The sequence below is a fragment of the Bactrocera dorsalis genome, chromosome 3 (genome assembly GCF_023373825.1).
Source record: "Bactrocera dorsalis isolate Fly_Bdor chromosome 3, ASM2337382v1, whole genome shotgun sequence".
NCBI lineage: Eukaryota > Metazoa > Arthropoda > Insecta > Diptera > Tephritidae > Bactrocera > Bactrocera dorsalis.
Window position 1 is genome coordinate 91673663 of NC_064305.1, and position 271566 is coordinate 91945228.

The 271566-nt window shown below is 39.9% G+C and overlaps 5 protein-coding genes across 21 annotated transcripts; 4 read left to right on the forward strand and 1 right to left on the reverse strand.

Moving 5' to 3' along the window:
- Positions 1-816: 816 nt before the first annotated feature.
- LOC105230547 (uncharacterized) lies at positions 817-169466 on the forward strand. Of its 7 annotated transcripts, none has more exons than XM_029552110.2 (8): positions 817-972; positions 2359-2567; positions 53511-53553; positions 99993-100011; positions 163619-164920; positions 165252-166691; positions 166839-167560; positions 168935-169466. In XM_029552110.2, exons 5-7 carry the CDS (start codon positions 164301-164303, stop codon positions 167320-167322), a joined length of 2544 nt encoding a protein of 847 aa, XP_029407970.2. In that variant the 5' UTR covers positions 817-972; positions 2359-2567; positions 53511-53553; positions 99993-100011; positions 163619-164300; the 3' UTR covers positions 167323-167560; positions 168935-169466. The 7 variants fall into 7 exon arrangements, with proteins under 7 accessions (XP_029407970.2, XP_049308146.1, XP_049308148.1 ...); XM_029552111.2 differs by having other exon boundaries at positions 824-976; XM_049452189.1 differs by having other exon boundaries at positions 820-2567.
- A 16525-nt stretch (positions 169467-185991) lies between these two features.
- On the reverse strand, positions 185992-188079 carry LOC105230548 (uncharacterized). Its single transcript, XM_011211360.4, has 3 exons — positions 187724-188079; positions 187003-187639; positions 185992-186920 (listed from the first exon to the last, which is right to left on the reverse strand). The coding sequence occupies exons 1-3, from the start codon at positions 187949-187951 to the stop codon at positions 186661-186663; spliced, it is 1125 nt and encodes a 374-aa protein (XP_011209662.1). The 5' UTR covers positions 187952-188079; the 3' UTR covers positions 185992-186660.
- A 2116-nt stretch (positions 188080-190195) lies between these two features.
- On the forward strand, positions 190196-195842 carry LOC105230549 (E3 ubiquitin-protein ligase Topors). The gene is made up of 4 exons (XM_011211361.4): positions 190196-191369; positions 191434-191612; positions 191698-192015; positions 192078-195842. The coding sequence occupies exons 1-4, from the start codon at positions 190827-190829 to the stop codon at positions 194584-194586; spliced, it is 3549 nt and encodes a 1182-aa protein (XP_011209663.2). The 5' UTR covers positions 190196-190826; the 3' UTR covers positions 194587-195842.
- Positions 195843-208757: 12915 nt separating this feature from the next.
- LOC105230551 (RING finger protein nhl-1) lies at positions 208758-244865 on the forward strand. 11 transcript variants are annotated; one of them, XM_011211362.4, is made up of 14 exons: positions 208758-208978; positions 209084-209219; positions 217374-217488; positions 228159-228299; positions 228632-228767; positions 228960-229102; positions 229176-230486; positions 233399-234051; positions 239264-239542; positions 240972-241745; positions 242958-243117; positions 243883-244023; positions 244090-244166; positions 244252-244865. In XM_011211362.4, exons 4-14 carry the CDS (start codon positions 228165-228167, stop codon positions 244463-244465), a joined length of 4023 nt encoding a protein of 1340 aa, XP_011209664.1. In that variant the 5' UTR covers positions 208758-208978; positions 209084-209219; positions 217374-217488; positions 228159-228164; the 3' UTR covers positions 244466-244865. The 11 variants fall into 11 exon arrangements, with proteins under 11 accessions (XP_011209664.1, XP_011209670.1, XP_011209672.1 ...); XM_019991886.3 differs by having other exon boundaries at positions 208807-209009; XM_011211366.4 differs by having other exon boundaries at positions 208807-208978; positions 229176-230456.
- Positions 217498-223812, forward strand: LOC105230552 (V-type proton ATPase 116 kDa subunit a 1). Its single transcript, XM_011211371.3, has one exon. The coding sequence runs from the start codon at positions 217917-217919 to the stop codon at positions 220611-220613; it is 2697 nt and encodes an 898-aa protein (XP_011209673.2). The 5' UTR covers positions 217498-217916; the 3' UTR covers positions 220614-223812.
- Positions 244866-271566: the final 26701 nt, after the last annotated feature.

Here is a 271566-nt window from a genome sequence, read left to right on the forward strand (position 1 = left end):
ACATGCAGCGGGAGGCGGAATGAAAGCTTCACAGCGGAGTTTCTTTATATGGTCGAAGGAGGGTACTTTGCCCTTTCTGATTGGCAAGTTAATCGAAGAATTACGCGAAATCGCATGGGGCACACATTTTTCATGGTTTGCCTTTTGTGTTTGTAGGCACATGTTTGATGAAAATTATTTGAATGTGTGTTATAAGAAGATATATTAGCCCTTGTTGAGACTTATGTTTGTCATAATGTGCACTTGTAGATGTAGGCTTCTCTGTAGAGGCGTCCTTTACTACTTAAGTTAGGATTTTGTACGATATACTGTTAAGAACTTATCGGAAAAGAAATGGAGGTAAGCACTATTGTAAGAGCATATCTGAAATTTTACGATTTCATTAAAAATTATTAAGAAATATTTCCTTGATTCACCTCTTAGCTTGTAAATAATATTCTGCTTTTCAAACTTCGGTTGAATTTGACATAAAAGTCCTTCATCGACGCCAAAGTCACCCTTTAGGCACTTTGAAGTTGGCCAATGCATACTCACCACACCTCAGTAGCTATGGTGGTGAGTAGAGTTGCTGCTAGAAACCTAATAGCCATGAAAAAATCTGTCGCCACGCTGAGCACCCGTCAATTGGAGCGAACTCCACGGAAGTGCTCAAGAGCGGCAAAGCTCAAGGTGCGCTCAGCGCGCTCAATGCGTATGCGTTTTGGCCCGAAACCAGTTGGCATGGTGGCTAAGACAACAACAACAGCAGCAACGAGGCGTCTAGCAAACGACCAAACGGCAGTGGCTAAGTGAGCTCAATGCCAGCTATGTGTGGCAACACCAGTTTCAGTAGAGATTTCGATAGCGACATAGAAGGGTGCTCCACTCGAGACGAGTTGCCGCGCGTGAAAACGAGTCTTAAACAGTTTCTTTAACATAAATCATAAATGCAATAAACAGCGAAGCAAAAGAAAGAGTTGAATTAGTATATATGTATGTATGTCCGTACGTACTCCTTCGCATATGTTTATGTATGTGTGTGTGTACGTGTGCAGGCGCGCTGAAATCTGAAGTGATTTTTTGTTAGTTTTGTGCGGATTGCTTTCAAAACTTTGCAGCTAAGCTTGAAGTCAGTGCGTTTTGAAATAGAATATTTTGTGCGAACACACACACACACATACGCATGTATGTGCCTGCAACCGTTGGAAACGTATGTTCTGTGAGCCCTTTGTGACTGTGACTTCAAATATTAATCTGAGGAGACATTCAGACCCAATTGGCATTGCAGGTCGCGCACCTACACACACACACACTCGCATCTGCGTGCAACAATTAACGCTCGCGGCAGGAAAAAAGTGCGACACACACACACACAGGAAAAGTGCAGCGGGTAGGTAGCTCGCCTATGGCGGCAGTGAAATTCGATTTACAAGTGACGATACAATTTAACAACAACAACAAAGCAACAACAGGCCAAGTGTGCTACGGCCAGAGAAATTAAACGGTGGTCGTAAAACCGGTAAAAAGCGGCATTTGAACCAAAACCAAAAACACAGATTCGACTGCAAGAACTTGTAGCATAAGAAATTCAAGATCGCTTGACTGAAAAATAAAAATTAAAAAGCAACTTAATTTTAACGACCGTTGAACTAGTGCTGCCGGGGCACTCCAAATAATTATTACAACAACTTTTCCGAAGTAAAAGGAAAAGTGTAACTTTCCGCTCGAAATTGTAACTGTGTTGCTGTTGTGATTCCAAAATACACACATGTGTGCTTGTATGTGTGTGTCTTCCAATAAAACTCACTAAAATTCTGCGCTCGTCCCACTCGTTTGCGGCGTTTTCTTGCAATTTACAGTTTCCGAAATTCCGATTTCGTGCCGATTTCCCAAATATTCGGCAGAAACTGCGAAGTCCAACAACAACGCCGAAAATATAAAAGCGCCACAGATAGTTTAAATAAAAATAATCAAAACCAGATCAACGAACCAGAAAAACAACAAAAACAGTCAACAAACAGCGCGAGTTTCGGATTTTTAGCTTTTAGTTTTGTTTTGCCCACACACGCACACACACGCGCGCATACATACATACGAACAGCCGTCTGCGCGAGCGTGCATATATTAGCCATTTAACGGTACTTTGCATACGACTTTATTTCGGCGTCGCTTGAAACAAATGCAAATTAATATCGGCAATTAGCATAAAGACGACTTGCCAAAATTACAAACAACAAAAACAACAATCCAAATAAAATAGCTAAATCCAACAATAACAAAAATCAACGCTGTTCGTTGCGAGCTCGGCTCAATTCCTGTACGAAAGCTTGTGAATTTCACACAATTTCTTTAATAAAATTTTTTCTTTCAATTTACTAGCGACTAAATGAGTTAATCTCTTTATTAAAAAAAATAAATATTAATCTGTGAGAAAACATTAACGACAATATTTTGCATGCGAAGCAAATGCGATTCATCAAATCTATTAGCAATTAAACAAAAACGAAAAAATTAAAGCAAAAACAACAACAAAGTCAGATTTATCTTCATTTGTTTGCTGACACTTGGCGGCTTTGTTTTTAACTAAGGTGAGTTGACATTTGTTATTAGTAAATATTTGTCGTTCGTAACTATTGGCATACAGCTGCCGTTACATATGTATATACATAAGTACATTTGTAAAAAAAAAAATATGAAAAAACATACATATGTAAATAAGTTCTGCAGAAATTGTTGAAGAAGTGAGATTTTTGAAAGAAAGTGTCTTTGTTTAGCGTTGATATGATTCATGGGAACTTGACTAGCAGAGTTTCAAAAAGGGCTACTCTTTAAGAAAATAAGAGTTTCATTGAAATTACAGATTGGTTATTTGACGCTGGGGAAATTTCTTAGATGCAAAATATGTGATACCAACTATATATTGTACAATATGGTTGTGATGTGAGGTCTGAATTGGCAGGCTTTATTTTCTTGTTTTTTTTTTTTACATTTTCCTAACCTAAATTTCACATTTCATTGCCAGAGTTCAACAATTATTTTAGAAAAAAAACTATTATATTCCTACCAGTCAGAAATTATATGTTCACTTTGACTTCATTCATAGGATTTTGTTGAACCGATGAAAGATTGGTATGCCAGCGAAGGACGGGAGCAGATGAAACCGCTTTATTGAGTCCCTATACACCGTATCAGTTCAGTAATTTTGTGTACGAGTATTCTACTACTAGACAGGACTTGATCTCAAAGCTCATCGCAACTGAATGGAACAAGAAATTCAAATTTTATTTTCGGCCTGAAAATTTCTGATGTTCTCAACTTCATTTTTTGTTTTTTTGTTGGTTTTCCTTTGGATGGCATTTATGTACAAACAGCTATTGGTAGAAGAACCTAAATATGTTGGTACTAAATCATCTTTATCATCCTTTATAATCCTTTCCTGTATCATTAAAGGGTTTTCATCTGCTCACGTTCGGTGTTGGCATCCTTATTACTCATCGATATCCTTTTGCAGCGATCGTTCCCACATGGTCTTAGACCAGCCTCACTTACGACTTCTTTGTGGGCTCCAATCCAGAGTTTGTCGACAAACTTGTGTGGCATATTTTCGCAGTGTATGAACTATCCATCGCCATTTGTGCAATTTTACAGAGTTGTAAAGGGATTACAGATATCATTTTTATATAGATCATTGTTGCTGACGACGTTAAACTAATACACCTTGAGAATACGCGAAAGGCATCTGTTGGAAATACTATACTCTGAATCTTTACAAAAAATAGGGTCGGTTATAAGCCAGGTTTCACTTCCGTAAAGCTGTAAAGAGACATCGTTGAACTTAAATAGTTTTTTTTTGATTAAAATTAAGAATATTTGCGTTGAATTCCAGATCTCACACAACTTCACTAAATACTTCGTACAAAAAAATTCAAAATAATTATTTTACATAATGAAATTGAAACCCCTATAACATAAAGGAGAAACCATACTATTCGTATATTATCTACGTATACATGGTTTATATTTAAAAAATTTACTATAGAAAATTAGTTTCAACATCAAAGCATTTCAATATTGCTAAATGATTATGTTAGCATGCACTTTTTAGCTAAATATATGTACTTGTATTCACAATTTTCCAGCAGAAGGCGTACGGCCATTATTGATCAATCATGAGAGTATTTTTTTTAATTAAATCGACATAAACAAACTTTAGAATATATAAACAAGCCAAAATTAGCATAAAGTCATTAACTTAGCTTTAAATCAATTTCACGCTGCATTATAACGGCATACTCTAACTAGCGCTTTGAAGTGATCATTACGTTGCATATGGAATAATCGTCAATCAGAAATTAAGAATTATTCAATCTTGTAGCTGTCTGGCAGCTTGGTAATATCGATAGCAATGTATGGAAACGTGCGCATGCGCAAACACTTGTTTTAAGGGAACTTTACTAAGGCTCCGTTGGATGCAGATCCTAAGTGCATCTTCATTACATAAAAGCAAACCATGTTCTATTATAATATTCGAAAACTATTCTCCAGATGTTTTTATTGAGCCTTTTACCTCCTCAAATTATTGAGTTTCCCCATTGCTTGCATAGGTCTGCACACAGAAATAGCACGGTTGGCCGGTTCTGCGGAAATTCAATAAATTTATTAGAAATCTAATAAGTATTTTAACGTTTAAGCGCTTACAACGTTAGTATTTTGTTATGTGTCAACAATTTTTCAAAACTGCTGACATTGTCGGGGCAAGCTCTCCACTAATATCTGCCAACTTCTTTGTAGAATTGCGTAGCATGCCTCCTTGATTCCAGCCCAAAGTTCTTCCACATTTTTTAATTTTCTTGGCAATTTGTATCTTAACGTCGTTCCATTTTCAATTGTGTTTGCATCGTGACTCTGGGCTGGCCAGCTCAGGACATCAATACTTTCTGCAGTAGGTCAGTTCTTCACACTTTTAGCTGCGTGCTTTCGATTATTGTCATGCATAAAAATCCAATTCTTTGGCATCGATTCGAACGCGAATGATTCCAAGGTATTTTTGAGAATGTTTAGGTATGAAAAATGGTGCATTCCGCCATCTATTCTTGCAAATGGTCCAACACCGTACCAGAAAACCGCTCCTAAAATTTTACATTTAACATTTGCCGAAATGAGGAATTAAATAGAAATCTGTATTGAGAGGCCTAAATACATTTAGACCAATTAATTGTTATGTAAATGTATTTAGAAGCGATTCAGCAAAATGAAAAATCTGACTAATTACCTGACTCACCAACACACACTCATTTATACATTCGTATGTGTGCGCATGCCGAATGATCGACGAAAGAACGGCGAAATAATTTGTAACACAACATTAGGTGGCCGCTTATAACGGTTGTTGTTGTTGTAACCTGCGCAATTACATCATCGTACAATGTTAATTAATCGTCTGAGCACTTTTCGCAATTATAATCGATTAGCTTGCGTTTAACGAGCAATAAAATCCGAATAAATCGGAGGCTTTTGTTTCACGCTGAGCGAAGATGGGCGCCTCACAAAGCCAACAGCCAACAGCCAACAATGCAATTACAGCATCAAAAGATTATGTCTGGCATGTTGTTGTAGCACCTGTGTGTGTGTGTGTGTGCGTTGCATTTGTAAAATTGCTGCAGTTGCTGTTAACCCACTCCCGCTTTATGACTGTAGTGGTGTGTGTGTGTGTGGCTATAATTTGTCTGGTCGTCCGTTTATCTGGCGGGATGTTTTGCGACACGCTTAAAATGCTATAGCCGGCTATTGCTTCATTATTATGCAGAAATCACACTCGGCGCTTATGTAAGACACGGCAACGCGACGCGGCCCGATTGTAAACCAATTAATTGCCACACGTTGCATCGTCACCGCACAACAAGTTTCGCCAATCGTTGCGATTTGTTTGCTTGTTGTTTTTGCCGAATAACTGTTTTCATCTGATTTTGCCGAAATTGCTATTATCGTCGCATATGCTTTTAATGTGTTGTTGTTGCTTTATTGGCTGTTTTCATGTTTTTCGAAAAGTTTAGATTTCGGCCTCGCATTTCGTGTTGCCGATTGCTTGCAACTGCTTAGTATGTACGATTGCGTTTCGCAAATTTTCGGCATGTATTTCCTGCAGCGTTTTGTTGCTGTTGCTTCAACCTGGTTGGTTGCGAAACGTGACGCGCATGTAGGCGGCATTTGCTGTTTACTTTCTCCTTATCTACACGGCAGTTGACAAAATTTAATATTACAAGCAGGTAGCTTGCTTTAAATGTGGGCTACATAACTCCTGCACATCCTGTTGGCAGCTGTCAAAGTAGATTGCTAGACGAGAACCAACATAACCCGGCCGCAACAATGCATCAACCGGCAAAAGTTGTCAAGCTGGTTGGTGTTAGGAAGGGATCCGAGCGTTGTATATATGTATATATTATCTCAGATTTTCTAACTGTTACTTATTATCAGTAATTCTATTCATAGAACATTCACGCTCAATTCCATAAAAACTGGATTAATTATAATTTAATTGTGGAGAATGTCACGACTTTTTAAAAGTCTCCCTTTAATCTATTTCATTTCTGTTGTATTTACTGTATTAGAGCGGGTTGATTTATTTAAGAAATTGGAAAAATTACAAGTGCGGGAAATATTCTACGGATCATGCTGAACAAATTTGCTTAGCAGAGTATGTGACTAAAACGGTGTCAAGCCCGTGATTTTTAAGGGGTTACATGAGTTTCCTTGGGTAAAGAACTGCCTTTTTTAAACAATTTTTTCTCAAAACAAACTGAAAATTGAATCTTTGGTAGACATTTTTACAACAAAATGAAAATTTGCGTCATTGTTTACAAATATCGAAAAATAATCCTTCGTCTAAGGCTTCAAGAATTTCATGAAGATCGGTTGAGTAGTTCTCAAGAAATCTAGCCAACCAACTTCAAAAACACAGTTTCGTAAAAAATGAGTTTAAAGACGGCGTACTTAGCCTAGTTAGCCTCGGGCGCATAAGTTCTCAAGTACTGGGTACTGGGAACAACTTGAAAATTAGGGACAATATCTTAGAGGTGTTGTACGATTTAATAAGACAATAAATACGAAAAATTTCTTTAAGGCGAAATTAATCTTTCAGGGATTATAAAAGTGTCTTCGACGTGCTCTAATATATACTACGAGTATATATGTATGTATGTATATGTATATAAACATATATGCCTTTCCGTCAAGTCGTAAGCAGTACCTGAACTAAAATGGAATGTAAATAAATATTTATCAGCATTGTAAAATTTATTGCAATTGTTTTTGTTGTGGTGGGTGGTTGCCATTGCCGTTTACTAATAATAATTTAGTCGTGTAATTATTCAATGACGTGCCTTTCAGCATTTATGCGCAGTGCTAAGTGTTCGTAATTGTGACTTTTGTATATAAACTTAGGTGTTTAATGCGAATTCACCGGTTCGGTAATTTGTTGTGGTGACTTCAGAATTTATAATTAAATATTGATTGCATGCAAGAGAAGAAAATGTGACTTTTTGTTGAAGACTTTTCATTTTCATGGCATTTGCAGTCGTTTTTGTCAATTAACTCAATGTCATCGTTGGAGCATTGACCACGGAGGTTACTGATGACGCCTTTGTGTTTGCTGTTGTTGTACAATGAAATGCAATGAAGATGTGAAAATGATTTTGTAACGAAGCTGACTTGCATCAAAATTATTAAAAACGTTTTTTTTTAATATTTGTAATTGCCTATGGGAAAGTGTGATATGTGGTGACTAATGAACGGGAAGGCCAGGAGAAAGGTGTGAATTTGCTTAGGGTTTTTTGTGATATTTTTATTTATAAGTTTAATGGTTACGGCAAAGTTGTTTGTTTACTCTCTTAGAAGACTCTGCTCTGAACGAGTGCGTGTGGATAGTTGACACTTAATATTTGTTATTGACACCCAATTTTGATTAGAGGGAATTCAATACTCTCGATATTCCGTATCGAAATGTTTGAATTCCTGACAATAATAGAGAATATTAGATGAACACATAGAAAAATTTAGAGGGTTTAACATAAAGGGTGAAATATGGGTGAAATTTTCGATTTATATAGTCTTTCGAATGGATATTTGTTGGTAAGCCCCAACTTTCTTAGATACAGTTCTTATATAAGGTGCAATCTTTTGTCAGATATAATTCTTATTAAGGGCGATCCATTTAGGGGTTCCCTACTTTTATAAAGAAAAAACACAGAAACTTCAAATTTTAATGCGTAATGTTTATTATCTTTCGAAAGAACATTCTTTGGCATTTATTTTTTTGAAGATTGTCTCTTTCAAATATATGTATGCCGTAGCTACGTCTCAGATGGTCCATCCGACCGGCCCAAAACATCAAATACACTTTTTATAAAAACTCTATGTAATTAAGGCGCCAAAAATTAGTGTTGCGAACGTGTAAAACGTCTTTAGAAAATCTTCCGCCTTCATTTATAAATAAACTTCCAAACACCTAAACGTGCGCAACCTTGACAGCCTAGCGTACACAATTAATCTATGCCGCTTACATGGCAGCGGCTCCAATTAGTGCGGCTAGAACAGCAAATGAGTAGTTTATGAAAAGAGCCAAGCAAACAAACAAGTGGATTATGTAAACAGAGTTTGAAGTTGTTGTAATTAAGTGCTGGCCGGCAAACTGTGGCTTATTACAAAACTTGCGCGAAACGCAGGGTCCAAAAATTGGAGTTAATCATGGCGAATTAGAAAATAGCTCAAAATAAGCCTAAACACAAACACACACGCAGGCACTGTGTAATAGTGGTTGTGGAGAGAAAAACAATGCAGGTTTATATGTACATAGAAACTAGAAACGTCGGCGCCTCGTTGTAATTTGAGATGGAGAGCAGGTGAGCCACATTGTTTGTTGTTGTTGTAAGTCAATTGGCGTTATATTAATCATCGTTGGACTTGTCATTTGTCAAACTCAATTGTAATTGGAGCCAAAGTCAAATTGCGAAAATCAGCTTTTTATGACAGAGAACCAACGCTAGCAGCGTTAGGGAATAAGAAGAAGCACCTCAGGTTACCCCCAATGGCCGCGGGCTGTCCGCAGGTGGCTCTGGCACCCGTGCATTTGCCACTTGAAGACATCAACCAACTTTACAACAGCAAAAAATCGCAGAACGAAGACAATAGCGAGCGCCTGACGAACGTCGCTTCGTCACACAAACACTCGGTTCGTCAATCCGCCGGACAGTCGGGCGGTCGGGCGGTGAAGCGCTCATTAGCAAGTGAATTGGACTTGCAGTTGGCTGGTCAGTCGGCACGCATCGCTTTCGCTTCGCAGCTTTGAATACATTTTGCGTTGTTGTTGTTGTTGCCGCCGTTACACACTATTGTTTCGGCGGTTATTAAAATATTCTAATGACTTGGACTGACAGCTTAAGTGTGTGCCACACACACACGATTGTCTTGTGATCTGTGCTAAGCTGGCATCGCGCTGAGGGCCACTCCCGGCTAAGCGCTGCTGCGTGCGCTGAAAGCAAAAACAAAAAAAAACACGATGTGCGACGTCAAAGAACCTCAGCGGCCAAGAGTCGCGGAGCTATATTCGGAGGGAAAATTAAATTGAACGCAACGTAACTTAACGCTCGATATCGCATTTCTAAGCAATCGACAATCGACTCGAGGTTGAAGACCTCAGCGCATGTTTCTTGCAGTCGCTGTGCGATGCTAGCCATCGAGCCATACACACGGTGTAGTATATGCATGTGTATGGATGTATTGGTGTTGCTATCTTTCAATTTCATTTCTTTCATTCCTTTCATTTCATCTTATTTATGTTGTTGTTATTATTGTTGTTGGGAATTAAGAAATTAACGAAAAGTCATTTTGGCGTAAATGACCAAACATTTGCCAATCGCTTAGGTCCATTGTGAGAACGAGTATTGCCAAATTCGATAAAGGGGAATATAATCGCATTTCGGCGGTTGTGCATGTGTTTGTGTGTGTGTGTGTGTGAATGATGTCAGAAGCATTGGCATGGAGACATGCTGAGAAAATGACAGCCAGCAGTGCTTATGTGTGTCTAGAATTATTTCTTGATTGCTTCTTTCTTTGGTGTATTTTTAGCAGAAATTCTTACCTAACATCCTCTAGAAGCTGCAAAAAAACAACGGCGATTGCGTATTATTTGCAAAGATTGTTGAATTTGTTAGAAGCTCAAAATGTTCTCTAAATGAAAGAACAAAATAAATCCACAACGAAAATCTTCTCTGAAGTTATCGTCGTGGCATAATGATATGAGAAGATCATATTTAGAGGGTTTGATGCCTTGAAAGGGTATGGTTATGGCGGGATTATGAGCTGATCCAGTCTGATCGAAAGATTGATTCTACATTTTACTGTCAACGACTAATGAGATTGAAGTAAGCAATCGAAAAAATGCCCAGAATTGATCAGCAGAACGGGATCCATCCTCCACCAGGACAACGCTACACCACACACATCTTTGATGGATCGCCAAAACTGGGAGGGCCTGGCTGGGAAGCTTTACTGCATCCACCATATAGCACTGACCATACACCATCGGACTACCATTTGTTTCGGTCAATGCAGAACTCCCTTAATGTAGTAAAGTTGACTTCAAGAGAAGCCTCTGAAAATTACTTGTCGCAGTTTTTCGCCGAGAATCCAGAAAAGTTCTACACTGATGGAATAAGGTCTCTAGCGGAAAAATGACAAAAAGTGGTCGACCAAAACCAAATTGTTTGGTTCATTGAAGCTCATTATAAATATAAAAAAATAACTTGAAGTTTGATTAGAAATACGAAAAGACTTTTTCGACTAGCCTATAAATCCGTTTCAAAGGAAGCCAAAATTCACACATTCATTAAATAAAGCTTTAAAATGAATGTTTAAAAAGTAGTAACAGTAAATTAACAAGTTTATATTTCATTTGCCGCATTTTGCTACTTGTTAATCAGCGGTATCCACTGGCAACGACAGCTGCTGCAACATGAAAACAAAAACAATTAATAAGTAGATTGGCTTGAAACAATTTGAAAAACGCTTATCACAGCAGTAAAAACAACAATAAAATCATTTTTACTGCAGCTACAACAGCTATAATTGTTCACACACACACACACATATGTACATATATGCATTTAGTTCAAACGCTGCTGGAATGAAAATGGCTCATTGGCGCTAACTACTGTGTCAAAAGAAAAACAAAAACAAAAGCGAAAATTTATACGATTTTAAATTGTTCAAACACATTTGTACGCGCATGTGAGGCTCGAAGCTGCCCAACTTGTTACAGCTTCCTGAAATTGAATATGAAAAACTGTGTTATATTGTACTTGCATGTGTGTGTGTCGATAAAAAGCGAAAACAGCCGCAATCAAAGTAATGAGCAAGCCAACAGCAAGCAATGAGCACCAGCGCGCAAACTAAGCCAAACGCTGGTACAGGTACACATGCGCAGTAAATAGATATGTATGTGTGCAAATACTTGTTCATTCGCGTTGGCATGTTTGATATAAAAATTATGATTTCTTTTATTTTTAACGACTTTTGCAGCTACAAACACACGAACATATACACAAGAGACCCGCGCCTGCGCAGTTCTCTAGCGCACACCGACTGTAGGTACATACTTGAGACCATTGTATATGCTTATGCTTGTGTACTCATATGTATCTAAGACAGTAGGAAGCGAATCTAATCACCATTCCATCTTGAATTATTGCGCGCAAATTTCATTAAATTTCTGCTTGGTGTTTATGGATTTGATGTGCGGACAAATTTCTGGAATTTTTAATTTTTTATTTCTGTTATAACCACTGCTGTGATTGTTCAGCAAAAGTATGGGTAAACAATCTAATGATGGCTTACTTTAGAAGTTCTTAAGATCACAATAAGCTCCTTCTATTTCGTTTATATTGTGTCTCTGGGTGAACTTTGCTCTTGAAGGCGGTTTGGCGCTTAAGTCTTTTGTTTTCAAGAATATTTTGGGTAGTCGACAAAGTCTTTTCGTATTTCTAATCAAACTTCAAGTTATTTTTTTATATTTATAATGAGCTTCAATGAACCAAATATATACCATTTTGGTCCAACACTTTTTGCCCTTTTTTCCGCTAGAGACCTTATTCCATCAGTGTAGAACTTTTCTGGATTCTCGGCGAAAAACTGCGACAAGTAATTTTCAGAGGCTTCTCTTGAAGTCAACTTTACTACATTAAGGGAGTTCTGAAGAGACCAAAACAGATGATAGTTTGATGGTGCAAGGTCAGAGCTGTATGTTGGATGCATCACAAGTTCCCAGCCAAGCTCACTCAGTTTTTTCCGCGACATCAAAAATGTGTGTGGTCTAGGGTTGTCCTGATGGAAGATGAAGCCCTTTCTGTTGATCAGTTCTGGTCGTTCTTTTTCGACTGCTTGCTTTAGTCTCATCAGTTCTTGACAGAAAAATGTAGAATGAATCGTTCGATCAGGCTGGAGCAGTTGACAGTGGATTAGTCTTTTTAATCCCGCCAAGCACTTAGCGTAACTAAAATTTCAAAATATAGCGAATTTCTTCATTATTTTCAGTAATTTTTGAACAGCTGTAACTTGTTTTTAACTTCGCCGAATTAATTTTTATTTTTGGTTAAATAAAGTTTGAAATCTCATCTTTCTAGCACTATATGGTATGACAGTGGGATTGTACCACTGGAGATGTACGCCAAAATACAAAAAGACTTTTTTGACTACCCAATATATCAGCATACGGATTGTCTAGTGGCACTTCGCTTTAGCATAAACAAGAGAAATTATTTACATATATTCATAAAATATATTTATATACCTAAATATCTTATATATAAGTAGTATTTTAATCATCGAAGAAATTAGCTGATGGTGCGTTTTTGCATGCAACACGTGATTTGCGCATAAATCTTACGAAAGCGTCTTGCGCTCATGTTATTGTTGTTCTTCATTACCTTCCCCGGTTTTGGTTAAGTTTATAAAAATTTAAAAGAAAATATAAAATGTAAGATGTCGAAGGGCTTAAGTTGCTGGCCTGGCTGGCACTTGCCGTGTCGTTCGTCGTACACACAGCAAAGCACACACCTTGCCAGCTCGCACAATGCTTCTCAGCACCTTTAGCCACTCGAACACTCCATCTCTAAGGGCTCATATACGAGTATTGCATACACATATGTATGTCTGTATTATTGTGCATCACTCCGCGACACACGAATGCACGTTCGCTGTTCTACGTTCCTGCGCTTCGCGGCTTTTTGCTGCGACCGACTGCAGCTCGCGGATTTTTCACACGCAGCCATTAAAGTTAAACACTTCACGGACTGATTTTCACACAATTTGGCATTTAGTATTAATGCCGCGCGCTGTTTTCCGCTTTTTGCCACATCGGCGCGGCGGTGCCGTGGGGAGGCACAAAAACTGCATCGGAGCTTGACGGAGAAGGGCACTTGTGCAACGGCGCGCGTACTTATGTACATATGTGGTTGTGCGAGGATCTTCGTGCCACAAATAAATAGGAGTGGATGGCTGGAGCAACAAGAAAACAATAGCAAAGAGGACTGCAAAAAAGCAGTAAACAACGCCACTACAGTGCTGAGTTGTTTGTTTTGTTGCGTCTCCCCTTCGGCGCTGCAGGCAGAGCTGCAATGCTGTAAATGCAAATTTTTAATTAAAAATCATTTTATTTCTTGAGCCCAGCGCTTGAGTGCCATTTGGGCTGCCTGTTGTTGGTTCTTCTTCACTATTTTTCTTCCTTTATTTCCATTTCATTGCACTCTTTTCTTTGTGGTTACTTCAATCTTCATTACTACGGGTTTTTGTGGTCTAGTAACTGCAAAGCGCGACCAGATCCAATACCGATTGCTGATGCCCAACACCAAAAGACCAACTTGCGAGTGTCTATTTATTTGGTTCTCGTCCGCGTCGCCTCACCTGTGAGCTCTGCCAGTGCATGTGGAAGTTGTCAGTTTGCTGGGCCGCCAGCGACAGAGCGACGCCGATGGTGGGGCGTTGAGTTGAGTGTCTTTCACGCACCGCGTTCAAGGGCTGTGAAGTGTGAAGCGCGTACTGCAGATGTTGCCGGCGATTTGTCTCGATTTTATTACATTTCGCCTTCAACTTGAACTACGCGCATGCGTGCGGACAGCGCTTGTCAGTCGCCGGTAGTACACACAATTCGCGATTTTAGACTTTTTGCTCAGCGCCAGCAGTGGCATAGCGGCAGGCGACTTTTCGTGGGTGCACTGACGCCGGCAACGTTCGACACTTGTGGCGAAATATCTCTGCAAAAGACACCCTTTCAAAGTATTTCCACGCGTCACTGTCTTATGGCGGGTTCCATGGTTTGGCCATTCTTCATTTATTACAACTCTTCGCTGTCTTGTGCGAGTGGAGGTGCTAAGACGAAGTGAAAAGACACGCAAACAAACGCTGATGTTTTGTAGGCTCACTCTGCTTACATACACAGACACACACCAGCAACATTCCGCAGAAACACTCTGCCACAATGTCAGACTTCTTGAACTCGACGAACGGAAGTTCAAGGCGTTCACTCAATTGAATCGCACAAATGTTGGCTAAAACAAAAACAATAAATAAAACAAAATCGTAATAACAATAACAAAAACCAATCGGATCTACTCGCGCCGAGCCGAGTGTGCAGACTTCCATTCGCATATAATAAAGATTTCGAAGATATTCGCGGCGGGTTAATATGCTTCGGTGACTCTTTTGTGACAGCACCGACGGAATTAAATAAACTGCGGCGGTCAGTGACTTGAAGAGATGGCAGATATGGCTCTTGACTGCTGGCTGATCTACTGACAGCTGAGGTGAACTCCGTGGAATTCGATGAGTAGTTACAAATTATTGAAGATCGGCTCATGGAAGAATGTGTGATAGACTTCGATTGACCCTTTCAAGTCTTACTTACGCGATTTTCTCAAAGTTTTAACTGATGATAATACACATAGGGGCAATGATACACTTATATATATATCTTTTGATAATGTTTGGAAAAAAATATGGGGGAAGAAGAAGGTTTTCAATAATTGAGTAGGATGGCACCAGTGTATAGTATAGTAGAACTACGATACATTTCCATCTCCACATAAAAATGTATCTACAGAACTGTTCCTATATAAAAGAAAAGAAAAGGACATAATCTGCTCCCAATCAGATTTGAACTAAGTCGCTGAAGCCTTTGTAACATTTTCCGAAGTTCCTTCCGAAAATCACAAGTCCCGCAAATACGACACAGTTAATTCAACATTTTGAAAGAGCACACAAGTCACGATCTATTATGCAAATTGAAAACTGAATTGAAGAAAAGTCTTCCCGATTTCTTCACTAATTAACAGTACAAATCTCTTCGCGAAGAAGCCGCTGCTGGCTTTCCGAAAGGTACATTGTATCCATTACACATGCATTACGAATTATATTCACATTTCAGCGACGCGATTATGAAAGACGAATGTGACTTATTGCAGAAGATGGCAGGGCCAGCGACGAACACTGAGAGGCTGCGCGACCACAACGGTGTTAGCGGAAATGGCAACTGTCACAGCTACAGCTAAAAGCAAGCAAATTATATGCCGAACATTGTTGTTGTTGTCGTTGTTGATAACAGTCTTTTCACTGCCCGAGCCACAAATCGCTTTGCGACATTTCGGTACTCCCGTACCTAAGCGCTTTTGTAGCAAGGCGAGAAGCAAGACAATAATAACTCACCATATCAGTCGTAACCACTGGACGACACCACACAGTACGGTACGGAGTAAGATGCTGGCTGGAAAAGGGCGACCAACGACAAAGCTCAGCAACGGACCCAGCCACTGAGCGTTTGTTCCATTCGCCGAACATTAGTGATGCTATGCAATAGTTGGCACGAATTGGCTGCCACAAGCCGAAGCTTTGACGCGGCGCAACTCTTCCACCATTGACCGTAGCATTTGTAAACTAATTATATTTCTTTGAAGAAGCAAAGCCGTGCACGGCTCGTATTTGTTAAGACTTCATTGTTTCACAATTTTTTCATCACTTCTTTGTTCAGCTGTTTTCGTGTTTGAGACGCTCTGTCTTGTGTCTTGTGCGCGTATCGGTCAATTCGGTGAACGCTCTTACGCAACCGTCCACAGCTGCCCCCGTGGGCTTTGACGCCCGGGTAATCGAACTGCTAATAATCTCCAGCATTGTTTGTTGTCATTTTCGATAGCAGAATAGTCGGAGGGGTTTGCCAGTTCATGCTTTTAAGTCATCAGTAGGCAAATTAGAATATTGCTTTGTTAATCCATCATTTTCAATGTTTTTGTTTTTCACTAAAATTTTTGGTTTTTTTTTTTTTTTGTTTGTTCGTGTATCATTAACTCTCTAAATCGTTAGTTTTCGTGGTGTTCCGACCAGATCGTTTTAGACTAGCTAATTTGTATGCAACTTTTTAGGGAAAAGTGGTATGTTTTCTTAGTAATCTCTTCTGCTCTTTCATTGTAAAAAAGCTTTGCTTATTTTTGAAAAAAAGCTAAGTTTCCTGAAAGCTTTCAACAAAGAACTGGACTCAGTTGCATATTAATAACGTTCACAAGTTCGTGGGTAGTCGAAAAAGTCTTTTCGTATATATGGCAAGACCGATGCATGGTTTGTAATGCGATGAACAGCCAATTACCAGGTTAATAACCGATATTTCAAATAACAAAAAATAAGAACAAAACTGAATAAGCTTTGAGTGACGAGACGACTAAGAGAGAAGGCGAAGGGAATCAGTAAACAGGCTAATTAATTAGCAAATACTAATTACGAAATAATTTTATTAAAGCTTTATGGTTCCAGCAATATTTTAGGCACTGCCAGGAGAGTGATAATCCAACTGGGTTCGCCATGTGGGTGTTATGTATACATATATGCTTATATGTGCGCTCACATTTCATTAGCTGAAATCCAACTCAATGCAATATGTTTAGAAATGCCATTATTATGCACATGCACATGCACCGAAGCTGCAGGCGTTACGGCACCAGCTTGAGCTTACCCATATACGCGCCGTATATTTGGCGTAAATGCAGGTGACACTTTACCGCGCCTCCACAGCGCCAGCCTCGTTGCTGCTTATTAATGCCACCGCCACTGTTCAGCTGTTTTTCATGTTGCATGCGCTTAATTTATCCACTTCAACTTGCAAAAACCGGCAATAAATGTGGCGCAGCTGCAATGTGTTGGCCACACGGCTTTGTTGTTGTGTTCCGTGCATTTCCTGCACCACTCAGCCGCCCAGTTGCCTAGTTGCCCAACCTGACACCGGCAACCAACGGCCACCACCGGTCAGTTGTGGCCACAAGTGTCGCTGCTCCATTTCGTTTGCCATTTGCATGCCACACACGCCCACTCGCGTTGCCAACGACTTCGCTGGCGGCTGTAATACGCACAACATTCGATTTCAGTTTTGTTTGTTTGCTTGTTCGAGCTTAAATAAATACAAGTTTTGAGTTTCGTTGCAAACACAAATCGATTTGAAAGCGAATGCATGAAACGCAAGAATCCGAGAGTCTTAAGTCCGAGCAAGAACGGCCCGCAATTTGGAGCACGCGCCTACAAGCGTCGCCTGTGTGTCGGCCGTCAATCAACAGGTTTAGATTTGAGCCTGATACGAGCGATAATAACATTACTTGATTAATGTATCAATCTGTCAGCGCGAATCGGACAAGTTTTCGGCAAAGAATTTATCTAAATCACATGCGCTTGTGGTAGTCTGTCAATACGTTTGTATGTGTATGCGTGCCGTTAAGCAACATGCTTTATTGCCACAAAAACAGTCGCCGAACGTAAAAACCAATTTCTCATTACAGTTTTTTACCAAACCAGATTGCTTTAGGAACACACAGCTTCTCTAAAGCAATCTCTCCCTCTCTGTACAAGTTTTACTATTCTGTAAATTCATAAAAATTAAGCTAAAGTGTTGCAGAGTAGATTATCCTTGTTTTATTTGTAAGTACTGAGTTGTGGCAATGTTTCTACGTTGAAGAGTCGATTCGGGGCCGTTCGCAGCAACTCGGGCGGACCTATGGAACGACTTGGAGCATTTTGCGGCGAGATCTAAAATTGAAAGCGTAAAAAATACAGTTTGTGTAAGAACTGAAGCCTCAGTCTAGTATATTTCATCATAAATGATAACGGTGCGAACGTACCCGTGAGTAGCGACCGTTATCGCTACATGATAACCGACTATATGATGCCTGAAATTGAAGCTCGTGTTCTCGACGACATTTGGTTTCAACAAGACGGCGCCACTTCCCACACAACGTATCAATCAATGGATTTATTGAGAGGAGAATTTGGTGAGCAAAAAATTTTACATTTTGGGACGGTCGATTGGCTACCACACATTGAGACCTTTTACTGTGGGGATAGCTAAAGTCGAAAGTCTATGCAGGCAATCCCGCTTCGTTTCACCTCTGGAGGAAAACATCACGCGTGTCATTCCCAAGTTATCAGTCGAAATTCTCGAACGAGTCATCGGAGATTGGACACAATCCGAGAGACATAGCCGCGGCCTACATTTGAAAGAGATAGTCTCCCAAAAATAAAAGCCAAGGAATGTTCCTTCGAATGACGTTAAACATTCCCCATTAAATTTGAAGTTTCCGCTTCTTTTTTTTTAAGTAGGAAACGTCGAAAGGAATCACCCTGTACATATGTGGCCTGTTTTGTGGGAAGTAGATGTCGCCGGAGAGAAACCCCATCACAGGCCCTACTTCTGCATTGAACAGTTGTGCTGGTTTCACTTTGAGATCTATCGAAATGACTTCAATTGGTTAATTGAATATTCAACACACACACCCATATATAGACATGCACACATAGCCACGTGTAGTGTTGCTTATAAGCACCAGCGCAACAGTTTCTGCCTATGGCCAAAGTGTGTCTAAAGTACTACAGTTACCGTGATTGATTTCATTAATTTGCCGTTATGTTGTTGCACCTAGCAGCGGCAGCAAGGGCGGCGACGTAGTGCAGCGGTGGCCCATTAGCGTTGTCGTGGGTTAATCACTTTATTTGTAAGCCATTTCGCAGCCATAAATACACACAAACATACACACATACACACATATGGGCATGTGCAGCACCGCTCGTATGTGGCGAAGGCAGCCGCTGATCGATGCTTGAGCGCGCGAGTGAGTGACGGGATGAATGATTGTTTCAGTTTTCTTTAATTTCGTACAATTTATTTATTTTTTATTTTATTTTTTATTTTGCTGTTCAAAGCGCCTCTTGGCTTTTCCGCTGTCGCTTTTTGGTTTATCACCTTCTCATGCCTAATTTAATTGGTTTTCGTCATCACAATGCCGTTATTGTCAAATCGTCGAATCGTCGAATCGCCGAACTGTCAAATTGGCGAAACGTGATTTCTGGCGCGCCAAATGACTTTTGACATTTCTAGACGACAGTTAGCTGGGTGTGTGGTTGCTGCTGCGCTGCGTCGCTGTCCGTGTGTCCGTGTCCGTGTGTGTGTGAGTCTTCATACGCTTCTTTACTTGAGGAGCTTGTGGAAAAATATCAATTCATCTCACCATATAATTTAGCGATTTCTGTTTGCTTCCATTGTTTGTTTGCTTTTCGTCTGCGTGAAACTGTAGGAAGTGTTCGTGCGGTGTTTGGTGGGCGTCACCTTGGCTGTAATGTGTATTTATTTACGGTTTATTAATTTATCTCTTATTCAATTCTGTCATTTATTCGACTTCGAACGGTGATTAGTGTTTTGTTTGTTTGTTTACAGTTGCATTCGCTTGTGCCGCTCGCTTCAGTTCCAACGAAAAAATATGGTTTTTATTGTTTCCAACGGCGCATGCGTCCAATACAGATGACATTTGCTGATTTAGCTGAAAAAAATATTAATTCAATATTTGCCACAGCGCTTTTTATTATTTTTAATTAAAAAGTTATTGCCTAGAAACATTAAATTGTACTGTTAGCGACTATTAAGCAATCGCTAGAGTAAATATAGACTTTATGACTTCGATAAAACCTTGTAGGAAATAAATTTGATTTGAGTTTATTTCAATTAGGGATGCTCAACAAAAAGTTACTAGCAAGGGAAGCTAAGTTGTAAGTTTAAGGTTATATAGTAGTGATGGAATACCAGTTGAAGGTTTAAATAGAAAATATTGGACAATATTTATACGGGCTGGGGCTGAGGGACATTAATAGTACAATAACCAAAAAATAACATTACTATCGGTTGCACTAATCTGAACAAATTCCTTAGAGAGTATAGAATTACCTTAAACAATAATCAGTGTAAATTTTCGTGGAATATCTCATCAAATCAAAAAGTTATCCACACAAGCACTTGATCTTCAACTAGTTTTATAAACCAAATATGTACGCGGTCAACATTTAAATGAAATTATCTTCAAAAAGTAAATGTCATGAACCAATCTAACGTTTCAAATAAAGAACCGATGAGATTTTGCAAATTTTATGCGTTTTTTTTTTAAAAAAAAAGTTATCAAGCTCTTAAAAAATCACCCTATATATGATCCACTTTTCGTTTCCTGTTACCTTTCCCTTCAGGAATGGTTCGATTTCATTTCGTTTGAGCAAAAAATCGCAGTTGTTGATACGGTCTATTAAATTTTTCACAGACAATGCACGTGGTACCCAAACATCGAGCCTCTTTTTGTAGCCAGCCCTTTTTAAATACTGCAGCATCATGTACTGACAAAATTCGAAAAGACTTATTCGACAACTCAATATAATTATGTATATTAATAATAAATAGTATACTATATAGACGTATACGTATAATTTATAGAGTCTCCGACGTTTCCAACGAGTTCTTACAAACTTCGTTGCAAACTTAATACAATCTTTCCGTCTATGAAACGGACTCAGATCAAACAAAAGATCTCTCATATTAAATCTAACTTATAATTTATTGTTATTGTAATAATATTATATTGTGTTTTCTGCAGCGCAAAAATTGGAAAAAACTTCAATAAAATATTAAATATGCAATCATTTCTTGTACAGTTTTTAACTGCCTCAAATTTTATATAAACCTTTTTGCTCGTTCTGTCGTGAAGCTATAACTATAACAGCTATAACTGTATTAAACATTTTTATTTCACAAATTAAATTGAAAACCAGCAATGGGAAAGAGCTCAGCATAATCGCATTAAAAATTTGACAACGGTTGGCGGGGCAGCGGCTGAGCGGCAGCGGCAATTGGCGACGGCTCAATGGCTCACCGCTTTTGTAGCCTCTCGTGGCCCACAGCCCGTTTGAGCACTATGCATGTATGTGTTTCTGCTTGTGGGTTTGTGTGTGGCGTATTTCCGCTATGAAAAATGAAGCTGACAAATTTATGTTTTTGTAAGCGTCATTTGCTCACAAAGCAAAAGAGTTGAAAGAGGAAAATACAATTACATAATTTCTAACCCAGCTGCGCTTTAAAAATTATGAATTTAGTGAAAATGTGTGATATTACAAACGCTCTCATTTGCATGAATATTTAATAATAGACTTTTGGGTATCTTTGTCATAATTTTGGACATTGTTGCTTTGTTAAACTAAATAAATTTGCGTTTGTGTGTTTTATGAAAATACAAAAAAAATGTTTTATTCGTAAATAAAGTCGATTATAATGCAAATTAAATGGAGACAAATTGAACTACTGAAATCGTAATACGAGCCAACAAAGCTTAATGGCTGCGGCAGTTCTCATATGTAAAATAGTAGAGCGATGGAAAGAGATCTGATTAAAAATGCAGCCAATTTATGCATTATTTGTCGGATTTATCGGATGGGATAGAGAAAATGCTATTTTGACTTTATTTATTTATTTTTAATTTTTTTGAGCCAATATCTCTCTAGCAAAGTTCACGATAAAATCCATTACGATAGCTCGATATCTTATGATACGGTGAAGCCAATTTTCGACAGTTTTCAAGCTAAAATCGCCCGATACTGCTGCAACATCACATCCGATATTCGTACGAAGTTCATCAATCGTCGCTGGCTTGCTGACATAGACCATAGACTTCACGTAGCCCGATAGGAAATAGTCTAACGACGTCAAATCGCAGGACCGAGGCAGTCAATTGGTTGGGCCACTTCGTGCGATAACATATTCACCAAACTTGGTTTCAGTAAATCAATTTTGACATTCGCCGTACGGCTTGTGTCCAAGTTCATATCATCCAATTTGAGCCAAAAATGTTTGGTTATCATTGAGCGATATCGATTCTGATTCACAGTAGCGTGCCGGTCTTGATCATCACGGAAGAAGTGCGGACCAAAGACGCCGCCGGCCCATAAACCGCACCAAACCGTACTTTTTTCGGGATGCGATGGTGACTCATGAAGTAAGTATGGATTGCTGCCTGTTCGACAACGCATATTTGGATTATCGACAAAGCCATTCAGCCAGAAATGAGCCTCATCGCTGAAGATGATTTTTCGTAGAAAATCCAGATCATTTTCAAGTTATTGCTCAGCCCAATTCACGAACATACGACGATTCTGAAGGTCAAGCGGCTTCAGTTCTTGCGTCAATTTGATCTTGTAAGGGTGTAGGCAAAGATCTTTTCGCAATATATGCCACAACGACGTCACAGAGATGCCCAACGTTTGAGTACGACGCGTGAGAGACTGATTCGGGGCTTCCTCAATTGATGCACAGCAATATTCTCCACACTACGGGCACTTCTTTGTCTCACTGGCACGGGAACATTTTCGACTGTGGTTGTGGATTAAAATGTTTCGACCAGACGCTCAATTGTTGATCTGACGGGATGATTCTGACGACAAATTATTAACGAAAATAAGCGGCATTCCTCAATAAGTGCATGATGATTGCCATCGATTGACTAATTAACTTAAGAAATATTCAACCAAAGCGGCCGATTGACTAACGTCAAGCGAAGTGCTAACCACGAAATATTTTTGCTGCTGCACCCTCAACACCGTGAAAAGGAGAAATGTCCAAAACCGCTGATGTTTCCAACTAATAATGCATAAAACTGCATTTTATGACGCAAATTAGTCGCCTAATGAGAAACCATTGAAGCATGGCGCGGGCGGCGGCGATTGCAGAAACAGCTGTGCAGCGCATCTTCCATCTTTGAAGCACCCAAAAAACACAAGAAACTCCGAACAACTCGTTTTTACAACGACAACATGAGCTGCCTTGTCAGGCTTGCGGTTTTAGGTTATATTTTCCAATTTGCGCTCGCTTATTGACCCATAAAGTGGGCGCTCACAGCTCGAGCTACATACAAACGGCTGTAACACAGTGTGTTTGTAGGCTGGTATGCATGTTTTTTGAAGCGTCGACTTTTTCATTGTTTTGCAATTGACCTGTGACATCGCACAGCACCCACAGCAGCAGCGCTGTTTCTGCCAGCGGCAACAGAAGGTAACAAAGCGCGCTTGCAAAATGATTGCTTGCGTTATTTGCTGAAACAAAACGAAGTACACCGCAATCCGAAATAAGCGCGTTGTCGAAGACAAAAGAATCTGCCAAAATATTGAAAAGTTTAACAACAATTTGATTGGCGATAATGCGCAAGAGCCAGTCATTCACTCGCCGCGCTCAGCCTGAATTCGGCGGCGTCGCGGCCATTCATTTCAATATTCCAGCACTGTGTTGATGTTTTTGCTGCTTTGCCTTTTGATTGCCATTCCCTTTTCGTATATTCGGCTCTTGTGCTTAATTTATATTTAATAATTGCTGTTGTTGTTGTAGCCGTAGGTGATGTCAGTTCGTCATCTTTTGTTTAAAGGTTTTCCTCTGTTTTTCGTATGTATGTCTGTGTCTTTCGTTTTTTTGTAGAGTTGATCAAGTACTCGCGCGACCTACCAACCCAGCAAGCCAGCTGAGTTGAGGCCAGCAACCGGCGCTGGCGACCGGCAGCCAGCAGCTAGTCTGCCAGTCAGCGCTCGTGATCAATTTGGCCACGACATGAAAAGTCGACTGCGCGCCGAGTGCGACTCGGCCTCTGTGTGGGCAAGCGCTTCACAAATCCACTAGCCGCCTGCCTTACTGCCCGGCTAGTGACGTGCAAGAGACTTCACTGAACTTTTGCTACGCTTCTCCTGCGGCGCTTCCGTATGCTGAGTGAGTGGAAAATAGTTGTCGTGGAAAAAAATTAATTTAACCATCAGCAGTGATGGCGGTATACATTACACCCGCGACACGGGGTCTTATCGAACTGTTATTCGTGTGTACCTGAAGTCTTCCTCCGATTTATGATACCACATAGTAGTATATGACAAACTCTAACTCGCGTAAGCTCTTGATGTCTTTCTTTCATGTAGGGAAAATACTTGGGTTCAAAATAGTTAAAAGGGACATTTTTTTACCCAACAATCTTTATCATAGCGCGACTCAGAAAACGCGCTTTGTCAGGTCTGTCGAGCTGAGTTTGTAAAAACCTCGAGCGCGCTTTTCGACTCTCGCCCTCTCAACTTTATGCCCGAAGAATGGACAGACTCACGTGGCTCTTGTTAGTTGTAGAAAACCACCCAACTCCAGCTTTATGCAGTTATTTAGTAGTACTAGTTTTCCGATATATATCCAAGTGGGTATAAGAAATTTGAAAACACTTCTAACTTTTCCATTTGCTCCCGACTGGCTCGAAGTTAAAATTTGGCTGCGCCTGTGCAGAAGCGGTTTTGTTGTTGGCGTAGTCGCATTGCCAAAAAATTATCATGATGAATTCATTGGCTCGGCCGACCGGCAAACAACGGACCAGCAGGCGGCTGCGCAAACGTGCAACGGCTTTGAACTGTCATCGTCAACGTCAACGTCATTGTTACTCGCAGCATCAACAGCAATATCGGCGCAGCATCAGCGGGGATCAGCAGCGATCAGTGCTGCTGTCATGTTTGTTGTCAGTAAACTGAAGGAAATCAACAGCGGAGATTATAAAGCGGGAGTGTTTCGGCTTTTAATACTTGTTGCCATGCAAATAAATGTCCAAATACCGCTACATGGGTGCCTACAATTCTACACTTTTGAAAAGCTCTTGTACAAATTACTGCAAAAATAAATAATTAAAAACAAATAGCCAAAATGGAGAGTCTATGTAAGATTTCTTGACTAAATTTGTCAGCGATGGGATTGGCTGACATTTGTTAACCAAGTAATCTTACATATATGTATATATGTAACAAAATGTATGCTTGGATTATGTAATTCAATTAGACATCTCCGATCGTTTAACAAAGACCAAGTGGACTCATCTGCATCATTTTTAAAGCGCAGAGCACTCAGACATGTTATCAGGTCGGGAAGACTTAAAGACATGGATCTCCCTCTCTCTCTCTCTCCCTCTCTATCTCCCTCCCTCCATCGTTCTGCGGATGACTTGAAGGAAATTTTCAGTCTTCTGTTGGATCTCAAATAAGTCCATACATGAAGAAACTTGAAAAATAAATGCTTCCACACATCATAGCCGAAAGAGATTCCTCTCTTAGTCGGAGCTGAGGTGTATAGCTGCACTTTTAAGGGCTACCTAAGAGCGAACGCAGAAATATACGCTTCATCTGTATCTGTATCAGAACACATATAATAGTATAGACTTCCTGGCTTTCCTTAATTTTTAGCGGGATTTCCAGTTGCCAACATGAAAGGATTGTTTCAAGTCGTCCTTCCCTCAGAACGAAAAAAAGCTGTCTGAAGTGCTTCCCCGTGTACCGAGTTGCGCCAAATTAAATTAAAATTCACTTTGCGGTTTCTTCTACACAGTTGGCTCTTCTGCTTTTTTGCGGATTTTTCGTTTTTATTCGCTTTTTGTGACAGACTCTTCGTACGGTTCTTTCGGATGCGATGAACCTTTGGCAAATATTTTCATAATAAAGCTGATGTGCCATGAAAATTATGCAATGCTTGCTTGCCGAATTCGTTGTCTCTATTATGCAGTCACTGCACGGTTGTTATTGTTGTTGTTGAAGTTGTTGCTATTGCCATTCCCTTCTTTTTTTCGCTTGCTGTTATGATGGAAAAGCCAAAAGTGGCAAAGAGCGGCCAAATGCGGCGTTATTCCAGCGATGCGCCAAGCACAGCCGCCACTTGAAGTCAGCGGCTAGGTCAGCAGCGCAGTGCCGGGCTTCGGAATTTCGGCGCTGTGGGCTCGGCGCTTAGCGCTCGGCCTGCGATGTCAACGTACGCAATTAAATGCCACAAAACTGAACTGAAGTGGCTAATAGAAAAGGCCAAAAGCGCAAGCAACTAGCGACTAGCGTTGTAAAATTATAATCGCAACAACAACAACAGCGCCATCAGACAAATGCCAAGAAGATGCGCTTGTTATGCGGAGCTTTTAATAAATGCCAGAAGTGGCGCTGAAGTTGTTGCTACACAGCTGTTCCAACGACACACACCACCGGCTGCCGCGCTCCTCATTCTAGACAGCAGCGGCCACAATTTTAATAACAAATAAAAAGTTTCGAATGAAAAATTGAGCTTGCAAAAGTTGTGGGGGAGAGTTCTCGGTGTGAGGAATACAGGGATGAACGTGCGAACCGAACTTTTTGCCAACGCGAATGGCAGTGGCAGCCATAGAGGCCACATCAGCTACGGCGGCGATTCGCACGGCCGACAACCGCAACTGGCTGGCAACGAAACGAACAAAAAATGGCTGAAAACAACTCAAAAAAAAGTGTCCAACCAACCCACAAATGTTCCATGCAAGTGAGTGAGCACATGAGCCTCTTTGCGGACGAACCTTCGCTGGCATGACCGCGACGTGCCGTAATGGTGTGGTTGGTGTTGGTGGCGGGAATTCTGCTGGTGGCAACGCTATGTCGCGACCAGGTCTAGAATAAATGTGTACTATCTTCGCTTAATGAATTATGCAATGCAAATCGGCTGGAAGCCAGCAAACTTATCAAAAAATAGTTGCACTCCTGCAGGTGGGAGAAGACATAGTCAGCAGTCATAATTTGCAATTGAGAGAGGGAAATGTGCATAATGCATAACAAGAAAAGGTTTACTTATAATAGCAATAATAAGCATACATAATATTAATAATAGTATGACCCTTATGCTGCTACCGTGGAGAGGTTGAAGACCCCCGTCACAAAGAAAGAGAAGAAGCTCGGAGTAAAAGAGAAATGTGGTGGATTCTATGCAAATTGGACAAAAACTTACAAAGCTGTCTATGTATATCATGTTCCTGAGATGAAAAATTTTATCTTTTATAGAAAGCATGCATTTTTAATGGTAAAATATTAAAAGAATCCTATCAAAGATTTGATAAGTGAAGACCAGCAGGGCATAATACATCTAAAATAGACCAAAATGCCGCTTGAATTTTCTTTACAGCACATACTAATACCGTGTCAGCAGTTCAAGATGCATATTGTAATTGAATAAAGCTTCTTTGAACCCCTGGCATGTCTGCCTAAATCGATGGTTTTAACCCGCGATCCATATTTACATAAACTGACTTAATTACCCTCTAGTATATCATAGAAGTTTTTTTTTTGTTTATGATTGTCACCCCCACATTTTCAGTTGTGCCATTAAAGGCGATGAGCAGGAAACAAACCCGCCGCACTCACCGTCCAACAGACCGGCATAAAGCGAGCCAAAAGTCCAGGGACAGCCAAGCGTGACCCGCAGCCGTGGAAGAGCAACATTTCGTATGTTTATCGCGGCAAGCGCAAGTTTAAGGTCATGGCAACAATAAAGAGGAGGCAAAGAGGAAAACAAAGCACTGGAGGCGCATATGAAACAAGAGGTGAAAAGGAGAGGGGATACGTTTAGTAAAGTGCAGAAAGTTGTTGAAATTCATTTCCACGGCGTGTCGATTGGGCAACAAAAAAGCTACGCGGCTGCAACATCGACGGAAACTTCGCAAGTGCAATCATAATGCGCAACAACAACCAGTAGCGAACAGTGAGCAAGCGTAAAAATGTGCCAGCGAGTGGCTTGTGCATGCAGCTATATGGTGTATGTATGGTGGAACCGGTGTGCGTGCGTGGTGGCTGGAGAAAAATGTTCAGTGCTTGTACTACATGCATTGAGCTGTGAAGCGCTGCGAGGCGGTGGGACTGCCGCAAAGCTGATGGAATTCATATGTTACCTGACCCAACGGGATTGTGTTGTGGTGTGTGTGAAGATTCAAAGTCTGGTGAATGCCAAGGCAATTCATTAACTGGGCGGCTATTGCTTCACTTTTTGTTCATTTTGTGGAAAACAAGCGTCTCTAAAAAGAAAGTCGCGACATTGGTTCATGATTGCTTTTAGGATATTCTGAAATATGAGTAATTTCCAATAATGCTGTGCTTAAGGCTCATTATGGCAAAATTTTGTAATTTGTAAATATCCTCCAAATTTCTTGGAAACATTCCAAAGTCATATTTGTGCTAAAGCAGCAGCTCTCGATTATGACTATAAATAAAGGTTCCTACGTCTTTCAGGTCCAAATAAGCGGTAGAACCCGGATTTTTATCCGGATGAAGACTGTAAACTCGGCACCATTCCTCCAAATTACTTCAGCAATATTTGTTGCCGCTACAACAACAACATGACTATAATTAAATACAGCAGGCTGCTGAGTTTTCTAGCTTAATTAATGTGTGTGTTGTGGAAGAAATGTTCGAAGTCTCCTTACCTTTTGAAATACCATAATCTCAGACTTAGGTCCCATAGAGTTCATGGGTACTTTTTGGCAGCCCTAGATTCAATATACCGAGTAAGGAGGAACTTGGGGACAGGAACTCAGGCCTTATGGAAATTATGCAAATACACAGTGTCAACCCGCCCTGATTATATCGAAAATATCTTGTAGACATTGCTCAGAAAAGTACACACATTTATGCACACAATATATATTTTTGCTTTTGCAACTAACCTCGTACCCCCATCTAAATATATGTACCCTTAGCCCATAGTTGTGGCTTCCATTCCACCTTTTATCAGCAGCACAGAATATTAAACTCAAATGCCGCCATATTAGCACAATGTTTTTATGTTTTTGTGTTGCTGCGAATTCTCGCTTTACTTAAAATGTCATAATAAAATGTACTTTATGTCGGAATCCACTTAAAGGGCTATCAATTTGTGCTGGTGGAAGTAAGCAAATCCCCTTGTTAATCATATAGCAAAGGGATTTTTGTGTCAGTGTTGAGCGCACAACAACGAACATCACACAAATATAATGGTTTAAAAGGGTTCTGCTAAAATGCACAAAAATAAAAAGGAGAATTACAAGCTTAATAAATTTGGTTGTTAACGCAGCAAAGGGCTTAGCAACGCAAGGAAATTACACTGGTAGTTTTTACATAACTAAAAATCGTTTTTGCATTTCACAAATTTACCTACCTTACTATTTTTACTGTAAAATAAAGTACGAAATTAATAATGGAATTTAGTAGCAAACAATTTAGACTGCAATCGCTATGCGCAGGTGTTACTATCTGATTAGCAAATGGCTAATAATTTTTTTATTTTTAAACATACCAGAAATTACCAAAGAACTTCGTTTGCTTTGCTTATAATAACATCTGGTTACTTAAAATAAGAAATAGCCCCATTATTCATAGAATCCGCTGCTTTCAAGTAAGTGCTATGATAATTTTCAGGCTTTTAAGCTCTTATCGATCTGGATATATGTCTTCTTCTTTACTGGCGTAGACACCGCTTAAGCGGTTATAGCCGAGTTAACAACAAAGCGCCAGTCGTTTGTTCTTTTCGCAATGTGGCGCTAAAGGATGGTACGCCTTCTCATTTCAGCTCGCCTTCAAAGGGATATTCTTTGGCATCCCAGAGGATACTTGGTCAAAGACCGGAAGTTATGAGCTGCTTGAGCCATATGCAAAAGAATCGTTTCTGGTCACTTCCAAATCAATGGCGATCAGAGAACTTTCCGCACTTGCGTGAACTTCTACACATGACGCCATCCTCTACGCTGGCTAGGTCATGTCGTCCGAAAATACTCCAGCTCTGAAAGTATTCAACGCAGTACCCGCGGGGGAAGCAGAAGAAGAGAAAGACCTCCACCATCTTGGAAAGACCAGGGAAGAAGCACCTGGCTTCGCTTGGAATCTCCAATTGGCGCCACCTTGCGAAAAGAAGTATATAGTGGTCAAATACTGGCGGTTTCCACAAATTAGCAGTTTTTTGTGGAGAAAAGCACATGTGCAAAATTTCACATCAATATCTCAAAAACTAAGGAACTAGTTTTCGTATTTACAGCGAAGAAACAGACGAACATAGCTAAAACGACTCATCTCATCAGACTGGCACATACATAACAGAGCTACACATGCAGCTTCCATGCAGAAGTTTACAATATTTTCAAACGTCGACAGCAACAACGTCGAGCAAAAAAAATGTATGCTGTTATATTTGTATGACTTCACTGTCACGAACAAACAAAAATATGTATATTAATACAGTAAAAGTTTACACAAGAATAAATATGCATGAAAGCCCATAAAAATACAATAAATTATAAATGTGTAAATATATACACCAACACGCATACATACTTACATATACATACCATATGAAAATATTTGCGAGCAAATAAAAGTTGGTGCTAATGGAAGTGCGCAAATAAAAATGCATCTCATACCTCTCAAGGTCGCAGTAATGCTCATCAACGCCAACAATACCAGTAGTTTGCCAGACACACACGCACACACACATACAAACACGCATGGCTAAAGACCACTTCACTTTCCAAGCGCTTTTGCAGCTTCAGTTGACTGTGTCCCCCTCGGCGCGCTCGCCTTGCATTGCCAGCAAACATTTGCGGTGTAATTTAATAGCCAGCCGTCCGTCGCCCCGCTGCCGTCGCAGCCGCCGCTTTCATTTCGCATTCACTACAAGGTGTAAAGAAGAAATTCCTGCAGTCAACAGGCAAAACGAAAGAACACACACACACCACAGCAGCTAGCCAAGTGGCAATGCTCATATGAGTTGAGAAATGTGAGCAAAAGTGCCAGCCAGCTTGGGTGCATGTGTGCGTTGGTTGGTGTTCGTGTACAGATACGGAGCCCACTTGAATCGCTCTCCGATTATTTGCTTTCCGATTTACACTTTCGAGTTGCGATTGCCACAATAAGTGTGTGCAAATAATTTTTGCGTTTGCTCTTCATTTTTGCCACTGTGGCAATGCAAAGATTCAACACCCAACTCCATAATCCGTATTTCGTTCTCGAACAGCACCTTTTTCTGGGCTTTGCTGGCTGCTCCTGGCTGGCTTACCTCGATATATGCACTTAAGTTTTATGAAATGAAATGTTTGTTCTTACACGTCTTTTGTTGTTTTTGTAAATGGGTACATGACCACAAGTCGAGAAGTCCCCAAAGTGCATAAGTTTATCTGTTGACTTGTTTGAGTGCATTGTTGCAAGTTCACTCCAAAGTCACGCGTGCCGCACTTGGACGATCCTCTGCGATAACTCCTGTCTTTGAGTGTGTGTGTGTGTCTGTATTCTGGAGTTAATTAGAAGCTGCTGACTGCATAATACCCTTTTGGTGACTGTTTTACTCGCTTGGCTAGGCTAATGAGTGACGTTTCTTGTACAGCTTGTGATGCTCTGTCGTTAGGCGGGCTGGTGGGCACTGGTTGCGCTAAGCGCTGGCTCGTGTGGAACTCATATATAATCGCTTTCATTATACACTAATCTATATCATATATATAAAAACATATATAACAGTTTATCCGCGGAGAAAAGTGGAAAAGCACTTATTCGCAGAGGAAACAGTAGAAAAGCGAAAATGCCAAGTAAATAGAAAAAGGAATGCAGTTGTTTTGTACATATGTATATTAAATTTCACATTGAAACTTTTTTCTACAGCAACCTGTTTTCATATAAATTTGAAATAAGAAAAATCTTGAAAAAGTACGTCACTAACTGGTTATAAAAAAATTGGAAAAATTGCGTAAACAAACAGAATGAAAAAGTATCTAAACAGCATGAGCTTTGCGTGCATAAAATTAATCTTCCGCAAAGGGACGAAGGCAATGCACACACCCACACATACATGCACTCAAATACATATGTTCATGTTTTGAAGACTTCTTCAAAAAATATCTTTGCTTTTAAGCCATGTATTAACGCATTGGAGAAAATGGAAGTATTTATCGAAAGTGCCGTTAAGCTGCTTCGATATTTTTTTGTTGCTAGTGGCTTCTTTATATTTACGCCTAGCTTTGCAGCTTACTGATTGCGGCAGGTCGCTAATGAAAAAGCTTTTGTGAAAAATTCTCATGTTCATTCGTAAATATTTACCGTAAACAAACATTCCCACGTAATGTTTGTGTGTTTATTTGCCAGAGACCGACACGTACACATTTTTTTTTTATAATTTATGGACTTATTTACCAAACTAATTATTCGAAATATTTCTCTTCCTGAACAGAAAACTTTTATAAAACACCTCTAACAAGCTGTACTATAGGGTGATTTTTTAAGAGCTTGATAACTTTTTTTAAAAAAAAAACGCATAAAATTTGCAAAATCTCATCGGTTCTTTATTTGAAACGTTAGATTCGTTCATGACATTTACTTTTTGAAGATAATTTCATTTAAATGTTGACCGCGGCTGCGTCTTAGGTGGTCCATTCGGAAAGTCCAATTTTGGGCAACTTTTTCGAGCATTTCGGCCGGAATAGCCCGAATTTCTTCGGAAATGTTGTCTTCCAAAGCTGGAATAGTTGCTGGCTTATTTCTGTAGACTTTAGACTTGACGTAGCCCCACAAAAAATAGTCTAAAGGCGTTAAATCGCATGATCTTGGTGGCCAACTTACGGGTCCATTTCTTGAGATGAATTGTTGTCCGAAGTTTTCCCTCAAAATGGCCATAGAATCGCGAGCTGTGTGGCATGTAGCGCCATCTTGTTGAAACCACATGTCAACCAAGTTCAGTTCTTCCATTTTTGGCAACAAAAAGTTTGTTAGCATCGAACGATAGCGATCGCCATTCACCGTAACGTTGCGTCCAACAGCATCTTTGCAAAAATACGGTCCAATGATTCCACCAGCGTACAAACCACACCAAACAGTGCATTTTTCGGGATGCATGGGCAGTTCTTGAACGGCTTCTGGTTGCTCTTCACCCCAAATGCGGCAATTTTGCTTATTTACGTAGCCATTCAACCAGAAATGAGCCTCATCGCTGAACAAAATTTGTCGATAAAACACATTTCGAACCGAACACTGATTTTGGTAATAAAATTCAATGATTTGCAAGCGTTGCTCGTTAGTAAGTCTATTCATGATGAAATGTCAAAGCATACTGAGCATCTTTCTCTTTGACACCATGTCTGAAATCCCACGTGATCTGTCAAATACTAATGCATGAAAATCCTAACCTCAAAAAAATCACCCGTTAGAAATTCACGCAAGTGAGGGAAATTCTCTGAACACCATTTCAAGAAAGAAATTTTGTACATATTGCTCAAGCAGCTTAATATAAACCACTGGTATTACTATAGCATATACATAGCTGGCATACAAACCGAACGATTGCGATCATGTGCTACGTGTGGTACAAAGCCTTCAAAGATGGTTGAGAGAACGTTGAGGACATGCCTTGTTCTGGACGACCTTCCACTCTTCAACTGATGACGGTTATGGTGCTTGGAAATCGTCAGGCAAGTATTAGAGAGATGGCAAAAGAGCTCGACATCTTTCATGAGTCTGTACGAATGATTTTGGTGGATATTTTGGATATGTAACGCGTTTTTGGCGGACTCGTCTCGATAAAGCTGTAATTTTTTTAAAAAGAGTACCGCAAACAGGTCTCTTTGAACATGCTTGATCGTCTGAATTTCGACCCTACATTCAGGAACAACATTATAACTGTCGATGAGACATGAGTTTGTGAGTTTGACATGCAAATAAGTCAAGAATCATTGGAATGAAGGGAAAAAACTAGCTGAAACCAAAAAAACCACGCCAAAACCGCTCGGAAATGAAAGTTATGCTCATTGTTTCTATTCGATATTCATGGTTTAGTGCATCTTGAATTTGTTCTGGAGTGACAGACGGTCAAAAAGGAGTTGTATTTGGCCCTATTGAGTGGTTTGCATGAGAACATCCGTCAAAAACGCTCGGAGTTGTGGAAGAACAATGTATGCATTTGACACGATGATAATGTGTGTTTTTTCCTGGATACTTTTTTGTCTCAATGTGTAGCTGTCATACAAACAGACCGATCCAAATCGAGATAACGTTCTTTTTATACATTTCCTGCTTTAAAAAATGCCGCTGTGAAGAGTATATTATAACTTCTGAGCAGCCAAGTTAACGTTTTTCTTTCTTGAATACTAAATAAGATGAAAACTTGATAATTTATACTCATCAAATAACTATTATTTCATACAAACATATACTAGACGTTTTATTAAACTCTTCTTTCTTTTTCTACTATAATTTCAGGTAATTTCTTTTTATCACATACATATCGATGGTAGACGATTGTTCTTTTGAGAAGGTAAATAATATATAATAATTATCTCTAAAATATTTCTATTTCTCATTTCTGTATAAAAAAACGAAAAGTTTTCCAATCAGAAATTATGTTTCTTCAAACTCAAAAATTAAGTGTAAATCTAAACCCAATTTTTTAGTTTGGAATCTTAAAATTGGAATTTATTCTCTTGATTGGCTTACATTATGAATAGCTTATAATTTAAAAAGTAAACGAGTATTTGCTACCACTATCCATTGTAAATGGTTTCATGGAGCCTATTTTTCCGGGAGTCCCTCGTTTATACCCGCTTACTGCACTCGTTAATTGCACTATGCGCTCGCACTAAGTACTCCGAAAGGCAGCCTGTGGGCCCCTGATAAAAGGTCTGGCTATGAATTTTTAAGCTTCCTACATTGAAACAATGGAAACCAATCAATGCATAGAAAACAGCATTGGCATTTTGAAAAATGAAAGTCACTCGCGTGTGCACGTGTGTGTATAGATAAGGCTTGCATGTACGGCGGGTATGTGTTTGTGTATTGTGGGCTTGAATAATATCAGATATTCAAAGGCAATGTTGATATTGCTCTGTTTTCCTCTATTTGGCGTTTAAATGTATGCATCTCTATGGATGTGTGTGTGTATGTGAGCACATGCATATTCATAAATATGCGCACCCGTGTGTACGTTTGTAAGCACCGAAGTAAGCAAAAGCAGTTAGTGGCAGCAAAGTGAAAAGCCAACTGAGCAGCGCATGGCTTTCAGCAGACTCCGCTGGCTTCGTTAACTGGGCTGCTACCAACACATCATTCGCTGTGGCGACAACATTGGCTTTTGTTTCAAGCGCACACGTACACATATGCTTGTTGTTTTAGCTGTTGTTGCCTTTGAATACTCTTTCTTTGTTTTCTCTAAACGACAATGCGGGCATCTGCCTTGCAAATGAATGCCATTGCCGGACTGAAGTGCACAGCTGGTTAGCGTGCTGTGTGTGTGGCAGTGTGTGAGTATGCGGCCGCAGAAATGAAAGATGATACTCATGCAACAGTGGCATTAATAAACAAACGACAGCGCAAACAAACAAATAGCCAGACAAATGCAAATATTTATGCTCGGCGGAATGTATTCGCGGCGAAGACGAACTTACTGCGCTAATAAGTCGCCAGTTGCAGCGAAAACTGCTTCAGTTAAAGCCAAACGATGGCATCGCTGAGCTAGTTACTGCAGTTACTCACCTAGGCGCATGTGTGTGTGTGTGTGAACGTTTCCATGACGGGTAACTCAGTTAGAAGTGCAATGAGTGCATTTGAAAGAACAATAATGACGTCTGTCTGTATATTTGTCCCAGTATATAAGCCACTTGTGCACTTAAGACTTCCTGTCAACCTTTGCGTCAGAAATGACAAAACTATTGTTGGCATCAATGATGCAGCGTGCAGCAAGCGGTGTGAACCTTTTGAATGGCAAGCAAATGTTGGCTCTGACTCTCACCGTGGCTCTGACTTCCTTTAGTTGTGAAGATATTGGATTATTTGCCTGCCTCTGACTGCTTGCAGCTTGTGACAGTGACTTTGCGATGTTGAAGACATGCTGCAGCCAGTCACCTTTTGCGTTGATATAATATATGAGCAAAAAATCTGAATCCATATTAATGAAGAGTAACAAGTAATATGAGTAATGTATTCATACTCATTTTCAATGGAGTAAACCAAAAGATTTTGATCTAGTGTTAGTTCACTAGAGATTTATGTAGTCAAAAGTTGAGACTATAATTCGTTGGAGGTGGCAAATACTCAGGTGGTTCGTAGAATTTGGATTCGATCGTACAGGTCGTGGTAGCACTGGATAAGTATGTATATACGACTGCAACGACATGTAATGACAAAATACGAAAATACTTTTTCGACTACCCAATATTCGTCAACTATTTTCTCCAATATGAATGGAGAATAAGAATATTTTCTGTTGAACAGACAATTATAAGTACTTATTTTAGAAAATAAATAATTCCTAATGCCCTCACATACATACCTAAGTATGTATAAGCACAAGCACCTTTCTAAGCTTCTTCGCATTCACGCCACAATGCATGGCTTTGCGCTCTCATAATTTGAGTTTCAATGAATATGCACCAATTCATACACATCCACCACTTCCATCTGCACACCGATCATTAAGCATTTAGACACCGCTTCCACTTGCATACTTGCTTCTCAAGCGCGCCGTTACCATTTCTCAGTTTTCACTGATTTGCTTATTCTCACTTTTCTTTTTCCATTGGAGCTTTTTCTCTTGGCAAGGTTGTTAGCGAACTCGCTACACACATAACGAATAAACATATATACGAGTATATTATATACAATTGATATGCTTAGTTATGTACACAAGAGTACATATGTAAATATATAAAGGGTGATTTTTTTGAGGTTAGGATTTTCATGCATTAGTATTTGACAGATCACGTGGGATTTCAGACATGGTGTCAAAGAGAAAGATGCTCAGTATGCTTTGACATTTCATCATGAATAGACTTACTAACGAGCAACGCTTGCAAATCATTGAATTTTATTACCAAAATCAGTGTTCGGTTTTTTTTTTTTTTTCGGACAAATTTTGTTCAGCGATGAGGCTCATTTCTGGTTGAATGGCTACGTAAATAAGCAAAATTGCCGCATTTGGGGTGAAGAGCAACCAGAAGCCGTTCAAGAACTGCCCATGCTGTGGTTTGTACGCTGGTGGAATCATTGGACCGTATTTTTTCAAAGATGCTGTTGGACGCAACGTTACGGTGAATGGCGATCGCTATCGTTCGATGCTAACAAACTTTTTGTTGCCAAAAATGGAAGAACTGAACTTGGTTGACATGTGGTTTCAACAAGATGGCGCTACATGCCACACAGCTCGCGATTCTATGGCCATTTTGAGGGAAAACTTCGGACAACAATTCATCTCAAGAAATGGACACGTAAGTTGGCCACCAAGATCATGCGATTTAACGCCTTTAGACTATTTTTTGTGGGGCTACGTCAAGTCTAAAGTCTACAGAAATAAGCCAGCAACTATTCCAGCTTTGGAAGACAACATTTCCGAAGAAATTCGGGCTATTCCGGCCGAAATGCTCGAAAAAGTTGCCCAAAATTGGACTTTCCGAATGGACCACCTAAGACGCAGCCGCGGTCAACATTTAAATGAAATTATCTTCAAAAAGTAAATGTCATGAACGAATCTAACGTTTCAAATAAAGAACCGATGAGATTTTGCAAATTTTATGCGTTTTTTTTTTAAAAAAAGTTATCAAGCTCTTAAAAAATCACCCTTTACATTGCGCCTATCTACATTGGCTTCTATCCGCAACTGTGCTTCGGCTTGCAACATGTTGCATATACATATGTGTCTGGGTATTTGTCGAGAAAAGGTTTGCTTTCATTCGGCTTTGCGCGCCGAGTACATAATTCAGCTGTTTTACTTATAAATTCACAAAATCACAAATGCACCACAAACAACAACAACTTGGCACGTCCATAGCCAAGCAGATAGAAGCTCTGATGTCTCTGACATTTGTTTAAATATGCATATCTAGAAATAAGTGCAGCTGAGGGAAAATGTTTGGCTGGCTCACATAGCAGTAGAAGGCATTGAAAACGAAAATGCTCGTCTTGCTTGCCACCTAGTACATTTAGCGCTTATTTATATGCAACTACATGTCACACATATAGATACGTATCTCTACAATGGAAGCGCAGCTCGAAGAACACATTTTCAGTTGCCAACGTTGTTTGTTTGTTTGCTGTTGTTGTTGGTTGTTGTTTCAGCATTTGCTTTGGTTGCTTGGTCGCCATAAGCGCTGGCTGTCCTTGCCGCATTGGTGTTGCCATGCTTTTTGCCGCTTGGTCATTTGGTTTGCTCACGTTCTTAAAATAGCACCACAGCCCGGTGATCACTTCGATATTCCGCCCGTTCGGCGCGTTCCTGCCTCTTGCACTATTGCTGCATTCTTAATGATTGCTCTTAGTATAAAGTGGTTGAACTTAAGCTAAAAATAGATTTGCTCTGAAGTTAAGTAAGAAAAAAGGTTTAGTGCAAACATTTCATGTTGTGGCAAGAAGCTGGAAAATGCCATTTCTGGTTTAAGTCACCTCGATTCTGGTGGAACGAAGGAATATGTTTGAAATGCAGCAAATAGCTCTGTGTGTGCAATAAAATGCCTACGAGTTTGATAAAGCGAGTGAACTATTAAAAGTGCTCGGAGTAAGTGCACGCGGGGCGCAGCATCGCAGCATTGCAGCGGACGCTGGAAGGTATATGGTATTATTTATTCAGAAACTTTTGCAATAGGCGTACATTTTCCAGAAAAGACTTAATTTTATTAAGTTTAGCTGGCGTTAGTAATGGATACTCATAAAAGATGAATATTTGCGCTGATCGCTATATAAAGCTCTACCAAAGTTATAGTACTCTCTTCCTAACAAAGGGCCCTTACTTATAGCGTAAGATGTCATACAAAGATCAGTACTTTCACCGGTCAGTTTGTATGGCAGATACGCTGATGAATGAGCAAATCCAAAGTGAAAACGATTTTCATTGTCTTTTTTGCCATAAAAGGCATCGTCCACCATGAATTTGTTCCTCCTGGGCAAACCGTCAACGCCAAGCTTTATGTGGAAGTCCTCAAGAGGCTCAAACGAAGGGTCAATCGGGTCCGGCACGGCATCGCAGCCGATGATAAGTTGCACGACAACGTCCCGGCTCACACCGCTTTTCTTGTGAACAGCTACCTAACCAAGACTGGCATGTTAACGCTTCCGCAGACGCCCCAATCCAGATATGGTCCACCCGGACTTTTTTGTTTCATTGCTTGAAAAGGCCGAAGAAAGGGGATTCAAGCAGCATGCCTTTCGGCTTTCAAGGCTATTCCGGAGAATGCCTTCCGTGACGCCTTCAATGCTTGGAAATCACGCTGCATCGACGCAGAAGGAGCCTATTTTGAAAATTTTTAAAGAATTGTAACGATTTGTTCAATAAAGTTTTTTAAATGGACTCAGTCCTATTACTTTCCGGACAAACTCTGAATATCCGGTATCGATTCCGACACACAGGCAGCTTCTTGGAATGAAATAATTTTAGATCAATATCTAAAGAACTGTTAGCTTAGTTCGCGTATATATAGACGGTCAGATGCACTGACGGACAGAAAGTTGGTCATGACCAAATCGACACAGCTGATCAATTAGTTAAGCACTTCAAAGGGTCGCCAACCTTCTGGTTGGCTCTACCTAATCACCGTTCAGATGATAAGGACTAGATAAGTTTTCATCGACGTCGTTTTATCGGTGTCGTTTCATCGATCCAACAGTAGGCCCAGGAAACGTGATGTTTAGACGAGGTTGGACCATAGAGAGAAAGGTGTCAGATGTTGAGAGTATACTATTAGGGTTAAGTGTACGCTTTAGAATAAGATGACTACCATGCCGAACTCGTTGCTTTAAATATTTGAAGTCTTAGCTTCATCATCAGAGTAGGATAGCCTTATTAATATAATTGAAGGTATTCTTCGACTATTGGGAAACAATTAATATACCTAATGTAACGTTATCAAAATTCTATAAGCCAAAATATCATTGTGTTGCTAGACTCAAACCACAAATCTTCTTTGACCGCCTTGAAGATGAATTTTTAACATTTGAAATGTGCTTATTGTTGTAAACAACAAATGCAGTTAACAGAAACAGTTGCCCTTTGATTTTGGCCCAAAATTGGATGTGTGCACGTATGTCTCGCAAATGAGTGCATTTACCTCAAAGGCGAAACCAAATGCAATTTCAAACCATAAATTCGGGAACAACCATAATCACAGCAACAAAGAGCAAAAAGAGCTTGGAAAAAATGCTGAAAGAATTGCGCAAAGGCGATTGGTGTTTCAAAATTGGCATTTTCCATTAAGCTGCAAAGAATGATTTGAAAGGCTGAGTGCAAGAACACGATGCTTTCGGGGCATCTAAAAGGGCACCACACAAAGCACTGGGGCACACAGCCGTGGCGAAAAAGGCAAATTATATTTGTAAATGCATTGAAAGGAGCTGGCAAAAGGAAGGTGAATTGAAATTACATTTGCAAAAGGCCGCAGGGTTTAATGAGCGAACCGAGCGAGCAGAGCGAACTGCAAACGATTGAAATAAATATGCAATGCTTAAAAGGCACAAGGCCAAGCTGACTTTCCGTTTTGGCCAGCCAGAAAGCAAAACAATTTGATAATAGTCGAAAACATGAAGATGTTGCAAGCTCGCATACAAAAAAGGAACGAAGCAACTACAGCTGGAGGCAGCACGAGCGCACAGCGATGCGGAAACTTCAACACAAGATATACTTAAGTAGAGGCACAGTGTGTCATTTTGAAACGAAATGAAATCGAACCATCTCGAAAAGCCATGGTTGACGCCTCTAAAGGTTATGCTGAATGTTTGGTAGGATTTGAAAATAATCATACACTTTGAGCTGCTCCAGCCTGGTCGAGCGTCCTGTGAAAATTACTTGTTGCAGTTTGTCGCCGAGAAACCAGAAATGCTTTAAACTGATGGACTAATGTCTCTAGTGGAATAATGGCAAAAAGTGGTCGACCAAAATGGTACATAAATATTTGGTTCGTTAAAGTTCATTTTAAATATAAAAAAATAAGTTGAAGTTTGATTAGAAATGCGAAAAGACTTTTTCGACTCCCTAATATTATAAATATAAAGCTCGTTAAACTTCACTTAAATCACAAAAAATAAACTTTGATCTCTTCCTCTTTTGAATAATACTCATTGTGATCCACTGTCGACTGCCAGTTTAAGAATTCCGAAATGGCTTGCAACGTTTCCGACAAATTGATAAAGTGGTTAGCTGAAGTGATTTGAAGTTCTTAGCTGCGGATAAATGCGCGTTGCTTTGGATTTTCGTAATTTTCGAACATAAAATGACCAAGCGCCTGCAACACAGCGTTAGACAAACTAATAGGTAACAACAACAACAACAAATTACTATAAATTATATTGAAACTGAAAACCTTAAATACGATGAAGTTTTCTGCTTCGAAATTTTCGTGTTCCCAAAATTATATGGTGAGACACTACATAAGTCTTCCAAAAATAAAACGGATGCCATTGAAATACAAACAAAGCCACGCCCCCGGTCACATGTTTTTATAAATACACCTCTGTGCATATTTCTCTGGAATTCCGGTGCTTTGTTAAGCAAAATATTCGCGAATTCTTAAATTATAATTGCAATTCGGCAAGAAGAACGCTCGAAAGCCAAGCAGCGTAACGCCGCAAGTTGCAAAGCGAGCGAGAAAAAGCGCTAAGCTGCGATTATGAGCGGCAATGGGTGCAGCAGCGACAACAACAGCGCAAGCAGCGATCCAGAATAAATTTGAGATTTATGTAAATTAGTTTAATTTTAGGCAAAGCAATGCTCCAGCGGCTAGCTGCTCCTTCGTGGAATGCAATGTGGGTTACGCAAGCGAGGCGGCTCGCATTGCGGGGAATCAAGCCAGAACGCGGCTGAAAGACGGACTTCAAGATCAAAAAAAACACGAAAAGTGTAAATCTTTAACGTAAATGTTGCTACGTGTGTACATATGGAGACCAGGAGGAAATAAAAAATAAAAAAAAAAAATTGTGAATATTTACCTCGCATATTCGTAAAGTTCCTGCATTTAGCTTAAAGGTCTAAGCATTCCCAAAGGTGTTTTACCTAATTATAGTCTTTTTATCGTTGAAGCAACTCAGATTGGCACACATCCCCATACCTAGGCGAAATTCTTATGAAAATTATGCAACCTTGTGCATTTAGTTCAGTGATATTCAAGTGGTGGACATCATTAAGAAGACAATATTTGCATAATATCTATGGCACAAAGGTATAATTATATTTTGTTCCTCGTCTATACTTTGCTGATGTCATCGATTTTGAATTCTTCAACGATTTTCTCTGTATGCATTGTGGAAGAAGTATGACGAAAAATAGTTTCTATTATAGTTGAGTCAGATTACTAAATATAACATAACAAGAGTCCATCTAGGCTGTTGTGTAAGTGATTAAAAACCATAAGTAATGAACTAACATAGCTTTATCTCGGTTCCTTTGAACATATAGAATATTCCAATGACTGAGTGTGACACCATAAAAATATTTCCAAAGGTAATTTAGTCAGAGGAGGCCGTTCTCTTTTCCTTCTTGTATTTGTTATACCACTAGCAATGTTGACTAGAGAACGTATTACCAATGGATTACAGACCAGATTATATTCCCGTTTTGGAATAATTTAACGCACTACTAGCTTGATCTACAAAAAAAAGGAAAAGTGTAGATTATAGGTGAATAATATCGAACAAAATTTTGTGTGCGGAATTGCTGGAATATTGAAAAAGGCTTGCAGTGATTCAATTTTATCAAAAACACAAGCCTACAAGTAGTACAAAGCCTTCAAAGACGGTCGAGAGATCGTTGAAGACATGCCTCGTTCTGGACGACCTTCGACCTTTTCAACTGATAACAATATTAACAAAGTGAAACATAGTAGTCAGGAAAGTGTTAGAGAGATGCAAAGTGAGCTCGACATCCCTCGCGAGTGCGTTCAAATGATTTTGCTGGAAATTTTGGGTATGAAACGCGTTCTTGACGGGCTCATCGCGATATAACTGCATTTTTTCAAAAATATTACCGTAAACATGTCACTTTGGGCATACTTAATCAATCGCATTCCGAACCCACATTCATGAGTAACATTATAACTGCCGATGAGGCATCTTTGCCACAATATATAGCAGATCTACAATTTGATATATTTATCTCGAATGTTGCAATGATATTCTTCAAATGTGGATATTTTGCAGCTTGTACTCTAGATTTGCTTTGACATCCGTGTTTAATAATACGCTCCTCAGTGGAATGGCCAACTACTGTTTCGCGGATAATTACTACTCACGCAAACACTGGAGAGGCTTGCCTAGGAGTATATGCTTTGAGTAATTGAGAGCAGATGGTGTGCCATTCGGATGCGCTGGCGCTGCACACATTTATGAATTATGTCAAAAAGCATAATTGGCCTGTCGGTTGAGTGGTCAGGCCTTTGTGGCAGCCAGATTACGGCTGGCCAACAACAATGCAACCGATATAAGCAGCTGCCGATGGTGCGACGACTGCTAACTCCTTACTGCTGACGACGTTGCAAACACCCGTTTCGATGGAACGTCACTTGCAGGAAGCAATAAATCCAATTCAATATATAGCATCGGAATATATATGCCGCACATATATATATTTAAACCTGCAAATAACATATATTTCGCGTGGCTTTTGTAACCGCATGTGCGTGTGTGTGTTTGTGTGAGTGTGCAGCATGTGTTTTGTGTGTTGCAAATTGTAACTGATCGATCGATGCGGCGGAAATGGGTACAAACGCGACGCGACGCGGCGCAGCAACCGCAACCGCCGCCACACCATCGACATTGCAACAGCTGTTCGACAATGGCGCAAGCGTACAAATGGGCGGCATATGCGAAGCCACACACATGCATACATACATGCATTTATAGCGATGAACAAATGGAAGCTCCGTTTTGTGGCGCTCATATTGTTTTACACATGTTGCAAGTTGTTGTTCCAATTACTATTATTGCCAGCGCTGATGCGGCCGCCGTCGCATCTGTGGTTGTTGCTTTACCGGTATTCGTTACCTGAAGCGGTGATGTTAATTTCCAGATAGCAACAAAGTCCACGCGGCACTCTGCACTCGATTAGCCATTGCAGCGCGCCGCTTCCTCTGCAGCGCGCCACCAATCTGCCACTCAAGTATGCAATTGCTTGCGAAAGCGTTTACTGGCTGCGGGCCGGCCGACACATGCACACACACACACACATGCATGCTGCGGCGAGAACACTGCTCGAAATGCCGCCTTGGCGCTGTGCTCGGCGGCGGCCGTAATCGCGATGCAGTGTCGCCGGGCCATTTTATCGCAATGCCATTTCTCTCTCGGCACTCAACACTTTCGGCCAATTTGTTCGACAACGCCGTTATTGTTATTGCCCTCGTAAGCGGGGATAAAATGTGAACTTGTATTTCACGAATGTGCCGTGTTGTTGTTGTTGCTGTTGTGTTTGTCATCACTTTGCTCTCGTACATCGGCGTTTTAATTAAATTTAATTTAATTGCATTGAATTTCAGCGCTAACGGTAAAGTGAAATTGTTGGTAATTTCGTTGACAACCCGAATTAAAAGCACTCCAGCTAACGGCTAACCGGTTTGCGCTAACCACCTAGCCATGCGCAGCGTTCGTTTGTTGTTGTTGTTGTATGCTTTTTTCGATTTTGTTGCAACTCGTTGGCAATTTGAGTGTTTGGTCTTTTTATTGCCACTTCACCTTGAATCGGGGCTTCGGGGCTGCGAATTTGGCTCTTCTAACTGTCGCAATATCACGAAATCGCCAACACGACTTTACTGCTTTTGTGTGTGTATGTGTGTATATGTGTATATGTGTTTGTTAGTATTTCTATGTGTGTGGATAGTGTTGTTGCTTTTATTGGCGTATCTTTTTGCGTTCACTTCAGAATGATCTAAGAAAATTGTGTTGTTGTAAATGTGCATGTGGGGATATTTATATTTACATTTATGATGGTAGTTACGAAAACTCCCATGAAAAGTACATACACAATAATATAGAATTTACACTGATTCTAACAACAGACGTGTGAAAATTTCTAACAGACTCTTGAAAACTGGACACATTAAGGTTACCAGAAATGGACCTTTTGATATCCTCTCTCGCTTCTATAACATCACTGATAACTTGGACCTCTGTGCCGCGGAACCTACTCCCAACAGCATCATCTCTGCGCACATACCTTCAATAGACATGTGGGTGGTTCGGGGTCGCTGGAAAAGAGTCGTAGAGTGCTATGTCACGAATGAATTGAAACTCAACAGAAAAATTGGATGGTAGTCTGCCATCGGGAGCTTTCAATCAACTCTTGCTTCAGACTACCACACCACTGTGGTGTCTTTCAAGCAGAAATGGCGGGTAATCAGCATATTTACCTCACCTAACCTGGCAGAAGTCGCTGCTTGACCTTTTGAATTCAATCCATAACATCTCGCGTAATTACTACCGGATAGTTTGAGCGAAGCCACTTTCCAAATGTATATTATATACATATATTTATTTAATTTAATTGTGAAATCGTCATAACCCTTGACATTACATGTTTTCGGAATCACTTTTACTTTGCTCTTTACACACTCACACATATAATTTCTTGATTTCTTTTAACCCGAAAAAACTTTATTTAAATATGAGCAAATGCATAAGTAGGTAAGCCGGTATGTTGCATGTTAGCTCGCGAAGCACTTTTCCTTTCAGGGTCGTTAATTTCTTGCTTACCTCTCTGCCACAAATGTAAGTCTTTCCGCGCACATCATAAATACTTGCTTTACAATTACACGGGTTTTCATATCTGTGCCCAAACAATTCATGTAATTACCACACACACTTACATACATACGTACATGAGTGTGCTCGCGAGTGTGAAACTATTCTGCGTTATGAATTCTGGGTAATGAGTTCAAATTTTACAGCTAATTTGAAAATGAAAGTTCATAATGCACGATAATTCATTTCTGTATTCACCTACAAACATAATCACATCTATGTACTTGTATGTATATCTACATATGTATGTGTGTTTACCTAGATAGCTTCACTTAATGTCTATCTTACATCTCTTCTTAATTTAAGTCAAAGAAAGTTGGCCGCAATTGTGGAAGTGCGTAGCAAGTGGATTTGGACTCGATCCGCGATAAAAGGAAAGACCAAAAAACAATATTTTCCGTATTTTTATTGTATTGCCAAATATTATTGAAATATTGTAAGACATTTTCAAGTTTCAATAGAATTCTTCAATGTTCAAGAGAAAACTTAACTATGAGCAAAAATTAGTAAGACTTTCTTCATAGTTTTAAAATTCTTAATTTATTCTTCAAAACTTATGTCGTCCCCTTTAAAGTAATCTCTCTTGGCCCCAATACACTTGTGGAAATATTTTTTTCAAACCTCGAAACAGTTTTTGAAGTCAATTTCCAGAATAGCCCAATGCGAGTAGCGATTCACGTTTAATACCTTCAATTGACTCAAATGCTTCGGTCATTTGAGTTTTTTGTATACCCAGAAGTCACAAGGAACTAAATCAGGCGAATACGGTGCTTGTGGCACGACATTGGTTGAAAATTTGGCGAAAAACTCACGAAGAATCACTGCAGTAGGCGACAGCGCAATATCATGGTGCAAAAACGAAGAGTCGTCAGCTCATAATTCTGGCCTCTCTTTATGAATAGTTTCGGGCAAATGACGCATACACTCAAATAGTATTCCTTGTTGACTGTTTGGACGGTCGGAAGTAATTCCGAGTGTAGCACACTTCGATAATCGAAGAAAACAGTCAAAATAACCTTGATTTTTTACCAGTTTTGACATGGTTTTTTCGGCTTCGGCTCACATATGCCACGATATTCGGCCGATTGATGGTCGGTTTCCGGGTCGTAAGCATAGATACAAGACTCGTCGCCAATAATAATACCTTTCATGAGTTTAAACTTAAGTTAGTAAGTGAGTTAAGTTGAAATGGGATATCAAACTACTAACTGCAATAAATACTTGCTTAAAGAGAATCGATAATCAGAAGCAGATCTCATCTTAATAATTTCTAGTATTTTCTATTACACAAGCAACTTCTCGTAAGCCTAAAGCTAGAGTAGAATAAATCAGAAAAAAATGCAGCGCTTAAGTTCTCAGTGATAACCTGTAGGAAAGCGCTTTCGTGCACAACTTAGTTAAAAAGTATTTCTTTAAAGGCTGACATGTAATAGATGGAGATTCTTCAATTCTTGAATCAATATTTTACTATTTCTACATATGGGGGTTTCAATATATTTTACGATGGAACATTGGGATGGGCATTAAAAGAGGTAATGTTCCAGCGTCTGATAATGCTCTGCATTCTGCTGATTATACTTTACCTAGTTTCTGAAGGTGTGATCTTAGATGAATGTTTTCTTGTGAAGACCCCCATAATAATGCTTAAAGTAGAAGCTCTACAACGTACAATGAGCTCAAAGAACCCTAAAAAATAGTCTCCAATAAACTAAGAAAGAGATAATTTATGGGTTTCTTTAGTCCATTCGCTTCTTCAGTTATGCTTTACAACACTGATTATATAAATATTTATAAACAAAAGTATATATACGGTAGTTTTTTTCTTGCTAAATTGGCCTACCAGTTTAGTGCCTCAAAGCGCTATTGAAAGTGAATGAGTGAGTGCGGCACTTGTGCTCAAAGAGAAGCTAATATTATGACAGCAAAAGCCAAAGTACAAAAAGCGAAATTTCGTTGGGAAAAAGGTGGCAAAAATGAAATGAACGGAAGTGCGAAAGTCAACACTAAAGTGAAGTAGAGTGTGGCAGCTGAGAAGCAGTCGCAGAGGAAGGCGAAAAAATTAACCGAATTCCGTGCTGCATAGAGCAGTGGCTAAAACTCAAAGCAAACTGAACTAATTGCGGACGAAATCAAACGGAGTAGAAGAAGAGTTCGCAGAAGAAACACTGGCAGCAGTAGAAAGCAAAATCAGTGCATTAGCACCGTTATAAGTGCATGGCCGCTTGCTGAGAGCAGTAGCGCGCCAAGGCGGCGAATGTCTGGTGATAAACCAACACACTGGCCCCAATACTCCGCAGCCAACAAAGCCAACACAGGCAAGCAGCAGCAATGGCAGACATATTAGCTGCCAGCCAGCCACGTTTTAGCGGCAACTATTGCTTGCAACATTCATACATATGTATGTATGCATGCACGAATGGGTGTGTGGCAATATGCTTCGCTGCAATATTATTATGATTGTTGCTGTTGTTGGATTGCTAGCGAGTCTTGGCACTTTGATTGTTGAGCGCATTCCACTGACTTATTGCTCTCTGCTTGCCGATTTCTATTGTTGCATTCGAAGTCGCCGCTGAAAATGAGAAAATGAGGTTATTAGCAACAAGGTCGTTGCACGGTGCTCTGTGGGGCGACCAGCTTTTTTTTGCTGCAAATATTAAAAATCAAATAAAGACGCGATAACAACACCAATGAAAGTAGTTGCCGGAAGATTGGTGGCGCTTGAACATATACCACTCCCCTTACCCCCCACATATGTGTCTGTTTGTAAATATTGCTCGAGCTCAGTGCATCGCATTAGAAATATTTGCTTATGAGCGCTTTCTGCGAGCTCACACAGGCGGATACCAAGCAATAGACTGACTCACTGACCGACCCAACGAGCGTCTAATAGGAAAGCCCGGGTTGCCGAGTTAAAGGAATGAAATTGAAGCAATTTGCTGCTCACTCTGCTGCAAATCTTTGTAAAGACGCTCCAAAGGGATGTGCAACTAACTGAAAATATGCCAGGCGAAATACGAAAAATAATATTTCTGTGCTTGCATCTCTCTTTGTGCTTATTCATGCGTTGGAGCGCCCATAATTGAGGACCCAAATCTGGGTATCTAATTAAAAATAAAAAGTGGAAGAGTTGCTTTATTAAAATATATAGCAATGCAGGTCAAATATAATGAATATATTCGGTTTACTTTTTGATAACAGAAACATTGCATGCGAATGTGCGTGTGCGTGTGAGAGTTCGGGCTGCGCAGGTTCGTTTTTTGGGTCAAACGATGCGCTTTGACTAAGTTATTGGAAGCGTCATAGAAAATAATGCATTGCAGGCGAATTACACACTGACCTAACTAGCCTACTAAACAAAGTAGAGCTGCTTGGATTCGAAGCTATTTTACGAAGACGAAGTAGGCGAATTTGAAGAAAAATATCAGGAATTTCAAAATATTAAAACTATTGGATTTAGTTCAGCCCAAACTATAAATTTATATAATTTTCCGAGCCTATTTCTGATAAGCGAAGCAAATAGGTCTGGTAGTGAACGAGGGTAAGACAGAATATCTCCTGTCTTCATGCAAATAGTCGTCGCACTCGCGACTTGGCTCCCACGTCACTGTTGACAGTCATAACTTTGAAGTTGTAGATGATTTTGTCTGTTTTGGAACCAGTATTAACACCAACAGCAATGTCAGCCTGGAAATCCAACGCAGAATAACTCTTGGCAACAGGGGCTACTTCGCACTGAGGAGGCAATTGAGAAGTAAAGTTCTCTCTCAACGATTAAAAACCAAACTCTGTAAGTCACTCATTATCCCCGTGCGGATATATGGAGAAGAGGCATGGACGATGACAACAACTGATGAGTCGACGTTACGAGTTTTCGAGAGAAATAGTTTGTGGAAGATTTATAGTCCTTTGGGCGTTGGTCACGGTGAACACCGAGGCCGATGTAATGATGAGCTATATGATATACTACGTCATTGACATAGTTCATCGAATTAAGAGAAAGCGGCTGCGCTGTCTAGGAAGACTTCCACTCCGTTAGAAAAACCAGGGAGAAGGACCTGGCTGCACTTGGTATATCAAATATGTTGTTGTTGGTTGGTACAAGGATCGATTAAAGATTCAACGCAGTTTTAGACACAGTGGTATTTTAAGCTCGTTAACACTCACACAGTGGATACTCAACTCAACTTCAGTCCAACCTATAAATATAAAATAATGTTTATAATTTTCCGAGTTTATTTCTGATAAGAAAAACTTTCACAAAACGCCCCGGGGCTCTTCAGAGAGCGGAAGGTTCTTTTTTCTTGGCGCAGACAACGCTTATGCGGTCATAGCCGAAGGCGGAATGTTGCAAAATATTAAATTCCTCCTTACTTCCTCTTTAACTCTTTGGTTAATCCATACTTCATGCATTTTTACCTCCGCATACAGCTGCAATGTTTCAAGTTGCCACACTAATTGCCTGTGTGTGCTTTGTGGCACTTCAAACTTGTTTTCACTTCTTTTTGCGCAATGCGAGTTTTCACTTTTCATTTGACTGAAATTTTCCTTTACATTTAAAACAAAAGTTGGCCGCTGGAATTCTGCCACAATTACTTTCTGCTATCTTAGTGCACACATGTATGTTTGTTGTTGTTGGTATGTTCAATATTTGCCGTTGGCGTGCATAAAGGCTGGTGTTGTGTTGCTGCATTGCATGCAACATGCAAATATTTAGCTCATCGCTTCTTCCATTTCCAACAACAATTCAATTGCTGAGCTGCCTATTTACCTTGATGAACTAAAAATAGAAGGCAACAACACGGGCAACAATAAGAAACGATTGCAGCAGAAGATAGCGCATGCGACACACTCGATTATAACCATTTATATGTATGTGCATATGTATGTATGACTGTGGCTGGCGAGATATCGGTTTTGCATTATTCCGTCTGCAATTCACTCGATATTTTGGCATGAGTTCGACTATTTTTGCTCGCTAATCTGGCTTTGGCGCGCTTTTGCACGACTCGACAAAAAGTTCAATCAAAAGTCGCATTGCAATTGACAACAATGAGTATTATTGACACGGCTGTAATTCAAGGTCCCGGCGCGATTTTGAAGTTTTGCCAATCGGTTGCTGCTTCAAATTTTATTCGTGTTCACCTTTTCTTTTCTTTTACTTTTTAGTTGCTTTGATTCGTATTTAATTGGCACTTTAAGTTAACTTAAGGTAATTGTAAGTTATTGGCGGTAAGTCAAAGTCAGCGGTGAAGAGAATGATAAATGTAAATATTTGTGTAAAATATAATTTCCATAAAATTGGCAATTTTGCTAAAGCAGTTGGTAGTTTATTGTGATATCTTAATTAAAAAGTAACTCAATATTTTGGCATTAACACTGAGAGCTTTAGCGAGAGGAGAGAAACTGAAGTGATTGTACACAGCGGCTCAGAAGCCTGTTACTCAAAAGATATTTGAAATAGTCATTTTAAAGTTTAAAGTAGTATTTTTAGGGGTGTATATCGTCACCTAAAATGCAAAACAACGTACCATCAAAAAAACTGAAAATGGTTGTTAGATATTATAACCAATATGTAACCAGTTTATAACGAAAACTTTATTTATGTTTCAAAATGTATGTATGATAACCAATGTATAACCATTTCATAACCAATTTTAAAACCATTTTATATCCAAAACTCAAATTTTGTTTCAAAATAAGTGTATGGTAACCAATATAATTACCCATTTTATGACCAATATATAACCATTTTGTAACCAATGTATAACCATTTTATAACCAATGTATAACCATTTCATAACCAATTTTAAAACCATTTTATATCCAAAACTCAAATTTTGTTTCAATATTAGTGGATTCTATGATATCGTTTTTCCTTCGCTTGTAAACTTATGAAAAATGCATTTTAGGTGTCGATATGCAAAATCTATAGCAGAATGAAACTTTCGCAGTCAGTGTGCCCTTAATGTAACTCCTCTTTGATTAAGTGAGGGCAATTTCTAAACCCTAAAAGTACTTAACTTACTCCCCAAATTTCCTATGAAGTGCGTTCATTGAAAGATTTTCGAAGTGTTTTAGGATTAGTATTATTATCTAACCACTTCTTCCTCTCCAAATTAAATTCATTGACACGGAAGTCTTCGCAAACTAAATTTAACACCTGTCAAACACTAACGCTTAAGCAAATATTTGAATATATTTATGGACCAAGGTGAATGAATAACTTAACACCTCAGTTGCCTCAGCTAATTGACCATTAAGTGCACTGACCTTGCTGATCTGCAAATAAATCATATTGTGGAAAGGTTGAAGAGCCTACAATAAATTTCATAAGAAAGTAATTTTTATTCCGGATTTGGACACTTCTAACAAAATCTATAGATAATATTACAAGTCAAAGTTTACTTGCGTCGCGTATTTTCTCTCAATATTATGTCATATTATTAAAATATTATTTTTTCCAACACTGTATGTATATTACTTCAGTATGAGAGCGCATACTGTCAAGCAAGGGTTTAGCCTCTATAAATATAACATACAAGTAAATTACATATATACATAAGTATATACTAAATACTTATCGACACATACTTATGTATATAAGATACATATATATATTTCTACGAGTTATTGTGCGCTCTCTAACCCTCGCTCCCAACTGTCTATTTGATGTAATTGCGCTTGCATTCAATTAGAATAGTTTCAACTGCACACTGTCCCTCCTCTCGTCCTCTCTTTGTTAGAAATATTGTATCTATGCGCTTCTATATACACAGCAATATACGTACCTTATATACAGGTATATATTGTATTTAGTAAGTTATTTCCATGTGTAGGCAGACAAATTGCAGTAGCAACAATTTTGTGTGGGTTGTTATTTATTTCAGCGCTGGTTCACTTCTATCATTGTTGTTGTATGGTTGTATGTTGTTCTCGTTTATATTCTGCCTATGTGTGTGCCTGACACTTAAACGAGTCAGTGGTTGCCCGCATTTGTTGTTGTTCGCCATAAAATCAACAAATTTACTCAGCTATCAACTGATTCACGCTCAGTGTTTGGCTTTTCAATAAAACCTGGCATTTGAGTGTGTTCGTGTGTGTGTTCGAAATAAGGTCAGTGATCACTTGGGTAAGCACAATTGTCGATTTGTTGGCAACAGTTGTTATCTTCACCCACTTCCCTTTGCCCCAGCCGCAGTTGTGGCTTCACCGCTGGCCGAATTAGTTTGTGCATCCATTAATTGGTTGTAACTTTAGACATTTTATCGGTTTTAATCTGTTTTCTAAAATTACTTCATTCAAATTATCCGACCGATGTTCTAGCCGATTTTAGTTTCCTTTAAAAGTAATTGGGTCGGTCAAATTACTTCGCGATTTGGTGCACAAAGATTACATTCTTTGGTCAGTGCAAGTGGTAATTTGAAATAATCGCGGAGGCATACTTGAAAATATCACTTTTTATGTTCGAAATCTCGGTTAGCGAAAGGCTCGTTTCAGATCTTTACTGAAACTAAAATAATTATTGTTCATTTTTATTTCCTCTTCTAATTTTAATTATTGAATTTGATTTTTATGTCAATCTTTTTAAGAATTTTCTTTCTTTTTCCTATTTTCAGTCCATATCGAGAGCAACATCAACTAGCGCGTTTTGAGCAAGAGGTTTGTACGAAACTTAGATTTAATATGAAATTAAATGATCGTAATTAAAGTAATAGAGTGCATTACAGTTGTCCACATTAAATTAAAGATATTAATGAAAAGAAAACAAAAAATGAAATAATTAGAAATTTCTCCGACTTAATGTACTCTTGAATCAGTTAGTTGGTTTTATGGTATTCTATGATTTTTATGTCTGAACAAGCGCCCTACGAGAAATTTCTAATAAATCTGTGGCAATACGGATTTTTGGGAGATGTTTTAAGCCACTTACAATAACAACGAGAACTAAAGGAACTCAAGGTAAAGCAGTGCAAACTTATAGCAGATATTATATAACGTTCTTTCCTTTCCATTGGGGGCGGTTTTTAAGTGGCGGGTCCTCAGCAGAGTTTGTTCACCTTCTCACTTTAGCTCGCCTTCAAATGGATGATTTTTGGCTACCCAGAGGAAACTTAGTTTAAGACCGCAAGTCATGAGCTGCTTAAGCCATATGTAAAAGAATCGTTTCTGGCCGCTCCCTAGTGAATGGCGCTCAGAGAACTTTCCTCACTTGCATGAACTTCTACACATGACTCCATCCTCCACTTCCCGGCTTTGGTGCTGACATATTCAGCCACAATCAGACATTTTTTCCTACCTTCCAATTCCCGCCTGGGTGCCTGACTGTTCCACAAGCGAATTAGCATCGCGGAGTAAACAAACATGAATTTGGCATCAATACCAACAGCAATAAAAACAACCGAATAAACAATAAATTTGGAAGAAACAGCAATAAAAATGCGCGAAACAGCAACTAACGGTTTTGGCATGTGGATTTCAGCTAAGCTTTTAGTAAGCGATGGCGGGCGTTCTCCAATAATGTAGACTTTGTAGACACACATACATATGTATGTATTTCATTTCTAACTTTTGCGTCACCCAATTTTTTGTTGTTGCTAATCGCTTGATTGTCCGGCAGCTGGCAGTGATATTATGCGCGGCGGCTTGAGTCTGCCGTCTTTATGGTAAACAGACCTAATTTCTTTCTCAAACACACACACACGCATACCGGAATCCATAGACACACATACATACACTTCAGTATCATTTGACTTATGCAAATCAGTGCCAAAAATTAGAACAACTTGTTGAGGAGGAATCAAACAAATGTTGGAGATGTTTTGCGGCAGTGGGAGTGAGCGGTCGCCGCGCAGAAAGAAAAACGCGCTTAATGGACTCAATATTTTTTATATCTTTGAATGAATTCACTTGTTGTGATCTGATAGCTTTGAGCTTCAGCCGAGGCAAATAAGAAAGAAGTGAAAGTATTGTCTGCCGAGTGTGACCAAATATGCTAAAAGAATGAAGTGTGGCAAGTTATATGTAAAATCTTGAATCATTTTCAGTAGGTTGTCTTTTAAGAAGACTCTATGAGGAACCTACATTACTTACAGAGAGAGTTGTTTCCTCAAAATCGCTTGAATTTTACTTTTTTGAAGGGTTTTCGTTGGAAGTTGAAGTTGGATTTGAAATACGAAAAGACTTTTTCGACTACTTAATATATTTAAGCGACTGCCTTGACCTCCAGTTTTCTCTTATCAAATTTAATATTTCTGATTTGAAAACGAAAAATATTTATTTAAGCGTATGTACATATAAATGTATCTATGTACATATGTATATATTACATATAGCAACTAGATCCGATCTTCTCACCGATGAAAGTGAATTTCTCACTGATTGTACTTTGCATATCTAGTTTCCAGTGAAACGGAGAGTTAAATAATTGATATTAAATTAAATTACGAAATTATAACTGTTTTGCTGCGCTAATGGCTGTGGAAAGTAAAAGTGAAACGCTCGCGCTTAAGCACGAACCAAATTCGTACATGATCATGAAGTTAAAGCACTTTTTCATGAAATGCAAATACAACAATACGTGAAGCGCTTACAAACAGCAAAAACAAAAACAAAAATCAAAACAAAACCGAAACACTGAAACACCGAAACATCAATGAGCTAATTGACACATGTAAGAAATGCAAATTGTACATTTACGAAAGAAAATGTCAAGAATACTACCATGACAACAAAAACAACAACAATTAAGCGCCTCAACTGGTTGTTTCTTCAATTAAAGTGCAACGAAAATGTTTTTTTTTGTTGATTTTAATTGTTATTGCCATTTACAGTAAAAATTTGAGCCGCATGCTGTTTGGCCATCCGCGCATGCGCACAGCCAAATGTGAATTTATTGCAATGTCTAAATTTTGCTTGTTTTATTGCCTGGTTTTGTGTCGCGTTTAAATTTTTATTGCTCTTTAGGCGTCATGCGCACATAAAACAGCCATTAACCGTTAACCATATGCCTACCCAATTTGCTTTGATTTTCATCCATCAGTTTGTATGACAGCTATATGCAATAGTGAGTCAATATTGGCGGTTAAGCTACTTCTTCGATAGGTCGATTGCAAAATTTTAAATCGATATCTTAAAAACGGTAAATCAAGTTTGAATATACCCAGACGAACAGATGGACAGACAGAGGAATATGGCTAAATAGACTTCATAGGGTTTCCGAAGTTTCTTCCTTAGTGTTACTGGGTTCTTGACAAACTTATTACAACCTGTTGGGGGCATGAAAAAGCTTAAACAAATGTCAAGAGAGAGCAAATGTCCACTCATACTGAAAAAAATTGAGTTTAGGTTATAAAACGGTTATAAAACAGTTATGAAATGGTTATAAAATGGTTATATTTTGGTTACCATACCATGAGTGTTGGTTATTTATTGGTTATTATATTTGCCAACGATTTTCGCTTATTTTCGATGACATGTTGTTTTGCAATTTCGGTGGCTGTATTTTGAATTGCTGGTCAACTTCAAAAATGACAGTTAGCCTCTCTTTTAGTCAAACTTCCAAATGTATTTTAATAAAAAACACTATCACAAAAATTAATAACTTACGAGTATAAGGAGGTTATTTCGACAAATTATTTCAGGCACAGGGTACTTTATCTTTTCTAAATTCAGATACTCTAGGAAAAAATGTTTAATATAAATTTAATATAAAAATAATTCCTAAATAAATTTTAATTAATATTTTTCCATCCACTGTGAAGACAAAACAATAATAAACTTCCATATATATTCGCTCCCTTATATACATATTTATAATAAATATTTCATTAGACGTACGTATTGCTTTCTAACCTCACTTTTTCCATCAAAATGCGCATATGCATGAATCAATAATTCTATAAATAAACGCAAGCTCCCACTTCTTGACAGTAATTTAAACAAAGAGTCGCCAATGTCGGGCTAACAGGTGCCTGAGAGGCGAGCAGAGTGAAATCAAAGAGAAGTGGCTGCAAAACTTGAATTTCTGCGCAACACAGCATGACTTTCTAATATCTCTCCTTAGTCTGCGGCGAAACTTTCTAAGGCAATAAATAGATAGCAGAGCACGCACACACATGCACACTCACCGTTGGTTGGCGGTTGTTTGCCTGTTAAGCGCATCATTTGCACCCTTTTGCTGCCGTTGACAGAACACAAAAGGCCAAAAGCACTCAAGCACCGTTTAGCGGCGGGGGTGAGGAGAAATTTCGCATCACTCATGGGACATGTGAGTGTGTGTGTGTCTGCGCGTACTGTAAATCCCAAACTCTAGCGCAATGCGGCAGTCAATTTCTGATTCTGACTGTGCCGATTACCGCCTCCGTAGGAAGCCCCTCTTCCGCCACACCACACCACACCAAAACACGCCATTCGGCGATTGTTTATTTCTCTCGTTTATGCCCACGCACTCGAAACTTTGCAGCACACACACACAGTTGTGCGCAGTCTCCGCCACGCCGCCACACACCTACTCCACAGCGCGCCCAACACAATGCGACAAACTCGTGCTGGCGATTCCGCGGTCCATAAATAAACTTAATTCTAGCGCGTATTCAACTAAATCAGCACAATATCAGCGTAATATCGCATTATGCAGCGCAATAAATTAACGCGCAGGCGCGTGGGCCGCATTGCCGCGAACAAAGCTGAGTGAGCCAGCCTAAGCGCATGCGAATCGCTGTTTGTGTGTGTGCGTTTGTGTTGCGTTCAGATAAATATCGGTGTGCGCTGTGTTGGACACCAAAACGTACGCCGAACGTCAGCGCATATTTAAGCCAAAGTCAAAGGCTTACTCGTATTGCACTGGCCAACAACAAAGAGGAAACGCTATAAAGCTGTTGGGAGTATTGTGGCAAAATAATGATGCTCGGAGATTGATGGCAGCGCGTTTATATGGAAAATAGTGTGACATATCTCCCTCCACACTTCCATTGGCGGTTGTGGAACTGCATGTATAGCGCTGGTGCAAGTGAATCAATCAAGTCAGTGCCTGGTTTTGTTTACCTTCAAGGAGATTAACGAAAGATTGCTGTTGGAATTCAGTTTTTCCGCTAAAGACTTCTTGCCTTCTAAATATTTGCTTGAAAATAAATTCTCGAAGGAAGTGCTATATGTATTTAAGTGGCTAAATAATAATATTTCAAAAAGTATGTGGTATTGAGTCGAACATAAACTAAACATCTTAATCAAGGTTAGGTTAGTCTGGTAGGCCAATGAACCATCCTTTAGAATGCCTGCGCTGACTCTGTGGCCTCAGTATCGATACCTTCTCCAGTGTACCATACCAGATGCTTGCCAATGCGGGACAAGTGCACAAGACATGCTCCATTGTTTTTAGACATTTCCAGCAGTCTTTTTGATCCGTTACCCCCATTCTGGGGACAGTGATCAGTTAGTATTCCAATCATATTCCTACAATCTCTTCTAACAATGGCCAATAGGAATTTTACTTCCGATCTTCCGTTTTGCACATGACGTTGCAGTTTTGCGCCCAGGTAGTTATTCCCTCCGGTTTTTGATTTTCATTACCATGCTTCTGTCCAGAACGTCATATAGACAATTCATGGGTTTCCCAATGTTGATCACGTTTTTGGGTATTAGTAGTACACCATTGTTGGCAACCTTATTTCATTGCCCCCATGAGCACTTAAGAGTCACTGAGTACATCCGATTACCATATTTGGGTAGAAATTTTAAATACATTGGTAGTATTAAGTTAGAGTAGAGCCCTGATAATAATATACTTTCGTATAGGAAGAGAATTGAATTATAATACTAGTCATATCATCATATACATGTATGTGTATGCATATAAAATAATTAGTGAGAACTTGATGCCAATCAATTAATCTAGCTGCTTCGGCATACATTTGTTTCACAGCCTCCAAATAATCCAATCATTTTAGTAAGCAAACAATATCATTTAAGCAAATTAGCTTAAGCCGATTTACAATTTTCAACTAATTAATATTTTTAGTATTTGTTTTTTCCCACTTGTATTCGCCGAATGTTACATAATAATTGCAGACAGACATTAGTCAACAATTGTTTCTGCATTTTATCCACTCGTTAAGACATATTTCAACCCAGATCTGCAAGTTGGCTAATTGTTTCAACCAAATATTTCCTGAAAACTGAATCGACCGACGTAAATTGCAGCAAAACAACATAAATCAACATTATCTATGCGGTGAACCGTGACGTATGATCAATGTGAAACCTAACCCACATACCACTACATACAAAGTTATGTATTCGAAAGCACACACACCAACAAGCAGGCGCGCCAACAGACCAATTTGAAGTGTAAATCTCGAGCGCATCTGAGCAACGAAAATGTGTAATTGATTGCATTAATTACGCTGCCTTCACCTCCGTCTCTGTCCTCTGTCTCTGTCGCTGTCTCGGCTTGAGCTTTGCTTTTGGGTTTCGCCGTTATTTATTACAAAAGTGCGAGCGCCGTAGATAACGAAAGAGCGCGCTGTCGCTGCTTGTTACTTAACATCTAACTGGACGCTGATTGCGGCTTAGTTATTGTTATTATTATTGTTGTTGTAGTACATATTTTTCATAAACATTGCCATTGTTTGCTTGGCGTTTTCCGTTGCGCTCGATGACGTCTGGCGATAAGTGAATGACAACCGCGGCTGCGCAGCTCTAACGGCCACCGCATCGCTGCTGCCATCTCACGCGCTGACACCGTAATCACCAGTGCTGCCACCACTGTCACTGCCGCACTGATTGGCGTTACGAAATCAAAAGCAAATCTCCACTGTGTTTGTTTGGCGCTTTTGTGCCACTGTTCGCCGAAGTTTCAATTATGCCTTGCTTTTTTTTAACTTCTTTACAATTTTGTGTTTGCCTCTGTCACTAAGTAGTCTTTCAGATGTTATAACGTTATAATTGAATCATTTAATTACTTCACTGCCTAATCGGTTCAAAATATAAGCAATATGTGTGTGAGATATCAAATACTTGCATACGTACAAATTTGTATATGTACATATATGTATGCATATTAGAGCGGGTCGATTTACAGGGGGCAAACAAAAAATCACAAAATCGCGTATGAGGAAATGTTGTACTACTCATTCTGAAATAGTAGACTTTGAGTCTAAAACCGGCTTAGAGCCGGTAATATTCAAGGCAAAGCTTTAGTGATTATAAAAATTTCTTCGTCAGTTTCTGAGATATCCGAATTAAATTTAACGTAGGTGCATTTGATATTGTATTGATCATTTGTCGGAAGCAGCAAAATCGGACAACTATGTCACATGCCTTCGATACAACCGATTATTCAGATTTTTTAAACTTTGCTTTAAATCGCTGACTTTGATAACGGCTTTAGACCTATATTCTCTTAGGCAAAGTTGTTCAGAATGATCAGTAGAACATTTGCGGCATACGAGATTTTATAGCGAAAAAATGGACCCTCCCTAATGCATATGTTTACGTATGTATAAGATAAGAAGACATAAGCCTGGGTGCATTTCAGTTATTTTTGTTAATTTATCAGTTAATTATTGTTAAAATAAGAATATTTTTTCTTAAATGGAACGATTTTGCAGAATAGCTTCATCAGTTTCAATAATGATATTTGTTCAAAAATATTTCTTACTTCTAAAACAGATTTCGTAGATTTTGCTCCAGCAATTAAACTTTTCGAATTCCAAAAAAACTAACTTCTCAAAGTTAACAATTATAAAATTAAAGACTTGGGTGGAATTGATCTAGGTTTTGAAGGTGATTTAGTTAACTTACGCCAACAAGTTTACTTAAGATTACGCATACATCCGAGATTCCCAATATTTATAGATTTTCTTCCAGTATTTGTGGTGAATTTCATTTATTTACTTAACTAAGAATACAATTGTTTAAATGAGTTAAGCATCCACCCCTTCTACCCGCTAAAACTGGCCCATCCTAATGAAACAGCGCAATTCACCACAGGATGCCACTACATTATAACACACCACACTCGCACCAACCCAACCAACAAAAGCAATGGACAACGGGGAAGCTGACACATTCGATCTCTACCAACCGAGCATCAACACATTCGCTTCCATACTGCGCCGCGATAACACTTCACGCTGCTGTACGGTTATACAATTCAACGATCCTGTGCGCGTTAATTCGATCCGTCAGCAATCCAGAGCGCTACATCGCATCATCGACACACCGGGACACATTCGCATAACGATCGTCTCTCGCTGCTTCATATGGACAGCGTCTCGTATATGTATTATACATTTTTATTATAAACCAATTTAATCGTAAAAGGAGATGTATGTACATGTAATACCAAATCAATTAAAATCGTTTTTAATATAATCTAAAGTACACCTTTTTTATTTATTGATAAAGTGGAGGTGGGTGAATTAGTGAAAATACATTTAATCATTTTAAACAACAATGTTAAAGAATGAATATTAATTCTTCGTATTTTGCAAGCCAGCAAAATGTACTGTAAAGTTCAAATCTCAACAGAACTATTAAACGATAAACAAAAAATCTGCTTAAAAGGAAAAGAAATAAAAACGCACTTTTGAAACATTGATAACAGAAAATAAAATTTAAATGTGTGCACTTCTGTGTCTGTCTTACAATACAAAGCAATATAGGGCTTCTTCAAAATAGCTGTACCTTAATTACGAATTTCAGCTTTTAAAGATTGTGTTCACTCGAAGGTTAACGGTGTGTCAATAAACCGTTTGCCACTGCATGCGTCGTTAGCAGAATTCTCGGAAGTCACTGCATACTCTTGATAATTTAGGAATATTGTGCTATGACTCAGTCGCTACTGAAAGCGTCGATACCTACGAGCCAATGTGAACCATCAAAAGCTTAATAAATATTTTATTGACGACTTTTGAATTGGTTGAACCATATTGCTAATGAACTGCGATATTGATTACTATCAGTTGTGTGGCTTATGCGCGCCCATAGTGTCATTGTTGTTTTTGCCTGAATTGTAACGACTAGAAGGGATACTTAAAATTTCCGAAGAAAACATTTTAGCGCGAAATTAACGTTTTGGTCGCACTTGCTTATTCTTCGAAGGTTTTATTATATTTTTGTAACTGAAAGGAACTTATTTACAAAATTTTCGCTAGTATTCATGCCTTGATATACCAGAAAAAATGCAGAGCTATAAATATTTACCATTCATAAGCAGATATTGATTAAAATCACTTTATTGGATCAATATAGCAAAAGTGTTAATGAGCCTCAATAAAGCCACTCTCACTGTTGCCTTATGTACTATATGTCCACTAGACTTCTACCTACCTTTGATAAGTTCAAAATTATTATTTTACCGTAGTTAAATCCTTAACTATTCACTTGAAGTTCAAAGTAATGGTCAACTTCTGAAGTTTTACGAGACAATATCAAGTTTGATTCGACTCAAGAGACTATGGAATATCACAACCGAAAATTTCATTGCTCAGGCGAATCCATAAGATGAAAATTGCCAATTACAAAAAAAGAGGTTAGACAGAAGCCACGAGTAAGCCTCTTCCTAGAACATGAGCATTACAATATGTAAAAAACTTTTTTTTCCCCTTTTTTCTTTCGGACAAGGAAATAAGTTTGTATAAACCTTTCAGTGAGATCCCATTACATCAGAATAACTTAAGTGATTCAAAGTTAAATAACTTCTTCAAATAAAATTTTATACAAAAAATTTAATCAACTTATTTCTAGATGTTTCAAGCTGTGCATTTTACATACAGCTAGTGTAAACGCACACACACACACACACACTCAATATTGGTTGAAAAGCAAACGCCAAAGAGGGTACGAGAGCTATTAGGTTACCTACCACCAACAAAAAAACCTAAAAACGCGAACGACAAAGCCCAGGTGTCATATAGTGAGGTCATTAAGATTGTACCGAAAGACAGTTCCGCAGATAAGCCCGCATCCGAGAAATGGGTGGACGTGGTAAAAAAGAGAACGCCGGATGAAAAAAGAATCCGCACGAAACCAGACGCCACTATTATAACCAAAAAGGACGGAGGATCATATGCGGACATTCTCAAGAAAATTAAGTGCGATAGTGGCCTTGAGGAACTGGGCACAAACGTAAGGCACATTAGAAAAACGCTCAAAGGAGACCTGCTACTAGAATTAAAACCCCAAGCAGACAAGAGAGCAGACTCGTTTGAGAGCGCGCTAGAGGGAGTGATTGGAGAAATGGCTGTAATACAGCCAAAAACGCATAACGTCACTATAATGTGCAAGGACCTGGACGAGATAACCACCCCCGAAGAGATCTGCGTCGCGTTACAAAAGGAGTGTGGTTTTCAGAATATAGGGCCAGCAAATATTAAAAATATGCGGAAGACAAGAAGCGGCACTCAAATAGCCCTTATATGCCTGCGGGTTCAAGACGCTAAGACTGCCCTTAAAATAGGCAAAGTAAAGATCGGGTGGTCGATCTGTCGCCTCCGGGAGTACTCGCCTATCTCCCGTTGTTACAGATGTTTCCATCCAGGCCACATGGCGCGTAAATGTAGCAGTGTTATAGACAGGTCCTCTCTTTGCACACGTTGTGGAAGCTCGGGACATGTGTCAAAAGCATGCACTAATACGCCAAATTGCATGCTGTGCAAAGGGGAGCATTCAGTTTTGAGCACGACTTGCCCTAAGTACATGGAGTTGCTAAAGACAACGAAAAAATGAGAATATTGCAGCTGAACTTAAATCACTGCGCCGCAGCACAAGCACTGCTGCAACAAACCATAATTGAAAGCAACATTGATGTCGCCTTACTGAGTGAGCAATATTGCCAACGTTCGGAAAGTACTTGGATCACAGATATAAGTGGCAAAGCTGCAATATGGTCCTGCAACGGACAATCATTCACAGCTTGCTGCAGAGAAGCAAAAAATGGTTTCACATGGGCGCAAATAGGAGGAATATATTTCGTAAGCTGTTATGCCCGTCCCAGCGCATCCATTAGAGAATTTGAAGACTTCCTCCTTGAGTTGTCTTTAGAAAGCAGATGCAAATCACCGATAATAATGGCAGGTGACTTTAATGCATGGTCCACTGCTTGGGGTAGCAGATGTTCAAACCTCCGTGGGCGCCTGGTTCTAGAGTTCCTGAGCCAAACCAGCCTCACAATTATTAATAGTGGCACCAAAAACACATATCAAAAAGGAACTAAAGGCTCTATAATAGACCTGATGTTTGCAAATGACGCACTAAGCAGACACATTAAGTGGGAGGTGTCAGACATGTTTACATATAGTGACCACATGGCAATCATTGCAGAAGTTTCGTTCTCTCGGGCTCAGGAACCCTCACGCATTAACACTACACGAAAAAGAAGCTGGAAACAAACAGATTTTGATACTGACGTCTTTGAGATAGCCTGGAGCACAGCAGTAGCACCGGGCGAAGGCAGCGTCCACTTAGTAACCGCATTGCGAAAAGAACTGGTGGCAGCATGCGACGCTACAATGCGAAGGACGAAATGTCACAATAGGCGAACCCCTGTATACTGGTGGAATGAAGAAATTGCCACGCTGAGAAAGCTCTGTCACGCAGCTCGACGTCGCCTACAACGCAACCACAGAGACGAAAACGAAAACCGTCTGAAAGAAGCCTTTAAAAGCCACAAAAAGCTCTTAAAGTCAGCTATAACCAGAAGCAAAAGAAACTGCTTTGAAAAAATCTGTGGAGAAGCGAATATAGACCCCTGGGGGACTGCTTATAAAATCTGTATGTCCAAATTTAAAAATAAGCGGCAGCAACCCAAATGCCCTACGTTCATGAAGAAAGTCGTCGAGGCATTATTTCCGACGCATGAACCGTGTACTAACGATGAGCAACGAAACGAAGATGCTGAATCACCCCCACTGGTTACAGAAGAAGAATTATTGGCCATAGCCAAAAAAATCAAAAACAACAAAGCACCTGGTATCGACGGAATACCAAACAGAGCTCTAAAGGTAGCCATAATTTCGAAGCCCACTCTTTTTGCCAAAATGTACAACGCATGCATAAAAGAAGGGATGTTTCCCGATCCCTGGAAAGTCCAGCGTCTGGTTTTAATCCCAAAACCAAAAAAACCACCAGATGAACCTTCTTCGTATCGACCTCTGTGTATGCTCGACACAATGGGCAAAGTGTACGAAAGCATAATAAGAAACCGCTTGGAGTTTGCAATTCAGGAAGCCGGCGGACTATCAGAAAGACAATACGGCTTCAGAAAACAGAGGTCGACTATCGATGCACTGAAAGAAGTTGTCGACACTGCGAAAGGAGCAGTAAGTGGAAAAAGATGGAAAGGTGGTACAAAAAAATATTGTGCGCTGATCACCCTGGATGTGAAGAATGCATTCAACTCTGCTAAATGGGAAAATATATTCGAAGCCCTATACGGAATACGCGCCCCTCAGTACCTCATAAATATCGTTATGAGTTATTTTAAAAATAGAAAGCTGATATACGACACCACCGAAGGTATCAAGAGCTACCCTATTACAAGTGGAGTACCACAAGGATCTGTTTTAGGCCCTCTCTTATGGAATCTAGTTTATGATGGGGTGCTAAGAATTCCACAGCCTAAAAACGTTAAGCTAATCGCATACGCGGACGACCTTATAGTGGTAGCAGTAGGTAAACAACTTGATGACCTACAACATAAATGTAATGAATGCATAAATAGTCTACGCCAATGGTTTTCTTCCAAGAGTTTGGAACTGGCTGAGCACAAAACAGAGGTATTGCTCATAAGCACCAGAAAGATTGAAGAAAAAATAACTCTCACTATAGGAGAGTGTGCGTTTACTTCACAGCCACAGTTGCATTTAGGGGTAATATTGGACTCCAAACTGAAATTCAAACAGCATTTGACAAACACAGTAAATAAAGCAAATGTGATTTGCAATGCCTTATCAAGAATGATGGCAAATAGAGGCTGTGTGCGCTCCAGCCGTCGACTTCTAATCGCAAAAGCAATGAGCTCAGTAATACTATATGCTGCTCCAGTATGGATACAGGCACTATAAAAGCGTATGCAAGACCAATAAATACAATGAATAGACTCACAGCAATAAGAGTAACAAGTGCTTTCCGAACTATCTCCATCGAAGCATCTGAAGTACTAGCTAGTATGCTGCCCATAGACATCCAGGGTGACGAGCTCACGAGATTATATGAGCTATCAGTGCCAATTACAGAAATTCAAAAGAGAGAAGAGAGAAAGAAGAGCATAACTATATGGCAGCAACGGTGGCAAACCTCAACTAAAGGACGGTGGACCCACAGACTTATACCTGACATCCATACGTGGATAAGTAGACGACATGGGGACCTGGATTTCCACCTGACCCAAATATTAAGCGGGCATGGGTGCTTCAGAGGCTACCTATACAAATTTAAAAACGACGTCAGTCCGTATTGTTCGACGTGTGCGGAGTCCATAGAAGACTCTGAACACGTGTTTTTCCATTGTCCTCGGTTTCGAAACATAAGGGAAAAGTTAGAAACTGCAATAGGTGGTAGCCTAACGGTGGAAAATTTGACTGCATTTATGTGTCAGTCCTCTGACAAGTGGATAGCTGTCCGCGAAGCGGCAACTTCCATCATGACTATATTAAGACAGTTACAGCAGAGTAGGCGTCAGTCCGTCCGTGTTATAGAGGAGACGTAAAATGTCTTGACACTCCCATGAAGTAATACCTTATCTGGTGGTTCCGTGGGAGAGTCTTGAGTTGGGAGTAGGTTAGGTTTAGCGGATTAAAGTCCCGCACTCCGGCTTTCGATGCTTCCTCCTACCATAAAAAAACAAACAAACAAAAAAAAAAAAAAAAAAAAAAAAAAAAAAAAAATAAAAAACACTCAATATTGGTATTCAGAGCCATTTCGTTTCTCTCCGCTTCTCACTCGCAAATTTAATTTCATGCTATTTGGTTATTGTTGCAAGAACTCAGCGCAATGACATAACGAATTTCAGCAGAACCCAGTTTTCCTCGGCTCCAAATGGTAATGTGTGCTTTTGTACACGCACGTGTGTACTCAAGAGTATATATACACATACAAGTATATACGCGCATATTGCCATTTACTTTACATGGAAGCAGTTGGCAACTTCTAACGAAAGTTATTTATGCATGTCGTGTAGCAGCGGCAATAAAATGCAAAGCGCATAAAACAGCAATAATAGCAACAACAACAATGAGTACAATTGCGCAGCAGTTCACCATGGTGTGGCACAAGAGCAGCGAAAAGCGCTTTGCCATTGCAGCCGTGTATGTCGCTTGCAGCACCCCACTCCACCCGTCCGGGGGCATGCGTCATCCAACGCCCGTTTCTCCATAACTTATTCTTGCACTCTGCGTTCGGAGCAGGGCAATGTTGTGGGTGTAGCGACACGAGTGCACTGGCACGGCCGCGTCGCCAGGTTTGCTGCACTGGAAAAGAGCCAGCTCACGCCTGCCACAACCCATTCTGCACACAAGCAACGCGCCGAAAGTAATGGTTCGTATGGCAAACAGCTGCTCGCCGTGCTGCGACATGCTGACGGTGCAGCAAGCAATGGCAGTGAGTCGGCACTGGGGTCAACGACACTGCGGCTGTGCGACTGCGTGTTGCTATTTGCTTAACAAGCAGCGACATCAGCACCAACACCAACAGCAGCCACCGCACAACGCACTCGCCACTCGGTGACGCCTTCGCACCGTCGCAGAACAACAAGAAGTCGCAGATGAAAGGTGTTCTTGGTGGCATAAGTAATAGGGAAAATGCACTTTTCCTTAAGACAGAGCATTCTTCGCTACTTTTATTTGCTCATTTCAGTTTGTGTGTGTATGTGCATGTGTAATGGAATTTGCAAATCACATAATATTGTCTTTGTTTGCGTGCTCCTAAGAGTCACAATGTTCATGACCCGCATGCTAATCTCGCTAATTGCGCGCAATTTACATATTTCCCCACCGACTACAGTTAGAGAATCGCCGCTTGCGAGTTGTTCCCTATCATAGGTGTGTTCGCACACACTCACATTGGCAAAGTGCGACATTCTGCAAGCCAGCAAGTCATTCATGCGAAATACTCTGTGAGAATAATGAGTTGTTGCTTTGTTGTTTTACGAAACATGTGTATTAGATAAGAGGGCATACAAAAGACTTGTGCAACGAACTTGGACACGGTTTACACATGTCTGCGTTAACAAAATGCGTTCTTTGCCTTTATTTTATGTGCGTTGTCACATGGAACAAAGACTTTCTTAACTTTGGAAAAGTTCAGTTTTTGGCTTTTTGAAGTTTCTAAGAGCATTTATGGCCAGAGTTCTGCCGCACTGCTGGAATGTAAGTTAAAAAGTATTTCGTGTGCTCAAAGTAGATTCTGATTTTGTATTGAGTTTTGTATAAAAATATAATTAAGTTAATTTAGTATTCTCCAAGCCTTCCTGCAGTGGTTCTAGTGCCTCCAAAGATGCTGAAAATGCTGAAGAAGTGAAGAAAATAATTTTGGGGAAATAAATCGTAATTGAATAGCCTTGTAATCGCTGTTTGGGTAGTCGAAAAAGTATTAAGTAAAAAATTAAATTCGTGGAAATTGAAAAAAAAGTTACAGCTGTTCAAAAATGAGTTAAAATAAAGAAGAAGTTCGCTAAATTTGGAAATTTTTGTATAAAAAAGGGAAGAATGCCACGCAAGCCACCAATAAAATTTAAAATATGTGTAATTTCAAACAGTTAAAATCAGCGCCAGCTCCGTTGCTTCCATTGCAATCTATTTTTAATGTTATCTAAAAATAATAATTAAAACCCGTATCCATGAAAGCCATTATAATAAGCTTCTTTTGTCTTTTGTTTGCCAAAGCTCACCAATTATTTCAGCGCGGCTTCGCCCGACACTCCCCCTCGAATATGCGGCGAATTGTTTGCATATCTAATCATAAGCAAGATTAACCTTGAAATAGTTTATGTACTCGCTGCCTGTCATTGGCCAGCGCTGCCAATAACACTGACATTCAAATGTTGGCATTACGTCCATATGTCATAATGTCAACATGAGTTTCTGCACACCTTCTCCACTGCATTCGTACATTTCCGTCAGTGGAGAATGCCACACAAACACACAAGCATACATAGCTAAATGCAAACGGGTCTCTTTAAGCGAGTTCAAGTAATATAATGACGTCAATACAAATAATCGGCGAGCATGAACCCCTTCTAAGGTGTCTAACTGGTTATGCCAGGTGAGCACTTAATTAGATCGGACAGATCCCCACACCTTACTAGCGCGATGCCGCTATATAAAGCTGTCTATGAGCACGTGTATGTGTGTGTGCGCTATTTGCTACTAATACAGGGTGCTACTGTAGTGCACGCGATGCACTCACCAACGCGCTCGGAGTAAACAACAGAAGCATATTTAATTATCTTCATTAGAAGTGTGCTCGTTGGAAAGGCACACAAGCGGTCGCCGCTGCTCGCAGTTAATAAAAGTAAAAATCCGTTCTGTGAGTATGCGCATGTATGTGTATGTGTTCGTATCAAGTTTACAGCTCTTTATTTACATAGAGACTTGGCAACCGCAACTATGCGCTAAACAATAAATAAAAGTTGAGCTGCTACAACAAAAGCAACAAAGCGGCACTCTAACATGGCATAACAACAATTAACCGCAACACAACGGCAACAAGCCCGTAATTATCTTGCAACTAATCCGCCAGCCAAGTCCGAGGCGCAGCCAGCTACTTAACTGGAATGCTGCTGTTATTATTCTTGCATTTGCTGTTGTTGTTGTTACGACTGCAAGCGTTAAGTGTTCGCCGATCGGCTGGCGCGCGGACGCTCAGCGGGTCTAACTGTTTCGAGGCAAAAAAGGAAAATCCAACAAATGGAAAAAGCAAATAAAATCTGAAATTATATATCGAAATGCCATGTGCGCGCTGGTGTGTGTGTGCGCGTGTGTGTGTATGTGTGTTGGTGTGGCCGTTGATTTGTTTTTACTGCAATGCCAGCATAAGTGGACAAGTTATTTGCTTCGCCAGCGGCGCGCGCAAGCGACTAAGATGAAAAAGTACAAAAACAACAAAAACAAAAAAAAAAAGCAAAATCAAAACTTGCAACGGCTGCCACTGTATCAATTACGTGCTTAGTTCTTGCAACGAGTTTTAAAACAAATATTTACAAATTTACGAAGTTTTGCTGGCGCGCTCTGCTGCCAACGCCATTTCTGGTTGTTGCTTTTGCCACTTTTTTGCAGCTCCGCAACGCGAGGATTGGCACTTGCCCTAGCGAAGCATTGACATTGCGGGCTGCGAGTATTAGATTTTGGTAATTAAACCGTTATGCATTTTTGCTGCGAAAAAAACCGAAATTGTTTACAACTTGGACATGTGTACTACATATGCATGAAGCTCAGACAAAAAGGTTTCGTGCAATTTGATACGCGCGTATTTATGTTCAACAATGGAATTAAGCACACAAGCATTAATTATGGCTTGAAAGCGAAGAAGGCCCTTTGAATTTGCTGAATTATTTTGAATTTGCGTGTGGGCGCAATTAGATCAATGTCACGCCCATCAAATAGCGTTATTCGAAAACTTGTTCTTCGGCGAAGCAAGAAAATTCAAGCAGGGAGCTTGATAAATGCCTAGGTTTGGGCGTGGTGCTGGCTTTAAAAGGTCAAAATTGGTATGCCCAATTATAACTGAAATAAAAATCAAGGGAAATTTTAGTCGCTCCACACTTTGTTCTGACGCCACCCAGCGATTTTCGTTCTTACTCTTGCTTGAGTTTATACTATAACCCTTGATCGAAGTGAAAGAGAGCTCAAAGACTTTATACAACGATGGATTATCTAAAACATTTATATTAACTGATATTTGAACTTTTAACTTTCAAGAGCTAGTTTTTAAAAGAACCAAAACATTGAAGCTCACTAGGTTAGGTTAGGTTAATATGGTAGGTCAATAAGCCACGCATAGACCAGTTTGCTCCTTTGCGATACCAGATGGAGTTCACTTGCTATGTCCGAGAGGAGTAGTCATCCTTTAGGCACTTTCTCCAGTATATCATACCTTGGGAACTCCAGATGCTTAGAGCGTAGTCTTGTCAATGCGGGACAGGTCGGCAAGAGATTCTCCATTGTTTCCTTGGGCCGTGCTCTGAACATTTCCCGCAGTCTTCTTCATCCTGCGGGCGGGGGTTGCCTCTCGACAGTGACCAGTTAGTATTCGCATCACGTTCTTGTAGTTCCTTCTATTCGATACCAATATTAATTTTGTGTACTTCCGATCAATAACGAATGTTTACATTTAACATTTCAAAGGAGTGATACAGGGACTTTTACAATAACTACTATTGAGAGATTAGCGTCTGTTCCGATTTGGGTGTTACTGCTATATATTATTACCACATTTACCCAAGACGAAGAAATTATAAAAAATCAGTTCTAAAGAATCCGAAAACTTGGTAAATGACTTCTTCTTATAGACTTAAACCACTTTTCACCCAGGTAATCACTGAAAAATTAAAAAAATATTGGCGGCAGCGTGATTTTCCTCTCAAACTATTTACAAGCCAACGACAACCATAAGCGGTAAAAGTGAAGCAGCTCGAAGCAGATGTTTGCAAACATTGTTAGTGTGTTTTTAATAACGGCATTGTACTTACTCATGATAGAGTAGGTGTGTTGGCAGTCAACCAGGAGTCTGAGCTGAATGAAGGTAGAGCAATCAATTTCAATGAAATCGGTTTCACAGCCGAGTGCATTAATGAAAAGCCCAACAACACGCAGACAACAGCCAGCAGTGATAAAGAAACGCAAATGCTTTTGTTTTCATCGCTTTTCGGTAATGACGGAGTCATGGAAATGGCATGATGAAGAAAGCGAATAAAAGCGCTCGACATGGAATCGATCAAGTGCAACATTACACAAATATCGCGCATAAATGCTGATTGAAAAAGCGAACGCAAACAAAAGCAACAATAAGCTCATTAAGTTGTTGTTGGCGGCAAGAAATTGGACTGATGTTTTCCGTTCGAACACCTGGTCCACATACCTGCGGGCACTTTTACTTTCATCACAACGCGCTGAAGGTCTGCGCACGACGCCGCTGTTCCGCTGTGTTGATCTGATTTGCTCTTGCGGTTGCAGCATAATGCTTCTTTTCAAATTTCATCAATGCACAATTACTTCATCAACACTATTTTTCTCGTCAACTTTTTGCTTTTGGTGCTTTCTTCTGCGTCATTTGATTGGATTTTGTTTTAATAGTTTGTATTGCTTGCTTTTTAGATGGAGTGGCAAGTGTGTATTCGTTAGTGTTGGTGCTTTTAACTTTTAGTATTAACGATAGTAGAGTGATCACTTGAAAACACATACATATATTTGGTGGACATTTGTTTGACTGGCACTAATATGGAGACAAATTTAATTACACTTTTCTGCCCAGAGGAGATTCTTTGAAAATTTCTCTAACGGTGGTACTCCTGATAGATTATTGTATATGACGCTATCTAAGTCTTCGTAAATCTCTTAGTTCATTATATGGAGTTTATTTTATAGAAAGCAATTGTATCTTTAGAATTTTTTGTCCTCCTTAAAGCAACCAATCTGTATTAGGTGCCGCAAAAGTTCGTGCGCAATTTCTCTTTTACAAAGAACGTTCATCAAATATGCTCCAACAAACCTTAGATAAAGTGCTAGCAAATTTTTCAATTTTATTTCCAAACAGTCCAATAGAACACCTTTGCATACCAAGTTTGTTCCTTAAGTCTTTCGTTTTGAATTGCTGCGGACAAGCAACTAAGTTTTTTAAATGCTATTCCTCTCTTTATCAAAACTTGCCAAGTACTCTCGACTACAAATATTTAGCTAATTAAACAGGCTAATTAAAAATGCATAAAGATAAGCGTAACGAAAGCGGACCAACGAACTGTAAACATTTACCAGCTTTAAGCGCTAAACAGCAGCGCGCGGCCAATCGAACAAACATACTTTTGTTTGAAAACGTGTTGAGTGTGGGTTTTGGCTCGCTGACAAGCGCCTGCCCGCCTTTGGCTTTCAAATGCGGCGCTGCGTACCGCCCGTTATCGATTTCATTGCCGTCGCCGCGTCGGCACTCGGTGGGCACGCATTCAAAATTTTCGCACATTTTCACCAAAAGTGACTAAATATGCGCACTTTTCGAATGTCGGTTCTTAATATGGTTCTGGCACTCATTTGGCGGTGTGCGGCGTGTAGTGTGCGGTGGCAGGTACTCAAGTGTGGCAGCTCAAGTGTATGAGCGCTACTTAAAATTCCACACACGGCGGCACATTTGACCCAGTTGTACGAAAGCGCAGAATTTTTTTCGAGCGCTCGTGTTGTTGCCTTTCTGGTGGCGCGCTTATGTTTGTTTATTTTGAAGATTTATGTTCGGTGTGATTAATTGCTGGTAAGCAGGTCAGCCGCGTATCCAAAAAAAAAAATAAAATATTTTTAAGAATATCGGATTTAAATAACACACATTTAATTCAAGCAAGCTAACGGTGGGCAAAACAAATATAAAATATAAGACGTAAATGTCAGTTATGTTTTCGAAATATTTTTATTACTTTTTAATCCGCAGCAAACAAGCTGCTCGCAGCATCTTCTCAAAACCAAAAGCTTAAAAAACACGAATGAGGCTTTTCTGTTAACCACACAACCTTCCGCTTTAAAAATAAATCACATATAAATATATATATGTATATAAGTAAATATCATAGCAGAATCATGTAGTCTGCTTGCTTAGCAACGAGTTTCCCGCAGCTTTTGTTACATCGAAATCGAAGTTAAGCGAGGCTTCTGAGCCATAAATTAGCAGCTCAAACGAATTGACAAACAAATGCTGATGTTTGTATGTGTGTCAGTGGGTGAATGCATGGATCTTGTGGTGGTGGCAGTGCAAAAAGTTGAGACACCGTTAGGTAAGTGCATGTGTCACATGGCTGCGATGCGGTTAAAACGGTTAGTTTCTTGCTGCAATAGCAATTCTGGCAATACATTTTGCCATTTGACTCCTCTTATTTGAATAATGCAATCGACAGTTAACAATTTATAACGGAGGTGTTTAGCATCGCTCTTTGCAGTGGTTTGTGATGCTTGGTGAAGAAGTATACTTGTGGATGGAATATTCAACTTTGAGAATTTCAACAAAAAATGTAAAGATCTTGGAGTGTATTATCTTCAAACCACGCATTTCATTACACTGTCTCTATTCAGTTATGTTATTAAATCTGTCTCGAAAAGGTGGCAACCTCAAAAAATGTTTCTTCTCAAAAATTTTCAAAACATTTTTTGATTATATTTTTGCCTAATTTTACGCTTCTATTCAATCAGGTTATTAATTTTTTTTCAAATAATTTTTTTTCTCAAAATTTTTCAAAACGTCTTTTGGTTAGATTTTTGTATAATCTTACGCTTCTATTCAATCAGGTTATTACATTTTTTCAAAAGGTGGCAACCTCAATCAACATTTTTCTCAAAACTTTTCAAAATCTTCTTTGATTAAATTTTCAAACAATCTTACGCTTCTGTTCATTCACGTTATTAATTTTTTTTCAAAAGGTGGCAACCTCAAAATTTAAACATTTTCTGCGGTCAACTTTTGGCAATGCTGCGAGTTTCCTACCTACCTTAGTTGAGTAATTCTTCCAACATTGAAAATAGTAAAAAAAAAATCAATAATTTTCAAACATATTCCTCACTTTACTTTACGCTCTGTCTAATTCAATTCCATCAATTCCTCTTTTCGATTCAGTAATACTTATATATATTCCCTCAGCGGCAAAAATGCAGAGTAACGGACCAATGTCTGTCCTATAACCCGCCATTGAACTCTGAGTTAGTCAGAAATATATTTTTTATGAACCTTATGGATTCCTTAAAAACACTTCATACAACTAAAAGACTCCTGAAGCAGTTGACAAGAACTGTTTGCAAACTTCGGGAATCGGTTTGAAATTCAATACATTTCTAGCGCTATTAACAAATACTATCAAAGCAAACAAAAGTTGCAACAGAAAAGTCAAAGGCATGCCAGACAAGCAGCCTCCTTGACATACTATAAATCAATAATTTGAGTAGCTGCTGCCTTTTGCCAGCAATGTAAGCATGCAACCGCTGGTGGCGCACTTCGGCAGCATGGCAGCTGTGGTGGCATGCATTGCTGAAGAATTTTCTGCGCTTTTGCAAACTTCTAGATCACTCCAAGTGCTTGTTGCATGCAACTGCTGCATGCCGCCAGCGCTAATGGTAGCTATGCACTTACTGCCTGCCACTGCGCCATTGTTATCCTCGACGCTGTTGTGTACTTGTTGTTCTTGCTGTAGTTTATGCGCTTGTTGCCATGCCATGCCGTAATTGCAAACACGTGTTGAGCAAACTTCGCTGCCACCCGCAACAGCGCAACAGCGCAAAAGCCAAAGTCACCATCAGCATCAGCATCGGCAGCGGTGTTGGCGGTGGCTATGCCGTTGTTGTAGTTGTGTTGCTGTTGTAGCGCTGGCCAGCGAATTGCCCTCGTTGTGCAGTGTTGCAGCATTGGGTTACTTGCCACACTTACCGCATTGTTATTGTTATTTTCTTATTGTTGCTGCTAATCTCTATTGTGCGCGTATTTGTTGTTGTTGCTGTTGCTTTTTTCTACGCCACACAGTTTTCCAGTTCAGTGCAGCGGCCGGCGGCGCCCCGCCACTCGTGTGCATGTCAACTCGCATTTGAACACTTGCGCAGCGAACTCGCGCTTGCGATCCACGAGAGCGAAAACGCCTGCCACAAGGCAAGCAAAAGTTACATTTTCTATTTATGTACTTTGTTGTTGTTGTTGTTTTTTTCATAATTTTTGCTTTTCTTTCATTACGGCGCTTGTGTTGCATGCCGCTAATTTAGAGTGCATTGACAATAGAGCGTGGCAGCCCAGCCGCGGTGTGTTGCCAGCTTAATTTTTCTAATTGTTTACATTTCTATGCTCTTTTCCTGCGATAAATGGCCCACAAGCTTCGGTTGTTGGCTGAATAGTTGTTGTTGTCGTTGGCGTTTGTTGTAATGTTGCAATTTAATTACTTTATAATGTGTTGTTCGCCTCATAAACGATCGTTTGGCTGCCTGCAAATTGTATTTGTTTTGTGCGCAACAACAAAAGACTTGTGCAACGAACGCTAATGCACGATTAAAGATTCGAAGATTTGTTGCGGAAGAAACATAAAATTTTGTAGGCGGTTGCTTAAACTAAAAGTATGTTTGTATAAGTAAGCCATTGACATAATAAAAATGCTGGTTTGACTGGTGTCTTTTTGGGTCTACAGAGAAGTACTAGCTCCAAAATAAACTCAGGTATTCACAGCAGATTTTTAGCATTTAAGAAGCACACCAGTTGTGAAATTTCTATAAAGTTTAATTTCTTCCTTTTCGGATAGTTTATACATTTATAAATAACATAGTAGAATTGTGAATGAATATTTCTAATAATTTTTCATGTCAGTCCTCTGGTAAATGGAAAGCTGTCAGCGAAGCACCAGCTTTAAATACGACAAAACTAAGGCATATGCAGTATATTAGGCGTCAGTCAGTCCGTATAATAGATGTGACTTGAAGTCTTTCTCTCTCCCATGAAGTAATACTTAATCCGCTGGTTCCGTGGGAGAGATATGAATTGGGAGTAGGTTAGTAGGTCCGTATTCCGATGCTTCCTCCTGCAATGTTGCACATAATACTTCCGCGGAGAAGGCCGAAATCTTAGCAGCGGTGGAGGATCCTTTTTTAGCTTATTAAGCAGCGCAGCCTTTCATTAATATAGGGTCTTCATTATTCCCGCAAAGCATTTATTCTGTTTAAATGTGTTACGAGTAAGTATATTCTATATTTTCTACAGTTTTGGTATGTTTCCATATATTTAAGGCCGAATTCTTCAATTTAGTAAATTTATTCCAATGCACACATTTAAACAAATCTGGTTAATACCGTGGTTGATCGATGGTATTCATTGCATTTTTGACTTTAAATTCGGTCACAATCGTGGCTCAATGCAATGGTGCATTATCATCGTGTAAAATCCATGAATTGTTCTTCCACAATTCCGGTCGTTTCGACTGACGTTCTCAGGCAAACGCCTCAATACGGCCAAATAAATCTCCTTATTGACCGTCTGTTCCTCCGGAACAAATTCGTAGTACATGAACCCCCCAATATTGAAAAAACAATGAGCTCCAAATTGATTTATGTGCAGCTTTGGCGTAGTTTTTTGGTTCCGGCTCTTTTTTTTCCTCTATTCTGTTGATTGTTGACTCGTTTGCATGTCAAACTAGAAAATCCATGTCTCAGTTATAATGCTACTTATGAATGTAGCATCAAAATTCGGAGGATCAAGCATGTCCAAAGAGACCTGTTTAAGTGTCCTTTTTGAAAAAGTTCAGCTTTATCGAAACGAGTCGAGCAAGCACGCGTTTCATACCCAAAATATCCAGCAGAATCATTCAAACGGATGTCGAGCTCTCTTGCCAACTCTTTAACACTTGCCCGATAATTTTCAAGCACCATATTCTTTACTTTTTAATGTATTTATCAGTTGAAGAGGTCGAAGGTCGTCCAGAACGAAACATGTTTTCAACGATCTTTCGACCGTCTTTGAAGGTTGAAGTTTACCTAAAGTAGTAGTTGAAAATTGATTTGACATATTTTCTCACTTTCGCAATATGTTTCACCTTTCTTTCCTTCCTTCTAATAACGCCGTACTCAACTTGCCCAAAAATTACTACAAAATTTACTTCAATTTACAATTTCATAATTGAGTGCTCTAAATTTATTCATAAATTGGCGTTGCGTGCTGCAGAAACGCGGATTGTCGCAGAAGTGAAAGTCAAATAATTTCGTTAACAGCGAAAATGTGTTTCCTGTTGAAGAGACAAGTGCGCTGGAAAGACTTGCCAAAGCAAGAACAATTACACAGAGGCTATGCGCAGAAATAGACAGTAAACAGTTATAATTTCGCGGTAATAAAAATGTGGGCGATTAGTGAAATTGAATTGTGGAATTAAGAAGCGATTTAAGTTGAGGGAAAAATGTGCTGTTCTTCGCCCACAAAGCTTTGCACAAAACAATGGAATTTTTCGGCTCACAATTTGAGAGCACAAATGAGGTCAAGTTCAAATAAAGGAATTTGTTTTTTTTATTTTTTCACATTTCAATGAAGATTTCAATTACAGCACTTAATGCTGGCTGTAGCCATACTTTATGGATTAGAAAACTGGAATTTGATTGATTTTTCCATCGAGAAAAGCAGCGCACTGATCAATAGAAGAGTTTAACACGGCACTGCTCACCTCAGAAGTAGCTCCAAAATTATTTGCCAAAACGGCAATTTTAGCGCCTAACTACGAGCACCATGCCTCAGCTCAGCAAGGTTGGGCCTTGACATTAGAGGCACTTGAACAGCGCGCAACAATGTAGGCAAAGTTGCAATTTCTCTCCCATTTGTTCACTTGGTTCACTTAATGTCGATGAAGCACACAAGCAAAGCGCGCAATTTGCATAAATGGTTAAACCGTAAAGCAAATTGCACCAAATATGCAGCTGATTGATGTCGACATAACAGCGTTGCACGTATGTATGTGTGTGCAATCACCAGAGCAAAGCAACAACGCTTGCAACCACACCGAGCAGCCAATTCATTAAAGTACCCCAGCTAACTACCATGTGGCTGCGGCTTAACTACATGCTAACCCGTTTATGTTGGCGTGTGAAATTGTTGAAATTGAAACGTTCTTCCAGCGGCGGTCGAGGCTGCGGCCGGCAGCAACGACTGATGATAGCGCCGCAAACGCCACCAACGCTATCATCATTTACGTCAACATTACACAAATTAGCCCGGCTGCAGCACCACCTCCACCAACCGCCGCAAATGTTGCATGCTTCGCCCTAACACACGCCGCAGCAAAAAGTGCTGCCGCTGCCGGATTCATTATGATTACCAGCATCGTCATTATCGTCAACGCCATCAGCGCGGTGATTTTTGAGTTCTGCAAAGCAAGCCGCCAGGCGCTCGCTCTGGGAATTCTCAGGCATTCTTCTTCGCATTCACCTACGGTCATAATACGCTAGCTAATCGGCCTTTATTATATGGTAGCTTGCTCACGTTACTGTTGTTGTAAGCTAATGCTGTTAATGCTTCCGCCTTCACATTGAACCGTTGTTTTTGCTGCTGCCGCCGCAGCTACTCGCTCTCCGCTGCAATTTTCAATTAGTCAATGGCAGTGCCAGAGCGCTGCTGCTCGTTGCTGTGGGTCGGCGGCGTCGCCATTTAAGTCAAGTTCATAACAGTTTAACAATACCGTTAGCAGCATGTTGCGCGCATTGGCTTTGAAGAAGAGCCTGCTAAAAATACTCCAGTAAATGCTTCGAGGGCTGCCGGCGAATTAAGTGGCAGACAAACAAGCACTTGCGGCATGTAGCGCACTAACACACACACATATGTTTGCTGCAATGTTTTTCTTCCGTTTACCGCGCAATTGCTCTCCAAATGTTTGCTTGCAGATGTATGTGTGTGTGTGTATGTGTATTCAAATTTTAATGGCGGTTTTCTGCAACATTTCGTTTTGTTGTGCTTTTGCTCTTTAGTCTCACTCATAGCTGCATGCATTGCTGTTGTTGTGGTGGTGGGCTCTTCAAATTTGCGACAATTTGCTACATTAGTCACTTTACATGCAATTATGGTCATTATGTGGGTCTAACCGACTGCTTGCAATGAGAAAAAGCCGAACAAAGGGGTTCGTTGGAAGAATTAGCAGCAAAAGCTATCTAATGTGCGGCACTAACTGCCCAGAACGCGCTCAATTGTTCTGCCATGCAACATGCAACATGCAAATGTATCTGTATGCATATCGAGCAGCATTTGACTTTTCAACCGCCGCCAGAGCAATAGAAATGGTAATAGTAATTGCAATTGTAATTGTAATTGTAATGGTAATGGTAATTTCTTTATCAAGCGAGTGCAGGCACCAAAATTGGTCATGAGCAATTTTTTGGTGAATTCTTGTGGAAAATTACACAACAGAAATGCCCTGGCAACACACGGAGCGCGGTCTATATAACTTGTTGCAGAATGTTGGGGCGCAGAAAACGTTCGTAGAACCATTTAAATGCGCATGAAATTACCATTTAATGCGTGCAACACAACCACACACAGAAATACACATGCGGAACGTCCTATAGTAATGACGGCGGAAGAAAGCGGGAAATTTGGTCGACAATTCGCGAGACTCCACTTATGTTGACAGATACATATATACTTATACTAATACATAGAAATGTAATTGTGCCCTGGCAGTCGACTAGTTGGTAACACTTGAATGTTTTTAGTATGCAAATGTAGGAATATAGATATACTTATCACTAAGTAACTGTATATATGGTGTCGTTGCGTCGTGTCTCCAATGTGCAGAAAATAGTGAAGAGTGTGAAATGTCACTCTACATTTTGATTAGAGAAGTACACCAACAAAACTCTGAAATTTCGTTCGAGCTCAGTTTCGGATATCTCTCAAATAAGTATTACATTGGCTAGTCGAAAAAGTCTTTTCGTATTTCTAATCAAACTTCATCCTGTTTTTTTTTTTATACTAACAAATAAATAAAGAAATATGCACCATTTGGTCAACCGTTTTTTGTCATTTTTCCGCCAGAGACAGCATTTTATCAGTGTAAGACGTTCATCAGTATAAATCGAAATTTCCAGAACGGAAGCGAGTGAACCATTATTATGCTACACGACGAAAACTTTTTTCACCTTCTCTGAATTCAATTGTTTTTGGTTTAATGGAGCTTAAAATCTCACTTTTCGAACACTGTATGGTATGACACAAGGTGATTGGTAGCACTGGAGATATACAACTGCAACTATCTATTGACAAAGTACGAAAAGATTTTTTCGACTACCCAGTATATCCCAGATATAGTCTATAAATATAATATAAAATAAGTATCGAATGGGTTGAAGCCTTCATGAGGTTACTCGTAAACATGCCTGCCATTCCTCAGATTTTCTATTGACGATCTTTTGGATGTGGCCATCATATACTAATATATATACTTGTATATGTACATATATTTGAGAAAAGGGTTAGGAATCGCTAAAATGATGGCATGTGGGCTAAAACATGTACTTACTTCCTCGTATGGTGGAGGTTCTTCCATTTCTCTTTACGTATTTTTACCCATGACTTATTTTCCTCTCCTAAAGACTCTAGGGGACCTCCTTAAAATTGTATGCTTATTATTTAGCGGCTCACTACTTACGATTTACAAGTTCTTAATGCATTTTTCATCTGGCATTTTGGGCTCAGACCACAAATTAGGCGCTATTCTTTAATTGAGGTCAATTAGCATGAATGCTGCGGTTATTATAAAAACAAAATCTTCACATGCCACAAAGAAGTTTGAGGAAAATAAAATATTAGCTTTCGTTGCACGTGTGAATAATATTAATTTCTCACTATTATTTACAACAAATAATCGAGTCAGTTGCAAACACAACTTTAACATTCACTTTCGGTAAATTTCGTTCTATTAAAACCGTCAAAGGTCGGCAAACGCGCACAAAAACAAAAGCAAAACCAAACAATCGGTGACCTAATTACTTCCTGAAAGAACATATTGCCACAGCCAAAACAGTAAACTGTTGCGCGCCACACATTAGTATTTGTGTGCGTGTATGTGGCATGTGAGGCACATGTTGTGCGCCCAAGCAGTCGGAGATTTCTGAGTTCTACAATGGAAACTCGTTCGAGCTGTTTGGATGATAAATTTCGCGCTTTTATTGTCCATCGGACGCTTTGCTTTGTTTTTGTTGTAATGTACTGCTTATGTTACGTATGGAGCGGTCAGAACTTAATCAACACGTCATCAATAACGGTTGGACATCATTTATACTCGGCGGACGGACGATTGTTGGAGCCAGCAAGAAGATCTGCTGATATTTGATAGGAAAAATTACATTCACGCACAACACACATTCATAGCTGCATACGCATCTGCACACCCACACACACACACGCACATTCGGATGAATGCTCAGTCAATCCGACAGCCGCTTTGTGTTCGCCAGTTCGCGTTTAGCGTATGGACAATTTGAATTATTCAAGCGACGTATTGTGCCCACGCAGTCAGTGGGGCGCGGCATTACGCTCGCCAACCGCTCCCCCGCTTCACCCCTGCATGCTCAGCGCTTTGTGCAGTTTAGATTTTGAAACTGATTTTTTAAATGAAATGAATTGCGCTGCTTGTTGTAGTGTTGTTGTAATTTTGGCAGCAACGCCCGCTTGCGGTGGCGTGGCGCGCTTGAATGGATGGCACCGAAGGGCGCCTCTGACGCGCCACCATTAATCACTCGCACAAAAAGCCCAAAAGCCCGTACGTATGACTGAGTGAGTTTGCGCTGCGCTGCGTGTAGAACACCAAACACGCGAAACAAAGCAGAAAAACGCAGAATAAGCTCATGCGTGGCCCATTCGTTGCGCTCGCGCTTGCGCAGGCAGCTCAGCGCGCACATTCTTCGCCATTCGCTTGTAATCCAAGCGTGAAATGCAAATTTTTCTAATCTTCTCGCCGCTTTTTCTTCACATGTGTGTGTGTATGTTTGGTATCATGCGTGCTTTACTTTGTTTTTTGCGTGTGTGTGTGTTTGTGTGTGTCAGTGTTTGTTTCGTTTTGGTTGTTTGCAGCGAACATTTACGCTGAGGATCTGTTAATGGTCTGAGTGGTCATATCCGGGTTGGAAGACCGTCGGCACCAGCCGTGCACGCGCACATCTTCGCAGTTACTTTGCTCTCGTTTGTAAACATAGCAGTTCTTCGCTATTGATTTCTCCGTTCTTAATTCTATTTCATTTGAGATTAGTTTCGTTGCTTTATTGTTTTGCCTTTAATTTGTTTGGATTATGCTCTATGAATATGGTTCATTAGTTTTGGTGTTTTCCAACCTAAAATTACTCGCTGAATTTCGTACGCCTATAAAGGTAATCGCTGCATCTAATCTCATGATGGGATTAATCAAATTAAGTACACTCTTTCATTGAGCAAACTGTGAGATATTTGTAATAAAATTCATTAATTTCAATTTTATTACTATTTCTTATTATTAACGCTTTAATTATTGTTTTACCGTTAAGGTTATAAATAATTTTCACATTATTTCATGCTGAACCGTCGACTAATATGTTCAAGGGTTTATATTCATCAGCGGGGCAGAATAACATAATTCGATGTACTTTAATAACGGGCAATTCATCTTGAAAAGTTATGGGTTCCCTCTGACTCTGTAATGAATTTGCAGAATGACCGCCGATGAAGGTGTTGTACAAAGAGGAAGATTTTTCTGGTTAAATTACATCAAATTCAGCAACCAATTATAAATGAATAAAGATATTGATGGAAGGCCTGCTCAAAATTTTCGTTTCTGTCTAAATTCCTGCTGCCTAAAAAAAATATTTTTTTCTTTTGAAAAATTAATTTTTCGAAATGGCTTAAAAAATCGAAATTCTTATAAAAAAATTGTATTTCTTCATTTATTGGCTGACCAAAATACTATAGAGTTCATGTAAGACTTGTGTTGCAGCGCTGCGACTGCAACTTGTCAGATTTGTTGGTAATTGAAACCAATCAAAAATGCAAAATAAATACACCGCAATAAAAGACAAACAAAAAACTGTGATAAATCCGCAAAAATATTGCTAAAAATATGAATAATTTCGAAAAGCTCGCCATGAATGAAAAATGTGCAAGAAATATTGAAAATGCGGCACAAAACGCGAAAAATTGCGCTGTCAGACACGCAAGCCGTGTGCGCGCAGGCGTTAATTGTGGGTTGTGCCCCAGCGAAAAGCAACAACACACAGCTAACTGCTACGCGCGCGAGCGCAATGAAAAATGTAATAATGCAGGCAGCAATGCCAAGCGAACGGCCGCGCCACTGCCATGCAATAATGGTGGCAATTTTTCGGCTTTCAATGAGTACGGCTCAAAGCGAAACAGCAACAAAGTAGTTGCGCCAGTAAAAAAATGTTTAAAATTGCGGTTTAGCACTTCACAAGTTGATTGCTGCCGCCTCGCGCTTTGTTTGTTAAGTGCCGACAGCAGCGGCGGCGGCCAGCCAGGCAGCAGTCGAACTGGGTGCTTGGTAATTGCAGAGTATTAAGGCAACACACTGACACACACACTTTATTTTTTGCGCTCGTGTTAGTTTTGCATGCCGCCGCCGTCCCGCTGATACGCAGCCATTCCCAAAGTGTAACACCGCCCATCAGCTCGCTCAATACTACTGTGAATTCCTTGGTGCTGAGTGCGCAGCCGCCAACCGCCAGCCGTCAACGGCAATCGCATGCTGCGCGCTACCCGTTTTACGCCGAAAAATTCTCGAATTGCGTTGCGCAAAAATACCACTGACAGCCGCAAGTACTCAAACACATCAAGCGCACTTTGGCGCGTGGAAGCTCTCAGCTGCTTGCCTGTCTGTGTGTGTGTGAGGTTGGATAGACGGGCGCATGCCGCCTTCAGCGCGCCCGTCAAAGTGCGTTAGGTGATCGGTCAGTGGGCCAGAGCGTTTGCGGTTCGGCATTTATATGTATATGTAAAAGATCTGCCAGCAAAAAGTTTGACGACTTGCCTTCGCCTAGCGTTACCACATAATTCTCAACGCGTTATGCAAGCGCTGCCTGCCAGAAGTTATTAATCAAGTGACTTTGTAATATGTGGAAATAATTCGTAATTATATTATTGGTATGCCGTTGCAAGCACAATAACTGCGTGATTTCCACTTATTTATTTATTCAAACAATCAATGAGCGCCTTGGTGCACGTGTAATTAGCTTTAGCGCATAACTCATACTTAGTTCAAGAAAAATGGAAAAAATTCAGTTCACTCATTGTGCACATACATACTTACATATATATGTGGCCTTTTGCAACACAAACAAATTTTAAACTTTTTTCTTAACAGCTGCACCCTTCAACCCAAAAATGCAACCCATTTCAGCAGCTTTTAGCTATACCAGCTCATATGTACGTGCGTGTAACACTTCGCCATGCCATTAGGCGAACTTTCCTTTGTTCGCTCGCTTATTATTTTAACACCTGATATACGGTTTCGAAACATTTCGACATATTCGTATATTTTCAATCAATATTTCGAAATTGCCGTGCAATTTCTGTAAACGAAATTGAAAAGCATTTGCCAAACTGCGCATATATATATGTGTGTGTGTGCATGTATTAGTGCAAATTACCGAAATTTAATTGCTTTTAGACAGCGCTACAATGCCTCCGCCTGGCCACCGGCGCGTCAAACAAAAGACTTAAGCAGCAAACTCATTTCACGGTGCAATGCACAAACTCGGCCAAGTGCCTACAGTTGCGTGGATGAAATTAGCATACTCGTGGTACTAAAAAAGAATAATGAAATATTTTTAAATAGACGCAGGACCTTTTTTTTTAAAACGCGATTTTGTGAATAAAAAAACTTTATAAACTCTTTTAGTGTATATTTAGACATATTCAAAAATGTTAATATGAATTTTGAAGAAATTATTTTTTGAGTCGAAAAAATTGAATTTTACCGTCAAAGTACTATAATATATCTAGAATATGCAAAAAATGTCATAGCGATTGGTTATTTGTCTCTGAGCAAATTTTAAAATTTTGGTTTTGAGAAAAAAATAAACTGAAGGCTACATATTAGCACTATTTAGTATATGGGTAGTCGAAAAAGTCTTTTCACATTTCTAATCAAACTTCAACTTATTTTTTTTGAATATTTATAATGAACTTTAACGAAACAAATATGTATCATTTTGGTCTAACACTTTTAGTGATTTTTCAGCTACAGACATTATTCCATCAGTGTTCAACTTTCCTGGTTTCCCGGCGAAAAACTGCGAAAAGTAATTTTTACAAGCTTCTCTTGAAATCAACTTTACTCCAGAAAGGAAGTTCTGTATTGACCGATAATAATGGTAGTCCGATGGTGCACGGTCCAGGGCTATATGGTGAATGCATCAGAACTTTCCAGCCAAGCTCTCCCAGTTTTTGCCGAGTCAGTTGTGTGTGGTCTAGCGTTGTCCTGATGGAAGACGAAGCCCTTTCTGTTCATCAGTTCTGCCCGATTTTCGAAATGCTTGCTTCAATCTCATCAGTTGTTGATAGTAAAATGTAGAATCAATCGTTTTATTAGGCGGGAGCAACTCCTAGTGGATTATTCCTATCTAATCTACCCAACAAACAGCATAACTTTGCGAGGCGACAAACCATTTGTTGAGCTTCACCACGCTTGGACCATGATCTTTTTTACACATTATTGTCGTATTTAGTCCACTATTCGTCTCCTGTTACCATTCGCTTCAGAAACGGTTCGATTTCATTTTCTTTCAGCAAAGTATGGTAGATGTTAGTTCGATCCGGGAATCTCATTTTTGTTTGGTTAAATGAAGCTTAAAATCTCACCTTTCCAAAACTATATGGCGTGACACAATGTGATTGCTAGCACTGGAGATATACGACTGCAACGACATCTATTGACAAAATACGAAAAAACTTTTTCGACTACCCAATATTATTAATGATCATCTCAATCCATAATAATTAGCTAATTTTTCGAAAGCTCATTCTCATCGAGGACTCCTTTACAAAATTTGCGTGGTGTGCTCTTTTACTACATTTATTGCGTTTACTGCTGCTTTACCACTCACGACTGTACATCAGCACTGGTTGGTATTACCGGAATAAGTTCCATTCATTTTTCATGCAACTGATTGATCGTTAATTAATTGGTGTTTGAACTAGTTTTTAGTGCTATTTTTTTCTTTAAGCATATTAAATAGTCTCAAAGGTGAGGCAACACAAAAAGATGCCAAAACAAAGCGGAGGGCAATTGAGGATAAAATTGCTTTAATTATTAGGTAAATTCATAACTGTATATTTCAGCGTATTTTTATTTGTTTCACGTTTATGAAACAAATAGATAAGTTAAATATTATTTTAAAACTTAAACAAGCGGAATTTTGGCTTCCAACTCATTGAACTCTTTAATTGACTCAATTAAGTGTTTTAGTTGAAATTTGGAAAATAATACTTTTAGCGGAAATTTTGCGTAATAGGAAGCAACTAAAAGATTTTGACTAATTTGGCAAGCTTCTTTCCTTATCAACCGATAACTGAAGGATTGAAATTGAAGTTTAAAAATATGTAGAAGGAAGCACTCAACAACAGATTGTTTTCATTCTGTCTGTAAATTGAACAACATTTGCAATAATCTAACTTGGCAAGAGCTTCCTCATAGTATAACGGGTTTATTTGACTTGCGGCTATAATTCTCAAGTATTCCCATTTAAATATTTTGTATTTGTTTTCCTCTTTTACCTCCAAACAAATGCTCGCACATAAAACTATTCCTCTCAGCCCGATTTGGCTATAAATCACGGCGCGCTTAATTATTTTAACACCGACATTCAGCGGACCTGGTAACTAGTTGGCAATTAATTTGTCGTGTAATAACCTTCGGCGCACAAGCGACATGTCGCACACACGCTGGTAAATAACGACTGGTTAGCGGGGAAGTGAGCCAGCAAATACGCCTCGTATGTGAAGCCAAGGCTGATTCGGCCGAGAACGCACGCACAAATCTTCAGTGCAGCGCAAAGAGGCAGCTGCAAAGAAGACGCGAAGACTTGAAGATGGCTAGAGGGCAAAGGGGTGTGGCAAGTGCCAGCAGCGCATTGCGAGATTTCGTAATTTGTTGTCGTTTGAATTCTGCATAAATGTGGAAAAAATCACACACAGAAATGCATGTGTGTGTGCGCGCATATCTGCAACTGGCACTCGCTTTGGCAATAGTGTGTTCACTTGTGTCTCTAACTGTGATTACTTGTGCCAAACGCACTTTTGCGTGTGTGTGTGTTCACCTTCAATTAATGCGACTTTGAACGCATTTTGTCGACCATAATTAATCTTCTGCATGACGAGCAACAAGCGACGAATGCAAAATGGGCGCGTTCCAGCGCGCTGACACACCACTACACTCGTGCTACTATGTCTGTCAGCCGCCATGCTCACCTATGCGCATGCGTGCCTTGGCATTCCGCTTGTAAGACGCTTTGTGGCCGTTTCTCATACAAATTTGTTCAATGCATGTAATTTTCCACATTTGAATTTTTCATTTATTATTTTTTTTTGTAATTTTTCTTCAGCTTGTTCTGCGGTGTGATTTAGCAGTTGGCCACAAATCAATTTGGCAGTTGCTTTTTGCGCACAACACCTCTCAAGTTAACGCCAAGAATTATGCACCGCCGCTGGTGAGTGTGTGTGTTGGCCGCTGCAGTTTCGCAGCTTGCACTTCTGCAGCACAAACTAGCTATTCGTAAATTATTTATGCGCCCGGGTATAATTTACGAGCTGCTGGCAAGCTGCGCATGCCGCGGTCAATCGCAAGTCGACACTGCGGCAATGGCCTTTGCATGCCGAGGTGCCAATAGCAAATTGATTTCAATATTATGAAAATGCCTGTGCACTTGAGGTTGCCAATCGCCATGTTTATTCTATTGGACAGCGTTTTATTTGACAAGATTTATGCCGCAATTGCAAATTATCAATTACTCACTTTAATTTCCGAAATCAATTTACGCTGAAATATTTGCGTGGCCGCGTGATAATTATGTTATAAGATTGCCAGCCGTTATGCAACTCAGAGACACACAATCACACATATAAGAGGCATGAATTCGCTCGGCTTTAGAGTTGGAAATTCTTAAATATTCATTCACATATTAAAAGAAACCATTGGTCGTGACCGCTTGACAAACTTGACTTGATAATCGTTCCTATTCGTTCTTTCTAACAACAAAATACGCCCAGATCCTGCAAGAGTCTAAATTCAGTAACTTATTATATCATCTCTACACAAAACGTTTTGCTAATACAGAAAGACGCTGCCTCCATAAAACCAACAAATGCAGTATCTCAATGCTGCATGTTTATTTTTAGAACCGAACACTAGTTCGTGCTTGCAAGCAATTTGTGTGCAACATATGCCTTCACTTCCTCAATTTGGTGAAATGAGAAATGCCGATTGCACAAGTTTGCAAATATGCGAGAGAAATGATGATTCTACTCTAATACTGGTCAGTCGCAGCGCAAAAATGCTTGAACATCGTGGGCTATGCGTGCGCGCACGCGCCACAAATTGTTGCCAATATGGCGCGTATGACCGAACCAGCTACGTACTGGCAGACAATACGACTAATGTAAGTAAGGAGTGCAGAGGTATCGCCTAAAGCCAGCTAAGACTACATACAAGAATACATGCTTCACATCCATGCGTTTGCCACCGAGGGGCGACCATATATGCACTGGCACATAGGTGAGGGTTCTCCGCGTTGCCTGCGCTGCAATTTTACTGCCAAATTCGTTGTACTCACTTTCCCCTCTCTTCGCTTGGGCCCGCGTCCTGTGTGTATGATTTATGCAGCTAACTTCCCTTTACTGTTGAACGCGGGCGCATGCGCATGCGCACTTGTCGCTTCAGCTTTCGGCCGGCATCGCTGACCAAACCGGGCTGAGTGCGCCGTGTGTTGGCGTTGCGTTGCACATACAAGCACACATGTGAGCCAAACCAGGCCGAGTGCGCACGCACGAAAGCAAATAAATGCATAAGTGATTGCCTACATCTATGTATATCTGTGTATGTATAAGTATTTGTGTGTGTGTGTGGTTGCAAAAATAATTCGTAGCTTGTTTGTTGTCACAGCGTTTGACAATCCCCCAGCGGCGAGTTGCCGCACAACTCACTACTTTAGTGTCTCCGGCCTGGCAGCGGCAGTAACATGCGCGCCCGCGCCGCTCTCCCCGCCTCCGCTGCGGGTTCGTTATCAACTGGCTATTCTTTTTATGTTCCTGTCATGTTTTATGCCATGCCATTGTGGAGAAATAACTGTAATCCACAAATTTCTGTTTTGTCCAATGCTGAAGATTGCCCACTCGCCTGCTCTCTCACACAAACACACACCGTCTGTTCTGCCAGAGGTCCGCTTGGTGTTCTTTAGTAAATATCTTTTTATTTTGTGTAAACATATTATGGCGGCGTGTGTCGTTATGTGCGCTGCGCGGTGTCCAGTGTGTTATGTCACATTTCTTTTGTCGAATCGGAAAAACTCACTTGACATATGTGACAGTTGCAAACGGCATTGCGTTGTCATTAGCATGCATACATATGGACAGATATTTGTTTCAGTTGCTATACACATTAATCTGGGCAACGTGGACACAGTAAGACGTAAAAGTCAGTATTCATTAAGGGGAGAACTCGTGTATATTGATTCCACTGATTCCTTTAGGGGGAAGGTTGTTTAATATTTCGAGTTAAACATAGTTGTGTGTTGTTGTTGGTGTTGAGGTAAAGACAAGCAGCATTCACGAAGTAATCTTGGAGAATGCTGGCACCTTCAGCATCCTTGGCCGAATGAAAATCAAGGATCGGTTACGTAGATCGGTTTGTCGTGGAACAAGTGATCCAAGTAGCGGTACTTTTTTCAATAGCATTTTTGTGACAGATCATGCGTAAGTCATTCCAAGCTATCATGTTTTTTTCTTTTGGTCGGTATACGTTTACAAATTGTTCAGCTTTGTTACGAAAATTTACGTTCTGTAAAGAATATGTTTCCCTCGCTTCACTCAACTTGTGGTCAACATAATTGCCCTATTGAGCGAACTATACGCAACATCATCACCCATCTTGAAACCCAGCATTCATTATTGGTTAATATTCGGCCGAATAGACCACGTCCAGTACGCAGTGAAGAAAATATATCAGCCGTATCTAAAAGTGTACACGAAGACCTTGGAGAGTCGATTTGAAGAGTTTCAAGCACTGCAATTTCATCCAGAAAAAACCCTGGTTGGTGTGGTTTGTCAATGGCGACCATTATCGCACCATGATAACCCACTATTTGATGCCTGAAATTGAACCTCGTGATCTCGGCGACATATGGTTTCTACAAGGGATTAATTAAGAGCACATTTCGGTAAGCACGGTTTCACGTTTTGGGCCGGTCGATTGGTCATCAAGATCGTGTGATATCACACCGCTACACTTTCTCATGTGAGAATATGTAAATTCTGAAGTCTAAAGGAACCTCGAAATGGTTGTTGAATTTTTCTTCTACATTGAAAACTCACGTTGCTGTCAATGAAGAGATGATTAGTTAAAAGTTAAAAGGGCCCGAAACGTAGCCAAAACCCGAAATCATAAATTGAAATTCTATCTAAACTCAAGTTCACTCGCATTCATAATCCAGCAACGAAATTACATGAAATATTAGACAATTATGTGCCATCAAACCTAATTTTAGTAATCACTTCAAATAAGCATCTAGCGCATTCCATAAATATATATGTATACATACAACGATATATATGTATATCTCGGCATGCAGATTTGCTCGACATATTGACAAGCCTTTCGACAGTGGATGCGACTGCCTGACCTCGTTATTTTCAATGCATCCGAGCTCAGTGCGCCTCACAGGCATCTGCTTACTTATTTCACCTCACTAAAGCAGCCTCAACACTCACTCCCCCAAAAAAAGCACCGTTAGGTGGCAAGTTGTATAGAAAAGGGAAAAATTGAGAGGAAAACTTGAAAAGCGTACACACAAAGCGCTCATAAATCATTTGAAGAAAATCACCTCCACTGACACGTAGCAGTTTTATCGCACCTTTTCATCGCTGGTGAATGTCGACACTCATATTTCTGGGGATGTGCATGTAAATGTGCGCACGAGGTGTCGCAGCTGCAGCGGACGTGCTGCTCTAGTCCTAGAGCAGATCATCTGCTTTTCACATTTCTAATGTTTTTTTTATGCATTCCTGCATTCTCACTACGTGTCTGCGCTGTGTGTGTGTGTGAGAGTAGCAGTTCATGTGTCACAAAGCCATATGGAAGCGTCGACAAAGCCAGCCAGCCAGCATACTTATGCACTTACGCTTAGAAGCTTAGTGGTGCAGCCGTGTCAATACAACAGTCATGATGCTGCCAAGCAGATAAATCTCATGAGTTCAGAAGAAATCACAGAATCACATTTTTTACCGCGAGAATTATGACAAGCACACCGATGCGATCTAAAAGCTTCGCAGCAGCCAACTACAGCGATCTGTTGATAGGCACATGGAAATCGATTTTGCATAGACACAATGGGCCAAACACACAATGCCGTCAAATGGAGGACAAACATCGACGAGGCGCTGCAGATGGGCGCAGTAAGGTGGCAGCTAGAACTCTTTGAGACCACAAAAGATGCCGGAGAATGCAAAGAGTCTATAGATATATGTGAACGAGTGTGTGTGAGTGCATTTCAATAATATATAATACGACAAAGACATCATAAATCTTCGAAAAATGACAAGCTCTTACACACACACTCGCACACATGTCGAAACTGCATTCCACTACCAGCGAGTAGGTAATGGCGCACAGCAAAGAGAAATGTAATTTCCAGAACGTGACACCAAAGTTAGACTGGCTTATTCAAATAAACCAAGTAATGGAAAATCGCAGTGCGAGGAAAGGATATTCGACCGTGGCCAGAGCACGAGGCATCATTCGCAATTGATGACAAAAGCAGCTGTTGATGCTGACGCAGCTGCTGCCGTTGATGAGGCTGAGACTGATGATGTTGCTCGATGTGACAGCCAGGCAGCTCCACTATGTACAAGCTGATGCTTTCAAAGTTGACACAAAGGCACATACACACACATACACTCATATATACGGATGGTGGCAACTAGCTGCAACCCTGAATAAGCATGCACGCTGCTGCTGTGCCGAGCTAAGCAGTTGCAATGTAATTGCAAAGCAAAATAATAAAAACACAAACAAAAGGAACAAGTATTTGCTGGCTAAGACGCAGCAATAAAAATGCTCTAAAGCCTGATAAATGTCAACTTGAGTAGGAAAACGTGACATTTATGCGAAATGTTGCAAGCGATAGCAAAGGCGAAGGATGCAGTAGCGGCACGACGCCCGGCGAGCACGTTTATGGGTCCATAAAGAAGTGTGTGCGAGTATTTGCACTGCGCCACCACTCGCTGGCGGATTTTAGGGTCGAAATCAATTTGAGCGTGCTTAAATAAGCAGAGTATCTGGCATCTCCGGCGAAGGATATCGCCAAATGAGCTTTATTTTACTTTGGCAACGTTGGCAATAAACGGGGCAATGTGAGTGACGCGCATAAATGTTTACGTGTTTATTTTTAAGTGCACTATAAGTAAGCCGAGCTGAATAGATGAAGGTCAGTTGGTAGGACGGCTAAATTTACAGAGTGATAAGGTGGCTTTATGGCATTCAGGTCGATCAGTATCTGGGTCAATTATGAGAAAAATATACACATTGCCCATGTTAGATAAATATTAGGTACATACATCACATCAAATCCAAATCTTGGGCAAAAAGACTTTATCGGATATTAATATGAGCTTGGAACAAAGGATTTTAATTAAGCATTGCTTTTTTGGTCTCAAGCTATTTATACACGGCAGTGGCTTTGCCAAAAGTTCTGCCATTTGGGTATGACAAGGTGCACTGAGAGAAAATGTGCTGTCAACCGAAGTTTACTTTAAATTGAGCGATGAATTTTCTCTTGAAGCCAACTTTACTCCACTAAAGGGGTTCTGCATTGACCGAAACAAATGGTAGTTCGATGGTGCAAGGTCAGGGCTATATGGTGGATGCATCTAAACTTCCAACCAAAGCTCTCTCAGTGTTTGCCGAGGCATCTAAGATGTATATGGCTTAGCGTTGTCCTGATGGAAGGCGAAGTCCTTTCTGTTCATCAGTTCTGTCCGTTTTTTTCGATTTCTTCCTTCAATCTCATCAGTTGTTGATAGTAAAATGTAGAATCAATCGTTCGTCCAGGTTGGAGCAGCTCATAGTGGATGATTCCTTTCCAATCCCACCAATCACTCAGCATAACCTTTCGAGGCTTCAATCCTTTCCAACACTATATTGTATGACTGATTGGTTGCACTGGAGACGTACGACTGCGATGACATTTGTTGACAAAATACGAGAAGACTTTTTCGACTACCCAATAAAAATATTATCAAAGAGTCTTTTAGAGAATATACATATGTATCTTATAAGTAGTTATCTGACTTTATGGAAGGTAAAATGGGCGTGACAAAAGGAGCTTAAGTCAGAAAAGTTGTCCAAGAGAGTTATTTTAAATGCCATAGTTTTTCTAGAATTTTGGGGAATGATATGTATTGGATTATTTATTCTGCAATATCTACAATATAACACGAATTTAACCTATATAAAGAGTTTTGACACTCGAACTACCTTCCACAAATTTCGAAAAACCTTTACCCAAAGGCTCACTTAAGTGTGTCACAGAATGACCGCTGTTGGACAAATGTACTTGAATTAAAAACATGAATATAAAATGGAATGAATGCAATCTCAATCTCAATCTAAACTCAAACACTGAATACTGCAGCTGCCCTCAAACCGAACCAAGTCCCTAAGGACCAAAGCGTCGCAATCAAAAGTCACCGACACTACACACAGAAGCATATGAGCTCATAGCTGTTGTTGCTGTTGGCTTTGTAAACACAATGTCGCTTGCTGGCTTTGACATTTTCGCCGAAACGGCATGTCGTAAACCTTTGCAATGGCGCACATATTGCACGAGCAAATATGTATCTTTGTGTGTGTGTTTGTGTGATGTTCTCGCCTATGTAGCATACTGATCATCATTAGCATTGCCATCTTCTCAGCTGCGACAGCCAAGGCAACTGTGGGCCGCCGCTGCAGCGAGATAGCGGCATTCCCTAGAAACCCATAAAACGTAAAAATATGCAAACGGCAATAGTAACCCACAGCGGCAGCAACCGCAATCAAATCAAATCCAAACAAACAACACGACCGACCCACCAACCGACCGACCGAGCGCCCGACCGACCTACCAACCAAGTTAAGAGCCAGCCGACCGTCCCACCGCAACAAGCGCACATCACAAAAGCAAAAAACAGCGTGCTCGCATGTACAGTTAGTCAGCAGTTACATAAAGCGCAAACACTCCTTGTACCGTTACTTTTTGCCAACAACTCGTTTATGTGTTCGCTGCCTTTGCATTACCGATTTTAAAACCATCCATCAAATATGCGCGCACACCGCGACATTATCAGCAGCCAGCACCGCCGAGAGGCCCCCTCGCCGCCGGCGCAATGACAATAAGCATCGGCGAATCGCTGTTGTCGCAGCCAAACAAAATTGCCGCAGCAGACACCGCAGGGACTTCGCTGCCTTGGGGGGAATTTGTATTGTGTTTTTATTCTTGTTTTATGTGAGCATTTAAATTTTCAGCGCTCGTGCGACCGATTTGTATGAGCGCGAGTGTGTGTGTGTGTGTATGTCTTCCGAAGAATTCTACTCAACCGCAAAGAAAAATGGCAATTTTTGGTATTTATGTGCGCAGCGCTTTCAAGTGCTTTGCCACTCAAGTTGTCATAGATAGGAGTCTGTCTGTCGCTTGTTGTTGTCACATTGCGGTTCCTTTGCGGCGCTTTTGCATAGAAGATGCACTTGCAGGCCCAGCTATGCGCTTCTATGTTTCAGACTGAAGTTCACATGTATGTCGGTAAGTGTGTGTGTGTGTACTCATGCATTTTATTCGAGTTCGCTCCGAAATCCCTTGCCATTGCGGCAAATTTTTCTGTGCAATAAATTATGTCAATGTGCAACATAAGAGCGGTGGAAGAAGCAGCACGAGCAGCCTTTGCAGAAGTCTTTTTGCTTTGTTGTGACGACTCTGTTTGATCGGTCTGCGAATTAGTTGCAATGGGAAAATTCTAAATTACATTGTTGCAACACTGCCACATTGCCACATTTGCGTTCAGCCCTGAGCACGCAAATGTCTTTTCAATTAATCTCAGTGGGAATTGCTGCGGCTGCAGTGCAACAAGCAAGAATAAGCCTTGGACAGACAGCTAAACGGTACTTTTACGAGTAAAATAGTATTTACACACATTTCAACTGGATGACAGATTTCTAGATAATTAAAAAAAAACACTGGCACTTTGCGCGGGGGTTTCGGAAAGGTTAATCGGGGAATTAAAGTTACATCTGCTTCCACCTTGCGCTAACACCACACAACGGAGACACATTAGGCAAACATTTTACATTACATTTTATTCGCTGGAATTGAGAAATATTCTAAATTAGTACTGGAATATATACTGCTAATCAAAGAAGAAGTACTTTTTTCAACAACTTTTTCTTAACATATCACGCGTGAGTCGTATCAAGCTGTCATGTTTTTTTATTCAGTATTTGGTCATGGGAAACTTTCGCCCAAATACCAACTTTATTACGAAAATTCAACGAACTGAAGCCACTCTAGCAAGTTACATGGCTCCACTCCATGGGCGCTTGAAAAGTCTCAAGTCTCCCTTCAACTGATCCAAAAGGTTGCAATAATATTCAAAATTAATTGTTTTATCAGTTTTCAAGTAATCCACAAACAATATTCTTCTCGCATCCCAAAAAACTGATGCCATAACCTTTTTGGGCAGATTTACGGACACGAACTCTTTTCGAAGCCGAACAACCAGGTTCACACCACTCTTTAGCCTCTTCTTTTGATTCAGGATCATGGTGATAGACCCAAGTCTCATCCATAGTGATGAATCGACGCACAAAATCCACTTTATCTTTTTTAAAAGGCTCCAAATGTTGTTAAGAAATTCGCATTCGAATGTGTTATTGCTCCATTGTTAGCGACTGTGGCACCCATTGTGCACACAGCTTTCTAAAACCCAAAATTTCACTTAAAGTATGGCTCACACTGCCTAATGAGAGCCTTTACTAAATCTCACTCAGTCAATCGACGATCTCCCAAAACCATGTCCTGTATTTTAGCTATGATTTCTGGCGATGATGCGTTTTTTGGACGTCTTTCACGTGGATCGTCTTCAAGGCTTGTACGACCACGTTTAAATTGAGCAACCCATCTTTTTACTGTTCTAATTGTAGGCGACAAATTATTATACACTTTTAACATTCGTTCGTGAATTTGTTTTGGTGCTATACCTTCTAAAAATAAGAATTTTATCACTGAACGTTATTAAATTTTTACCATTGTAAAAAAATACTGTGACACGGCGACACTAAACACTAAACATGGCTTGTAAACAAAGAATGAATTGACAGAGTGAAATGAAACTTCACATACGTTCATATGTAGAGTGTATCAACAAAACTCTCGCTTATTTAATGACAAAAGTTATTGAACAACAACGTTCTCTGCTTTTGGAAAATCCAAATTTTACGGGTGATACAGAAAATTTTTCCAGGCATTAGCAGATTCATCACCAACAAGGGTTTGAGAACAAACAAAACCTGTAATAAGTTCGCCAGTAACTCCGGAAACTCTATGAAATTTGCCATTTTATGACGTCTGTCGATCCCTTGTGTCTATGGCGGGCATTCCACTGTGGCAACAGCGATAACTCAAGCCGACCACCAACGCAAAGCAAATTTGAATATGGAAAGAAATTCGCTTAATTACAAACTGGGTTAATTTAGACTAAAAATGTAAGCGCTAATGAGTTGCACAAAATGTCTGAAGTCTGTGTGCTGGCAAACGTCAAAACAAAAAATAAATTAAACAAACAAGCCATGGCAATAATGAACATTCAAATGAGACTTCACTACGTGCAGCAGAGGAGTTGGATCCTACGCAAATGCTCCTCCGTGGCTTACTTGTGAGCTCGCATAGCAGCTTGCGTAAAGACGGTTGTTTGTGAGTGCGTGTGTGTGTGTAGAAGCGCAAATGCAAATGACGCAAAAGGGAGTGTACCGGAGTGCGCGTCAGCTAATTAAAGAAAAAAGGAGGCAGCAGCGGTTGGCCATAGAAATGCCTCCAGATGCTGTTTACAAGCCCGTGTTACCTTAAACAAGTGCGTGGGCGGCAACAACAAGCGCCTAGAGCGAGCGGAGTGCTGTTGCCGCGAGCCAAGAAGTCGCATGCAACTTCAGTTGCAAATCAAACAACTAACAGTTATAACTGCTGTCAAGTGTGCGAGTGTGTTTGTGAGCATATATTCAAAATTATACGAGACAACTGCTGGTACTTTGAATTGTTTTGTGTAAAGTACGGTCTGGCTGGCGTGAATTGCTGGAAATGCGCACAAAATTGCGAAAGAGAAGTACTTAATGATCGACAAACAGTCGGCACTCGAAAGAAAGCCAGAAGGCGCTGCGGACCATCGGCGAGTGGCTACTTGTTTCAACAACTGGCGATATTTGTGGTGCGACTTGATTTGTTGGGAGTGGCAGAGGCCCAAAGGGTGTTTTTTTTCTGTGAACTGACAGTTTTTATGTGTTTTTACAACAAGTAGGTTTTAGGGTTACACAAATAACAACAAACGATTCAATGAAAAGTTGGATTATTCGATCAACTTTTGCAAAAGCAGTTTAATATAGTTTTATATTTAGTCGTATGCTTTAATAGGAGTGGTCGGGAAAAGGTTAACACAATTTTTTGAGGGCATGCTAAATACATTAAGCGAAAATATTTCATTGAAAAAAAAAAATTGCTGTTCTCTAAGATTTTTTTTTGATAAAATACTATTCTTCAGTTTTCTAGAGGAAAGAAAACACTGGCCTATAATTAACATGGCTATTTCTCAAAAGTTGGGGTATTATTGCTTTCTGCATAGTACAATTCTGCCAAGTCTCCAAAACCGAACCCAGACTACTCTCCCAGTATTGTCAAACTGATCTTGCATCAGATTCTGTAGCGCCACTACAGCGATTTGAATTGAAAAATAAACCAAAGAGCCGTTATTAGCCATCGTTTGCGCGCGCGCAGCATAAATCTGTCAAAATTTGACATATGCGCTGTCAAATGTCAGCCCAAGCCAAAGCACATGCAAATATCCATGAAATTTGAATACAATACACTCACACACCCTCAAGTGCTCGCATAACGGAATGTATGTGAGTTTGTGAGTGCACTTCAATAGCGGCGCTCAATTGTAACGCCAATTGTCTGTTCGCGCCAACAATGGGTAAGGCACTTTTGCTAAGCGTTCCACATTTTTTTTCATTATTTCTTTTATTGATTGTTCGCTTTTGCTTTGTACACGCGATAATTGTATGCGAAAGTGTGTGTCTGCTGGGCAGCCCAAGCATTACTACTGGCACACTCAGCGCGTTCGATTGGCCGCTGGCTCGGATGACCGTTAAATTTTGAAAAGTGTGAATATGGTGAATGACCCTTTGATGTCTCTGCGCTTTTACACGAAAATGAATGAATGTGCCTCGTGGGCGATGGCAATCGCTGACACACTGCCCGCACAATTCACCATTTCCAACACTCGATGTTCTACTTTTCGGACTAGAATAACTTTGCTCCGACAAAAAACACTAGAAACCCATAGCCGGCGGCGGTGGCTGGCTGAAACCAACCTGCAGCCCACATTCTGTCCTCTCCCTTTTAAGCGTTATCGATTTGCTTACCTTTGCTTTCATTCTTATCGCCTGTGGATGCCGACAAATGTTTTTATTCGATTTGTTTTTTCAACATTTCTCTTAATTGTTTGCATACTTCACTGCTTTTCTCCAAAGTCCTCAACTTTTATTGAAGCGTTTAACATTGACTTTGTTTCAGCTTTCGCCTATGTCCGTCTTCGAGTTCCCTCCAGCGTTTTTAAAGTAGTTCAAACTGCGCTGGCAAGCGACCATCTGTGGGTAATCAACACATTTGAGAGCCTCCACCATTAACAGTTCGAACTGAATGGGTGTGACGTTGTTCCTAATTGTTGGCGCTTTGATGTAAATGCAAATTCCAACAAAAACTCAACGTTGCATTGAGACGCACTTTTAGATCTAATGTGAGCATTAGCTATTTTATGTGTGTTGCCTTAGCCCGGACAATTTTTGGACGTTTTATAGCATTAACTTCAATTTTATTTGTATTTAAAGAAATAATTATGTGAACTAATTTTTACTCCTTTCTCTTTTTCAGATTATAATCAGCATAAAAGGTAAGATGTTGTGCTTTTCATACAACTTGAGAAAAGGTCAAACTTAAAATAAGTTGAGAAGTCGCTGGGAAAGAGCTTAGTGAGCTTTTTCACGCAAGCGTCGAAGCTAGGAAGGAAGATTGAAGGGAAATTTTTCTGAAATACTTTTCCGTCAAACTCTAAACTTTAGGCTACCATAACATTCGAGTGATTTTCAGGCAGAAGAGGCTGCTATCCGGCAGCAAAGCGGCAATACTTGCGGGGATCTCGCTAACTATTCGCTCAAAAGTAGCCAAGGAGTGTCTACCCTCCTTAAAAATATAGAAATAGCATCCAGCTACTTCATCATTAGACTTGTTTAGGTGACTGGTATCAACGGAATAACTGACAACTGCAAAGCTGATGACTTAGTCAGAGGGGGCACCTTTGCCACGCTCACTTTGGAATGGGACCGAGTTGGATCTCCATTGGCGTCTTGCGTTCTAGCAATTGTCAATCCTGTGCAATTGCGATATACTTTTGGCTTAGAATAGAACGCAAGAGATCTACTAAGCTACTGGTTTTGTCCAAAGTTCATCTTGTCCGATAGGCATTCATGCGGTGAGGCAAAAAATATTGGCGGACACTCGTTGGAAAAGTTGTATACATGAGGGTGCGATGAATATATCCAAGCACTTTTTCAAGCCTTTGCACGTTCTGCAACATTTGCGATGATTCCGTAGTCATGATGTCATAGAAGGCACAAAATTTTACCCAACCTCCTTATTAAATTGTTTTCCATGGTAAAAACGGTCAGACAAAGTATTCGCGTCGTAAGCCTAAAGCTACAAAACACACACGAATTGACAAAAGAAGATTAAACTTCACACGAATTTAGAAAAAAGATACACCAATTCAAGAAAAAATTTATCGATTTGGTTTGAAATAGTCCGGGTCAATTTTGATCAGATGATATATACAGATTAGACACTACAGATTGAAGTGAGGAAATCTTTAATTTTGTTTAGTTTTAGCAAGATTTATTAAAAAAACGCCAGCATTATATATTTAGGGGATTTTTACCAAATTTTAAGTGGTCAGTAGGGTAATCGTTTTTCAATTTTTTTTTTTTGCATTTTCTGTTCCCTTATAGGTACCCTTAGAATTAGTTTACCGTTGGTAGGTTTCGAAAAAGGCCCAAAAATAATAATTAGGGGTTTGTAAATTTTTCAATGTTATGTCCAGCTTTGTATGCCTGTTCAGTACCTTTAACTTTATACGCGTTTTTATCAGATACACACTTTTTTAAACTGGCGGTCGAACTACTCAACCGATTTGCTCAATTTATTTTTTAAATATTCACAAAACGCTTGGCTATCGTCTTTATTATATTATTAATAATTTTTTATAATTTATTGACAATGTTATGACAAAATTTTACGTAAAAAACAAGGGAAAAATTAAAAAAACAAAAGTGTATTACTTTTCATACAATTTTTTTCATGTTTGTAGAGACGATAACCATTCACGTACTTTTTAAGAATGAATTAGGTTTTTGTGTTTTAGATGATCCAAACATGGGAAATCGTGTCCGCCAGTAAAAAAACGCATCTCTTTCACCCAGCCATTTCTACGACAGATATCATCAAAAAATTTCGAAAAAATTTATTTATACACTCCGCGATATGCCTCATGACACGTAAAAAAGGTCTATTGTAGAATAAAATGTCTATAAAAAACAAATGCCAAAAACAGGCCAGATTACCCTACTGACCCCTTAATCTTATCGTAACCTTAAATGATCTCACACAATTTCAAACCAAACCAGTACGCCTGCTCTCCAACTTTGAAAACACTACAAAGAGTTTCAAAAATAAATAATTAATATTAGAGTTTCCAAAGTTATCATAAGACCACTCTTTTGACATCCACCGGAACTATCCATTACTCTATTGTGCGCTTGAACATTAAAAATTCACCGAGACTTTGCTTTTGTAATTATAATGTGAACTCAAAAGCATGTAAATATGTAAATGTACATTTATGCATGCGTCTTTATCTTCCAACCACAAATCTAATATATTAAAATAATTCCGCCTCCACGTAAAATCTCACCCGACTGCATATCTGCATATTAAGTGAGCTAAATAAGAACGAAAAAAGACGAATGAAATAGTTGTGCTTATTACGACAGCGCTCGCTCTATGCAAATGATGTTTATTGTTGACATTAAGTCGCAAGTAAATCATGACTAACGCCAAGAATATTGAACAAAAAGCAAGAGAACGCGGTGATAACAAAACGAAAACGAAACCAAGGACAGCTTTTTGGGGTAAACTTTGCATATAATTATGCCTTAATATGCAACAACAATAACATATAGTTCACATAAGCAACAACAAAGCATTACATTTGTGTTGTCTGTGTGTGTGAAAAAGAAATCTTGGAAATCTTGACATTAGATTGCATTCAAAGTGGAAGTGGAAGTCCTGTTATTCTGGGTCAAGCTACAATAACAGCAATCGCTGACACTGGAACTGCTGGTTAAGCCAATGCGAAATGCACACATTATGAGCGAAAGACCAGAATTGATGTTGACGGAAGACCGGTGGTCGAACAAAGGGGTCGGTAGGAAAAGTGCGGAAAAGGCAAATTGTAGATTGTGATATGTGAAAAAAACCAATTACAACAAACAATCAGAATAATATAAGTATGTACATATGTATGTATTTGTGGGTAAGCAGAGAAAAACTCAAGCAAGGGTCTGTTCTTGCAACTAATGATTTTTCAGTGCACATTCCGCACACACCAAGCCGGTTCACGCACACACACACGGATGCATATGAGTGTACTCGTTTAGTCAGCATATCATTAAGTGTAATTCATTTCATTATTATCGAGGAAACTTTTTTCTCTTTCTGTGTGTGTGTGAGTATATGTATTAACACAGGCTCGATTGCGTTCGCACTTCTCACTCGGCGACTCTCGGTCATATTCAAATTGTGTCAATTCAGCATTTAACTCTAGCGCGCTTAACCCACTAACAACATATGGCACTGTGGCACATACGCGCGTTAATAGCCGAGCATCTAGTTCAGCCGGCCGCCACAAACAAAACGGCAAACATTGAGTCGGTCGGACAACACTGCAACACACGCCGTCCGTCAAACGGCAATTTATCTATTTATCGCGCGGCAAATCAGTCTGGCGATTTGGTTGAACGAACTAGTTTCATTTGCTGAGCGCTTTTAGTTGTTGTTATTGTTCACGCGCGTTGTTCGCTCGTCGAGCTGGACCGCTTTCCTGTTTGGCCACGACCAAGCGTCGCTGGAAAAATGTGGCTGCCAACAACAAACGGGAAATCTTAATTTTTCACTCTTTTTCCGTTTTCCAATCCATCACTCAACGCACAGCGAACACAAACAATGCAAATTGGACATATTAATTAGAGAGCGAAGTGTGGAGATAAAGCGCAACTTGTTTTTTTTGTTGCACTTTTATGTCTTGCATCTTTCGTCAACTTGACTGTTGATTAAAATTCGACCATTTGAGGCAGCCGCCGGCGTCCAAGTTTAATGACACGCTGCGGCACACTTGCTCACACACACACCGCAAGCACTTGTATGTGACCGCTTCAATCTCGGCGACCCCATAATTTTTCGCATTTGTCGTTTGCGGCCATTCGCTCTATGTGTACCGTCGTGTTGCATGCAACAACACGGCAACCAGCTTATTATGTTGTTGTATATTTATTTTGTTGCTGCTAAGTATATAGCCGATATAAACCTATGTGTAGAACCGCTTGAAGCCGCAAACAATATGTACGCACCCATGTGTGCTTGTGTGTGTGTTCAAGTCGGCAGAGCGGTTGGCCAATTTTCTTGGCCATTTGTCGTTAGAAAATATTGCCTGCTCGCCATTTCCAATCTCAAGTCATGTTATTTTTAGATCAATTCCTTGCAGCAGCTGCACATACAAACGCATATGGAGAAAAATTATAGTGCTTTGTTTGAGGTTAATGTCATTCGAGGCCTGGGGACACTATTTTACTTTTCTTTATGAGGGCAAGAGGAAGCTATGATTGGTACTAATATCGATTGAACGCAGCTACATTACACACTCTCATGTGTTGTTGTATTTAATGTTTTGTGTCAGAGGCTATTGTCAATTAAGTGTCTTGGAACAATCGGGAAACTAGGCCTGTGGAACTGTTCCAGCTTTTGTGGTGGGATATGAAAATACGCGGATTGTCTGATACTTCCTTTTATATTGTGAGAAGGGGAAAGTAAATACAAGTACTGGGTTTGTCCAGAAAGTATAATAATTGGACTGAGGACCAATCGTTACGATTCTCTAAAAACTTTCGAAATAGGTTCCTTTTGCGTCTATGCAGCGTGGCCAGCGCGATTTCCGAGCATTGAAGGCGTCACGGAAGACATACTCCATCGGCCTCTTCAGGCAAGGAAACAAAAAAGAGTCCGGGGGACCACATCTGGATTGTAGGGCGGTTGCGGAAGTGTTGGGATGCCGGCTTGGTTAGGCTATTCATAACAAAGGCGGTGTGAGCCGGAGCTTTATCGTGGTGCAACCTCCAATCTGCTTGTCGGACCCGATTGAGCCTTCGATTTAGTCTCTTGAGGACTTCCACGTAAAACTTGGAGTTGACGGTTTGTCCAGGAGGAAAAAAATGTATGGTGGACGACGTCTTTGATATCAAAAAAGACAATGAGCACCGTTTTCACCTTGGATTTGCTCATTCTTCCTTTCTACATCAGTGACCACTTCCCAGCCCTCTAAAAAGGCCTGTTGTCACCGAAACACACCACTTCTTGCTAAAGCAATATCTGGGTAAGCCTGCTTGATCATATCAAACGTCTCTTTCGCAGACTTACCGAGTTTCACACAGAATTTAAACGCGTAGTTCATTCTGGTGAAAATTACATCATCATAGCATAAATGCTTCAATAGTAGCCACCAACCACTTGGGTAGGGGATTTCAATATTTTTAGGATTCTTTCTCCCTTTTACCTTTCGTTTAAAATTCCTTTTCGCTTCACAAGAACCCCAGACCGCACCAACTGAAAAGTATCGGAGGCAAGCTCGCAAGCGAGAAGAACATCTTGAACACACCACCTGCACACGCTCGGCTCGCCACGCACTCCGCCCCGCAGCTACACATCTTGAACTTGCCTGGAATATGTAATGCAGGCAACGCGAATGGATTTCTTACATGACTTGATAATTTACAAGTCACGTGAATGAAATTGAATCAAAATGCGCATAAATTGCAAAAGACACAACGCACACACACACACACATCCACAAGGTACGTCACCGCGTTAAAGCGTTAATACAATGAGATTGAGAAGGCCGACAACTGCGCTCGTCGGACAGAGTTGTTACAGCCGGCCGGGAAGAAGCCCTCGAGCAGGCTGATGCGCTTTCCAAGTCCACTCGGTCGCCAGTCAACTGAAGATACTTCATGCGTCGCGTGTTGCAGCGTATTTAATATTAATGAGTTGCAATGCGTTTGCGGTTGAGGCAGACACAAGAAAAGCATTTGCACATTTGAGTGTGTGTGCGTGTGCCCCAACAGGCATATACATATATCTGCACACGCACCTGGGCGGAGAGGCATTTAGTCACACACAAGTGGAAACTGAAAAGCTGCAACGTGGCAACGCTTAGCTCATAATCGACACAACAGAGCACGGCGCAGCGCAAAGTTCCTCAACGCAAGGCTTGGTGGTGGCGTGGATAGACGCGCAAGCAAAATGCATTGCGAACACACATGCGCTTGACGAGTGCGGTTGACGGCAGCCGACGAGGCAAGTTTCTTTCTGCACCAGGTTTCCTTTGCCTCGCAGACAGTTGCTGTTGCTGTAGTTTACTGCTATGAGAACACCTACACAAAACGATGCAACAAATAATATAAATAAATATGTAGATGTTATAATTAAAGTGTGTACATATACCCTTCACGACATCGACAACGGCACTTTCGGGAAGACTAAGCTCAGCAGGGCACAATTTCGTCCTATTTCCTTCTTTAGTACTTTTACCTGCTCTAACCTCACTTTATGCACCAGACAAACAGAAAAGTACAATATTTGATTTCGAGGTAGATGAAGAAGGTGTAAACCGTAAACACTAAAAAACGAAGGAGAATACGAAGCGAGCCACAAGCAGCAACCACTCGAATTAGTTGAGCTTGAACGGATTAAGTTCTCATCCGTCCGCTTCTGCTAGCTCGGTCGCAAGGAGTAAGCAAGGATATGCTGTTGCATTGAGCAGTGCTTCGGCCAAGCGGTGTTCAAGGAGTGTGCCGGTGCTGCAAAGTAATCCATTACAGCAGCTGACGCTAAGCTGCGGCTCAGCTCGTTCACGACAGTTGCGCAAATGCGACTAAATATTGCACCTAAAAGCTGGTCACGGATTAGTGTGAGGAGCGATTAGCAGTAATTGTACCGTCACCAGTGATTCACCTATAACGGGTAACTAAGCGTGACATCTCACACGATTCTTATTAGAGATCACACGCTTAAGCACCGCTACATATTTGTGGCATTGTACCGTCTTAAATGCGCATTAAGACTTACTGAGTTGAGTGGAGTTCAACTCAATATATAAAGTCGTATGCCAGAGCTCTTCTGCATCTACTACATAATTCCATCAGCACGTTTAAAGTGGGAGATTTTTGTTCGAGATATGAGAAATATAAATATTCTCCATTTAAAGCATTTCGGCCCAATACTGCTTTTAGATTTGCAACTGCATTCAGTTGAAATTCTGTAAACCGTAATATACATAAATCACAAAAAAGTTGCAGTTCGACAAGATAGACGAAATTTTCTACGACTTCGAAGTTATTTCTGTCAACTGTGACGTGGGAGCCTAGTCGCGAGTAGGACGACTGTTCTTTACATGACAGGAGATATTTCGTCTTACCCATAATTGATGTGATCCATATACTCTGAGTAATTTGGCTCATAGTGCATATAAAGCTCTCCTTTCATCGTTCCCAGCGTGCATGGTATTTGTTGCCTAAAGAGGATCCTAGCTTGTCCAACTTCAAACAGATTACAGTTGAGTTCGAAACCGTAATATGGGCTTTAATTGAAGATAACTCTTTTGTTCATTTCACCATTCGACATTTCTCTCCAGCAAGCAAGCAAGTCGATATTCTTTTTTACATAACGAGATATTATGGTGCTACATTATTTCGGTTTCGTTTCACTGGCCGCACTAAATCACTAAGTGCTAGTGTAAACAAATTTCTTCAAAAACTCACTTTTGTTTTCATTCCTTCGCCTTGCGGTCGTAAAGGTGACCGCGTTCACTTTCGAAAAATTAACACTGACACTTTGACACGCTGACATCCAAACCTGGGTTGGGCAACGGCCACAGCAGCCATAAAACAACAAGAACAATGAGAAAAATGGCAAGCGCAATCAAGCGCGAGCGCGAAAAGACACTCGCACTTCACACAAATATGCGAAGCCGCGCAGCGCGGCGCGACAAACAATGGGCCTGGGTTAGCTACGCGGATAAACACGCTTCAAAAACCGCTTTAATAATGAAAAATGCAGGGAGAAGAGATTTTTCACTGGCTTTTGCTGCCACACTTTATTTGGTTTCCGCTTATTATTGCATGCCTCAGCTTGGCAATAATAAAAATGCAATCGCCTGACAGCTCGGCCGCCTGAGACTGGGCGCCTCGTTGTGGTTATGCAAAGCGGCGGGCGGCGCGGCGAGCGCAGCGCAATCGGACAGGCCAATTTATATTGAGATATATATTTACATATGTATTTATGTATTTCGTAAGCATAACGGCGGCGACGCGTCATAAAATTGTCAGATAAAAATGTGCACTTTTCGCATTTTATTTCTGCGCTTATATTATTTTTATGCGACTGTCGCTGCGCCGCGAACAAAGCGCGGCGAAGGAAGAAAGCAACAAATTTCCGACTTCGGACTGCCAAATGCAGGAAAAGTGATAAATTTGGCTGACGCTGTGCGCTAGCCGCCTCCGAGGTGTGAAGCACGCTGATGATGGTGAGGTTGGCGTCACGGCGCGTCGCTTATGCAGTTGCCGTTACGCGACGCGTTGCCGATTGCGGCAATCAGTGCGATTGTCGGAGACAAAGGTATGTGAGTTGGCAGCTGCGGTACCGTTGCACTAATGCAAGAAGGAATTATGTCATGAGTGACCCAAATACGAGAATGCGGCAAAAGAGGCGAACAGCGGTGAGGCAGTGGCAGCGGCGATAAAAGCGCCAAATGTCGTGTGCGGTCTGGACACACGCCAGCAAGTAAAGAACGAATCGGAAAACGAGCGGCGCGGCTGAAATGAACGAAACTGGCACAAAACCAAGTAAGAGAAGCAAAAACGTGGAATATAAAGGCCGTAAAAGTAAGAAAGTGAATTAGTGAACACACTTTTTGTTTTAAGGCAATCGTGTCACGAAGGGCTGAGCCACTAAGCCAAATATATGACAAGTGCTGGCAGCCCACGAGAATCCGAGAAAAAGTGAAATTTTCGTGCACGACACTTTCATTGCTCGCCATACTTGTACTCAGAACACACACATTGCAACACAAATATGCGTGTGTGTGTGTGTTGATGGCAATTAAGTGTATGAGTCAGTTGGGGCAGTGTGACAGCAAAAAGCAGTCGTAAATACGCTTATTAGCCTCGATTGTGTGGCCGAAATGGCAGTCGGCATGTGTGAAACTGAAACTGAAACCGAAACTGATTTTTCACTTCTGTCATTTCGCCAGATCTTCATGTTTGCATGTTCAGCGGAAACGGTAATTTCTTCGTAAGTGTTACTTTCGTTGGAATGAATGGAATAAAGTTTTATTGCTTTGACGTCTTTCGAAGAATAAAACAATTTAAAAAATATAAAATTTACAACAACTGAATATCTGGGCTTCTCCAAGCCACACTTACATTTCTGAGAACTTTCAGCTTGTCTATGCTAGAAAGTCGTCTTCAACTACTAGTTTGAGTGAAGAGCATTAATATTTCACTCTACACATTAAATACCGGCCGCCGAACGTCATTTCTACAAAAACAAAAACGTGCAAGCTTGCAGTTGGAGAAGAAAAGCCCGTCTTTGTTGTTTCATCCAATTGTAATTATTTGCATGCAATCGTTTTGCGATCTCGTAATACCTGCAATAAAGTCAAGAGTAGATGATACAGGATTGATGGGAAATATTGTGCAGCTAATCTGCGGACAATTTACTTACAGTAGCCTTCCGTAGACATACAATTTTATGTCGAAACCCGCGTTCGATTCTGATAAACTGAGATTTGCCATACAAAATTGGATTATGAGACCTGAAAGCGTCACATTTTCCACTTTTGCCTGGTTTGTAAATATAAGTAGGTAGCAAGAAATCATCATCTCTTGGCCCTACATCTACTTCTGAGCTTTGGCCTGCCTCCACACATCTCAGTCGCTTGCAATTTCTTCGATTTCCTTCCAGTTTTGATTGCCAACCTAAGACTATTAAAATGACGGGTTAGTTAAAGAGGTCAAATTCTGCTTTGCTCTCCAAACTCGTTTCCTCATTCCTTAAAATTTCAATTTTTTCCCAAAAATCTTATTAATTTTTATGAAAAGTCGAAGTAAGCTGACCTGAGGAAGGATTTTGAATTTGTCTACAAAAGTTTTGCCGTAATATTCTAACCCTTCCCACCCAGCAATACGAGGTACTTTGGCCACTTTTTCTAAAACTCGCTCAAAATCGTTTTTGTGTGAAAAGTCAAGGGCTAAATTTACGTTTAAAATATTACTGAGAAATTTCCTGAGGTCTAAGGCTAATCGAAGGCAAGGGTGGAGTCCACATAATATTTCAATCTACCGTTTTCGCGCATATAAACACAAACCGCACAACACCGCTTCCAGGTAGTCAAGAGCCCAGCATGTTGCACATACTTTATGTTACTTCACAAGCATTCCACAGCGTTTTCTTTCGGTTCTTTTTTTGTCCACCGCTGTGCGAGAAGTCAATACTCGTAATTTGCAACCCACTTTGACTTGCAACAAATTGCGGAAATTGCTAAACGAAATGGAAAACATTTCCATTACAGTGGCACTGCCACAAATAAATTCGTATGTCGTTGCAGCAGCGTTGAAATAAAACAGCAACAACAGTGTGGTCCATAGTCGTAAATACAAGAAACGGTGACAGCCGTTATGCGTTGTCCTGCTTGCGGTTGGCATACGGTAAAATCAGTTGGATTTTGTGGTCCGTTTTTTATATCGGCATTGACAGGCGTTGGCTGCTACTGACGCAGCAAAGCCCGCAGTGCTACTTGCCGCACAATCAATACCAAGATAAATGTTGCTGCGTGTGCGTGTGTGTATGTTTGCTCGAATTTGCCAACAAAACACACAGTTGCCGACACATAAACTTAGAGCTGCATAACTCATTCGCGCTGCACCCATAGGCGCTGTGCTGGCCACATTGTTGCCTCATAACGGCTGTTCTTTAACAAGTTTAGAACATTTATTGCAAATAAAACACATAAAAATCAATTAAATAGCCAATTATTTGTCTTGGTTGCGTGTTTGTATTGAATTTCGAGCGCATGGCCAGAACGCCTGCGTCTCGGTTATGAAGACCACCCCACAAGACTAATTTGGTTTGCTACTGGTGAGCTACGGTGGGTTTATAACGTAGTCTAATACACTGACGTGCCTCATAAAAGAGTACAATAAACGAAAATCGCATGGCATAAATATCCGCTGGACATCATTTCGGTTATCACATGCCAGTCTCAAAAGGAAGCTAAGTATTGCATCACCACGCGCTTTATAACTTTTATGAATTTTTAATTAACCTTGTGCGCTTGCAATTAAGAACACTTTTTTAAAGTGCTTCCGAAATATAGTCGGTAAAACACGATTTATATTCGTAGGCACGAAAGGACCTTAACAAGCACATTTGCAAAATTACGAGCCCATAAATGATATCTAATGCCCGCCGTCGGATTCGCGTGAGTCCCAAGCACTGGTAAACGCGACTCGGCGACATTTTTATGACTTTCTCCTACGTAAGACGAGCAAACACAAGCATGCAAGCATAAATTTGCAAGCATTTGTGTGTACGCGTGTGTGTTTAAGTAACAACTATAACAAAGCAAAGTCAATAGAGTAGAGCGCCACTTCTCAAGAGACAATAAATATTAGCAGTTAATCTAAGCAAACATTAAAAGCTTCACGCTATAACAAGCTCTACCTGTTAGACATACACATGTGTGTGTATGTGCGACACTCTGCCTATGAGTGTGTACTTACATAGGTATCACTTGTTTGTTTGTGTAAATTTGCGCATTGCATGCAAATGAACTCTAATGAGCTTACAAGCAAATGTTAGTCAAATCAACACAATTCACAAAATTTGCATAAATACATACATACATACGGGCATAATAGATATATGTACATATATGTAATGTTTCGAAGGAAGTCTGCTCATTTGATGAGCGGCAACAGGAATGGTGCCTGATGTATTTGCGTGCGTGCGACTGTCAAATGGCGAATTTTGAAGGACACTACGAGGGGCACGCGCGAACACGCTTTGACTACGAAATGCTTTCGCACATGTGATATCACTTTGAAAAATATCACAAATCCCACTGAACTTAAGGTTGGGATAGGTAGAGAATACTTTAAGCGTCACCTGACTTTCATGCTCAGTGAGGATATTTCATTCTTCCAATAGAATAAAATATTCCTATATACGACGCGTGTCTCTCAGCATTGACACGTGCCATGTAATTTTTTAAGCAAAGAATTTTTTGGCTATCTATTTAAAGCCAAAAACGTAATGAATACCATCGATCAACCACCTTATTCATCAGATTTTGCTCCGTGGGATTTCTTCTTGTGCCCCAAACTGAAATTGCCGCCCGTTTTCAGTCGATCGAAGAGATAAATTAATATACAGGGTTTGTCCGGAAGTAATAGGATTGATTTTCTTCTGCCGAGACTGTACTTCGCACCGACTGGACTCGGTAGAGGGGTAACGAGCAGCTGGTCAGTTCTCTCCGAGCACCTGAAGAGTCAGGACAAACATTTTCACGCGACGTGTTTCTGTGAGTGGTGCAAGCCGAAGATGCAGTGGTCGTTAGAGAAGAGCTACGCGATTAAATTCTGTGTGAAGTTCGGTAAATCTGCAACAGAGTCGTTTGATATGTTCAAGTAGGCTTACCCAGATGTTGCTTTAGCTAGAAGTGGGTTACATAAATCCGACTGGGTTGAGAAGCTTACTCTTCCCTTTGCCTGTTTTCGATAAACATGACGAACTCGTTGAATGTACTTACTACGTATATAAATCAATTTCGCGACCCATAAATGAAAGGCACTCCTTGAATATTTTGGAATAAAACTGCGCCGTCGCATGTCGAAGCAGTGGGCAAGGCCATAGCGTCCCTCTCCACAAGCTCTCAATGTGCCACGAAATACGCACGAGTTGACGCATCGCGTGTGGACTTTGTGGTATGCGAACGCTATAAAAAGAACATATTAGTTAGTTTTAGAGAAGAGGAGCGTGTTTATAAATAATTAGTTACCCTGCGGTTTGGCTATGGAATTCAGCGAATAAAAGTTTGAGAAATTCCTTTTGCAAAACCAAAAATCGTGTGTAATTATAATTAGACTAACCGAGCAATCGCTTGCAGTTGTCGCTTTTGAGGATGAGCCCTTACTAAACCTAAAAAGGGTGTGCTCAAAAGAATTCTGCGCACTTTGTTGCTGGACTTGCGTGATTCAAGCAAAGTCTCTTTTTTGATTTCTCTTTTTTTATTTAAAATAATTTGTTGTCACCCAAATGTGAGCACTTTGCTTGATTAAAACGCCAACACATACACAATAACAATTTAAAATCCTAAAAAATTGCTCTGGCAATATCTCGCTGAAATGCATTTGCTTTGCAGCCTCATAAATACCTCAATGCGGTTGCACAATCATACAATAAAGCATTTACACTTAAATATTTATTATTGTTATTATTCGCCGAATACAAAACCAGCGCGCCGTGAAGCTGTGAACCCCTGTTATTATTGTTTATGAATTTACCCACTGTTCGAGGCAAAATGGAATGACCGATGCAATGCACCGTTTAAGGCAGTCGTGAACAAATTGTGAGTCGGCAGCGCGCCCACCAAAGGACAACAAATTAAAAGCTCCAGCGAATGGCAGAATTGCAATTCATAAATGAAATCGAAATCCCTAAGTTGGCGTTGAGTAATCGCCTGATCGCTCGAATCGCTGGCACCGATGAAATCATGCGAGCTGATTGCTGGCCTGCGCGCCCAGGTGTGCGGCGTTTGCGCTTGCACTTTTATGCAACCGAAAATGTACATGTCACTACACACACACACACACATACAGGTCAATATGCGCACGTGCATACCTGATTGTTTCTATGCGCGCTTATGCACTTATGGAAGTGAATACATGCGCGTGGCATATGCTCGTGTGACAACGTGCCACATGGTCACTCGTCGCCTGCGGCATTGTTTACCAACATTTGTAATCGAATACTGTTATTGTTATTGCTATTGCTGCTCAGTGCATTGTTATTGCGCACTTTTTGTTGTTGGCAATTGCAATCGCTTGTGGCACACGTTGCGCCTGACATTGTCGAAGGTGGCGCACAGGCCCAGCAGCCGTTGTGTCACACAGTGTCCGCGGCATAGAAAACATTTGTGTTTGCGCGTGTGTGTGTATGTGTGCGTTTGCAGCCGGCAGCATGACTCAGGTTCAAGTTGGTGTCGCCAATATCTCAAAAACTCGCTTGCAGCATTTCCATTTTTTTATTTTTAAATTATTCATTAAATGTTTGTCTTAAGCGCGGTAGTAGCGCTCTTTTATAAACAAAAAGAATTGTGCGGTTGAAGATTAGTCTCGAGTGAACTAGTTACTTATGCAGCTCAACTGGTTTGTTGCCTTATTGATTGGCTTTGAACGAAAGTGCTAAGGTGACCTCACTTAGTGGTCAGACGGTCATTTGCTTGAACCTAATTCTTTGTACTTTAGCGTATTACCTACTCAGAATTACAAAAAACTTATTTCTTGCATTTGCAGCAACTAGTCCCAGCGTAACTAGTGCTGGTAGCGCTCGCTACGGCATTTCCGTTGCAAAATTGTGGCAGTTGTAGACACATGTACTGTTATAAATACATCCACATATGCACAAGATGACAACAAAAACAGTTATGTCATCGCTTTGGCTTTTGTCAACGTTTTCCAATTTATGTGTTTAAGGTGTGTGCGATTTCTGAGAACAACACAACAAATTGATACAATGTTGCAAGTGGCCAAGAACTTTTGCTTTATTGCAATGGTCTTTTTCTTGCCTCTCTTCTTAACACGATATTCTTGCTATAATTTTCATATAAATTTTGTAATTTATTGAAATTTGTTAATATTAGTTTATACGCTCTTTATTATTTCCGCAGCAGCAGGTCGCCTTTTATATTTCGAGATTTGGCATTTTGAAGTCTGGCAACTCACAATGTTATCGTGAAGTTTGGTATTTGTGTTGTTATACAAACTCTGAATTTTTTAACATACAAGCACTTTTTGTGTTATTTACAGTATCTGCAAATATTCATCGCGGCCAAAAAATAAAATTTAATCTCGAACCTTTTCCATGCCATCACATTTTTACAACTTTAGACAAATATTATCTCAGCAACAGTGAATCGATGATGATTTTTGGCGATGAAGCCCAATATATGACCACTTTTTTATTATTAAAGTAGAAACGGAACTTCAATTCGCTAAACCTAACCTACTCACAACTCCAGACGCTCCTACGGAACCAGCTGATTAGAGGGTTAAGACATGGGGGAGATAAGATATTTAAGTCTTCTCTATGGCCTGGACTGAGGGGCACCTAACCTGCTCTATGTGTCTCAGTTTTGTCATGATTGGCTCCTATAGACGGCTCTGATAACTTGCATAACAGAGCTTATTCGTGACCCTAGATGTTAATGGACATGATACCGGTTATTACTTCAGCAGCGTCCTTTGATATTGTTAGGAAAGCACTGATAACTCTTATTTGTCCGAACCGCTGAGCACGGATCACTCTCACCACAAAAATACGAGCTCTCACACATCTACTAAATTCATTGCTTTTTTAAGAGCTCAAAACATCTGTTGGATGAGTCGTTCACAGGACAGTCCTGACTTGGCAGCGAATAACTTTTTTTATTTAAGTACGGAAAAAATAAACTAAGAGGTCAACCTTTCAACCTGAGTAGAAAAAGTGCCTCGTCAAAAAAGCAATTTTTGATTTTTATTGTGGTTTTTGTTCTCCAGTCCCAAAATATGAAAACAAACCTTCTTACAAGCCATGGAATTTCATTTGAAAAGTATTTTTTATGTTTTTTTTTTTTCAAAAGAAACACCTCTTTTGCCGTAATCCTAGATAATCAGAAAATCCTCTGTATATACATACGATGTGGTGATAAGCCTTTTTGGTTTCTAGAGCTATGGTTTGTACCATCTTTTATCTTTTCTAATAAGCCAAAAGACTCACTTTGATCTTCATATCCGGCCCACTGCTCGCTGCTGTTCAGAGAATTGTTTCCCAAGCAACACTATAGCGTATATGTAAAGTCATACTCACAGTTCCATACTTACATTATCATTCGCACTTACATAATATGGCAATATTAGAATAATTGTTATTGCTCTTCATATTATGACAGGCCATTGCTGTCATTACGCATAATTGCAAGTTCCACAATTAGCAAAGCACTTTGAGAATTACTAACGTCGGATGCATGAATGGGTGTACACAATGTTGTAACGCCGAAGCGCACACGCAATGTTGCATACAAAATACAGGGTGGTCAACAGTGGTTAATGTAATTAAGAGCATCACACGCGGCGCCGGAATGCAGGCGGTTTGTGTGTTTGTTATGCACTTCATCCATTATTTGGCGCCAACATAATTACGCTGGGCGCTTATATAAACACACGTACACTATACATACATATATAAATACATATATATACATATATATTTATGAATATAAATTTTCTCCAAAAGCATAATAATTGCCTGCATTTGTTGTAATTTTAAGTTTTAATAACATTAAGCATTCGACGCATTTATGTTTATACAAACCACTTTGTATTATTATGTGCGCGTGTACGTGTGTGTGTGGCAATGAGGTTAATGTCACGCAATCGGTTAGTCGATGTCACTTTGGCGTGTAACTGTAGTCTAACCTGTGAGCAGCCAAAATATCTCAAACTAAACACCATTTTGCTTCTTCACACACATACATGCACAATGTGAACACTTTGGTTTTGCATGGCTATTAATATGATTACAACAAATTATGTTTAACGGCGCTTTTAGATATATTTAATTTAATTTAGGCAATTGATGTGCTCACCGGTCTGTAATATGCACAGATAGTGTTACTTCACAAACACATACATACGTATATGTGTGTGTGTGCTGCCTTCCTGCTCAACTTTAGTTGCGTATACGCACTGCCTATTTAGTATTGCATGTGTGTGTGTGCACCTGTGTACCTACTGACCTACAAAGCCATCTGTGAGTTTCCAACAAATTTCACACTAAACGCTTCAGAAAATTGCGGCGAAGGCAAAAGTTCAAATCATAATGCTTAAATAATGACAGCAATGAAATCTAATTGACCCACCTTGACAACTGCTGTTGATTAGCTGAATTTTCATGTGTACTAATTTTTAAGGGCACTTAATTTGTGATATTATTAACGGAATCTAGGTTACAAGAAACTGAAAAAACCACCTGAAGCTACAACATTTAATTAATTTGTTATTGTTTATATAAAAAATAAGTCAAAACTTGATTAGAAATACGAAAAGACTTTTTCGACTACCCAATATTTTTCAGGAAATAATCGAAGAAGTAAAACTCTTGATTAATTTAAAAAGATCTCCTTACTTTGGGGAGTCGCTATTTTGTAAAAAATAAAACTTTTTTTTCAACTTCACCGAATTTAATTTTATTTTGGTTAAATGAAGCTCAAAATCTCACTTTTCCAACACTATATGGTGTCACACAATGGTAGCACTGGAGATATAAGACTGCAACGACATCTATTGACAAAATACGAAAATACTTTTTCGACTACCCAATATTATGGATTGCTGCAACCTTAGCGACACGTTGGAGAACAACTTATTCATTTTTTATTGTGAATAGTTCACTTCAGTTTCGCCGAAAAAAAGATCTTCTTAATGATTGCCAATTATAGCTTCTTACTAACACACGTTGTGAACTCTTTTTCGTTAAGTATACTCGTATTAAATAACATCAAAGTTATGTTAAGATTTGGGAAAACATATGAGAACTTCTGTCATGCCAACCGCTGCTTCCTGACGCGTTCTTAATTTCTATGCCATTTGTTTTTGTTTTTTTGGAGCCATATGGATATTTCACTAACGTCAGATGACTCAATCAAGCATTGACCTTGAGCTTGTCCGTCATTAATCTTCAAGAAAAGCTAAAAAGAAACGAAAAAGGCAATAAATAATATGAAAAAAGAGAAAATTGGTTTGCCAAAAGTGAACATTAAAAAATGACGAATCGTTTGAAGACATTCTGTTGCCGCCAATTTTAAGTGCTGACGCATGGCAGCGGCGTCCAACAAGTGGAAGCTCATATTCAAATTCGCAACGCAGGCGTTTTTAGTCTTTACAACTAACATTAATTTTTGGCAAGCGAAATTGCCTCGTATTAGCTTTTTCATACTCACTCAACGAATCATTTGCTTCACTTCACCTCCTGCCCCCGTTGTATCTTTGCCTAATCATGCGTGAAGTATGCAAGTATGCGCATGCGTGGCTCAGACCGGCTGTCAAGAACAACTTGATTCGTTTTACAAGGTAAACGTAAGCAATTTACCAAAGGAAAACAGACATGAGCGTGTTGTTTTGTTGATAGTTCTCGCCAACTAAATGTAATTATATTAGTAATTAAAATTTATGATTTTAATTTTTAGCCGCCATAGGAATTTAGTACCATAGTTAGACAGTCTTCAGCTCTAATAACATATGTACGTTATTTATGTTTGTTCTTTATTTTTTTGTTTTTATATTTAACTCTTTTACTTTTGGGTAGTCGAAAAAGTCTTTTCGTATTTTGTCAATAGATGTGGTTGCAGTCGTATATCTCCGGTGCTACCAATCACTTTCTGTCATACCATATAGTGTTGGAAAGATGAGATTCTCAACTTCATTTTGTCAAAAATAAAACTTAAATTTGCGAAAGTTTGAAGAAAATACCAAATATGTACTTTTTTTCTATTCTCAAAATGACCCAAGTTCCATTCCAAAGGTTGAGAGAAGCAAACCACTTCCCTGGAACAGATTACTTAATATTAAATTGGACCCAACCAGACCAAAACTTTTCAGACCCGTCTAATACAAACATAAATAACTTCTTTGTGTTGGGTTTTTTATGCGGGTTTTCTCTTTCATTACAAAACATAGCAGCTCAGAAACGAACATGCCAACCGTCAACGCAGTGAGAATTAATAAAATGTTTTAACCAGACAAGATGTTTATCGGAACTTTGTTGTCGAGGAAAAATGTCTCAATCGAGGTCACAATAAATCACAAATTTACAACAAAAGAGACAAAAATTCACTCAACGCTCCCAAGTCTCAAAACAAAGGCACACACACGCTTGCTTGAACGAGAATACATATAACAGTGATCTGCACACCAACAACAATGCATGAGTAAGCTTTTACATTTGCTTGCGAAATCCATCAAACCCTTTGACACTTTTAGGGTAACATAGAAGTGAATTCCACTGCAGTTCAATTGGGCAAAATTCCTTCAATGTGTTTGTGTTAGCCGCTAAAGCTGTGTCCGTCGCCGCTGCAATCAATCAAATGCACCAAACGGCGGCGATAAATCATAAAAATTCAAATTGACGTTTGCCAGCAAAAGACGCGAAATCGGAAACTAATTGCGTTAATCTTATTAGCAATCAAGCGGTCCGTCACTCACTGCGTCAATCAGGCAGATAAAAGCCTCAGTGACGCACACAGCAAACTTAAGGGGCACGCGCCAAGTAGCGCAACAACGCGTTGGGGAGACAAAGCAAATCAATTTCGTAAACCACAATTGCGATGGTGGTCGATATGAAGACTGCTGCTGGCACTGATTCTAAGCCAAGGCGGCTGCTGCGGCGACAAACGGCGCGACGTGCAGCATGCCGCCTGCAACAATCAATATTCCAGCGCTGAAAAAGTATTGCAAGCGTTGCATAAGAGCTCCTAGCTGCAGTTATGTGTATGAAATGCTGCCTGCGCCATTTAAAGGTGTGTCAAATGGTGCAAATGATTGCGAGAGAAATATTATATAAGCTCAGCGCTGTTAGTTGTACTTATGCTCGCTTATATTTTGTTGTAATTGCTTGTATATGTATGTAGGTGCTTATAAATATATGTACATACATATGTGACGTATGTGCGCATGTGAAATTGAAGTTTACTTAATGAATTTCAACATAGATTTTATTAAATTTTACTGCGCTTTAGTTAGCTGGCAGCCTTTGAAATCCGACTATGTGCTTAAATTATTCAGTTTCTCCGGAATAGCCTTGAGAACCGAGGTGCACCTTGCTTGGATCCTCTCTGTAGTTTCAAAAAGCTTACCTTTTATCGGCCTTTTCAAGCAAGGAAATAAAAAAAATTCGGGGGGCTACGGAAGCGTTGGCCTTGGTTAGTCAGCTGTTTACAAGAAAGGCGGTGTAAGTCGGGGCGTTGTCGTGGTGTAACTTCCAATAGGCTGCGATGTCTTGTCGGACCCGATTGACCCTTTGTGTGAGTCTCTTGGAAACTTCCACGTAAAATTTGGCGGTGACGGTTTGTCTAGGAAGAACAATTTTATGGTGAATGATGCCTTTGATATCAAAAAAGGTAATGAGCATCGTTTTCATTTCGGATTTGCTCATTCTTCCGGTCTTCATCAGCGACCTTTTCCCGTTCCGCTAAAAAGACCTCTTTTGGCTAAAACAACATCTAACGTCTCTGTCGCAAATTTATTCATTTTCACGCAGAATTTTATCGCGTACCTCTGCTCTATGTACGCTTCGGCTTGCACCACTTACAGAAACACGTCGCGCGACAGTTTTTGTCCTGGCTCTCTAAGTGTTTGGAGAAAACTGACCAACCGCTTGTTCGCTAGCTAGGAACGGCCTCTACCGAATCCAGTCGGAGCGCGCACGCTCCAAAGTACAGTCGTGGCGGAAGAAAATCAGTCCTACTACTTACCGGACAAACCCTGTATTGTCCTATGTCAAGAAGACAAGGAGACTCATTAAATTTTCATAAAATCATAAAAATCTTCTTTTTTTAATGAAGCTACTAATTTATATAAGAAAAAATATTTGTTACCGACTAATTAATTTATATATTTTGTTTTTGCTCTTTCATTGCAGGTAATCACACTCAGATAATCTTAGAAATCTCGATTTGCCCTTCTAGCGAAGGTACCTATAATTAAGGTGAAATATTTAAGTTGACAAATAACATCCATTACTAATTCTAATTAAACTGTGATTAATAAATACGCCTGCCGAGTAAGCACTTTCGCCGCAACTTCGCCGCCTGTGGATCGTCATCGGCTGTAATTACACGAGCATGAGCGAATGCACTTTATGCGCACAGCCGACAAGTGCAGGGTTATCAGTGGAATTGACTGAGTAGCGAGTGGTGATAGAAGATAAGCTTGTAATTAGCTGGGACAAGGGTGATGCAGCTGCAACATTGAATGTGTTATGCGCAGTTAATCGTGCACCGCGATGATTATATGCAATTCACAGTGGCCAATCGTGTCCGTCTGACAAGTCAAGTGTGTATCGACGTGCTTGATAGCCGATGCTGCTGTAAAATATTTTATTGCTTATAATTAGCAAGTTGTTTATTTTTAGAAATTCCATAACCTTTTGGCATAAATTTGCTCAAGTACCATTAAAGTTATGCTGGCGTAGAATAATTAAATGCAAAACAGTTTGCTAACACGACGCTAATATATTGTGACGAAAGGTTAAGCAGTTTGCGGTTGTCATTAATCACAGTTGCCGATTTTCATTGGTCATTCGAAGTAGTTATGTAAACGAGAATGCTTTGATGGCAAATGTTGTAAAAATCGCATAAATAATTGATGATGTTGATTGATGCCTGAATAAGGTATAAAGAATATATACTCGTAGTACATACAGGTCCTTCTCAAAGAACTACTCATTAGCTACTTAGCTTATTCGTAGATATCGGATCACTATTGGATATAGATGCCAACTTTTTCATTTGTTCTTATTTTGTTTTATTTTTTTTTTTTTAATTTTATTTACCTTATTTAATTTTGTTATATTTTATTTTTATTTTATTTACTTTTTTTTATTTTATTTTATATTATTTCATTTCATTTATTGTATTTATAATAATATAAATAATAACGTCATGAAGAGTAAACACAAATACACACACATGTTTTAAATTTATCGTATTTGTTTGTTATTCATGATAATACATGGTGTCTGGGGCAGTCAGTGGTGCATGAATTCTCTCTCAATTAATTTCAATCATTTTCCCCGCCTGCGAATTATCACAGATGTGTGTCAGGGTGACCAATGCGAATTATAAACAAAACAGTTACTAATAAGTGATTGCTCAGAGCTCGTATATTGGCAATTAAAAATTAAATATTCCGAAATTAGCCGCACACTTCGTGATTTCCCTTAGCCTTTCGATATTCGCTGAATGAATATGTAAACCAAAGTCTCATTAAATTCAGTTAAAATATAAATTATGCTGGAAGTGAGGTGAGAAAATTAATTCAGAGCCAAGACAATTAATGCAGTACTAATAAGGTACTTAGTTATGTAATCTAATTGCTCCTCGATCGAATAAAAATGAATTTTCTCACAGTCCGAACAATTCTAAATCTCTATCTAATATTAAACCTATCGTATTTCTTAAAAATTTCAACTAGAGTTCGATGGTTGAAATATTGTGTAGCAAAGTGCAACTTCTATTCGCAATTATTCGAATTATTCGTTTTCCTTTTGAAGCGGAAATCTAACTGAACTTTTTTTCAAAATAATGTGCGAAAATCACGCAATGAAATTATGTCTTACCTATGAAATCGATCACAACAAACAACAAATACACCGAAGCTAATTGTTTCCGGATTTCAGTTCGATTCTCCATTGCTGCTGTGTTGTTGTTGCAAACTCCATTGTTTTGTGTGTTTTTTGCGGCTTCTGCTGATCTTCGGATTTTCGTGTTTTCAACGCAGCCCAGCCGCCGCCTGCCCGGCAATTAAGTGGTTTTGAGGGTCAAGTGCAGATTTGTTATTAGGCGAGCAGCTACATATTAGTGCAGGTGTATAATTAAATTTGTGCGTCGAGCCGAATGTGAATATCGGTAAAAACAAAAACACAACTGATGAATGCTGAAGCAGCAAAAGTTTGCTAATGACTTAACGCAAAGCTTATAAAGCAATATTTAATATTGTAGTTAAGAAAGACACTTATTAATTTATTAGTGTTTTCTGTAAGAACACGAATGAATGACTTTGACTCATCTCCACTGATAGTTAGTAAGGCGCCTTTTCTTAGTTTCTATTTTTAATGTACGTCTAATTGCTTGTGTAAGTGTGTTTAGTAATGTACTCGTCTGTGCGTTTGTGCAGCATTATGTTGTAGTTGTATGGCACGGATTATGTAATAATTGTGTCTTCAGCTCAAAAATAGATATTTGTCGTACTATCATTAATTTTTGCAGTTCCGCAACAGCATTTCCTTACAATAAAGTGGGTACGAGGAAGTTAGAGAGACTTTATCATAATAGCGCTAATAATAAGTAATTGATCACGGTTAATGATAAAATTCTTTGCATTACAATATTCATGATTCATTTATGGAAAATGAAATGCTTAAAACAAGCCGATTTTTGTAAAAAGTCGTAGCTTCCTCATGACTAAATCCAAAATATTTGAAAGTATGATTCAATAGAAGCTGCTTTTAATTTGCCATTTCTATCAGTTATTTAAGTACTCAATGTTCTTCAATTAAGTTTTGAAGTATAGGAAGCTGTCTTGACTCACAATGCTGAAAAGTACTCTTCTAAATCTCCATACCTTGTCTTTTGTGTACAGCGATTGACTGCAATCACTCAGCCTATATGACAGTTGCATAGTTACCCGTCTGAATTATGCCACTCATAAGACGAAAATTGACTGAGACTAAAGTTCTAGAGGTAGCTCTAGATATTAGCATTTCGGTCCATGGTTATGCCAGTTTGAAGAGTTACGTCGCAAGCACGGATGCATAAGTTTGGTAACCTATAATAGTTACCTATAATAATAGTCTTAAAATTAAAAGGTGATCCATTTCGAGGTTTCCTAACTTAAAGTTTAAGCCATTGCACTGGGAGAATAACTCTGGAGGCATTTATATCACAGTATTTGTTTGAAATATTGAGTTCTTAAAGTAAGATTAAAGTTGTTGCGGCGTTTGTGGCGCGACGTGAACATTTTATTCTTCAAGTCATTCTTCCATTTCTAGCTAAACATTCGATACACAGATAACAAAGCAGACATTATAAATCACTCTCATATATACATACATGTAAGTTAATTGGATATATGCTGAGGTCCGAAAATGTCTTGCGAAAAACATTTGTTTTGAAAGGGACCCTTATGCAAATCTTCTGCCAAAGCAAAGATATTCCAGCAAGATACGACTTGTGTTTGGAATTCAGGGCAACTATTTGTCTAATTCTATGCATCAGCGCAAATTGGCGAATAATCAGACTTCGCAAACAAGTAAATGGAACAATGACGACAAGCGTCATTACCAACGAACTGATAGGATCTCTCCTCAAAACAACAACAAAAACGATTTACTCAGCTATTAAAATGTAAAAGAATAAGAATATTTATACAAAAGACAAAATAATTGCACTCTACAAATGCTAATGACTTTTTTGTCGTTTTCAATGGCAGTCGAGTGCAGGAGGGCGCGGTGTGTGTGGAGGCCATGTCACGTACGAAGCGCTTCATTAAAGCTCATGGACATGTGTTTGGTTGCATCGGCTGCGGGGAGTTGGGGGGAATGGCAGCTGGGGCGCAGAAATCAATCAATTAAAAGGGTTCAAGCGCACAGCGAACGACGAGCGCCGCGCCGCTGCCCCGCAGCCCCAGCCGACACGTCGCAAACTTTAGTTACAGTCCTCCGTGGCAAACAAAGTAACAAAGCAATTGCATGGCCATTATTTTCACAGCGAATTACAGGCGAACGTGCGCGAAGAATAAGCGGTGAACTGCGACTAGAAATGGTGGAGTTTGGGCATAGAGCGGGAGGTGCGTGGTTGGGGCGGCGCGCAGCGTTAGAGTTAGCAAAGGCCGATGCGCCAGTAAAGGGCGACAACGCGGCACGAAAAATAAAAGTGCAACAGGCGGCGCAAGAACCAAGTAGAATGGTGCAATTGCAGGCATAGAGACAAACACGTTAAGCTGCACAATAACTTCCTTAGTTTACGAGTTCGTTGACTCCTACACCTTCTGCCGCTGCTGCTGCTGCGGCGGATTGTTGCTGCTACACGTGCTGGCAGTTGCTGAGGTTGGCCGTTGCCAATGCACGTCCAATACATTAAATCAACAACGACCGTGCAACAGCGGCGGCGGCAGTGGAAACCAGCAAAAAGTTGTTTAGCACTGAAAATAGACTTTATTTGTGGCAAGCTCCAATTGTTGCTGGCAAAATTGTACGCGCTCGCTGCATACAACTTAAACGATAGCGAGCTGCCAGTTGCCAGTTGCCAGTTGCTTGGCTGACTGCGGAGATTTACTACCATTTGAGGTTGCAGCAACAGCAACAACAACATGCACTAAAACCAAAGCGAGATTCAGCCCAAAAAGTGAGGCACTCAGCAAATTCTGCAATTGTTGCAGCAACGAAACAACGAACTATGCAAGCAACTAACTAAAGTAACCAAGCAAGTAAGTGCCGAGATCGCGCAAACACACACACCGAGCCGTGGCCAATCTGCATTGGTGCATCACAAATCTTGAAGTTCTTGCGCACTTTTTCGTCGACTGCAACATATTTCTTAGAGCGCCAGCCTTTATTTGCATTTCATCCCCCCGGCCCACAGCTCCACCGGCCAAATCTATTGCTCCTACGCCGGTTTCGGCTGTGACTCTGACTTTGGCTCTCTAGTTTTGGCTTTGACTTTGGCTTTGCTGACTCCAGCTTGTTTGCATAAGTTCAATGTGCGATTGCCTCCGCCGCCCTATTGCATCAGCGCGTCATTGTTGCCACTGCCGCTGCAGTCGCGTTTAGACACACACGTACGGTGGCGGAGTGGCTCAGTGTCGGAGTTGCAGACGTAGTCGGCCATTCGATCCATCTCGCTGCGCGAATATTTTATGTTCTTGCCTGCGTCAGTCAACCAAATCTTCTTTCGCTGACTGCAGCCTCGCTGAGGGCAATGACAGCCACATCGACAGCCAGCTGAGTGTGGCGGCATAAAGGGTCGCGGTTTTAATGGTCCCCACCGACACACACCTCCTCGTGGCTGCGCTCCCGCACAGCTGTTGTCGCAGTTAATAGGTTTCTATTCACTATTCCTCATTCTTAACGGTTATATTATAAACATACAAATGCCAAGGCATTTGGCTACACCAAAAGCCAGGAAATGCTAATGCAAAGGCAACTTCGGTTGCGGGCGAGCTGTGTGAATGTCTGTTTCGTCGTCATTCGCATTTACTGCGGGTATCTTTCTCTTGTTTTTCGTGCGATTTTCAATCATCGCGAAGTGTTGCCTTTTATTGCTGCCACGAAGCAGTTAAATTGGCATTTTTCGCAAAAACCAAAGAACGTGACGAGAAGACCGTACAAGTGCGAAACGAAGGGTGACATCCAAATGGCAACATAATCACCGACCAACACCTTTTTAAGCGAGTTTCTACCTCGTGTTTGTTGATTTTTTAGAGGCAAGAAGCTTGAGAAGAACACTCGGGTGTTAATACTTTGGTTGGTGGAAGTGAGTCCTGAGACTTAACACATTTCTACCTTACTTTTATACAAGTATATACTTACATACATACAATATAAATATGTATATCTAATATACGAATATTCACACTTGCCATAAAAGGAGCTAGAAGATTCCCAATCGCATATCGGAATGTGCTCGCTGTGCTCTATAAAAGTTCTAATTCTCTATTTTTAGGACCTTTTGCCTGCTCTGGGCCCGCTTTTATTTCATTAGGGTCTGTAATCAAAATTAATGCTCTCTTAACAAATTGGCGTGTACTTGAGTTGCCACTTAATTAAAACGTATCCCATAAAATACAAAAAAGTCCACATACGAGCGCCAACCAACGACACATGGCCTTCTATTTCCAGAAGGTGCGCGCACTTTAACCAACAACAAAAACGTGCAAGCTTCGCAAAGCCAGCTGCCAACATTCCCATATTTAATAATTAATAACACAGAGCTACCGTCTTGAAGGTAACCGTAGAAGCCGCGGTTCTGCACAGCAGAGTCTCTAATGAAAATTGCTTTGCTAACGACAACAAAGAAAGCAGCAACAAGCGTGTTGCAGTGACGCTCCACGGTGCAAACGAAGCAGCAAATTCGAAAATAACATACTGTCTAATCTCTATTACGGCGCGGCGCACGAAGGCTCTGCACTGCGGCTGCATGGCGTTGCATCTTTCCGCCGGGTGAGTGTGAAGAAAATTGTCTGGCTGTGGCGCCACATGCTCGTGCTGCCATGCCACGTACATAATGTATTTGACTGCAGCACTTTGCTGCTTTCTTAATTTATTACAACAAAATCACAAAAGCTTTATTGGAAGTGATTAAACGGTAGCCAATGAGGAGAGCGCCTTGCCGCTGCCGTGCTTTTGCTAAGTGGCAACACCAAGCTGTGGTAAATTTCCACCAGTGCATAGACAAGCAATTTTATGTTGATAATAGTCGCTTAGGTGGGTTGGTGAAAAGTGAGCCCATAACTAATTTAACTCACTCAGCATTTTTAGTAATCGAAAATATATTCTCGATTAGTGGCGTAAATTCACTTGTCTTCCGCGCCCCTCGAGCTGTATTGCTTTAGAAAGTTATTGGTGCTTGGCATGAGAATTGATAGATGATGTTCTTAGACATGAACTAATTATTTCTTGTTTGAAAAGCTTATTTGACATGCTGTGGAAAGAATTAGATTTGTTTTGTGGGATTTCAGAAGTGCTAATCATTGAAACGTGTTGAGATTAATGAAGTTAGGCTTAAACTTTAGATAGGAGTATTTCTGAATCTTCTGGAACAAAACAGTGACTGGCAGTTTTATGACGAATCTGATAAAACTAAATATGAAAAGAAAATACATATTTTCTTCATCGAAAAAGTCTCAGCTTAGGGCGAGAATAATTTAATACTTAACTGCTGTCTAGCAACGTTTTCGAATTAGATTGTATTTATATATGTAAAAAGTTTAGAAATAAGCGCCCATCACTCGACCAAGATGAGATAAAACAGCTCTAAGGCGGCTTTAGAACAACAAAGCCCCAGCGCCCGATAGATTACCAGCTGAGCTGTTTTAAGCCGGTGGCGAGATGCTGAAAAGACGCATGTTCCAGCAGCTAAACGTGATTTGGTCGGACATCGGACCTCTGATGTATTCACAAGAAAGAAGAACCCGCAGTCTGGCAAACTATCACGGAATCTGTCTACTTAATATCGCTTATCAGATTCTTTCGACAGTATTGTGCGAAAGACTTAAGTTCATTGTATATAAACTAATTGGGCTTTATCCACCACAGACCAGATTTGCACTATACGTCGAACCCTGGAGAGACTCTTGGCAAATAGATAAACACCGATCACCTTTTTATCGATTTCAAAGCCGAGTTTCGCACTGATAGGAGCTGCCTATCCGAGACCATGTCTAAGTTTGGTGTCCCTGCGAAACTCATACGCATACAGAATGACGTCGGGCACAACCGTCAACTTCGTTTATATCAGGGAGAGCCTCTCCCAGCCGTCACAGCAGGTTAAATTCAACGGCCATGTCGTTTGTATGGCAGATGTTCCTTCACCGAAAGGCGCCTTCGACTTGAGACTCATGGGGAGACAACGAAAGCAAGGCCGCATAGCGACCTGCCTTCAATAAGGATGTAGTTTTGTTGTTCTCGGCCTACGACGAACCTTCGATGTAGACCAAAAAACGAAACAGAACTCGATATTGGTAAAAATGGATTTAAAATGTGTCTCCATTTTACGGGAGAGCTCTGCCACGCCGTAAATATAATCTTAGGCATTGTTATAATCGTAGATCTCGGCTCGTTTAAGATTAGATCCCACGGTTTACCGAGGGAATGTAGCGGACTGATCAGCTGTTAGAAGTTTTTCGATAAATGTACTATTTCGGCTGTTGAATTCGAGAATAGTGGAAACTAAAATCCGTTAATGTTGAGCCAATTCAACATTATCAACGATTTCTTTTGTATTATTTTCAATGTACGAGCGTCAACTCCATATATGTATATCTATCGGCGCTGTGTTTAGTGATTGGGACCTCCTATCTTCATCATCTTTTCAACCAGCCAAGCAATTCTAGTGCAAAAACTGACGAAACATTAAGAAATGTTTTTCAAAAATATTAAGTAAGCCCTTCCTTTATTGGATTATTTTTAACACTTCCACAGTATGATTAATAATTATAAAAATTATTTTCTTTACACAATGTGTTAGTTGTATACACATACATATGCGAAGGTATTTGCATAAATATTGACAAGATTCGTTTAAATCGGCCAACTCCGCTATGCAGATTTCCTGCTCAGAAATTAATTTGACACACAAACTTACTTTATCTTGTCTCCCTTTACGCAGCCAGTTTATGTAGGCTTAGTGCCGATTTCGATCCGGCGAAACATAATGAGCTATCAACATGCACGGAGCCTTATATCTGACAATTGTGTCAAATTGTCGGCGCATATTGGCTGCGGCATCGAAATTGTCACCGAAAGCGTTCAGCGCTCAGCGCTGCAGCCGAGAGTGTGTCGGCGCGTGGGTGCAGCGCGCACTGTTGCATTTTGATTGCCTACTTTGATAGTGCAAAACGACTAAAATGCGAGCGTTGATTGGCAACACACTGTCTGCGAGCGCAACACAACCGCTTCTTCTGCTACCCACCGCACCGCGCCGCACCGAGCCGCACTCTCTCCCTCTGCCAATAGTTTCGTTCGTTTATTGCAGCGCTTTGCTGAGGTTTTCTTAATTTTCTCTTGATTTTCTTGAAGCCACGACGGGCGTGGGATGTTAATTGCCGGTTTTGTGTTGCCGCTTTTGGCGCAAGCCGCTGTCTGTCACTGGGTGTGGCGGCGAAGCAATTTTCTTGTCGGATGTCAGTTCTGCTAAATTTGCAACGATTTGACTTGGCGATGAGTTGGATGATGACAACTCTGCGGCGTGTGAGGGCTCGCCGAGGAAAATCCGTCACTCAGTTGATTTGATGAAAGGTGGGGAAGTGTTTGCACGATACAAGAGGCACAGCAAAGACACAAAGTGCTACATACAACTTACTTCCTTTATTTAACATTAACAAAAAGTTTTATTTATGTGATCCAAGTATGATTTGGAAAAAGTTTAGATAAAGTTTTAGGTATACAAATTAATAGACAACTCTTTAAAATACTCAATTCTAAGCGCTGCTGTTCTAGCATGCTTTCAAGTGTTATTTTTAGCGAAAGTTTGAAAAAATCAAACTTGAAGACCCGCCAGTAATTTGCAAATCACAGCATGAGTTGCAAATTGCCCCTGAATTATAATTTAAATTAATTCCATTTACTGCAAAATCCCCTCATTCAACGCCAGTCGTAATTTCAGAACAGCTTCGATGAAGAAGAAAGACAAACGCAACGATCTTTTCTACTTTGCATTCTCGTACATACAAATATATGTACATGTTATATACATATATACATATAAGTAAAAAGTCTTTGCTCAGCTCCACAGGTTTCCCACAGAATTAATAACTAATGAGAGCTAATATCAATTTAGTGCAACTAAATGCCTGCTTCCTCAATTACTCGCCAGAACACGTTTGCAAAGGCAGAGACGCTGCCTCATAACTACCGCAAAGCCATACTGCTGGTGTTCACAGCGGTGCGGCATCCAAAGTGGCAGCCAATGGCGTGTTTTCCTTTAATTATTTTTCACTTACTAAAAATAGTCCGGAGACAAGTTGAACTTGCCACATTATTCCGCGATTATGCATGTGCATGTGTAATGTGCTTTCACGGCGTTTAGTAACAATATTATTAAGTTGCAATCTTGAACACGGAGCTGCACTTATTTTACACAGAGAAGCTAATTAAAATGAAGACAACCAGTTTGCAACACGCCTGTCAATGATTTCTAATTTCTGCGGTGCTTGGCTTGCAACAGAGGCGCACAGGCCTCCAATTTAGAACCAGAAAAAAAGCAAAAATTAAAATTCACGATTTTATAATAAACTCTGACGATGGCACATATGAAATCAAAGCATCCGAATTTTGGAAAAAAATGAGTGTATTGGTAGCTGAGGCCACTGAATTGCAAATTACATGCCTTGCAGTACAATGAGCAACAAGCAACAAGCCTTCTCGGACACTTATAATTAGATTTCGCCTTCAATATCTCCCTGCTCACTTTTCAGGGTCACCTTGGTGCAGCCAAATAAGCGGAGTATTTGCAAACACCGCTAAAATGTGTAATTTCGTTTTAATTTGCGCCTCTTTCTTGCTTTACAAACGATTTTCACACGCTCAGAAAATAGCGCTCACGTTCGACTTCTTTGCTGGTCTTTGCGCCGGCGCATTATTCAGGCATTCGATACTGGACTTTATTGCTCTTGCTGCTTTTGGTTAATCAAATTAAATTCACACTATTTTACGGTCGACAAACTAAGCCGCCGAGTGCGCAGTGAGCCGGCACGCAGCCGCAGCTCGCGGGTTTTTCTATGGACCTGTCGACGCACAATGAACTTGCCGAAATTGGCAATATACAATAGACCAAGTGCGGTTTTATGGCCGCAAGTGTAGCACAGGCCCTCAAAGAAGCACAAACTCGTGCGCGAATGACGCCAGCAGCTAACGGCGCTTACGTACACACCCCGAGCAGCGTTTGCAAATGCGCGTCATTGCAAGCGAAACCAAATCGAAGCTGTAAAAGATTTGAAACATTTTGGCAAAAATTAAATGTGTGTTAAACGCGAAAATAAGGTTGGTCTCAACCGCTCTGCTGCTACCATGCGCCGCACCACTGCCGCCCCACACAAAAGCCAATGTCAAAATCAAGGTAACGTCACTCAGCCTTTGTTCGTCTAAACTATTATAACTTCGGAACAATTTAATTTAATAAAAGATGGCGGTGCATCGTTAATAGTCTTTCGTTATTTTTACACCAAGTCTTTCTTTGTCTCAGCCGAGCTGTCAAATAGTTCAGCGTTAAGTCGCTCTTTAGTGGACTCTGCTTGTTTAGTGTCAATTTTTAGTGCAAAGTTATGCAAAATTTTGCAAAATCATCGAATTAAATGAGCTCCAAGAAAATATCCGCAAATCGTAAGCGTTTGTTTGATATAAAAAAATTACGCGACACGAATTTTCAAGTAAATAATTAAATCGCAAGTGCATGCAAAATTTGCATTTTATTAAAGCTTTAATTAAAATCTTTTTCATAGCCTTGAAAATGCAAAAGATTCATTAAGAAGAACTTATTGTCTTTGAGTAACTACTATTAAAAGAAACGAAGGGTCAGGTTAAAGTACTGAGAAATTGAATACTAATTAAGTTAGGGCTCTCTGAATTAAGTACGAATTGGAGAAGAGAAAGCTATACAATACTATTGGATAGTCGTATTTCCAATCAAACTTCAATTTATTTTTTTTATTTATAATGAACTTTATGCACCAAATATGTACCATTTTGGTCGACCACTTTTTGCCATTTCTCCGCTAGAAACATTATTTCATCAGAGTAAAAACGAAGCCCTTCCTGTTCATCAGTTCTGGCCGTTTTTTGCTTGCTGCAATCTCATCAGTTGTTGACTGTAAAATGTGGAATCAATCGTTCTACCAGGCTGTAGCAGCTCATAGCGAATGATTCCTTTCCAATCCCACCAAACACTCAGCATAACTTTTCGAGGCGTCAATCCTGGCTTTGCGACCATTCGTTGAGCTTCACCACGCTTGATCTTTTTCCCACATTATTACCATATTTGATCCATTTTTCGTCTCCTGTTACCATTCGCTTCAGAAATGGTCGGATTTCATTACGTTTCAGCAGTTCCTCAGATGTTAATTCGGTGCATTTGGCATTTGGTGGCATTCTTCCTTTTTTGTATACAAAAATTTCAAAATATAGCGAACTTCTTCATTATTTCCACTCATGTTTGAACAGCTGTAACTTGTTTTCAACTTCCCCGAATTAATTTTTCTTTGGTTAAATGAAACTTCCTTCCATTCAAACACTTTATGGTATGACACAATGTGATTGGTAGCACTGGAGATATACCACTGAAACGACATTTATTCACAAAATACGAAAAGACTTTTTCGACTACCCAATATAAACTATTATACATAGACCCAAGCAAAGCTGCCTCACTAACTCCTCAGTATTTACATTTCGATTCGGTATACTCAACCATCAACACAGCAGCAGCAGCTTCCTTAGTGAGCTGCTCTTCACCGTTATATATGTTTCAGTACGGAATATTATTGGCCAATAAAACGAACTGAAGATAAGCAGACCTTTTAAAAATCTGCACGGCTTTTGTTACCGAATTTGGAGAAGCCATTATGAGTTATCTCATTTTGCCGAATTTCGTATGTTGCAAGCGAATTTCGTAATGCAAACATTATGCGAATGAGGTTAATGGATTAAGAAACGATTAAAATTAAGCAAGAACTCGTATATTCGAGAAATAAAGATAATTGCACACTAAAAATGATTTTATTCTTCTCTTTGCAGGTTCGTATGTACCACAGACAGGAGGGCACTGCGACCACACACCAACAGTGTCAAGTTGTTGCAACGATACGTGCGACAGCGAATCTCAGCCGCAAGTGAAAAGTAACTCTTAATAAGTACACAAATTACCGATTACTTTCTCTATGCTCCGTACACACACATACTCACATAAGTGTTTGTGTGTGTGTGTGTGCGTGGATGTAATTGCGCATAATACTTTTAAATGAAAGTGCACAACCGCAAAGAAGCTGGAATCGTAACATTTCATATTTCTTCAAATTAATTCGATCATAAAAACTAACTGAACCGAATGACAAAATTTTATAACTGTGTGTGTGTGAAAGTAATAAAATAAATGATGGGCAGAGGCGCGAGACTGAAGAGACCAAGTCTGCTACCGTCGTTGGGGCTCGAGGTATACCTGCAGCTGAGTGTATGGCGGAGCTGACACTTTTCACTGCCGTGATTTCTATTTCATTCTTCCCACTTTATTCACTCGGGCAAGCCGCGCCAACCTTTCCCACATCTCTTCGTCATTTTCACATTTTGTACACACAGCTGCGGTTTTATTCTTCTAGCAAATCTTGTAATCTTACGCCCCCCGCCCACTCTCCGCGTTGTCTTAGTCAGCGCTTCTTCGCGCTCGTTTCACGTCTGCCGTGTAAAACGAACGAAACATCGCTCAAATTAACAATTAAAATGAAAAATAAAAACGTTTAGCAGCGTTAACCCACTTCCGTGTCCGCACGCTTGCGCAGTTGCTGCGGCTCGCTTGTAATTACATATCTCCGCCATCTCACGTCGCTTGTTGCGCACTTTGCATGTTGTTGCTGTTGTTCTCTGGGCTGTTTACACACTTTTCTCCGTCAAACTGCAGGCTTTTTCAGTTTTAATAAATCAAATTATGGTTTTCAAATCTTGTTATTGTCACAGAGCCAGCGTCTTTTCTCACGATCGTCTTTTTTAAATGCGTTCATACATATATACTTATGAATTCATACATACTTACTTATGAATTCTTTTAATGAATTTTAATTTTTTTTTTGCTATTTTCTGAATAAATTCCTTTGGGAGCAAATATGCTGAAGTAACTCGAGTCGACTGAGAATAAGATAGCTATTTTGATTCCGAGTAAAAATATCCATTTTAAGGTCAATTATATATAGTTCCATATTCTGACCAAGGAAAGGAAGCGATTTTGTGAATATAAACTGCTTATCTGGAATGCATTTCTATGACAAGGAGCATCATCTGCAAATGCGGATCTTATTTGTAGTTATGTACGTCAAATTTTCTAGGAAAATTTCGAAAGTTGAAACATTTTGTATTATGTCGTCCTTTTATTTAGTTTTTCATCGCTTCATTAGAATCGACGGCTTCAGCCTTCTCATTGTTCAATATAAGTTATGTTGAGTCTGAAACCGGGTATGAGGAATAAGCCAACTGAAGCTATAACATTTTCCCACCTCTCTGGCATTCTGTGGATTCCATCTCTTAATGAACTGCAGTGGCTTGGCGGCCAAGAACGATTCAAACCAATTCCCAGAGAAGATGTTCTGCATAAACCGAAACATATGGTCGTCAGAGGGATCGAGGTCTTGGCTATAAAACAGGTGAGATAAAACTTTCCTGCCGCTTTTTTCCAAACATTATAACATTATAATGATCGAAAATTATTGCCTCGTGTCTAGCCGAAGATTCCGGTTTTTTTTTTATCGCTTGAAGCTATTGTAGCGTTCCTCATTAATGGTTTCAACCAGTCTTAAAATCTGATAATACCGTGCGCCTTCTAATCCCACAAAATACAGAGCATAACCTTAGTGTCAGGGATATTTATCTTCACCATTGATTGGTCTGGTTCCTTTGCTTTCACATATTTTTTTGCATTTTTGGTTCTCTGATAAACAAAATCGTAATTCAACGTTTCTTGGCAGCCAATTTCTTTGCTTTTGAATAGCTGTTTCAATGGGTTCCAAAAATCCTTCAAGCTTTTCTTGCGTTTGGCAATAACCTTCCTCGAGTATCCACGCAAGTTTGGATTATTGGGAAAATGATATATTGGCAAACCGCACGAGTATACAGTAGTATAGAATAATACATAGACCAAGAGTTCCACTATTTTGTACAAATTTTCATTCAAGGATGACGTCGACGCTTTCATAGTGCAGACCCCTCCATTTTGTATATTTTTACTGATATAAGTGTGAGGGCACAAGGTATCCACCGACTCTAACAAACCCGATTCCCTTTCGGATGTGCTGTACACTCACAATTCCTTGGACTTTGTTGTGCCATAAATTCGAGACGATAATGCCACGAACTATTTTACAACACTTTGTTGCAATATAAATCTTTAATGACACAAAGGCTGGAGACGTTTAATATTCTCGCCACAATGATAACGAACTTGTTGCACAACGACAATTGCAACCAACAAAGGCGAAATATACAAGCTATGGCAACCTTTAAAAAGTGCATTTGTACTAAGCGGCCGAGAGCCGAAAAGGGCGGCTAAGCAATCAACACAGCATTGTTGCATGAGCTTACAGTTTTATGCTGCGCGCTGTTGTTATTGCTTTTACAAAATTTCATTTCATTGCTCGTGCTTTTGTTGTTGTTGCACTTGAATTATGACCAGCGGTGAGCAACTTTCATTTTTAAGATCGACAGTGCGCACAGGCGATGTCGCCGCGATGCGCCCTGCCCCAAGCCACTCCTGTTGCATTGTGTGCGAGTCGCTATCAGGAGCCATTGTGTTGTTTGACGTTTATGTTGCTGTAAATATTTCGCTTTTATGCATTTTTTATTTGTGCAGCGCCAACTGCCGCAGCGTGGCCACAAATGAATTGGCCTTGAACTTGACATCGAAAGGGCAGGCGCACCAACACAGCCACCAGCAGCCACCAGCCACCAGCGAGGCGAAAGCAAGACCAAAGCCACACGCCACAAAGCTCGCCAGCTAGCAAGGTCACGCTTGACGGCGCAACAATCGTGGCGACAGCATCCACAAAAAGTTGCAAACATTAATGACAGCAATAACTGAAAATAAAAGCAACAAAAACACCGAAAGACCGAAACACTGAAACACAGAAAAAGGAAAGCCACTTGGACGCTAATCAACTTCATAAGTGAACTTGCAGCGCCGCGCAGTGAAAGCAACAACGCGCAACACAGTTACAGCAATTGCAATCAATACAGCAACAACGACAACAACAAAGGACCGACAACAGTCAGCAGTCAGCAGTCAGCGCGGCTATCAAGCCGAAAGCAAACAAAAGTATCGCATAAACGAGTTCAGCAAACAATGATGCAACAACTTTGATTTGACTTTAATGTTGCAAGCGTGCAACCAGTGCCACAATGGGCCAGCACAACAAACAAAAGAAGTAAAAAAGAATACTTATAGCGTAATTTAATAAAACGTTCAAGCGATTAGATACAGATATGCACACACACACACATACTCACACAAACAAACAACAAAGCAAAGAGAATGCAACACAAGACGAGCAATTCTTGCTGCAAGATTTGGCGCTGCCTGAACGACCATTAGATGCAGTGGCATTGTGGCATGCAGCAAGCACTGAAGGAGCCAACAAGTGCCGCACACACCCGTTGCACGGCCGTCGGCAGCGCAGTTCGGCTAACAAGCGTCCGAGTGAAATCATGTGCCAGTATGGCCGGCAACTAGCAACAGCCGAAGCACAACACTCCCTTTGACAGCTGCAACTTCTTGCCACTTTGCCAAACGGTAAAGCGCTGTTGTCGTTATCGTGGTTTTCCTCCGATTTCGTTCAACTTTTCGTTATATTATTTAATGTGAGCGTTTTCTACTTTCGTTACATTTTCCTGCACATTCTGCGACCCTCGCAACGCCATAACCAATCGCCGAAGTTATTGCTCTCAATTTCTGTTATTAGATTAGCTTTTGGCCAACATTCGCTTTATGGCAGCGGCGCAGCGGCGCAGCGTTCACCAGCCAAGCACTCGCTGTCAAGCCGGAAAGAATGAAGGCGCAAACGCTGGCCAAAATGCAAGCAGAGCAAAGTAGAAAAGCGAAAATCGCAGAAAGTAAGCAGTAAAGCACTCTTGAGAAAGCAAAAGTGGAAAAGTTAATATTATCTAATTTAAAAATAAAAGTTACAGCCAGCAACAACGTCCGAAAGTGCAATGAATGAAAATCATCACACAAAAAATGTAAAGGTTGCAATTCGGCATTTGTTCGATGGCCACCGGCAAGCGAGGCGAATTGTAAATGATTGAATTGGCAACTCGATTGCCTCTATGGAGAGCCTTCAATGGCTGCTGCTTGACTCTTTTCGCTGATGTTGAAGGCTTTGCAGCTTTCTTTCAATTATCAATTATATTAAGTTCAAATTTGAGCTCTAACTGTATTTACTAAGTTCACCGATGTCTTCTCGTTTCTCGTGCAGAATTTTGTCGCATAAGTTTCGATTTTTTCTTTGCTTATAAAAAAACCAAAATAAAATAATATTTTTTGTTATACGATTTTTTAAGTTCAAACTGTTTTTCTGAATTGAAGAATAAGTAATGCCTAAACTTTGGCAATGAAAGCGCTTTAAGATCATTATGATAATAAAGTAAGACAAGATCCAATCCGGGAAAGCTTTTTCAAAGTGCATCTAAATAAACAGATCTCCTTTAAAATTAGGTTATAATTATTTTTTCTCATATCTTTTCATTAGCTTGGGGACAAAAAAAGTGTTTAGCCCTTGAAAAGTTTTGAAGAAAACTATTACTCATTTGGTGAAGGCATAAAACTTGTTGGGTACTCCAATTTTTTAATAAGCTTGATTAAACATTCAGAAGAGGTGTAAAATCCAATCACATACTCACATAATATTCCTAATTTCTCTACATTATTTCTGTATATGATAATTCGGTCAAAAAATACATTAAAAATATTTTATTATAGTAGTCGAAAAAGTCTTTTCGTATTTCTAATCAAACTTCAACTTATTATTTTCAGACGACCTAAAAACCTCTCACTAGTTTTCCTCCTCAATCTTCCAACCTCTTTATAGAGAAATATTTCTCGATTTATGTACGTGAGCATATCACAGCCCCGTTCGCCAGTCCATTGTGCTTATCTCTCGTTACTCACACCACAGCTGTGGTTACTGCCAAACCGATTGTTGCAGTAAACACCAGCGAACTAATTGAATTTTCATTGAACAATGTCGATTGGCTGGCTGTCTGAAGACTTTGGCCGATTGCCAGACACACACACATACTTTGGCGCTGTGATGGCTTGAAAAATTTCAATGCTGCTCGCAATTTCATTAAGCTTTTCTCAATCGTTTTTTTCCGACAGCTTTTTTCTTTGTGTGGCTTTAATGGCGTCGCGCGATAGCGAAAGTGTTGTTATTATTTCGAATAGAGTCGCAGCTCATATTTTGATTGACGTGTAACGCCACATATCGGTACTTACTATTGCGTGTAATTCACTTAAAATGTGAACAATTTCTGTTACGAAAATTCAATATTTTTATGTAGCAAAGTTTTACTCAACAAAAAAAGCATTTTCTCAACAAATATTTCTTGATCGAATTTTGGGGTTGGGCCGATTGGACCTTATCAAAGACATCAATCATTTTCGCCATCACCTTAATTAGGGTAAAGTGTTAATGGAGAAGGCATTAATAGAAGCAATGAAGTTGCATAACAAAATACCAACAAATTGAGTCATAGAGGAGTTTGGGTGGGACGGTGAGAATGTCGGCAGAAAAGTTTTAAAATTTTACAAGCAGTTTGTATTTCTGTGATGGGAAATTTCGAAATATTTACAGATTGAAAGAGAGAGTAACGAAGGAATTCATGTACTGATTATCGCCGTGAAACAGTGACTGCAATTGCGATATCAGACTTAAATCAAAATTGTTTTTCTAATATGAAAAGCTTATGTGAGGAAAATTCAATATGCCTTACTTAAGACAGTAGGTAATGAACTCCTATTCTTACAAAGTTATTTGCAAAAACTGGGCACAGACATACATACATGGCGCCATATAATTGTAGTTTCGTTTGCAACCTGACCCAATGCATTTACCCTAAAAACATAGTGCTTAGCATGCTTCTTGCTATTTACCATACAATTACAATTAAATCGTCATTGGGACTAAGATTTTAGAGCCAATTGGCGAGTCGAACAAAGCTTCTGCCAAAAGCCGATCCCTAAACGCTCATATATGCATATATAATCAAATAGCCTACTGTGCCACAGACAATGCGCGCTGCAGACGAGCTCACTCTCGCCAGCCTTCAACTGTGGCGACTGGCATTGAAAGTGGCCGGCCAAGCGACCTTCAAGCGAAATGGCAAAGTTGCTGCTGTTTTTACTACATTTTCCTCACGCTGCACAAACGAACGGCGGCCGAACAATGCCACCCGGCGGGCAAGTGAGTCCATTTGCCACAGACACAAAAACGCATTTTAATAGCTACTGCAACACGCCACATCAGCGCGCTATGGCGAGCAACATTCACTTATTGCCGGCCAGTGATATTTGCGGCCACAATTGAATTGCAGCTACAGCAATTGTTGCTGCCGCGTCAGCAGCAATTATTCGATACAATTACTGCAGACAATAATAACAGCCAATCCACCGATGATTCTAGCCAAATGTTAGCCAAATGCAGCCCGTGGTTGTGGCATCTGCCGGCTCTGGGCTACTCGGCCCATTACACGCCTTAATAGCTGCCGCCGCTGCAGCCGCCACCGTGGTTACGGCGGTCGCCGGCGGCGCAAATAGTTTCACTTGTCGGGCTACCTCGTGCTCGGCCCGACTCGACTGCCCGCGGCCACGAACTGCAGTCATTGTTGGCGTTGTTGTAGTCTGGCCGCGCTGTTCGTCGGTTTCCGCTCATTTGCATTCACCTCAGCTGCGGGCAATTGTTTTCAGTTTCTGTGCAACTGCCGACCTTTTCGACTGCCTTCTTACGTCCAACTGGCAGACACAGACAACACAGATTCCGATTCAGATTTGGATTTAGATTTCGCTTTCAATGATTTTCGTTTTCATTTGCCGCGGCTGGCAATCTGCGCTTTTCCATCTATTGTCTACTGTTCGCCGATCGCGCTGCCGTATTTATGTGTCCTTTGTTTTGCTTTGCTTTTAGCTTTGTTTGTTTTGCAAGTTGACAGGATGCATTGGCGCTCCGTTCATATCGTCTCCTCCCAATGCACCTCGCAACTGCAATTTTCACAATTGTGGCCCGCGGCTGTGGTAGCAGCAAAAGTGGCAGCAGCAGAGTGCTTTTTACTCGCTGCTGCACTCTCATTCGTTTGTTTTGTGGAAATGATTGCATGCGCTCGCTTATCATTGGCAGGTTCGTTGCTTGAGTCTTTTGTTTGCGATCGCTGTATTGGCGTTTGCATGCTGCGTGATTGGTTTTTATTATTATTGTTCTTCGGTAATTTGATATGAGAAGTTGCAACTAGCCATTAGGATATCGGCTGCAATGTGATTTTGCCTGCTAGCCGGTGGCCAACTGATTAGTTTCGTGTGTTTTACTGCTCGCTTCAATGAAATTACGTATTCCAAGTCCGAGATATTATGCAGCAATGTGTGCTTAGAATTTGAAATGCTTATGTAATTCACTTTCTATTTAAAGGCAATTAGGCAGGATGACTTTCCGTGACTTTTGCTTGTTTGTGATTCGCAATAAATTAAACATATGGCACTTGCTTCCAAAGAGCGAAAGAAACAGTCAAATAAGAGAGAGTACTGTACGAGTATTTTACTTTTTATATATGAAATGAATTAACTTACAGTGTTCCTATGCAAGACTTGTAAGTCAACTCATCGAACCACGCTAAAATAAAATTTTTGTTCACAAATAATCGGTGTAGTCCAACTAATTAGAGGAGCGTAAATTTGCAAGCATCTTCAGCTAAAAATTATAGTCTGTCGCTTCGGTGCATACAGCACCTTTTATACTACCAACTCTTGCACCTACAAAGTCATAAGCAGAAGAACCTCAAATTAACTTCAACAAAGCATAGGATGTGCCTCAAATGGGTGCAGCTGTCTACTTCCATGCCGCAACTGACAATATTTCGCCACTACAAGCAGCCTTTTTGAGCGCACATGAAACCAACGAAAAGAATCATTCGCCAAATACGAAAATCATAAAGCGTTTTGTCTTCACCAGCGGCGCTGATATTTAAAATAGCCGACGCTGCACTTAGACATCCATCGGAAGAGAAAAAAAAAACACATTTTAATAAACTAAAATAAAAAGAAAAAAATTAAAAAAAAAAAATGAGTTGACTTCACTTCGTATTTGGGCTCTTTAAAGTTATATACCCGGCTTGACTTTTCATTTTGTTTTTCGTGGCTGAATTTTTGGTGTCGCTTGGCGTATATCACGTTTCCACGATTTCTTTGTTCGACAAGCGCCATCCGAAGCGATTGCTCCACAAAACAATCGAATGGGAACACACGAAGATGTGCATGCGCCCCACACTCCAACAACTAAAATAAAATATATCGCACAACAAACAAATGCAAAAACATAATAAGTGCGCCGCAAATCCAGCTAAAGATGCCAGTTTTTGGTGCTGAAATCGGGGAATCCACGTTTGGCATTTGGACCCATTTTAGCTGTGGCACACTGCCACCACTTGTGAGACCAGAGTATGCAACACTACAATATGTAAAATGCAACAAGGTTACATACATATGTTCGTGGGTTCGTGTGTTCATTTCGGCAAATATAGTTTTATTTTGTTGCAATTTACTTAGGCTGTGCCCAACCGCTGGCACTTAAAGGTTACAACTTTGATATATACATAGGTGTAGCTTCTTTTTATAGGCTTCTTTTGTATCAGCACACTTGTGACTTTATCGTCAGTTAGTTTGATGAAAGTCATCTTGTGGATGTTCTGATTTGTATTTTTAACTTTTTTTTTTTTTCCAATTTTGTCCTGTTTTTATTTTATTTCATTCCTTTTTGCATTTGAGGTTCTGCAATTTCTTTCTTATTGGCATGACTTGACGAATGAAGAGGTCATTCAGCTCCCTCAAGCGTTGTTTGAAGAAAAGGACCCTAGAAGAAAATCTGAAGTATATTTTAGGATATTATTAATGATGGACATGGACATATGGCATCTACCTTTAAGATTTTAACTTCGAAAAATCTGGAAGGATGATCAGGGGCTGAAACATAATCTATGGGAATGTCCAGCTTTCAGCCGGTTGAACCGCCTGCAATAGTGCTCTTGGGTCTCCAACCAACCAATACTTGTAAGTCCAGCTAACTCTACGCATCTAACACCCCTCTCCTGGCTGGGCCTTGTTGTATGACCTCCACTTACTTGAACCTTACCACCTTAAAGGGGATTAAGTAATCGATGTAACCACAACAACAACACTAAGATGTATTTTCGTCTTAAAACAGTTCAATAGTTGTGTTAATTTGTCAACAAAGCAGCGGTTTGCTACATTTTCTGGAGACCAAAAGAAATAGATCACATTGACTGACAAAGAGTCTACTTTAGGTGGTAGTAGTAAAGACGATCCCACGTAATAAATAAATCACCAAAATTCAATGTAAATTCCGATAGCGCTGATATATTACCGCGCTGTATGAGTTTGTAACAAAGTCCGTACAAAGAAGATTGTGGCTGCCCAACATGAGTCACAGTACTTTCTTTCACTAAACTGCGGCTTGAGTTCTTAATTGCTCGAACTGTAAAAGCTGTGAATGATTTTCCAATGAAAAGTATTGTTGTTGTTAATCGAAGACGTCAGCGCATCGCTGTGCCTTATTCCCCGCGTTCAAAGGTAAACTACAAGATTAAGCTGCGGTTTGAAACAGGTTTACTCGCATGCATTATTACTAACGGCATTTTTGCATGTGCAATAATGAGAGTAAAAATAATTTAGCGGTAAAACCGAAGATAAACCGACATTGGCAGCAACGAATTTCTTTGTCTTGCGCTGTTCACACCTCCAATGGCCAATGATCAGCAAAATTTGAACACAAACGATTATTCGTCAATAATACAGCTCTTTTCCATTAAGTTGGTGCTGATACGAATTTAAGCAAGACGCAAATGAAATACATTTTTAAAAGAAAAGACTTAAGACACGAACTTTTAGTTACAATCAGATGAGTCTTAACGGGAATTCTGTCAGGCCTGTGAGTTGTACTTAATTATTTCATTTGAATTTTGAGTAGAGGGTTTTCATTATAAATTTCATTTAGGTATGTGACGCGTGATAAATCCCCGCTTTAGTTAAACATTTATCACCACTCCCAGAAGAGTGTCTTTTTTAGAGTGTGCATTTGTCATAAGTGTAAGAGATTGATTTTCTGTAAATTGATAGAAAACTAGGAAAAATCCGCAAATGAAAAAGTTATATTTCCAGACCAAAAATGTAATTTTCCCACCTAGCTTACTGATCCACTAAATGGTAAAATCTAAATATGCGCGAAAAGTTGCCACAAAAGTAAAGAAAATTATTCCAAATCCTCGCAATAAAATGGCATATTTACGAGTTTATAAATTTTTTGCAAAAATAAATGAAACCAAAGTGAACTAGTCCTTAGCACACCGCTGTCAGTCAAGATTTATGCGCCAACTTGAGCCATCCGTCCAAGTATTAAATGGTAAAGAGCAAGCGGAGAATAACAGCAATAATAATTGCAATAAATCCGGCAACGAAAAATAAAAAAAATACCAAAACTCAAAATGCTTGTCAACCAACCAGACACTCAATTCTCCACAACCCTGCCATATTGAAAAATTCCGTTTCTTCCCGAGTGTTGCTGCGTTGTGAATACAAAAGTGTGCAGCGAAATGAAAACAAATCAAAATGCTTAGACTATAAAACCATGTATTAAAAGCTTTATGAGCGCCAACTTCGGCAGCGACTGAAATATGAACCCATTGAAGAACTTCCACTTTTTTTTTGTCCGTTTTCACATCTCTTTGCGTTTATTATGGGCAAGTAGGCGGATTTATGCTGCATTCAAGCCATATTTCAATATTTTGAGGGATCACTCAGTGACTGGTGAGTGTCGGTGCTGCATACTTGCGGCAACACAGATTGGCAGCGCAGATAGGCAGATGGTTAGGCCGCGGAGGAGCGCGCTTGCAGGCTTTCCCGCAACTGAAAAAAAATCCCCACCTTGTCTCAAAAGTGTTGTGTTTGAAGTTTGCCTTCGGTCTTGGACTCAAACAAAATATGAAAATATCAACTGTTAAGGAATACACCGAAAAGGCACGAGCACCAAGCGTTAAATGGGCAACACCCCGATTTCTTGGTCTTCTGCAACTTCTTGCACTCCTTGGTATGCTTGAAACGCTCTCCTATTGTTTTTTTTTTATTGAATTACACAGCCCATCAGGCCGTCAGCCGCATATCGAATGCAGATTTCGTAGATTGATTAAGTGTTCAATAAAAGTGCGGTGAACGAAACCGAAAAAGATTCAGAATTGAAAAAATAAATTTGAAAAAAAAAATGTGACGGAAATTGTGGTTGCGCGCGCGAAGCCCTTTGAATGCGCAACACGCATCGACAAGTAATAAAAGCAGAAACGCAGCCGTCACTCAAGAACGGGTGAGAATTTCTCCTCTGCCCTCCACAACGTCAACTTCCACTTGCTTCCTTCCAATCGAGCAGTTCACAAGACAATGCCGACTTCGTACAAGTGGAAGCGTCCAAAAGGCAAAAACAAGCGGTCCGCAATTGGGCATGAGCGGCACGCACCGCCGCAAGAATAGCAGATGTGTTGCCCGCCGATCCTTGCATACATGTAGATGTATGTACATATGTGTGTGTATGTATGTATGTGATGTGTCCGTAGCAGATTGGCAGGATGTGGATATATCTATTGCGCATATATCATAAGTGATGTTATTGACTTGAACAATACTAAAAGTTCTTCCCAGGGGATTTCCAATGCGAAACTTTTTGAACAGTTTCAGATAAATCGTTTGCAAAATAGTAAATGGCAATAACAAAAACAAAAGATGTTTTAAAAGTATTTTGAAAAAGCTAAGCGGGGACTTTAATTTTTCACTTGCGGTGGTGTCTCATTCAATAATACTGGGTAGTCGAAAAAGTATTTTCGTATTTCTAATCAAACTTCAACATATTTTTCTATATTTTCGAACTTTAATGAAACAAATATGTCCCATTTTGGTCGACCACTTTTTGCCATTTTTCCACTAGAGACATTATCCCATCAATGTAAAACTTTTTTGGTTTCTCGGCGAAAGTAATTTTCAGAGGTTTCCCTTGAAGCCAACTTTACTCCACTTAGAGAGTTCTACGTTGGTCGAAACAAATGGTAGTCCGATGGTGCAAGGTCAAGGCTATATGGTGGATGCATCAAAACTTCCCAGCAATCAGTTTCTCTAACAGTTTTTGCCGAGACATCAAAGATATGTGTGGTCTAGTGTTGTCCTGATGGAAGACGAAGCCTTTTCTGTTGATCAGTTCTGGCCGTTTTTTCGGTTGCTTGCTTCAATCTCATCAGTTGTTGACAGTAAAATGTAGAGTCAATCATTCGATCAGGCTGTAGCAGCTCACAGTGGATGATTCTTTTCCAATTTTCTGAATAACACAACTTTCTTCAGTGCATTTGCAATGGAACTTTTCTTTTGGTTTTGATAAGATCAATAGAAAAGGTGCTTTCTCATATACAGCTTTGGTAAACAATGCGTTTAAACTACAAATATAAGACATACATCAGCTCAAAACTCCTTCTACAACAACAACGCATGTGTCCATCTGCCTTGTAATTAAATTTCAAAGAAAAGTTCTTAAAGCAATTATGTAAATTCCAGATAGTACATACACTGAGTCCCACGCACGTACTTGACTCACACACACACATAGATATACACACATAAAAGCATGAGGGGTTATGCTCTTCGTTTGCGCTGCCGTGGATACTTAACAACAATGACAAAAAACAAGAACGCCGCGGATGACTTATTAAGTAGTGAGCGTGCAACAGTTGCACGTAGCCGTCAATACAGTTATAATGGCATGGCGGCACAAAGCATACAATGTGCGACGCATATTGTTTGCCAGCATATATTCATACTTTGTGCACGTCGTCCGGTGTCATGCGCATACCTTAGGCCCTTCTGTTATCTCGCCAGAACTCAAGCACGACCAAATATCGCTTCAAGTTTCGATGGCGCAACAATCAAAGGCTTTGCAGTGCTGGCAGTGATGAAGCGCGAAAAGAATGCATTTATTAAAAAATAATAAACGACGTGGCAGCGCTTTCTTCGGCGTTAAGTATACAGTACTTGGCTTTAGTGGCGGTTTAGTGCGTTGGCACGTAAGCGATTTCCTGCCCCTGGACGCATGCAAATGTGAGGGGGTGTGCGCATGGTGCGTAACTGTCTATTGAGTACTTATGGCGACAAAGGCAACAAAGTGCATGTGCGTGCGTGTGTGTATGTATTCGTTTAGCGGTTCTTAATCGCTTGCATGCCCGCTTTGGCTTAAGCGCTTTGTCATATGCATTTCCTGGTATTTCGCCTTGACTGTGGCTGTGGTCTAAATTTTCGGGGTTTTTTCCACGCATGCGCACACTCGCAAGCGCAAGCATTCATCCGTATATGGCAAGGCTTGAGCGTTGCACAATTCCTGCTGGTCGTGGCCCTTATTTGCGCGAGCGGTGATTGATTGCTGCTTGCATCTTCACTTCTTCGCTGTGCAGCAAGCTCGTTCCACGACGGGCCATTGTGTTTGAGTGCACAAAAGACCCAAATAACCGTAAGAACTCATGGCTGAAATGCTGTTTTTGTGTTTGCATCTATCTTGGTGCGAGACAGATGCCTCTTGATGTACATGACTTTGCGTACACAATTGGACACATGTGTGTGCGTGGCACACCGTTAGCGGAAAATTAATGTGCTTCGGTTACATTTCGGTTTCTTCGTGTTGTGCGGCAAATTGGAATCAGCGCAGCCGCAAGTCGACCTAAAATTGATAGATGTTTCTTATATTGATCAGCGGCGGCGAGGCGAGTTCACCGAACTCCTGCACACATAATAAATCTTGTGATAGCGCCCTAAATGATGTAAAGTCGTCTAGAAGGTACATGCTGAATTATGTGTATGTGAAATAAAATGATTTAGTGTTCTTTAGTAGCATGGAAAATCGAGTTCGACACGCCTATAGCGACCCAATTTTTCATTTTTTCATATTGCTCAAACTACTCATTAAAAAAAAACATCGCAAAATTTCGTATTTTAGGCATGACGAAATGCTTTAGGTTCTACTGCCGCTTAATCGCTTCGTGCGAGTACCCAAAGTGGTCACATACTAATATGCCAGCCTTGCTCTGGGAAAATAAACATGTCCATGCGATGCTTCAAAGTTGATAGCCTCAATTAACCGCTATTTTTTATGTTTGCCTAATTTATATTGTGTTAATATTGTTTACCGTCAGCGTTCGTTCTATGAACCAATAGTGTTTACCATGAAGTTCGTTGCTTAAGTCTTTTGTTATTCATCAGTCGCCATCATCAACCGCCTAACTGTTTCAGTTATAAAAAAGTCGTAAGTTTACATATCATACTTTATAAAATTCGATCTGCTAAACCACATAAAAATCTACTAAACGCTTTACAATCGGGCGAACAAGAACACAACACCAGATACAAGCTAATGATTATCACCCTGCTACAAGTTCAGAGAATCGTGTGATTCAAACACCAAAAAAGGGCAACAAAAGTGACGCTCACACGCTTGAAATTAAGACAATTTATCTGCCAGGCGCGGCTGATTTAATTCGTGGGCTTCAACGCGTTCGCTTATAATGATCCATAAAGTCATGAAAATGAAGGCAGAAAAAAAAGCACAAAAGGCACTGTCTTCTAATAAAGAGAAGCTTAATTGAGGAAAACTAAACACCAAGCTAAATTACGCACTTCTAGCGTAACAATTACGCTGCTTTGAATAAATCTTAATAAAATTTCCAACTCTTTAGCCACAACTATTCGGAACACACACACGAACTCACTTAAAATGAAAAACAGAACAGAATGCCTGCGTCATCATTACCGTCAACATCATCATTCTTGTTATACTAGCGGCTAGCGAAGAGCAGCAGGGCTCATTGTCAATGCAAGAAGCGACGAAAAGTTTATTGAAATAAAGCAAAGCAAAGCGGAGACCATAAAATTCACTTCCAAAGAAAAGTCATTAAATCAGTTTTATCAGCGATCGCTTTGAAATAAAATGTAAATAAAAAGAACGCTGGAAAAGCACACACACACACGAACACATATACAAACACCGCAAACATATGTTAGAAACCACAACAAACACGCTCGTCTTAGAAACAACAAAGACACGCCAGTGAGCCACCAACTTACCTTTGGCTTCAGTGGAGTCACCAAAGCATCTGCCCAACAAAAGGTGCATGTCTGTTTGGGTGTTTGCTTAGAAATTAGAGCCAAAACAAACGAGACGAAACCCGTAGCGTAACACGGCTGTGAAAATACGAGTCAGATCAAACAGTATTGTGGAGAAAATGAGCAAATGTGTGTGTGTGTGCATGTAATGTAAGCCAGCGGGCAAGAAATATCGAATAACAGGCAAACGAGGATCGAAGCAAAGCAACGGCAGAATCAATAAAGCGAAACGAGTTAATGCAGAGAGACAAATCAGCGATGTAACGAGTTTCTGAAAATCAACATAACAGCGTCTGCAAGGTAACATAACAGCTGTTAGCTGTTAAAGTAACAAAGCGAGAGAGCAGTAACAGAAGGTCTGTAGATAACAGAGTCATGTACCGTTTTGACTGGCTCAGAAGCGCTCATGTTATTTCGTAAAAATGTATATGTTCAAATGTATGGATGAGTGCATAAATGTTGCTGAAAATTATAACATTAAAACTAGATTTATTGGAATTAAAAAAACTGTAAATTAAGTTTCCAAGTTTTGAGTACCTAATCAAAAAAAAAATCATAATAACTCGTTAATCGAAAAACATATAAAATGTTACTACCGATCTCAAAATTAGCAAAGCTGTTATTTGGTACAAGAAATCGCATTACTACTACTACTATAAAACAATTGTAAATAACCTCCGATCCCTTCACTCTACAGTATGTAAATCGAGAGCCTTCCAAAAACTGTCATAATTTAACCATAACTTTTCAAGCCCCCGGATTAGAAATATGTGGGCCACAGTGCCTTTGCTTCACCTTTGGTTTGATTATACTGGAAATCTTTAAACATTATATATGTAAACTTATATATCACCATAGAACACAGAAGGTTCTTCTAATAGAAGCTGTTACTAACACAAACTTTCGGCTCATAACCTTAACTCCCTCTCTCTCTCTTTCTTTGCGTACGCAAAGTGCTAAACCACATCGTTTCACAGAACACTTTCGTGCAAAGTAGCACTATTTAACAGCGTTTAGTCAACATTTTACTTTACACTACGCCAACAAACGTTTCAGTGACTTTCGTTTGCCGCGTCTCTCTCACACATTAAGCCAATTCCCATATGCTCATTCCCAATGTCTCGTTATTGCTGCCGGCATATCCAACGTAGCCGTCGCCGCCATCGCCAACATCATCATCATCGCCGTTTTCGCCGTCATTTAACCAGCAATCTTGGCTTCTAGCCGAGAACGCTTTAGCCATTTGCGTTCTTCACTGCATTTACTTAGCAGCTTTTAATTCTTCACACAAGCGACAACAACAATAACATCAACAGCAACCACAAACACACGAGCGCACAACAATAAGTGAGACTTTAGCGGCGTGAAACGTGACGACGCATCGCAAGCCTCGATTGCTATGACAATGGCAACGACGACGATGACGACGCCGACGACACCAACGACGAAGCTTCATCGCCAGCTCGAGCATCGACTACCACGTCGTTGTGGAGGACAGTTCTATGGCACTTTCAGTCAAGAATTCGTCTCATTATTGTAAGGTTCGTTGCGTTCGAGGCATCGCGTGTGCGCGTCTTCCACAAACGGAACTTATCGCTTTACCGCATTTAGTTAGCGTGAATTTCCAAAGCACCAACCGCCAGCGTTGTGTGAGTGTGTTGATCACCGTACCCACATTGTCTGTTTGACTGAGGAAGAAATCAACGCAGCACTTAACGCTTTCAATTACCGCAAGTGAACACACGCACAAACAAATTCACAAAGAAATTCACCATTTATAGTGTGTGGTGTTGTTGCATGTGAAGCACCAGAAAGTGATTATTTTACAGCAAGAAAAGTGATCGAAATTGTCTCAGCAAAGAAATTTGTTCGCCGTTATTTACACTTTTATTATTGCAATTTGGCGAGAAAATTAATGTAAATAAGTGAAGAAAAAAAAAGAATTACGAGAAACCGCAGTGAAATTGCGCTCATAAAATTTCGTAATTTTGTGAAAGTGTTTTGTGTCGCATGACAATTGGCAGCGACCACCGCCAGCTGCCAGCTCGCCCAGTAACGCTTGTAGGCCATTTGCTGCCGCCAACGGTCGCTGTCGCACGGGCGGTTCGTCACATATTGGCTTTGTGGATATTGTGCTTTACACCTCCGCAGCGAGCGCAACTGTTTTGTAAACAAAAGAAAGTGGAATTTTATTATTCACCCAAAATATTATGAAATTCGCCTTGAAAGTGCAAAATCTGCTGAGAATACAAAGTGTCGCCTAATTGGCTGTGCGAAAGCAAATTGTGAATATTTTCGAAAAAGTAAATCAAATCGAAGTGAAGAAACGCAACGGATTTATGCAATCGACGTAAGTTCAGTACTTCATGGTACTCAATCGAACACACATACATACATACTTAAAATAGCAGATAAAAGCAGTAAAACAATTTTGAATTGGAATATTTTAAAGGTAAAATGTTTTTTAGAGATTTTTTGAATGCTTAGAGGGTGACTCTTAAATTAGATAATACATATGATAAGGTTGGATACGTATTAAAAACTACACAAACTGATTTATAACGTTCAAGAATTAAATTTTATGTGCATACAACAATCAGAGGAGAGAAAAGTTTAGATTTGTCTAAAAATATATTGAAATTTCAATTTTGCCTCATCAAAATAAAATAAAATAAAATCGTCAATTCTATAATCATAATAATTATGTGAATATTCTACAGAAAACTAAGTCGACTCTCTGATTTACTCAAATCTGCTTATAAGCAAAATATCACGCTAAGTTTAGAAACGAATTTTTTTCAAAAAAAGATTTCCGAATTTTTTGTCAAAAAAGTGTTTTCGTATTTCGCCAATAGATGTCGTTGAAGTCGATATCTCCAGTGCTATCAATCACATTGAGTGAGTATCACATATAGTGAGTAAAAATAATGAAGAATGCTTGTCGCAGTTTTTCGCCGAGAAACCAGAAAAGTTTAACACTGATGGAATGATGTTTCAAGCGGAAAATTGCAAAAAGTGGTCGTGCAAAATAGTACATATTTGGTACATTAAAGTTCATTATAAATATAAAAAAATATGCTGAAGTTTGATTAAAAATACGAAAAGACTTTTTCGACTACCCAATATTATTATTTCTTTGAAAATCCCGTAAAAGAAAGGGACCTATTACTTCTACCAATAGTCAGATATAGATCAGCATGAAAGATACCCACCCTGTAACGAATGTAATCACAATTACTTGTGAGGACTCGTTTTGAGAAACATACCGTCGAGGTGGTCCTTAAAAGGAAACAGTGGACTAAGGCTCCGTTGACAATTCTTTTATTTTTAGTGAATAATAATTCTATAATCTTGCTAAATTATTTATAGAAACACATAATTGGATATGGTCGCATGAGGCCTTAGTCTGTAGCAACCAAACATTTGCCTTCATTTCAACACCAGCACCTCTTCAGGCCTCACGCTAGAGTTATATTATATTATGTTTATGTCTAATGCTTATTTAAGTGGAAATCTAATAACCACGGCCGCACATTCTTTACGGGCTTCAATGGACATTTCTTTAAAAGGCTATTAGTTGCCCTTTCTATTTTCAATATATAAGTGTTCACACATGCGATTCCCTTTTGCTGCAAAAGTGGCACAAATACCAAAAGAAACTTACAACTTAGAATGTGCTACCATTTATGCTGCCAGCAAAACTCACCGACTCGCCTGAAAATGGCGACTTTCCTAGCTGCCTTGCCACAGTAGTTGACGGCACACGAGCACGTATTTAAAGCGCTCTTCTAATATATTGTTTATTTTCGCTAAGCCTTTACTACAATTCCTATAAATCACACGGACCCCTCGCTGGTCACGCCAAAGTGCAGTCCAAATATGTGCGCTTTGACACCCAGAGGAGGCCGCGGCGGCAAAAGAAATCAAACCGAAACGCCCCTGTGCACAGTAGCAAACAATGGCAACAACAACAACGAGAACTAAAGGTGTTGTTCAGAAATTTGTTAGAACAAATAAAGCATAAATTACGGAGGCGCATTGTCCGAGGCAACAACAACAACAACAAATTAACACACAGTTCAACGGCGATGGCAGCGCATTTAACCCCGATTCAAATGTAACGTTGCATTTCGGCCGTTTATTTGCTTTCATTTCCTGTCTATGTACCGCGATTTGTGTATTGATTTCCCCGGGGCCCAACCCGGGGCACAAGTAATGTTTTGGTTTTGCTTTTTAAGCATTTAATATTAAATGTTTATGGCTTTTTGGCGACGCAGAGCGCCGTGCTGCATATGTAATTAGATAGCGAAGAAGCAGTTGAGCTCAAGCCACCAGACAAACATGCGTCTGTATGTATATTCTGGCAATAAGTATCCAGTGTTAATGTCGTTAGGATTTTTGACGTTTTCGTACTTTGCGTTGAAGTTCTATTGAAAATCATATTTCTGAAACACACACACACGCATATATCATTTCAGACACATGCAGGTATAGCTCACCAGTTTTGGACGCGCGTTTCTGTTTTACTGACTAATACGTAGATATATTTGTACTTGGTGTTGTTGTAGCGGAGCGTTGGCTGTCGACTTTGGCAATGGCAATGGTCGTCTTCAACGCGGTTAGTAATCAAATCATAAACACCGGTTTGTCGAACGCTGAGCGGCGCAGCGCGCTTCGTCAGCGCGTCATAACTTCACCGCATCGTAGCGTTTCAAAGCAGCTGTTCGTGGCGCGCTGCGAGTTTGACGTATGGCGTCAAAGCTGCTTTGTTTTTGTGCGTTTTCATCCATTTATTTATCTATATGTTAATGAAATTATGGAATTTAAATTTGTCGTTGCGGTTTTCGAACAATTTACTGCTATTCTCGTGTGGTATTTTCCGATCGTTTACACCCAACCCACTCGCAAAGCAACCAATTCCATTTAGGTAGTATACTGGCCCATTGTGCCTTCCCTTTTGTTGTGGCTTAGGTGTTCGTGTATGTGTGTGTGCGTGAAAAATACGTTACTTTTATTTATAACAAAAATCAAAATCATTTTTTTATTCATTCTTCCGATCGACTCCACCTTTTTATTGTATTGATTGTTCCCTGCTTCATAAGGTCGCTCCCAAGTGCTTTCGGAGACCTCGTTATACATATGTACATACCCTAAGCTTATTCACTCATCGCAACACAATTTCATGTGTCATTACTTTTGGTGTGCTATGTTATTGTTGTTATTGTCATTGCAGGTTTGCATATTAATTGTGTATTGAAGTCTATGAATCTCATTGTTGCGCAGCAATTATCAGCAGCACTTCATTCGTTTTGCTTTATTCTAATTCGCACTCGCATATAAAAGCTCACACGTGGTCAAAAATCTATACAATATTACATGACAATTACATTCTGCATACATTTTCGGCCGATATCTCTGTCATTTGCATTGTAGAATACAATCGATTATCCGATATTTATATATTTTACACATCGTTATTATTCTTCAGCGTAGAGCAATCTTGTGGATCGTTTTATCTAATTTCATATAAATTATTTAATAAATATAAATAATAAACTAGCACCAAAGTTTTTATTTCTGTACACTGAGACAAACTTCCGCTCGTATTTATGGTTGGTTGTAGTCTTATAAGAAACACCTGCTTAATTTCAACAACAAATATTTTTGCAAGCAAGAAATAAAGCTCATTTCATCTTATACTTAGATCTACAAGATCTGATCCTCACTTGAACTAAATTTTTACATTTGTCAGATTTCTTTCTTGGCTCTCATAATTTATCTTTACTATGGAGAGATTAGTTTGCAGAAATATTCATAAAAATACTCATGAATTTCAAGAATCACAGAATAATTTTGAATCTGAAAAAGGAACTAAAAAGTGAGGTCTGAGTTATTCTTCGCTGAATTTTCAGTTTTCCACGAAAATTTTAAATGTACTATGTGGAACCTGAAATCTCAAAACCTAAGCAATTTCCAAGTGTCTCCCTTAACTTGGTTAGGTTAGTTTAAGTTAGGTTTTATGGCTGATTTAGAGCGATCGCACGTGGACTGCTATATGTAGTCCTTTATGAAACCATAGAAGAACTCCTGTGTTCGAACTTATAAATTACTAAGTGTAGTAGCCAAAACTAATTTACAAAGGCGGTTCATTTCCACTCCCGCTAGTTCAGTGGGATGGGATGGAAGGTATGCGCTCCCAAGTAGTTAAGTCATGACCTTCCGAACGCGGGACAGTCAAGAGGGAAATTTTGAGTTATTTCCAACTAATTTTCTTCCATACAACTTACGCTAATGGCGTCTGGTGAGATTCCTAGCTTCACAGAATAGATGCTAATAGGGCAATGGCTTGGTAAAACCCCCACAACTAGGGAGAGGCAAGCTCTACTGAGGGCAAATAGATCACTAGAACACTAGATCTCTTGTGATGGGTCTTCCGCGAAGCCCAGCTGTCTGGTAGTAGAACACAAGAGGATACGGGAGCACCGGCCCGCTGTCATTCTACCGATAGCGATACGAAGTTGCCTTTCCTTGCTAGTTCATCTGCTTTATAATTTCCTGCAATTCCGCTGAGGTCTGCTTTGAAATATCTCAAACTTGCTGTTCTTCAAAGCGGCATTGGAGTTGGACAAATATCAGTTTCAGCCTCACTGCGTTTCCATAATGAAAAAAGTCATTAATAACAACAACAGTAAATATAGTAATCACAGTCACTTACCATTTAAGAAATTAAAATCCCAACCAATACCAAAAACTAAAGCAGAATGTCGTTAAGCCCTCACGAGGCATGTTTTACTCGGTGCGTATGAATATATCAATAACACACAAATGTTCAGCATGTCAAAGTGAAAAGCGCAAAAAGTGGCTCGTAAAGTTGTCGGACGAAGGCTCAGAATTGTGGCAAACTGCAAGAAAAGGGTTTAAAGAAAACTTCTATATCCTAGGGGCGCCGCTGGTAAAGCAAACTAGACCAAGAGAAGTGGGACGAAGTGAGGAACATGCAGAATTGCAAAGAAAATCCATTTCGCACGCAGTTCGCACGAGCATAAGCCGAGCCACGAAATGCGGGGATTGTGCACGAAGACAAAAAAAAAAGCAGAAAAAATGCTCGCGCGACAACTCAACAAGTTCCGTTTATGAAAAATGAAACCTACATAAATGGACAGCAACAACACAAAAGCCCTTCTTATGCTCAAGTAACAACAACAAGTGGCTTAAAGTACACAATCGTCTAGAACGCAGAGACGAAGTGCAATTGTGTGTGTGGTGAGCGCGAGCATGAAGTGAGCAGATTGCGTGAGGACCCGCAAACGACAGGAACTGCACGAATTAATTTTAGGGTTTAATATATGTTTTAAATTGTATTTAGTTGGTCGCGCGTAAGTTTGTGTGTGTGTGTGATGCTTTGTTGTGTCGCTGGAGGTTACTTGCTTTGAGTGCTTGCATTGCCTCGCACATTATGTTTATTTTCGCAAGTATCGGCATAAGTGCCCCATTGTGGAGCATGCAACACGTAGAACAGAACAGAACGCGAAAGTGTTACATGCGTACACGCCCTGTAGGAAACCCAACCCACCACAACATCGTGATATATTGGAAATAATATATGAGCATCAGTTTCTGCATCCTTTTTTTCTGCCCATCGCTTTCTCATGTGATTATGCAATCCCGAAAGATCTAATTTTTCTAAACAGTTTGAATACCAACTTGTTTCTCAAAAATCTGAAGCTCATACAGGCATTAGCAATATGCAAAGCTTCTCACTTTCCCAGACGGTTAAAGTAAGGTCTGCCTCTTTGAGGTTTTCCTGAACATCGGTCTACATTTAAATTCGCAATAGCTTCTCACCAACCTAGAAGACATGTCTGTCATATAAGAGAAGATCGTATTGAACATCGCCCAGTAGACCTACTTCTTTCCGACGAGGTCTTCTTCCACGAAACTCGACGAAGCTGCAGCAAGCTTTGCTTATAGTTACTTTACTTGCGATGCCCTTGTTTTTGTTTTGTATTTCTTATTTGTTACTCGCTATTTTATTTGTCACACAGCTTGTATACTTTTGCCATAGATTTCACCTAGCTTCCCCTGCAACAGCACGCGTTGCAACTCCGGCAAGGAGGACACAAAGCGGCGACCTGAGTGTGTAAGCGAAGCCTTTGTGTTAATAAGAAACCAGGCATGAGTTGCAACTACAAATGTGTGTGGGTAAGCATGTGAGTGTGAGCGTGTGTGTTCACTGACACATTTCATTTCATTCTGCTGAAGCTGCGGAGTGCAATTTCGTTGCCACATTGAAGAACGCGCGCATTTTGAGGGCTTTCCAAAGGGCTTTGTTTGCACTTACTCAGTTCGTGGCACTCACCCACATCACTCCACCGCGACTAGGTGTTGCAAAAGCTCAAAGCTTAAGAACACTGAAAGAAGCATAATAAAAGCGCTACACCAACAGCAAGAATCCACCGCTTCTTTTGCACGGGGTGTGTGAGCGTGTGCGCCACAGATGCAACATGTGTGGGTATGTGTGCGTGTCGTTTGTTGAAAAGGATCATTGAGGTCGCATATTTTTCATCATTAATCACAACAAGCTAGTCGTGGCAAGCACAACAATAAAAACAACAACACACAAACGACAAGCGCAGCGTCGAATGAACACCGAGATAGGCAGGCTAGTCAGGATGTGGATATATGGTGGATATAAAGATATAGATATAGATATAGATATAGATATAGATATAGATATAGATATAGATATAGATATAGATATAGATATAGATATAGATATAGATATAGATATAGATATAGATATAGATATAGATATAGATATAGATATAGATATAGATATAGATATAGATATAGATATAGATATAGATATAGATATAGATATAGATATAGATATAGATATAGATATAGATATAGATATAGATATAGATATAGATATAGATATAGATATAGATATAGATATAGATATAGATATAGATATAGATATAGATATAGATATAGATAAAGATAAAGATAAAGATAAAGATAAAGATAAAGATAAAGATAAAGATGGAGATGAGGATAAAGATAAAGATAAAGGTGAAGGTGAAGATAAGGTAAAGATAAAGATAAAGATAAAGATAAAGATAAAGATAAAGATAAAGATAAAGATAAAGATAAAGATGAATGATGAATGATGACACCGAAACTTGTATCAGTGAAGAAAGGAAGCTAATCTGCCTTTACTTATACTTTGCGCCCTTTCACGGTTGCTCCTATACTCGTAAAGAACATCGCAATTTATTCGCAACATTCTGCAACATTTGTCACCAATCAGCCAATCAATTTGCACACTCGCATTTTCCTAAGTGAAAATGTATGCACCTCTCAGCAATGGCGACAACTTATTGCTGCCATCAACACAATTTTTCTTTCCAACTGCAACACACATACACACAAACATTTGCAGCCAATTCATGACCATACGTTTGTTTGGTTGAATGTTTGATTTTCTCAATGAAAGCAAGCAAAGCGATTGTCGATAAACTTTCAGCACACACTGTAACTAGTGTAGCAAGTGACGTGATCTCAAGTGAGACGCGTTGAGTGAAAAATGTTGCCAATCGGATTTGCCAAAAAGATGCACGTATTTCACGTATTTCTTGTAAATTTTGAATTCATACCAATTGCAAAGAAACACACACACACACATATATACAAGTATGTTTCTGAAAATTTCACCAATTAAAACTGCCCACACCAACAGTCTCGCATCGAAGTGAGTGAATAAAATAAGAAAAAAAAAAACAAAAAAAAACGCATTTAAATTAAATTGAAATTGGAAGCGAATGTGGAACACAGCACTGTAGGCCCAGCAGGCAACAAAGAAAAACGGACGGCGATTACTTGCCTTATGGTAAAAAGGTTGCTGCCACTTTGCGGCGCTGCACTGCTGATGATTTGTTCGCTTGTCGAAGAAAACGTGAAAAATTAGAACAGAAAAACTCGCAAACATTTCTCACGCTCGATTGCCGCAGGCTACTTGAATTTCCTCGGCAGCACGTTGCCGCTGCACCACTCTTTTCGACCACCACATCTTTCGCCAGCCAGCCAAGGCGCGTAGTCACGGGCCCCTCTTGAGTTATGTGAAAACGTGACATTTTCCTTGCTACTGGACAAAATTGATGCCGCGGTGCAGCCTCTGCTGTCGTCACTAACTTACAATACTTACAATATTGCCCGGCTGTGGGCTGCAGGCAGGCGCAACGACTGCTGTTGTCTGCTGCTCTTGTCTACTTAGGCTCGCTTACCGTTGGCAATCGCGTTCTATTTCGCTGTTTTCAATGTTATTATTGTTATTGCTATTGTAGTACTTACTTCGTGCTTGTTTGGCGATTGTGCGGTTTTGTTGTTGCTCACTGTGTAGTTGTTGTTTGTACATTATTGTCATCGTGTGGCACAATTTTCTTCCTGCCACAGCACTCAAGTAAATTAAATCACTTGAGCGCGGCGTTGTTGTTGTTGGTGTTGGTGTCGCTGCGAGTTACTAGTTACATATCGGTTCACCTCATTCGCCGGCTCATTTCGATTAAATCAAAATGACTTAATTAATTTCTGCCAATGCAGACGTTAGTCTTTCTCGCCGCAGAAGGAAAAAGCAACAACATGCACCGTCTATATTTGTGCAGTTTACATATTTCTCTGGGCATGTAATGGCTGCCAGTTCTCATGGTCGTTTTGCCCGGTGACGTGAAAGAAAGTTCCATGTGGCAGAGAGCGAATTCCCACTGAATTTGGAGCGACTCGCTTTTCATTCGATGAAGTTCAATCGTTCGTGGCTTTTGCTGCTCAGATAGACACAGACACTTTTACAAACATATGTATATATGTATGTATATACTTGTAGTAATGTATTTTGCATGTGCGCTGCTTATAGACGGACACATGTGAATAAAGTTGTTCGAAATTGAGCTTTAGCCTTTGACTTACTTGCAAATGTAAAAAGTGCTCTTCGAAAAGTAAATATCGCTTTTATTGGCCCAGTGAGTTGCATTTACTGAGGCATCATATGCATCATTATGAAATTAGTATTGAATCCTAGTAATACCGTGGTCATTCTGCCATCCAAAATCAAGCATAGAATATAATTTGGAATTAGCAAAATCAACAACATAAACTCAGGAAAATTTTACACTACGACGAAATATCTCCTGTCATCAAACAAACAGTCGTCGCCCTGCTCTATGGTGCAGGGTCATGGACGAAGACAACATCTAATGAGTCGACGTTCCGAGTTTTCGAAAGAAAGGTTCCGCGAAAAATTTATGGACCTTTACGCATTCTGAGCTATACAAGATATACGACGACTTTGACAACGTATGAAGAGACAGCGGCTACGCTGGCCAGGTCATGTCGTACGTATGGATGAAAACAATCCAGCTCTGAAAGTATTCGCCTCAATACCTGCCGGGGAAAGCAGAGGAAGAGGAAGACCTTCACTTCGCTGGAAAAATCTGGTGGAGCAGGCTGGCTTCGCTTGGAATCTCCGATTGGCGCCATATTGCGAAAAGAAGAAACGACTGGCGCGCTGTTGTTAACTTGGCTATAATCGCGTAAGCGAAGATAGAGTTAAGCGACTGAAACTAATGGATCTTAAGAACACAAGTCAAAATCTTTCAAAACCCACATTAGTGGGCCAGATGCAAATGTCGCGAAGGTATCGAGGTATCTTGGCAGAGGCAACGAGGTTCCATATTTCGCAACCGTATAGAAGTGTAGACTTAACATTGGAGCTGATAATTTTTATTTTGGTACGCCGGGTAATGATTGTAGAGCCCCATACTGCATTGAAGGCGCCTAAAGCTTGCTTGGGGATGTCTTCCTTTGATCCTGCGTTTGCAGATACAATACGGTGTTCCATACCATCGACTTGGAATTCTGAGTACAGGTGGTGTTAGTACGCATTTCCTTGGGTTTTCCCAACTTACGCTGTAGTTTCTTGAACCATAACTAGTATTTTAGCCATGTCAGCAAAGATCCATCCATTTAAACCCCAAGTATCCTAAATATGTTATAATTTTTGGTGGAATGCAGTAGGTGGCAAACAAAATATTCTGCTTGAGCACCGTCCCATCTGACAACACACCGCCTATGATTCAGATTAGACTTATCCCTTTGGAAGTTTGAACAAAAGCTTAAATTGAAAAAAGAGACTGTTAAAAATGGCAGTATTGCCGTATTTATTCAAATTTTAATAACAACATTTTCAAAACTATAAGAACTCCAACAGGCTCGCCTTAAGGCTAATGGCGCTTTCATGGTCACGAGAGGAAATTCTTCATACGCACCCTCCTCTTCGCACAGCTAATTTATGTGGCTCCATTAAAAGTGCTGCAATATAGTATCAAAGTTGCACAGATGCAGCATGCAACATGCAACATGCAACTCTATCTTGCTACACATGTATTTAATTTGTGTTGTGTAGAACATCCACAACATTAATGGCTGTTTGTAGGCATGAAAAGAGCTGCGTCTTCTGCGACCCCATATCTAGCCACTACAGCAGGGACCCACCGAGAATTGCGACACGACAGCTAGTTGCTAATTCTGAATACCTGTAATGACGTACAAGGTGTTATTTATGGCCTAATAAAGCACAAGCATGTGAAAAGTCGAAGAAGAACAACATTGTTTGTCAAAGACATGGACAACGACAAATACGCCAGGGAGCAGTGGTCACTGATGGACGCAAAGTGAAGACAATATCTAGTCTGCAGTTAGGTTGTGTTTAAGTTAGAAGTTCTGTTTTATTGTGAATTCTGTATATTCAACTGAAGGTGTGACTGTTTCTGCTGAAATTCTTTTGTCGGTCAGACTGGGTTCAACATTTGCTTCGCTTTGTCGAATAAAGCCTAGGAGGCTCACCTCCAATGGAGAGCAAATGGTGGGGCAATCATTCCATTTCTTTGTTCTAACGTAATAAGTGAGAAAGTTTTCTAACAAAGACCTTAAAAACCAGTGCCATACATCCATGAGAAAGTCATTTGCTCATACACTTTCCTAAGATATTTAAAACAGTTTGACTCAATTATTTAATTTAAGAAAGGTCTATATTCTCTCAGATACTAGACGTAACTAAATCTTCCGTTTTTTACTTACTGCTTGTTCCAAGTCAGGGGCTTGAAACCAGGCTTAGCCTTCAGAATTGCAGAACAAAAGCGAAATCGAGAAGAAATCGAAATGGAAATGAGTTGGCAGAGACATAAGATTATTTGCATATTTATGAGCAAACATAAAAGATATTGAATAAGATGAGGAATTAAAAGCCGCAGCTCGGCCGAGCAAATGCCGTCGATGCAGGTACGCCCGAAGCTGCGGTCAGCAATCTACCACAATGCAAAGGATGCCACCTCTGCCGGCTACACGACTTCCTGACTGGCATGCTCTGCCAGCTGCCGCTGCAGGCACACGCAACCACAGCCTATACACCTCTTCATGTGTGTGTGTGTGAACATGCGAGTTCGTCTATTTAACGCTTTACGCACTTGGCACGGCTTCAGAGCCCTGTTCTTGCGAGCCTTAAGTGTTGCACGTAAGCGGTGTGTTGCAGCAACAGCACATGTGTCGTCATGTTGCGTTTTTATTGCGGTGGCAATGAATAACAAATATATCGGACACGCCCTGCCTGTGTCTTGAATTGTGTCATGTGTTGCAGCGTCTTGTTGCAGGCTTCGTAGCCCAACACTGCTCACGCTCCTCGCCCGTCTCTTCTTGCCACTGCCAAGCGTTTTTATGTTGCGACAAATTAAAAATACGTAAATGTATGAGCTGTAAATGGTATCACAGCGCTGGCAGTCGCTCCAGCTCGCAAGCAATCAAACAAGGAGTAGTTGTAATTGCAGCTGAAAGCGTGGAGATTAATGTGGATATGTGTGTGTGCGAACGCGAAGCGTGTATTTCCGCCACCAATATGCAAATGGCTTGCCTGTTGAATATTCTCCATTGATTTCAATTCGCTTTTTAGTTGCTTGCAACATTCACACAGCGATGCTTGGTATGTTTGGGATGATATTTATGAACGCAGTCAAATATATATGTATATATGTTTATATTTCTTACATATGTATAGTATATTGTTACGCCAGATGCGTTGTTGTTCATCTGTTTGTGCTCGTAGCTGCATTTTATTGCATAATTTTCTACATTTTTATGAGCGCATAACAAGGAGACCCATAAAATATGTCTGTTGCCCACGGGCTGTTGTGATGCAAGCCTTGTGCTCCGCCTGAATAGTTTCAGCATAATTTTCATTCGATTGTTGTACTTTACTCAACGGCTGGCCAGCCATCATTGAAGAATTACTAATTGCTTGGGAAAGCATAAATTTAAACTATAAAGGATCCATGCATGGAAAGGGGCCTTCATCCCTAATATTTTATTGGGCTCGTTATAAGAAAGATTCACACAAAATAATATCTGTAGAAAGGTTAGAGTTAAAGGAACTTATCTTATATTCTGCATTCAAACTTTCTATAGCCCCTCCAAGGAGGGATAGCAAAAAAGCTCTCAAACTTTCCTAGATCAGCGGCTATACAAAACTAAACATTGTTGGGTCCCACTATGGTTTTTGTTTTTAGAAACGAAGGTACTATAACTCCTCATATGATAAATAATGAACATAATCACTTTCAAGAAATCGAAACGTCGAACTTTGTCCTCAAAAACCTTTAACTAAAAGTAACCTCATTCATCCAAGCTCTGTGGGGGAAAAAATAATGTTTTCTGAGAAATGTATACCTTCTACACATATACAGGGTTTGTTCGGTAAGTAATAGCACTGAGTCTATTGACTATTCTCCGGAATAGCCTTGAGAGCCGAGGTGCATGCTGCTTGGATCCCCTCTCTCGTCTCTAAATGCTTGCCTTTCATCTTCTTTTCAGGCAAGGAAACAAAAAAAAGTCCGGGGCCCTATCTGGGCTGTAGGGTGGCTGTGGAAGCGTTGTTACGCTGGCCTTGGTTAGGTGGCTGTTCACAAGAAAGGCAGTGTGAGCCGCGACGTTGTCGTGGTGCAATTTCCAATCGGCTGCGATGTCTTGTCGCATCCGACTAACTCTTTTTGATACATTTAACATATGTTTCTTTCTTTCGCTTATTCGGCATTTGAACTAATGATTCCTATTTTTTTTACAGATATCAGCCTTAACTTATCCTGGCGTGTGGTATATAACGTGCTCGTTGAACCGATTACTTACGCACCACTATACCTAGAATTTAGCGGCAGAGTGTATCGCGACGAAGCCGAATGCAGTATCTCACTTACGCACTGCAAACATCCTCACGTTTCCTCACAACGTCCGCACCCACAACCAACACAAACACCGCCTTCAACAACAATAACAATAACTACACTAACCCGCCCACAAGCATTGCGATCAGGGCACAGTCCAACAACAACATAGACTTACATTTTCCCAACCAAAATCCCAACAACAACAGCAATAATCGCCAACAGCCGAGAAACACCACGACGAACAACATCGTAGGCACCTCGCGTCGCAGCAGCAGTAATTCAGCAGCGATAGCAGCCGCAACAACAAAAGTAACATTTGCGCAGAGCGAAGTAATCCACAACTACCAAACCACATCCACAACAACAACACTACCACCAATTCATAGCACTTGCCACGAGTGCAGCTGCAGCGACGCAACAACATTCGGAACAACCAGCGCAGCAGAAGCAGCAGCTGCAGCCGCGCCGCCAGCCGCAACAGTAGCGCCATCAGCGACAACGGTGCCGCAGCGCGAATGAAATTTACTCACGATTAATGTTAGCATTGCGCGCAACAAACTGCTTTCATTCTTCAATCGCGACATGGCCGCAACGGATGGCCAAATAATACTGGCCGCCTCCCGCTTCGGTGACACCGAACCGCCGGTGTACCTGCGCGAGTTCTCCAAACAGCGATTGCCTGCGGTCGCAAAAATCGTCAAGGGACAACATCAGAACCTTGGTGTGCCCACACTGTCGGCGCCCTCGCTTCAGAGCACGGCACTTTTTCTGAGCGCCGGCAAAAGGTATCAGATACTCGCACAGCCGATCAAAATCAAAGAGGGACGCAAGACGACAAATGTCGGTGCAAAGGTGCTCATACCGGAGACCTATCCGGGTTACTTTGAGCTACTCAGCGAAGATGGCCGTTCAACGCGTTGCATCGATTCGGTGCTCGAGCTTTCGAAGCGACGCAATTTACGCGTTCTCGTGCGTGAGACGTTCCGTTGCACGCAAATGAATCGCACGATTCACGCGGGCGAACTGCTGACGACGATGAACGACAATGGCAAGTACTTGCAATGCAAAAATATCAAAGACGAGATCATCAATTTGCCACTCGATACCAAAGCGAAATTCTCACCGATCGCCAAGGAGGATAGCATTAGCGGGGTGCATACGGTGAAGAATCTACTACTCAAACGGATGCCAGTCATTGTGAGGTAAGTCTTCTAGGAGTTTGAAACTAAAGATTTCTGAGAAATCGAGGAACTTACTTTTGTAAACCTTAAATCATATAATCCTTTAGCGTTGCATCACAAACTCGAGTTCATTGAGGTTTGGTGTTCATTGAATAGTATTCTTAAACTTTAGGTTTACTTTTCTTTACCGGTCTTTAAATATATGTGACGGCGTTCCTCCTATTCAAAGCAAATCATTTTAGACTCTAAACCCCCCAACGAAACTTGGGAGTTTTTCATAAACATAGTCCATAAACTCCATCCAGTGGTGTAACGCAAATGTACTGTTATTGTAATATTCATTTATTTTCAGACTTGTCCATGGTAGTGCTCCCAAAGGTCTGAAGCAACCCTTCGTACCAGAGTTGCGTCTGCTCGGCTGTGTCGAAATCGATCGTATATTTGCGCTGCCCATGCAGAAGGATCACGATTTGGTGCCAGTACCGCTGAATGTAAAGATTAAGTTGCAACGCGCACGCAACATGGAGCAGTTGGAGCACTTCATAGAATATACCAGATTCCTCGAGAAGGCGCAGCGTCTGTTGTCGGATGCACGAGATCGCCTGCAAATCGTTGATCTTAAGTTGTCGGAGAAGGAGAAGAAAGACTCCAAGTTCAGTAGTCGCAACAAATTACCCGTGGTCATGTTGCCATCCGCAGCAGTCGCCGGTGGCCTTATGGAGAACGGCTATGTGCTGCGCAAGAGCGCCAGCTGTGATGCATACGGCAAGGGTATCGGTGGGGCAGCGGGCGTACTCACAAGCGCCGAAATCGCCGAGGAGTACAACGAAATCGATCACATTTACGATTATGTTCGCGGCCTGACGCCACTCTCCAAAGGCTTATCGCGTTTTGAGCCGATCTGCGAGACGCCGACTATCAAGTCGCATCACACCGACAGTAGCGGCAATTACTGCAGCCTCATACGTGTGGGCGCGCAGGCGAGCAGCAACAATAACAACAATAACAATAGCAACAGCTTAAATGCTAGCAGCGGTAGCAACACAAATCACAGCGGTGGCGGTGGCGGTGGGGGTGTCGGTAGCGGCAATAATGTTAACAACAATAACAACAACTACAGTAGTTTAGAGTCAGTCAAGCAGACGACGAACACCAACACGAATAGCAGTCACAATAGCAGCAATCACAGCCACAATAACAATCACAACAACACTGGCGGCAGTGGCGGTAGTGTTGGTGGCAACCATCACCATCACCACCATCATCAGAGCCACAGCCACAATCATCATCACAACCACCCACACCCACATGCACACCCGCACGCGCACCCACATGCCCATCAGTCAGGCAGTGGAGCCATGGTTAACCACTACCACCACAACCATGTTCAAGAGGACATCAAGCCAGTGCCACCGCCCATTGAGACTATACCGGGCAAGAAGTTGCCTGAAAAGCGGCAACGTCCCACATTACCAAAGCTTTATCTGAAGAACACGAACAGTGCGGGCACCACAGCAACTGCGGCCGCGGCGGCCACTCATCATAATCAACATCATCACTCGGCGCAGACGCAACACGCTCACACTGGCAACTCGGCAGCAGCAGTGGTGAATGCCACAGCGGCAGCGGTGGCAGCGCATCATGTCCATCACTACCACAGCAAAGTGCTGACACCTAGCAACAGCAATAACAACAGTGGTTCCCATGCCGCAAATGGACCACTTAGTGCCGGTATTATGGGGGCCAGTAAGGAATGCATTCTGGAGCCACAGTCACCACTCTTTCATATCAGGTAAAAAGGCGGGGCCGAACGTACATTAAATTAATTAATTTTTATAGGGAACAAAATGTTTCTCGCTCCATGTTTTTTCATAAATATTCTTTAAGGCTCCTTCGGCGCATTAATCCAAACCCGAAAAACGTTTATTCTAATCCACAGGTACAAGAGCCTCAGCAGCTTGCAGTTGACGCCCGAAAACACCTCCATTGCCGCCACACCGATCTCAAGTAACCCCAAAGGTAATCAGTCAACCGCAATACCACCGGATGTGGTACTCAAATGCAACAGCATCCTCAACCACCAGTCGCATCACGCGCCGCATCTACCACCACCGCCGCCGCCACCGCTCAGCAAAAGCGCTAGCACAGCCGGCGGCTTGGCAGCTGTAGCCGGCCTCGGCATGGGTATGGGTGTGGGCGTCATACACCATAATCCACGCGAAGGTACACTCGACTCGTCGCGCAGCGGCGGACGTACCTCTGGCGATTCCAACAAGTTGCCCGAAAAGAAGACGCGTCGCCTGTCGCGTCCTCGTAGTCTATCGAATTTAGTCTGGGATCTGCGGCCATCCAAAGAGAAGTCAAAAAAGAAATTATATATACATCACTTCGATCACCGCCAACAGGCGACACTGTATTTGTAGTCAGGTGGCGGGAGGGTTGCAGCAGCGCGCTACTGGAAAATGGCGGTACAAGTGGTCGAAGAAAATGCCATATATAGACTTTAAATAAGATCTTTCGTAGAAATATGGGGCATAGCTATTTTGAATACTTTAAGTTTGCGGTGTAATGAAGACAGTACCAATGAAAGATGAATGATGTTGCCATCACTTTAGAAACCGACACAGCTATTTGAACGGAATTTTAATGCATTATCTTAAGGTGAGTGGAGTTCACGCGATTAATTATTGAACTTAGTATTAGAAGATAGCCAAGCCTTTGGTAAATAGTACCGCAACCGACAATCTGAAAGAGTTTTGCAGGAATCATTTTCTTCATTTACAGCAGCTTTTCATCTTTTACTCCCTTTCCTTTCCCTTCATTTATTTTCTTTCTGCGTTAGATAGTCGCCAAGTACCGGCCAATTAATTCTAAGTCTGCCATTTACCTTATTGATTGGCTGTTGCTCCAGTAGACATCCAAGTCATTAGAGGCTATTTAAATTAAGCAATCACAGCCAAGTCCTCTTCGTACTCGAGACAAGAGACAATCACGCAAAGTAAATGAACGAGCGTGGCACTAGAGAAATGAGCAGAAAACAAATCAGTGCAATATTTGCTGTAATTGAGACAATATTGTTGCTGCAACATTTAGAGGAAAACGCCGCGGAATTTGCAAATTGAATCGTGTCTGCAAGTCTCGATTTTCCATTTTCGCAGCGCAGCAACAGCGGGAGGCAGCAGTGACTGTCTGACGCCAACGCGTCCGCCTGTGCTGGCCGCCAGTCGGCTCCTTTCAATATTCGCTTTGATGACATTTGCCGTTGCGCCCAAAGTTTGTTCTGGCCTTTGCTGCTGTGCCAACATTGCACCTCGTTTGTTTGTTTGGCTTCCAGGCGGACACCTCCGAGCGCCGAGCTCAGACTGATTTCAGTTTGGTTATTTGCGCTATTCGTGCTATAAAAGCAGCTGAGAAATATTCCTCTTTCAGTGTAAGTTCTGCTTACAATTTACATTTGCGATTGTGTAATTTATCAGCTAATGAGTTTCGTCTTCCAACTTGTGCTGTGTCCGCTAACTGGAATAGAGGAGGCAGTCGACCACGCTTTGCCATTTTTCCGCTAGAGACATTATTCTATCAGCTTATAACTTTTATGGTTTCTTGGCGAAAAACTGCGACACGTAATTTTCACAGGCTTCTCTTGAAGCCAACTTTACTTCATTAAGGGATTGCTGCATTGACCGAAACAAATAGTAGTTCGATGGTGCAAGGTCAGGGCTATATGGTGGATACATCGAAACTTTCCAGCTAAGCTCTCCCAATTTTTGCCCAGTTATCATAGATGTGTATGGCGTTGTCCTGTTGTAATACGAAGCCCACTCTATTGATCAGTGCTGGCCGTTTTTTTCGATTGCTTGCTTCAATCTCATCAATGTTGACAGCTGTAACTTTTTCAACTTCCTGACAAAATCCATCCATCCTTCTACTGACAAAGCTCGAATATCTTTTTTCAGTCCACCTAAGCTTCTTTAAGAGATAATAGTTCAAAGAATTAATATTTGATTGAGTTTCTTTTTTTAATTCTTATACTTTCAGCTTCTGATTCGATATCTTTGTCCAGTTAGAAACCACGATTGGAACACCAGCGCTAATGTCAATTGCAGATCTTACGCAGAACCACTAAAACTTTAAACGTGAAACATGAAATGCACAAACCTAGAAATTAGATATTTAAACACACATATTGAAAAACTGAGTAAGAAGGGAACAAATAACTTCGAACCTTAGTAGAGAAAGCTTTAAAACTATTTTTTCTCAATTAATTAGATTGTGCCTTTTATTAGCAATTAAAATCCTTAAATCCTTTTAAATAACAAATTTTAATAAAGTTAAAAGTAATCGTGTTTATTGGCTTATTGAAAATATTGTGGCAAGGCCCCCAGCATACATTTGTATGTATGAACAATTAATTTAAGTGTTTGGCTCTTTTTTGACATTTTCTTAAAGAAACTAATATACAAAAGTCAACTACTAAGTCTTTGAATATCTCAAAACTACGAAAAAATATTTGAAAAATATAAAATTTTTGATATTTTTCCCATAATATTTTCGATTCAAATGAGATCCCCCCCAAAAAAAAACAACAAAAAACCAGAAAAGTAAGAGTTTGCAACAAACGCACAACCAACGCCGAAAGGTGAAAACTGGAAGCAAAATAAGTCGGTGTCGTGCTGGCTTCGCATTGGATCTTGAGAAGATTCTCTCCGAGGCCCGCACAGGCACTGAGGGACGCCATAAGTAGATAACAAACAAAATAATGATAAAATAGAAGTGAAAGTGGAGGCAGTCTGAGATAAACTGCATTGAATATGAGTTAAAGTAAACAAAATATGCAACAACAACACTTCAAGTCTTTAAAATTGTGATTTTAATTTTATGTCAAAAAAATGTATGTAGAAGCATGCGAGAGTGCGCAGAGTCGGCTTTGGCGGATTTTGTTATGTTTAAATCCGCGCACGATCAGCCGGCCGGCGACGTTTCAATATTCGATAAATTAAGTGCATCATCTTATTACATTTTACTTGTTTATTAATCATGCATACTTGCAGTCGCATTTGTGTCCCAGTAGTTTTATGTACGCTAAGTTAATTTACATTTTATATTTATACGTTAAATGCTTTTGTCAGTCACGTGTGCTTTTGAACAGTGCGGAGACGGAGACGGAGACGCGAACTCCGCAGCATTTTCAAAAGTGATTAGGTTAATGAATAAAGAATTTATGTAAAGCACAGGGCGGCAAGTGTGTGTGTGGGTGTGCAGTGGCCGCTGAGCGTTGAGTAAGTGCACTCAGCTTCGCCTCAACTCGGCCGCTGACGGCTGCTGCACACTTAGCCGCACGGCACAACCAACAGCGCAAGTAACTTTTGCATTGTGAATGTGCAGCGCTTAGGATGCACACACATGCATACATAGTTACTCAGTCTCAACTGTTCCATTGAATCCGCTACATATACCGCTATAACTTCAGCTTGTTAAATAGTAGAATGAGAAACAGTCAGTGCACTGATCTTTAGTAACTGATAGTTATCTAGCAAAAACTCAAAACTCAATTATTACAAATGTCGGCAAAACTAAAAATAGTTGCAATAACAAAAACACACGAAAATAAAGATGAATGAACAGCAAGCTAACAACTACTGCCACAAAAAGTGCAAGCGTTTTTAAGCAAAAAAATCGTAAAATAAATCAAATTAAATTTAAATCCTACTCAAATATTACAAAAACCACACACATACTCAATTACATACATACAGTTATGTAGCAAGTTAAGTAAAGGATAAAGCTACAAGTAGAGAATGCAAAACACAATTTCACTACAAAAACATTGGCTCAGCCGACAACAAAGGCAAAATATTATTGGAAATGTCGAGAATTTTAAATTTTACCATAAAATTACAACAAAAAACAAGAGACATTTCGCAGATTTCAAGTTGCATATAAAATACTATAATACATATATACTCAATACATAGCTTATATGTAAATGTTGCGTGTGTACATTTCGTCGATTGTTTCGTTTAGTTTTAGTCTCTTTTAGTTTAGTTTTAAATAATGAATGAAACTTGTAACTGTATTAGTCGATAAATATGCATTTTAGTAGTTTATGTCCAGTAAAGATTGTGTCGCGTAAATAAAAAGTATATGAAAAATAAAATATGGGTGTTTTAATTCCGCTTCTTTTTGGACGCACTGCTGCCAATGGATTCGAAATCTTCGCTTGTTCAGAAGGTAAGTTTAGTTATTATTCTTCTTATCTCTTATCGTTTCTTCTTTTCGCAACGTGACGCGAATTGGAAATTCCAAGCGAAGCCAGATTCTTTCTGCTTGGTCTTTCCATCGGAGTGAATGTCTTCCTCTTCCTCTGCTCCGCCGGCAAGTACTGCGTCGAATACTTTCAGAGCTTGAGTGTTTTCGTCCATTCGGATGGGATGACCTAGACAGCGTAGCCGCTGTCTTTTAATTCGCTGAACTATGCCAATGTCGTCGTATACATCATACAGCTCAACGTTCTATCGAATGCGATATTCGCCGTTGCCAATCCGCAAAGGACCATAAATCTTCCACGGAACCTCTCGAAAACTCGTAACGTCGACTCATCAGATTTTGTCATCGTCAATGCCTCTGCACCATATAGGAGGACGAGAATAATGAGTGACTTATAGAGTTTGGTTTTTGCTCGTCGAGAGAGGACTTTAGTTCTCAATTGAATACTCAATCCGAAGTAGCACCTGTTGGCAAGAGTTGTTCTTCGTTGGATTTCGAAGCTGACATTGTTGTTGGTGTTAATACTGGTTCCAAGATGAAGAGGTGGTGTGTGTCGATCCTCTTTCCATGGGTCTTTACCAAGATTTGGCGCATGGCTAATAATTGGTCAGTTGTAGATTTTCCAGACCTAAAGCCGCACTGCTAAAGTCCCATCAGTTTGTTGACGGTGGGGTTTAATCTTTCACACAATACGCTCAATAGAACCTTATATGCGATATTGAGGAGGCTTATCCCATGGTAGTTGGCGCAAATTGAGGGGTCTCCCTTTTTGAGGATTGGGCAGAACGCACTTAAATTTCAATTGTCGGGCATGATTTTGTCCGACCATATTCTACAAAGAAGCCGATGCATGCTCCTTATCATTTCTTTCCCGCCGTGTTTGAATACTCAGGCATTTCGGCCTCTCTGTTTTTTTGTCTGCAAATCCCATCCCGCACATGTTGTGGTTGATTGTAACGTTGGGAGGTAATTAGTCTGTTTTCTGTCCGCTGCGACACGGCACTCCTTGTCGTACCTGCTGTTCTTTTGCATTTTCTGAAAACCAATGCAGCTGTTCGTAAGGAGATTGAAATGTCGGTTGTGATCTGTTACATTATGAAAAATTATAACTGGAAAGCTAGATGTGTGTAATACCATGTTGCCATTGCTCAAATGGGAAAAGAGAACTACTAATTTCTGCGTTGTTACGACGGGGATAACTTTTGACGAATTTCGTTTGATACGGACGATTAGTACGGAAGGACGGCACGTCGGTTACTAATTCCAGCATTAAAGAAAGAAACTAGTGGAAGTTTACAAGTTGCCAAGTGCACTTCTAGCAAACAATGGAACAATAGGATATAAGGCTTTTCTTATAAAACTGAAATATGTGTAGAATTCGGCTGGAAGATCGAATAAATAAATTTCAGCTCTCAAGACTTCTCTTTAGAAAAGTTTCAAGGTTCTACCATCCGATTTTAACAGAGCAAAGCTTGCCTCTGCATATAAATCAGTGCGAAACAAACGAGCAACAGCTCGGCTCTGCCGAAATACTAACATAATCTCAAAGTAAAGCATTAACGTATTATGCACAATTGAGTTTCGCTAATGCCTCTCCTCTACTAATTCCTTTACTTGGCAGGCCAGGCATGTAAGTTACAAATTGCTATTACTCGGCTTCCCTGGTGTGAATATTCGCAGCTCTAATAAGAAAACGTCAAGCTAAAAGAAGAAAATCTAACAGCTTAGCGGCACAGTCAATGTCACCGCGCCGACTAAATAAAGCAATTTTCCGCATTACAGTAAATCTGTGCATTTGCTCTACGCCTTTTCATACCTACATACATAAACCGATATATGTACATATGTATGTATGTGTGCATTAAAGTAAGCAGCGCTTGCACAAAAGTGCATTTGCTTGTGGATATTCTAAGCACACTCCGCTGCACACAAACACTCGCCCAGGCCGTGCAATCCGTTAGAGAATTAATAAAACTTTAGCCTCAGCCAAATTTGGCTTAAACGTTTTTCGCCAAAAACACATCGAACGCACACAAACAAATTGCGCTTTTCGCTTTGTTGTTATTGCCGTTGTCATACAAATTTGGTTGCTGTTGTTGCTGGCTATGTTGAGAATAAAAATAAAAGCCAACAACTGCAGTCACAATTGCAATTAACACGCGCCGCTCGACGCGCATGCGCCGCTAGTCGTTCGCCACCTGACAAAGGCAAACCGACAAAAACAAAATCAAATTGAAAAAACAACTGTAAAATCATGAAAAATAAAACTTCGCTTCTAGCGGAAACTTGTTTAGCGCGCGCTGACGCTGCCGCCGACATGGAAGCTTATGTGGTGTGGCGCGCGTTTTGAGGTGTTGAACGGCGAAAAGTCCCACAAGCGAGTGCGGCATGCGGCGTACAATTAGGGAAACGCTAAGCAAAGGCAAAAAACTGAGGAAAACATTTAATTGCCGCTTTTTATGCGGTAATTATTTGTATTATTGTTGTTTCATTCACATACACACACACATGGTTATTAAACATATCTACAAACAACAGTTTTGCATTACAAATAGACTTTTCAATTTTCGTTTTCGCCCCGTGCCTTTGTATGCCATTTTCTATTTCTACTCCGTGTTGCACTTGCCGCCTTGACTGCCGCCAGCCGCACACATTTTAAGACAGGTAACCACTTTTGGAAAAGCACGGAAATGCTTGCTGCTTCACGCGCTTAATAATGATTGCCGAATCAAATCGAAGTTGATTTGGAAGTTTTGACATTTTTTTTTTAATGGCTTTTTCTTGGAGTACTACGGCTGAAGCGAAAGATCGATTTTTCCGTTTTTTGAATAAAAATATGTCGAAGAATAACATAATATCAATTTAGAATAATTCATTTGTTCTAACGGTCCTCCAAGACTTCGATATCTGTTCGCGGCCTCCCAAAAAAAGCGTTTCTTTCCATCTTGACATTTTGAGTTAAATATTTGTCCAGGAAGCAACTTTTTGGATTTTGCCAAGAGTAGATTGTCGCTGGAACCAAACCAGACAAATATATATATTGGTCGTGTCACAACCGGAATGGGCGAAAAAGTTCCCAAAATCATATGGTTAGGACGAGATTTAGGGATCATAAACATTTTTTCGTTGATGCGTTTTTTTAATTATCTATAGATCATTTGCCGGAAACGATCAGATCGGAAAACTATATCACAAATCTCCCATACAACGGATTCAAGTTAAAAATCCTGGCTTGAAACCGGTTTTACAGATAAGCTCAGGCAAAGTTATTTAGAATGATCTGTAGATCATTTTCTGCATGCCGACCCGTTCTAGTAAAGGGCATTAATTTTTGCTCCAATACTGCGGATTTTCCTATATCTTAGTTAACAACTGTAAAAGGTGATCCATTTCAAGGTACCCCTCGTTTTAAAGAAAATGCACAAAAACAAGAAATTTAGTTGGGAATGTTTATTATCATTAGAATGAACATTCTCTGATATTCATCTTTTAAGGATTATCTCTTTTAAATGTTGGCCGCGGCTACGTCTTCATTCCATCCGTGGATCCAAATTTCGATGACTCGTTCGAGAATTTCGACTGGTAACTGGCGAATCGAATCGGAATTACCCGCAGAAACTTTAGACTTTAAAGATCTCCTCAAGAAAAATTCTACCGGCGTGATATCACACGATCTTGGTGGCCAAACGACCGGCCCCAAACTTGAAATTATTTACTTACCGAAGTATTCTCTCAATAAACCCATTTATTAATGCGATATACGAGAAGTAGCGCTTGTTAAATCAAATAGTCAGTTGACGGTTCTCAATATTTTTGAAGAAATGTGGAACGATGATTCCCCGGCCTACAAACCACACCAAATCGTGGCTTTCTCTGGATGAAGTTGCAGTTGTTGAGCCAGAAATGCTTCAGGTTCTATTTTGATTGCTTTCAGTTTAAGATCTCTACGTAAAATGCGCCAAGTTCTTTCAAATATCAGTCCGAGTTGCTGCGAACCACTCCACAGCCTTGGTGTACAATCTCCACTACGGTTGCTAAATTTTCTTCACTGAGTGCTAGATGTGGTCCAATAATGAATGCTGGGTCTCAAAATGGGTTGTTGCGAATAATACGCCCAGTTGGCCGATTATGTTGACCATAAGTTGAGGGAAGCGCGCAAAACACATTCTGTAAAGAATTTTCGTAGTAAATTTCAACGATTTGTAAACGTTATTCAGGCGTAATTCTTTCCATGATAAAATGCCAAACAATACTGAACAAAAATAACATAATGTTCAATAATGTGTTCAATGTGTTCAATGGTTGAAATTCGAATAAATTTTTGCGAAAGGTGATTCCGAAATGAAACCTCATAGCGTCTACTTGTACTTAAAGAACTTTTTCGTAAAAGGATATGATAATATGGACATACTATTGAGAAGAAGTAGTCCATTCTCGAAGCGACTGTCGAGATGTTTTCGAAAATGTCCACTCCAACTCACAAAAATATTTGGTTCCACATTCGGCATTGGTTCCACATTCGGCTTGTTGCTATAACCGTGGTGCAAGGTCCTTTACGATGGCTATAACTAATTTCAACTGCTTTCTCATAGTCCTAATTTCTCAATAACTAAGAATTAAATCGGATTTTTTCCACCAAAAACAAATCTTATTATTGAATAGCAATTCCTGCCGATTTCTTGACTCTAAAGCTAAATTGGTTTAACAAACTTTCACAAATTAGCCAAATCGATGTTTTCCACCTGTTGCGTATTGAAAGCAAACGCGATTTATTAACATGAACCACAACAACAATCAGCAATGATGTGCACATAATTCAAACGCATTCACACACACACACACACACACACACACACACACACACACACAAACATATGTATGTGATATGAGCGAAATGCAAATAATTAATATTAACCGACAACATTTCCGTCTCTCGTGAAAGCAAAAATAAATTTCATGCAAAGCATTACAGTAAGGAGATAAGCTAACTGGAAAACAAATGTACCTCATATCCGCCAAACAAAGCATTAGCACCACTGCAAGCCATTAACACACCAGCTGCCGCCGCCGCCGCCGGAGGGGGAACGTTGCCAGCACAACGTACGAGCTCACATGTTGGTGACTGCGCAGATTGAAACCGAAACTGATGCGTTGTTGCAAGCCATTTCTGCTGCTTTCCTCGCCAAACCACCGATCCACCGGTTCGTTAATCGAACAAGCGCGCCAGCGTCCGACAGGCGAGCTGACAATAAGCAGCAAATTGAGTAGCAGACCAGATGCATTACAACAAATGCTCCGTGGGTGATGTTGCACACCCGGCCTCCGCACATTGCCACATGGCAAACATGCTGCAAATGTACACTACATGGAAGCTTGGCTGAAACGCTGCAGCGCAGCTCAGAATGAAGTATTGCAAAAGTTAAATGAAATGAGCATCGACAATACCGCAAGAAAACGCTGCAACAACAACAGCAACGCACCTCGGACAACTGCAGTTATTCATGTTCCTGCGTTCCTTGATTCTGCGAGCTCCAGCGGCTAAAAGATCCATTGCTGTTATGGCACAGATGCCAACAAAAACAACGGTAACAATATAACAGTATCAAGAGGCATCAGTAGCAGGAAGATCACTTAAGTGCCTGCGTAAATGCTTGTTTACACAATCATACACACACATACATACATATATGCAGGCACATGAGCATCCACTTGGTCATTAGACCCAGAGCAATCAATGCGGCAGATGTTGTTAGGCACACCTCAACTTCCTGGTGCCATAACTGTAGCCGACTGGGCGCTTCGGCCGGCCCGCAGTGTAGGAGGCATCGCAACCATCGCATCCACAGCCAGAGGATGCTCCCAACGACTGCCGCGCGATCACTAAACCACTTGCCACACACACGCGCGCTCGCTAAGCACACAAAATAAACCGATTACTTTTCGGAAAACAAATTTTCAAGCTGATGGAAAGCGAACCGATTATGCCTGATGCGGCAGCAACGGCAGTGCGGCGGTGGCGGGAGCAAACTAGCAGATTAATGCGTCGCTGCTTGAGCGTCTGTTGGCGTTGATATCGCTGGCAGTGGCAGTGGCTCTGAAATTGCTCGCACCAGCGCAGCGAAAACGGTTGTTTTAGGCCGTCCACGAAATAAACGAAGAAATACGAGCGTCAGCAGCAGCAAAAGCCTTTTAGCGTTTGCGAGTTGATTAATTGTGTTAACGTCATAAACGTGATGATATCGTAATGGCAGCGTATTACTCAGCTGTCGCGCGCTCGGCTTGGCGGTCGGTGGACCCGGCACAGCAAGTGCTGTTACTATTTCACTTCATCCTTGTTGCTTTGTTTCGGGCAGCATTTATAATTGTTGTTGTTGTTGTTGTTGGTGGTGGTCTGGCTTGGGTTTTATCGTGAAACACATATTATTGATAAATGATCTGCATGAACTGTTGTTGTTCCCCATTGATGCAGATGCTTAAGTAAAACTTTGTAGAGTTGAAGAAATCATTAATTTGACAAAACCACACAAGGATGCCCACACTAGACTCACCATTTAAAGATCTTTTGAAAAGTGAGGCCTTTCATTCTCTCAAAGTAAGCCCCCTCCGTTAAAACCCACTTTTGCTATTGCTTTTTTCAGTGCTCGAAGCAGCCGTAATAGTCTTTCCCGGCACAGCCTTCAAAGTCTTTTTATTCGGTTTTTATCTCCTCAATCGTGTTTAAACGACGTCTCCGCATCGGACTTTTGAGTTTTCTGAATAGTCCAAAGTCGCACAAATTAGACATACTTGTATACGTGTTTGCGGAACGATATGAGTCTCATTTTTGGCGAAAACGTTGCAAAGAACCAACGCCGTATGACAAGGTGATGAAGAATCCAAGAGTTGTTCGCTCTTATTTCATTTCTTTATTCAGACGAAAAACATGGACAAACGACTTATACCGTCCAAAAAATATTCTTTGTGGACAGTTTAGACCGGCGCTCGGAATATATGAAAATAGAGATAAGATAGAAGAATAATAGTGCTAAGTGAATCAGATAAGGAATGGCTTCGTTAGGGGACGTCAAATCCTCGATACTCACACGATGAGTATAACAAAGAAAAAATTATGCGCCGGAAACCAATAAATTCGTCATTAATTCGAGCTAAAAAGTTTGCGCTAACAGATACCTTCTCCTTCATTTTCGTAGACACGGCTTACTCGGTTATAGCCGAGTTTGCAAAAGTGGGTCAGCCGTTCTCCCTTTTCGTTGTTTGGCGCCAATTCGAGGTTCTAAGTGTACCCAGCTCATTCTACACATGGTCTTTCCAACGGAGTGGCGGTCTTCCTCTTCCTCTGCTTCCTCCGACGGGTACTGCGTCGAATACTTTCAGAGCTGGACTGTTTTCATTCATGCGGACGATACGACCTAGCCAGCGTAGCTGTCTCTTAATTCGTTGAACTATGTCAAGGTCGTTGTATCAGAGGCTGTTCTGGAAAGTTCCAAGAAAATGCGAACAATCCCGCATCGACATCACGAGTGTCATTCGTCAGTTATGAGTGGGTATGCTCGAACGAGTCATCGAAAATTGGACTCAACAGATGAACCATCTGAGACGTAGCCGCGGCCAATATTTAAAGGAGATAATCTTCAATGGATAAATACCAAAGAATGTTCTTTCGAATGGTAATAAACATTTCCCTTTAAATTTGAAGTTTCCGTGTTTTTTCTCTAAAAAAGTAGGGAACCTCGAAATGAATCACCCTATATATAGGTTGATTTTTTAATAGCTTTATAACTTTTTAAAAAAAAAAAACGCATAAAATTTGCAAAATCTCATCGGTTCTTTATTTGAAACGTTAGATTGGTTCATGACATTTACTTTTTGAAGATAATTTCATTTAAATGTTGACCGCGGCTGCGTCTTAGGTGGGCAACTTTTTCGAGCATTTCGGCCGGAATAGCCCGAATTTCTTCGGAAATGTTGTCTTCCAAAGCTGGAATAGTTGCTGGCTTATTTCTGTAGACTTTAGACTTGACGTAGCCCCACAAAAAATAGTCTAAAGGCGTTAAATCGCATGATCTTGGTGGCCAACTTACGGGTCCATTTCTTGAGATGAATTGTTGTCCGAAGTTTTCCCTCAAAATGGCCATAGAATCGCGAGCTGTGTGGCATGTAGCGCCATCTTGTTGAAACCACATGTCAACCAAGTTCAGTTCTTCCATTTTTGGCAACAAAAAGTTTGTTAGCATCGAACGATAGCGATCGCCATTCACCGTAACGTTGCGTCCAACAGCATCTTTGAAAAAATACGGTCCAATGATTCCACCAGCGTACAAACCACACCAAACAGTGCATTTTTCGGGATGCATGGGCAGTTCTTGAACGGCTTCTGGTTGCTCTTCACCCCAAATGCGGCAATTTTGCTTATTTACGTAGCCATTCAACCAGAAATGAGCCTCATCGCTGAACAAAATTTGTCGGACGTAAAGCGCGAAACACATTTCGAACCGAACACTGATTTTGGTAATAAAATTCAATGATTTGCAAGCGTTGCTCGTTAGTAAGTCTATTCATGATGAAATGTCAAAGCATACTGAGCATCTTTCTCTTTGACACCATGTCTGAAATCCCACGTGATCTGTCAAATACTAATGCATGAAAATCCTAACCTCAAAAAAATCACCCTTTATAATGTTCCGAATAATCAATATTTTCCTTCTTTGGCGTTAACCAACTCCCAACATTCAGCGGTAGAGAAGTTTTCTATTTCAGCATCATTTTCGTACGTTCGTGACACCTTCGTAGAGGTGAAGACTTTCTTCCGCTACTTCTTCTGCCTCGTCTAACCTTGTCACTATGCTTACTCGAGTTCGTAAAGCAACACATTATTATTATGTTTGAAATAATATTTTTTATCAATATAAAAACATGTTGGCTTCTCGCAGCACTTTTGCCCAATAAAACTTCGTGAAAGTCTGTCTGCTAAGCCGAACTTAAATTACTATTTCGTGAGAGGTTCTAATGCTGAACTAACAACGGCATTTGAGCAAACAATCAATGCCAACAAACATAGACAGTAGTACAAATGTATGTATGTATGTATGGGTCGAGGTCTATTCTGGGAGCAATCAATGCATAACTACATACATAGTTGACTTCTCGTTCAAACAAGGCAATTCCGAGAATTCCATGATTACGACAGTCAAGTACTATGTTCTATGCTTGTCAACAATTCTAATCTAGGAATAACTACGACGACAACAACTACAACAACAACAGCTACCAAAATGGGCATAGTAATAAAAATTAAATGAGAATGCGAAAAGAACGCTGGCATGCAAACAAACACACGCGCACACATACATGCATGTGTCAGTGAGGGCTCTTGGCTGCAATGTAGCCACATACTTGTGCAACCAAATTTGTTTGAATGCAATTTCCGTAATTCCCGAAACTCATTTCAATTAAAGTTGTTGGCAAAACAGGAGCGCAAGGAAGGCAGCGACTGGCGCTCGATGGCGAGGGGGAGGCGGCGGTGGCGAGTACGACGGTCAGCGTGCACACAATTTGATTTGCCTTGACAATGACAATGGCAAAACCAACAACAACATCACACAACTATTGCTATAACAATGGTAACGCAGAAGCCGCGGCAACAGCTGCTGCTGCTGCTGCAACACGACAGTTACAACTCGGCAATGGGCAAAAACAAATTTAAATAAGACAAACGTCAACCAATTACCGTCAATCGCAGTTCAGCAACGTCACGGCCCTCGGTCGCCAGCCGCCACAGCAGCGACCGCAGCAACAGTGGCAGAGTCGGCGCATACCAGCGTCTAGGTCAGTGCGTTGCTGCCTCTGAGACTCGCCTGCAGTTGGTCTAGGCAGTGCCGGTTGCGGGTGCGCATGCGCGCGTTTGCAGTTGCTGTTGCGCGCCGCCAATTGGCGTTTGCAATTTGTGCAGCAACGCAGGCAACAAGCTCCCTAAGGTCAAGAAACTGTTCTTGATTGATATTTCTTCCGCGGTTGCACTTTTTCGGTTTTGATTAACTTACTTTTCCATTTCTTTGCTTTATTTTGACTGCACCTCTCAGCACACGGCCTTCTTACCACTGCAGCTACAACTACTGGCTACCGGTGAAATGCGGCCGGAGTCAATGCCACTGGACGTTCCCGCACAGCAATGTCAAATGAAGTAAATTCGAGAGAAATTCACATCTGCAAATATTTGAGCCGAGATCCAGAAGTAATGACTTTTACCTGTTCCTGATTGCACCAGATAAATCAAAATTGTTAAAATTGGTTACCACGATCGTTTAGATTTCATCAGTCGAAGTTCAAATGACCGACCGCCCTACGTCTGAGCAGGGAGATGAGTGGATTTTCTGATAAGAGCGAATGTTTCGGTAGTCAGGTAAAGGCAGATAAGAAGAAAAGATTTCTGAGCTGAAACAGGTTTCATACCAATCTATATGTTCTAGTAAGCAAATACATATGTAGACAGGGACCTGTTTTTCTTGTAGTAGCGGCAGAGTTCTGCCGAGTTGACAGTCCTTGACCGGGTAAAAAATCCGGATCCGTTTCGGTTACGTAGACCCGACTATCGTGGGAACGGCAGACAGGGACATCCTCGTGTGTGGTTGATCAAGCTCATTGTAGAAAACTTGTTTGTTAGACGACGCCCAGCATCCTATTGCCTCCATACTTATGGTGATTGAAACGCCGGTGTGTATCTTAAAAAGCAAAGTGGCTCTAAAACCAAGATGAAAAGATCGAGAAATAGTTCAGGTCGATTCGAAGGCTGTTCCTTTAATGAAGAAATAAACAAAATTTAATTGAATCCCTTTATTTTTTTTTCAAAATGACAATGCCTCACAATGCAGGAGACCAAGCCTCGAAGCGAGAACGTGCAAATAGTCCATCATAAGCCACTAAACTCCAAAAGACAAAAGAAGAATTTGTCGCCGTTCCTAACCTCATATAAGTAGTGGAGTTTCTGCACAAGTACTCTGACCTTCTCAATTATCTCGGAGAGACACAGGGGTCGGAAGAGCTTACCGTTCTACACCCCCTTTAATGAAATATGGAATTGATTTCAGATCCGCTCTGCTTTTGATTTGAAGAGTCTTGTCTTATGCAGATAGAACGGTACGGCACTCCTTTATGGAAGCAGAACTACGTTTCTATATTCCATCAGTTTGAAATTCAGTAGATTTACCTACTGAGGCATGCAAAAACGTGTGCGTACTGAAGAATGTGCCTTCTAGCCATTGACAATGACACTGTCAGCGAACGTCAAATGCAAACCAACATAGAACAGAGAAAATAGACTTAACAAAATAAAATTTGTTAGTCGCGATCTTTTTTTTTGACCGCAATAAGACCAACAATAGACATTGCTACTACTGAAAACATAAAATGTATTTTTATTGGAAACGTTGAATACATATCCAATCATTTTCACATAGTAATTTCTCCCGACCGAACTTAGGAAAGGCAGACTCGGCAAACAATGGCAAACCTCTTAATGTATTTCAGCCTCGGGACCTGTGTGAATGTATTCTCTGAGGAAAGCAGAGCCCGAAGATCTTCTCAGCGCCTTCGATCATGTCCAAAACTCAAGTTTTTTAACTGGGGGAATGACAGCAGATTTCGATACGGATCACAAGATTGAAGTGGTACCATTTCCCAAGACGTAACATATACGAGGCAGTGGAAATCTACTCGCAAAATGTTGACTGAAAGTATTCAACCACACAAACATGCGCTAGAACACTTTTCTAGCGATTAGCATGGCAACTGTTGCTGCCAATTTGTTGTACTACACAGCAGGCGTATCATACTTGGGTCGGTAATACACATGCATACGAGAAGAGCTCTACTAAATAAGGCAAGTATGTAGCTACGTGTGTCTATACACACGTCTTCAGTTGCCGTTCGTCCACATCGCTGACATTGTCGCATGGCCCATTTGAGGAGTGTGTCCCCGCAACGGCAGCAGTGACGTTGTCATTACATGTCCCACCATTCACTCCAGTTTCTCAAGTTGCTGCTGTCATCACAGCCAAGAATCTGTGCAGAGCACGGCAATCTGCTGGTCGTCATTGTTTCGAATTGACTTTGTCAACTCTTTTTAGACAGCGAATGAGGCGCATGAACCAAAACACACTGCACACACAGTCGGCATTTCCTGCCACATGTTTCATTTGTTGCACATAAATGACTCGCATGTTGCCCTTCAATGCGTTGGCAGCCAGCTTTCTGAATAAATGATGGCTAACGGCAAAGGAAACCCAAACATGCAATACTAATTGGAGCTGGAGTTGCCATTGGGGAGCAATGAGTCGTCAGCTCGAACAAAATGTTGGGGAAAAAAATAAAATTTCGTTAAACATCTAACTTCTCCGAGAAGAGTTTCGGCATTGATCTCATTTTGAGGCAAGTAACGTTTTATTAAGATTGTTTATGTTATGTTATGTTATTTTATGTTATCCCAATGACTGTTCCTCTTTTGGTTTGTATCAACAGGTTATCCTCTGACAGATCTGCGCGGTATGAAGCAAAATGGAGAAATCAAAACAGTGTAGAGTAGTGGAGAATATGGACCGATGTCATCCATTTTTGTCAACCCAACGAAGAGTTCATATTCGGTATAAGGGAAAGTGCATCGACTTCGACTATTTCTAGATCTTCTTCTTCTCCTTCGTTGGCGTAGACAACGCTTACGCGGTTATAGTCGAGTTAACAACTGCGCGTCAGTCGTTTCTTCCTTTTGCTATGTGGAGGCCTTCATCTTCCTCTGCTTCCCCCGGCGGGTACTGCGTCGAAAACTTTCAGAGCTTTCAAAGTGACCCAACCCAACCCAACAGTTCCCACCTTGCCACAAGTGAGTCAGCACAGCACACATAAACATATTCTGTGCCTAATATTCCTTTGTTATATCACTTTGCTTTTATTATTAGTTGCCATTACTTTTTTACCAAATCCTTAACCGTTAATCCACTGCTCATCGAACAGAATTGCTGACATTGTAATTTGTTGCAAAATTTATACACTTCGCTGTTCTTTAGTCAATTTGACAACTCACTTAACGCCCAACCGAAAAGCGCTGGCCAGCAGCTATGTCAATGCGGGAAGAGTCAGCGAACGCCAAAGCGAATTTTCCCAACCTCATTCTGTGCGCTATAAATTATCGTAACTTCTTTATTAACCGCACATCGCCCGGTGAAAAATCACAATTTCAGACAGCGAAGGAAATAAAGCAAAAGCCTAGCCCGAAATGAGACGTTTTGTTATGAGCGGCTGAAAATCTGCCGAAAATCGAAACAAAAAACTTTATAATGAAGATGAAAAAGTTAAAAGTTGCAAATTTCTAACATGACAGCGAGCACGGAGCGAATGCGGTCAGGGAGGCAAGCGAATCGCGCATGAGAGCCCTTGAGCCAAAATATGTGCACTGGTCTGCTATATAGAGAAATATCATTGTGATATATCACAGACGACGTGAGGCGCACCATCGATGCAATTTACTGTGAAAAATCTTTAAACTTTGGAGATCAGCGTAAATGTCTTGTTGGAGACCGCGACCGTGGCGGTGGCGGTGACCGCGATGATGGTCGCAGCGTTGACGAGGCTGCTTAAGCAGAGGCAGGGGACAGTGGCCGGAATGTGATGGCAGACACGAGAAGAATTCGCAGCCCGCAGCTAAAGGAATGCAATTTCGGACGAGACTGTAACGACAGCCGAGCTGTGAACAGCGACGGCAATCACGGAAATGTTACGGCCAAAGACAAAAGGCACGAAGAGTTGGGGAAATATTCCATAACTGCCGCTACTCGTATGCTTATACACATGTATGTATGTATGTATGTATGTATGTATGTACTTATGTAGAGGTGCTTGCTCATGTACAAGCGGTACTTTGTTGCTGCTGCCGAGGCTGCTTAAAATTCCGAAACAAATTGCTGTGGTCATGGTGCAAGAGCAACCATTGCTACAACAACCACACCAGCGCCAAGACCGAAAATTTCGCCGGCAATAGTTACACCATTACACCTAATGTTGTTGTTATTATTTTTAACTTGCCTCCCCCACCCGCTTGACCGTAAAACTCAACTTTGTTGCTCTTTTTTGCGCCAACAACAATGTGATTATCCAGTGTGGCTATGTTCTTGTTATTATTGCGGTCGCTTGTTGACCACGTCATCGCAAACATCAATTGACCCTCCCCATTTGAGAGATCAAGCGTAGTAATCGCTCGCATAAAGATTTTTACACTTCCGCGCAGGCGATTCCCAGCAATTGTTGCTCTCGTTAGAAGCTTATGCCAACACACACCCACACACCTGAGCGGGGTGCTATGCTCGCTTGCCGAAATGTACCTGTCGAGAGGATGAGTATATTCAAGCGAAATGAAAATCTTTTAACTCTTCGTTTCCACTAGCAATAATTATTGCCAGTTGACTGCGAGTTTTATTAGCAGGTAAGATTTTTATCTATGGCAATATTTTTATGAGTCATTTATCTTCATAAAACCTTTTATGAAATGACGTCGAGCATGCATTTTCGAGCTTTAAAGTTATGGAAAATGAAGAAGTTGAAAGATATTAATGAAGATTCGAAAGTAAAATTTGAGGATACTTTTTTCGAATTTTCCCCGGTTTCCTTCGGTTAGCCTTTATGATAGCGCTATATACGAATGCAAAGCGCCCTAATGCTACGAAGGTAACGCACATCAACACAGTCAATGATCAAAACATACCAAAATTAATCCGGTTAGGAGACTAACGGGAAGGTGCAAGGGTAAAGTCCCCTGGCACAGCAAGTAACGGTACAATGATAGGTTAACTTTATAGTGAAATTTATTTATTTAAAATTTCATACACATGTGTATTACATATGTCTAAATATTTCTGTAACATATACATACATATAATTAAAACCAATTGTACACTTAATTTAGTCTTCTTATTTGCAAGAAGTTTTCACTTATTTCGACTCCAATTTCAAGTCCATGCCTCACGCATGTGGCCGAAATTAGAACTCGAAAATGACTTTGCTTAGTTATTATGAAATACGTTTTTGAAATAAAAAAACATGTATCAAATAAGTAGCAAAGGTGTCCAACCAAAATGCCTGTGTACTTTAAAGAAGACTATGGCATTTGAGAGTGATGCTCATATGGTAGGGTTCTACAACATTACTGATTACTCGTCAATAGCCAAGCTTGCAAATTGTATTAGGATAATTAATTAACTTATCTGTGAGACTTAAAATACCTTATAATAATAAATGATAAATACAAAAAAGAGAAACGATTGGAATAATCTATTAATTTAGGTCAGTGTTAAGCGTTAGGTCTACTACTGCTATTCGTTTTGTAAGACATAGTATAATATTTGGGCCGATTACAACTAAGTAGAAAAATTTTTTATAACAAAATTTGGTGAATAATTTTTCGTATTCCCGTTGCAAAGTGTATATTATAGTAAGTATACTGTAATGTAAGTATACTATAATGTGGGTGAATGATAAACAAAACCGGGATTGTTGAATTTAAAGCGTGCTATTTCGAATCTCAGCTTCTCAGCTTTAACATCCGCAATGCGTTTAAGTTGTCGTGCTATTTCCCGCACATCAGGTGATGTCAGACTACTCACGGCCATCAATTGGCTGCTGCTACTGCTGTTGTTACATTCTGCTTGCGGCACTGCAGTATTGCGTATGGTAATGGTTCGTGGTTGTGGATGTTGCACTATTGGCGCCTTTTTAACTGAAGAAGTATGTTAATAAATAGTTGAAAGGCAAGATTACCATAAATACTGAACTTTTTTCAAATACAGAAAATTACGTACCTTCATAGACTACTTGTTCGGTGGGAGGCTGCGTGCGCAACCGTTTCAACGGCATTTCACCATTGATGAGTTTTGTGACATTGGTTTGGATTGGAGTCGCCGCTGTTACCGTCGTCTGCACGGCGGTTGCTACGGCATTGCTTGATGTGGATGACGTGCCCAAAGTGTGACGTCGCTGTGTGATAAACTCCAAATGATCTTGATTCTGGTCTTCATCTGTAAATTGCGCGTTCTCCACCAAAATGGTACGATAGGTTGTAGTCTCCACATTTCCTGTTGTACTCGCATTCCCTACAGTTGTTTGAACATTGTTTGATATTGTATGTTCTACGATATCTTCCTGCTCTTCGCTATCATCCTGCATGACATCGTCGTCGTCATCGCCGCATATAGCTTCTTCAACAGCTGCCTGCAACTCTTTTTGCAGGGATTCAGATGTACGCTGATGCTCTATTTCTTCGTCTGGATCTTCCTTCTCACACTTAAGGGTTATACTCACTGGTTCCGATGAAGTGTTTGGCACTTTGCCAAAAAGATTGAGCGCTTTTAATTCTAGAGATGTTAATGATATATCTTTTTCCCCGGATATACTTCGCCTATATTTACAGCGCGTTGTGTTCTTCCAATCGTTTAAGCGCTAATAAAAATTGGAAATGAATTTTAGAAAGACTCAAACATGTATGTATTTATATATAGACATATATAAATATGTAAGCCCTACCTTCCTCCACTCTTCTGCTGTTAGCGTCGGTCCACTGTTACATGTATTTAACTTATCGGAAAGTTCCTTCCATTTTTTGTGCAAATAATTGCTTTCAACATCGCGTGGAATGCGTCCTGTTGCAAAAATAGAGTCCTTTTCCATCATATCCAAGTACATCATATATTGATTTGTGGATGTGCGCTTCTTTCGCCTATCCATCTTGTGTTGTTGCTCTGACCCTTCCATCGCAATTTTGCCGATTTTTTACAACGAGATTAAACGAAATTTAATGTTTTTCACCAAATTTGTAGCAAAGCGCCACTTTTTTTCTGTAAACAGTCTTTTGCTAGCATCTGTCAATGGGTTTCAGTCTTTCGTTAAATTTACAGCAGGGTTACCGCAGTCATTCTCCAATAGATGCAACAATAGCGTCATTATAGGTAACGATATGTATTTGAAACTCAAAAACTTTAAATAAACTGTCTAGCAAAATCTTATTGCAATAAATGCTCGAAGTCGCTCTGGTAAAATAAATATTATAACTAATTATTTTCTTATTCTCAAACACTTATTGTTTGAGAATTTCAAATGGAAAAATTAATATATTTCCCATCATGAGGAATAGTCTTCAAAAGCGTTAGTTTGCAAATTGCGTCAACACTGCATTTAACGAAAACCATAGCTGTCATTGCCAGATCAGTATTTCTGATTGTTACATTCCCGAACTCAAATACTGCTTTATCGACTTTTGTTATTGTCCCTTTTCAACGTAATCTAAATATTTGCTTTTTCACAATAGTTCATATCCGAAAGTGGTCCTATAGGTTTCAAATTTTGACTAATTATTAGTTGTAGGAAGACATGAATGAAAGTAATTAAATTATTTCAAATATTGGAAATTTTTTTTATTAATAGGGCCTTATGTTCCCTTACAAACTTCAATTTATTTCTATAGCATTTCAATAGGTACATAAGGTATATAACATGACTAATCCACTAATTCGATAAGTAATCTTGTAACCAAATTTGCTACATAAAAAACTTATCGGGATTAGAACATACTCTTTTGTATCCCAAACTGAACTAAAAAATTATTTATCTCACCGTGGAAATCCGTGAAACACTTATATTTAATAATTATTTTTTATTGTAATTCCAATGAAGAGACTCATTTTTAATTAACGATTGCCGTAAACAAATTTAAGATCTATTTGAACATAGTAGAATTAATAAATTTTCAATGGTTTTAAGATCCAAATTAAATATTTTATTTGCTAGAGTTAAACAGATTTTCGATTACGTATTTCACCTGAGTTATTACATTATACCATGTTCAGACCAAAAATTTAAGGAGATAAGATTACATTTAATTACATTCAATAAATAGCATGTTCTCACTGCCGTTAGAAAGATAAAAAAACAGCTGTTATTGTCATTCAAGAATACACATCGCTTAATATTTATCAAAAGAAAAGATTGTCATGTAGTATTTTGTAATAAAAGCCGTATTTTTTAAAATATTTTCCATATAATAGAAATAATGGATGCACTTTTTCATTCGTTAAGTCGATTTTCAGGTGAAATTAGATTCATTGCTTAAAAAAAATTTGTTCGTTTACATTTTTTTCCCTTTGTTATGTCTAAATCAGCTGTGATAATGTAACAGATTTCCAATGCTGACAAGTAGATGGCGCAAAATCAGAGTCGCACAGAGAGATTTGGCGTGGATCAGTTTCAAGTCATTTCAATGAAGTGATTTGGAACTGTCATTTTTGTATGGCGAAATCTTGATAAATTTTTAATACCATGTTCAGACCGAAAATTTCAAAGATTAGATTACACTTAATCATTTCATAATCCAACAGTGTTCTCACTGCCGTTAGAAAGATCAAAAAACAGCTGTTATTGTCATTCAAGAATTCACATCGCTTAATATTTATCAAAAGAAAAGATTGTCATATAGTATTTTGAAATAAAAGCCGTCTTTTTTTAATATTTTCCATAAAATAGAAATAATGGATGCATTTTTTCATTTGTTTGGTCGATTTTCAGGTGAAATTAGATTCATTGCTTTAAAAAAAATTTGTTTGTTTACATTTTTTTCCCTTTGCAGTGTCTAAATCAGCTGTGACAATGTAACAGATTTCCAGTGCTGACTAGTATTTTTCCAGTGCTGACAAGTAGATGGCGCAAAATCAGAGTCGCACAGAGAGATTTGGCGTGGATCAGTTTCAAGTCATTTCAATGAAGTGATTTGGAACTGTCATTTTTGTATGGCGAAATCTCGATAAATTTTTAAGATTAGTGGAATAAACCACTTAACAGTTGAAATCGATTGATTAATTGTCGGTCTGAACATGGTATTAGGCTTGTAATTGAGGCTTTCATCCAAGACACCTACCTTTGAGAAGAAAACAACATCAAGCAACAATCAGCTGGCTTTTGTAAATTTTTGGCTGCATGCGCCTTCTTGCTCTCATCGCAAATCGAACAAAGCTATACAACCATTCGCCTATTCCAAAGAAATGTCCGATTAAAGTTACCAAACTTTCTGTGTACGGTGCAAAAATTGTTGAAAATATAAGATTAAATATTGATTTTCTTACTATTACAATGTAGAAATTGGAAATTTGTGGTTTAAATATGGTTAAGAAATAAAAAAATACTTATTTGGAAAAAGAAACATTTAGAATATGGTCCTCGAAAAACGTGAAAATTTGCAAGCGGATATCGAGATTATTCATTTGCTGCAAAAGTGCGGAGAGTGAGAAAGAAGGGCGAAGCATATACGAAATCAAGTAATAACAAATTTAAAAGTCAAAAGTGAAGTAAAAGTAAAAAAAAAAATTTACCGATTTCAACTCGCCGATAGAAAATTCAAACTAAGAATATCTGCTTGTAATTGAAAAGAATATAGTGTATATCAATAGTCGGAATACGTACATCTCGTAAAAACCTTATTTAGAGTACAAATCGTACCGACTACCCTCTAATTGTTATTGCAGCCGATGGTCTAGTGCGAGTTTATAAAGTGCACACACTAGCACAAATATTCATTAAATATTAAATAGAAAAAAAACAAGTAATTAATTGTTAAACGCGAAAATTTAAATAGATCAAAATGTCTACCCCAGCAGTAGTTGAGGGTACGGCAGTTACTAGTGAAACCGGAGACTCGTACATTAATTTATCCAACAATATACGGCCTGCATCAGCTGCTGATTCAAGTGCAAGAACTTCGGCTATGTCGTCCAATACGTCCCGGCGTGGTCGTTCAGGTTCAGCGAGAAGCTCGCAAGGAGCAACTGAAGGACATGAAAGTAACAACCACAATGCTGTTAGTTCTACATCCAGTGCCAATGAATCTGTACCAGAACATGGTACTCCTGCACCAGCTGCAGCTGAGGACATAAATTTACCACAAACATTAACTCCTCTAATGCGTATAAAATTATTTGAGCTCTCTACTAGCAGTAGTGAAAGTGAGGGCGACGAAAACCAACAAGGCACAAATGATGGTGAGTCAGCCAATAACGGTGATGCTCGGAGGGCGGCATCACCGCCACCGAATTGTGCAATTTGCTTAGGACGTTGCAAAAATAAATGCTTCACGGATTCCTGTATGCATCAGTTTTGCTTCAAGTGCCTGTGTGAATGGAGCAAGGTAAGTCATCGTTGCTCAATTGCCGAATCGGTTATCAAATGTTAATAATTCTAAATTTTTAAAGGTAAAACCGGAGTGTCCACTCTGCAAGCAGACATTCAAATCTATAATACACAATGTGAAGTCGATTGATCAGTTTGAAGAGTACCATGTACAGCCGCCTACCGTACAAATTCCACATCGTCCTGTGGAGGTCACTCTACGGAGCTTGCCATATATTTTTGATGCTGTAGTCGTGGAAGGGTAAGTATACATAATATAACCCAGGAATGATGTTGTATTTCGCATACATTATTATACTCTGACTGATTGCAAAAATAAATTGCAGACGTGACTGGGAGTTGCCGCGTCGTAGAAATTCAGCTCACCGCATCCGTCCCGCCAGCAGCGGTATATTCTATCCTTCTGACATGGCCGCGTCTAATGGAGAACATGGCAATAGTTCCAACGGAAACAGCGTGTACAATCATCTCGTTTATCGCAACGAACTGCTGGATATGTACCGACAAGAGGAACCAGATGCCATAGCTAGCAGTGGCACCTTGAGTCAACTATGGCGTCGTTTTATATACGATCGACGTCTTTTTGCCCTACCAGTTTGTGATATAACGGGAAGATTCCGAGAAAGCACAGCAAGATTTTACAGGTATTTACATTGAATTCATTTAATTACTATTTTGATATAATTTTAAAATTTGTGACTAATAGGGATAATCCTGCCCAAGTGCATCGTCTTATGCCATGGATCAATCGTGACATTGTTTGCTTGTTGCGCAACACGGAGCATAATGTATCTTCGTTGCTGGAACGTATCAATGAGAGTCTTCTGCAAACAAACATCTTATCGCCTGCATTTCGACGCCGTCTGCAACCTTATCTTGGAGCAAAGACCTCGCATTTCATACACGAACTAAATAATTTCGCGCGCTCACCCTACGACATGATCGGTTATGATCGAGCTGTACACTATTTACCACAAACACCTGAGGAGATCGTTATAGAGTTCTCATCGTCCGCATCGTCAGATGAGGGAAATGCTTCAAATGACAATGAACGTAGAACGAGAAGCCGCAACTCTCGTACACGCAACGACGGAGAATTCCGCGTGCTATCACGTTCAGGTAACTCGTCGGTTAGTGGATCAGTAGGAGCGTTACTGTCATTCACGGTTAGTACTACCTCAGAAGGTACCGAGGCACCTGGCGTCACAGTTTCTATAAATGGTCGTAGTGGACAATCTGCAGCGATTAATCTAAGTACACATAATCGTGTCAGTGGCGATATTATTGATCTGGATGACCTTGAAGCGTCCCTTGAGCCGGGGACTTCGCGCACAGCAAACGAAAGTGCTGCGGGAACGGCTGCAGCTTCAACTTCTACAGCCGAAGAAGCGACAACTTCCAGCTCTTCGGTTAATAGACCCTTACAGCCCACCGTTACAGAGAATATTGAACTCACTTCAAGCAGTAGTGATGAATGCGAGTTCGTGTTGGAGCGCAAGCCACCACACCTTCGTACACCCGAACTTGTCAGTCTAAATTCAGAAAGTGATTCTGACGTGGTATTCGTGGATGAATCAAAACCCTTGCGGAAATCAACATTTGCCAGTGTCGACGACGAAGAACAAAAAAGAGAGTTGGAAGATATCAAAAACAGTTCAACAACACAAATAACAACCGGGTTGGAAGAGGCTGACTCGCACACGGCACGCGATCGTGAGGAGTTATATAATATAGGTGCTAGCACATCAACGGGCTTGCGGTCGTCCGGTGGCGGTAGAGGCATAAAGGAAATATACGAACGTTCACGGCGCAGCACAACTTCCCGACGTAAGCGCAACTTGCGCAGCAATCGAGGAAAAGACGAAAACCAACCGAAAACATCAACTACCATGCACAGGGGCAAGAAAATATATGAGAGCAGCTGCACATCGTCCAATACAGACTCAACATCCACCAGTAGTGACAGTGATGATGAAGATTACAATATCAAAAGACACCGTACGAAATCGCAACGTAGCTCAAGAAACCAGAAACCAAAGCGCTCACGAAGGAAAGGACCACAGCAAACCACCAGCAGCAGCAGCAACAGTGGCGGTCAGAACAGCAGCAGCACGAATAGCCGAAAGCGAAAGCTGAGCCCCAGCACAAATAAAGCGCCAAGTGATGACTCCAAACACTTCAAAACTGAAGCCATGAGCTCAGACTCTGAATATTCAAGCGATGACAGCCAAAATTTGATAGAACTGCAGCGTCGCTTGCAAGCGCTCAAAGAACAAGAAAAACATGGCGGCACCCTGGAAAAGATTAATAAAACACTCGCCTATCTAATCGACTGTGAAAAGGGCAGCGACTCATTGAACTCGAACGGGAATACCAATAACGGTACTGAGCAAATGCCCTCAAGTTCAGAACAGGTGGGTGAGTTGCAGGAACTGGACGCTTTGACAAAGCAAGATAATTTCGACAGTGATACGCATGAAAATAGCGGTCTCAGCCGTCTAGTAGAGGCGGGGGAAGAGAGCTTGGACGTCGCTCAAAATGTGTGCATTACATCAACAAATGAGAACGAAAGAACTGCCGTAAATATCGCAATGGAAGAGGATAACACATTCTCCTCCACGGTGACGCAAACAACGACTGCCACCACCGTTACCACAACCCCGGCTAATAACCGCTCGATTTCGCGCGCCTCAGCCACAACCAACAACACAAACGACAACGATAACGACAATGGCGATGAACATGAGCACGATAACTGCAATGAGAACGACAATTTCAACAGTTCGGAAACATCGTCAACATCTTCATCAACCTCGGATACCTCGGCAACATCACATTCATTGTATTCAGCCTCTAGTGGTGGCGAAGAGGAAGAGGACGAGGAAGTAGACGATGGCAATGACAACGAAAATGAGACGGATGAAAATGCGCTGAGCCTACACCAACTGCTGGGCACACCAACATGGCTCGCAGATCAACTAACAAACCCGAGGCCGGCTAATGAAGCCGGAGTGTCCACGACGCAACGCGAAAGTGTTGATGGCCACGAGAGCTGCGACACCGACGGGCTGTCCCCACAGCAGGTTGAAGCGGAGGCGGTTTCACTGCCCGGCATCGAAGATGATGTAGGCGGCATCTTTTTAAACCAACACGACACGAGCCTCGTCATGCCCTTCAACTACGACGCCGAGGGAAGTCAAAGCGATGCCGAGTGACAAATGCATGAATTGTAATATTTCGTAAATTTAGAAACGCCGCAAGAGGAGCAATGAAATAATTCATCCGCCGGAATTTGAATTCATTATTTTTCCGCAAGCGCAAGCATTACTTAAAAAAAAAATAATCTTAGCGATTGACAAGAGAATTCCAAAATTGTATGAATTGATGCTACAAAAGGCAATTGCAGGTCATACATAACCTTATAGTTTTAGTGCTATATTCTAGTTTCCAGATTTAAGAGCACACCTTCATTTAAGCGACAACACTTTGCAAGCCCCTTTTATTTATGTTTAAGAGATGTTTGAACAATATGACTTGTTGGTTTCCAGACGGTGCCCAAAATAGTTGCGTGGAACAATTAAAGCTCGTCCACCAGCAAGCTTTTATATGGACCAGTGGTGTAAAGTTATTAATAATTATATTTTATTAAAAGTAATAAATATAAATCCTATACTTTATTTTTAAGATTATTTCTCAGTAAATACAAAATTCATAAGTATAACGGTTAACTGTAAAAGTTATAGTGACCTGGTTCTAGGTTAAGTCTTATTCTTTGCGATATCGCAATATTATGGAAATTGCTCCTTCGTTTTAATTGGCGCTTTACGAACCAGAATTGTTTGTGCAAAGCGAACTTGAATGAAGGTCATTCCAGTTACTCCCACTCTCTCGCTCTCGCTCTTACATTTTTCTATAAGTAAGTATTAGGTGTGAAGTTAACCACAAGCCCGTTGATTCTTTATCTCTATGTGCATGGTTATGAGACCATTTTTGAAAACCCAAAGCAACAAAAATTGTCGCACGAAATCATTTAAGAAGCTCTGGTGCCCAAAGCTATGGACACACACACACACATACAAACAAACCTATGAGGAAGGGAGGGTAGTCTGTACAAAAATGAAGCACACAAAGCATTCTTCATTCATATATATGTATGTATGTATATTTAGTTAAGTATAAGGCACGTACAACGGGAAGTTCGTTACGAACCTGTGACCCGGAGAACGTTTAATTTTGCATATGTCTACATAATTTCCCTTCAGTAAAATAATAATTGATAGATTTTTTATTAAGAGCTGCTTATAAACATACTGTGTACTATTTAAGATTATATAACAATATACATATATTACTTAAATACAAAGAAGTATTTCCATAGACAAAACAAGTAAAACAAGTAAACCCAAAAAGTAAGCATGTCATCTGTATATTCGATTCGTATGCGTTAATAAATGTAAGAAAATATCACAAAGCATTAGTGTTTTCATTCAAAAGAGCTTGGGGAAGAAGTTTGGTGTATGTATTTGCAACCGTAATGATCTCCATCCTATCGACTGTCAGGTCTGTGCAACCGCAATTTTTTTCTCCTGGACAAACTGTCAACGCCAAGTTTTACGTAAAAGTCTCAAGAGACTCAAACGAATGGTCAATCGGGTCCGACCAGACATCGCAGCCATTTGGAAGTAACAACACGACAACGCCCCGACTCACACCGCTTTTCTTGTGAACAGGCACCTAACCAAGGCGGGCATCCCAACGCTTTCGCAGGCGCCCTACAGCCCTTGCCTGAAAAGGCCGATGAATCCAAGCAGCATGTCCCTCTGCTCTCAAGGCTATTGCGAGAATGCCTTCCCTGAGGCCTTCAATCGTTGAAATCGCGCTGGCAGCGCTGCCAGTCTATTTTGAAAGTTTTTAAAGAATTGTGACGATTGGTTCAATAATTTTTTTTAAATCGACTCAGTCCTATTATTTTCCTGACAAACCCTGTATGTACTATATGTACATGAACATACTTTTATACCCCACATTAAGTTTGTCACGAAGTTTCTAACACCCAGCAGGAAACGTTGAAGAGCCTACAAAAAGAAGAACGATCAGTCGACTTAATCATACCCGTCTAACTGTCTGTATGTGCGCGCTCCCTCAGTTTTTGAGATATCGATTCGAAATACGTCCTTTTCTCCCCATGCAGTCTCTAAGACTCAGTTTTCGGAGATATCAAAATCAGGTTTGTGTATAGAAAAAACTGAAGTTAACATTTTTTCTTGTTTTTAGACGCACCACGGTTTAATATTGGGTTGTCAAACAACTCTTGCGGTATTTTTATTGATTTGTTTTTTTTTTATTGAAATTGAAATGAATTTTTGATGACTCATGCCCAGCTCTTGACCGATGCTACGGCTGCTATTATGCCGGGCTCTTTCGACCAATTCAGCGATTTTATCGCAATTTTCGATGACAGGCCTTCCGGAGCGTGGTGCATCTTTGACCAACTCTACACCAGAACGAAAACGTTGAAACCATCGTTGTGCGGTGGAAATGGAAAATGTATCGGGACCATAAACTGCACAAATTTTATTGGCGGCTTGAGATACCTTTTTGCCTTTATCGTAGTAGTACTGTATGTAAAATATGCCATATTTTCTCTTTATTTTGCTTGCTCCATGTTTGCGACGCTATAACTCACGAACGACTTAAAAGAAACCACAATCAATCAAACACGTGTTAGCGCGTGAAATGAGCTTTCCAAAAAGGTATAGCATGACCCGATGCGACGAATAAAACTAAAACTACGCGCTTTCAGCGCCAACTAGCGAAAATACCGCCAGACTTTTTTGACAATTTTGACTATTTTTAAAAAAATTCGAAACAATCAAAAATCCTAATTTTCCGTAGAATCAGACATATCGACACTATTCTAGATTAATAATCGTTATTTTTTTTGTTTCCGATGACTATGTTCATTATATAGGTACTGATTTTTTGAGACTTTTAACTTTTTTGATTTTTTCCTGCATTTTTGTAATGTTAATAAATAACTAATAAAAATATGCATGTAAATATATTCTTCAGTGGGCACAGAGAGTCCGCGAAGGGTGTGTGCGCGAGAGGCGCTTTTTGAAATGCTAATAAAATCACGTTCAAGCGGAGACCTCTCACAAACAGCACATTTCTAGGAACCAAAGCGATAAGCTTTGCAGAGCTGCGTTGAGCTGAATATTGGCTGCCAATCAGCGCTATTAATATTGTATTAAAAACTGTATATGTGGGTAAATATAATCAATAAAATAAATGTAATACGAGTATTACCTGCTCGTATGGCATATATTTATATTTAAATATATAAACTCGAATACACTCATCCAAGTGCAGAATATGTACATATGTATGTGAGATGGTGAACCCCAATGGAAATCTGTTTTAAACACCGGCGATATTGTGGAGGAATCGGCGTATGTGCATTTGTGGAACATTCGAAGCGAATTTGTTCCACATTCGAAGATGCAACCTGTGGCTATCGAAGTCCTTAGTGTGACACTGCATTTTCGGTTTCTGGTTTCAGCCGTGTAGAACTCGAGTCCATGATTATCGTTACTAATTTACCTGATATGCCGTTAGCGGTCAGCACTTATAATAACTAACGAGAATTTCAAGCCGCATCGGTAATCCCTCTCCTTTATAGCCGCTGTCAAAGAAGGGAAATCAAATTACGCTTTTGCCTGCCGCACCTCAAAGGCAGTTTAATATTCTTATTTTCCTGCTTCTTTTGCAATAATTTTTGCCTTTTCTCTCTATATACATATGTATGTATGTACGTGTACTTTTTCATGTGTTGTGTGTGCTATGTTTGTTGCGTGGACGCCGCATTTAAACCGTGTTTTAATGTGTTGGTGATTCAAAATTGGATAATTTCCCCATGAACGAGAAGGATAATTTCATTTATTTGCGTCGCAGCAATTCGCGATTTCCATCCACGCATTCCAATTATTTAATGAAAATGTGATTTCAATTTTCTTCTTTTGAAGTTGAAAGTTGCTGGCAACTGCAACCCTAATTTGGCACAAAAACTGTAGAGATTACGAAATGAATTGATGTGCTTACCTGCAGCAAAGGTAGAAGATAATTTATCAACATAAAATATTAATATGGAACATGGATCAGGGTTATATTAGTAAAAAGGCTGTCGCTCCGAAATGAAATGCACAAATAAAATGAGAACTGCGGTCAAACATCTGCCAGAGATGTTCAATTACAGAATTATTAGTAGAAATCGGGTATAAGGTTAGGTTCGGTTAGAAGGCTGATCGATGGTATATGTAGTCCTTTGTGAAGTCATAGAAAATAAGAACTTCTGTGTTAGTAGGCAATACAAATTTGCATAGGCGCTTAATTTCAACTCCCTCTAGTTCGGTGGGATGTCTGAAGGTATGCGCTCCCAAGTGATTAAGCCTTGACCTTCCAACCGCGGGACAGTCAAGAAGGAAGTGTTAAGTCGTTTCCACCTCATCTTCTTCCAAATTATTTCTGCAAACGGTGTCTGCTAAGAGTCCCAACCTTACAACATGGACGCCAATACGGCAATGACCTGTTAAAAGCTCCACAACTAGTACAAAGAGATCAAAACCGAAGTTAGGCATTCCTCGACTAACTCTGAACGCACTGTAAATGAGTTGACCGTCCTTCATTCTCGGCTTCAAAGACACTGCAATTGTTAGAAAGTATGAAACTGGAGTTGATAGAGAGATCCCGACAGTAAACCCCTCCATTAACCTTCCCACCAAGCTTTGACCCAACCGTAAAGATGAGCTCCAACGGCTTCCTTCCACCCATAGCTCCTTCGTCAGTATATGGACAGAGAAGGAGGATCTAGATGACCTGGTATGAAGTCAAGGTGTGTGAGGATATGTGAATGTTCAGATACGCGTTCTTTTTATAACCCCGGCACTTTGGTCAAAATCGCGTTAAGTGCCTTGCTTGAAGTGGACTTTAGTGCACCACACATGCTGAAGAGCGCCACTCGTTGAACGCTCTCGAGTGTCTTTGCAAGTGTGGTCTTTTCTAGAGCCCTCCATCACATAAAGACTCCATAGAACATAAAACTCGGCTATTCACTTGTATGTAAAAATGTTCTGTAGTACATTCTTATTTGTTCCACAAATTTTATCAAAAACATAAAAGTGAAATTCTTTTTGAGGGTTACGGTTCTATAGAAGCAATGTATGAAGTCATTGACACTAGCCACACTTGCCAAATTATGGTATATTATATAAAGTCAGTGGATTTAAATCAGCTGTTTTTTTGCTAGTAGCGTTAATTTCTTATCAATTGCCATTCTGACAGTTGCGCTCACATATGAAGGAACCGTAATGAATAAGGAGAGAAGAGCAAAGCCTCATAGTTATAACTAAACTGTTATCCTTTCACAATATAGTTTAGTTCCGAAAATTCATTATTCAAATAGCCCGACCTCATTGGTTACGTCAACTTAACAGACCTTTGTACAAACTATATAATTACTCCACAGGGACCACTGAGGTATGTGAGCCTAAGTTAACGCTTTGGTTCATTAGATTCCTTTTCAGGGCAAATTTATAAGTTCTGAGCGATACTAAGGAATAAAATAAGTACGTCCCGTAGGTACATATGTTGAAGCAATAGTATTTTCCTTTCTTCCAATGTGGTATTCCGTAGCTGGGCTCAGCTATGGGAGCAGCTACGCGCTAAATGCAGCAAACAATCATTTTTGAGCGACATTAAAATAATTTTATGCCATTTCCGTGCTGCAACAAATGACGAAATTTGTTTGTGCAGCTTACCTTCCACAATACTGCCACCCCTCTACCTTGCCCAAACAGTGCGAAGGGCTTGGTGTTGTTTTTGTGGTTCTAACAAGAATTTCGCAACTTTAATTCAATGTCAGTGCAATGCTCACGCTGAAAATGGATTAAAACTTTTATTGCCGCATTCAACTGGTTCATCCGGCGGTCGGCTACTGATCCACAAGTCGCCCTCCTTAACCTTCCCGAATGACTATAATTTGTTGCAGTGTTTAAGCACAACGCTCAAATGGAAATTGTTTTTGATAGTGGCTGCAGTGACTCGGCTCCACTATGTCTATGCTGTATGTATGTATTTATGTAGTAGAAACGATTAAGTTTTAGTATGAGCAGCTGGGCGACTTTTATGCACTGCTGTTTTCGGAGTTGTTGTTTTAGAATCCCTCTCCAAGTTGGCTTGCCATCTGCACAGAGGACATTGTCTTCGCATTTTCATCCTCCTTGTTGTTGCCGCGATTGCCTTCGCGGGAGAGCGGGTTTCCAGTGGGTGGCGTGGGCCAATGCAATTTCAGTTAGTGTGCACTTTTGCACTTCAACTTTCCGCGTTGTTGAGCAGTTCGCAAGAACTTTGATTGATTTCGTGCGGAAATTTGCGATGGAAGAGTTTAAATGGTTCGCAATCGTTTTACTTTGATTATGAAAATAGAGAGTTAAGTAGTAGAATTATGTTTCAGGTCCTCTATGTATTTAAAAATTAAATTTTTTTATTCTCTTATGAGTGCTTATTATATGATATATACTTAAATGTCTTTAAGGTATCTTCGGCATTAAGTCATTCGTTAGCACGAAGATACTTATATTGACTGATTTTTATATACAGCATACTAATATTGGGTAGTCGAAAAAGTCTTTTCGTATTTCTAATCAAACTTCAACTTCTTTTTTTATAATTATACTGAACTGAAACAATTATGTACCAGTTTGGTCGACCACTTTTTGGCATTTTTCCGCTAGAGACATAATTCCTTCAGTTTAAAACTTTTCTGGTTTCTCGGCGAAAAACTGCGACATTTCACACATTTTCACAGACTTCTCTTGAAGCCAACTTTACTCCATTAAGGGAGTTCTGCATTGACCAAATGGTACTCCGATGGTGAAATGTTAGGGCTATCTGGCAGCCAATCTCTCCCAGTTTTTGCCGAGTCATCAAAGATGTGTGTGGTCCAGCGTTTCCCTGATGGAAGATGAAGCCCTTTCTATTGATAAATTCTGGCAATTTTTTTCGATTGCTTGCTTCAATTGCTCATCAGTTTTTGACAGTAAAATGTAGAACCAGTAGACCAGGCTGGATCAAATCCTTTCCAATCCCACCAAACACTCAGCAACCTTTCGAGGCGTCAATCTTGGCTTTGCGACCATCTGTTGAGCTTCAACCTGCTTGGAACATGATCTTTTTGCACATTATTGTCGTATTTGATCCACTTTTCGTCTCCTGTTACCATTAACTTCAGAAACGGTTCAATTTCATTTCGTTTCAGCAAAGAATCGCGGATGTTAATTCGGTTCATTAAAAATTTTCATAGACAATGCATGTGGTACCTAAACAATGAGCTTCTTTTTGTAGCCAGTCTTTATTAAACGGTGCAAAACCGTTTTATGATGGTCCTGGTCAATCTGCTCCACAATTTCATCGACGAAAAGACTTTTTCGACTACCCAATAATGACATTTGCCAAATAAAAAATATATTGAGAATGAATTATTTCGAAAAAATCTTAAAAACATATGTAGGAGACCGCCTTTGAAGACATGATCTAGACTAGATTAGAGAACTCAATCTGTGCGCATACTGATGTATCGAATCCATATGACCACGCGCGGTTCCACGGGTGGGGTAATTGCGGTAGAGTTCCCTCCCAAAAGTTAAAAGTTATACATTATTTCCAGGGAGCCACAAAAATCGTCAAAAAACCAGAAGAAGTAATTATGAATGCACTTAGCGATGGAACTCGTAAATTCTATTATTTAAAATTATCCTCAAACCCCTGTAATATGTAACTTACTCGTATACATATGGTCCATAATATATTATAATTATTTCATTTTTTTAAGCAACAAGCCACAAATAACCGTAAATATATGAAAAGCTGAAAAATGCGTGAGAAATATGTCATACAATTAATCATTAGAGCATTACTCGCGTGATCCACACACTCACTCGCATTATTCGGACTAATATTGCTTAGAGTCCTTCCATATTTCATACAACGCGGTGCCGGGAAGGAACATTTATCACTTGGAGAAAGGGTACTACTTGCTGGAGAATCATCAGTGCTTACCGATAACGACTTGTTCCATTTATATACATACATACTGAGATAAACATTCATAATTTATTCAAATGACCTTCGGCGAATTGGAGTGCCAGAGTCGTGCTCGAATGCAGAAGCTAACTCGTGACTGCAGCGCGTGAAGTGCTTTTAGGGCGATTACTTGTAAAATGTTTTGTTTAAACACGAATTTAAAGAGATTAGTAAATAATTGACGATATATACCGTAAACACTATCAACAAACTGCTTATATCTCGCTGGTTTAAAGTTGGCTTGCTAATAAATAACATTTGTATTGAATAGTTCATTTATATTGCTGCCCTTTATGTCTTACAATTGGTACAACCATTGCAGTTTCACTTTTAGTTTTAACCACTGATTTCGATAGTCAACCCAAAAGCGTAGCAGACGTTGGTCGAAAGGGCGCTCCGCATGCAAAAACCGCAGTCAGCAGTGAAACCACGAAATGACAGTTGCCAAATCCGAAAATGGTCACATAAATCGTCTAGCGCTCTCTAAAAACGATTTGCAAAGCGCAGAGAATAAAACGAAGAACTGCCTGCCGACGGTGCCCCAACTTATCACCGTTGCCATGGCCTATGAACTTTGTGCAACATTTTTTGTTGCAGCTTAAGCCGCCGCGTTATTGCTACAATCTTTAGCACACACACATACATTCGTAGTAGATACTCGTACTAGGTATACGTGAACTTTCCAGCTCTGAAGGTTTGGATTTGGAGCATTAAATATTATTTATGTGTCAATTTGGCGCCATATTGAGCCCACACGGCTTTAGCTCGCAATGTAGCAATGGGCGGAGGCGAAGTTCAAACTTTGCGACAGTCTGAATTGAAATTCTTAATGTGTGGCCCATGTATGTTTGTATGTGTGTATATATGTGCGAATATACCTGTGTACATTTCAGTATGGAGAAATGATTTTGGCAACTGTGAATCGGCTTGCTCTTGGCGAAAATTAGCATCAATGAAATTTAAGTAGAATGAACGCCCTAATTGCACGCTTAAAGGATAGAGTAGTAAGGTATACACTTATAGGGTTATTCATATGACAGTGGCAATCTATTGACGTTGAAATTTTTGACAGTACCTTGACTTATAATGGAACTGCGGACAATCAACTAGAAAAGAGAACGTTAAAATTTGCTCGCGGTCCAGCAATAAAGCCTATCAATGGAGAGATAGTGTGAAAAATCAGCTATAAACTCAAAAATTCAATTAACTAAGTGCTTTTAGAATCTAGTTAATATGGACCAACCGGTGCTCCATAAATTTTTGATTCCTATACATCCCATTTCGCCGCTCAGTGCAAAGATGGTTGCCTCGAACTTTGGAAATTCACCTTTAATGTCTGTCTTACCCTGTATTTGTGTGTATTTTTAGTCAAGCCTCTGAGGCCTGCCAGCCGTCTCAGGCGCCATACCTTCTGCTCCGCAAAGGACCACAACAAATGGTGAACATAAATTGCGTTCTGGTGGTAACGACTGTGGCTCATTTGCTAACATTTGTTTGAATTATTGCTGAGCAAACGGGAAAATTGTTGCATTTATTTAATTATAAACATCAGCATTTGTTGGTGTTGCTGGCGCTACGAGCACACGACCGCAGGAAACAAATGTCTAAATAAACAGGAAGTGTTCAGATGTAATTGAAATGGCAATTTCAGAAATTCCTTAATTGTCGTAAATTTATTAAGGTCACTGCTACATATGAGCACATGATGGCTCATGCTCATTACTTCGATACCTCTCCAAAAAGTGCTATTTATAAAATGCGGCATGATGTATCTGCACTCCGATAAAGTCCCCTTAAATAAATGCAGGTGAAAGGCAAACTGAAAGTATTTATTTCTCCAATTTAAATGGCAACTTGGCTAACAGAAGCGTTTACAGTCGAATTTATGATAGTCATGAAATCTAAAATCGCTTTTGGAAATCCCTTTAAGAACCTAAAATGAAGACCATCAGTAGTTTAGGGGCGGCTTATGCCTTTAGATTTCACTAGTTTCATAGCTGAAGTCATATTATTATGGTCTCTGGTTAGTTTTGACTTCGAATGAAGTCGCTTGTTAGTTTTTGGTCCGTTAGTCGTTAGTTTTATGCTTGAGCACTTCATTTAGATTCTTCGAAACTATTTTGTCACATGACATTATTACATGTTCAACTCCTGAATAACTGCGTACATGCAATAAACAGTCTAATAGTTTATTAAAAAGAATTTTCCTTCGAAACTAATTAGAAAAATTAGATTTCCAAGAAAATCAGGGAGCAAAGCAAGTGTTTCATTTCTTCAGAACTGCATTCACCCACATCGTGCAATTACTTATGTATGTGTTGCTTTAATGTGAATTTTTATTTACTGTTGCTTTAACTCAATACCTCGAAACGCTCCCTGGGACCTGTTGCTCACAAACACATTGCCTTTGACTTATTAAAAGAAATTTGTGTCTCGTGCAATTTTGTCTCACGATATTTATTAAACCTTTGTGTCGCAATTTTCCACGTTCTGTCCTTTGGCGCATTCTCCGAGAAAGTAAATTACTCTTACTGTGAGCAAATACGAAATGTTTCTTACTTAGCGCAACAATATGAAGCGCAGACTAAGTGAAGGCGAAAAATTGCGACTCAATAAAGTAAAGAAATTTATGCCATTCTAAGTGGCAAGTTTAAGTAAGTGTTGGGTCGTTGGCGAAGTTGCCAGCAAAGTGCGCTGTAATGGGAAGTTATTGCTTACAGAAGCTAAATTTGAATTTGCAGACGCGATGAGCTGACAATATTGCCAATCTAAGGAAGTAGAGATCTATGTGTCTGCGAAGGTAAGGATGCGGTTTGCGTACTCCCGGATAAATAATATACTCGTGTGGAAAATATTTAATATATAGATAAAAAGATAATGACGTTTATCATATGTTTTCTCGATCGTTGGCAACTTTCATTGAAGGACGTTCACTTTTGGATTAGTTTAAGTTACAAATTTCACTAGAAGTGCTCTTTGGTTAAAGCTTCTAAGGCGAAACCGCATTATTTTGAAAGTTGTGGAAAACAAGGCCCTGTGCTACTCAAAAATTATATTATTTTATTGACAACAAATTATCATAGATCAAGTTCTTGAAGGCTGATATTGGCTGTGGCTTTGTTACTATGGAATCCATAATTTATTACAGCTTAGCTTTACCAAATTTGACCCGGACTGGTCCTTATAAATCTCTAGTCTTTTTTGTGCCCTTCCCACGTTTATATATCAAGATAATCTGCGACTTTTCCTCGTCACTTCGAGCCCAACTTCCATCCAAGTCTCATATAGGCATGTTGGAGTCACTGCCAAGACTTTCAACAAGTATTTGGGAAATTGGATGTAGCGTGGACATCATTGTACGCCACATTTTGAGGGTGATAATAAAGACGAGTGTTAAAATAACTGAAAAAAAAATATATTTTGTCAGTCCGGGGCAAATATGATCAGATGGTACTCTATTAATAAAGTAGAGCTGGGTACAAAGTGCCAAGTTTTGTGATTTATTTCAATTAAACTTTTCGTTCCTAAATTTTCCCAACTAAGTGGGAGTGTTGGTGCGTAAATGTCCTCCTCGTCAGATGTTTTCCCCATTAACGCACTAATTACTTGGGCTTTACAGCATGAAATGCCGACACCAAAATTAGTTTGCTATCCAGTGATTAATTACTGGCAGACGGTGGTGGAGCTGTTCGACAGACGGGTTGTAAAAAGCGAAGAGTCGTAAGGAATGTCAATCAGTCGAGTGAAAACTTAATGATGTATGCATAACGGTGTTACCGAAGACAGAAGGGTTTTCTGTCACTTACGAAACAAGTGTGTGGTGCTAATTGTCGTGCACTCTCCTGAGATATCAATGATTGATAACACATGTATGTGCATATGTAACAGAAGCATGGAAAAAATATGCCACAAAGCAGAACCAAAAACATCGAAATTCACTGGAGATGGGATGATCGGCACTCTCCATACACATATGCCTACTCACCTGACAGCAAAGACAAATCGGCAGTTAGTGATGACTTCATCTACGGCGCAAAGTTTCCACGCATACTTGTATGCCTGCATGTGTGTGTGTGTAGAAGAGTGAGTGTGTGGATATTGGCGTGGTGATATGCTCGTTTCAGGGACTCGCCTGGTTGAATTTCTGGTGGAAAGTTAACAAATTGTTTCCGGTTACAACTGCGCGATGTGTCATAGTAACAGTGGTGGCGGCAGCTGCGTGGGTGGGCTTGCGCTCCACAGACCTACACAGATCTGCATACTAATACGCCGGTAATTACACACATGGCTCATACGCTGTACGAGGGTGTACACATGTGAGTGAGCTAATGCTCCGCAATTATGAACGGATATCCGGTGATGCCAAATTTTCCGTTAGTGCAGGTACATAACTGTCTGCGTTGCAGTTATTTGAAAAGCTTAAGTTGACAATGTGGAATGGAATAATTTGAGTACTAAGGATATCATCAAGCGGTCATAAAACTGTAAAGGGACCTGCAATTAGAAATGGCTTAAAAAATTGCTTATTTGGGGAAACTGTCGTTTGTGCATGTAAATGTGGAAGATAAAGTAATGCAGTAATGTGAGTGCGAGTCTCCAAAATCTACTTTCTCGATTATGATGTGTTTTCGTTGAGCCTCTTAGATCTTCGAAGGCACAGAGGCAAGCAGTTAAGTTGTTTCGAGTGTATGATAATTAGGGAGAGTTTATTTATCCACTAAAACTTTTCATAACTACCTGCGTCACTTCCAGTCCAACAACCTACGAATGAAAAAGAAATCGAAAAAGCTAAAATTAAACCCAAAACTACGTTAGCCGAGGTAAATTGGGATAGAGCAGGTGAGTAATCGTCTGTATGTATTTTTATGCTAAAATTAAAGTCTGTTTTGCACTCCTTTCCTCTGATAGTCGACCGAAGAACTATTCAATTTGTATATGTAGAAACATTTGCTTATTAATTTTACACTCACTGATTTTTTTTCCATTTTGTTTATATAAAGCTTTTTTAGCAGAACTAATACAAACATATTTATTTATTATATATTAGTATATAATGTTAAAATAACGATGAACATTTTTTCGATATCAAATCAAAGAAAAATTTACAGAAAAATCATACTCTTTAGTAGAGTTGCCACCTGAACTCTAACTTGCTATGAGTAATTTTTCAAGGAGATGCTTAAGGGAATCACAAACCTAGAACTAAATACTTTTTAAACACTAATTTTTATATATTTTATTTATATGTGAACCTGTTATTGATTAACCCTTCGCCTATCATAAGCTTGTTAGCCACCAACCTGAAAATTTTATATTAGGCATCTATTTTTAGCGATCGCTTGAATATAGTTCAATAATATTAATATAAGTAGATGAGAACCAGATAATTCTTCACATTATGCCTTGTTCGTTTCTATCGGCCGATTTCATATCGATCGGCTTCTAAGAATAAATAACAAAGAAATCATGATTTGCCCACTGTGCTCGTCCCATGTTGTTTATATGTTTTATTAGTTGTTGTTTATATGTTATTTTCGATTCAACACCTACATCATCTTGCAGTGCTGAAACATTTAAAAGAAATACATGTTTACACAAACACAAATACATATTTAAACGCACATATATACTTATGAGTATGAGCCTTGGGTTGCGGAGGCGTATGAGTAATAAAATGTATTGTTTATAGAATCGCTCACTAATAAGCTTATTCACACATAAGTATACAGCTGTGATTGGAAAGTGAGAAGAACCCTAATTAAAGAAGCTTTGGAGAAAAGTGGCAGACCAATGTTAGCGAATTTCTGGCATTTAGCAGCATTAACTTCACAGCAGTCAGTAATTACTGCCCATACAAACACACAATACATATCTTATTAGAACTGCTTGTTTTAGCCACTCAATTATTTATTAATTTAAATGAGGCGAACTGCTTTAGTTCCCCGAATTTCATTTCTGCATGTCTAAGAACCATAATTATATGCGCCTTTATCTTTTCGGACAAAACAAAAATATTTCTGTAATATGTGGCATTTGGCTCACCCTTTCCCTTGCTATGACAAATAATAAAGCAAAAGGCGAGTCATAATTAATAGATCTACATTCATCTTTCTATATTGATTGTTGTTGGGCCACCAAAAATATACACCACCAACACACATACGAACATATAAGCATGTACATATGTATGTATGTATGTGTTCACATGTAGGTGCCGAGTGAGCTTTATGCGCTACGCTTCCACATGCTTGACGCTGTCCAAATTTCTCGAGGCGGTCTTCTCCGTCTGCGATATTTCTTCACTTCTAGTGTACGAGCGGCCGCGTTTGGCTGCGCGACGAAAGTTCGCATTCTGGTGATCGTTTTGAAAGTTCGGGCGAAGAGACGGCAAGCAAAGTACAAAGAAAATTTCAGAATTCTTGTGATCCCGGGGCCTGAGCGCGCGTGTGCGTTACAACATACGTGGCGGTATTCCCACAAATTTAATTTCACTTGAAATGTGCTCTAATTAAATGTTAATTTTTGTTTAAAGTGAAAGTTTTGTAATTAATTTCTAATAAAATCATCCAACAGCTCGAACAGAACACCCACGAAGTGCACAACCCCTCCCCTGTCAGCGCAGGTGTCAAAGGGTCTAACGAATGCGTTGTGACGCCTGTGAGCGTAATCGGTTAAAAACTACTATAGATCATTCAGCAGCCAACGAAAAGTAAGCTATCTCCACTTCTTAATCCCGAAACTAAAGGAATTTCACTTGAGCCTAATCAAGTGAACCATATGTAGAGGAAATTTAGTGATTATGTAAAAGTGCGCAGCCAAAATCTGTATTCTACGCCCACAGCCACCTAAAAATAAATAAAAAGACTAAAATGCTTTGAATAAGTTATAAAAAAAAATTACGCGCTCTATAAAAAAGTTGAATGTTTCATATGCTCTTAATTATTTGAAATTCACTATTAAATATACAGTTATATGCTGGACATAAACGTACATATGTATAGACATATAAAAATAATGTGAAAGTGTGAAAAGTCATTTGAAGTGTTTCTCGCTTTTTGCCACGCAAATGCAAATCCTTCAACTTGGAACACGTTCAGTGTGCAAAACGAAATCAGAAATAGTAGCACCGAAAAAAGATAATGAAAATAAAACTACGGTAATTTTAGCACAACGCTTTCGGGTGTATTTTCAGCGCTGCTCACACATTCTTTATACGTTGGTGCTTTGTGTGGATATTTATTTATAGGTCTTGAAATGACAGCGTGAAGCACGAGTACGAATTAAAAGCGTGTGAGAATTACGAACGCGAACAAAGCAGTGGAACGAAATGTGGACGAATGCCATGCAAGCATTTCGCTTTTATATCCCCATTAAACCGACAAATAAACATTAAAATTAAAAATAATAATAATAATGAAAATAAACAATAATAAAGGGGTGTCAAATATAATGGAACAAATTTAAAAGTGACAATAAGACTTTTGAGTTCAATATACTTTGTGACAGTTTTTTATGCTGTATACGACTATAACGGGGATACAGATCATGCTTAAGAACTATATGAAAAATAGTTGTTTTTGATTAAGAACAATTGAGGAACAGTTGAAAACTTACCAAATAGACGAATTTAAAATCATATGTATAAAAAAAATTTCGCATGCAATAATTCCGGATTAAAAAAAAAAAACAAAAATAAGGAAAAGTTCTGTAATTCCAAAAACCTACCACAATTTTTGAAACTCAAATTCTAGAAAAAAGTGAGCCAAAATTCCTTATCAACTCAAAATTGAGCTGCTTTTAGCCATGAGCGCCATAAGGTGTCACCCTGTATGAAAACAAAACTTTCGCAATGAAAATAGTTCTCAAACATGTTACAATATTTTCAGAACCTGAACCACAATTGCTTATGTAGATGACTTTCATAAATATTCGCCCCATTAAAATTGTGAAATTGTCCAAAAACTGAAAAAAAATTATTTATCGCCTACAGTCTGCATTGATCTCATGATTCGCTTCGTTACGGAGCCGTAGAATATATGTAAAAAATATTTGTTTTTAAATATATACGTATATATGTATTTATAACAAAAAATATAAAACTATTTTTAAACAAAAAAAAGTCGCATGAAAGAAATGCCTTGTCGCATGCGATTTTAAATCTTCTTTCAGCATTTACAGGCGCAGTTCGCTGAAAAACTTATCATAATTTCATATTTCCAACTTTGAATATTATTTCTAAAAATTTAGAAAACGCTTGCATACCTTTAGGCGTAAGGGAAAGATACTAAACAGTTGTGGAAAATGTCGGAAAAGCAAATGAATTCAAATTGTCAAAATTATAAAAAGTATTAATGTGAGAACCGGCAGTGTTTTTTTTAGTAATTTTTTTCGTACTCAAAATTACATAGATATTCTCTACAATTGTTTGGTAAATTTTACGATATAAGAGCATGGGGTATGGGTTATAAAGTTCAAAGGATTTTTTTTACAATTTGTGATAATTATTTTTTTTTAACAATTTTTCACTTTTGCTTCCTGGCTAGATAACTGTATTGGTACCGCAGATATATCGTTATCTAGAATACAAAAGAACTTATAAGAAAAAAATGGAAATTGAGCTTATTATTGCTTACGATTCACTACATTATATTCATAAGTATAGCCTAAAATTTTCAACTTCCGCTGTCAGATGCAACCAATGTATATCTCATATATAAGTAATATATAACCAATATATAACCAAAATATAACCCATATATAACCAATATATACCCATTTTATAACCACATCTCAAATTTTGTTTCTTTCAGTGATTTCTATTACATCCTTTTGCTTTCGCCTGTAAACTTATGAATAGTGATGTTACGTTATTCTGCATTTGAGGTGCCGATATGTGTTCTGCAGTTTCAACTGTCGCTCATACTTTCTATAGATTTTTTACTGTTGTTTTTCCTCAGTTCACACAGTTTCCTATGTGATGTCTTACCTCGACATGTTGTTTGTAATTCTTTTCATATAATCACATTCTCCTTTAAATGTTTACATTGTTTTGTTCAATAATAAATGAAGTAGCTGTCTACTATACCAAATTTCTAATTTCTCTACCTCCTCTCACCGTCTTTGTTTTTTGTCTCTTTAATTATTCAATTTTATTTATTTTTTATTTTCTTCTCAACCGGCTATCCACAGTCCGCTTTTGTTTGCTCCACTTTAGCTAGTGCCAATATTTATGACAGCGACTGTGTGCTGTGTCTGCAATACGTAAATTTCTAAATTTAGCTTAATTTTCAATTTTCGTTTTTGAAATTGTGCTGCTATAATTATGTATGTGAGTGTGTGCGCGCGTGTATATGCAAAATATCACTGAAAATCTTTTAGAGAAAGTCGGACAAAATATACATACATACATACATCTGTATGTAGTATATATGTATATAAGTACATATAGTGACTACGTTCGCGTGTGCGACAAGCAAATGTAATAAGCGCATGTTTCAAATAAATCAAATTTATTAAATTTATTCTCAAATAGATATTCGAAATATCTCCCTTTGATCATGTTAAGTCCATTAGTTTTCTATTAAATCCTGCCTGCCCTGCAGCTAACACAACTACTCGTATACCTGAAGGAAAGTCAGGATTGTTGCACTGAAATTTGTTGCTGTAAACATATATAAGTATATACTATATGTGTATATATTATATATTTACATATATACTGTAAAAAATTCCATACTTTCTCCTAAGTGATATTAAAGGAAGCCATTTGTAGCTTGACGCTAACAATTTATTAAGATGAAATCCAACTAAATGGATTTTGCTGCAAACTTAATTGCCTGAGCGCTCATAAGAACTCCGCCGAGTTTTTTGTTCCTTTTGGGCATGTCTCTAAAAGAAACATTTTCTTCGTTTAACTAAATACCAAAATGCGCGTCACACTCAGACGTACCTTTTTTGCTGTTGTTGTTTTCCATACACTATATGGCAATGATGTGAAAATTCGCCTTGGCCTGCAAAATTAATTTGATAGAAATTACGTTTTTATTAAGTCGCCATTAATGCGCTTGTTTATTGTTGACCCGAAACGCATGTCTTTGAAGTTGCTTTGTTGTCACTACAAATACGGCATTAAAAAAATTTTTATTTCAAAGGCATTCGCTGCATATTCGCAATAAAAATTTCTGGGAAGTGACAATTACAAGAAAGAAAGAAAGCTCACAGGGTTACATCTGTGTAAAAACCACTTCTGTTGCGAGAGTTGGGCGCATGCATACAGTTTAGGAACTTATATATTGGGAACTGCGGGGGAGAATATCATTAATAAGAATGTGTTCTAAGTATAACAAACTGAAGCTTTTCTGTTATGCTTTCAAGTATCTTCCTTATCCAAACATGTCAGTTGGTAGAAACCCGAATCTTTAATTACACTGTGAACTTCAAAAACTTTGGTCCAATTTTCAGTGGTGCTAAAGGACAATGTTTTTATATGTACATATATAACGGGGTTTTCAATAAGAGCGTTACAAAACTTCTTTATTCCTGTGAAATGGTACATTCGTTGCTGTTATGTATGGGACTCGATTTCTTTTGCGTGGCCACCTCGGGCACGTTTGTAGAAGTCCAGACGCTGAAATTTCACGTTCGATATCCATCCGAAGTTCATCAATCGTCGCTGGCTTGTTGGCATAAACCTTAAACTTGACGTAGGCCCACAAGAAATTATACATAGCCATCAAAACGCACTACCGCGGCGGGCAATTGGCTGTGCCATTTCGTGAGATAACCCGTTCAGAAAACTTGGTTTTCAATAAATCGATTGTGACATTCGCTGTGTGTCTTGTTGGAAGCACATATTGTTCAAATCCATATCATCTAATTCGGACCCAAAATATTCGGTTATCATTGAGCGTTAGCGATTCCCATTCACAATAACGTGCCGGCCTTCATCATCACGAAAGAAGTACGGCCCAATCACGACGCCGGACCATAAACCACACCAAACCGTAATTTTTCTGGAAATGCAATGGTGACTCATGGAGTACGTGTGGATTGCTGCCTGTTCGAAAATGCATCTTTTGTTTATTGATCATTTTCAAGTTGTTGCTCAGCCCGATTCAAGAACATTCGACGATTCTGGCGAGTAAGAGGCTTTAGTTCTTGCGACGATTTGATTTTGTTAGGATGTCACCAAGATCTTTTCACAAAGTCCGCCACAACGACGTCACAGAGATGCCCAATACGATGTGTGAAAGACTGATTTGGGGCTTCATGAATTAATGCGCTAGGGCCAGCATTATTCTCGGAAACATTTTGTACTGTGCCTGTGGATTCAAATTTTTACACTAAACTCTCAATTATTGATCTGACGATTATGGCGACCATTGGACGTAGCGCTCTTAAAGCTGACTCCGAATTTCGATAGAAAATTTTAATAATTTCGACTCGTTGTTGGATCGTCTATCTTTCCATGATGAAATAGCAAACCTTACTAAAATAAAATGTCAAAAGAGCGGGAGAAAATAAGGCGTCGTTTGTTGTCCCTATGGGTTTAAATTTGTAGTGCCCTATTAAAAACACCTGTATTATAAGTCTACGTTAAATGACGCATTATCGATACATGCTTTGCTCTACTGATTCGGTCCTCCCTCCGATTTCCGATTTCCGATCTCCAAATCCGGTTCAATTCCTGCAACGTAGAACCGGCTGTTTTGACAATTGCTTTCTGATTCACTGTGTGCTTAGCCGAAAGCAAATCGATGGGAGTCAGAACTGAACCGAAGTCAGTCAGATGGCTGCTAACCAAACATTGAGAAGTCGGCCCTAAGTAATGTGACAACTTCTGCAGCGTCCCTTATGTTTAACGATTTATTATATAATAATTTGCGATAAAGATGCACTGCATGCAGGAAATTATTATGCCCAAGTGCCACATGTTTGGCGGGTGAATAAAATGATTTTACTATCAATTTGCGCACATGCAATGGCTATAATTGCATTTCAGAAATAAAAATATTTATTATGCACACATACCCTTACATGTATATACTATATATTTGTATATATTTATTAATGCACTGCGTAAAACAAACGCATTTGCACACGCATACATGCAAACATATTAATATAACGTGTGTGTGTGTGTGCTGGGAAGGACAAGTTGACTGAAACGTGAACAAAAGCAGCAAGGAAGTAATGAGCACTAACACACATACAGCCTCACCTATACCATAAAGGAATGAAAATGTAAATATATATAAGAAGATGTGTATATATGTGTGTGCCTTGTGGAAGATTTTCATTCGCATTCACAAATTTGCTTTCAGTTAATTGCGTAAATGCACACTCATATGTCAACACCCACACACCCACACATGCATACACATTCACATGTGTGCGAGCAGTCATAAGCGTATAGGTGCCATTTTAATTTAATTATGAGGCATCTTCTCTGAAAATCGCCACCGCAAACTGAGCGCTGTGGATACATTTAACTCACAATTAAACCGTTATATTTCTTTTCCGCCTTTTTTACATTTAAATTGACACATTTTCCATTACTCACACACATATGACTACATACACAGGCATTTGTGCAATAAGCGTTGCGTTTCTCCTTAAGCCTTGTGCGTTTAATTGGAAAAGAGACAAACGAGAATGCATAAAGGGGAATAATTTACTTAAATAGACAAATAATATTCAATTAGCCCTTTGAATGTGGAAATGTAGCAAAGAGCTGTCATGTATGTGTTTATGTAGAACCATAAGCGGGTGTGAGTTTGGCGAACGAGATTTCGTCCATTCTATGAAATAATGCGATGAAGTGGGTCCCAAAACTGTTTGAGGGGACGGTTCATAATGAACAAAATATGTACCTTTTTGGTCGACCACTTTATGAAATTTCTCCGGTAGAGACATCATTCCATCAGTGTAAAACTTCTCTGGTTTTTCGTCGAAAAACTGCGAGAAGTAATTTTCACAGGCTTCTCTTGAAGCCAACTTTTCTCCATTAAGGGAGTTCTGCATTGACCGAAACAAACGGTAGTCCGATGGCACAAGGTCAGGACTATATGGTGAATGCATCAAAACTTCGTAGCCAATCTCTCCCAGTTTTTGTCGAGTCATCAAAGCTGTGGGTAGTACAGCGTTTTACTGATGGAAGACGAAGCCATTTCTGTTGATCAGTTCTCTCCGTTTTTTTTCAATTGCCTGCCTCAATCACATCAGTTGTTGACAATAAAATGTAGAATCAATCGTTCGACCAGGATGGAGAAGCTCATAGTGGATGATTCCTTTCCAATCCCACCATCCGACCATTTGGTGAGCTTTACCGCGCTTGGACCATGCTCTTTTTCGCACATAATTGTCGTATTTGATACACTTTTCATCTCCTGTTACCATTCGCTTCAGCAATGGTTCGATTTCATTTCGTTTCAGCAAAGAAACGAAGATGTTAATTCGGTCCATTAAATTTGCACAGACAATTCATGTGTTCGAGTTTCATCGAGTTTCTTTTTGTAGTCAGCCTTTCTTAAATGGTTCAAAACCGTTTAATGATGACTTTCCGATGTCATGACTGCTTATGTGACGGTCTTGGTCAATCTTTTCCATAATTTCTTTGAATTTTTCAACGATAGGTCGACCAGAGCGAGGTGCATCTTTCACAATGGAATTTCCAGAACAAAAGCGAGCGAATCGACACGAATTAATTCAGCATATTCTCCGTAAACTTCACAAATTTCATTTGTGGCTTTCCTTTTTTATACAAACATTTCAAAATATAGCGAATTCCTTCATTATTTTCATTCACTTTTGAACAGCCGTTACTTTTTTTCAACTTTCCCGAATTCAATTTTTTTTGTGGTTAAATTAAGATTAAAATCTCACCTTTCCAACACTATATGATATGACATAATGTGATTGGTAGCACTGGAGACAGACGACTGCAACGATATCTATTGACAAAATACGAAAATACTTTTTCGGGTACCCAATGTATGCGTATACTTGTGTATGTATGGCGTGGTAGCATTGACAGCCAATTTGAGCCGCTCAAAAATCATATATTTGACAAGTGACATGCGGTCGTTTTTATGAGTTACGCATGCATATACAAACACATGCGTTGTACGATTTCAACTCGATTGCCATATTACCATATTGCGAACGACAGGATGCGCCTTGTGGGCCCTCAAAGTGGGTCAGCTCGTATAGTCACAAAGGTGGCGCTTTGTTTTCTTTTTCTCAACAAGTTTTTTCACACCAATGAACTTTCGCTTCAGCCGTCCGTCCGAACCGTTCGGGTTTCAACATTTTTTTTTTGGCACAAGGGCGCTGGACCCAATTCATCTACGTCGAGCGTAGCAGCGCAAGAAAAACAAATTATTGTATTGAATTGCAGCTGAAAAGAAGAAGAAGCATTGACAGCTGCCCGCCGCTTAATGCATTACCTCGTGTTTCTCTTAACAAGACTATTTTATTTTATTTTAAATTTGTTTTTTGTTTTGTTTTTGTACAATAATGTGTTTTTATAGTTTGTGTTTTGCTACGCTTCATGTTGTTGCGGCGAATTAGTGTGGGCGGCGACGTGTGCAAAAGCGGACTATTTTACGCCACTGCGTGGGCAAATTTCGAAAAGTATTTTCCTCTCTCTTATTCCCCGCCAAACATGTTCTTTTCCACCAATGGGAGTGCTGCAATGTTTATACTCGATTGAAAAATATGAATATGGAATAGCGCTCAAATTGAAGCCCTGGGTCCAATTTTAAGGGGCTACACTTTAGTATAGTTTTTAATATGATTAAGATAAAATAATTAATAAATAAATTTGGACGCAATAATTAAGATTTCTTCAACTTTTTTGCAGCACAAGGAGTTAACAAAGGAAACAGGGCCCCTTTAAGGGTGCCTCGGATATACGTCTACAGCAAGCGAGGCTAGAAAACCCGTCTATACAAATTTCAGTGCTCAGAAAAGTAACGGTAAGTTTTCCTCTTAATTCTATGGACTAGCGCCATACATGTATTTATAATAACTCAGTATAAGATCCACATAACTTTGAGATCGAAGAACTGCGAGAGGAATTGGATTAGGATAGGTTATAACTTGTCTCCCTAACATTCCACTTTGAGAACTGGATGTTATATATTCTACTCGTCGGTTTCTGTATATTAATTAAGACCATAATTTTTTTTTTTACCGTAAAATTGAATAACTGTACATACAGAAGGTAGACGACACTGTAGCAACTGGCTTTATACGAGTTCCGAATGAGCTTTTGACTATTTGCTTGTCTGTTTCGAACTGCCAGTATAAATTCAATTGAGAATTATTTTTCCTCAACACAAAACATCTTTGCGCAGCGCAATTAATTTCCGATATAACGAATCTTCAACTCGAACTGTGAACGATGAGCTCAGAAGAGGCTTCACAGAGCCGCAAAAAAATGGAGAACCCATTTGACATTTTGCGCGGTCGTCGTACCGAGAAGAATATCGCGGCGCCGGCATTTTTTCGCAGCGAAAAGATGTCACTGTGTCAAATACTACTTCATCGCGAGACCGCTTTCGACTGTCTTTACAACTTGGGCATGGAGGGCAAGGTACAATTCATCGCGCACAACGACGGCTACTATTTGCCATGCATGAATTATGTCAGCGAAGTGCAACGCTGTAACGAAGTGTTGCATATTATGAAGGACTTGCAGGCAGAAATCGAAGACTGTAATCTAACAACTGTGTACTACCCGACTGTCGATACCGACGAAGTGCCAAACGAGTCTGATTTGCCACGCATCGAAGCCCAAATAGAGGAAGTGCGTATCGAACTTGACGACGTGTTGTCCGAAAAGGAAGAGCTGGAGTCACAGCGTCAAATATTGAACGAACGTCTCTTCGTACTCGCGCGAGCTGAAGCCTTCTTCACGGGTGCGACCAACCGCGAAGCGGTCATGGCTTGGACCAACAGCATGATAATGAATATACTGCGCGAAGGCACGCAAGCACATAGCATGAGTCGAGACAACCAGGCGCATTTGGGCTTCGTTACCGGCACTATACTCATCGATAAATTTCGCGCTTTCGAACTGGTCTTATGGCGTATTTGTCATGGAAATTTTTATATGCGACGCGCCGAGATCCCCGCAGTTGACACGGATCAGAAATCGAAGAATTCAGGACGTAGATATGCTTTTGTAATTCTCTTTATTGGTGAAGCGATGCGTAGGAAGATCTCTAAACTGTGCCAAACCTTTTCTGTGCAATTGCACGATTATCCGGAAACGGCTGAAGCTCGCATTGAGTATCGCAAACGAATCGCTTTGGAACTGAGCGACCTGGAAACGGTCTTGGATCAGATAAAAGCTCAACGTCGCCGTATACTGAGCATTGTAACGCTAGAACTGTGTATATGGCGGTCAAAAATTAATAAAATGATTATGATCTACGATAGTATGAACAAAATGACCAATGTCCATCAACTGGATAATCAAAAATATCTGGTGGTAGAGTGTTGGATACCAACGAATAGTGTGACCACAGTACGGAACACACTGATGAAGGGGGCTTACCGTTCATCGAAAGGCGCACAAACATTTCCTCCCATCATTACGGTACAAAAGTTCAAGCCACATTTGCGTGAACCGCCAACATATTTTGAACTGAATAAATTCACGCGTGGCTTTCAAAACCTCGTCGACGCTTATGGCATGGCTTCGTACAAGGAGCTCAATCCAGCTCCGTATACAATTATAACATTCCCTTTTCTGTTTGCTATAATGTTTGGAGATGTGGGTCATGGTATTATAATGACGTCGTTCGCAGCATGGATGTGTTTAACGGAGAAGAAACAAGAGGACCGCATGAAACATTCGAAGGGCTCTAATGAGGTGTTTGGTTTGATATTCGCTGGCCGTTATGTCATACTTCTGATGGGTATATTCTCCATATATACTGGTTTTATTTATAATGACATATTCTCGAGACCCGCGAATTTGTTCGGTTCGCATTGGCGTGTTAACTATACAAAGAGTACGGTGCAAAGTAATAAATTACTCCAGTTGGATCCGCAGCATGCTGAAAACTATATTGGAACACCCTACATATTTGGTGTCGACCCAATATGGGAAGTGGCGGGCCAGTACTCCATTACCACCTTCAATTCGCTGAAAATGAAAATTGCCATCATATTGGGTGTGGTCCACATGATATTCGGCTTGTCGTTGTCAGCATGGAATAGTATTTACTTTCAAAATCCGGGAGATTTGTATTTGGTGTTTTTTCCACAGATCATTTTCTTGACCTGCTTGTTCTTCTATTTGGTCTTGCTGATATTTATCAAGTGGAGTATTTTCGGTGGACACTTCGATACGCCATACAACAGCGCCTGCGCTCCGTCCATACTCATAATGTTCATCAATATGGTGTTGTTCAAAGACGGCTCTAAGGATGTCGTCAGTGGCTGCAACTTGGAAATGTTTACGGGCCAAACGATTGTACAGTATCTACTAATTTTTGTGGCGTTTTCTGCAATACCGGTTTTGCTGATTGGCAAACCCGTATACATACATTTTGAACAAAAGAAAATTAAGGCTATACAGGATGCGGAGCGCAAGCGCAAGGCCAGTCGCGAAACGCTGAATAGTGTGCGAAAGACGCTCCAAACCTATAATGTGGAGTATATGAAGTCATCAACGTCGTCACAGGTATTCACCGATTTGGAGGAGGAGAAAGTGGATATGACCGAGGTCTGGATACACCAGGGCATACATTGTATCGAGAGTGTCTTGGGCTCTGTGTCGCATACGGCATCTTATTTGCGTTTGTGGGCGTTATCTTTGGCACACGATCAGTTGTCGTCGGTGCTGTGGAAGATGGTGTTGCAAATACCGCTGGTCGGTAATCACGGCTTGGCGGATGGCATTTTGCTATATTTTATATTTTACGTTTGGGCGGCCTTGACTATAGCCATTCTAGTGGTCATGGAAGGTTTGTCGGCATTTCTGCATACGTTGCGTTTACATTGGGTCGAGTTCCAGTCGAAATTCTATACAGGCGCTGGTGAGAAGTTTATACCGTTTTATTTTGAGCCTACCACCAGATATGGTTGACTGGGGAGTGTGTTTATGCATTGCCTACTGAATCACTAGAAAATGAGTTTTGAAGCTGAATATAATTTGTTAAACTCATTAAAAATGGAAAACAAGAATTTCTCTTGTGGAAGATATAAACTATATAGTTGTTAAAAAATTTCGAGTATTAAAAAAACCGTTTAATTTTTGTGTAAAACTATTGAACTTCATAATGCAATAAATGGGACTCGTCACCTTGAGATTAATTTCGCTGATATGTTTTTCATTTATATGCCCTGAAGAGAGTACATTAAGTGTGCGCCGAAGTTCTAGCACCTAGAAGGAAGAGTTGGAGATATTTATGTATATATCTTAACACATAAATGATCAGCATGGTGAGCTGAGTCGATTTCGTCGTGCTTGACTCTCTATAGATCCGCGAACTACTCCCGCAGTTTCTGGAATGTTGGTCTGAAATTTCTCTCGCGTTATTTATTCTCCATTCGAGTCGATGCAACCGAATTTAATGTGTGTTCTTTTTTGAATAGATTCGGTAATCTTTGAAGTTAGGTTCGATTCGCCACTTCTTTAAGTATATCTAAGCCCTCTCATAGTCCTCAACCATTTTTCAAAACCGGTGCTATAAACTTAGATTTCATCACTGCCAGTTTTCGAAGTCACATTCAATAAAATTATACCCCTCTTAGAATTCGAAGTTTAATGTGTGTTTATTGTTTGTATGTATGTGTGTATGTAAATTTGTTTGAGTTTGTAATTAAATTTTCCGCGTGAGTGCCTTTGCAAGGTGAAGGCGTTGGACCAAATGATAGTTGTCACCAGCCGCTTTCAAAACATTTTTCTTCGATTTGTTTACATGCACCAATTTGTGGCAAGTGTTCGCGTTTACGCCACATTGGGTGAATTACAAAGTAAGCTATTTTGCCATGCTACAGACTTGATATATTTTTTCGTCTTAGGAGGACATCAAGTTGCATTTTTATTTAAGATTTATAATTACTATTTATTGAGAGTGCATTTTTTTAGTAAAGAAAATACTTTACAAAATATATTTCAGATAGGTTCAGTATTATTGACCTCAATTTATGAAATCACGTACAGGTCTATAGCGAAAGAAAATGAACTAAAGCAATTCAAGCGAAACGTCAAAATAGCGCCGGCATAAATGAGAGCTAAACCAAAATAAAAGTATTTAGAGAGGAAAATAATAATATACCAGTGTAAGATAATTGGTTAGTGCGTTGCTACAGTACGAGAAGACATTGAAACTTTAAAAAACTGTTCCCATCACTTAAGAATACATAGATAAAAATAACATAGGAGCAAGAGAAGAGCGCAAAATCTGTACACAGTCCCATTTGCGTCAGCGCTAGTCGCAGATTGCCGGTTTCAGCACTCGCTTTACGTATTTACATATGTACATATGTATGTGTGACTTGTTGTAAATTCGTACAAAATAAATCTCTCGAAATGCTTGCTCCCAAAAACATACACCAGAACTTGCAAAATATTCCATTTGTAAATAATATGCCATGAAATTACTTCATAATTGAATATTCGTACAAATCTTCATTTTTATCGAACAGCAACATTTAAACTCTAAAGCAGAGTTGTATTTTATTTGTTACCTGCACGAGGAATTATGTTTTCAAACACAGCACCCTAATGATGTACATCCTTAAATAGATAGCTTTCTTTATATATAAAAATTACGTACCACGTTGTTTGTCCGCGATGGACTCCTAAACTACTGGACCGATTTTGGCAAAATTTAGCGCACTGTGTCCAGTTCGCAACAACTTAAGAGATAGTATAGTAAAAACAATCCATAAATAAAAAATACAGTGAAAGCTCTATTAAGCGAACAACTCTCTTAACTGGACAGAAAGGCTGGTAACCAGACATTGAGAAACAGTTTGTAGCTTCTTCGAATTGAAAAGGGATCGGAACATCTGCTCTGAGCAAGCAAAACTGTGAATTATAATATTGTATATTCGAACGTTTTGTTGTCATTAGCTGTAGGAGATTCATTGTCGAATTGTAAACAGGACTTGCGATTAGTTTATAAACAGAAGCCCACCTTCGTTCATGTTTATAAGACTCTGTGTGAGTATATTTAATCGAAAAATGAATCAATTACGTATATAGTATATTATCAAGACATATACTCACGCTATCAGTGAACGTGAAATAAAGATCACAATTGACAAGTTTTTCTGTGAGCAGAGGAAACAAACATCTCGTATAATATATCCAAGCATATATGTATGCCGTTATATACTCAATAAGGCGAGACAAACTATTCTTTGTGCTGAAGCAGAAACAATGAGTCGCAGCCAAAGCAGCAGGAACTACAAATCCCAACTGACATTGAACGAGAAAAAGACGACATTTGGCAACTAAAAACAATCAAATAATAAAGTTGATGTTTATGAAGAGAAAAGAGGACCACTGACCGAAACATTGGGTGAAGACAAAATCTTCATCGATGAAAATTGAAAAAACATAAATGTACTTTTATTATTTTAATTTTTAATTACTTTTTCATCTGAAAAAACGAAAAGTTATTTTTTTCTGAGAACTTTTTTGGGATTTCACGCTATGGTTGCCATTCCCATGGAATCTGTTCACAAAACATATGTTGCTCAGCCATGGTCTAAGGCGAGCGCCATGTAACACCAACATCAGACAGATGGAGAACTACACCCAAACTTACACAAGTGCTTCGACGAACACACTCCGCCGCATATAAACAAGCGTGTATATTTAGACCGAAAGAGTTTTATGTGCGAGCGTGTGTGTACATAACGGTGTACGCGCAGTTGATGTTTCATTAATTTTCCTTGATTTTCCATTTCCTCATTTCCCGCTCGCGTTCCTCATTTCGAAAAGATATTTTCGAAGCAACGCACTGCCGCGGCGACACAGAACGGTTTCAAAAATTGCGATCAGTTCGTTTAGTGCTTTAAGTTGAAACAGTTCGCGAGCGAGCGGACGTTTGCGAATAAAGTTTTACCACAAAGATATAATTTACTATATTTTTTTTAACTCCACAAACCAAAAAAAAAAATAAATCGCAAATTTTTTTTCCTGAGGAATTAATGCATTCTCCACATGCAGAGATAGATCATCAAAAAACGAAAGCCGATCGATTTGAGTGTTTGAAATAAAAAGCTTTAAATTATTGTGATATGAAAATGAATAAAAGTGAACGAAATTAGTACGAAAAAAATGAAAAGCAATTACCGTTATAGCTGAAATTATTCTCGTTTTATTAACTCTCTTAAGAGTGCGCTAAAACCGCATTCCGATTCTGGTGATTTAGTGTTAAAGGCAAAAGTGCATTGCATACATACATACATACAAATATAAAATTAGCGTTGTCGTAATTTTAGATTTCGGTTGCGTTGGCAGAAATCAGAAAGTATCGCATAGCGCTCGAGCAGCGAGCGTGCACAGTGTGCAGCAGATTTTTGATGCGGGCACTAAAACTGGTGAGTTGCTGCACCGGGCTGCGGCGCCGCATGTGTAATATCCATCTGTGTCTGAATTTGATTTGCTTGGGCCGGCTGCTGCTGCTGCTGCCGGGCTACACCGGGCGCACTCGCTTCAAAATGTGTGCCAAAATTATTTTTGTAGTTATTAGTGTCAAATTCCTGCTTTTAATGCCGTTATTTGCTCTGTGCACGGTGCAATTCACAAATGCCGCTGCACTGAATTGTGAAAGTTATGGCAGAGATTTTAAAATCCAATTTACCATAGCACTGCGAAGAATTTCGTTTTTAGGACATCCTTTGTGGAAATTATTCAATTGGCTCAAAAAAATGCTCAAACACCGAAGATTGGGAAGAATGATCTTCATTGTTCGTGGCTATCACACCATCTGGTTTGGTTTTGAAACGATGAAAGGGAAAAATGTGAAACTTAAAGAATGGCTTGAAAGATTTTCCTTGAAATCACCCATTCGTTTGAAAACTATTGGCAAACCAGTCGTTCAACTTTATGAAAATAGAGATCCAGACGAAAATTGGACTTTTAGGATTTTATGTTCCAGCTTGGCGCTTATATTTAATAAGATAACATCGATAGTTATTCCAACAAAATATATAAAAACATAGTCACTTATTCGTTAATTTCGGGGGCCAAATAACAGAGTAAAGTCCATAATATTTGTAGTTGAAAAATGTGTTTGAGTGGAGAGCCAAATCTTTTGTCTCGAAAACTCCAATGAACTGCTTTTCCAGTTTCTCAAAAAAGTACTGTCGGGACCGAATCTTTATATATATATAAGCCGATAAATCTTGGCCGCTTCGCATTATAGCCCAGTTGTTAATTTGTAATATAGACGCCTGACGGATTTTCTTTTGGTTTCGAAATTAGACAACAGCCCTTTGTTAATTATGTATTTTTTTCCAATTCGTACTCGTACAACCCTAAAAGTGCATTCAAATGGCGACTATAGAGGTGCTCATGTCATAGCCCAATTGTTTCCCAAACACATCAAATCGCTCCGTTTGGCTCTTTAAGAACGCTTCGAAAAAAATGACCATAGCAATCAAGCGGCGCAGTTGTTGTTGGCCCTTTGGTTCCATCGCGAACTCCACTCGTTAAATAACGGAATAATCGTTGGTTTTGGGAGCCGAAGTGTTTTTTGTCATTATGAAAAAATATGTTGTTGTAATTTGTTACTGTTGTTGTTTTTGTGTGGTACCGAAGTTAATTGTTTTGGTCAAACCTGGTTATAAGATGTTTTTTAATATAGGAAATATAAATCGCAGTTTGAGAATGACATCTACCGTCGCTAAAATATATTCTAAACTTTCGCTCTGCCGAGACTTAAACTTATTAACCGCCAAATGCTCGCCAAGCGCTCTCTAAATTCCACGCAAAATAATTTAGAGAACTTAATAAACTGCTTAATTTATGTGAAATTACTATTACTATATACAATTGGCTTTATTTCGACTTGGCATTGGACTTACCTATACATATATATACATCTATGAGACATACATGTAGATTGTGACAAAAAAGCACCCGGAAATTGTAATTTAATTTTATATTAATTTAATTTTATATTTGTAACCAATTTTCGTGTGTGGAATCGTTACGAATGTTTAAAAAGGCTTACAGTGATTCAGTTTTAATAAAACACAAGCACACAAGTGGTAAAAAGCCTTCAAGGTCGTTGAAGATATGTCTCGTTCTGGACGACCTTCGACCTCTTCAATTGATGAAAATATTAAAAAAGTGATGGCCAGAAAGCTCGACATCTCTCGCGAGTCCGTTCGAATGATTTAGATGGATATTTTTGGGTAAGAAACGCGTTCTTGTCCGATTCGTCCCGTAAAAGCTGAAATTTTTCAAAAATATTCCTTAAACAGGTCTCTTTGGCCCACCTTAATCATGCGAATTCCAGTTCTACATTCATGATAGGCGTTATCAGTCATCAGAATGGAGAGAAAAACCGAGCCGAAACTAAATAACTACGCCAAAGTCACACAAAAATCAAATTGAAGCTCATTGTTTTTTCGATATTCGTGGTTTGGTGCATCATGAATTTATTTCGGAGGAACAGTCTTTCAATAAGGAGTTCTATTTGGTCGTATTGAGGCGTTTGTGTGAGAGCATTCGTCTAATCATTCCTGGATTTTTCACGATGATAATGCACCATTGCATCGAGCTACGATAATAACCGAATGTAAAGCCAAAAACAGCCATCGATCAACCACCATATTCACCAGATTTGGCTGTGTGTGATTTTTTCTTGTTCCTCAAGCTCCAATTACCGCTCCGTGGAGTCCATTTTCAGTCGAACGAAGACATAAAACAAAATTCAATGAAGGAGCTGAAGGCTTTCTAAGAAAGTTCTTATGAAAAGTGGACTGGCCTGGAAACACGTTCGCATAAGTGTCTTACATCTGGTGGGGTTACTTTGAAGGCGACAAACAAAATATTGTTGAAAAATTAAATATTTTGCGTTCTATTTACAATTTCCGGACACTTTTTCGTCACAATGTACATGTATCTACACGATTTTGTGATGCAATCAAAGCGCTAGCCTCTGAAAGTTGCGCAAAAATTACATTCGCCGAAAAGAAAGCGAAGCAAATATAGTCCGTAGTAATCCCTCCGCTTTAGTAACTAATACCCATATGAATACAGCGATCTTCACGAAGCACGAAACGCGTGCAACATACGCCTGTTGAAATGTTATTCTCAAAATTTCGCTTGTTCATATTTGTTTTGTTAATTTGCCAGCGAAGACGTCAATGTGAAAGCTTCCGGTCACTGCCACATTGCTGTCTGTCATGGTTTAAAAATACGCTCCACACGTTCACACATACACATACGTACATAGCCACTCGTTTGTATGTGCTTATCTGATATATATGTACATATATATTTTTTCCTTTGTCTTCTGCTGCGAGTGAAACGCAGTTTTTCCAACCCAAACGCAAATGCCGCTTATTTGAAGGGGTTCTTGCAGGGGCTTATAGGAAATAATTAATAGCCTCGAACATCAGGAAGAGCCAAGCAGAAACTACAGTTACCATATATTAAAAAATTGGCGATTTAATTATTTGAAATTCATTGAAAAAATAAATGCGAATACTGAAGACGAAATAAAAGAACAAGGAAGCCAAAATAGAAACATTCTATGTGTGTGGCATATAAGGGGTGCAAGTATGTACAGATATACGCTTCATGGTTCAGCGCCAACATATCTCTTGCATATACTACACACTACTTTGTGCCTCATTGAATGCGTGTGAGTATTTGTTAATTGAGATATAGAGGAACTTGTTGTATCTTAATTGTTTCTATGGCTTCTTATTTCCTTCATTTTCAAGGGCTGCCTTGTGTATTTCGGTTTTGTATACGAGCCGATATTTCGAAATGCAAAGAGAATAAAATTACAAAAAAAAATTCGAAAATTGTATTTATATGTACCACAGCAAAGCAGGAGGTTTGAATGATTCATGTATCTTTTGATTGGCTTTTGTGTAAGACGAAAATCGAAAAAACGATACTGGCGCAACGAAAGTGTATTAGAAGTAGTCTGATTTGCTTGAAACCAAGTAGTTTTCCTTAATTCTGATCAATTATATAAATTGTTTGGTATCGCCATCTTCGCATTGCTCGCTGAGCAATTTTTAGGCTATAAGATTTTAATATTTGCAAACTCCATTCTTCTTTATTGGCGCCAATCGTTCTTTCTTTTCGCCCTTTGGCGCCAAGTTCTTCTCCACCTGGTCTTTCCAACGCAGTTGAAGTCTTTCTCTTCCTCTGTACCATACAGCAAGACGGGAATAAAGAGTTACTTATAGAGTTTGGTCCTTGTTTGTCGAGAGAGGACTTTACTTCGCAGTTCCCTACTCAGTTATCCTTTTTCTATTATATCTCTCTCTGATTATGCCAGTGTTTTTGTTATATGATAGTTGTTTGTTCGATTCGCCCTCTCTTAGCTTAGACGAAACGATCTGTGCTTTTCCACTTAAACATTAAGCAATTGCAATTCAACTGTCCGCTAATTAAACTTATTGCTATTTATTTTTATTATAGTGAAAAATGGAACAATTCGAGCAACTTTTGACTTGTTGTGTGTGCCTTGATCGGTATCGCATACCAAAACTGTTGCCATGCCAGCATTCGTTCTGCATGGAACCGTGTATGGAAGGTCTCGTGGACTATGTACGAAGACAGGTGAGTAATGAATAATTTTCTAACAAAAACTCAGCAAGAAACATGACGTCCCTTTTGTTATATTGTTACACTTTTCTTTTATTTGTGTAATTTTCATTCCTGAAGGGACTAGAAAAACAAAAATGCATTTAAGATACCATTAGGTCGGATGTAAAACTTAATGGCTTTTACAGATGCATACAAGAATAAATTCGAATCAAATTGTGGGTTGACAAAACGAACCTATAAAGAAGAGCCTTAGCATTCCTTAAAACTGGAATTTTGATAATTTAGAAATTCTTAAAGAAAAAATCATTCATTCGTTAAAAGTAAATTTTTGTCAAATATTACAGGTCAAATGTCCCGAGTGCCGCGCGGAACATCGCATACCATACAATGGAGTACAAGCCTTCCCCACAAATGTAACATTGCAGCGTTTTCTGGAGTTACACATCGAGATAACCGGCGAGTTGCCAGATCCAACGTCAGGTAATATTTACTCCACATCCCAAACAAGTGTACATACTTACTATAAGTTCGAACTTTGGCATGTTTCATTCATTCGTTCATTCGTTAATTGAGAATGCTCTCGAGTTGTATTTACGTTTTGAATTTCTGAAAGTCATTATAAATATCTGCTTATCGTTTTTCCTTTGTTTCCAATGGACTGTTGTGCTATAGGCCAAATCATGGAGCGGTGCAGTGTGTGTTCAGAGAAGTCATACCTCTCGTACTGTGCGCATTGTGAGAAGAAGATCTGCGAGGACTGCAAAAGCGCACACATGGATATATTGCGTCGTGAGATAACTCGATTCAATTCACAAGTGAGAAAATAAACACTTTCCTAGGCATACAACGATTTTAATAAGCACATTTCACTTTCTATCTCTTACCCAGATCCGTCGCAGTTTACATCGGCTGCAGGACACTCTCGCCATAATTGAGAAAAACTCGGTCAGTCTGCAAACTAATTGCGTTGGAGTTACCGAAGAGATCGATGAGATCTGTAGACGCATTACCAAGGCGATTAAAGATCGCACTGATCAACTGAGAGGCGAAGTCGATCGCTATCTCACAATTGAGATGCGAAATCTGACAACGCTTAGGGAAAATCTTGATCATGAGATTCAGAATATATCAAGCAATTGCGACATTGTTGATAAATACATGAATGAGACGGTCGAATGGGATGATTGTGAATTGATGGACACGAAAGAGATCTTCCTCAAGACGGTTGAGTTCCTGCGTCATTTCGAGTATGAGAATACCGATTATACACGTCGTGTGCGCTTCCTTGTGTCAATTGATCCGAACCAGCTTGTGTTGAATCTGGCCTCGTTCGGTGATTTAAATATTGCACCACATTCACAGCCCAGTGGTTCTGTCAGCAGTTCACATTTGGCGCCACCTTCGGGTTTGCAGCCCGGTTTGATGCGCTCGAAAAGTGATCACCGACTGGCTACTCAGTTCCGTCAGCAAGAGGAACGGGTCGGTTACAATGACGAACCGGTTTTAGGTGGTCGCAAATTCGGTGAGCGACCAGTACGTGCAAATAACGATCGCTATGGTGACGGCAATAGTCGCTATGGTCGAGGCACCGACTACGATTACGAGAATGAATACGACAACGATCAGACACCGTCCCGTCCCGGAAAGTCATCACGTTTCCGTTCCCGCTTCGTACGTTCTCACCAAAATGATGACTCCGATAGCGAACAACAACAAGCGCAACGCCAACAAGAGTTGGAGAAGAAGAAGGATCGCGTACTAAGCGGTGAAGATGTGTCACGTGGACAGCTTAGTGGTATTATACGCTTAAGTGACTGTGCACGTGTTATTCAACGCTTGGCCGATATCGGTAAGGAGAAGAAGGAAAAGAAATCGGATACCGCAGCACAGGCGGCTGTGCAGGCGGCCATTCAAGCACAAAAGGCGTCAATGCAACGTCCAAAACAGGGCGCCCAGAGACAAGTATCCGAAGATGATGAGATAAGTCGCATTAAACGTCAGAACAAGAATGCACCGGGAGGAACTGCCACACAAGCGACTGCTGCAAACACGACTGCTCAGACGACCGAGTCTGAGCGACCAGCTGCCGACCGTGTAGCTGCACTCAAGCGAACTGGCGTTCCGCAAGGAACCAGCGAGGAGAGCGATAGCTCCAATCATGCTTCACCAGTGCGTAGGACGCCACCACCAAGGGCTGAGGTAAGTGTGAATGAGACAAATGAAGAAGAACAACCCAGTGGTAGTGGTAGTAGTGCAGGAAGGCTGCCGAGTGCTGGGGATGTAATCGAACAGCCGGAAACTAGTGGGGGCTCGAAAGCCGAAGAAAGTGCAGAAAGTGAAGACGAAGAATCGGAAGAAGAAGAAACAGAAGAAGAGGAATCCGATAGAGAAGAGGAAGTGAAAGAAAATTCCACAGGACAAAGAGACGTTGTCGAGCAAGTGAGCACTGGCAATGAAAGACTAGCAGATGTAGAAGAAGGTGACGAAGAGCAGGATGACGATGAGGATGAAGAGGAAGAAGAAAGTAGTGAAGAGGAGGATGAGGAGGAGGAGGGAGAAGAAGAGGAGAGTGAAGAAAAACAAAAAGCAGAAACTGCTGAGCCAGAAGTGTTAGATAGAAAGGAACCAGAGACCGAGAGTGATGCTGCCGAATACGAGTCTGCTGAAGAGGATGATGAGGTAGAGAACGAAAAAACCGAACAAAGTTATGACACGCCTGACGCAGAACAAAACACAGACATAGAATTAGACGACAAGACAGACACTGCAACGAATGGGACCATACACGACTCAAAGGAAACGCAACAACAAGATACTTTAGTAATAAGCAGAAGCGAAGAACAAAGCGGGAAAGAAACTATTGAGAGCCGTAATGAACAGAACAAAACCGAAGAAGAGACAGAGACAGACACCGAAACTGAATCTGACACTGGTACTGAAACCGAAACAGAAACGGAGGAGACCGAAGAAGAAGAGGACACGGAAGAAGATAGTAAAAACAGTAGTTAAGGTTTAAAGTGTGTGAAATTGTTTAGGGAAATAGAAAGCTGTCTTTGAGCAGGAATTTACGTAGTCAAAGTGCTAAGTATACAGTTCCAAGATATGTCGAAGCCATTATTTTATTCGAAGCCTGTAGTTATAGTTTTTTAAGTGCAGATAGAGTCGTGAATATTTTGATCTTCGGGTCGAAAAGGGTTGCCATCATAAAACAAACTATTATTACTCTTTCACTTTCGGTTTTAGGCTTTCCTAGCTTAATTATCTCACTAAATTTGCCACTTGCTACTACTGCGTAAGTTTATTTATACTTCCTGCTGTTACGATAACATCCCCCACACCCTCTAAGTACTTTTGCGTGTTTAAGTAATGTCTCCACTTGTTGTATTATTCAACTCTAATCAAAGTAATAACTACCCACATCTTAGCGATAAGTCTAAATATACCCTTTTGTCCTCTTCTTTGTATTCGTTCACACTTTCCACACCTAAATTTGGTTATTTATACTCTTTTCAATATTTATTTGCACTAAACTTATTTTGTATGTGTTTTGATATAACTGTTTATTTCTGCTTGTTGTTATTTAATTATTTAATACTTTGACATATATTTTGAAGCGGCATGCAAACCAATTGCTTCACTTAAACTCGATTTCCTTTTATTTTCAAAAATATTGTGCAATAATTGCTTTCGAAAATACTCGCTGATTACTTTGTTGATTTTGATTTCATTAACGAGCACGAAGCTCAGCTCGCCCTTCAATTGGTTTGTATGCCTCCAAGCAGTGGACATCAGAAATATATTTCGCTAAATAACTGTTTAAATATAGCTGTACATATTGAAACAATAATGAATATTCAGTAAATTTGACATCTCGTACCTTTTCGCAACGGATATATAACATATATCGTATATATCTTTGCCGAGCAACCCTATGCAATATTAAGAGAAAAATTATAAAAATTTTAGAAAAATAAATTCTGTGTATATATTCCGTTATACACTGCAAAACATACCAACAATTGACTCTTTTATTTGTATTCGTAGTGAATATGAACAGATGTTTTTGTAAATAACACGAAAGCGATTTCGCCAGCAAATTTGTACATATGTATATATGCATGTGAAACAAGAACGAATTTGTGTCGCTGAATGCAATTGGCAGCTGAAAACGATTTGGTAGCGATGTTAATTTACTTATTTGACTACTATGAAAATCGCTTGTGCCGAAGATAATGGAAAAATGGGTTTTCATTGCCTCGCTTGCGTTCGAGTTTCGTCCCTGAAGTGAATGTTAAGTTTCTGATGTCCTTTTTCGAGTTATGTACATATGTTTGCTATAAATTTGTAATCTACGCATTGCCATTCATTGAGCTTCTAATAAATAATCGTCTTTGTATTTGTAATGTTTTGTTGTGTTGCAATATCACCCTTAACCCTTGAAATCGTGAGTTCGCTGCGACTTTGTCCTAATTTTTGTCACTCATTCAAACTGCACTCATATTCATCAACCAACAAAGCACAAGAAACCGTTTGTCTCGCATCTCGCATTGAAAAGGATGGCGTGAATTAAAATAACCCTCTTTTTCCGACACTTCCCCAAAACCACACATATTAAACTAAATGGCAATTTCATCCCACACACCCCGATTGTGGTCCTTAATTCAAATGAAAATAATGTCATGTGAGTTGATTGTGTTTGATTTCTGCGCGAAAACTTATCTTTGCCACTTTCATTTCTCTCTCTTTCTCTCGCTGCAATCATTTCGATCTACCATATATACATACATATGTGAATGTGCTTCGTGATCAATGCCGATCGCCATAATTACTATTTATGACTTGCCTGCTGTTGCTTTTACATTCATCTCGTCCATCAACGCATTCAATCATTGCGAATATTCATTTTTGCACGTCACGTAACGTCAACAAACTATTTTGCTGCTCTCTCTGTGTCTAACTGGTGGCAGAAATCACCACCACCACCGCCGCCAACGCCGCTGATAACGGCTCGGCAAAAGCCCAACAGCGGCGGTAGTTCTGACGCTGATGAATCTATTATTGATGGCATTCACACAACACCACCTCCACCCACTTCTTCTTCCATTCAACAGTCCAAAGCACCCGTATCAGCACAGGTAGCGGCCGTCAAGAAGACAACGCGTTCGGGTAGCAGCGATTCGACAGCATCTACGGAAAGTTCTACCAGCTCTGCTGCAGCTGCTGCGCCAAGCAGCACACGTGCCCGCGAGAGTCCGGCACGTTCGCGTGCTACACCAGCCAGCAGTGCGGTCACGGCGAACAGCAACAGCACGCCAACCACGGAGAAGAAACCGTTCGTAAGCCGCTTCCTGCCACAGCATAGCAGCGCGGCCGCTAGCAATGAGAAAAAGAAGGCAGAAAGTGAATCGAGTAGCGAGGAAGAAACCTCTAGCGAAGAGTCAGAAGATGAAGTCGACACGAAATCGAAATCTACTGCCGCCACTAGTTCTAGCTTGGCGGCAAAGAGTCAGGTCGGTAGCAGCGCACTGTCTTCGTCGGGTGCAGGTAGCTCAAGTGGCGCTTCTTCATATCGCGAGCGTCTGGAAGCGCGTCGCAACTCACGTGACGATGCGTCCTCACGTCCTTCATCCAGCTATGCTACTCCATCCAGCAGCGGCACCAGCGGCTATGGTTCTTCGTCACGCCAACGCACTGTGCCGGCTCCACATCACGCTCACGACTCGGACGATCGTTATGGAAGTGGCAGCGCCGCCTCTGGCAGCAGGTATTTTGAAGTTTGCATTGTGCAATAGCTTACGATTTGTTTGAGAAATTTTCAAGTTTTACTGATTGGCCATAAATACTTGAGTTCTTTTCTTTTTCTTGGATTTTGTGCATACTTTTTTAACAGGCATGATAACATTTTTGCTGATTTTACTAAATTATTTGTGTAAAACTCAAAATCGAAAGCTTCTAACATGTGCTTTCGACAAATCAAAGCTCTGCGAAAGTTCGAATCAAAAGAGTTTAGTCGTACTAACCGCTTCATTAATATTTTATCTGGAAATAAGCCGATACCCGTACTAACTAATCGCAGTGTCTAAATTTTAACTTTATATATACAATATTGGATTTATTTAAACTTTTTTTTGTTTTACTGTAAGACTAATATCTAACATTTTAAAATAGTTTCTTGTGCGGGGAAAAAAACTTAAAAGCAGTTGATGGATAGATAAGATGATATAGACAATATGGAATGGAGGGTTCAGTTTCCATTTGCAATGAAACATTATACTAAATATAAATTCACAAATGTTTCTTCTGATATCTAACAAATATATAGTCAGAGGTATGATAGTTGAGCTATTCGTAATAAGACTCTCTATATGTATATAGTGGACGTTCGTCGCATATATCCATCATAAATCTCCAAATTCAATATTTCCTCTTAAAATGAAAAAACTAAAGATCCAAAAACTTCAGGAATACCATCCAGGGGCGAGTTTGTAAGCAGGCTTTGTGGGGAAGTGTAGGATGAGTTTTTCGCCGAGAAAAATTTTAGACTCATGGAATATTGTCTCTAGCGGAAAAAGGGCAAAAAGTGGTCGACCGAAATGGTACATATTTGGTTCGTTAAAGTTTATTATAAATATAAAAAATAGGTTAAAGTTTGATTCGAAAAACGAAAAGACTTTTTCGACTACCCTTCAGTTTAGTTCAATTTCCTCCAATAAAAAATTATTTTATAGTAAACAATGTTTTTAAGACTATAAATAGTTACCATTACCGTAATTTTTTCGATGAAATTCAGTTCTCTTCCATACTACACAGATATTCAAAGTTAAATAACCGCAAACAGCCGTTATCTCACTTATAATTCCTTTGTATAGTTACCAGCCTATCTGCCATTCTCTTTCTCTTTTACAAGCTCGTATCTCATCTTAATTTTTAACACTTAAAGTCAGCGGAGAATAACACACTTTGACCTGCTTCCTGCACAACCTTTCCCCCAAAAGATGTTAACTTTTGTTTGTTGTCAAAAACACGTAACGCGGAAGTTAATGCGAGATCCTGACATTATTTTTGAAAATGCAAAATTTTTGCGCGGCAATACATACATATAGAGTTGAGTTGTATTTTGTATATTGGTTAAGTGTTTATCACTTTGATTTGGTCAATTTCTATGTGTTGTATTCTCGTTCTTTTGTTTGTTGTAGCCTTGTGCATCTGCGTGATATTGGACTTAACATTTTGGCACTTTTCGTCATAATCCGCGTCATTTTCCGAATAATTCACAAGCTATTATTTGCAACCAAGGACGATACTCTATAGAAATAGAAAAGATGTAAAAATAATATAAACAAATAAATAAGACATTATTAATGATCATCACGACTAAAAAATGTGAATATGTTTATCATGTCATGCTGTGAAATTTGTGTTGTTGTAAACTGCCATTTTGTAAAATAAATGTCACTTGCTTGTAAAAGGCTCTATTAATTACTATTAATGGCACATCAATTCAACTCCTTGAGCTTTCATCCGGTTAGCAGCATTGAATCGTTGGCATTCTTCCAGCTAAACCGCCTACAATTCGATTCAAGTATCTAATACTCTAGCAAGACATACATACATACACATAAACATAAAACCAAAGCAAGCGATAATTAATTGAAAACAAAAACAAAAGCAAAAACAAAAGCAAAAGCAAAACCAAAGCCAAATCCATAACTATTCCAAATTCTTTCGAAAAGTTTTTAATAAATTATTTTTGTTTTCTTCTCTTTTCCTCGTTCTACACGTCGATGTGTCTTTTTGTGTGTCTTCTCTTGTGTCTTTGTAGTAGTACGAGTGTGCCCACATTTAGTTTGCAATATATCAGTAGACCCCGGACACGTTACCGAAAGCGGATTGCGGATGCTATACGAGATATCAGTTGAAAATCCAACGCACGCACGCACACACACACACGCCCTCACACACAAACTCCTTCGAGCCATTTCGAACTCGTTTTCCACTCTTCAAACTAAATCGTTCACAATCTTACTTACTTAAGCTCTTAATCCTTTGCTAATTTGTTGTATGCTAATAATGCAAAACTCATATGTTTTTGTAGCCGAAGTGTTTTTGTATTAACCTGTGATCGCATTTTCTACCTAACCAAGTGATTTCTTTGTAATATGTATAATTAGCTGTTTAGTGCAAAGAGACCGTCTGTACAAAATAGTTGATAATCTTAGCGGTGCTACTCGGTGATTAGTCAGATCTTGCAATGATTCGTACTTTGTAGTTGTGTTTTAGTTAAAAGTGATTAAATAAACGATATTAAATATCATCGCAAACGAAAGTTGTCAAGTTTTTACTAAACTTAAAACAGTTATGGCAGGTTAGAAATAAGTGAATTGAAAGCCAGATTCTCGAATCAGCACAATGGATGTTTTCCACAGCTGCAAACATTTGTAAATACTGTTAATATTATATATTAAATAAAGGTATATATAATCTACAGTGAAGTGATTGTAGAGACCAAAATTTGTTACATAACAATTACTTACTCTAGGTATTAGAGTTAGACCTTGCTTACACTAACTAATTACGAAAAGTTGCATACGTATGCAGGACTCGGCTTTAATAGTACAACTAGCGAATTCCGCTCCGCCCTTCCTTAGTTGCCGCCCGTAGCGAATTTTTCAAAAGTTGAGCCTGTAGTGGCAACGTAGAAATCAGCTGTTCTCTTTTGTTTTCAATTGAATGTTGCCATTGTCGACTCTGATTTTGAGTTAGGTTAAGAAAATTTTAAATATATTGAAGACAATTTTTATAATTACTGCAGTATATCTAGACTAGCAACCCTGCGTTGTGAGAGAGCAATCAGTTGACTCGTTTCTACAGGATTAATGCAAATCGTGGGATATTCTACAGTAAAGCGGGCGGTAAAAGTGGTGTTGGCTAATCCTTTACATTGCGCTCTCATAAGAGAGGTCGTATCAGCTGATTCGGGCTGCGGTTTCGCGGTGTTCACTAGTTGAGCTAGAAGTCCTCGGCATTTGACTATAGCACAAAGCTTAATATTTTTTATTTTTATAAATAGATCTACAGCTTGCTAGAAATTATTTATCTAAACTTAATGAAATCAGCATCAGAGTAAAATAATAACGCAACAATATTGCACCATTTCCACTTACTTACACCACTCACGTACCCACTTGCATGTCGCATTGTTCCTAAATACATTAACCGCGCTCTATTTTAATTAATTTCGGTATTTAAATAGTTTGGTCGTCCAATAAACACAAATGAATTCGTCTCAACAGCGTGCTTCGTGGCTCGTTTTCGTAAATCACGAAATATGCTTGCTATGATTTCGCCACAGATTTGGCGCTCTGCGCTCACGCGCCTATTTCAAATGTGCCGCGCTAACACCTTAAGGCGTATTTATGCGATTGTCGGTGTTTGGGAGGTATGAGTGGTGTGCCTAGCTCGTCCGAGCGCTAGGTGTGGTCACGTTTCAGCGCAAATGTTGTCCGTTTATTTCTTGCACGTTGACGGTAATTGTCGCGACATTAAATAAATGTCGGCAAAGTCTAAGTAAACCAATTAAAGTGCGAGAAATTAGAGAGGAAAAAATTCAATTTAACTGCGCTCTTATTCAATTAGTTGTTTGTTCTGCCGCGCACATACAATAAGTTGTATTGTTTGGCTAACTTCGCTAAGCAAACTTCTTACATGGCCTTTGGCTTAAGTCGTCACGAAAGGACGGCGGCGAAAAACACTTTGCCGAGCACAAACAAAGATTAACATTTCCACCAACTTTTGACACAAACAAAACGTGCTAAAGTGTGAAATTCCTTTATGGCATACAAAATAGTACGGCTTGTTTGCCGAAGACTTATTTAATACACCTAATTTTAGGCACACCACCACAAGCCCTATTCATTTACACACACGTAGGCGTTTGAATAGGCGAGGACAATGAGATTTTCCCGCAAACGCTTGCCTAACCTCTGCACCCAATAAGCCGGATTTATTTGGAAAACGTGTTGAATGTTCGTAAACATTCGCAAAAGCGGTGAAATGTAACTACAATATGCAACGCTATAAATTCTGCATGTTAGACCATAAGTAGGCATGCTAAGTTTTATTGAAATGTTCTGCTGTGCCACTTGTTTCTATTAACGCATGCTAATCTCATTTTCTAACAACGATTACAAATTGAACGAAAGGTTACTCAGAAAATGTGTAACGGTATAAACGAGTATTTTACAAATCGCGGTGAGAGGTAGAGACTTCATATATAATAAGTACCAGAGTATAAGTATCATCCATGAGGACCTATGCAGTTATATATGTCTTATAGTAGTAGGATCTTTTGATCTCCATTTAGAATTAACGAACTGTTAGTTTATGTTAGACTAAGAAAACTGCATAGTTGACTAGAATGCTCTCGGGAGCATAGTCACTTGCTAATGAGAACCAACTTTTTTCTAACTCTTTAATGAAATAGTTTTACATTTGGATGGTGAATACTCTCATCTCAGCAGATTTTATTGAAACCGCGAAGAAAACAGAGATTTTAAAAGTAAATTTTAACTTCCAGAGATCTTTTTTCTATTCATCATTTCTCTAAATAAGTAAAAATAAATAATAAATAATTCATACCAAGAAATTAAATTAAGGAAATGAAACCTTTTGAGGACACTGACACATTCGCCAACGAATCATAACCTAACAATACTACTAACCTTAAACTTTTCGCCAAACTACCGCTTTAACTAACAACAAATACGATTTAATCACTTATCATCGGCAATTTTATGCTTTTTGATGAACAAAAATGAAAGCAATTAAAATCTTTCAAAAACCATTTGCTCGTATTTTGGAAAAGAATCTGTAAAAGAAATGTTCGTTTGTTCAAAATTAAATGAAATTTAAATGCAAAAATGTTCGTGCTCAAAAACGATGAAATGAAACGAATCAATTAAACCGAAATTTTCCAGCTACACAAGCCGCTTTCTAAACAAAAGCAAGAGCAGCGCTATTGTATCACAACCATCGCTCTCCACGCCCACCGCTTCCTTCGATGAGGATGCCAACGGCACTGGTGACGATTCGGACTCACGCTATGGCACCGGACGTTCGCGCTATCTGGCGATGAAAGAGCGACGCAGCCGCTTGGCGCGCAGTCGCTCCTCGCACGCGCTCGGCAACGAAGACGACGATCTGGATGAGCCGGTATCGCCAACAACGGCATCGCCATCTGCTTACTTGGCCTCAAGGTGCGACATAAAATAAAATTGATGCAAATAAAATACATTAAATGAAATACCCAAAAACAACAATCCATATTCCTACCTCTATATATAAACATATAGACATTGTATATATCCATTATTATTTGAAGATTCTCACGAGCTCATATTTTCGCAAATCTGCATAATGAACTTGACTGAGGCTTTACAGTGCAAATTGAGCGTTTAAAAATGGAAAAGTGCATTCAAGTGCATTTGTAAATATTTAATATGAGGTGCTCAGTGCTTTCTTTAGTGTATTTGTTGCGCGTTCGCTCACTCTTTCTCTCTTAATTATTAATTTTATTTGTTTCTCATCCACTGTACTGTTGTATACATACATATTGCTCATACTTTTTAGTTCTGTGCTCATCGCTCACTACTTCCCTCTCTATCATATGTTTTTGTTTTTTGTTGTTTTCGTTGACAAATCAAACTAAAGCAAGAAAACTAGCTGTTTTGTTAATTCGACACTAATTCAAATTTAATGTGTTCTCTCTCTAACATTGTGCTGCAATTGGATTTAGAGCACAGTATTCTTCTCGTTTACTATACTTAACCTGGTCAATACAATGAACGAGTTAGGAGATCAAGCTTTTATTTCAGCCAAACGAAATATAGAACCCGAAGTCAACAACAAATTTAAATTTTCCATCGAAGCGGCGGATTAAAAAGCACTTTGTAGAATGGAAAGCAAAAAAAAGCACTGATTTGAATTCAAAATAGATCACTGTTAAAAATTTTTATGAAATATTTATCGATTGTGAAATCACCGATTCCTGCTTTGATAAATAACTGCGTGTTCCTAAAGCAAGAGTTGTAAGAAATGAAAAGCAAAAAAAATCCGTTCGTAAAATTGATTGCTCCTCCTGCGAGGGCTGAGGAGCTTTAAGAGACCAAAATTAGTTCTACTCAGAAATAAAAATATGCAAAGAAAGCTCAGCTAAACCTCATTCGGCCATCACACATTCACGATGTAATCGACAACTAATCCAATTGGTCTAAAAACACTGTGGTTTCACTATAACTCAATGATGGAGTTCACACTTTTCATAACTATGTCATACATCGATTAAGTTATTTCTTTGAGCTTGAAAGGTAACGCCTCTCTTTGGCCCAAACTCTAACGATCGTGTAATTTTTTTAAGAAAATTAAACTGTAAATTTCAAGATCTCTCAACGATCAAGTGATTGATAGTTCTAACGGATGAAGCACAAGCAACGAATTCGGTTATTTCCAAGAGCTCCAACTCTGTGATATGACCAAAGATACAAATGCATTAGAGCAAAACCGATAATACGCCAGTTTCATTAGTAAATCGTAGGGAAATCAAATCCAATTGCCTCTTCTTTAATATTCTAGTGTAAATACTTTATTTTGCATCAACTCATGCTTTGTTTTCTCTCTACACCACAGGTACTCGGGCTATGGCGGAACCGATTTGGCACGGAGCCGATCCTCGCACGCATTGAAATCGCGCGACAACTCACCAATCACCGATCGTAGCACCGCGTCGGCGCGCAGCGCTATCGTAACTGCCGCCGGCTCCAGCACGTCCGCCGCAGCGGACAGCAAAGACGGCGAGGCGTTGAGCTCCTGGGCGCGCTACTTAAAGAACAAGTATGGCAATAAGAGCGCCAAGGACACACCATCTAGTAGCAGTAGTGGCGCCTCAGCAGCGCCATCGTCTTCGCATAGCCATGGCGCTGGCGTTGGCGGCAGCAGCAGCAGCGGTAGCAGTGCCAGCCGTAGTCACGCCAGTGACGTGTCGCGTCGCTTGAGTTTGGGGCTGCCGTTGCGGCAGGCCAACGAGCTGGGCTCATCCGATGATGACGGGTCAAAAAACGGGCTAGGCTCCCCTACCTCCCCTACGGTAGCAGCAGCAGCAGCCGGTATAACCGGAGTGGCAGGTACTTCCCTTAGGGATTTGTACTTGCGTAAACGGCAGCAGCTGTTCCAATTGGGGGGACGGGGGAGCGAGCCCGGATCCTTTACATGGCCGCGCGGCGTAGCAGTTGGTCCAGACAATAGCTTTGTAGTCGCCGACTCGTCCAATCATCGCATACAAGTGTTCGATTCGAACGGTATTTTCGTGAAATCATTCGGAGATTTCGGTTGCCGCGAAGGCGAGTTCGACTGCTTGGCCGGTGTGGCGATCAATCGCATTGGACAATACATAATAGCAGACAGGTGAGTTTAGCAGTGGCGTGGAAAGTAAACTTAGTGCACCACAAAAGCGCGTCAGCTCGCGAGTGTGTGCTCTTTCAAATGAACTTTTTAATTAACTGAGACAAACGGCAAATGGTGTACGTGGTTACAGCTGCACAACTCACACACGCATACACCCACAAATGAAAAGGCGCCTTGTGACCCATATGCTCTAGTTTGTGTGTGTGCATATGTCTTTTCGCAGGCAAATTTTAAGCGGATAATGGACGCATTAATAAAGCAAAAACCAATGGCTGTTGTGGGGGCTCAGTTGGCGGCCGGATGGCTAGCAGGAGCAGCAAACATCCCGTCTTTTGCCTTTTAATCCGCCATAATAATGACAAAATTAATTTCGATTCAACAAACGCTTACGCCGGAAATGAGGAAAACTTTCTACTTCGCTTTCGACAATTCATTTGCGCTCGCTTGCGGAGGCGCAATCAGTTCATAGCTATTGTTTTTCGCACAATGAAAACTCAGTCTCGCTGCTAATGTATTCAATGACAAGAGGCGCGTAATTGAATTTGTTACTTGACCCGCCAGTCGGCGGAAATCAAGTAGTTGAGCCGATTAAAAGCGACTGAATCAGTATTATGTATTGAGGTTATAACAAAGGTGCACAGTATGACCGAAACTCCGAATGTCGGTCAGACTTGTTTTATTGGAAAATAGGAAAAAAGAGGAGCTAACAGACTCATGACTTTCGCTTATTGGACTATACAAATTTAGGTTAGAAAATTTGCAAATCTTTTTAAAAACTATTGGGAACCCCACAAAAGAAATAGATGTTGTGACAAATCTCGTAGAGCTTTTGCAAAAAAGGGAAGGGAAGCGAGCAATGCTAGTGAACATCTATTTAAAACGTGGCTTGCTAGACAAGTAAAGATGATACTACGATCCTTCTCATGATATATCTCATTTTGAAAGATGACCAAACCGATGGACAAAGACTTAAAATGACGAAGTAAGAGTTGTATTAATAGCTATGCTTACTGGAAAGATATGATCAAAAGTAGTCGGATTCATTTCGGCTTCGTAGGCTTAGCCATAAAATATTATGCTAGAAAAGAGGACTACTTACATTATACATGTATGTGTATATATGGATATCATCCTGGAGCTTAAGTCAATATTTCTTTGAATTTATTAAAAAACTATTTGAAAAAGTCTGTCTTTAAATCTTCTTCTTTGCAGATATAACCATCGCATACAAGTACTCGATCCGCAAGGACGTTTCTTGCGGGCCTTCGGCTCACAGGGCATCACCGATGGCAAGTTCAATTATCCTTGGGGCATCGCCACTGATTCGTTGGGCTTCATTTATGTGTGTGACAAAGAGAACCATCGTGTGCAAGTAAGTAAATAAAAATATATTTGGTGAACCCAGTGAAATAGAATTACAGTTAATGCGCGCCTTACTTAACCGAAATTAAATGTACATACATTGCAGTTGTTGTAGCCAAATGCAAACCAAAGAAACATGCAAAGAATTATACACATTTTTGATTTGAAATTAATTTAAATAGATTTGAGAATAACAATTACCTTGGCAAGTTTTCCAACAACAACTACAACGTGAATTGGTAAATATTTGCCATTAATCACCACGACAGCCTTCTTGATGCACAGCGCTGCTGTCTGCGGCATATTCGGGCGCTCGCCCGTGAGCTCGGCGTTGTCGGCCTGTCTTAAGCTTGGTAATCCATTTTATGCCGTTTCGAATGCTGCCAATCAATCCTTTCAATGGGCAATCGAAGACAGTTGAATGAAGCATTTGCAAGCACTGTCTGCTGCCGTGGCAACAGTGGCTGCTACAACAACACATGTGATATAATAAAGTATGGTATTTGCATTTTCCATTTCAAAGAAAAAATCGAAACGGATTACATACACACATACTATACATATGTACATATAACAACATGCATACTTACTTAGATGCCTACTAAGTATGTATGTGTGTGTGTCTTCAATATATTTACAAACACACTTCTGCATTTCTTGGAAATGTGCACTTCAGCGCTTGTGCTTTGATAAACTGTCTTGCACTAGTGTGCAGGGGCGTATACGCAATAATCATATTACCATCCCTGCTTCATGATTTCCCTTCTTTTTGCAGGTATTTCAATCGGATGGCACCTTTGTTGGCAAATTCGGCCAACTCGGTCCGCTGGAAGGCGAACTCGAACACCCACACTACATTGCGGTTTCAAATACGAATCGTGTTATTGTATCCGATTCCAATAATCACCGAATTCAGGTAAACTAAATCGCAGCTTTTGGTTTCTATATTTGGTTTTTTATATATTAATTACTGCTCCTTCAGATCTTTGATGTCAACGGAAAAGTCTTGAAGACAATCGGTTCCGAGGGCTCCGACGACGGGCAGCTGAAGTTCCCACGGTGCGCACAGTTTCTTCTATTCCGTTTTACGAAAATAACTGTAACCATTTTGAATACTGAAATTCGCTTTTAAATCTCTTTGCAGGGGCATTGCTGTGGATGATCAGGGCTACATTGTAATCGCCGACGCAGGCAATAATCGCATACAGATTTACAGTCCCGACGGCACTTTCTTGAAGGCCTTCGGCTCCTGGGGTTCCGGTCGTTCGGAATTCAAAGGACTCGAGGGTGTTGGCATTATGTCGAATGGAAACATTTTGGTATGCGACCGCGAGAACCACCGCGTGCAAGTCTTCTAAGCCGCGACCAGCAAAAAGAACTAGAAAAAATTATAAAAAATCAAAAATCACAAAATATGTCTGTAAACATGCAACAGGAAGCAATTGGCAGTACTTTCAAGAATGGAACGACAAATGATAGGCGTGTTTGTTTCTCTCTGTTTACCACTGCATATTTACATCATATACATATATATATATATAAATATTAATGTTTTCATTTAGTATGGATTTGTTTTCGTTACTCTTTTGTAAGTGCCTGAATTAAAATTTTCGCCACAGGATAAAGTAGTTTTTGCTAAATGCTAATAACCGCAAACAACCCTTATATATCTAACTGAAATATTAACGATTTGGCTTAGCAGTTTGTAGTTTCTGGAAAATTATAATAAATTTGGGAATTTGTTTTGATTATGGCAAATCAAGGTGTTTTATTTCAGTGATTGCTGGTATGCTATGGGAAATTTTAGTCGAACAATTATTGGAAGAACCTTTTACCTTTTTGTCTTTCCACAAATTATCCATCAGTATCCACTATGTCAGAATTTGGTATCCCTGCAAAACTAATATGGCTGTGTAAACTGACGGTAAGCAATACCGAAAGCTCTGTCAAGATCGTGAAGAACCTCTCCGAGAATCTTTCAGACAAGGCGACTCCCTGTCGTGTGACTTTTACAGTCTACTGCTGGAGAAAATAATTCGAGCAGCAGAGCTGAATTAAGAAGGCACAATATTCTATCTCAACTTCTGGTGTAAATACAACGAAATTACTGATATCTTTGGCCACATGAACCGTGCCGTTAGTTCTGCTTTCTCCAGACTGAATAAGGAAGCGAAGAAAATGGGTCTGGTAGTGAACGAAATCGAGACGATATATCTCCTGTCATCACACAAACAGTCGCTGCTCTCGCGACTTGGCTGGCACGTCACTGTTGACAGTCATAACTTCGAAGTCGTAGATAAATTCGTCTATCTTGGAAACAGTATTAACACCAACTAGTACTATTTCAGACTGAGTAGGCAATTGAAAAGTAAAGTCCTCTCTCGAAGAACAAAAACCAAACTCAATACGCCACTCATTATTTCCCTCCTGCTATATGGTGCAGAGACATGGACGATGACAACATCTGATGAGCAGAAGATCGCTGACTTAGAAAAGCGTAGCTCGTTAAACAAGAATTATTTTTACTCTACAGGAACAAGGCGGGCTCATTGAGTCGTTATTTTCCTTCGTGAAATATTGTTTTGAGAAGAGCCCGCTTTATCATATTACGACTTTCAAACGTCGTTGTTGGTAATTTGGCCATAGGCATCGAATTTCGTTAAAATTCCTTAGGATTCAGATGGTAGGAATTCGTCATAAAGTGAACAAGAGACTGCTTTCATTCATTTTTATTACCAAAGCACTCCATATGTGGTCAGCATTGATGAAAACTCAGAGTGTAGAGATCCTCACTTAGCAGACACTGTAGAAATATTCGAACAAAAAAGAAGATGAAGAGGATTGGATAAATCTCAAGTACAGAATGCGGCCCCCGCTTTCTAACCAGACTTAAAAACAATTTAAGAAAGCAATTCCGGCCAGTTGAATGCCATAAAATGCGCCACGCCGACGCCAAAGTGAGAGCACTTAATACAGACATATATTCCAGTTCGCTAATTAAGGAATTCAGGTGTCATTTTGTTGTTGGGTTAGTTAAAGTGAGCGAAATACCATTACCAGCGAAACACAGCAGATTTCAGAGAACCAAAATGGAAGTACGCATTCCGAGAGCCTGTTGAATTATAGCCATTATTAAAGGGAATGCGGCACGTAGACATGGCGAATTACAGAAACATAAGCGCAGATTTTTGTTTCCAAGCTTGGCGCTGCAGAAAGTTGTTGAAATAAATGCGCAATTCCACATTGTCGCCGCATTTAACATACGGATTTATGTAAATATTTCGTTTCAATTACTTCATTTGCGCAGCGCGACGTGCGGTTCGGCACAAAGCAAGCGGAGTGCGATTTTCGCAGCCGTGCGAGCTTTGTAGCGGCTGTGCGAAAGGGTGGGAGGGAGAGTAGCGGATTGCAAGTGTGCGTGGGGATGTGTGTGGAAATCTAACTAAACACTGTTTTGAGTTGCTTTCGGCTGCCGTTTTGAAGAGCAGCTTAAAGCTAAAAGTGATGGCGTTTGTCTTATGCCTTTGTGGTGGTTTTACGGTGGCACGCAAGCACATGCGGCTTGTCGCAGCGGCCGCCAATGTGGTTAGAATGCGCAATTCATGAGAATTCACTCGCATGCCACTTTTTACACTTAAAAGTATGCAATGAAAAGGTTTTTCAGTCAGTGTGGGCGTTTATACCCTACAACGGCAAATATCGCAGATTGAAAAAGCAAATAAAGTTCTGTGTTACATATTTGAAAGAATACCGTTTTATTGTAGCAAAAGTGCGAACGAGTAAATATCATGAGATCAGAAGGGGCTGATTATGACCACATAGCATAATTTTAATTGTGGGTCTTTGACTTTTGTAAACCAGGGTAGCATCCTCAAAGGTGAAAAGGCAGGTCAAGACGAGTTCAAGGAAACTTGTTTGTGCGGCAAAGAGTATGCTTGTCGCAAGCGTTTAACTTTCGGCACTGCAATGCACGTTGAGCTTGTAGCCTAACCCATCTCATTTTCCCTTCATCGATGGTGCCGGACTAGTACACCACTGCAATCCAAATAGGTCCTACCGAAAGGCGCACATACACCGACGTTTAATTGTAATTTATTTTAAGACTCATAAAGCCTGGATTTTATCTACGCCACTTACCCTACCAAGCAAGCATCGAGGAGCAGAATTGAAAATCGTTTTGCAATAAAATATTATTTATTGTTTCCAATAACATTTCCAATAACGTTTGCTCATGTAATGCTCAAATAAGATACCGTTATATGTAACTCTCTCTACACACTTTGGTACGGAACTTCTTGTTGCGTGGTCGGGATTAGAGCGACCCTTATTGTTGCTCATTGGTTTCGGAGCAATGTGGTGGCATACACACACACACACACACACACACACACATATGTATACAGACTATTTGATTGCTCACGTTTGATTGTTTGAAATTGATATGAGTTTCAGCTGGAGTTCAATAGCCGCTTTTGTGCGATTTTCCTTGCTCTTGACCGGAGTATTCAACAATTGCGAGGTCAGGTGTAATAAAATGGAATGAAATATGGCCAATTATACCGTTCGTCTGTATAGGTTTAGTAAGTAGTGAGCGGAATACGTTCGCTTCAAATGCAAACCTCTTTATTTTTATTAGCCCCAAGCGCGTCTGCTAAAGCAAGCAAACTGGAGATTTCCAAAAAGGGAAAGTTTAATATTATCGTTTTGCAAAAATGTCAACATAAAGCAATTGAGCTGCCATTGCGTTCTTTTTGTGAACAGTCAGACAGTTTTGTGTCCATTTGAGCTCTGCTAAAAATTGAAATATTGCCGAAATGAAATATTCTAATCCATCCTCGCATGTTTCGGTAAAAACTGTGTAAAAAGGAAGATTTTGAAACGTTAATTCAACTTCACAACACTGATGTGCCGTTTGGTCCATTAGTTATTTTGTAAACTGACGCTCGAGTGCATTCACATACCATTTCACTGGCAGCTTCGCTCCACAGGCGAATGTAATGCGTCATGCACTCGATTACTCTGAAAAATGCCCAAAACAGAAACAACAGCTCAAAATGCCATAAAAATGCTCGCCGAATTGGAGTTGTACTGTTTACCGTTGCTCAACCACGGTCAAAAACTATATGCTTGGGCGGCAAAGGGGCGTTGCACAAACAAAATAAACAAACATATGTGTGTGTGTGTGTGTGTATACACGGTACTCAGCAGCATAAAAATGCATTTGTTTTGTATAAAACTGAAATTTCCAACAAATATTTTCCGACAGAAAGTTTATTTCGGCAACACAAATTCCATAGATTTTACGACTCGAACACGCACACACACACAGAGTGCCATTGGCCGCCAGTTCAGGTGCAGGAACAGCATTATGTGGTATTCAATTTAAAATGCACACACGTGTCCACTTTCACTCGGCTGGCTACACCTCCTTTCAGCGTTCGAACTCTGCCTTCTTCCAGCAAGTGCAGAAGTGTTTTTGGGTTTACTTGTCACTTACAAAGTTCGCTTGCCAAATATTTGTGCTGTGCAGGTGCACCAGACCTGTGAAGCTAGCTCATGTTCACCGCAATAGTAGCTCGTAGTAACATCGGTGCCTCAGAAACATTTTTCTTCACAAGTATATTTATTTTTGAAGTTGACATTTTAGTACATGAAAATAACAGTAATAGCAAACAAAATTTTTGCGATTAGAAATGATTTTGGGCTAATGAAATTTCCATAATTTCAATAGGAAAGCTATAAACCAGCAACCTCTGATGGACAAAATTCAAAAATCAAATTGATTGTTATTTGCTGCGCCTTTAAGAAACCAAAAACAAAACCAAATCCAAACAAGTAAGGAAGGGCTAAGTTTACGTGCAACAACCGAACATTTTATACTCTGACAACTTACAGGAATCAAAGTCAGGGAAATATCTTAAGGTGTAAAACGTCAACCTGAGGATCGGAACTCAAGCAATTATATGCATGTATGCATATAAATGGACAAAAAATGGTAAGACTTTTAATTTAAATTTCACGTGAAAACTCGTTTGTCGAAATATGTTTTCTCTAGTTTGATATGACTGTCAGTGATATTTGTGCCAAACGTTACATAAAAATAATCATTAGTGTTAAGCATACGCTAGTCTTTCTGAAATACTTAAAGTGAATTCGATAATTTTTAGGATGAGTGAAATTACTCAACATAGAAGTTGCATTAAATTTTGTTCAGAATGTTGGAAAAGTTCTTCGGGGTGATTGTTTATCATGAGTAAGTGTTCTTGATTGATAGAAATAATTCAAAGAGTATCGAGAAGGCGTTGACGACGAACCACATCAAACACGGCCATTAACATAAACAGATGATCAACATGTCAATTAAATAAAGGAATTTGTGTTTACGAATTGATGATTAACAGTCAGATATCTTACTGACATTGTTGGAGTATAGGAAGGATCAGTAGAAACCATTTGTAAAGATCAGTTGGGCCGTAGAGCGTCGCGTTTACGTATGTGGCCCAATAACTTCCGATTACCAGGATGTCATGAAACATATTACTATTGGCGATGAGTTTTGGATCTATGCTTACGATCATGAAACAGGCATTTAATCCGCCGATTATCGAGGAAAACCTGACCGAAGCCGAAAAAACCACGTCAAAGCAAATCAAAAACCAAGGTTATATTGATATTACATCGATTATTTTTAGGTGATCTATACTACCATTATATTCTGTAGCAACATGTTGCAAGAGTATAAAAAAATTGGGTCAGTGAACTTTTCATATACATACATATTCATGCAGTTAAGATACCAGTTGCTATTCGGAGGCGGCTTAAAACACAATACCGTTCAGCAAACCAGATTTGAGGTCATCATTTCGAATATAAAATCTCATTAAATTTTTATATATTTTAGTGAAAACCGTAAGCCAACGTTTTATCCAATTTGCCACACAATGTTGTAAGCCTCTATCGGGATGTCCTTCATCCTTGCTACTGATTTTTGAAGCTCTCTTCATTAGTTTAACAGCTTTGACGTTATATTCAGAAACTTTTGTCTCGCTACCAGTAATGATGCCTTAAATGAATCCATTGGAAATACAAAAATAGAATTTTCGCATCGTTAACAACTGCTAAACTTCTCACGATCATAAAAAGATCTTGTATTAATCTAGATCGATGCGATTTGCGGGTTCAGTATGAGTTGACCATTCTGGGTAAAATTTGATCAGATGGTATTTCAACAATTATGTTATCTCAGCTCCTTTTTCGTTGAGTTGAAGAATCTATGAAAATTAAATTATGTTCTAAGTCCGCGAATCTACAGGTCTTCAAACATTTATAAAGGTATTCTCAAAAGAAAATCCCGACCAGACACGATTGAATTATAGATGAGAGTGGAAATGAAAGAGTGAGCTTGTCGCGGCCTTTCATTTCGGATCGCCGTTACGATTTAAATGGCGCCAATTAGTGATACCAAAACGAAAATTGGCAAGCAAGAGAATTAAGAAAAAATATCTGAAATGGCGGCGTTTGCCTGAAAAGTGTTGATTTACCTGTGCGACCATTGTTAATGATTCATTTGCGCTTAGCGCGCTCACCCATTTATTCGGTCAACGCTTGGATGGCACCGAGGCGACGGATGTGGAGCCGACCACGCGATGACGCGTTGATGTGGCCACTTCGTTGCACCTTCATAAGCTGCTGGTGCTGACGGTGCTGCTGCTGCTGCTCGACCCGGGTCAATTGTTTGCGTCATTCCAGCCAAATGATTCATCCGTGAAAACTCATTTAATGTCTTTCACTGGCTTTCAAGCAATTATTCGCAATGAAAACAAAACCCAAACAAAGAAACGGAGCTGAATACAAGACAATACCAAAAACAACAATGGGTAAATGTGTTAAGTTTAAAGCTACGAAAAATGCCAACAATGCGGGCAGGAAAAAATTCAATGAAGCCGAAAGAAAGGATACGGAATGACCATTCAAATTGCCACTGATGAGCCGCTGCCGGCGCTCACCACATCCAGTCGGTCGGTGGCGGACGATTCGTCAGGAACGCACAACAGCCAGGACGCCCGAATGGCGAAAGTGTTGAACGTGTTGTTGCGTTGAAGGCGGTCAAGTAGGATATTGTAATGCAGTGACCTTTTTTCCATCATTTAAAATTTTCTGAATGCTGTTGAATGAGCTGGTGTGGTGTGTGGCATGGAAGTGGAGGTGGAGGGAACAGCTGTCGCTGCGCTGACGAAGGCAACGACATTCTCATTATACTGACAACAATAAGAAAGTATGAAAAGGTGTGCCACTCATGCACCTGGCACATTTGCGGGTAAATGCGAAAAATATTTAATGGGCCAACTTGGCACTCAATGCCGCCGCACAAATAGAGCTGAATGGCTCAATGGCTGCGTTGCCAGGTTGTTGGGCTGCCATTTGCGGCGGAAGTGACTAAAAGCACAGAAAAAATATTGGACGTCAGAAAAGGTAATCGCGGTCGAAGCAACGTCCGAAGACTTTTCTGCCAAATAATTCAAAGTTTTCAAAAGCTGTTTAAGAGTCAATTCGAAAATTTTCAAAGTTTAAGATTCCGCAGTTTATAGTTCATGTGGAGCGGAAAATTTTAGATAGAGGGTTTGTCCAAAAAGTAATAGGATTGAGTCGATTTAAAAAATTGATTGAACCAATCGTTACAATTCTTTCCAAACTTTCAAAACGGGCTCCTTCTGCATTGAAGGCGTCACGGAAGGCATTTTCCGGAATGGCCTTAAGAGCAGTGGTGCATGCTGCTTGGATCCCGCTGTTGTCTCAAACTGCTTGCTTTTCAACAGCCTTTTCAGGCAGGGAAACAAAAAAAGTCCGGGAGCCACATCTGGGCTGTAGCGCGGCTGCGGAAGCGCTGAAATGCCGGCTTTAGCTAGTAGCTGTTCGGCTGCGTTGTATTGTCTTGGTCTCTTGAGGACGTCCACGTAAAACTTGGCGTTGACGGTTTGTCCAGGAGGAACAAATTCATGGTGGACGATGCTCCAAAGTACAGTCGCGGCGAAAGGAAATCAGTCCTATTACTTTCCGGACAAACCCTGTGCGAAAATATCACTTTGGAATAAGCTTGAATAACCTGAATTCTTTCAGTACGACAACTTCCCAGTTCTCCTGTTGATTCAGTTGAATTTTTTATGTAATTTTTTTTAATATTGAAAATCCTTCGCAATCGATAAGCACCAACAAATTAAAAAAAAAATAATAAATAAAGCTCACAAATAAATTTTGTGGAACGCTTTCCATTTCCGTAGTACATACGAGTACATACATACGTAGGCATGTGTGTAAGTACACCATTGGCGAATGCCGATAATAAGTACATAATAAAATAAAATTTTAAAGCAAATCACCTAAACAGATTTGCCACAAGTCTTCAGCCAACCGCCCTCTGTTATCTAACAACGTTTCGTTTTAGGGGGTTCCGAGGCAAACATGAAGCGCCAGCGTCAGCACCTTTTTGCAGCTGTGTATCTTATTTTGGTATCCGTTTTTTGCCTCGACCCACAACAATGCCATAAATTACGCTAAAAGCACGCAGCCGAAGAGGTTGCAGACGCCAGCAGGATAAATAGACATTCCCTGTTGCAGGGAGGGCTGCAGGGAAGGTTGCTGACTAACACCAGGAAGACAAGTGTACACTTGTTGTATTATTTGTGGGTGCGTGTTTGGAAGGGTTATCGGCAGCCGAGATGGCTGGATCAAATGGCATACCTTTCGCTTTCCATCGAGGCGCTATTGCTCTGATTTTTATTAAGTGTCGATGCCAGTTTGACTAAGTGCGCGCCAGAGAAGTGCTAAGCAGCTGGCAAAAAACTTGAAAAAATATATTATTTTTTTGCTGACGTGGGGCGAGTGAAAAAGTGAAAAAGCAGCAAATAAAATGAGAAAAGGTGAAGTGCATAAACAATTGTGCTTGTATAGAATTACAGTTACAGTGAAACACTTCACAATACACATATGCGCTAAAAAACTCGATACCGTTATGCCAACAGTTGGCGAATGTTCATTCCCCAACTCAGTAGCACACACATTTGCACGCATCGAAGCAGCACAAAGTCTGCATTTGGATTGCGGCGCGCTCGGCCAAGCTCCACCCGCTGCTCAACGCTGCCACACATGCTCCTGCCGCAGCTGGCGTAGAAATATGAGCGTGCCTTGACCCCGTTCAGCAGGCATGCATAAATCAAATTCGACAGCACATCCTTGGCGCTCGCTGCAATGCAAAACACACTCGCACATACATCCATACCCGCACACACACACGCAATCAGTGGCAATTGCTTGCCCCAATCGGGGGTGCGACGTCCCGCTGGCCGCATACGTTTAGCAAAGTGCTTTTGTCTTTTCCACATTGTCAAAGGTTATCGAACTGTTTGTTGAATTGTTTTCTCGGGTTAGTGGCCGATATTTATAGCCCAAAATGTTGCCGCACTCATGACCCAGATGACCGTCTAATGGCTCAGTCCCAGGCCCGGTGTAAATTTTCTTAACCTAACACAAACATATCCGTAGGTGTGTGTGGCACCGTTTTCTATTTACAGTCTGTTAGTTATGTTGCGTTGTTTTTTGCTTTTTCTTGTTTCCGTTAAGCCGAGCATTGATCAGGAACTTAGTGTGCTTTAAAAATAATTTTTGTGAGTGAACCGCCACACCGCGAAGATAAGGATTTGGAGTCAATCCTTTCGGAAGTCGGTTAAGATTGATTTTACAAAATTTGTTTGTGGCAAGAGGAGGTCCAGCATCTAGCTGCTGCTTTCGAAGCTGAGATCTTGTGAATGAAATACAGGCTTTGTCCGGAAAGTAATAAGACTGATTTTCTTGTATTCGCTAGAGGGCGTTCCTAGCTAACGAACGAGCGACTGGTCAGTTGTCTCCGAGCAACTGGAAAGTCAGTGGTGCAAGCCGAAAATTTCGCGTTCGTTGGTTAGAGTACTTATGGTATTTTCTCTAGATCTGCAGATTTTTCTATTTTTCTAATCCATTTTTAATTGAAAAGCAATATGTTCCACACATTTCCACCTGCGGGGCATTGAATGCAAATGAAGTTGTCAAAGAGAGCATTTTGTTGAATTTTACTGCTGGGAAGAAACATCTGATTCCATATGCATATATAGTTAATGTATGGTTTAGCATGTGTATGTGTGTGTGCATTCTATGTGTGCATTTACATATTTTCCTGCGGCCAGTTGATTTACGATTTTCCACATGTTGCATGTCAGTGCTGCGCAGCGTCGCGGAGAGTGAGTGGCAATCGTGGCAGGAATGCATTTCGCCCCAAAAGAGTGTGTGGAAGGCAACTGCGAAGTCGGCGCTTGATATGGTGGATGCACAAGCAACGATATTTTGGGTTTCCCGAGCAGTTACTGTAATTTACAGCAATAACAAAAACTAGGATATGCACGCGAACGCACAAACATGTACAGTTACTTGTTGGAATTCGCCTCTAAAGTAAATAAGTTCATAAACTCTACGCTGCGCTGGGTTTACAGCTATGTGGCATTCATATATCTATGTATGTAAGTAATTGTTTCAGCAACCGATTAAAAATTCAGCATTGCTTTCGTGGAACTTCTTTGTTGCAGTCGGTTTTGTCGCTATCTCTTGCTAAATAATTGATTACAGAGAAAATATGGAAAGTTTTTTGTTGCGAAAGTAACTTGGAATTTGTGATGGAGTCGAGTTCATCGGAATTCACTTTTGGTCTAATCCGCTTGCGTCAAAAAATTTGAAGACTTAGAAATCGGATCCTGAATATGGGGGAAAAGGTGATTTGAGATCGTTCCTTAAAACCGCCTGACAGCATTATTAGAGTTGCCAGATGGGGACTAACAAATATTTTTCTTTGTGGTAGTTAGTTCATACCTTTAGAATTTATTTCTCCAGATCCCCCGCATATGACGTAAATCAATAATCAAATGCCTCGATAAATCTTAAACCAACATTCGGACCGGAAAACACGATACAGCATGAATAGGATTACGCGGCGGGAGCATTCTTTCGCTATAAAAACAAACGGTTCGCAACGTTTAGACAAAATAGATAAGCTTAATTTTTATACACGCAAGTGGTTCTATTGCGTATATAAAAATTAAGCTACAGTAAAAGGAAGAACTGCGGAAATGCCATGAGACTCAAAGAGTCTGGGTTCCTAAAAGGACACGTGTCTAAACACTCGGATACCCTTACTCACTTCGACTTAATACCGGATCCCTTGGATCATGGAGTCGCCAAGCCGAATTCTGGCGGGTCCTTCTCTATACATATACCGGCGATGGAATTATGGGAGAACGGCAGTGAGCTTATTTTCAGATGGGAAAAACATGAGGGGGAAGGTTGCTGGAGGAGTTTACTATCAGGAGCTCTCCATTAACTCCAGCCTCAGACTCCCTGAATATTGCAGTGTGCTTCAGGCCATTAAGGTAGCAGTGCTCCAGAGAGCAGCCTCTTTCAGAGAAGTGGATGGTCACTCAGAGTGTCTTTGTGATAAGACTGGTATTGGTGCCGGGACATAGCGGAATCGCAGAAAGCTGATGAGTCAGCAAGAAAAGACACCCTTGAATCGCTAATAGTAGAACAGGAGCGGAACGGTGCTCTTCTATCCTCTTGTGTTCTACTTCTAGGTAGCTGGGCTTCGCAGATGTTTGGTCACAAAAGCCTTTTGACTCAAAATTGATGGCAAGAGATCTAGGGATCTCTAGCTCAAGCTAGCCTCTCCCTAGTTTTGGGGCTTTTAACAGGGCATTGCCCTATTGGCGTCAACGCAGTAGTCTGGGAATCCTACCAGATGCCATCTCCAAACGCTGTATGGAAAAAGATTCACTCAACACTTCCTTCTTGACTGTTCCGCGTTCAGGAGGTCAAGACTTAAACATTTTGAAGCGCATACATTCAGACATCTCACCGAGCTGGCGAAAATCGATATTATACGCCTATGCAAATTTGTATTTTCTACTAAGCATTTTTCTAATTTGTAACTTCGAACACAGGAGTTCTTATTTTATATGGCCTCACAACGAACTACATATAGTAGTCCACGAGCGATCTTTGATGAGTCATCTAACCTAACCTAACCTAAGAGATAGTTCTTCTAATATCTTTCTTTAGAAGTGAAGTTTACTTGCCAATTTCTAAAGATCTTGCTCTTCTAAAGAACTCGACGTGAAGTTGGCTGCGATTTTACCAATAAGCGCGAAATATTCCTACTTCTTATCACCAGCTATTTTTGGTCGCTTAATTTTAAAGAACCTCTGTGAAGTCAGCGAAATGGTCGGGCTTGTGTTGTTACTTTGCAGGTATTTTATTATTCAAAGTTAAGAACCTGTTTTTCAAAGTTCTTTCGAATAAAACTGAAAAGGAATGAATAAATTTAAATCGCGTGTCGAACCAATACTCCCCCCTCCGCCATACATAGCATAGTTGGCATGCTGTTTGTCGTTACTGGGCGACCTGCCCGGTGTGAAGTTTGCCAACTCTGGCCAACCGTATGTACTCGCATGAACCTTTTGCTTTTGCCAAGTTCGGCTTGGCATGACTTAGCTGACTCGACCGGTAGGCAGGAGCAACATGAATGGCCTGTCACGCAAGATGGATGCCTTGTTAAATGCCACTATAAAGCGAAACATGCCATTTAAGCGAGCCGACTCCACCCACGATTAAAAAGCGAATTAACTGCTTGGCTGGCTGGTCGGTTGGTCGGTTGGTGGCGAGCGGCTTGTAAATCGGAGGCGGCGTGACCTATTGAAGTATCAACATAGTTTTTGCCACGAGCCGTACTAGTTGCTTTTAATGCGATAAATGGTGTGAAAGGGGCGTACGTAGAGCTATTAATAAGGGATTTAGAGCAACATGTGTCGACTGCAACATTTATAATTGGCGTTTGTTTGGGCTCACGAAAATTCGCAGTAGGCTTGCATGTTAAAGCGGCTTGTCTTGCTAGCATGGCGCTATAAATGAGGCCGTTGCGATGATTGCTTTTCTTACACTTTGGGGATATAACTTAATTATTGGGTTGATTACAAAGCAGAATGTGTGGCATTAGAATTTGGGGTAAATTTTACAAACTTATGTATTTGCCATAACGGTAATGTACTTAAAAGCCTGAAGAGACTTGATATTACAACTTTAATATCCCACTTTTTCTAACTTGTTGGCCGAAAGTTAAAGTTATTACTTTGATATACCAGAGACCCCACTTATCACAGGTGTGTTTTTATAGCCTAAAGAACTAAAAGAGATGTTATATTGATTTTGATCTGTCAGTTTATGGTATATGGCAACCATAGGCTCTATTGGTCCTATCTGAACAATTTCTTAGGAGATTCCATCCCGCGACAATAAATTAAGCCAAGTTTCTTGAATATATCTCATCAGGTGACAAAGCTTTCCATTAAAGTACTTATCGGTATCAAATTTATATGACAGATATATGCTATAGTGGTTCAATATCAACGATCACGACAAATTAATGTCTTGATAAAAAAGGCCCGAGAGACTAGGGACTCAAAATGGTCTCCTTCTGCGTCGATGCAGAGCTGCCAGCGCGATTTCGAAGTATTGAAGGAGTCACGGAAGCTACTCTCCGGAATAGCCTTGGGAGTCGAGGTGCATGCTGCTTGGATCCCCTCTGTCGTCTCAAAATGTTGGTCTTCATCGCCCATTTCAGGCAAGGAAACAAAAGCAGTACGGGGGCCATATCTGGGTTGTAGGGCGCCTGCGAAAGCGTTGGGATGCCGGCCTTGGTTAGGTAGCTGTTCACAAGAAAGGCGATGTGAGCCGGGCGGTGTTGTGGTGCAACTTCCAATCGGCTGCGATGTCTTGTCGGACCCGATTGACCCTTCGTTTTTGTCTCTTGAAGATTTCCTCGTAAAACTTAGCGTTAACGGTTTGTCCAGGAGGAAAAAATTCATGATGAACGATGCCTTTGATGCCGAAAAAGACAATTAGCATCATTTTTACTTTGGATTTACTCATTCTTCCTTTTTTTGGACAAGGAGACGCCGGCGTGTGCCACTCGGAAGATTGTCCCATTATCTTGACATCGCACTCACACATCTATAACCCTCATCTAAGATTACGTTATTCAAACCTTTCTACCGCAGATTTACCGAATTTTCCACAGGATTTAATCGCGTACCTCTGCTTTAACGTACGCTACATTTTCGGCTTCCACCACTCACAGAAACACGTCGCGCGAAAATGTTTGTCCTGACCCTCCAAGTGCTCGGAAACAACTGATCACCCGCTCGTTCGTTAGATAAAAACGGCTTCTACCGAATCCAGTTGGTGCGCGCACGGCCCGAAGTACAGTCGCAGCGGAAGAAAATCAGTCCTTTTACTTTCCGAACAAACACTGTAAGGCCCTATCCAAGGGCCAGTTAAAATATGTTCAATAGGTGTTTCAGCGTACAGTTTAAGCTGAGATCTCAAATCTCATAAATTACTTCACTTCTTATGTTGGCTACGTGGGCTTGCAGCAATCTGCTTGCAACCGATAGCCAGCGCTAATCTGACGTCTAGGCAGGTCAGACATTTACTTCGATCCATCCATTCATTTCAGCCAAACAAAGGCCTTCCGTTCGCCATTGCCGTGTCGGTGAGCTGCCTTTCTGAATTGCGGCAAGCGTATAGCGACTAATCCTTTTCAACATTTTGCCGCTAATAATTGGCAGGCGTAATATAATGGGCTCAGCGGGCGGTTGCTCGGTTGACCAGCTAACGACTCGAAGAATATCAAAGTAAAGCTTGTTTGCTTGCTTTAGCGATTGTTGTGCCATGCCAACAGTTGGCGGGTGGGTGCTTTGGTTGTTTAGCTGGTTAGTGGCTTGAATTCAACATTAGCTGCCTTAAGTAGAGAATCAAAACACGCGTCTATAAGCTGACATTTCCATTTCAAATATTTGACGTTTGCATAGAAATTGAAACGGGGTGGGGATGATACGGTTTGGATCGTATTATATTATATATTATATCTAAGTCTCACATCAGTCAGTACATGGCATGGCAGAACATAGCACAGCACATCGTAGCATGACATACATAGTTGTTTTTGTATTATGTTTTCTATGCAAACATTTGCATGTTCTGGAAGCCAAGCATTCAAGCCCAAGCTGTTAATTTGCCATGATAACACAGATGTCTCGCCTTGGTGGTAGCCGAGAATAGAGGTACTTAACTCGACTACCCGGTAAGCCGCACAGCAGTCGATTTGCTCTGGCCTGGTGACCATTGTATTTGCATTCGCACTGAAATGTGGTCCAACTACAGACATCACATGGCATATGTATTAACTCGTGCATGTTTATCGCAGGCACGCGCGAAAGGCTAGGGGAGTGTGTGCTTGTATTTAATATGCAAACAGATGCATATGACAACCACACACACACTTATGCAAAGGAGCATACAGTGCTGGCAACGTTATTAGGTAGGGATTTTTTGACAGATGATCCTTAGATCATAGATGAACCATAAGAGATACAGTGTGTCGTACTATGTATGCTTACTCGGAGAAAATTCTTTCTTGAAAGAGTTCACTATTTAGAGAAACGAGGAAATATTCAACCTTAGTAAAATACAGAAAAATTAATCTCAAATAAAAATCATTAGATAACATAGCAGTGAGATACAATAATCTTTGTAATAATCTTTGTATCTCACTGCTATGTTATCTAATGATTTTTATTTGAGATTTGTCATCTATCCTGATTTTATGACGAGTTGGCCATTTGGTCAAGTTCGAACGCTGGTCCATGGCGAATATGCATAAGGAGTGACACGAGTTCGTAATTAATGTGGATATTCATCAGTGTCTGCTGACCGCACGGATAATGTGCACATTTGCATGCGCATAAATATATTTAATTACAGACACTTACGTATTTCCATATGTGCAGATACACATAAGTGCATTCGAACGCGCATCTGAATATACCAGGCGTCTCCAGCGAGCTTACGGACTTAAGCTTTCACTCGTTCACTCTTTCACATATTCGCTTTAATCGCATTCTGCTTTTATAAGATGCACTTAAGAGGCCACGCAGGGCGCCCTTTAAGTAGGTGGTAACGGCAGGTGGGTAATTAGTAGCTCATGAGGTTGATTCGCTTACCTCTTTTCACTCCATTGGGAGATTGAAATTTAAATAAATTAAAAATAAGTGGAGAGAGAAATGTAAGTATGAAATATTGACTGTCCAAAAGGTGATAGTGCGAAGAGTCGTGATAAGTTTCCTTTAAATTTGGTATTACTTCTCAAAGATTTCTCTCCAAGTTCCATAAATTTTGAAATTATCTTCACTACGGACATTGACTCGGTAAAAATATAGAGACCAAACTGTTTGCTTAGATTCTAGGCGAATACACTAGACTCATATTTTGTGGATCCGCTTAATTGGCACATGGAAACATGAACTAACAAAGTTTGACAAGCATATTTATCTCTTGCCTCTTGTGCTCCTATCACCAATAAAGAGTAGTAACCTGTTCATAACATATCACGAGGGGATACAGAGTTTCAAGCTTATAAAATTGGACTGAGACTTGAAGAATTATATTTTAAAATTTTGGAAAATACTTTATGGATAACGCCTTTTTCAAGGAACTGCTAGGTATAGTCATTTTCACATATGAAGATAAAAAAACAAGAAAGATAGAAGAAGGCAACCGATGTATTCGACTGTTCCATACCGTTTCCCCAATAATCGGGTCTACGTAACGGGACCGAACCAGGATTTTTCACCCGATCAAAGACTGTTAACTTGGCAGAATTCTGCCGCTACAAAAACCACATTGTACTAAGTACGAAATTGTATTTACTTGCTTCAAATTATGGAAAATCTAATTAGAAATCATACAATCCCAACTCGCATTACTTATGTAGGTATGTGTATGAATTGAGAAGAGGATAATAATGATTTTGTGTATTTAGAGATACCAAAAGAAGCTCTAAGTGCAATTCAAACGAAATACATACATACAAATTTGACATTCGTTGCATAAATTTCTTGTTTACCGCTTGAAAGAGTGAAACATTGTAGATACATACTAACAAAACTTAGAACTAAGTAATTTTCGGGATAGTCAATATCACAACGAAAACAGAGAAAAAGGAAACAGTACTCAAATCATTTATTATGCATGGTTTCTCCACCGTTGAGAGTTGAGTGCAATTGAGCAATTCCGACAATTCGAAATTCGAAGATTGCTTTCACTTGTTCAGTCCTAACAGAAGTAAAGCAGTTGTATATATTACCTAATCTATCATGCGTCTCACAGAATGCTTCACTGCCTCTCTCAGCTTGTCACTCTCCATGTCTCCACTCAACTACAAACTCTCCACTGCAAGCGAAGTCCTTTTTTATTTCTTTGGTAAACAAATAAAACTTCGAAATCGTATCCAATCGGTTGTAGCAATATACATTTATATATTTGTATGCTGAAGAAAAGATAAATGAAAACGATGGAAAACGAAAGTGCACGATGAAGCATAACAGGTGATAACAGCTGCTGTCGATGACGCTGGAGCGGTATTTATGTCAAAATGGATGGAAATGTCAAAGTTTAAAAAAAACGCTACGCATGGTCGAACATGCATCGCCTTATTATTATATGTATAGTATGTTATTGTTGGAATTATCCTGTGCTTGTTCTTTTCGTAGTTAGTGACGTTCTATTTGTACGCACTCTCTTCCATTTTCGGGTGAGGATAAATGATACTTCTCATTTTGAACTTGGCGGCAAGTAGAGGAGAAGTGAGCATGTTCTTTTGGTTAGACTTCCAAGGTGTTAATTAGCCTAATTTAAGCAATTTGGTTCCCAGCGTGACATTCAATGAACCTTCTAACGTTTGTGGTACATAAATATAGCGAAAGAATAAAGGTATGCTTTCTTTGCTTTGTAAGGAATAAACTTCTCTTTCCTTGGCGGTACAGCCGTGGGTTGTTGTGCGCCGGGAACATAAGTCTTCGTCAGTTACCCCTTTCCTTTGCGAAATCGCGCCAGTTGTATATTCCGAGTGCAGACAGGTCGCTTACAGCTTCTACTGAATCTGTGGGTGCCCAAATGAGAATAAGAAACCCGCTTAAGTGAAAATGGGTGTTTTTGTGTTTAGGACCTTGAATAACAATATATGTACATACATATATTCAAATAGAATAGGCGTTCAAGGAACTTCTTGTGGCACCCCCTTTAAGAGCAATTACTACAGCATCCAGCCTCATTCATATATACCGGAGCAAAGTTTTGTAAATTCTTTTTCTACTCCGTTGTGATTGGAAGCTTCTATGGATCGATGGTTTTCATTATTTTTCAATTAAACTCGCTACACAATCGCTCTAATTGCTGTGAAGCGAAAAATTACTAATAAACAACAACAGCAAAAAAGAGGGAAAATCATAAAATGAGGGACTGCAAGAAACTTGTGGCCACGTACCACCGGGTGACCACAGCAAAGTCATTTCACACCTGAGTAGTTTCATGTGCAAACTCTGCGACGTCAAGCTGCACAGAACGAGCTGCGGAGTGACGCAGGTGAAGTACCAACTTTGCAACGATCCAAACCAGTCGCACCGCAACCGCAGCACGTCTATAACGGCACGATACAAGCCAATATTATTGGGCTGGCCAGCACACTGCTATGAGCCTTCGAATGAGCGCAAGGCAATGGCGGTTCTGGGTCTGCCAATCTTCGCGTAGACTCAGCTGAATAACGGCTTAAAAAACAACAACGGCTATTAAATGGCCGATACAGTGGAAGCAGACACTATGTCAGGCTAATGAGCTCGCCTGTCTGACACATAAAATGCGCCGTTATGAAGCGCTACCCCGGTCCCCGGTCCAGTTGGCAACACTGCATGCACGCGTGTTGTCACTTCACGCACTTTGTTATTGTTGTATGCTTGTTTAGGTCGCCTGTTACGGTCGCCATTGTGCGCTGCAACAACTTTGCATAAATTACACACACAAACACGGCACACACATACGCACACATGTGGCCAGATTGTGTTGCTTGGAAGGCAACGAAGCGTTTGCGGTCGGCGCTGATTGCCCCGAAACAGCCAGAAAGTGAAAGCGAAAACAAACGTGGCGATGTCGGTGGCGGGGGAAGGGATGCCCGTAGGGTGAGTACCGTTACATTAGAGCAGAGGCATAAAATGAGCGGAAAAGGATGCGTGTGAGCGGCAGCACGTGCCTTACCTTGAGACCGTTTTTCATTAGGCGCCGTTATTTTTTGTTTTGTGCAACATTCGCGTTGCGAAAGTGCTTACGTGATGGGCGAGAAATAGGCAATATGTTTAGCAAACGCTCGAATATTTATACTTGCGTAAATATGCACATGGGAAATGGCGTGCGTGTTTCGGCCTATTCGAGGAGCGATGTTCAGCCTTTACTTTGTGGCATTAGGCATGACGCAGTAATTGCAGCAGTTTGCTCTAATTTCGGTGCATTGAACGACGCTGTACCTGGTCGCCAAGGCATATGTGTGTGTGTGTGCATGCAATCAGCAAGCAATTCACTCGAATTATTGCCACACTCACTTACAGCAATTTGGGTAATGAAGGGGAGGCTGACTTGTCACGTGTCTGTCGCAACATACGAGTATACGATGAAAGGAATATATCAAATGCGAATACGCATGTTTTCTTTGATTTAGTTTTTCATTCCCTTCATCTCGCTTAATGACTTAAAATTTTCAAGTTCTACTTGGCTTACGTCACTACCCCAACTATGTATTTATAACTTGTTTTGGTTTCGAGCTTTTGTAAAGGCTGTTACTTTAGTCTCTGAAAAGGGTATGTCAGGCATCATGCGTTGATGTGAAAACTCTTGCGTCTTAATAACGAAGTTATGCTTACACTATTTTCTACGCCAAATGGAGTCTACTTATCTCGTATTATGAGTATACAGTCAGATAAGTAAGTAAGATGAGAAATATTTGAAATATTCAATTTAAGTCATCAGCTAGGTCATATTTCAAATAAAAGACGCTCAAATTAATTTGTTTTGAACTCTCATTCCAATAAAGTACGAGTTTACGATGCAGCAGCGTGGACTATAACAACATCCCATGAAGAACTCTTCTACCATCGTCAGGCGGATGCATTAACAATCGAAAAGAAGAAGCAGCAGGTCTCATAAATGCAATTTGCATTCTAAAAACTTAAAAATCTACTGCCACTGTTTTGCTCAATTAAATATTCCATTGACTGAGATCTTTAAAGTTAAACTTGCTTTAGATTATGAAAAGTGTTAAACTAATCTATTGCTGTATATGTAAGTATATGTTGTTCCATGACTCATTCCGATATCTCATTGTTTACACTATTTTTGTTTTTCAATTTATTTAATAATAGAGTAATTCGGAAAACAACTTAAAAAACTTCGATAACTCATCCGCAAAACTCAAATGCACTTTAATAAGTTTCGCGCGTCAATTTGGGGGGTTTATTGTTGACTATCAAATTTCAAGCAATCATCTGAAAAAAGTTTTTCATTGTGAAAACAAAACAAAAGAATAGCGCAAACTTTCGGCTGCTCCGAAACTTTAATACCCTTCAGAAGTACATTTCTTAAAGCAACTTCTATGTACTACTATCAGCAAAACATAGTAAGGCTTTGTTCATAATCTTAAAACTATTAATGTAACCTTCAAACTATATGTTGTCTCCCTCAAAGTAGTCTCACTTGACCCCAATACTCTTGTGCCAATATTTTTTTATAAACCTCGAAATAGTTGTTAAAATCAATTACCGGAATATCCTTCAATGCACGTAGCGATTCACATATAATGTCTTCAATTTACTCACCAGAGCGGTCGTTTGAGTTTGCCAAATAGCCAGAAATCACACGGAGCTAAATCAAGCGAATACGGAGGTTGCTTCACGATATTGGTTGAAAATTTGGCGAAAAACTCACGAAGAATGAATGCGGTATACGACGGTGAATTACAATGGTGCAAAGAACAAGTGTTATTGGCCCATCATTCCGGCTTCTGGTTACGCATAGCTTCACGGAACCGACGCATAAAACTTAAATGGTATTGATGACATTTTGGCCGGTCGGTAAGAATTCGGAGTACACCACAGCTCACGTTTGCCACGATATTCGGCCGATTGATCGTCTGTTTCTGGATGGTAAGTATAGTTCCACAATTCATCGCCAGTAATAATACGTTTCATGTCTGATAGTCGGAAAGTAATGTTTTACAGACTTTAATGCAACGCTGTTTTCCGAAAAAAACTGAGTGAGTTTGGAACCAATCGAGCTTTCCCTTTTCTTAGGCCCAAACGATCTTTCAAAATGGTTTTTACTGATGCTTGCGATATTCCAAAGATGCCAGTTAGATCTCTGACTCTTAATCGTCGATTCACAACCAACAATTCTTTAATTTTATTGATCGTCAGTTGATGTTTATAGCCGTTCTGAATATGGTTCGTCGCCAACGCGTTCTCGATCCTCTTTAAGTAATTTGTACTAATCAAAAACATTTGCTCGCGAAAAAACAATTGTCACCGAAGTCCTCTTCCAACATTCTGCCCGTTTCGGCACCAGAAGTTTGATTCCACACACAAAATTTAAGGAAATTTCTTTGTTGAATAATTTCATTGCTTTTGACACATTTTTGACACTTAATAAGGATAAAAGCTCTTTATCGTGATTTGGGTCGGTCTGTTTGAATGGCAGCTACCATATATGCTAAGGCCGTTCAATCTATGCAATTTATTCCGATTATATTTCGTGAAGATATCTCGTCAAATAAATAAGAGTTCTCATAAAAAACCTGAGTTCGATCGATCAGTTCGTATTTGTAGAGAAATGCTTGATCGATATCTCAAAAGACACTAAATAGCGATTATAAAAACAGACTTGGCTAAATCGACTCAGCTTGTCATGGTCATGGTATCTACACTTAAGTATCCGACGACTCCTCCATGGTGTTATAAATTTTGTGACAAACTTAATATTCTTCCTTCTGGGTATAACAACAGTTTCAGTTTTAGTTTTGGCATCGAAAATGTTTTAAAGCAGATTACTTCTTTACTGTTTGTGCGATGGCAGATTTTAGTGCAATTCAGGTAATTGTCAACTTTTAGCAATTTTTATTGTCGAAATTCGCAATTAAGCAGCCAAAGGATAAATAATATAATGTTTTCGTTAAAGATTCAAGAATTTGAAGATAAAATCCGGAAGGCGAGTCTTTAAAAGTGCAGTTTGCAACTTAACGATATTTATAAGCTCTGCTGTGCGGAAAATAATCGATGATGTGTGGAAGCAGTACTCAGTGTCGTTGTGTGCAACAAGAGTCCACATATACACATTACAGTTATTTGTTTAGATTTACGAGCTTCTATCGCTACGTATGTGCTGCTTGCTGTTATTGTAAATATCTTAATGGATAATATTTTGCAAGTGTACATGCCTCAGTGTGTTCAGGGAATTTTTTAAGTGTCTACAGTGAAAACTGACATTTCAAGGTCATATATTACACAAGCTCGCTTGCCTTTTACAAGTATATTATGTGTATGTGTATGTTTATGGAGAAGGCATAAATAAGTTGTGTGTTTTTAAGAAAAATCAAGTGCAAGTAAAATAACACATCTTCAAGGAAAGTTCAAATTTTGTTGCAACCACGGCGATGGTGTGCAACAAAGAAACAAGAAACAACATTAGCTAGTTTCAGCAGAATATAATTGTGTAGATCGTAAGTGAGAGAAGTGAGTATGCTTGCAGTGCTTTGTTATAGAATAGGGAACTACTTTAATTGGCATCAGTTGACATGCGAAGCAGCTGGAGGAGTTACTCAACGCGACCGAACCTTTAGCGGTGGGCTTATGTTAGTTCCAGAACGACGTCAGTGAATGATAGCAGCTCTATTGAGCACTTAAGGTGTTCATATATTTCTTTTTTGTTTTGTTTTGTTTTGCTACTTTTCAACTACTGTTTGGAACGACTTCATTGGAATCATAAGACGACTATTTTCTCAAATGCATATAAAGTCGAACTTTAAAAAAAATATGTTTATACAAATAAACTCAAAATATTGTCAAATAATTCATATTTTCTCTAGAGCGGACTCTTTTCACAGCTTCAATTGAATTTCCTTTAATCAACTGGCGGTTTGAGAAACTTCTGAAATAATTACGAGTGTCATGTACTCGTATAAATGTACATACGTGAGCTTGCGAGTTCGTTCCTTGGTCACATACATTGTATGACACCTTGCTGAAGCGCAATTACCTCATGTATGCAGCAGTCTTTGACCTGCCTTCCTCCATTCCATATCCTTCCTCTGCGCCTCTTCGCAGCGCTGAAGCCTTCAACTCGTGGCTGCAGTGAGCCACTAACGAACCGCTGCTCCCTCAGGTGTTTAATATCAACACATTCTGTTTTCTTTTCTTCACTTACTGATCCGCAGGTTCTTCGCCCATTCGTATTTGCCGTTCTTTCGAATGACAATGCGAAGATGCACAAGGCTGTGTGTATGTTTGTGTGTACCGGCTGAAGGAAGCAGCAGTACAACGAAAATGCCACGGCTACAACTTTTTCTGTGTCGCATCAAATAGCATATGCAGCGCGAAAGTTTGCAATTTGCTCGCAATCCGACCGGGGGGAGGAAGTGCGGGATGCGGCTGATTGAATAGAGCCTGAAAATTCGGTATTGAATTTCAGTCGTTCGGGACTCTGCAGCGCCGTGGGGGCGGCAAGCGCAACAGTTGCTTCGTTACTGTTGTTATTCCTCATTGCACCTGCTCAGCGGCTTATAACTCGGCGTGCTGCTCGCTGCTTGCTGCCTGCTGCAAGCGGCAATGCAAATGCGCTTTGCTGTGCATTTTTAGTTAAATTGCGCGCTTTTAATAAAGAAAAGCTGCTTTAGGCAGTGGCAACAACTGAAGCAGCGCAGAACTTTTGCACAAACAACAAATTGACAAAAAGTTCTTTCCGCTCTGCGCCAATTTGCGGTTGCTGCAGAAATATAAGAAATCAACAACATTTATATTGCAATTTGTTTGCATTCAGATGCAAAAAACGGTAAAATATACATTTTTTGATCGAAATCACTGGAGATGCCGCAGAAGTTTTGTTTGGTTGTCTTTTTTTGCGGTTGTGCCATGTTGCTTATACGCCGTGTAGTACATTATTACTTTTAAGTATGTACAGAGAGGATTTGTATATGACATGGTATGTGATTCAGTGAGTATTTTGAAGGGTACTAAGCCTGAGTTTTCGTAGTTTCTTTAAAGTTGAGCAAATATGTATTTTTGATTGCACATTCTAAGGTGATTTTACCTTGTGTCGAAATGTTATTTAAGTAAGTGTTGGGAGTTTCTTCGATGGAGAATGAATTGAATTTCTTCTATGCATATATACTCTAAGAATGTTATGAATAAGTAGTTAAAACAAGTAAGGAAGGGCTATGCTCGGGTGTATTCCAACATTTCATACACATCCAACGTGCCAGGATCAAAAACTGGAAATACCTTAAGGTGTAAAATGTCTAACAGAGGATCGGAATCTAAGCAATTATACATATGTGTGATATATAACAAGATTACAAGATGAAATTGACACAAGAACTGAAACCGCTTGGCAACCAGAACGTCGGATGTTCGTGAATTGGGCTGAGCAACAACTCGAAATTGATCCGGATTTTCATCGAAAAATCAACTTCAATGATGAGCATCCCGAAAAAAATACGATTTGATGCGGTTTATGGGCCGACGTCGTCATAGGTACGTACTTCTTTCGTAATGATCAAGACCGTTACGTTAGTGTGAATGGGAATTGCTACCGCTCAATGATAACCAAATATTTTTGACCCGCATTGGATGATGTGGACTAGGACAATATGTAGATCCAACAGCGAGTGTCACAATCGATTTATTGAAAACCAAGTTTAGTGAACGTTGTTATCTCATGAAATGACCCAGTCAATTGGCTGCCTCGGTTGTGCTATTTGACGCCGTTAGACTATTTCCTGTGGGGCTACGTCAAGTCTATGGTATATTCCAAGAAGCCAGTGAAGATTGATGAACTTCGTACGATATCATATTAGAAGACCAAGGTATCATTAAGGCTCTTCACATCCAACCACCAATCATGTGGAGTAATCTCAACCGAGAATTCGAAAATCCTGATTTTGGTTATATGGGGGCTAGGTCAAGTTTTCACCCAATTTTATCCATTTTAGGCACATAGATACATTGTTATCAATAAACCACGCCCTCATATTTTGATTGGGATCACTCATATGTTGGTCGATATATGCGGTACAAAGTTCGAAAATCTTAATATTAGGTTCTATATATAACATTCTCAGGAAAGAGTTATCCCTTAATTTCAATTATATATCTCACCCATTGACCGAAATACTTGTATGTCGTAGGAAATCAACTATAGGTACTGGGTATTATTGTGCCATGTTTAGCTAATCCGACTTCCAGAGTCAGTGATGTCATCTTTAACGTCAATCTTACCGAAATGGAATCCAAGGAACCAAAATGGCTTATGGTTGACTGTTACATAAAAGCTAATCACATCTTTAGTCGCCTTGCCAGAGTTTTAACGAAACGGTTACGAGTTAACAATGATGGACTTCGAAGTGGAAAGCGCCTAGTTGTCCTGCTCGAAACAAGTTGGAGCAGTATTTTCCATTTCTGACTGAGCTATATCCTTAATCTAAATAATATAGATAGTATGGGTTTCCTGTGACCTGAAGATTTACAGTAATGACTCTTATAATTATATAAATATTTGTTGTCTATTTAAGCTTAAGGGCTGATACTCGTACCTTCGCTATAACATCACTTAACGATTTTATTTTTATTTTTTTGAAGATGTTAAATACATATTTCTAGGAGCTTGGAAAGTACAGTTTAAAGACAATATCAAATCAAATTGGCAATCAAAATAACGGATATCTATGACAAGTCCACACCATAAGCTCATACATGATGGGTATTAAAGCTTTTAGAATCAAATACTCTTTCTTTCCTGATTTATTTCTAATAGAACGGAACTGCCGCCAGCAAAATGAGAATACCTCAACAACTAGCACCGAGCACCTGGTGACTACATACAGTTATTATGTAGCAAAGCACATAGAAATCCCTTGAATCCCAATGCGAGGCTCTGTGCACTTCCTCTGTTTGCATTTAGATAAATGTGAGCATTTCAACATCTGTGATTCGGCAAATATTCAGCACACTGTGCAATAAATGTTTACTTGCGATAAGCTGCCACCCCTGCGCCGCCACCGAGGGTGTTTACTAAACATCGTCGGAGTGGCCGACGAGGTGAGCAGGCGTAATCGGTGGAAAAGTGGTAAATTTATGGTAATAGCCACAGCTGTTGCTCTAATTACCGACAGATACTCAAATTGTCTGTGTGTGTTGGCTTTTTTGGCCAGCCGCATTACGTTGCTCAGGCAGCTTGTTTGGGTTTTAGGCGAGTGCTTAGGTGTGTCAGTGCGGTTTGCGTGCCAGCAAACAAGGTCGGGTCCTTTTTCGGCATTTAAGCCTTTAAGAGTGACAAACTGAAGTTCAATTAATATCGGAAAAGTGTGAGCAAAGTGTATGGGCTCAGTATTATTTCGATACTTGTTTGACAACTGTACTTTCAGACATGAAGCCACTTGCGCTCATTGACACCAATTAACTGTATTTGGTGTCCATGCATTTTGAATTACATAACAAAGTATGTGAGAATGACAAATCGAATTAATTTTCGAACATTTATCTGCTGAAACTCAGACCACTGAACATCGGAAGTCCACAATAACGTCTCAAGGGGTCTCAAGGTCAAAAGTTGTAGCGCTCAAGCTGTCTTACAAACTTCTAATGGAGGGGTAAGTAGTTATAAGCTAACGCATTCCATGACTTCAGAGGAAGTCACTCATTAACAGCAAATAAATTCGCTTTAACTACAAAGCGTTGTTGTCATACGAGTTCTGCAAAATGCACTTTTGTCATTCACAGTAAGTACGTGTGTAGCCAAACTAGTTAAACTCACTCTTCTCACATATTCTTAGTGTCAGATCTGTGTTGTTTGTACAAAAAATCCCCGTTATGACTTAATTCCCGTTGACAACGCCACCATATTGTGTTTGCCAACGCTCGCTGCTTACCTATTTCGACAATAACATTAACAACAACAACGACAACTTAACCGAAATACAGTCACCACATATGCGTGTGCATTTGCAGCCTTTGAAGGTGCCGACATCAGTAGTCACTAAGCGCCCTGCTCCCCCAGCCATAGTGCCACACTTTATGAAAACACGTTCGTGCAACATTTTGCTTTAATAGTGGCAATGGTGCTGGCCAGCACTTCGCGTATTGCCCAGCATTTTAGAATGTGTCACGCGTGTGTGGCAGCGTACGATGTTGTTTGTTGTTGTTTTTAATTCAGTTTGATTGTTTTCAAAAGTTACATCTTATTGTGG

Coding starts and splice junctions, on each gene's coding strand:
- LOC105230548 (XM_011211360.4), bottom strand. CDS start 187,951: ATGGAAGGGTCAGAGCAACAACACAAGATGGATAGGCGAAAGAAGCGC. Junction 187,640..187,723: donor CAGCAGAAGAGTGGAGGAAG/GTAGGGCTTACA, acceptor AATTTTTATTAG/CGCTTAAACGATTGGAAGAA. Junction 186,921..187,002: donor CGAACAAGTAGTCTATGAAG/GTACGTAATTTT, acceptor ATACTTCTTCAG/TTAAAAAGGCGCCAATAGTG.
- LOC105230551 (XM_011211362.4), top strand. CDS start 228,165: ATGGAACAATTCGAGCAACTTTTGACTTGTTGTGTGTGCCTTGATCGG. Junction 241,746..242,957: donor CAATACATAATAGCAGACAG/GTGAGTTTAGCA, acceptor TCTTCTTTGCAG/ATATAACCATCGCATACAAG. Junction 244,024..244,089: donor CCAATAATCACCGAATTCAG/GTAAACTAAATC, acceptor CTGCTCCTTCAG/ATCTTTGATGTCAACGGAAA.
- LOC105230552 (XM_011211371.3), top strand. CDS start 217,917: ATGAGCTCAGAAGAGGCTTCACAGAGCCGCAAAAAAATGGAGAACCCA.
- LOC105230547 (XM_029552110.2), top strand. CDS start 164,301: ATGGCCGCAACGGATGGCCAAATAATACTGGCCGCCTCCCGCTTCGGT. Junction 164,921..165,251: donor CGGATGCCAGTCATTGTGAG/GTAAGTCTTCTA, acceptor ATTTATTTTCAG/ACTTGTCCATGGTAGTGCTC. Junction 166,692..166,838: donor TCACCACTCTTTCATATCAG/GTAAAAAGGCGG, acceptor TCTAATCCACAG/GTACAAGAGCCTCAGCAGCT.
- LOC105230549 (XM_011211361.4), top strand. CDS start 190,827: ATGTCTACCCCAGCAGTAGTTGAGGGTACGGCAGTTACTAGTGAAACC. Junction 191,370..191,433: donor GCCTGTGTGAATGGAGCAAG/GTAAGTCATCGT, acceptor AAATTTTTAAAG/GTAAAACCGGAGTGTCCACT. Junction 191,613..191,697: donor GATGCTGTAGTCGTGGAAGG/GTAAGTATACAT, acceptor AATAAATTGCAG/ACGTGACTGGGAGTTGCCGC.